The sequence below is a fragment of the Canis lupus genome, chromosome 25, assembly GCF_048164855.1.
Source record: "Canis lupus baileyi chromosome 25, mCanLup2.hap1, whole genome shotgun sequence".
In the NCBI taxonomy this organism is placed as follows: Eukaryota; Metazoa; Chordata; class Mammalia; order Carnivora; family Canidae; genus Canis; species Canis lupus.
Genome location: NC_132862.1, coordinates 29,509,171 through 29,797,528, shown reverse-complemented (window position 1 = coordinate 29,797,528; position 288,358 = coordinate 29,509,171). Strand labels below are relative to the sequence as shown.

Here is a 288,358-nt window from a genome sequence, read left to right as displayed (position 1 = left end):
TGTCAAAATGGCTTTCACTTTTATTACCAAAGATCTTTTATTTTGAAGGAAATACAAAAGATAAGAAGAGTTAAGTAGTACAATGTCTATAAAATTTATTTTCCACTTCTGGTGCTACCTCAATAAAGTTAAGAAAGGGCAATACAGTAACCTATAAATAGCTTAGAATGTAATTTGGTGGTAGATGTTGAAAATATATTGTACTACTATTGATAGCTCTAGATCATCTATGTAGTAGTGAAGATTGAGCAAGATTTGGGGGTATCTGTGGAGAAGGTTGAGACTAGCAGGCAATCACAAACATATATTTGCATTCTTTGATTTGTATAAGGAGAAGGACCTCTTTTCACCTATTCATTCAATAAATATTTACTGAGTAGTAATTTGTGTTGAGCACTGGGGATAAATGAAGAAGGCAGAGATGTCCCCTTTCCTCAAAGATCTTACAAAACAATAAAGACATGTAAACTGGGATCCCTGGGTGGCGCAGCGGTTTGGCGCCTGCCTTTGGCCCAGGGCGCGATCCTGGAGACCCGGGATCGAATCCCACGTCAGGCTCCCGGTGCATGGAGCCTGCTTCTCCCTCTGCCTGTGTCTCTGCCTCTCTCTCTCTCTCTCTCTCTCTCTGTGTGACTGTCATAAATAAATAAAAAAAATATTAAAAAAAAGACATGTAAACTGGATGATAATTTAATATTGCATAATATACACCATGATGAGATGAAGAATGGAGGGTGTAAACCACAGATAAGTAGCATCTAATCTTGATTTAGAGATTCACTGAAGGCTTTCTGGAGAAATGACTGCCAAACTGATTCCAGAAAGACAAGTAGAAATTAGATAACAATAAAGTCAAGGGAGTGATACAAATGTATGAAACAAGATGTACAACAGTCTAGAAGATAGCAAGCCTTATGCTTTATACAAAAATTAAGGTGAATCAAAGGCTTAAACATAAATTGTAAAGCAATAATAAAACCTTTAGAAATAAACATAGGAGAAAATATTCAGACAAAGAATTTTTAGACTTAACACCAAAAACATTGTTCACAAAAGGGAGAACAGATAAGTTGGACTTTATCAAAATTAAAAACTTTTGCTCAGCAAAACATCTTATTAAGGATAGGAAAATACAAGTTACAGACTAGAAGAAAAAAATGCAAACCATATATTTCACAAAAATTTTAGTGTCTAGAATATATAAAGATCTCTCAAACTGAAGAGTTATTCCAAAAATCTAATTAGTAAATTGACAAAAGACATGAAGAAACATATCACTGTAGAGAATATAAGAATGGCAAATGAACACGTGAAAAAATATTCATTATGTTAGCTATTAGGTCAACACAAATTAAAATCACAACCAGATATCACTGCATATCATTTAAAATGGCTAAAATAAAAAAAAAATAGTTACAATTCCTGATGCTGGTGAAGATAGAGAGAAACTTAATCACTTATATTTTGCTGATTGGAATGTAAAATGGTACAGACATTCTGCAAAAACAGTTTTGTAATTTCTTAATAAGCTACACATATAATTACTACACAATCCACCAATTGTACTTCTAAGATTTATCACGAAGACATATTTACACAGATATCCGTACGTGAAATTTTATAATAGCTTTATTCATACTGGTCCAAACTGAAAACAATTCGAATGTCCTTAACAGATGAGTAAACACACTGATACATTTATGCCATAGAATAGTATTTATCACAAAGGAACATAGATACACATAGCAATCTGGATGAATTGCCAGAGAATAATGTTGAGTAAAAAAAAAAAAAAATCCCCAAAATTGCATATTGTTTTATTTCACTTATATAACATTTTTGAGGTGATAAAATTACAGAAATTGAAAACAGGATAGTAGTTGTCAGGGGTCAAGGAAGTGTTGAGAGCAGGGATGAAGTGTGTATTTCTATAAAAAGCAACATCAGGGAATCTTGTATTGAAGGAATTGTTCTGTATCTTGACCACATCAATGTCAATAAACCAGTTGTGATATTGTACCATAGATTTCCAAGACATTACCATTAGGGGGAAGTGGGAAGAGGGCACATGGCATTTCTCTGTATTATTTCTTACAAATGCTTATAGATCCACAATGATCTTAAAAAAACAAAAAAATAGCAATTTCTTTAAGACATGATGTATTTATTACATTATCAACATGGGCAAAATATGTATTTTTATATGTATGTTTTTTATTGGAGTTCGATTTGCCAACATAGTGTATAACATCCAGTGCTCATCCCATCAAAAGCCCCTCTCAGTGCCCGTCACCCAGTCACCCCATCCCCCATCCACTTCTCCTTCCACTACCCCTTGTTCATTTCCCAGAGTTAGGAGTCTCTCATGTTTTTGTCATCCTCTGATTTTTCCCACTTATTTTCTCTCCTTTCCCTATAATCTCTTTCACTATTTTTTATATACCCAAATGAATGAGACCATATAATGATTGTCCTTCTCCAACTGACTTAATAATACCCTCCAGTTTCATCCATGTCAAAACAAATGGTGGATATTCATTGTTTCTAATGGCTGAGTAATATTCCATTGTTTCTAATGGCTGAGTAATATTTACCATATCTTCTTTATCCATTCATCTTTCAATGGACACCAAGGCTCCTTCCACAGTTTGGCTGTTATGGACATTGCTGCTATAAACATTGAGGTGCAGGTGTTCCAGCATTTCGCTGCATCTGTATCTTTGGGGTTAAATCCCCAGTACCGCAATTGCTGGGTCATAGAGTAGCTCTATTTTTAACTCTTTGAGGAACCTCCACAGTTTTCCAGAATGGCTGCACCAGTTCACATTCCCACCAACAGTGCAAGAGGGTTCCCCTTTCTCCACATCCTCTCCAACATTTGTTGTTTCCTGTCTTGTTAATTTTCCCCATTCTCACTGGTGTGAAGTGGTATCTCATTGTGGTTTTGATTTGTAGTTCTCTGATGGCAAGTGATGCAGAGCATTTTCTCATAAGTGATTGAATCTCTATGGATCCATTGTCTGTTATGTGGGGAGGCTCCCTTTCCCATATTCCTATCACAGATAGGAAGAAGATGGATCTGTCTGATACTTATGAATCCTTGTGAATAGTTTTTATTTATTGTAGAATTTTTATAATAAAACTTAATAAAATGCATACATTTGGATGGAAAATTAAATGTATACTAAAATGACCACATTTTATAAGATACCATAAAAATAAGGGTTTTTGTTTTGTTTTGGCTAATCAGTTACTTGTAAGTAAAAAAATCTAAAAGAATGTTATGTGGTTACAAGGCATGGCATTTAGTGCAATTTGTGTCAAAAAGTACAAGTAGAAGTCAAAAACTTCAAATTTAAATAATGAAACACAAAATGCATGTTCTAAGTTGTCAACTGACAACTCTTCAGGTAGATGACATGTGCACTGTAGGTATAAAATCATATTTTATTTTTAGACAATTGCAGTCTGCTTACTGATTATTTGAGAAGTTGAAAATCATTTATCTTTTATTATTTTGTACGACTTTTTATTTGTGGGCCAGGCCAAGGTAACTTAGATAAAAATAGACTAAAGGTAACAGCTAGAAAGGGGCCAAAAATAATAATAACCACTCATCGTGTATAAAAACTTAATTTTAGTGGCTATCTACTAGGTTTACAAAATATATGGTACTTCTAATGGGCAGATGTCAGAATCAGAACTTTTTATTGCATTCATCATTATTTTTGTTTGAGGGCTTTGTGATACCAGAATAAGGGGTAGGTTAACAAGAATCATTCTGGAAAATAGTACCAACAAGGTGAGGAAACAGAAAAAAAAGTGATGTTCTCCAGATTTTTATTTCTTAGATAATGCTATAATAGGTAGCTTTGATTGACAGGAGTTCAGTGGTGGGGAAAGCAGCCTATCTTGTGTCCTTCTTTCCCCAATACACCTTCATGCACTTATTTCAATTATTGCATTTGATAAGTTTAGTAAATAGAAGTTAGTTCTGAAGAATTATATATTAAATATTATAGAATGCAACTTAAAATGCAGAAGCTTATTTTTGCTAGCTGAAAGCAAATTATTTCTATGCAAATGATAATGATAAAAACTTTAGTGTCTTTTGTGAAAACTTTTAAAATACTATGAAATACCATTTTTTATGTATCTGAATAGAAATCTCAAAAAAAAGAACCTTGATATGTACAAAGTGTAAATATAACATTGCTACTCACTAAATGGTGAGAGATTATTTAGAAGAAAAGTGATATATAAAAAGTCATGAAAATAATCAACTACATAAAATACTCAGTGAAATTCTAATCATAAAAAGGGACTTTTTAAAAAATATTTTATTTATTTATTCATGAGAGACAGAGAGGCAAAGACACAGGCAGAGGGAGAAGCAGGCTCCATGCAGGGAGCCCGATGTGGGACTCGATCTGGGGGATCCAGGATTACACCCTGACCTGAAGGCAGAGGCTTAATCACTGAACCACCCAGGCATCCCAAAAAGGATTTTTTAAAATGAACATAAAACGGATAAAACAAAGTGAAGACTTAAAGGGGGGGGGGGGCAGTTTTGTTCCATCTAAAGAAGCTCTATATGAATTTTATAGCAGACCTTAATGGAATCCTAAAGGATTTCTATTTGGAGGTTCACAAGCATGCCACATGAATCCCCCAGTGACTTAATTTATAGCCCTGTGGTTTTCAAATTTGGCTTGAATTGTGCTTTATGCTTGCTAGGTTAACACTGCATCAAATTTTAGCTAAAGGTATCTTTTCTACTTTACATTGTTTGTATAAAAACATTTCCTTCTTTTTAATGGTTAACATGTATTTTTAAAATAAATATTTATAGTACATTTGGGAATAGTGATCACTTTAATAAAAATATGTTTAGGTACTAGATGTACATATACCAAATTCCTTTTGTGATCTTTAGTCTATTTATAAGGTTGCCCTTTGGGTCTGAGTTAGACTTATTTCAAAATGATGTTTAATGTTGTTGCTTCATTGTCATTACTATCATTTTGTCACTCATCTCACCTTTTTTCCTTTTTTCCTGTCATCTCTTGCTCTTGCTATATATTCTATGTCCTATTACATTCATAACTGAGTGACAAGATTGGGTAGTTATAGTTAGACACTATTTCAAAGAACATTGCCAAAATCAAGCTCTTTATTTTTTAAATTAATTATCTGTTTGTTTGAATGGGTGGGGGGAGAGAATCCTTAGGCATACTCCCTGTGAATTGTGGAGCCTGATGTGAGGCTCCATCTCAGGCCCCATGAGATAATGACCTGAGCCAAAACCAAGAGTCAGAGGCTTAACCAACTGAGCCACCTAGGTGTCCCAAGTTCTTTATATATTAAAAGGAAAAAAATCTGAACTGTTCCTTTAAAGAAGCAGAAACTATGAGCTGATTTTTGTATTGAAAATCAACTGTTGAACATTTTAGAAATGTTTTGCATATATTGGCCTCATAAGTATTCACTTCCTATTTATCTTTACCAATCTCATAAACTGATACCTTCAGAAATAAAACATTACATATATAAACTGAAAATCACTAATGAGGTCTCAAAGTTTAAAACCATAAGTATAGTCTTCCTTCAATCAATCAATTTAACATGTATTTTCTAAAAACTTGTATATGGAGTGGATAGATGATTCAGGAGTCTCTTGGTGATGACTACTAGCAGAGACAGTGAAGGTAGAGAAAAATGGATCTGTATCAGAAATAGTTAAGAAAAATGGGACTTGGTGTTTATTTGGACTTGGTTTGCAAGTCAAGAAGACTTAGTTTCCTGACTTGAGAATTGAAAATTAACTTATTGCAATTAAGCCAAAACAACAACAACAATAACAATGACAAAATTATGAGGACAAATGGGAGAATTGGTTTTCATCAGCTTACAAGTTGGATGCCAAACTTTTCAATTACCAGATTCAGCTCATGGACCACAACAAAGAAGCATACTTGTCTTGGTCTTTCACCAGAATAGCCTTAGCTATTCTTGTCATCACAGAGAAAGTAACTGTTGCTAATGCTGTCACTGCAAAGAGCCAACAACTGCTGCTTTTATGCCCTCGTGGTACTTATGGGTTGAACTGACAGTACTTTGCCTCACCTCTGACCAATATAAACTTTGCCTTCTTTCCTGGGTCTTTCCTGTTGCCACTGAGGTACAAGACACAATAGGAGCCATTTGACACACACATATACAACTCAGAAATGCAGGACTGTAGATTCTTTAGACACTAAATTTGACCATTTGAAAACAAAAACAAGTAGATAAATTGTTCTCTCCTCCAAGTTTATTTCATTTTAAAAATGCAACACAGTTGTATTCTCTTTATTTCTTATTTTTAAAAGATTTTATTTATTTATTCATGAGAGACACACAGAGAGAGGCAGAAACACAGGCAGAGAGAGAAGCAGGCTCCATGCAGGGAGCCTGATGTGGGACTCCATCTCGGGACTCCAGGATCATGCCCCAGGCTGAAGGCAGACATTCAGCCACTGAGCCACACAGGCATTCCCAGTTGTATTCTCTTTAAATATATCTTCTGAGACCACCAGGAAATCAACTTGTCACAAAGCCATAAAAGACATCATAAGTGACTCCTTTGTGCGGGCCAACTTTCCTTTTGAAATCATTCCCCTTTCCCCAAATTCTTGATTCCTTGGGATTGATCCTTGATACTTAAGCAATGGTGAAGCAAACTTATTATTTAAAATCTTCATCAATTGGGATGATAAAAGACATTATACTTTTGTATGCCACAGATAGCATTATCCCTAGGACTATTAATTTCCTTGCTCTCTGTCAAAATATGGTCCATAGGGATCACTGATTGTCTTAAGTTCCACAGAACATCATACGTATCCACTATATTTATTGCTTGATGCTAATTGTATCTGGTGAGCAGGACATATCCTATATGCTCTAGTAAAGATGTGCCAGAAGGAGAAATAAGTATGCATCAAGATTAACAGAGTGGACCATTGCATTATAGCTTCTCTCAAGAGTATTTTGAAGGGAAGTTATGAGGAGAAATTCATGCAGTAGATGGACCTATGAGTAGTACCTTTGGTCATTTACTTCATTTGGATGGAGAGGTAACCCTAGATATGAATATACACCTGAGCTGTGGCAAATGGCTTCATTGGTTAAAGTGTTCTGAAATAAAGGTGGTCAAAGAAAATGGGACATGGAAGGAGCTATAGGATCCAGGAAAGTGGGATGAGAACATAAAGTTGGATTCTTATGAAGCTGGGAACCTTAAGCACTAAAATTTCAGCAAGTGTTCTTTGCTAGTAGAAGTAGTCATCTCATCCCTGCCTGAGTTTACTTCCTCCTCCCTGAAGAAACTATAATGGTTTCTCATGAACTAGTTGCCTCAAAAAGCACCGCTGATTCTCTTCAGAACCTAACCCTGCCTCCTCTTCTTGCTTCTCTTATATTTCTCTCATGCTTAGACTGGGGTTGAGTTTTGGTTAGGAAGGCCACCCAGTGGTAAAAAGCCATCCTTATCAAATCCTATCAATATGACATCTTGCTTATCTATTTATTATTTATTGATTTAAATCATTTATTTATTCAAATTTAATTTTGGTTAAAATTCATTACCATCTTATTTATATTTTGTTCAAATCATTCTGATTTTGGCCATTGGAGCTCATCCACTTGGCTCTTCCTCCCTTTATATAACTAATCATTATAAAGTAATTTTTTTCTGTATTTTTTCTAGAAGTTTTTACATTTATATTACATCAGTAAGCAACTTTGAGTTAAGTTTTTGTGAAAATGTGTCTATTCTATATTCTTTTTTATATTAATGTCCAAATGTTTGAGCCCCATTTGTTGAAATTGCTGTCTACTCTCCATTGAATTTTCTTTGCTTTCTTGTCAATAATCAAGTGACTATATAAGTGTGAGTCTGTGCAGAGTCTGTTAGTGATCTATGAGTCTATTTCACAGCTACCATACTGTCTTGATTACTGTAGCTTTATAGAAAATTCTTAAGTTGGATGGTGTCAGTACTTCAACTTTATTTTTTTATATTCAGCATTATATTGTCTATTTTGTATCTATTACCTGGCCATATAAACTTTAGAATCAGTTTGTCAATATGTATGAAATTGCTTCCTAGGGTGTTGATTGGGATTGCATTGGATTTATAGATTAAGTTGGAAATAATCAACACCTTAATATTGAGTGTTCTGATTCATGAACATAAAATATTTCTATATATTTAGATTTTGGTTTTGTTTTATTTTGCCTTTTTGTTTTACAAATTTTTAATAATTTTCTTCATATATAATTAGTTTCTCTTGTGGCTTCTTAGATTTTTTCCTGTGAGTCTGGCCTTTTGCAGTTTATTTATTTATTTATTTATTATTTTTTTTTAATTTATTTTTTATTGGCGTTCAATTTACTAACATACAGAATAACACCCAGTGCCCGTCACCCATTCACTCCCACCCCCCGCCCTCCTCCCCTTCTACCACCCCTAGTTCGTTTCCCAGAGTTAGCAGTCTTTACGTTCTGTCTCCCTTTCTGATATTTCCCACACATTTCTTCTCCCTTCCCTTATATTCCCTTTCACTATTATTTATATTCCCCAAATGAATGAGAACATATAATGTTTGTCCTTCTCCGACTGACTTACTTCACTCAGCATAATACCCTCCAGTTCCATCCACGTTGAAGCAAATGGTGGGTATTTGTCATTTCTAATAGCTGAGTAATATTACATTGTATACATAAACCACATCTTCTTCATCCATTCATCTTTTGTTGGACACCGAGGCTCCTTCCACAGTTTGGCTATCGTGGCCATTGCTGCTAGAAACATCAGGGTGCAGGTGTCCCGGCGTTTCATTGCATTTGTATCTTTGGGGTAAATCCCCAACAGTGCAATTGCTGGGTCGTAGGGCAGGTCTATTTTTAACTGTTTGAGGAACCTCCACACAGTTTTCCAGAGTGGCTGCACCAGTTCACATTCCCACCAACAGTGTAAGAGGGTTCCCTTTTCTCCGCATCCTCTCCAACATTTGTTGTTTCCTGCCTTGTTAATTTTCCCCATTCTCACTGGTGTGAGGTGGTATCTCATTGTAGTTTTGATTTGTATTTCCCTGATGGCAAGTGATGCAGAACATTTTCTCATATGCATGTTGGCCATGTCTATGTCTTCCTCTGTGAGATTTCTGTTCATGTCTTTTGCCCATTTCATGATTGGATTGTTTGTTTCTTTGGTGTTGAGTTTAATAAGTTCTTTATAGATCTTGGAAACTAGCCCTTTATCTGATATGTCATTTGCAAATATCTTCTCCCATTCTGTAGGTTGTCTTTGAGTTTTGTTGACTGTATCCTTTGCTGTGCAAAAGCTTCTTATCTTGATGAAGTCCCAATAGTTCATTTTTGCTTTTGTTTCTTTTGCCTTCGTGGATGTATCTTGCAAGAAGTTACTATGGCCGAGTTCAAAAAGGGTGTTGCCTGTGTTCTCCTCTAGGATTTTGATGGAATCTTGTCTCACATTTAGATCTTTCATCCATTTTGAGTTTATCTTTGTGAAAGATAGTGGTGAAAGAGAGTGGTCTAGTTTCATTCTTCTGCATGTGGATGTCCAATTTTCCCAGCACCATTTATTGAAGAGACTGTCTTTCTTCCAATGGATAGTCTTTCCTCCTTTATCGAATATTAGTTGCCCATAAAGTTCAGGGTCCACTTCTGGATTCTCTATTCTGTTCCACTGATCTATGTGTCTGTTTTTGTGCCAGTACCACACTGTCTTGATGACCACAGCTTTGTAGTACAACCTGAAATCTGGCATTGTGATGCCCCCAGATATGGTTTTCTTTTTTAAAATTCCCCTGGCTATTCGGGGTCTTTTCTGATTCCACACAAATCTTAAAATAATTTGTTCTAACTCTCTGAAGAAAGTCCATGGTATTTTGATAGGGATTGCATTAAACGTGTATATTGCCCTGGGTAACATTGACATTTTCACAATATTAATTCTGCCAATCCATGAGCATGGAATATTTTTCCATCTCTTTGTGTCTTCCTCAATTTCTTTCAGAAGTGTTCTATAGTTTTGAGGGTATAGATCCTTTACATCTTTGGTTAGGTTTATTCCTAGGTATCTTATGCTTTTGGATGCAATTGTAAATGGGATTGACTCCTTAATTTCTCTTTCTTCAGTCTCATTGTTAGTGTATAGAAATGCCACTGACTTCTGGGCATTGATTTTGTATCCTGCCACGCTACCAAATTGCTGTATGAGTTCTAGCAATCTTGGGGTGGAGACTTTTGGGTTTTCTATGTAGAGTATCATGTCATCGGCGAAGAGGGAGAGTTTGACTTCTTCTTTGCCAATTTGAATGCCTTTAATGTCTTTTTGTAGTCTGACTGCCGAGGCTAGGACTTCCAGTACTATGTTGAACAGCAGTGGTGAGAGTGGACATCCCTGTCTTGTTCCTGATCTTAGGGGAAAGGCTCCTAGTGCTTCCCCATTGAGAATGATATTTGCTGGGGGCTTTTCATAGATGGCTTTTAAGATGTCGAGGAATGTTCCCTCTATCCCTACACTCTGAAGAGTTTTGATCAGGAATGGATGCTGTATTTTGTCAAATGCTTTCTCTGCATCCAATGAGAGGATCATATGGTTCTTGGTTTTTCTCTTGCTGATATGATGAATCACATTGATTGTTTTACGGGTGTTGAACCAGCCTTGTGTCCCGGGGATAAATCCTACTTGGTCATGGTGAATAATTTTCTTAATGTACTGTTGGATCCTATTGGCCAGTATCTTGTTGAGAATTTTTGCATCCATGTTCATCAGGGATATTGGTCTGTAATTCTCCTTTTTGGTGGGGTCTTTGTCTGGCTTTGGAATTAAGGTGATGCTGGCTTCATAGAACGAATTTGGAAGTACTCCATCTCTTTCTATCTTTCCAAACAGCTTTAGGAGAATAGGTATGATTTCTTCTTTAAACGTTTGATAAAATTCCCCTGGGAAGCCATCTGGCCCTGGACTCTTGTGTCTTGGGAGGTTTTTGATGACTGCTTCAATTTCCTCCCTGGTTATTGGCCTGTTCAGGTTTTCTATTTCTTCCTGTTCCAGTTTTGGTAGTTTGTGGCTTTCCAGGAATGCGTCCATTTCTTCTAGATTGCCTAATTTATTGGTGTATAGCTGTTCATAATATGTTTTTAAAATCGTTTGTATTTCCTTGGTGTTGGTAGTGATCTCTCCTTTCTCATTCATGATTTTATTAATTTGAGTCTTCTCTCTCTTCTTTTTAATAAGGCTGGCTAATGGTTTATCTATCTTATTAATTCTTTCAAAGAACCAACTCCTGGTTCTGTTGATCTGTTCCACAGTTCTTCTGGTCTCGATTTCGTTGAGTTCTGCTCGAATCTTTATTAACTCCCTTCTTCTCTTGGGTGTAGGATCTATTTGCTGTTTTTTCTCTAGCTCCTTTATGTGTAAGGTTAGCTTTTGTATTTGAGTTCTTTCCAGTTTTTGAATGGATGCTTGTATTGCGATGTCTTTCCCCCTTAGGACTGCTTTTGCTGCATCCCAAAGATTTTGAACGGTTGTATCTTCATTCTCATTAGTTTCCATGAATATTTTTAATTCTTCCTTAATTTCCTGGTTGACCCTTTTATCTTTTAGCAGGATGGTCCTTAACCTCCACGTGTTTGAGGTCCTTCCAAACTTCTTGTTGTGATTTAGTTCTAATTTCAAGGCATTATGGTCCGAGAATATGCAGGGGACAATCCCAATCTTTTGGTATCGGTTCAGACCCGATTTGTGTCCCAATATGTGGTCTATTCTGGAGAAAGTTCCATGTGCGCTTGAGAAGAATGTGTATTCAGTTGAGTTTGGATGTGAAGTTCTGTAGATATCTGTGAAATCCATCTGGTCCAGTGTATCATTTAAAGCTCTCGTTTCTTTGGAGATGTTGTGCTTAGAAGACCTATCGAGTATAGAAAGAGCTACATTGAAGTCACCAAGTATAAGTGTATTATTATCTTAGTATTTCTTCACTTTGGTTAATAATTGATTTATATATTTGGCAGCTCCCACATTCGGAGCATATATATTGAGGATTGTTAAGTCCTCTTGTTGAATAGATCCTTTAAGTATGATATAGTGTCCCTCTTCATCTCTCACTACAGTCTTTGGGGTAAATTTTAGTTTATCTGATATAAGGATGGCTACCCCTGCTTTCTTTTGAGGACCATTCGAATGGTAAATGGTTCTCCAACCTTTTATTTTCAGGCTGTAGGTGTCCTTCTGTCTAAAATGAGTCTCTTGTAGACAGCAAATACATGGGTCCTGCTTTTTTATCCAGTCTGAAACCCTGCGCCTTTTGATGGGGTCATTAAGCCCGTTCACATTCAGAGTTACTATTGAGAGATATGAGTTTAGTGTCATCATGATATCTATTCAGTCCTTGATTTTGTGAACTGTTCCACTGAACTTCTTCTTAAAGGGGAATTTTAAGAGTCCCCCTTAAAATTTCTTGCAGAGCTGGTTTGGAGGTCACATATTCTTTTAGTTGCTGCCTGTCTTGGAAGCTCTTTATCTCTCCTTCCATTTTGAATGAGAGCCTTGCTGGATAAAGGATTCTTGGTTGCATGTTCTTCTCATTTAGGACCCTGAATATATCCTGCCAGCCCTTTCTGGCCTGCCAGGTCTCTGTGGAGAGGTCTGCTGTTACCCTAATACTCCTCCCCATAAAAGTCAGGGATTTCTTGTCTCTTGCTGCTTTAAGGATCTTCTCTTTATCTTTGGAATTTGCAAGCTTCACTATTAAATGTCGAGGTGTTGAACGGTTTTTATTGATTTTAGGGGGGGATCTCTCTATTTCCTGGATCTGAATGCCTGTTTCCCTTCCCAGATTAGGAAAGTTTTCAGCTAGAATTTGTTCAAATACATATTCTGGCCCTCTGTCCCTTTCGGCGCCCTCGGGAACCCCAATTAAACGTAGGTTTTTCTTCCTCAGGCTGTCGTTTATTTCCCTTAATCTATCTTCATGGTCTTTTAATTGTTTGTCTCTTTTTTCCTCAGTTTCCCTCTTTGCTATCAACTTGTCTTCTATGTCACTCACTCGTTCTTCCACCTCGTTAACCCTCGTCGTTAGGACTTCTAGTTTGGATTGCATCTCATTCAATTGATTTTTAATTTCTGCCTGATTAGCTCTAAATTCTGCAGTCATGAAGTCTCTTGAGTCCTTTATACTTTTTTCTAGAGCCACCAGTAGCTGTATAATAGTGCTTCTGAATTGGCTTTCTGACATTGAATTGTAATCCAGATTTTGTAACTCTGTGGGAGAGAGGACTGTTTCTGATTCTTTCTTTTGAGGTGAGGTTTTCCTTCTAGTCATTTTGCTCAGTGCAGAGTGGCCAAAAGCAAGTTGTATTGGGAAAAAGAGAAAAAGAGAGGAGAGAAAGAAGGAAAGAAAAGAGAAAGAGAAAAAAAAAGGAAGAGAAAAAAAACGAAAGAAAAAAAAAAAAAGAAAAAGAGAAAAAGAAAGGAGAAAAAAAAGGGGGGTGGGGGAAGGAAACAAATCAAAAAGCAAAACAAAACAAAACAAAAAAACAAAAAACAAAAAACAAACAAACAAACAAAAAAAGAACCACGGGGGAGTATCTTCTGATTCTGTGTTCTTTAAGTCCCTTGGCTTCTCCTGGAAGTTGTCAGTCTAGCTGGTGTTCTGGGGGAGGGGCCTGCTGTGCTGATTTTCAGGTGTTAGCAGTTGGGGGAGCTGCTGTGCCCCTGCCTGGTGCAGGGCTCAGTGGGGGTTGTTTACCCCGTGAGGCCGCAGGAGGAACAGCCCCAGTGGCGGGGCCAGCTCTGGAAACCTGGATTCAGCCCCGCAGTAACTCCGGAGCTCTTGGTCTGCAGGGCCTGGAGGTTCCGGGCGGGGCCGCTGATGTGCTCAGCTGGGGCAGGAGCGTCCTCGCTGTCCTGGGCCCTCCCGGCCTCTGCCTGTCCCGGGGGAGGCGGGATCCTGGGCTGTGTCCCGGCGCCCTGTGCTCCGGAGCCTGCGCTGGTGGATTCGCGCTCCCGGGCCGTGCAACCCCCTCCGCGGAGCCGCCGCCCGAGCCCCTCCGAGCTGCTCCTGGAACCCCGCAGGCCCCTCTGCACGGAGCCTCTTCCTCTGCCCGAGCCCGGCCGAGCTGCTCCCGGGGCCGCGCAGCCCCCTCCGCGGTGCCGCCCCCGAATCCCCCCGAGCTGCTCCGGGTCCCGCCGTGCACGCTGCAGCCCTTAGGGAGCTCGGCGCACTCTCCTGGGGCGCAGGTGCCTGTTAGTGTCCCCGGAGCCCGAGGGCATCCCCGCCCTCCTGGGTCCTGCTCCACCTCCCTGGAGCCCCTTTCCGCCCGGGAAGGTCGGTGCAGCTCCTGCTCCTCCGGGACGGGGCTCTCCTGTCCTGGGGACACTCGCCCCGGCCTCAGCCCGGCTCCTCGCGGGGCCCCTCCCCCTTGGAGGCCTTTTGTTTCTTTACTTCTTTTTCCCCGTCTTCCTACCTTGATAGAAGCGCGAACTCTTCTCACTGTAGCGTTCCAGCTGGTCTCTCTTTAAATCTCAGGCCGAATTCATAGATTTTCAGGATAATTTGAAGGTTTTCTAGGTAGTTTGGTGGAGACAGGTGATTTGGGGACCCTACTCTTCTGCCATCTTGCTCCTCCTCCCTTTTGCAGTTTAAATATGATATGCTTAGATGTAGATTTCTTGGTATTTATTCTGCTTGGTGTGTTTTAAGCTTCTTGGCTGTGTACTTAATGTCTGTCATTAATTTTGCAAAATTCTTGGCCATTATTACTTGAGAAAATTTTTTTCTTCTTTCTCTTTCTTCCCCTTGTCTTGTGTTCTACAAATATGTATATTATATCTTTTGAAATGGTCCCATAGTTCTTGGATGTTCTGGAGCTTTTTGTTTGTTTGTTTTAATTATCCTTTCTTTATTCTGTTTGTACTTCAGTTAAGTGTGTTCTACTGACATATCTTCAGACTCCATGATTCGTTCCTTGTCCCTGTCAAGTGTACTAATGAACCTAGAAAAGACATTCTTAAATTCAATTACAGTATTTTGATTTCTCATGTTACCTTTTGCTTTCTTCTTAGAGTTTCATCTCTTTGTTTACATTAGCCATCTGCTTTTGCATGTACAATACTATTTTCCATGATAGCTCTTAACATTCAATTATATGTATTTTTAACATCCTACATGATACTTTCAAGATTCATATCATATCTGAGTCTAGCTGTAGTGCTTTTCCTATTCTTGCAGACTGTTTTTGTTGCTTTTGACATGTCTTGTAATTTTTGTTGAAAGCCAAAAATATTTTGGGTAATATTAGAAACTAAGCAAATGTATGTTATATGAGGATTTATGCTAAAATAGGTGTTGATTGTATTTAATATTTGCTGTAACTATATGTACTAGAAACTTAAACATCCTCTGTTTTTCTTATTTTTGTCACTTCTGTGGTTTGGGCTTCCATCAATTCTCCTCCAAGAATCTGTTTAGCAAGTCTCCAGCAATAATCCACTATTATTATTATTCTGTTTGTTTCATTAAGAACTAGGGGGAGGGAGAGTAGTTCATAATCTAATAATTAAAACTCATTATTTAGTAAGACTATGCTTCATGCATGTTTCTCTAGGTTTTTTGTTTGTTTGCTTGTTTTTTTTTGTTTTTTTTGTTTTTTTCCCTCTTTGGCCTCCTACTCCCTTCACTGGCTGTATTTTTCCAAATGTATTTTTTGGAAGCCCTAACTTCTGTTGACTATGCCACCTACTTCCTACCCCCTGACCTCCAATATATACACTTTTGGTGAGACAAGAAAGCTGAAAATGGCTGGTATAGATGTAATGCCTTATCCCCAGCTGGGATGAAGTTCTGGCAATGTCTTTTCTCCTGGAGATTAAACTTTTGTTGTGAAAAGTACTCTGAGCATATTTCACAATATTTCCTCTTCTGCCCCTGATAGAACTATGAATAATCTTTACCAGGAGAATCTGGTGGGATTCCTGAAAACAAAGCACTAGAAAGTGTGGGTCCCATGAAAGAATATGCCTCTCTCTTCAAGATTTTCTTACTCTCAAACTAGTCTACACTTAGATTCCATCAATTATTCATAATTGCCCTTTAAGTATTCCTATCAGTTTATGGCTTAGTAGTTTCTGCTCCATATAAGCAAATCTTGGCTATGTCTCTTGGAATGCACCTGTCTTTCCTGATTTTATGGTGATGTTTAACCATGAAATCTATTCTCTGGTATGTACAAGAAAAGTTATTGCATTCCAGTTTGTCCATATTTTTGTTGTTGTAGGTACAAGAGTGACAACTCCCAAGCTTTTTACATGTTCTTAACTGGGTAGAAAATAAATATTTTATGTTTGTAAGGTCATGTGATTTCTGGCATAACTGCTCAACTCTGCTCTGGTAGTACAAAAGTAACCATAGATAATATATGAACAATTGAGTGTGAATATGTACAAATGGAACTTTATTTACAAAAACAAGTTTTCTTCCACATGCTATATTTCACTGACCATCATTTCAGAACCATACTCAGATTCAAGACACAGCTACCTCCAAAGAATGAGTTTCAAAGAGATATTTGTGAGAAGGTGTGATGAACACCAAGATATTTGCATGATTGAGTCAATTTATACAGTCAGAATATTTGGGAATTGGTGTAGAAGTAGATTCTATGATTGTGGGATCAAGGTAAAAGGATATATAAAGTTTTATCAGGCTAGATTTATTAGTATTAGTCCCCTAAAACAGAGATCCTGGATTCAGTGTTTTAGCTTGATGGGCTAAGAATGTTTCTATAAGTCTTCTTGATCAGTTGACTGAAATATGGACCCAATGGTAGTCTACACTATATGAAGTTGAAATGCCCAAAATTCCTTTATGTATTATAGAGGAAGGTATCAGCAGATTTAAGAAGTTTGGAACTCTAAAAAGGAATATCAAGTAAGATTAAGAGAGGGACAAGCCATTTACCATTGTTACCATAAATAAATTTATGAGCTCCTGTCACAGATCTAGAGCCCCTTTAATATAAGAGAGGCCAGGTACCTTCAAGTTCTTGCAACTCTTCCAAAAATGTATACCGTTAATCATCTTCCCATTCATTCCTAAATGACTTGCAACCTGACTGGATTACAGAAGAAAAAATAATCAGAACTCTCAAGGATTACTGGACATTAATTCTGTAGACCCAAAGCATCACTGTGATCTTCAGATCAGAGAAGGGGTATATGGAAGTTATGTGGTCAGTGAAGGCTTTGTTGGTAGTGGAGATTTATTTTTATCAATGTAGTTTTGCTTCAGATCTGTGTCACAGTGAGCTCAGTCTTCTTAGTATATATCTGTGAATTTTCATATTCATTTACTTCCCTTGGAATGTTGAATGGGCTGGAAGAACTTACTACTCCCCAAAGGGAAGTGTTGCCACACAGTGGGTCTGCATAGCGTCATCAGATCATTGAAATTGAGCTATGTCCTATCTTATGAGCAGTGTATTACTTTGGGAAAAGTGTGGATAGAAGCATGCTCTCTAGAATGCCCCTACATCTTGTCTAGCTGTTAGGATTCTATCGTCAGCATGTTTACTTTCATTTAGTGTGAAAGTGGATCTACCCAATTTGTCATCAACAACACATGGGAATAATAAATTTGGATTTATGGAATGCCTGGGTGGCTCAGTGGTTGAGGGCCTCCTTTCGGCCCAGGGCGTGATCCTGGAGACCTGGGAGCGAGTTCCGCTTCAGGCTCCCTGCATGGAGCCTGCTTCTCTCTCTGCCTGTGTCTCTGCCTCTCTCTCTCTCTTTCTCTGTGTCTCTCAAGAAAAATTAAATAAAATATCTTAAAAATATATATAAATAAGTAAATTTGGATTCATGCATGCAGTTGTAGTACACATATGAGCTAACCAGATAGAAAATAATATTAATCAATTTTAATCTTAATCAAAGATGTTTCATAGATTTAAAATCTAATAGCATTACTTTTCTTCTTAAATTTTATTTATTCATGAGAGACACAGAAAGAGAGAGAGACGTAGAGACAGACAGACGGAGAAACAGGCTCCATGCAGCAAGCCTGATGTGGGACTCAATCCCGAATCTCCAGGATCATGCCCTGGGCTGAAGGCGGCGCTAAACCGCTGAGCCAGCTGGGATGCTCCTAGCATTACTTTTCAACTAGTATGAGTATCTCAAAGCACAAGTACTTTCTTGATATTGTAAAGATATCAAATTGATTTTAAAATGATAATTTTTACATCAATCATAGCATAATCCGAAGTGTATGAATCTGTCTATGCTGATAGATATATGTGTCAGTGCTAAAAAACATTCACAGCTGAGTATTATTTAATTCAAAGTTAAAGGGCTTATACTAAAGTTCAAATAATTTTAGTGGATTAGGTGTCATTACGTGAACATCTTTGTCAGCAATTACTGGCTATAAAAATATGAAAACAAGCACAATTTGTCTAAAATAGACATTTTTCCTTTGAAAGATAATGTGAATGTTTCTTTAGTTGTCCTCTTTCATAAAGAAGTAGAAATTAGAATCAGCCAGAAGAGTGTCAAAAACTTACCTTCACTTTTCCCAAACTGGAGTTTAATTGAGCTCTAACATCAAATAAACAGTCACTACCTTTAACATGAATACACCCAAAAGACAGTTTCTATTCATTTTGTATGATTAAAACTACATTAGGAATATAAATGTATTAATTTATAGATACAGATACTAATTGCTTAAATATTGAGTTCAAAACCAGGCACTAATATGTGTGGAATAATTGGTTCTTCCTGTAGAAGGAAACCATAATAAAGAACTTGAAAGTGCTGTCACATTTCACATAACTAGTAAAATCTCAGAATATTTGAAAAATATTCTGAAAGAAAATGTCTTGGGGCTTTCTTAATGAGAATGAATGTGGTTTGAAAAGATCAAATAATATTCACATATGTCAAATACAGGTTTTAATAACAGTTAGAGATAATGAATAAAATTAAAGTAGGTCAATTTAAGTCATTTATTTTCCAAAAGGAGTTACACATCATAATCACTACTTGTTAAGATATAATTAAAAGCAAAAAATAGTATTTACTAAAGCTTGGTTACTCAATATTAAAAAAAAAATCAACATGAATTATGTTTTATCATCTTTTAATTTTTATGCTCATCTTTTTATTAGCATATCAACATTTTGTAGTTAATAGTCAAGTAAATATGATAATTTAATAATAATTGAGATAATAATGAAAGAGTCATGAAAAGAGTGCCTTTACTTTGGCACTGATATTTTAGCAGTCTGCTTTTATTGTGATTGAGAAAAAAAATCAGGTGCTTTCCATCACAGATAAAATTTTTCTGTAAATATATATATATGTATATACATATATATACATATACATATATATACACATTAATATTTATTTATTTATTTTAGAGAGTGAAAGCACGCATGTGAGTGGGGGTGGGGAGCAGAGGGAAAGGGAGAGAGAATCCTTAAGCAGATTTCCTACTAAGCTGGAGCCAAACATGGGGCTTACAACCAGGATCAAGATCATATCTGAGCCAAAATCAAGTCAGAGCCTTAACCAATGAAGCCACTCAGGAACCCCAATACATATCTTATCTTTGAAAGCAAACAACTACAAAAATCTAAACACATTCTTTGGATTCATCAACTCTCATACTAAATATAAATCATAATCTTCACATATTCATAAATTAAGTGACATTAGGGTACAATCCATTCTGTGGCAAAACATATTCTTTGCAAATAAGACTCAATTCTGAACATATCAGATCATGACTTCAAAGATACCGTTCTTATTAGAAAATATAACCTGTTTAATAAAAATCTATCATAAATCCAATATAAATACCTAGTTTTCTTTAAAAATCAGACTGTAAGAAACTTTTTTCAGAAAATTTTACTTAATTTCTGAAGTCTAATGAGATTACTCTCTGGAATACTTTTCTATGAAGGTCATTATTTATAGGAACCCATTTTAAAGAAAATCTACATGGTCAATACACATTCTAAAAGTTATTTTTATAATTTCTTAATTTTTAAAAGAAATGAAAAGAGTGTGAATGATAATCAACAGAGGAATTGGCAATTTGATTCAGAAAAGCAAAGATCATCATCGTTACTCTCTCATAAACACACCAGATGAGAATATTTTTCTTAAAAATATTAAAAACATAATCTACATGATTGTCAGATTTCAAGGAATAAATCACTTATTACTTTTATTTTAAAATAACAGTTATCAAAACTCCTGGGTGGCTTAGCAGTTGAGCATCTGCCTCGGCTGAGGGAGCCATCCTGGAGTCCCAGGATCAAGTCCCACATTGGACTCCCTGCCAAGAGCCTGCTTCTCCCTCTGCCTGTGTCTCTGCCTGTCTCTCATGAATAAATAAATAAAATCTTTTAAAAAATAAAAATAAATAAAATAAAATAACAGTTATTACAATTTCTGTTTTATTATGGGACATTTATAAAATAGCTAAACTAATGAAATCTGTTTCAAGTCTAAGAATAGAAAGATTTCTACAAATTTTATTCTACTAATTCATAATTTATAATTGATTAAATAGAGTTTATTTGGTCTAATTGAATTATATAAACATGATTTTGAATAAAACTTGGTTCTGAGGGAAAAAGGGTCCTTATGTATTGCAGAACATGAATATGAAAAGGAACACTAACTTTCTCTTAAAAAGCTCTTCCAGCAAGTTCACCTGGTAAATTATCACCCATATTTTAAGCCTCAAATAACAATTATCTCTTGAAATTAATCCCAGTTATACCAAAGCTTAGATACTTACTCCTTTACTATCTTTCTTCATACCTATACATTCTTAAGCACCATAGATTTCCTATCTTTAACAAAGAAGGATTTTGTTGAATAACAAATACAATAAATGTATAACTCATAAGAGCACAGCTCAGAAAATATTCACAGAGTAAGTACACTCAAGAAACTACACCCCTGGGTAAAGGGGGAAAAAACTAACATTACCAGAACCTAACATTTTTCTCCATTACCCTTCCTAAGCAACACCCTTTCCTTCTACACAAAGGTAGCTACTAGATTAACTTTTTTACATGTATTTTCTTTTTTTCTTTTAAAGATTTTGTTTATTTGTTAGAGAGAGAATGTGTGTGGGTGAAAATGAGGGCACAAGTGGGGGCAGGGAGGGCAGAAGGGGCAGAGGGAGAGGGAGATGTAGACTCCCCTCTGAGCAGGGAGCCTGATGCGACGCTCCATCCCAGGACTTCTGGGTCATGTCCTAAAACTGACACTTAACCAATTGAGCCACCCGGGTGCCTTCCTTCCTTCCTTCCTTCTTTCCTTCCTTTCTCTCTCTTTCTTTCTTTCTTTCTTTCTTTCTTTCTTTCTTTCTTTCTTTCTTTCTCTCTCTTTCTTTCTTTCTTCTTTCCTTTCTTTCTCTTTTTTTGCTATCTTCTTTTTCTTTTTATTTTTTTAAGGATTTTATTTATTTATTCATGAGAGACACAGAGAGAGAGAGAGAGAGAGGCACATACACGGGCAGAGGGATAAGCAGGCGCCATGCAGGGAGACCGACATGGGACTCGATCCCAGGTCTCCAGGACCACACCCTGGGCGGAAGGCAGCGCTAAACCGCTGAGCCACCCGGGCTGCCCCACTATCTTATTTTTATAAAAGGAGTATAGAATAAGTATTCTTTGTGCCTGGCCATTTTAATTTTTTTTTTTTTTTTGGCCAACAATGTATATGTGAGATACATGTTTTGCACACCTTCATTTCCATTGCTATTTATTACTCCATTTCATGAAAATACCGAAAATTATATACCTATTATATTGCTACTAAGCATTTGGGTGGTTTTAAATTTTTGGATATTACGATTAGTGCTGCTACAATTCTAATATGTATCTGTTTCTGTTCATAAACTCTATCAATGTATAGATAGGAGTGAAATTGCTGAATCACAGAATATATATGCATATGCATATATATGTTCCAATGTAATAGTGCCAAAAAGTTTTACTGAGTGTATGAATTTACAATGATGTAGACAATTTTATGACAACTCCAGTTTCTCTACACCCTTGCCAACTTTCACTAGTAGATCTATAACGATATTGAATGGATATAGTTTTAATTTACAAATTGCTGATTATAGGAGACTGAACATATTGTTCTATGCTTGGCCACTAAGATATCCAGTTTTGTAAAATGCTTTTCAGGCTTTGCCTTTTTTTCTATTTGGCTTTCTCTATTTTTCTTATTAAGTTACAGAAATTATTTTATAAATTCTGAATACAGGGCCTTATTGATTTAATGTCTTGCAAATATTTTCTCCAACCCTGTAGGCTGTCTTTTCATTCTCTCACCATTGAATTTTGCTAGGAAAAAGAGATTTAAAATATGGATGTATTTCAAATTATCAACTTTTTTTTTCATAATAGTGTGTTTTGTGGCTTGTTAGGAATTATCATCTACTCCAATATCCTTGACATATTCTTTTATATTCTGTAACATGTATTGCTTTACTTTTTACATATGTTTCTATAATCTAGATAAAATTTATATGTGTATATTAATTTATATATGTGTGTGTATATATAATGTCTTACTTTTTACATATGTTTCCATAATCCAGCTAGAATTTGCGCGTGTGTGTGTGTGTGTGTGTGTGTGTATGTAATGTGGTTGAGGCCAATTTTCTTTATTTTTCTCCCATGCTAACATGCAATTCATCTCATTCTTGTCTGATACTACTTTCTTATAAGTATACTATCTCTACATGCACATAGGTCTGTTACTGGACTATTTATTTCAATATATTAATTTGTCTATCCTTGAATCAATACAAGAATGTTTTAATTTTTATGGTTTTAGAATTGATTATGTTACCTGGTAATACATTCTTCTGTGTAATGCCTTTAAATATTTATCTAGTAGAGATTTCTTTTCAAGAATTTTATTTTGTTTTATTTTCCTTATTCACTACCTCTAGAGCAGAAGTTCTTGTTTTAAAAAGTTCAGTTTATCCATTATTTCTTTCATGAATTGTGCTTTTGGTGTTATATCTATAAAGTTATCTCAATACTCAAAGTCAGCTAGGTTTTCTCTTCGGTTATCTTCTAGACATTTCATAGTTTAGTGTTTTAAATTTAGGTCTGTGATCCACTTTGAATTACTTTTTCTGAAGAATATAAAGACTCTATCTATATTAATATTTTTGTGTGTGGGTGTGTAGTTGGTCCAGCATCATTTGTTGAAAAATCTCTTTGCTCCATTGTTATCTTTACTTCTATGTCAAAAAATCAGCTGACTGTATTTACGGTGATCTAGCTGAGCTCTTTAGTCAGTGACATTTTAATTAATAAATAAGCAATATGAGAAAAAAGGTACTGAAAAGTCTTAAACTTTTGATGATGGGACAGTGGAGGTATTTGGAAGACAGAAGTTACAGAGCTTTTTGCTTCACTAGTGTGAGCTGCATTATCCATGAATAGCAGTAGTGTGTTCACTAGACCAGTTGGCAAGCCTAACTCTCTGATCATATCAGAGATACGTGGAATATCCTTCAACAGATTTATTCTTAAACTAGGTGGAGTGGATTCTGTTGCAAGTATAAAAACTGATGTAGTATTTGGTGTCTGATTGAGGCAACAGAAAATGTGAATCTGTCAGTAAAATTGTATCTTGTATTAAAGGATGAGATCCAAGCAACCCAGGTGGTCAGAGGCAAAATCAGTAATAGAATTAGTGCTTTTAATCAACAGTGATAAAATGCCCATTGAAGGCAAAGCTATAAAGCACCCAATAACCACTGTCACTAAACAGTATGATGGAAATAAAGATTCAGAATACTTTGGGATACTGTTGTGGCTACTAATTGCATGGCAGACATAAATAAAAGTTAAAAACTCTTGACTCAATTGATATTCAAAGATTTGGAAGAAAATAATTTGTCTTCTACAGGGTCAGATAAAATAAAACTTAGAATTTGATTTAATGGTTTTCCAAACATGACAATTACTGTTCAGCAGTTAGAGTCATTTATATACAACAGTTAGAGCATAAGTTTGAAAAACATAAAAACTATGACAAACATGACAATTACTGTTCAGCAGTTAGAGTCATTTATATACAACAGTTAGAGCATAAGTTTGAAAAACATAAAAACTATTGGAAGAGAAAACTATTGGATATTTAGGTGGCTCAGGAAACCTGAAAAGACTTGATTTTTTTTATTATCAGCCCTATGTAGATAGCAGGAAGAGATAAAGTTAGAAACTGTATGTATTACATTAATTTTCATTAAGTAATGAAATATAAGATATTATAATAAGTGTCAAATTGAGATCCAAAAGGTCCTCGCTTAAAAAAAAAACAAAAACAAAAACAAAGTTTTATTAATTTCCTTATCAGTAAATGCAAATAAAAATACTATCTACCTGCTAAAGCTATTGTAAGGATGAAAGGAAATAATAATTACAACGTCTTAAAACCTGAATAATGTGTACGTTCAATTAAAAAAAAAAAAAGAATAGGGATCCCTGGGTGGTGCAGCGGTTTGGCCCCTGCCTTTGGCCCGGGGTGCGATCCTGGAGTCCCAGGATCGAGTCTCATGTCGGGCTCCTGGCATGGAGCCTGCTTCTACCTCCTCCTGTGTCTCTGCCTCTCTCTCTGTGTGTGCCTATCATGAATAAATAAATAAATATTTTAAAAAATTAAAAAAAAAGAATACATTAGACCAGTCTAAAGTCCATACGGATCTAGAAAAATGACAATGATTTACTGCAAGTTAAATTACTGATTGAATTCAAATTTTTTGGTTTCTGTGCCAGATATGGCCATGTAACTAGAGGAAACAAAAAAGAAAAAAACAACAAAAGCCTCTGACACCTATTATTTAGCTCTTGAGCTGTCAAGGGCTTTTCCTCTGTGTATCAAAAAAAGCAAGAAAGGTAAAAGAGCCATTGTCTTTCACCTGACAGGCACAGCAATACACTTTCATTGTCATGAAAGGTCTGTATCATTTTTGAGTTCTATATTAAAATCTTCATTGTATATGTCTTGTCATGTGTTCATGTAACAGGATAAAAAATGGTTCATTATACTGATTCTGAGATAATAACACTAGGTGTGCAATACAAGTTATCGCATATTTCTTGCAAAAATCAAATGCTGATGAAGTGAGAGATAAAATGAATGAAAATAATGCATATACCGCCTTAATAAAATTCATTTGGGGGCAGCCCCTGTGGCGCAGCGGTTTAGCACCACCTTCAGCCCCGGGGTGTGATCCTGGAGATCCGGTATCGAGTCCCCCCTCGGGCTCTCTGCATGAGCCTGCTTCTCTCTGCCTGTGTCTCTGCCTCTCTATCTGAATAAATAAATAAATAATCTTAAAAAAATTCATTTGAAAGTAAAAGATACATTTAACATATTTACTTTGAATCTATTTTAAGAAGGTATACTAGAATTTTCTTGTATTTGTTGCTCGTTTTATTTTAACCAATTGGGATGGTCTTTGTTAATGTTATAAACTAACTCATTTACATTATAGAGAAAATTGAAATAATCCATTTTATTCTTGACATCACTTCTTTCTGTTTTATAGTTCATGTAATCTCATATATTCTCCTATAATTTTATATAATTATAATTTCTTATATTTTTAATTTTTTTCTTCTCTATAGCTAGATTGATTAACTTTCCTTTGTTCATTAGTTGTTTTAGCTTGTGCTTTGAAAGGCACTGAACATATTGTCCAGGAAACCCATTGGTATTATTGTTACAAAGAACAGATCCTATAGTTTCACTCCTTCTGCAATACAATTGATTTCTATTGAATGCAACTGTTGATTGAACACTGCTGCTAGATCTGCAACAACTGTTTTCTCTGAAAATAAAAGCTATTTCTCCAACTTCTGTGACCCTCACTGGAATGAATTTTTTTTTTTATGATCCCTACTACTTCACATAAAAATCTAGAGCAAATTTATATAATTGATAGATTTTAGAACCATACTTTACATTCGAAGGGTGTGATTTTAGCTTCTGTGATGGAATAAGAGAAGAGCTCTTCCTCTAAAGATGGAAGTAGCACCAAAAGTGGGAGAGGTGAGAGATTTTGTTGCTGGATGGTAAAAATCAACCAAAATATATTATCAAGAAAGGAAAAAGAAAGGGTTTATTACGTATTTTTAAAATAACTCTTATTTCCAACAGAACATTGTGTCTCTTAAATATCTGCACATCAGATACTGACCTTTTAATTGATATACTTTCCTTTTGTTTTATCTTTCATGATTTTATTTAGGTATTCTCTAATTCATGGAATAAATACTAAGGTGAACCAAAAACAATACACCCCTATACACAATGGTAGAGGAAGGAAGATAGTTGAGAAATAATTTAAAAAACAATTTCCATGGTATTTTGATAGGGATTGCATTAAACGTGTATATTGCCCTGGGTAACATTGACATTTTCACAATATTAATTCTGCCAATCCATGAGCATGGAATATTTTTCCATCTCTTTGTGTCTTCCTCAATTTCTTTCAGAAGTGTTCTATAGTTTTGAGGGTATAGATCCTTTACATCTTTGGTTAGGTTTATTCCTAGGTATCTTATGCTTTTGGGTGCAATTGTAAATGGGATTGACTCCTTAATTTCTCTTTCTTCAGTCTCATTGTTAGTGTATAGAAATGCCACTGACTTCTGGGCATTGATTTTGTATCCTGCCACGCTACCGAATTGCTGTATGAGTTCTAGCAATCTTGGGGTGGAGACTTTTGGGTTTTCTATGTAGAGTATCATGTCATCGGCAAAGAGGGAGAGTTTGACTTCTTCTTTGCCAATTTGAATGCCTTTAATGTCTTTTTGTTGTCTGATTGCTGAGGCTAGGACTTCCAGTACTATGTTGAACAGCAGTGGTGAGAGTGGACATCCCTGTCTTGTTCCTGATCTTAGGGGAAAGGCTCCCAGTGCTTCCCCATTGAGAATGATATTTGCTGTGGGCTTTTCATAGATGGCTTTTAAGATGTCGAGGAATGTTCCCTCTATCCCTACACTCTGAAGAGTTTTGATCAGGAATGGATGCTGTATTTTATCAAATGCTTTCTCTGCATCCAATGAGAGGATCATATGGTTCTTGGTTTTTCTCTTGCTGATATGATGAATCACATTGATTGTTTTACGGGTGTTGAACCAGCCTTGTGTCCCGGGGATAAATCCTACTTGGTCATGGTGAATAATTTTTTTAATGTACTGTTGGATCCTATTGGCCAGTATCTTGTTGAGAATTTTTGCATCCATGTTCATCAGGGATATTGGTCTGTAATTCTCCTTTTTGGTGGGGTCTTTGTCTGGTTTTGGAATTAAGGTGATGCTGGCCTCATAGAACGAATTTGGAAGTACTCCATCTCTTTCTATCTTTCCAAACAGCTTTAGGAGAATAGGTATGGTTTCTTCTTTAAACGTTTGATAAAATTCCCCTGGGAAGCCATCTGGCCCTGGACTCTTGTGTCTTGGGAGGTTTTTGATGACTGCTTCAATTTCCTCCCTGGTTATTGGCCTGTTCAGGTTTTCTATTTCTTCCTGTTCCAGTTTTGGTAGTTTGTGGCTTTCCAGGAATGCGTCCATTTCTTCTAGATTGCCTAATTTATTGGCGTATAGCTGTTCATAATATGGACTTTCTTCAGAGAGTTAGAACAAATTATTTTAAGATTTGTGTGGAATCAGAAAAGACCCCGAATAGCCAGGGGAATTTTAAAAAAGAAAACCATATCTGGGGGCATCACAATGCCAGATTTCAGGTTGTACTACAAAGCTGTGGTCATCAAGACAGTGTGGTACTGGCACAAAAACAGACACATAGATCAGTGGAACAGAATAGAGAATCCAGAAGTGGACCCTGAACTTTATGGGCAACTAATATTCGATAAAGGAGGAAAGACTATCCATTGGAAGAAAGACAGTCTCTTCAATAAATGGTGCTGGGAAAATTGGACATCCACATGCAGAAGAATGAAACTAGACCACTCTCTTTCACCACTATCTTTCACAAAGATAAACTCAAAATGGATGAAAGATCTAAATGTGAGACAAGATTCCATCAAAATCCTAGAGGAGAACACAGGCAACACCCTTTTTGAACTCGGCCATAGTAACTTCTTGCAAGATACATCCACGAAGGCAAAAGAAACAAAAGCAAAAATGAACTATTGGGACTTCATCAAGATAAGAAGCTTTTGCACAGCAAAGGATACAGTCAACAAAACTCAAAGACAACCTACAGAATGGGAGAAGATATTTGCAAATGACATATCAGATAAAGGGCTAGTTTCCAAGATCTATAAAGAACTTATTAAACTCAACACCAAAGAAACAAACAATCCAATCATGAAATGGGCAAAAGACATGAACAGAAATCTCACAGAGGAAGACATAGACATGGCCAACATGCACATGAGAAAATGCTCTGCATCACTTGCCATCAGGGAAATACAAATCAAAACCACAATGAGATACCACCTCACACCAGTGAGAATGGGGAAAATTAACAAGGCAGGAAACAACAAATGTTGGAGAGGATGCGGAGAAAAGGGAACCCTCATACACTGTTGGTGGGAATGTGAACTGGTGCAGCCACTCTGGAAAACTGTGTGGAGGTTCCTCAAACAGTTAAAAATAGACCTGCCCTACGACCCAGCAATTGCACTGTTGGGGATTTACCCCAAAGATACAAATGCAATGAAACGCCGGGACACCTGCACCCCGATGTTTATAGCAGCAATGGCCACGATAGCCAAACTGTGGAAGGAGCCTCGGTGTCCAACGAAAGATGAATGGATAAAGAAGATGTGGTTTATGTATACAATGGAATATTACTCAGCTATTAGAAATGACAAATACCCACCAACGTGGATGGAACTGGAAGGTATTATGCTGAGTGAAGTAAGCCAGTCAGAGAAGGACAAACATTATATGTTCTCATTCACTTGGGGAATATAAATAATAGTGAAAGGGAATATAAGGGAAGGGGGAAGAAATGTGTGGGAAATATCAGAAAGGGAGACAGAACGTAAAGACTGCTAACTCTGGGAAACGAACTAGGGGTGGTGGAAGGGGAGGAGGGCGGGGGGTGGGAGTGAATGGGTGACGGGCACTGGGGGTTATTCTGTATGTTAGTAAATTGAACACCAATAAAAAATAAATTAAAAAAAAACTAGTTAGAGATATTTGCTCTACATATGACAAAAGAGCAAGTACACAAAACATATAAAGCATTCTTGTAAGTGTATAAAAATATCAAATTCTGAGAGAAATAGTAGCTTAGAACATAAATGAGGAAATCATTAAAAAAATCACTCTTAACTACAGAGAACAAACTGGTGGTTGCCAGATAAGAGGTGCGTGGAGGATGGGTGAAATGGATAAAGGAGATTAAGAGTACACTTATTTTGATTAGCACTGAATAATGTATAAAATTTTTGAATTGTTATATTCTACACCTGAAACTAATGTAACCCTGTATCTTAATTATGCTTCAAGTAAAAAATAAAATAAAAAAATAAAAAAATAAAAAAAAAAAACAATTTCCATTGTCTAGCAAGATAGGACATTTAGTTAATGCTATGTATCTGTTTCCACAATTAATCCTAGTCCATTGTTGTTATTGATAAGAGATAAAAAATAATTTGTGTTAATTTCCTCAGTTGTCACCAAAAGAGAGTCTAGATTTTGAAAATTAGAAAAAAATATAAATTGTAATATATCTTAAGAAATTTTTATGTTGCTATAAAAATGCTGTTTAAATTTTGTTTTCTCTATTACTTGAAGAAGAAAAAATAAAAAGCTCTGCAGGAGTGCCTGGGTGGCTCACAGTTAAGCATCTGACTATTTTGGCTGAAGTTATGATCTTGGGGTTGTGGGATTGAACCCTGTTTGGGGCTCCCTCCATGCTCAGTGGGAGTTTGCTGGAGAGTCTCTCCTTCTCTCTCTGTTCCTACCTTCCTCTATTTTTTTTTTCTCAAATAAATAAATCTTTAAAAACTAACTTAAAAAAATTAAAGGCTCTACAGTGACAAAGACACGAAAAGGTAAGGAAATATAAAAGTATTAAGAATATTTATTTAATAAAGTAAAATGACTAAATTGTCAAGTTATGATGAGAATCAAGGATATTCACAAATTATAAAAGTACATAGTACACATTCACTGGATAATAGTGAATAAAGTAATTTGGTAAACACATATAAGGTAAAAAAAACACATATGAGGTAAAATAAGGAAATGTCTAGGTGTTTATATTAAAAAATTTCAGTTACAATATAAAACATTAAATGGAGCATGGACATCTATCCCATATTGATAAAATGTAAATTTTTCACAAAAATACTTGTACTATGGACCTTAAAGTTTTAATTTTGGATAGGAACATGTCTTCATTTTTTTTTAGATTTTTTAAAAATTTATTCATGAGAGGCACAGAGGGAGAGAGAGGCAGAGACATAGGCATGAGGGAGAAGCAGGCTTCTATCAGGGAGCCAGATGTGGGACTCGATCCCTGAACTCCAGGATCATGCCCTGAGCTGAAAACAGAGCTTAACTGCTGAGCCATCCAGGCATCCCTCCATATTCTTATCAAAACCATTTATTGTAAGGTAACTCTCCTTCTACGTCACCTCTGATATTGCCTTTCTATTAGCTTCTTATTTCAAGACACCTGTTAGCATCTGTCAGCACAGCACGTCAGCTGACTGAAGACCCATATTGATTTAACATTTCATCGAAATGTAAAATCTTTATTTCTCCATTAGAGTCAGTTTCTTCCAAATCTACATCTCACTTTTTTTACTTCAAGTTTCTTTGAAGTTTACATTTATCTCCAAGTCCTTCTCATTGTATTAAGTTTTAGACATTAAATAAGAATAATATCATACTACTAATGATAATAATAATAGTAATGATGTAAAACAAATTGACGAAGTTTATAATAAAGGCAGTATAAAGGAATGGGATCCAACAGTAATGATGAAGAGTTATCTTTTTTTTTTAAGATTTTATTTATTTATTCATGAGAGACAGAGAGAGAGAGAGAGGCAGAGACATAGGCAGAGGGAAAAGCAGGCTCCACACAGGGACCCTGATGCAGGACTCGGTCCCAGGACTCTGGGATCATGCCCTGAGCCAAAGGCAGATGCTCAACCACTGAGTCACCCAGGCATCCCAAGACTTATCTTTAAAAGGAAAGAAAGTATCTGTGGTTCTGAGATAATATGTCAGAGAAAATTTTGCTTATTTTTTTGATAGCTTCTGCCCTATTTTTTCTCTCCCTTATTGTCCTCTTCCTTCCTTCTTATAGCTGATTAACTTAACTATATACTAACTTATTTTCTACTTGTCCCTACTACCAAGTTTGGAATTTAAATGACTATTTATTTATTTATTTATTTGAGAAGGAGAAGTGGGGGGAATCATATGGTGAGGGACAAGCAAACTCCACATTGAGTGTGGAGTGAAATGCTCAGACTCCCAGGGATCCCAAGACTGAGTAGTTTTTAAGTGAATTCTTTCCTCACTGTAGATTGCAAACAACTTGTAGTATAGCTCCAACATCTTCAGTGCCCTAAGATCTTAAAAATTGGTTCAATTCACAAGGGATGCACAATAGTAAACTTCAAGTCATCGGTTGTGAAAACAATTATTGATATTAATTGCATTATAATTTCAAGTTCTCTGGTGCTTCAAAGCAAGAACTTCCTTGGTTCATTGACTGTAGAGGCTTGTAAAATGATCTTAGTTGGACTTGGTTATTTCTTCATTTCCTCTTTTTCACATAAACAGTGAATTTTTTGCACAATGGATTACTTCTGCATCTCACTAACATTTTCAATTACATATGGATTTATGTTGCTTACATCTTCAGAGTTTAACTCTATTGTCAAGCCTGGTAAATTGTTCTCTAGCTTTCTATAGAAAGATTACTGAGGCCTCCAGTTGTACTTCTGTGAGATTAACTAGGTATCTAAAACATTTTGGTGTCTGTAATGTGAACATTTTTTGGTGTCTCCTCCCCTTATGATATCTCAGATTTTATTTAATTGCATAGCCATGGGCATGATGAGAAAGAAACCATTTTTTTTTTAAGCACATCTGTTTTAAATAAGGAAAATGTCTTATTCTTTTTTTTCTCTCTCTCTCTAGAATTTTCAATGTCTAGGGTGGAATATCACCAATTTTAGAAGAGAATTCTAAAGAGAGAGCTGTTTATGCATATGGTATTCAGTGTGACATTAACAGGTGCAACATTGCTTTAAAGAGTGCTGTTAGATATTTTTTAAGGGAATGTGAAAATGCTTAGGGAATTTGAATCCATGTGATTTAAGCTAAAGGATAGTTTCAACTTGGGCTATTCTTCCACTTACAAAACATTCTGTACCTGTACCTTCTTCCTGCTATTAATGATACGAAAATAGACCATTAATATCATAGTCTATATAAATACATGACATCAGTTTACATTGTTTTTGAAGAATGTAAGACTGGGATATTTATTTATTTATTTATTTATTTATTTATTTATTTACTCATGAGGGACCGAGAGAGAGAGAGAGAGAGAGAGAGGCAGAGACACAGGCAGAGGGAGAAGCAGGGTCTAAGCAGGGAGCCCGATGTGGGACTCAATCCAGGGTCTCCAGAATCAGGCCCTGGGCTGAAGGCAGCACTAAACCGCTGAGTCACACAGGCTGCCCCAAGACTGGGATATTTAAAAGATATCTAGAAGTCTGCTTACCTCTTACCTGTTATGGCTGGGATTAAAATCCCCTCAATTTTCTTCATAAAAATGTTGGCATAATAGCTGTGAAAAAATCAGGAAAGTTTTTTGTTTTCTTTTTGCCTAGCTAAAGTTATAAAATAGTTAAAGGCACAATCTTGGTTTCCTTTATTTTTTTTAAACTTCTAATACTTTATTTATACCATATTTTGAATTTATTTTACTTAACTTGCCTAGCCCTAAAGAACCCAACTTATCAATAATATTTCAATATAACTTTTTAAAGTTATATCACTTTCAAATGACATTATTACTATGTTTGAAATTTTCTCATGACCTAGTGAACACATATTTTCAAGAAATTACAGTTGATTCTTGAGCAACGCCATTTTAAACTGTGCAGGTCCTCTTCTAGGTGTATATTTCACAATACTAAATTGTAAATGTATTTCCTTTCCTTATGATTTTCCTAATAACAAATTATTTTCTATAGCTTACTTTATTGTAAGAATACACTATATGATGTGAATAACATACAAAATACACATTAATTGATAATTTATGTTATCAGTAAGGCTCTGGTCAACAGTAAACTATTATTAGTTAAGTTTTAGGGTGCTTTTCTTAATCTACTACTGGTGACTGACTCATGTTTTTATTCAACCATTATATACTTCATGCCTATTATTTATAGATTGTCATTCTAAGAATCACTGGAACTTACAAAATTGATCAGATATCCCCCCCCCCACCTAAATTTTAGTTGGCTTAAAATATGTGGCTTAAAATTTCACCAAAAAAATCAGGTATTTTGATATATAATTATAAACATGAAGTAGAAAACAATGTCAAAGGAGCAATATAAAGTATTAAATGAGCTGAATAGGAAAATATACATACATTTATTTTAAAACTTACACATTATTATTATTAATTATTATTATTATTATTATTAGTGTGTGTGTGTGTGGTCAGCAAAGTTAAAATATTTACTGCCAGGCCCTTTACAGAAAAGATTTGCTGACTCCTGTCTTAGGGAACTAGACACATTTTAGGTAGCACGCTGTAGTAGAGTAGAAGACCCTTGTCCTTTCCTGGGAAGAGGGCCCATAGGAGTATAATAGTGTGTGTGTGTGTGTGTGTGTGTGTGTGGTGTGGGTGGGTGGGTGTGAGTGTGTACGTGTGTATGAACATCTCTGGGCATTTAGGGTAATCAGAGCTGAACCTGCTCATAAGGGCCGATCCAGCTGTCCGCCAGTTCCCACAGGGTGCTGTACCACCTTTCAAACTCCTCCTGGCTGCAGTGCTGCAAGAGCTGACCCACCTCCTCAGTGAGGAGAGCCACAGCCAAGTGCTTATCCAGCGTCTCACTCCACTTGCTGCCCAGGATGTTGTCTAGACTGGCAGCATGTCGGGCTGGAGCACCTGGTGGTGGGCACTGAGCATGGCTAGGGTGTGGCGGCAGGGCAGGTGGAATGTGTAAGTTTTACACATTTACACATAGGGACGTCTGGGTGGCTCAGCGGTTGAGCATCTTTTTTTGGCTCAGGACATGATCCCAGGGTCCCTGGATCGAGTCCCACATCAGGCTTCCTGCATGGAGCCTTCTTCTCCCTCTGCCTGTGCTCTTCCTCTGTCTCAAGTGTGTGTCTCTCATGAATAAATAAATAAAATATTTATAAATAAATAAATAAACTTAAATAGAATTGTTATGATGCTAAGATTGTCAGCCAGTTAAGCATAAAATGATATCTACTTCATTTGCTAATTATATTATGTATACTAATCCTGAATTTCAACTAGAAGACAAATGCTGAAAATCAGTGAGCCAATAGACTACAATAGTAGTCAGTAATTTTTCTGTTTCCAGTACTTACTTTTTTAGTGTTTATGTTGCTTATAGAATGAGCTGTATGCTTTACTAATACTATTTCATGTTAGCCTCTAAAATAATTCTAGCCTCTAAAATATTTCATATTAGCCTCTAAAATAATATCAGTCCTAATATTTCATAACTATTGATTAGGGCAATGAGTTAAGAGTACAATAGATTTCTTATGTAGGGTAAGAATGTATTATATCTAAGCTTTACCATTTACCTCTGTAAAATATGGCAAGATTTAAACTGTAACTCAGATCTTGCTTCTGTAAAAATGGTAAAATGTATTTACTTATCTCACATTTGGGGAGGGGATAATTAAATTAATATACTGAAAATGCCTAAAAGAGAGCTGACACATCTCAAACAGTATGTATTTGCTCTTATTACAGTAGCCCAGTGAACTAAAAAACTAGAATATAAACATAGATGTACTTGGTTGTCTCAATTATTTTGTAAAACACAGAACTCTTAGTGGGGCATATAAAGTCCAGTTATAAAAGAAGCATCCATGTTCCAACAGAAAAATCAAAACATATTTTGCCAAATATTTTTTTCTGCATTTATTAAAATGATCTTATAGTTTTTATCCTTTAATTTGTTAATAGGATGATTTTCTTTGATTGGTTTCTAAGGTTAAGTGCATCTTGAATTCCTGAGATCCTGAGATTCAGCCTAATTTAATAAAAATATAACATTATTTTTTCATATTGCTATATGCAGTTAGTGTCTGTCTAATCTGTTACTCCATGAAAATTAATTTTTCTTTATCCTCTGGCTGATATCTGCATCATCTGTGTGTCATTATTTTCCTGTAATTTCCCTATGGTGTAACCAAGTGAGAATTTCTTATTTTCTTCTTCCCTGTCATCCGTTCCCCCCTCCCCCTGCCCCCCCCCCCCGCCCCTTTCTCTGCCTTTCACGTTGCTTGGGATTCAGTGGAATTCCATAGGGTGTCAGTGTCTTTAATAAGCTCTGAAGGCCTATCACAGGAGTAAATATGAGTTTACTTTTAATTTATCCTAACATGAGACTCTTTTGGAGTCCCAATTTGATGGAGGAAGTGTTTCTTATTACTTTCCCTTGACATTTTCAGCATTTTGTACCTCTGGTCATCATTAAATTTAAAATCTTATCAGTATAGGTTGCAAATACTTTCAAGGCAAGAGAGACCATAGTGTTCTGTTTATTCTTCTCAGTTTTTCTCTTTAACTAGATGTTGGTTTACTAATTCTTACCATTATATGTGTATAACAATTTTAAGAATGTTTAAAATATTGTATCTACCATTGTTAGTCATTTTTATTATAAGAACTTAGTGCTACATATTACCAGAAAATGAAGCATCATTTAAGCTAGTGTTGTCATTACTGAGCAATGTAAACTTAGAACATCTGTTGTTCACCAAATATATGTTATCATCTATTTTTTAAGCAGGTATCATGTGTCAGACACCGTTTCAGATAAGTGGGATATTTCAATAAACAGAAGAAATATCTCTATGTTCATGGAGTTTGTGTCCTAGCTTACTTCTGTATTTTAGAAACTAAATTCTCTAAGCTAATACATATAGGAAGGTAGATTAATCTTTGGGGAAACACATTAAGTGCTACTTTGAGAATTGCAAATGAAAAATATTTTCTACCCATTGTAATTTTTTATTTTCAGTTTTGTTTGAATATTATTAGACAATTACGTGAGGGCTCCATGCTTCTTTCATTCATAGTATAATTAAATTGGTTAATTTAGCTTGCAGAATGGTTTTTACTTTTAAGCTGTTAAAATAATTTCATTAAATAGTTTAGTTTTGCTTTCTTTTTTTTTTTTTTTTTAAGATTGTATTTATTTATTCATGAGAGACACACACACAGAGAGAGAGAATGGCAGAGACACAGGCAGAGGGAGAAGCAGGCTCCATGCAGGGAGTCCGAAGTGGGACTCTATCCCAGGTGTCCAGGATCACACCCCAGGCTGAAGGCGGTGCTAAACTGTTCAGCCACCCAGGCTGCCCTAGTTTTGCTTTCTTTTAAAATCTGATATTTTCCTAAATCCAACCTCTTCTGAACTTTTATGGTATATTTTTGTCTTGTCTCTTCTCTGGAAGTCTGCCAGGGTATTTGCTATTGAGTTATAATTAAATATTTTGTTTACTTATTTTTGTTTTCTCTACATCTATTTCTGCTTTTTATTAGTCTTTTTTCTTTCTCTGGTTTGTATTATTTTCTTCCCTTGACAATATTTTAAAATTGTTATTTGTGGTTGCTATTTGACCAGGCCAGTGCTTTCTATTTGTCTTTGTTTCTTTTTCATTACAATTGATTTTTAACCACCCAAAGATAAACTGTGACTTCCAACTGCTCTGTGGCTCTAGTTGTTGTAATTCCTTCTTTGAAATGGCTGAGTGAGCAGAAGATGACTCAAATCATGAGCAGGAAGCAAATGATTTCTTCCCTCATGAATCTTTGACTCAGCATTTGGCAAATTCTAGAGATGTTGAGATATTTCCAGTTGTCTCATTCTTCTACCTTCTTTAGATTGCTCCAGCATTTATGATCTATCAGAACTTCATAGAAAGCCTAATCTTTTTTTGATGTTTATCAATGTGATCAATATGGGAAAAAATCTGATAGCATATTTTAGGAGATGGTTGAGTTGCCAGGTAGAAGAAAAATACCACTCAAGATAATTTTACTTTCTAACTTAAAGATTATTAGAGGACATACTATTTACAACAAAAACTTTAAAAGAATCATTTAATAGAGATTTGACTACTGTTTTTTATTACCTAAAGCAACATAGTACAAGAAAAATATAACTTACTCCAACATCAGGAAGCCTCATGCTTCTTCTAGCAAATGTGTTCAATCAGAATGTTAAAGAAACTCTGATTGCATAATTTTTTCATAACTGATTTATACTATCAAATCTTAATTTGGTCATATAATGGAATGAAAGGTTTAAAGTAGATGATTTCTACAATCCCTTAGAAGAATCTTTGCATATATATTTTAGTGGAGTAATATTTACTGTCTTTTTCTTACAAATTCAGTCCTATGCACTTTATTACATATATGTTTGTATACCCATCACCATAATCAGGACATAGAACAATTTTTTAATACCCTAAAACTCCTCATTCTGCCTCCTACAGGTAAATCCTTTGCCGTTCCCAGTTCCTGGCAATCACTACTGTTCTCTGTATCCATATAGATAGGCAAATCTGTCTTCTTGAGAATGTCACAAAAATTGAGTTATACAGCATATAACCTTTTAAAAATGGGTTTCTCTCACTCAACATAATGCCCTTGAAATACATGCAAGTTGTCATGTGCACAAATAGTATGTTCACTTTTATTTTCTGAGTAGTACTCCACTGTCTGGATTTGCCACAGTTTGTTTATTTATTCACCCACTGAAGGGTATTTGGGCTGTTTCAGTTTGGGACAATTATGAATGAAACTTTTTATAAACACTCATGTGGAGGATTTTTAAAAATAAATTTACAGGGCAGCCCGGGTGGCTCAGCGGTTTAGCGCCACCTTCAGCCTGGGGCGTGATCCTAGAGACCCGGGATCGAGTCCCACGTCAGGCTCCCTGCATGAAGCCTGCTTCTCCCTCTGCCTGTGTCTCTGTCTCTCTCTCCTCTCTGTTTCTCATGACTAAATAAATAAAATCTTTCTTAAAAATATAAATAAATAAATAAATAAATAAATAAATAAATAAATAAATAAATAAATTTCCATTTCTGTAGGGTAGATTGCCAGGAGAGAGATGCTGAGTTATATGTTGTGTATGTATTTAACCTTATAATAAACTTATAATCAATTTCTAGAGTAGCTCTATCATTTTGCATTTACGCTAGCAATGTGAGAGTGATAGAATCACTTAAATTCTCACCAGCATTTGGTACTGTCAGAATTTCTAAAATTACCTATTCTAATGGACATGGAGTTATATCATATCATGTTTTTTTTTTTTTATATCATGGTTTTAATTTTACTTTCCTAATGACTAAAGATGTTGAGATTTTTGTTGTTGTTAGTGTTTTGTTTGTTTTTATCACCTGTATATCCTTAGTGGTATGTTGGTTCATGGCATTTGCCCATTTTCTAATTGGATTATTCTCTTTTTATGGTTGAGGTCTTCTAGGGTTCTCATTATATTAGGGATATAAGTAAGTCCTTTGTTAGACATCTGACTTGCAAATATTTTGTTCTGATTGATCGTTTTTTTTTTAAGACTATCTTTATAGCAGTTTTAGGTTTCCAGTAAAATGGAGAGTTACAGATTTTCCATACACTGTCTCCAATATACATACCCTTGCTCATCATCAGTACTCCCCACCAGAGATACATTTGTTACAATTGATGAACTTACATTGACATATAATAATTACCCAAAGTTTGTAATTTACGTTAGAATTCACTCTTGGTGTTGTATATTCTATGGGTTTGCCTATATGTATAAGGACATTGTCCATAATTTTGTTATCATACAGAGTATTTTCACTGCCCTAAATATCCTTTGTGCTAGCCTCTTTTTGTCCTCCCCAACCCTTGAAAACCACCGAGTTTTTCTCAATGTTTTACTATCTCTCCTCTTTTTTATTTTTTTAACTTTTTACTATCTTGGTAGCTTTGTTTTTTTTTTTTTTTTTTTTTTCAGAATGCCATTAGTTGGAATAATATAGTGTATAGCTTTTTCAGATTGATTTATTTCACTTAGTAAGGTGCACTTAAGTATCCTCTACATCTTTTCCAGTTTGATAGCTTATTTCGCATATTACTGAATAATATTCCATCACCTGAATGTATCACAGTGTATTTATCTACACCTATTGAGGGACATCTTGTTTGACAGTTATGAATAAAGCTGCTATAAATATCTATGTGTAAGTTTTGTGTGGACTTAAGTTTTCTTTCGGGGGGGGGCGGGTAATATCAAGGATCCTGATTGCTGGATTGTATGATAAGAGTATGCTCGGTTCTACAATAAACCACTAAATTGTCTTCCAAGTACTGTCCAACTCTGTGTTTTCACTAACAATGAAGGAGAGTTCTTTTACTCCACATCCTTGTCAACATTTAGTGTTGTCATAGTCCAAGTTTTGGCCATAGCCAATGGGTTTATAGTGGCATTTCATTGCTATTTTGTTTTAATTTGTGTTTGCCTGATGACATATGATGTGGAACATCTTTTCATATGCTTATTTGCAATCTGCATATCTTCTCTAGCCAAGTGTCTGTAAAAATCTTTGTCCTGTTTGTCATTGGGTTGTTTGTTTTCTTATTGTTGAACTTAAAGAGTACTTTGCATATTTTGAATAACAGTACTTTATCAGATTCAGATGTGTCTTTGGCACATATTTTCTTTTAGTCTTTGACAGGTTTGCTAATTCTCTTGACGTTGTCCTTCACAGAGCAGAATTTCTTTTCAATTTTAAGTCCAGCTTATCACTCATTTCTTTCATGAATCATGCTTTTGATGTTGTATCTAAAAATTCATCACAATAAACGAGTCAACTAGGCTTTCTCCTCTGTTATTTTCTAAGAGTTTTATAGTTTTGTATTTTACATTCAGGTGTGTGATTCATTCTCAGTTAATTTTTTACTTATTTTATTTATTTTTATTTTTTAAAGATTTATTTATTCATGAGAAACACACAGAGAGAAGCAGAGACATAGGCAGAGGGAGAAGCAGGCTCCCTGCAAGCTTGATGGGGGACTTGATTGTGGAACCCCGGGGTCACGCCCTGAGATCAAGGCAGACACTCAACCACTGAGCCACCCAGGCATCCTCATTTTCAGTTAATTTTTTTAAAGATTTATTTATTTATTTATTTGAGAGAGAGAGAGAGAGAGAATGAGAGAGAAGGGGGAGGGGAAGAGGAAGAAGGAGAAAATCTCCAGTAACAGACATGAGATCCCACAATCCTGAGATTATTACTTGAGCTGAAATGAATAGTCAGATGCTTACCAGACTGAGCCACTCAGGCACCCCATTTTCAGCTAATTTTAATGAGGGACATTAGATCTGTGCTTAGATTTTTTTTTTTTTCATGTGGATGATCAGTTGTTCCAACACCATTTGTTAAAATGTCTGTCTTTGCTCAACTTTATTGCCTTTGCTAGTTTGTCAAAGATCAAGTGACTATATTTATATCAGTCTATTTCTGGGCTCTATGTTCTGTTTTTTCAAACTATTCATCTATTGTTTTGCTAATGCCATCATATTATCTTGGTTATTGTATCTTCAGAGTAAGTCTTGAGTTGAGTAGTATCCGTACTCCAGCATTGCTATCTTTCAATGTTATGTTGACTATTCTGGTTCTTTTGTTTCTCTATATAAACTTTATAACCAGTTTGTTGATATCCATAAAATAACTTGTTAATATTTTGATTCAGATTGCATTGAATTTATATAGCAGGTTGGGAAGAACTGACATCTTGACAATATTGAGTTATCCTATCCAGGAACACAGAATATCTCTCCATTCATTTAATTCTTCTTTGAATTCATTCATCAGAGTTTTTTAGTTTGCCCCATATAGATCTTATATATATTTTGTTAGGTTTATACCTAAGTATTTTATTTACTTGAGTTTAATGTAAATGGTATTGTGTTTTTAGTTACAAATGCAGTAACATTCATTGCCAGCATATAGGAAAGCAATTGAGTTTTATACATTATTTTTGTATCCTATAACAGTGCTGTAATATCTTATTAGCTCTGGAAATTTTTGTTTATTCTTTCAAATTTCTACATAGACAATCATGTTGTCTGAGAACAAAGATGTTTATATTTCTTTCTTTCCAATATGTCTACCTTTTATTTCCTTTTTCTGGCTTGATCACATTAGTTAGAACTTTCAGTATGATGTTGAAAGGGACTGGTAACTGAGGATGTACTTGCCTTGTACCTGATCTTAGTGGAAAAACATTGAATTTCTTGCCATTAAGTTTGATGTCAGTTGTATGTTTTAATGATCATATGATTTTTCTTTTTTGTCAATTGATGTGATGAATTATATTAAATTGATTTTTAAAATTGTTTTGATAGTTTCTTTTTCAGAACAGTATTTGGTTAATTTTGATAAGTATTTGTATAGATTTCCTTTTATGGATTGTGAATTTGATATCACAACCAAGAGCTCTTCACTTAACCACAGATCATAAAGATTCTTTCTTATGTATTCTAGAAGTTTTATAGTTTTGTGTTTTATATTTAAATCTATAACATTTGTTTAGTTTGTTTTTAAATTAGGTTTGAGACTGGAGTTGAAGTTTTTTTTTTATCTTATTTTATTTCTTTTTGGATGTGTTCCTGCTTCAAAACAATTTGTTGAAAAGACTCCCTTTTCCCTTCCATTTATATCATTGTCAAATATTAATTGGTTGTATTTGTGTGGATCTATTTCTGGCTTTCTATTCTGTTTTATTGATCTAAAGTCTATTTTTTCAACAACGTGACAATGTCTTGATTATGGCCACTTTATCATAAGTTTAAAAATTGGGTAACATCTTTTCCTCCGGCTTAATTTTTTTCATAATGCTATTAATGATTATAGCTCCTTTGTCTCCTTGAAATGTTAATATTCTATAAACTATAGATTTATTTTATTTACCGAGCATGTTCTTTTTGTGGTTTTCTTCATTTTATGTATTAAAGAAAATGTCTTTATCTGTTGGAATGAGTGTATATATATATATATATATATATATATATATATATTTAATCTCATTCAAAGTTTAATATATATTATATATATATATTAGTCTTACCATAAAAGGAAACAAATTAAAAAATTCTCACTGTAATAGATCTTAAAATATTTTTCAAAAAAGATTCTTTGTTATCTATTAAATTTAAATAAATTTTAGACAATGTTAATAGCATTTAACTTTGGGGATTAATAAAATTCTCTACCTCTGGAGTAGTATAGAGGCATACAACTCAGGTTTTAGATGAAAATGAACATTTTTTTAACTTGCATTATATTAAACTCCTATGTAATATTGACCATATTTTTTTTTCATTTTTTTATTTGCTTTCAATTTATTCTTTAAGAAACAAAACAAAACAGGGAGCCCCTGGGTAGCACAGTCAGTTGAGCTTCAGACTCTTAGTTTCTGCTCAGGTTGTCATGATTCTTAGGTTCATAAAATGGAGCCCAAATTGGGCTTGGCACTCAGTGCAGAATCTGCTTTAGATTCTGTCTCCCTCTGCCCTTCCTGCTTCTGCTCTCTCTCTCTCTCAAAATAAATAATTACATCTTAAAATAAAAACAGGGTCATACCTCAATGATAAACAAAAAAGAAAGTGTTAATATTTTGCTCACAGATGGATAATTCTGAAACTCTGAGCTCTGCCAGTCCAAATATATCTATATTCTAATACCATGGGATGGGTTCATCTTGAGGTAAAATGCACATGAGCAGTGGTTGATGGATGAAGGTAAAGAAACTCTCTCTACTTTCCATCCATTCTTCTGATAATCCTTGTGCTTGCTTCTTTTTCCTTGGCTTCTCAATCTCTACTTTGCCCAAGTACCATTTTATTTTATTTTATTTTATTCTATTCTACTTACTTTATTTTATTTTTTAAATTAAAAAATTTATTGAGATATATTTGATATATAACATTGTGTATATAAGTTTAAGGCGTGCAACATACTGATTTCATACATTTACACTGCAATTTAATTGCCATTGTAGTACTAGCTAACATTATTATTTCAAATACTTAGAATTTCTTCTAGTTCTTAGAACAAAATCTGTTCTCTTAGCAAGTTTAATGTTTAATTCAGTTTTCTTTTCTATAATCACTGTAATGTGTACTAGACCTCCAAGACTTATTTATCTACCAGTTGTAAGTATGTATCCTTAAACAACATCTTTCCCACTCTCCTATCCACAAGTCCCTCGTGTCCACTATTTTACTCTCTGTTTTTACAAGTTTTTGTTTTTGTTTTGTTTGGTTTGGTTTTTGTTTCGGGTTATTTTAAATTTTGTTTTGCTTTGTTTGGTTTTAAATTCCACATAAAAAGGTAACATATAGTATCTGTCTTTCACTATTTGACTTAATCTCAACATGACATCCTCAAGGTCCATCCACCTTGTTGCAAATAGCAGAATTTGCTTTTTTCTCATGGCTGAATAGTATCCCATTGTATATATACACTACATCTTCTTTAGCTATGCATCCATTGACCCACTTACGTTGTTTCTGTATCTGGATACTGTGAATAATGCCATAAATATAGGAGTACAGATATTTTCTTTAGATATATTCCCAGAAATAATATTGCTATATTGTAAAGTAGTTCTACTTTTTAACTTCTTGAGGAACCTCCATAATATTCCTGGTGGCTGAACCAGTTTACAATCCGATCTGCAGTGCACAAGGGCTCCCTTTTCTCAGCAACACTTGTTATCTTTTGCTTTTTGATGATAGTCATAGTTACAAGTGACATCTCATTGTAGTTTTGATTTATATATATATTTATATATTTATTATATTTCCCTCATGATTCATGATGTTGAACATTTTTTCATGTGTCTGTTCGTCATTGGGGTGTCTTAGAAAAATGTTATTTTTTTTCCTCTGCCTATTTTTTAATCAAATTGGTTTGTTTTGTTTTGTTGAGTTGTATGAGTTCTTTATAAACTTTGGATATAACTTTTATGCAATCTATGGTTTGCAGATGTTTTCTTGCATCCTGTATATTGATTTTAATTTTATTGATTGTTTCTTTTGCAGTGCATAAGTTAATTTTGATGTAGTCTCATTTGTTGATTTTTGTTGTTGTTTGTGCTCTTGCTATGACCAAAGTTAGGGAACTTCTTCCTTATCTTTTCTTCGACTTTTATGATTTTATGGTTTTAGGTCTTATGTTTAAGGATTTGATCCCTTTCAAGTTAATTTTTTTGTGAGTGGTATAAGTTAGGGGTCCAATTTAATTTTTTTTTTTTTTTTTGCATATGGTTAGCCAGTTTTCCCAATGCCATTTGTTGAAGAAACTATCCTCTCCTCACTGGAAATTCCTGGCTCTCTTATTAAATATTAGTTGATCATATATTTGGGGTTTATTTCTGGGCTCTCTATCACCATATTTTATTATTTATTCTTTCATTTACACACATTTTTGAGTGTCAATATATGCTATTCAGTGTGATAAATAAAAGAAAGTCTGTTTTTAAAAATAATGTTGATCTTTACTTTCTTTCCTAATATCATCTTGGCTGTGTCAACTTCGTCCCTTAAATACATGCCTGAAAGTTCTCACTTTACTGCTTTGATCAACCCACAACTGTGAGTATGACTCTCAAATTTAGTTCTGTAATGTCATGCCAACTTTTCTCCTAAAGTCTAGTTTTACATTTCTGGCTGTCATCTAAATTTGAATGTTTCAGGAGCTACTCAAATCAACTCTTCTGCGTTAAAACCTCCTGTTCATCCAAATTAGTACATTCCCCATCTTACCTTTCTCTGATATGCCATTATTCTCAAAGTCTCAAAACCTCTGCAAACATATCTTCCATCTTTCTTCTTTAATGCATTCCATGAGTTGCCAAGTATGGTTGATTCAGCATATGTAATGTCTCCATTATCTATCTTCTTTTTTAAGCACCACTCACACTCTGGTTTAAGACTTGGTTAATATAAAAAAAACAGGATTTATGATTTATGATGGGAACAAATTACACAATTATCATATTTCTTTCAATATTCAGGATAAATGTCTGTGATAGTTACAGCATATTAACTGGAATATATACTGAAATTCATTTAGGGAAATACAGAAATTCAATGTCTATATGACTAATGAGCTGTAATGGGGTTTATCTGGAAGAGATGCCTGGCTCATTACCTGTAAGGGCAGTCAATAAAAGATATTTATGTTGCAGTTGAATTTGGTTGAATTTAAAATGTTGAACCAGGAAAAGGTTTACAGAATGCTCAGGCTTATTGAGCATACTTTGGACATCTCAGCTATTTGTGATATGAAGTTGGTGGCTGATATGATACTATTTAACCAATTAAGTTTACAGCATAAACATTTTTTTTTTTACTTCCAAGCTACCTTACTGCTATCTGAAAAAAGATAAATGTGATAGTTTGATTATTAGCATGCAAACAAACAATTGGTTTGGAAATGGTCTATTATAAAGGTAAAGCAAACCTAATGAGTATATACATATATTTAAGGCTAAAAGATCTGTACAAAAACCACTTATTCAGAAATCATTATCTGCTACCATCTGAATGGAAGATATTGTGCTAATTTTTGGTGACATAGAAAACAGACTTCAAATGCCAGAAATTTAAAATAAAATGCTGGAGTGACTCAAATAACTAGGCAGTTACTATGTAGTGTGATGGTGCATATTGAAGAATTAGAGTTAGAGTTAGAAGGCCTTAACTATGAGTACTGGATAAAGAAAAGTTTCTGAAAAACAAACATTGCATCTTGATTTAGATGAATGAAAATGTTGACTGAAAGAATATGGAAATGGCCTCCTACATAGAAACAAGACTGAAGTAAGAGATACTTTAGGGGGTACTACATCATTTCCTTACAATGTGCACTATTTGAAACTTGAACAGCTGTACTGTCTTTGTCTTTTTGTGTCAATATCTTGGTTACCTCCAAATAATAATTCAACATATGAAATACATTAATTTTCTTTGGTCAACAATTTTAGTCTTTGCAGACTAAGGCAATGAATAACAGTTAGCTATTGAATGGAAGGCAGAGTTATTCTGGGAAAAAGAAACACTGTAAATATCTGGAAGCAGGAAGAAATTGTCTTGCAAATAAACCCTGACACATAGGGTGTATGAAAGAGGACAAAGATGTAATGGAGAAATAAGGGGCTTGTTGAAGTGTTTCAACATGTCACTGTCAAGGAGTTATATGACTAGATTTGTATTTTAGAAGAAGTGCAAAGGATTACATCCTTAATAGTAGGAATGTGAGATGGAGCATGGCAGTGTTGAAGAACTACAGAAGTCATAGATTGTAGCTAGATTGTCTGAATGCTTGTAATATGGATAGAGGATGAAGGTAAACAGAAGACAAAGTCCACCTGGTGAAATGTCTGTACATGCTAATGAGTTTGGAACTATGGAAAATTTTCAAGCAAACAAAAAGTTTTTTGAACATTCTGAGCCACGTTCACTATTATTGTATAGTTATTTCTTTATTGGTAAAAAGTCGTTCAATTACAATGCCTGCTAGCATCTGGTGGAATGAATCTGATCAATGTTCTTTTTTTTATGAGTAATACTCATTGAATAAATTCTATATAAATATATTAACTATTTTCTTTTATAATATTATGTTAATTTTAACAGATTTGAATACAACTTTCTAATATACCCTTTTAAAGGAATTATTTAACTTAATACTAATGACATATTTTAATATGTGACATATTTTAAATAGTATAGTCATTTATTACAAAGTCAGTATGTGATACTATTAGATCCAATTTGTGCCCCTGTAGAGTTTTTATGAGAGCTTACTGTATTCTAAATGTACTCTGATATTTTGGTTTCAGAGACGTTGAGATATAAAATAAAGCATCTGGACTTATTTCCACCAAAGCAAAAGATTAGAATCAAATCAAAGTTAGTTATTCTGAGGGTTTTATATGCCTTTGAATGTTTTTTTATAAACTTTGGCCTTGGCTGTGTTTCTATTCAAATAGAAATATTTGAAGGTACACAAATACAGTGTTCCCCACTAATGACAAAAGAATTTATTATAGTGTTCAACAAACCTTGCACATGAACAATTTTATTTTGGGGGGTTAATATTTATATATCTAAATGTTGTACTCACTGAAACCAAAATACTTTCTTTCAATATTAAACAGGTTTCTGTAATACATATACATTAGAAACATGTAGGCACTTTTTGATGTTTTGTTTTTGTTTTTTGTTTTTTTGTGAGAGTTATATGGGCATGTGTGCATGCATGTGTATGTGTGTGTGATTTTCAAATTTCAAGCATTGTTGGTTTTCCTATTTATTTTAATTTAATTTCTAATTTTAAAAAATTCAATTCCATTGCTTCTGTTGCTTTGAAAATGATTTTACTGGTTTTTAAGGGGAACATTTCTGTCTCTCAGATTGATTGATTTCAAAAACTGTATTTAAATAGTAATGTATTTAATAATTTTGCTATTCATTTGTATTCTAGAAATTTCATTTGCTATTTATTAAGGGATCTTGTGTACCTGTTCCTTTGAATAGTGCACATGAAATGGGCAGATCAAGCATTTATGCTGCCCGAAAGTGTGTTTGCCATGTGTATTCTTGGACTTCCATTATCTAAGGCTTTTTGCCAGAATGTGACTCTAGCATCCAATTTAGAGAACCACTTCACGCCTGCCATTTCTCCCATTATTTCTGTTTAAGTTGGCAGATGAGAATATTCTCTTTGGATATTTTCATTCAGCAACTTTGGATGCATGCAGATCTCAAATTACCATCTGTTTTATCAACAATTATCACTGAGTGAATCTGAGCAGCAATTTTTTGCACCTGACACATAGGCCATTTTTCTATTACTAAGTTAAGGTTTTACCTCAGCCTGGTCAAGCTTTCAATAATATTGATGTTATTCAAAATGTATGTAGTAGTTTCCCCATGTATTCAATTGACTGAGGAATAATAAGTTGGAAATGATCCAATGTCTTCAACTCAGCAACAAATAATATAAAGTGTATTGGACATTTACACTACATATAAGAGTATAAAATATACTACCACATTAGTCATATAGCAAATGACAGTCTAACTTTGTTAAAAAGATGAATCAATAATAAAAATACTGAATAAAAAAGAATATTTAAACAGTAAAGAGTTAACTGATACAGATTAATAAATGTTAATGCTAAACACAATTTTTCTTGTACCACTTTCCAATAATAATATTAATAGATGAGTAGTTAATTATTTGAATTTAAAAAGCCACGAAGTAGGCTTGCCTGGTGGGGTATGCCTGGGTAGGGATGTAGGGATGCCTGGGTGGCTCACTAGTAAGTGTCTGCCTTCAGCTCAGAGCGTGATCCTGGGGTCTGGGTTGGAGTCCCACATGGGGTTCCTTGCAGGGAGCCTGCTTCTCCCTCTGCCTATGTCGTTGCCTCTCTCTCTCTCTGTGTCTCTCATAAATAAATAAATAAAATCATATTTAAAAAAAAAACATGAAGTAATTATCAACCAGTAAACATTATATGCAAAAATAGATTTAAAGTGTCAGGATATTTCACATTAAGAAAGAGATGCTGAAGGTAGAAGAAATAAGTCTATAAATAGTAGATGGAAGATTTTCAAAGGAAAGGAAAACCAATTCATGTTCTCTAGGTTAATAGAAGTTTCAAAAAATTATACAGAGTATAGAGTAGATCATTTTTTAAGGGAGATCATTTTAAAGACTATATCATATATCAATATCTATATCTATATCTATATCTATATCTATATCTATATATCTCCTATAGTCTCTATTCCAGACTAAAGGCACATAGGGGAATAGGTCACATATATAAAGTAATCTGTATAAAAGCTCATACCACCATATTTGCCTTAGAGTGAACATATGAAGTATATGAATATTCTTTGTCCTTCCTACCACCCAAGCTCATTTATTTCCCTAAAGATTTATTTATCTTGAGACAGAGAGAGAGAGAGAGAGAGAGAGAGAATACAAGCAGGGGGAGGGGCAGAGGGAAAGAACTTAAGCAGAGTCCCTGCTGAGGGTGGGGCCCAACACAAGGCTGAATACCAGGAGAATGAGATCATGACCTGAGCTGAAATCAAGAGTTAGAAGCTCAACCAGTTGTTCCACTGGTACCCTTAAACTCACTATATATATATATAGTGAGTTTATATATAGTTATTATTATTATTATTATTATAGTTTATATAAAAAACACTGTCAGAAGTCTCAAATCTCTTGATATGTATGTAACTAATATATGTAATTAACCTATGCAGTCAAAATCAGAGATATGAAGCTAAATATAAGTTTAAAAAAATATGGCTAGGGATCCCTGGGTGGCGCAGTGGTTTAGCGCCTGCCTTCAGCCCAGGGCGCGATCCTGGAGACCCGGGATCGAATCCCACGTTGGGCTCCCGGGGCATGGAGCCTGCTTCTCCCTCTGCCTGTGTCTCTGTCTCTCTCTCTCTCTCTCTGTGTGTGACTATCATAAATAAATAAAAATTTTTAAAAAATGATAAAAAAATATGGCTTATTGTCTGTCATAATTGTCATATGTAGAATAAAAACAATCAGTAAGATATATAGAAATTTAAGAAAATGAATATATAGAAATTTAAGAAAAGACCATGTACCATCTTATCCTTTTAAGAAAATTGAAAATAATGTTCTTATCAATGATGTATTTATATAAGCACATTTATGTAACAATGAAGAAGATTTGAGTTAAAAAAAAAACATCTAAGAACATAAAATTTGAGCTCAATATAGAAGGATCAAATAAAATTGCCTGGGTACACATCACAAAATATTTAAATGATAGATAAATTGAAGCAAAGTAGACAGACTTTTCAATGACTTGGGCTTCAGCCCCTGGTAAAACAGGAATATAACCACTTGAAGCAGAAGATTTTATCAAATTATTATTCCTTGCAAATTTCAATACATCACATAATGTTCCTAAATTAAAGACTAAGAAACATTCAAATGAAAAGATGTACTTCCAGAATGATGGAATGAGGACCTTAAGAAATACACAGTACTATAAAAGCAAAAAGAACACTAGAAAAAATTATCAAAATCGACTTTTTCAGAACCGTGAAAGATATACTCCAACAGGGGCTCCTGGGTGGCTCAGTCAGTTAAACATCACCTGATTTTGGCTCAGGTTATGATCTCAGAGTTGTGAGATCCAGCTGGGATTGCTCTGTCTGCTTCTCTTCTTTGCCCTCTGCTCCACCACCCCACCCATTTGTGCTCTAGCACTCTCTCTCAAAGAAAGAAAGAAAGAAAGAAAGAAAGAAAGAAAGAAAGAAAGAAATCTTTAAAAAAATATATGCTTCAACACACACATAAAACAGAATGGTAAAGAGTAGGTGATACAGTGATTTAAGGCATTTAAGAGTATCTTGTCCAACCATTAGCTGTCCACCAAGCTAATAAACAAGAGACTTCAGTGACTGCAATACAACACTAAAGACATCAGAGAAATACTTCAGGAAAGTCACTAAACAAACAGTAATGATGTCAATGACAATAAAAACCAACAACAAAACCAATCCTAGGTGAGAGTGGAGGAATTAGATTCTCACAGTTGCCACATTATATATTATTTGATACCTCTCATAAGTAATTATGATATAAATTTTTAAAACAGAAAATAATGACTTACACAAAGACAGGAAGAAAATTATCCCTTTAATGAAGAAACATAGATATTGCACTTAATAACAGAGACTTTAAGTCAGCTATTATAAATCTCTTCAAAGACCTAAAGAAACTACGTCCAAAGAATTAAAAGAAAGTATGAGACTGATGCTTCACCACGAGGAGAATATCAACAAAATAGATAAGGCTGCTGTTTTATGTAACTCATATGTAAAAGTACAAATGACTTAAAATAAAAAAAAAAAAAAAGATTGACTAGGAAATTCAACAGCCTATTTGAGCTTATAGAAAAAGAAGCAGGGAACTTGAAGATAAGACAATTGGAATTATTCAAAAAAAGGAATAGAAAGAAGAAGAATGAAGAAAATTTAACAGAAACTCAGAGACCTATGGGATGCCATCAAACATACTAACATTTGCATAATGAAAATCTCTGAATAGAAAAGAATAGAAAGTCTACTAAAGCTGTTCTGAAAGATAGAAAGGGCACTTCCAAACCCGTTCTATGAGGGCAGCATCACCTTAATTCCAAAAACAGACAAAGACCCCATCTAAAAGGAGAATTATAGACCAATATTCCTGATGAACACAGATGCAAAAATTCTCAACAAGATACTAGCCAATAGGATCCAATAGTACACGACCAAGTGGTATTTATTCCTGGGATGCAAGGTTGGTTCAACACTCTTACAACAATCAACGTGATAGACCAATTCAACAAGTGAAAAACAAGAACCATATGATCAATAGATGCAGAGAAAGCATTTGACAAAATACAGCATACATTCCTGATCAAAATTCTTCAGAGTGCAGGGATAGAGGGAACATTCCTCAGCATCTTAAAAGCCACCTACGAAAAGCCCACAGCAAATATCATTCTCAATGGGGAAACACTGGGAGCCTTTCCCCTAAGATCAGCAACACGACAGGGATGTCCACTCTCACCACTGCTATTCAACATAGTACTAGAAGTCCTAGACTCAGCAATCAGGCAAGAAAAAGAAATAAAAGGTATTCAAATTGGCAAAGAAGAAGTCAAACTCTCCCTCTTTGCAGATGACATGATATTGTACATAAAAAACCCAAAAGACTCCACCTCAGGAGTGCTAGAACTCATACAGCAATTTGGCAACGTGGCAGGATACAAAATCAATGCCCAGGAATCAGTGGCACTTCTATACACTAATAATGAAACTGAAGAAAGAGAAATTAAGGAGTCAATTCCATTTACAATTGCATCCAAAAGCATAAGATATCTAAGAATAAACCGAACCAAAGAGGTAAAGGATCTATACCCTAAAAACTACAGAACACTTCTGAAAGAAATTGAGGAAGACACAAAGAGATGGAAAAATATTCCATGCTCATGGATTGGAAGAATCAATATTGTGAAAATGTCAAAGCTACCAAGGGCAATTTGCACATTTAATGCAATCCCTATCAAAATACCATGGACTTTCTTCAGAGAGTTGGAACAAATTATCTTAAGATTTGTGTGGAATCAGAAAAGACCCTGAATAGTAAGGGTAATATTGAAAAATAAAACCAGAGCCGGGGGCATCACAATGCCAGATTCAGGTTGTACTACAAAGCTGTGATCATCAAGACAGTGTGGTACTGGCACAAAAACAGACACATAGATCAATGGAACAGAATAGAAAACCCAGAAATGGACCCTCAACTCTATGGTCAACTCATATTCAACAAAGCAGGAAAGACTATCCACAGGAAAAAGGACAGTCTCTTCAATAAATGGTGCTGAGAAAATTGGACAGCCACGTTCAGAAGAAGAAACTGGACCATTCTCTTACACCACACACAAAGATAAACTCAAAATGGATGAAAGATCTAAATGAGAAACAAGAATCCATCAAAATCCTAGAGGAGAACACAGGAAACACCCTTTTTGAACTTGGCCACAGCAACTTCTTGCAAGATATCTGTGAAGGCAAGGGAAACAAAAGCAAAAATGAATTATTGGGACTTAATCAAGATAAAAAGCTTCTGCACAGTAAAAGAAACAGTCAACAAAACTAAATGACAATCTACAGAATGGGAGAAGATATTTGCAAATGACCTATCAGATAAAGGGCTAGTTTCCAAGATCTATAAAGAACTTATTAAACTCAACAGCAAAGAAACAAATAATCCAATCATGCAATGGGCAAAAGACATGAACAGAAATCTCACAGAGGAAGACATAGACATGGCCAACAAGCACATGAGAAAATGCTTCACAACACTTGCCATTAGGTAAAAACAAATCAAAACCACAATGAGATACCACCTCACACCAGTGAGAATGGGGAAAATTAACAAGACAGGAAACAACAAATGTTGGAGAGGATGTGGAGAAAGGGGAACCCTCTTGCATTGTTGGTGGGAATGTGAACTGGTACAGACACTCTGGAAAACTGTGTGGAGGTTCCTCAAAGAGTTAAAAATAGAACTTCCCTAGGACCCAGCAATTGCACTGCTGGGGATTTACCCCAAAGATACAGATGCAGTGGAACACCAGGACACTTTCACCCCAATTTTTATAGCAGCAATGTCCACAATTGTCAAACTGGAAGGAGCCCTGGTGTCCATCGAAAGATGAATGGATAAAGAAGATGTGGTCTATGTATACAATGGAATATTCCTCAGCCATTAGAAATGACAAATACCCACCATTTGCTTTAACATGGATGGAACTGGAGAGTATTATGCTGAGTGAAATAAGTCAATCGGAGAAGGACAAACATTATGTGGTCTCATTGTTTTGGGGAATATAAAAAATAGTGAATGGGAATAAAGGGGAAAGGAGAGGAAATGAGTAGGAAATATCAGTGAGGGTGACAGAACATGGGAGACACCTAACTCTGGGAAATGAACATGGGAGACATCTTCCTCTGGTAGTGGAAGGAGAGGTGGGCAGGGGTGTGGGGTGACTGGGTGACGTACAAAAAAAAAAAAAAAAAAGGTGAGAAGACTCGGACTGGAAACAGATCACCAGAAAGACCAGCTATATGATCAGAACACTGGGACTTTGAACCTACCCAATCTTGCGGAGTGGAGGCGGTTCAGACTGATTAAATTATTGACAGTGTGGATGAATTCAATCATGTGTACGAGATGAAGAGCTTAATAAAATCTCTGGACATCAAACTCAAAAAAAAGAAAAAGAAAAAAAGAAAAGAAAAGAAAGAAAGAAAAGAAAAGAAAGAAAAGAAAAGAAAAGAAAAGAAAAGAAAAGAAAAGAAAGAGTAGAAAGAAAATTTGAATAGCAGAAATTGTCTCAAAGTTGATTATAAACATTAATGTACACATCCAAGAACTAGATAAATATTAATCAAACTGTTGAAATCAAATACAAAGAGAGAATCTTAAAAGCAGTAAAAGAAAAATTACTTGTCACTTATAAAGGAACCACAACAAATTAAGATTTGATTTCTCATCATAAACAACAGAAGGCAGAAGGCAATAAGACAACAAAAACAAAGTGCTAGAAGAAAATGATTGCCCATAAAGAATTCTTTATCCAGCAAAGTACTCCTTCAAAAATTAAAAAGAAATTAGAACAGTCCCAGATAAATTCTTATTGATCAATTTGAATGCTGGAAGTTATGTCAGTATTCTCGTGGCATAAGACATCCTTCCATTTTGTCTCCATTTTTAAAAAATTTTTAAGATTTTTTTTATTTATTTGAGAGAGGTGGAGAAAGAGAGCACAAGCATTGTGTGAAGGACAGAGGGAGAGTGAGAAATAGACATGCCACAGGACAGGGAGCCTGACATGGGGCTTGATCCCAGGATCCTGAGATCATAATCTGATCAGAAGGCAGCTGCTGAACTGACTGAGCCACCCAGGCACACTTTGTCCCTATTTTTAAATTTGACATTCAATAAATAACAAAAATGCCTCTGTGGGAGTTGTGTAACTCCATACCATATGCCAAAGGACCAGAGTAGAACCTCTTCCATCTGTGCATCAGATAGTAGACAATCAGACCTTGGTATAGGCTGCGGAAATGGCAAGAGAGTATGAACTGGCTTAAGCCTTTCTTGGACAAAGTTGAGGAGCACCTGTAAATTCTAATTTAGATAAACACACACAGATGAGAGCTGTATGGTAACCATTAAGCAGAACCTTTGGTATAAGCACAAAAGATAACAGAATTAGAGCAAACAATCACAGAAAATCACCAATTCACAAAGGTACACAGCAAGAGATGAGAAAAGGAAAATGGATTTACAAAACAACCAGAAAGTGATTAATAAGAGATATTCTATGCAAATAACCAAAAGGAAGTGAGAGTTTCTAAACTTATATTCGACAAAATGGACTTTAAGTTGAAAATGATAAAGAAGACAAAGAAGGTCATTATATAATGATAAATGAGTCACCTTCTCAAGAAGATACAATAATTGTAAGGGTACATACACTCCACATTAGAATGCCTAATTTTTTAGCAAACCTTAACAGATTTGAAGGAAGACAACAATACAATAATAGTGAGGGATTTTAATACCCCATGTTCAGTCATGACTTATCAATCATGAATAATCATTCAGACAGGAAAAAGAAATGTTGGACTATACATACTTTAGACCCAAAGGACATAATAGACATATACAGAACATTTCAACTAGCAGCAGCAGATCACACATTTTTCTCAAGTGCACATGAAACATTCTCAGGGATAGATCATATGATAGGTCACAAAGCGCACTTTGGTAAATTTAAGAACACTGAATTATACCAAATATCATTCCCTACCACAGTATTACAATCCTAGATGTCAATAACAATGGGAAAGATAAAAAATTTATAAACGTGTAAACTAAATAACATATTCTGAACATTAATGATCAAAGAAGAAACTAAAAGAGAAGTAAAAATATTTCAAGGGAATATAAAAACATCTCAAAACAAATGAAAATGGAAACATGACATACCAAAACCTATGGGATGCTGTAAAAGGAATTCTAAGAGGGAAGTTTGTAGAGATAAACATATATATTAAGAAAATAAAGTCTCAAACAACAAACTTTATACCTCAATGATCTTGAAAAAGAACAAACTAACCCTAAAGTTAGCAGAAGAAAGGAGATAGCAGAGGAAATAAGTGAAAGAGAGACCAGAAAAATAATAGAAAAGATAAATGAAACTAAGAGATAGTTTTATGAAAAGATAAAATTGGCAAAACTTTATCTAGATTAAGTTAGAAACAAGGAGAGGAGATTCAAATAAATAAAATCAGAGATGAGAAAGGAGACACTACATCTATTACCATAGAGATACAAAGGATCAATAGAGATTAACAGCTATATGTAAAAAAAATGATAATATAGAATAAATGGATAACTTCCTAAAAACATTTAATCTGCCAAAACTGAATCATGAAGAAATAAAAAATCTGAGGAGACCTGTGATGAATAAAGAAATTGAATCAGTAATCAGAACTTCTCAGCACACAAAGGTCCAGGACCAGATGGTTTCACTACTGATTCTACTAATTATTTAAAGAATTAATGTGAATCCTTATCAACCTTCTTCCAAAAAATTGAAGAGAAGGGAACACTCTGAATCTCATTTTATGAGGCTGGCATTACCCTGATGCCAAAGCCAGATAAGGATACCACAATAAAAGAAAACTAAAAACCAATATCCCTGATGAATGTAGATGCAAAAATTCTCCATAAAATATAAGCAAACCAAATTCAACAACACAATTCATGTTCAACTGGGATTTATTCTTGGTTTGCAAGGATGGTTCAACATACAAAAGTCAATTATGCGATATACCACATTAACACTATGAAAGATACTATATACTAGCTAATGAAATATTTGAAAAATAAAGAAAACAGTCTCATTTACAATAGCATCAAAAACAAAACATTTAACCAAGAAAGAGAAATATCTGTACAATGAAAACTATGAGACTGATGAAAGAAATGGAAGAAGACACAAATAGAAAGATATCTTGTGTTCATGTATTAGAAGAATTAATATTATTAAACTGTCCATACTACTCTGAGTGATTTATCGATTCAATGCAATCAATATCAAAATTCCAATGACATTTTTCACAGAAATAGAAAAAAAAAATCCTGAAACATACAATATCACAAAGAAACAAAAGATTCAAAGCATTCTTAAGAAAAACAAAGCTGAGAGCACCACACTTCATAATTTCAAATCTCATTACAGTTATACTAATCAAAATGACATAGTACTGGCATAAAAATTGACACATAGACCAAATCAACAGAATTGAAACCTAGAAATAAACTCCCACATATGTGGTCAACTAATATTTGACAATGGATACAAGAGTACTCAATGGAGAAGAATAATCTCCTTAATAAATGGTGTTGAGAAAACTGGGTAAACACATGAAGAAAAAATGGAATTGAACCCATATCTTACACCACTTACACAAATTAGCTTGACCTGTAACTATAAAACTCCTAGAAGAAAAAGTAGGGAAAAAGCTCTTGACATTATTCTTAACAACTTAAAAAAAAAAAAAAAGATTTCATTTATTTATTCATGAGAGACACACAGAGAGAGACACAGGCAGAGACACAGGCAGAGGGAGAAGCAGGCCCCACGCAGGGAGCCTGATGTTGGACTTGATCCCGGGACCCTAGGGTCAGGCCCTGAGCTGAAGGCAGGTGCTAAACCTCTGAGCCTCCCAGGGATCCCCAATTCTTAACAACTTTTGCTGCTGCTGCTGTTGTTTGGATATGATAACAAAGGCATAAAAAGTAACAGAAGCAAAAAATAATGCATAGGACTACATCAAACCTAAAAGCTTCTGCACCACAAAAGAAGTAATCAACAAAATGAAAGGCGGCATGTGGAATGGGAGACAATATTTGCAAACTATATATCAGATACAGTTTATATCCAAAATATTTAAAGAACTCAAACAACTCAGTAATAATAATTTTAAAAAAATCAAATTTGAAAATGAGCCACAGGAGCAAACTAGACATTTTTCTGAAGAAGACATCCAAATAGTCAACAGGTACATGAAGAGATCATCAACATCACTAATTATCAGAGTAAGGCAAATCAAAACCACAAGATATCACCTCACTCCTGTGAAAATGGTTATCATCAAAAAGACAAGAGATAACAAGTATTGGCAAAATGTGGAGAAAAGGAAACCCTTTGCACTATTGGTGGGAATGGAAATTGGTTCAGCCACTATTGAAAACAGTATGGAAGCTACTCAAAAAATTAAAATAGAACCACCATATATTTAAGCAATCTTACTTGCGTTATATCGAAAACAAATGACATCAGGATATTGAAAAGATATCTGCACCCCTACATTCACTGTAGCATTATTTATAATAGCCAAGACCCAAAACACAACCTAAGTATCCATGAATGAATTACTGGATAAAGAAGATGTGGTCTATAGATACAAAGTAATATTATTTAGCAGTGAGAAAGAAGGAAATCCTGTCATTTGCAACAACATGGATTGACTTTGAGCACACTATGCTAAGTGAGATAATAAAGACAGAGAAAGACAAATATTGTATTATATCATATATTTGGGAATCTTAAAAAGCCAAACTTCCAGAAACAGGGAGTAGAATCATGTTACCAGAGTAAGGATTGGGGAAGATGGGGAAATATTAGTCAGAGGGTACAAACTTGCAGTTAGAAGAGAAATACATTGTGGAGATCTAATGCACAGCACATTAGAATCAACAATACTATATTATAACCTTCCAAGGTGCTAAAAGACTTGTGGTAAATGTTCTTACCACAAAAAAGAAATGATAAGTGTGTGACATGATAGGGATGTTATTTAACATAATGGAGAGTAATCATATTACAATTATATAATCTTATCAAATGAACACATTTGCACATCCTAAACTTACATAATGTTAAAAGTCAATTATTATCTTTTATCTTATTTTTTTAAAAGTGAGATTGTATACGTAAAACACCTAAGGGACATCCTAGGAAACTTGGATTATGATTGAAATGTAATGCTGAGTGAAGTAAGCCAGTCGGAGAAGGACAAACATTATATGTTCTCATTCATTTGGGGAATATAAATAATAGTGAAAGGGAATATAAGGGAAGGGGGAAGAAATGTGTGGGAAATATCAGAAAGGGAGACAGAACGTAAAGACTGCTAACTCTGGGAAACGAACTAGGGGTGGTAGAAGGGGAGGAGGGCGGGGGGTGGGAGTGAATGGGTGACGGGCACTGGGGGTTATTCTGTATGTTAGTAAATTGAACACCAATAAAAAATAAATTAAATAAATAAATAAATAAATAAATAAATAAAATCTTTAAAAAAAAGAAAAAAATGAAATGTAATGATATACCTTTTTTTTAGAATGTATCTATGTTTATAAATATTTTTGTTCACATAATTTCCATTATGCCAATGTTTCTCAAAATTGTGAGAGCTCATAGAATGCCAGAGAATATATTTGCAGGTTTTCATGATTAAGAAACATTATATTGAAATCTAATGATTTTTATTTTAAGTTTAAACCCCATAATTTTAACATCCTCATGATCCATGGTATTTTAATTTCTTATGGAGAATCTGTACACCATAGAAAACATGTCCGTATACTTTCTAGGCTGATAATCTTCAGAGAGATATTTCTTAGAAATTTATAAATTAAATAAGTAATCAAGTCTCCACCTATAAATAAGAATGGCTCAAGGAGTTTATAAAAAAGGTTCCAAATAAAGGAAACAATGAGGAAAAAGAGGAAAGAAATTGAAGTACAGGATCATAGCAAGAAAAATTGAGGAAGCAATACATAAAAAAAGTCTCTGAGTTCTTGGAACACTTTGTGTACTAATAAACTTTCTTTTGGTACCACTTTTTAAAGTATATCTGCTCATTCTTCCTGCATTTCCGTTTTCTTTCATTCTTTTCCTCATTTACCTCTGGCCTACAGTGGCATTACTAATTGCCTCAAAGCCATATCAATGAAAGAATTTATGCATGTATGTGTGTATAAAGTGAACACTTATGTTCTTCTTTTTCTTTATATGAACTTGAGGGAGGCCTTTTTTTATTTCTTTCTGACAGCGGAACTTGGCTTGATACCTTATTATCAGTAGGTCAGATTTATATGAGAATGTTAATTAGAGGATAGAAACAGTGACTTTGGTCTTTGGAAGAAAGTTAATTTTTCAAATAAACTAATACATGTATATTGCATTTCAGATAAATAGTGCCTTTTGCACTGAATCACAGTGAATAAGATAATATCTGAGATTTATACCTCATATTGTTTATCAAAGATAAGAAATTCTCTAAGTATAGGCAAAAAGACTGAGCAAAGTAAGACAGAAGTTAAATAGAATTTTTTCTGTATAAAAATCATGTTATAAATTTTTATTTAAAAATGAGAAATTTAATCTTTATAATCATATAAGTATTGTTGCTATGTTTAGTGGATATCACTCACATATGCTCAATTTAGTCCAGGTGATATTTTGGGAAGATTTTTGCCCTTCCAGTTACTTATTAAAAGAGAAACATGAAAAATGATGCAGAACTAAGACATAAAGGTAGCAACTTCACAAAGAGGAATGAATCATTGCACATTCAACAATGGATCTCATCAAAATTGTTCTTAGCATCACATACTTTACATTCAATGGTCAATCTATGAACAAACTAGTGACTGAGCTATGGGTTCCCCATCTCATTTATCATAGCAGAACTATATCTTTCGCATTTCAAGAAAATTACAGAAAATAAAACTGCAATAAAACCAAAAAGCTGGAAACAGAGATGACACCCATGACAACATTAAAAAAAGGATACTGAAGATGTGCAGCCATCCGCTCAACTTACAATTAATGCAGCACAAGATCGATGTCTGACTTTTCCTGGTGCAATTTCTGCCTGAACCTGAGACAGAACCCAATGGGAATGTACCAGAGACATGAAAAAATGCTCACCAAAATAGGTTTTATTATTAATTATAACTGATACATGTATCATATATATATATACATATATATATATATGCATTTCCCTGTGGTTCAACTTTAATCCAGTGAAAATATGTAAATATATAACATTTGTTCATCTAAACCATCGCTGAGATGAATCTATGATTTAGATATGAGCTAATACAATGCATTTCTCCCAAGATGCTCATTCTTGGCTATAATCATTTCTCATCTGGGGCATTTAAACTAGGTATACTTGTCCTGAAGTAGCTATTCAAACTAGAAACTCTGGATCACATGTTTGTATATGTATATGAATTGAAAAGAGGCAGGTCAGAATAGGGTGAAGTGGATCTTTAAGGATAAACCTAAATAATATAGACTGTTTCCGTAATGTTCTAAAAACTAGGGGATCCCTGGGTGGCTCAGCAGTTTAGCACCTGCCTTTAGCCCAGGGTGTGATCCTGGAGTCACGGGATCGAGTCCCGCATCGGAATTCCTACATGGAGCCTGCTTCTCTCTCTGTTTCTCTCTCTCTCTCTCTTCCCCTCACGTGACTCTCATGAATAAACAAACAAATAAATAAATAAATATAAATAAATAAAAACTAGACTAACCTATACTCTTGCAAAGCTATTGGTCAGGGGTCTTTAAATGGAGATAAATGTGCCCCTATGAGCATGAGAAGAAAAATTTTTAGGATTTCTATTCATATTTTGCCTTCTATTTCTCAATGTACACCTTTACATAAAATATATTAATATTATATAAGTAATATACGAGGGATGTTGGAGCAAAGGCTTCCAGTAAAATATGAAAAGATATGGATATTGAAAACATCCTCTTCCAGACTGTGCTTTGCCTATTTACTCTCCGTGGTGTCTTTTAATGAGTGAAAGTCCTTAATTTTAATATAATTAATTGTATTATTAATATAATTTTTTTCCTTCTGGAGAAGCATTCTGTGTACTGTTTAAAAAACTACATGCTCCAAGCTCTTAAATATTTTTCCTGTATGTTTTACTGTAAAAAAATTAATGCTTTATAATTCACAGTTAGCCATAAAAATTATCTGGAATACTTTTCCTGCGTAATTTGAGGTAAGGGTCAAGACTCATTATTTTAATGGATAGACATGCACCTGTTATTGAAAATACCATTCTTTTAAATCTTCAGTGCAGTACTAATTTAGATAAGATCAAGACAACTCATTTCTACAATTAAATAGTAAACTTCAGAAGAGCATGACAATGTTTTATAACTTTTTTCTGAGTACATCATCAACACTGATCAAAGGGCAAAAGTCATCAGGAGATAAATGGTGTTATACACACTGTTTATTACATTAGTATTTTTTAATTGCTTGTTATTTTCAGAATAAAAAATCCATTTGTACTCTTAAACCACATGTTATTATTCCACCTAATTAAGCTGATACTTAGAATAATTCTTATAACCGAATAACTAAAAACAAATCATCCTTTAATTTAGTTTTTTTTTCCATGTTGCTGGGCATCTATTAAATTCGTTAAGCATTGATAATACTTAGTATATTCATAGGTCCTTAGTATATACATAGTAGATAGTGAAGAAATACCTTTGAACAAATAAATGACAAATCTTATTTTTCAGATGCTTCACTCATAACAGAGAGAAAGCTAATGTATCAAAATCAAAAGATGGAATAAAAGGAATATTTCTTAATTTCTAAGATACATGAGCTAGTTTATTTTTTTGCAAGTTTGTATGTTTTTGTCTATGCATGTATGTGTGTTTGTATAAATTCTCCTATAGAATCCCTTCATATTTATTGATTCATAAGGATAAGTTACCATAAAAAAGTTAATATCTCTTCAGGTTAGGGATATATTTTAATGTGTTTATATAGCACAAGAAAATGTCACTTTTTCTGAAACGCAATCCTATAGCAAGAGCTGACAACTCTAAATGCTGTATAGCCATCCTCTGGGATGTTTCTTCCTCACAAAAGTCTTACCACGATAGTTTGAGAACATTCCTAATGTGTGGCAAAGTTGTCTACCAAAATTTACAGTGCTACTTTAAATATATATCAGTGAAAAAAATCTAGTAAGGATATAATGCAGCAGAAATCCATTCATTCATTCATTCACTCATTCAAGCACAGTATTAGGATCTGAGAGTGAAACAATGATAAATGATTCTGATGTGCTTCGGGCTCTGATATATCACTCTTGCATGAAAAGGAAACCAATTTAGGTTTCTGGGTGACAGGTGAAAGGAAGGTAAATTTGGAGGTCAGGAATGCTAGGAAGATGCATATTTAGTTGAAGTTTCTACCTGCAAGATAGAGATTATTTTCCCTCTGTTTCTCTGTCTCTCTCTTTCTCCAACATAATTTCTTTAGCTCAAGTTGAGAGTAGAGCCTATACTTATAGTGAATGCATACAAACACTAATAAAGTACATCTAGAAGTCTTTTTATTCAGCTAGTTGAATATGCATTGCTAAAACTCAGGTACCATATAGAATAAAATATAATATACTTGATATATGGCCCTTCATACTCAAGGTATCCCAAAGCACTTTACAGAGCAATGACTTAGATAATGTAGTGCAGTGATTGTGTTGGCAAACTTGACTGTCATTACTAACTCAGCAATAGATCACACTATAGCCTTGAACATTATAACCTGTTTGAGTGAAAGAAGCAAAGTTAGCTAAAATTTTGAGAATTATACCCTGATAGGTTTCTAAAATGACTTCCTGTATTGTTATTTTTCTTCTAAGTCTGATGTTTTATTTAAACAACACGCTATTCCCTTTTCCAAGATTTTATCCATCCGATGGCACAGGCATTGGTGCAAAAATTTTTATTAGATTGTACATTCAAGGAAGAATAACCTGAAAATTATAAATTAGAATCCAGTTCAAGTTTTATGAATTTAAATCTATTTTTCAACCAAAAATTTAAGTGTTCCACAGATAAAGCTAGGAGAAGTTGTGTGTGTGTTGTTGCCTTTTAATGGGAGGAGGGCATCAAGTACTGAAAAAATATATACCTATTATAATAATTTATTTTATTGATATCTGTGATATACAGTCCTAAGAATTTCATGTATTTTGCTTTCAATCCTCATAAGAACCGTATGAAATATACCCTATTACCTCCATCTTGCATGTGAAGGAACAGGTGCAGAGATACTAGGGAACTCATTCAAGAACATACTGTTAATAAGTAGGAAAGTAGTCTTTAAACCTAGCTCTCTCTTGCTCCAAAGTGTATGATTCTTCCCCTACATGAAGCAGTCTATGAACTATAAAGGCAAAGAATGTGTTGATTATGCTTCATTCAAAATTGAAATTGGAAAGTAATTTGACTATAATGCTAATGTATATAGACTAAGATTATACCGCAAGTATAAGGCATAAAATACTAATGAAGATCATTGTTACAGTAATAAATGAAACTATCTTGATGTTTCAAAATAATTTCAGATGAAAACAATAATAAAAATAATGATTTCAAACACTTCCAATATTCAAAAGCAGTCTCTGTGACTACTTGTGGAAGCAAACCTCTCAAACTGAAGGTTAATAAATGTAAGGTCAGGGTGAAAGTCTAATCATTCTCTCAGGTAAATTATTTAACTTTATATAACATTTGGTCATGAAAATAAGATTATGTACTTAAATATCCATTACCTATTAGGTATAAAATTCTAAGCTAGGGATTGTGGAATTACAAATATGCTGGATACTGCTCTCAAGAAACTTATATTTCAGTATTTGTACTTAAATTTCAAAATGCAGGAATTAATCAATAAAATGAAAGAACAAAGGAAAAAGTACTCAAAATACAAAATATAAAAGAGTTCCAGCAGAGAGGTTAAGGAGGACTAATAATTAAAAAGTATTTTACTTAGACAATTGTCCAAGTACAACTGTATAGTTAACATACATGATGCTGTCTTCTCTCCCCAATATTGTCCTTCACCCTGCTCTTATATATTGATCGATAACATCATCATATATTCAGACACTTAAGAAATCTATGCTTTCCCTTTGGCATTTCTTCTTCATAGAGTTCACCCGACATAAAAGCTGGCAATTCTAGTAGTCAATGGATATTTCTTTTCCATGAACTTTGTCCTCTTTTCCTCATTCTCATGGTAGTCCAAACTTCTTTTACCTCTCATTTAGATTATCCCCAATGTCCATCCACATCTGGATTTGCCACATTTCGATCTTCTCTTCACATAGTAGTGAAAGTTACCTTCAATAATGCAGATATCATCTCCATGCTTCAATTTGCATCTTAGTCCTCAGTTTAATTCGCACTTCTTTATTTATTTTACTGGGGCCATTTTTTGATGACAGCTGCTTATTTCCATGTCATTTCCCCCACTTCCCACTCTATCTACTAACTTCCATTCATGTAAGCACTTAAAATTCTTAGAGCACACTCTGATTCCCAGTATTAAGACTTCTGCAACAAACTGTTCCAATTGCTTGAATGCTCCCACAACACATACTAATGTTTCAGATTATAGCTAAGCATTCACTTCCCCCAGGCTCATGCTCACTGAGTATTATAGAAAACCACATACTGCTTTGTGTACCTTCACTGTATTTTCTCGAATGGCATTTTTCACTCGCATTGTAATCTCCCTCTGTATACCTCACCTCACTAGACTTTAAGCACCACACAAACAATATCTGGCACATATTAGTAAAATGAATTAAAAATGTATTAATTTTTCTAGCTCTTCTCAAGATTGTAATTTAATTAAAGTTTAGCCTCATTAAAATTAACTTGTCAGTATTGCTTTGCAAAGTTTTATAATGGATTGAAGAGGAGAGAGTTTGTCATATCCTGTCAAGGTCCATCTTGCTCTCTAGAACATAAATTCACTTGCGAGTATGGTAGATTAGAACAGTGACTCCCACAAAGATGTTCATATCCTAATTCCCAGGACCTGTAAAAACTTAGGTGGCAAAGAGGCTTTACAGGTGTAATTAAGTTAAGGATTTTGTGCTGGACAGATTATCTTGGATTATCTAATGGCTCACTGAAATCACAAAGGTTCTTAAACCAGGGGTGCAGCAGTATCAAAGCATGAATGGGAAATGTGGCATGATGGAGGCAAGAGTTGAGATGATATAAGAAAGAATCTGTAAGACAAGGAATATAAGCTACCTTCAGAACCTGAAACAGACAGAAAGTAGATTCCCCTCAGAGCCTCCGGAAGAAACTAGCCCTATTGATACCTTGACATCAGCCCACTGATTTTGGACTTAGAATTTCCAGAAATTTAAGAGAGTGACTTTGAGTTGTTTTAAGCCATGAAATTTATTACAGTTTGTTACAAAAGCCATAGAAAACAATACACATAGTGAGTGTCACATAGAAGGAAAGCAATACATACTTATTCGATGAATGAAGTAAGACCCTAAGGACAATGGTACCTGAAGGTATAACTGAAAAAAAAACAAAAACAAAAAACAAACATGATACCACAAAGTCAGTTTAAGGAGCCCATAGTCACAGAAGGCTAGTCTAGTTTTTGGAAATGTTGTTTAGAAATAATTTTAAGGAAAAAAAAAAGGAAATAATTTTAAGAAAAAAATGCAGATGGAAGCAAAAATATCTGATGAATTGAAGGCTGTAGAATAGAAGCATTTGCTTCTTAAAATGATAATATGCACCAGAAACACCTGAAAAGCTGTGTAGCTACTCCCAGATTCAGAATTTAGAATGGGACTCAAAACTTTCCATTTTTGAGATGCCTGGGTGGTTCAGTGTTTGAGCATCTGCCTTTGGCTCAAGTCATGATGCCGGGGTTCTGGGATTGAGTCTCGCATCAGGATCCCCACAGGGAGCCTGTTTCTCCCTCTGCCTCTGTCTCTACCTCTCTATGGGTCTCTCATGAATAAATAAATAAAATCTTAAAAAAAAAAACTTTCCATTTTTAACAAGTTCCAGGTAAAGGTGCTGCTCTTGGACCATGGGTCACACGTTGAGAACCATCATGCTAGAGAAATATCTATTATTTTTGATTCTCCTTGTTTTTATCATCAACTAATTTTAATAGTTGGTCTGTTTCATGTTTTCAAACATCTCTTATGTGGCTTTTATATTTTATTCATATTCGAAATATTTCAAAAAAATGTTTGAATCTTCAGATTAATTAGCCTTCATTTTATATGTAAAAGATCTATACTTATTTTAAGTTGAAGAAACGGCTGAAATTACTTACATTTATGAGATAATTATTTTAAAAGGGGAAGTTTCCTGAATATACAAAACTGCTAAAGACCCCAAAATCTTCAATCTAATTTCTTAAATATTGATGAATTGAGACATTTGGAGGAATCATGGAAGAATTTTAACTTTAAAAAATAATAATTTTGAATAAAAAAAGATACCAAGAGTATATAATCTGCGATTCTATTTCTGTCACATTCAAAAAGCAGATTAAATTAGGGGCAGGTGGTAACTGGAAAGAAGCTCAAGGGAGACTATGGGCTGATGTTAATGTTCTGTTGGTCAATTTGATTACACATGCACTTATTAAACTATATACTTATTGCCTATTTTTATACATGCATTTTATTTTTTATTAAAAACACTTATTACAAAAACCTGAAAGAATTGTTTCACATGTGTTTTCTGCAGAGTGTTTTGCTTGTGTTTGGGTCTTTTTATGTAAAGTTCCTTGAAATGATTTCTCTTTTGGCAAAATGGTTCAGATCTATTTTAGATGGATACTGTGACATGACTATTTCCTGAGCTTATTCTCTAGCACAAGTAGTTTTTAAAAAGTGAAAAAGTCTGTTGCTTTCAAATACTTTTAATAAGCACTTATTGGATTTTTAACACTTGTCTACATAAATCTTATAAGTGCATCACATGTGTACACGAGACAATTTATGTGAGGCCTTTTATTTAAAGAATTAAATATCACTCTTAGTGTATACAAGGTAAAATAGAGAAGTGCAAAAAATTTCGGGTTTTTTTGTTTTTAAAATTATCTTACAATATGATGAAATTGAAAATTCACTATTGTGTTTATCTTAGTTTTTAATTTATTCTTTTCCTTCTCTTGCCTATAATCTATTCCAAGAACATTGTGTCATAGTTAGCTGCATTATAAAGAGGTGAAATAATTGGTTATTCAGTCAGTGATTCTACTGGATTAAAAACAAGACAGGTTGGTAATGATCCAGCCAAAGTGAATAAAAAGAGAACAGGTAAGCACATATGGTACAACATCTGCTTTCAAACTTAGAAAATATCTTCTCTAATCCCTGAAGCTTTCTGGCTTTTCTTCTTAATTCTCTTTCTTTGCAGAAAGCACTGTGAAAACATATCCTGACTATTTTTTACATTTATTATAATTTTTCCAAATATTAAATCACTACAATTTCCATTTCACAGTTTCTGATCCTATCACAAAAGCTTCTGAATACCGAAGCAAATAGATTTAGAATAGTTAAACATAATACTGAATCTGAATCTCAAAAATCTTTCTCATCTTTAAGTGTATTCAGCCTGTTTCATTCTTTATCTTTTATGATAGAGAGTATTTTTGATTTTTTAAAAGGTTGTCAATACATTATAGGAATTTTATATAAACAAGTGTATTATATATTTTATTTGTATTATTCTTTATCTTCACCAAAGATAGCTGAATGCACTCAGGCACCATTCTGAACACCATAGTGCTTTGAAAATACATTTTGATCTTTTCTTTACTTTCCACAATGACTTTAATTTGCTATCTTCTTAAGTAGCTGAATGAGAATTTAGTTTTAAAATGCATTGTTTTGATTCTTGATAATTCAGGATTTCTGATAATTCAGAAATTCAGGTTAATCTATAAAAAATATTTTCCTGTTTATTGGGTAAACAGGTTCTACAAACAAGAACTTAAAAGAGATCTTCCAATTGTATAAATATTCATTATTTAACTATTGAAGAATAATTATTCAACAATATTTACTTGTTCAAATCTCTAACATCAACCAATGACTTTTCACAATAATTTTGCTACATTCCTGCAAATCGATTCAACCCTTTACTGAGCATCTACTGCACCATGAATTTTTCTGACATCCATCTCATTGACCCTCACAACTATCTTGAAAGGCATTATCTCCACTACACAGACTAGAAAGTCACCTTAGAGCTAGTGAAAGTGAGTTTGAGGTCATAAAGCTGGTAAAAAAGGAAGCTGGCTCCTCATTCCAAACTCGACCTCTTTGATTCCATAACCTGTGTACCCCCTGAATCTATGTTAGTGTATCGTATCATAATGCTTATGAATTTTAATGTGCCTTCTATTTGAATTAAGAATTCATATAAAATTCTAAATTCTATATGTAATGAGGAATATTGCATTCATTTTTTAGAATCAGTGTAACAACCATTCCTTTAGTGACAGCAATGGGAAGATATTACCGATAAGAAAACTCAGAGAAACATGATAAAGGCCAGTGATGAAGATTGCTTTGGGAAGACTTAAAACATTGTGGTGAAGTTTTATTACTTCTAATGATTAAGATGTGTTTGAAAGATTCACTAATTCACTTAAGTCATCACATTTACAGTTAGAAAATTATCTCTTTAATATTCTCCATACTAAAGAATATTTAGAAAGAAGCTGTTTATGTTTACTTGTCTCTAAAACAGAACAAAATTGATATGTTTAATCTACTTCAATGTTGTTCTTAAATAATTCCATAGTTTCACCTTCTTTTGTATTATGGCCCCACACAAAAGGTAATACATTTATAAAATACATTTCTTACCTCTTTATTTTTATATAGATTAGCTTTTGAACCACTGAATTTTTTCTATTTCTTTGCTACTGATAATCATTTCTTGCCATGTAATAGATTTTAAATGAAAAAAGTATGACCATTAGTTTCCTTTTACTTGTGCATATAATTGGTTCATTGTGACCATGAGTTATCATCAAGTGATTTGAGATTACTCAACAAGTGTTCATGTTATTATTAGTTAACCATTTTGTACTGTCAGCATCTGTTTCAATATTATCCTTAGATTATTCTAATCTGACTTATTGTCTTTAGATAAAGATCCTCAGTAAAAATGTACACATCCAACATTGTAATAATGGAGGAAGGAAGAAGAGTTTATCCAGAGAGAAATACAATGTAAGTGAATTTGGTGTTAAAGTACCAGGTGATACAATGCTATTGTACTGTATTCCGCATTCACAAAAAAAAAAAAAAAAAAAAAAAAATCAATGACTCCTCAAGTGCATTTACTAAAAAGAAAACAGGATGAAAAAAGAGAAAGGAGATGGATGGAAATAATCAGCTCTCTTCTCCTGGCAGGCAGGAGTCCTGCTAAGCAGACTCCTTAGGGAGAGAGAGAATATCATTTTCCTGCCTGTCCAGGACTAAAGCTGCTACAGAACAGAAATGCATGGCTTTCTTAGGAACTGTCATTTTTGTGGTGGGAAAGATTTAGGGGACTTATCCAGCAGCTGGAATACTATATAATAAAAGCATCATTTTTTTAATTGCAGTGGCCCAACAGTATTCCCTTCCAGCATGGCCACAAACTTTGCCCATGATTGCTACATCTCTTAGCCAAAAATGATTCGTTAGTGTGGAGTGTAGGGGTTGTGTTTCTCTTCTCTTCTGCCTAACATGACTTTGTCTTCCCTCAAACATTTCTTGAGTGGCCTTAAAACAACTTCTCCTTTGTAAATGGGATTGATTAGTCATAGAATCAAATAAATATTTTTCAATTATATCACATATATATACATAATAATCATAGTTTTCTGGCTATTTGTTTTATGATGGTTCTATTTGTATTGGGAGAAAAATCTATTACAGAAAGTTAAAATGCCTGCCAACCTAAAGAAGTATTCCAGAAGTTACATTTTCAACTGGGTTCAGAAATTATATAAGCACAGTAGGGCCCAAAGTCCATAAGCTGGTTTATCTAATCTCTTTTTGTGAAAATTATAAATCTAGCTATTAAATATGAAGCTATCTCTAAACCTTATAAAAGCATATAACTCTTAACTATGCATTTTAACTATTTATTTAAATATGAATTTATTACTAACACAAATGTGACTGATTGACAATTTAATAGGCCTTTCCTTGTGTTGTAGAGCAACATATTCATATGCTTCCTCTCATAGACTCTTAGCATCTTCTACAAATTAATAAATAATATGGGTCTATCTCCATTGCTAGATGGTAAAGGTGAGTAGAGATGGGTTATTTATCAGAGTCTAGCTTTAAAAGTCTAAGTACAGAAGTGTGTGTGTATATACATATATATACATATATATGAACACAAATTATATTTTATTTGTCTCTTTTTTCAGAATTAAGTTTTCAGCTCTCAGCATGTTCTAAGACTAGAATTTTCTTTTTTTCTTTCCACATGGTTGATGGCTACACAGAAAAAGTCTTTAGAGCCAGCTCTACCTATTTAGTTGATCCCAACTTGATATATGTAATTGACAATGGACAGTAAAGTTTTTCGACTCAGGCTGAGATTAAGAAATTTAAATGTAAAATAGCTTACTTTATCATTGACTCCATATCTTTACCATGAAGATCATAATGAATGAAAAATATAACTAGATTAGAATTACAAAAAGTATTGCTTTTACTGATGTTCACAATTTATGTTATTTAATCACTGACTCTTAAACCGCTCAATCTTTTGCTTTTTTTTTTTTTTTTTTACTTCTCTCCATTCACGTGCACTCTACTGAATGCACTCAAATCTTTCCTACTTTTTGTGCCTCTTAGTAGCTTCTATCAGAGTTGTCCTAGGAGTATGGGTCTCCTACTAGGTAAATATCCTAGGCACTGACTACCCTTTCACTACTTAGATTTTTATATACAAGGTCGTTTGAGTTTGTATATAATCCATGTTGATATCATTACTTTTTAACTGGTTGGGTTCCTTCTCTATGAATGTTTTTTGATGCTAGCAGAGAGAATGACACTCCTAAGTAATTTTTTCCCCAGGCCTTTAATGCCACACAACTGAATTGTCATTAAAATTTACATGATCTAAGAAATAACTTTTGATCAAAGTTAGTTTGGTTTGAAACCAAACTAACATAAGCATAAAAAAAATTTTTTATAAGTTTTCTGATTTTACAGTCACTTTCTTTTTGTTATAAAATTAAAAAGAAAAAGCCTTTATAGAAAGACTGATTGGTGTAAGCATATCTTTCCTTTTATAAAAGCAACCAATTTTATGTATTTAAAAATGTATGCATTTATTCAAATATGAAACATGAGAGACAAAGAGAAAGAAAACTTATGGTAATGATATTTATTGATAAAAATTTTTCAGCATATATTCAGTTAATATTGGTGGATAAGTATGATAGAAAGTACTTGTTCAAATTTGTGGCATCATTATACATTAATTGTCTCACATAATTCTGCAACGTGTTATTTACTACCAGAAAAACATAAAACAGATTATCATTTCTTTGTGTTCATATTTATATAATCATGCCTGGGTTACAAAGTTTGTATTTTAAATTATTTTTCCATAAATACTTGAATAATTATCTCATTTATAGAGATAAACTTATACTAGATTTGTTAGAAAAATTATCATATATATTTTTAAGGAAATGCACCAATGCTATATATTTATTTATTGTTTTTCTTTCATTTATTTTCATATGGTCTGACAAGAGCTTCTCTTAGGTTAACAGGAGATGGCTAATACCAGCCAGAAAGTACAGAGATAGCATGCCTTGTGAAATAAAAAAAAATCAATTTGATATGTCTACATTTGCTATTTTTAATAGAGCTGTTTTTTCTTTTTTTCTCAATAAATGATACTTTTACAGTCCATTGGTGGGACAGAGAGGTGAAACTGGATCTTTGAAGGCCTCTGTTGTCACCTCTATCATTATTCTGCTCCAATGACAACACAGAGTGTACTGTCAACGTCCTCCAGGTAATACCCTTATTACATGTGTCATTAGAGGATGTTTGCCATATCTGCTTTAACACCACAGACATTTTAAGTAGGTTATTCCATCACTTTGCCATTTTGATTATGACAACAAAATGACACCATATTGAAATGGATTTTGGAAAGAAAGGCTAACTGTCCAAAGAGGTCCATGCTCATTCTAATTAAAATTGGCTTAGGTGGCACAACCTTCATAATTCAGCGTATGACTATGAAGGATATGCATGTTGAAAACCTTCTTTGCTCATTAGTGCTATTTCTGTCAGACACTACTACCTGCTCTTTTCTTAATGAATGCTAAGCCATCTCTTTAGAAGATTGTGCTGCTTCCCTGAACTGAAGGAACTGTCTTAATTCCTTCCAAGTTCGTCAGGAGTAAAATCGGGGAGTCACCTCTTTGACATTTCTCAACCTCTGTACTTATTTATCTCTTTGAGACCCTGCGCTCCAGAGATATCACTGTCTTAATTAAGAAGAAGGATGTGACCATGGTAAATTGACTGATTTCATTGATTAAGGACTAGCTGTACAAGTAACATTGATTTTAACAGTGGGTCTACATAAATGTAATTGTTCGAACATGGGGCTGCATAATTATGGTGATGTACGAGAATAGTTGGTTTGTCCTTTTCAACCTTCACTAACATTCTTTTGCATGATAATGTACCTTGTGCAATTAGCAGAAATTTTAAATGTTACAAAATGTCTTTTGTGAAGACATGAAGTAATAATTATATTCTAATTTAATTCAACAACATCAGACAGTTTTTCTTTTTCTTTCTTTTCATCTTTTTTCTTTTTTGTACACATAAGATCCTGCATATGGTAACATGAATATTGCCTTTTACTTTCTATTACCTATGATCAGTCCATACAAATATGTGCAAATAACTTGTTTTTATTTCAAAATAAATATACTACGTATGTTTCGAAACTCAATAATATTTGCTATTAAATAAACTTTTAAAATTGCCATACCAGTGCTAAAATCCAAAGAAAGTACATATTATCGTCCTATATAATTATGAAAAAATATCTAAAGGTCACTGAGTTTGTAGAAGATAGGTGATTATTAAATTATTTGTTAAATTGTTCTTTAAAAGAACAAACATATATGTCACAAAGACTATATTGTTTTATTTGCCACTACTATTTTTAAATGAGAAGACATAAATAAAATTTTCTAGGACTTCACTGTAGAAGCCTTATCTAATTGGAACTAGAGTTCCAAATAGATAAAGTCCAGTGTACAGGCAGTCAAGTATGTTGATATTTAATGAAATTAAATTCTAACCTATATATAGTGAAATTGAAAAAAAATAAAGAGAAGGTAGTCACAAATTTACCTAGATAAAAGAATATAGGTTAGTGAATCAAGAGCATTGGATTTTTGTCATAAACCTGCCACTAATTAGTTCTGTGACCTTTTGTAGCTGTGTACCATACATAATAAAAAGTAGCTTGTAAAATAATGCAAGGGCTTATTCTTCATATGGGCCTATATTTTTTATCCATTGGTAGGCCAGCTAAAAGAATCTTATAAAATATCGGGAAAAATACTAAGTTGACTGTTTATATGCTTGCTTGTTTATTGATTGGTTGGTTTTGAGATGGTCAGTGTTTGCAGTTTGAACTAGGATGGAAGATTAATAACTAAACCGATGGTAGTACTATTCCCCATATGCCATTAATATCTGAAGGCTTGCTATGCAATCACATGGTCTTCTTTTTATAACCTGCACTCTGTTCCTCTACCTTACACATGTATGTAACAGGGATAATAGATTTCAAATGCCATCCAACGGTGTTGCATTATCAATGAAATAATTTATCTTCCTGCATCTCATCCTTCATTGAAGCTAAGCCTAGCACTTTCCTCTTCTACTTCCCACATCAGAGAGAAGGATATATAATCCTACCTAATAGCTATAGGAAGTAGAAGATTGATAGTATCATGGAACATGGGAGGAATATGGGAGATGGAGTTATTTAATGCAAGCACTCTACCATGAGTGTTCTCAACTCCTTTCACTGTACCAGAATCCCTGAGAATTGTGTGTGTGTGTGTGTGTGTGTGTGTGTGTGTGTTTGGTGTGTGTAATTTGATAAGAGATGGTAAAAGCCAGAAACAAAAGATGATTTTGTTGGGATCCTCATTTGGAATGCTGAGGGAAGACTGACCTGCAGATGGTTCTCTGTTAATTCAGGGTAGCTGTACTGGAGTAAAAAGTAACACCATAGCACATTAGAGAGAACCAACACTCTCACCTTTCATGAGATGGAAAAGAATCCTATGTGATATGGGAGTGCCATAGGGGGAAATAAATTGTAAAAATTAAAAACTAGCATGCCTAACATGACTCTACTGTAGCAAGGAACAAATGGCCCTGCCACAAAAGCTACTTGTGGCCAGCCTAGACATAGCCTGAAAAAAGAAGCTTGCTGAATAGATGCTTCTGTAAATGCAAAGGATGGGCTAATAAAGTAAGGGAATGCCACTGCACTCTGATTCAAGAGAACAAGCCACACATCAATCAGCTGCATTTCAGAAGTTAGCAGAGTAATAGAACCAGAGATCAGCCTAGAGATGACTATCATAGAGAAAGCAGAGATCTGGAGAAAAGCGTAGGAACAATATGAGGACTTGAGACTTGGCCCCTAATGATGAGTCCACATAAACCCAAAGCATCTGGATACCTTCTTAAGGCATTTATTTAAAAGAGACTATTTAAACTTGAAGGAAACAGGAAGCAGAAAGGGTAAGTTTAAAGGTACTTTGTCCCCAAATCCCACCAACAACTGACCACAGGATGAGTCTACCAAGTTAAAGTGTGGAATTTATACAAAATAAAGTCACATTTCCTTTAGTGTGAGCAAAAATGTGTTCAAATTGCACCCATTAAAGTTATTTTGTTTTGCTACTAGACATGGCCATTTCCACTTGGTCATGGTTTTATTTAATTGTCTTTATTTTAAATTCAAATTAGTCAAAAGACCTTCCCATTGGGTGGAGAGCTTGAGTGCGGGGGAAGATGCTATTTGCCAAAAGCCTACTATGTTTCAGGTTCTATGAGGAGCACTTGAGATGCATGGGCTCATTTGATCTTTTCTATGGCTGGATTTGCACATTTTAATATTAATGATGAGGAAATGCAACCTAAGATTTCTTGGGAATATGGGAATATAACCCTACTTTATGTACATATGTACACATACATACCCATATCCTTTTTCCCAGGGACAATTCAATTATACTTGCAGGGATAAAGTCATAAAACCTATTCAAAAACATTTCCCTCTCACACTTTAGAGACACATAGTCACTTTAACTAAGAATGGAGTCATAAAAGGAGATCACTGTAAAAGTTTAATCTTGAAACAAGTATATATATATAATTTTTTTTTCTTCCCAGGCAGAAAAAAAAAAAGAAAACACAGAATAGGAGAGAGGGGTAAGATCTCAAATATCAAGGGAAGTTTGGCAACCTGAAAATTATTTAAAGATTGTAACATCAATACAAAATGGCAGCGGTGAGATATGCAGGTGGCCAGTCATCAGAGCCAAATTATGAGTGATTCATGCTTTATTAGAAGAACTGAGATTTCCTCCCAAAGACAGTAGAAGGCCCCTGAAGGTATTAAAGCAGGCATGTGACTTAGGACTGCATTAAAAAATCCCCCTGCCATCAATGGAGAGTTTAATACAGAGAGAAGAGACTAAGAAACAAAAACTTCAGTGGGAAGACTTCTGTAAAAAAATCCAAGAGAGAAACAATGTCTGTGTGAGGTAATGCAATAGCAGGTGAGAGAAAAGGGAGACTAGGGATCCCTGGGTGGCGCAGCGGTTTGGCGCCTGCCTTTGGCCCAGGGCGCGATCCTGGAGGCTGGGGATCGAATCCCACGTCCGGGCTCCTGGTGCATGGAGACTGCTTCTCCCTCTGCCTAGGTTTCTGCCTCTCTCTCTCTCTTTGTATGACTATGACTATCATAAATAAATAAAAATTAAAAAAAAAGAAAGAAAAGGGAGACTATATTGGAGAGATAAGAGAAATTCTCATCATCAGATGAGAACTCAACTTGTCTCTTCCACCGAACTCTATGGGAGTAGGGAGAATAATTACCATGGAAGCAACTATAGAAACAGTTTGTTGGTACTACATTGATTATGCTTGGGCTCTCCTAAGACTATGGTTCTATGAAGTTTGTTAGTCTTGGCTCTCATTTGAGCAATGGGTCATAGCTATTTAATATGGCCAAATACACTTTTTTATTTCTTCATAAGATCAAATGTGTGAAGCCGTAGTCAGGACGTTTTGTTCTGTTCTGTTTTATTTTCTCACTTCTGCAGATAGAAAATAATTTTCTATATTTCATCACTTTGGGGCATATATAATACATAAAAATTATGTTTAGGTACATATAGTTTTAAATATTTTATATTTCCTATTTTTATCACTTTATGGATTACTAAATGGAAATATTTAGTTGAATTCAATCACCTCTTTTGTTGTTTACTCAAAATAAAACCTGTATATGTATACTTCATTCTTTGCAATTGATTTTGGACAATTCTGTTTCTTAAACAATAATAGGTAATATTAATTAATAGCTTCCTATGTATCAGGAATGACACTAAGTATTCCACATGGATTTTCTTATTTAATCCTCACAACTACACAATGAGGTAAGTACTATTATAAGAAAACTGACTGATGACATTATCCCTAGGTCACATTACTCATAAGTGGTAATCATCCCAATTCAGATCCAAACAATTAGACTCTAAGTCCTCTGATAGAGGTAAATTAATTTGCCTGGCAGTTCCTGGGATATAGTAGTTGCTTAGTAAATATCTCTTGCACTAATAAGCAAAGAGATCTTTCCTGTCTCTAAGTAAATGTTGAACTTATATTCATGGACTTGGAATGATTTTATCTGAGAACAATGGGTGAACATGGGAACATAATCAGGGAGTTAACGTGAATAGATTTGCTTTATAGGAGGCAAAGTCTGGTTCCAGAAAGGAAAATCCATAAGACTAGAGGCAGAAAATTTAGTGAAAGTGCTGTTTAAGTAATCTAATGAGAGCTCCAAAAATAAACATGGGTAGAAGGAATGGGGAAAAAATGAAGGAGAATTAACAGAGAATGGGGGAAAATCATGGAAGGAGAATTAACAGAGTTTGTGAGAAATAAGATGTTGTAGAAAAGAAAGAGAAAGGAGTCCATTCTTTATACAGTATTATGCAAAGGTATCTAAGATTCACAATTGCTTTCCTTTAATGATATTTATGGAGTCATGCCTCATAATTTTCATGACTCATAGAATTTGTTGCAACAGTTTCAAAATCTACATATAAGGAGAAGAAATGTTGTCATATCGAAGAACTACAAAGTGAGAAAAAAAGAACTTAGCTGTGTTAACATTTGAATGCTAAGATATCCTAATATTTCTCTTTTATGACCTATTTGAACACATCCCATATCTGTGTTCTTTCCAAGTCAAGTAAACAAGTATTGCCTAAGAGTCTATTATGTTTATTCAGCCATTTTTTAAAAAGTACATAGTTATTAGGTGACAGGTGCTATATCCAACACTACTTATTTAGTTACTTACTTTATAATGGGATATAGACAATATATTTCCAATCATCAATTAATTTATATGGGCAGAAAAAATTCATGCAAACTCAAATTCTCTGCAAATTCAAAGAGTAAAATTAAACAACATGGGTTATTGTATATAAAAAAAAAAAAAAAAACAGTCCTCGGGAGGAAAACTAAGTTTGGGTTGAATTTATGCAGTTATTGTTACCATTCTGCACCAGGCCTTTTCCTAGTCACTGCAAGAGATTACAAAGACAAGGAAAACGGTCTGCTTTTATGATGTTTACAGCCTCTCTGAGGAATATTTAAAACTTGAATTACCAAAAAACCAGAAAAGAGTATCTCAAAAAAGGAAATGGTATTTGTAAAAGAATCCTCAGGAAACCAACATATTGGGATTGGATAGCCATACTGGGAAGTAGTAGAAAATGATTATGGATAAATAAAATGGGACCAATTTATTGTGAGCTCTTGGGGACAATATCAGGTTCTTGGGAAAACTCATCTTTGTATAGCCCACATAAAATGGGATTGCTTGCGGTTTTTTGGGAGAGTTTTTTGTTTTATTTTTTGTTTGTTTGTTTGTTTGGTTTTTCTGAGCAAGTCTTTGAAACAAAGTTGCACTCAAAGAAATGGTCAGACCATCTTGAGAAGTCTAAAGTAATATAAAGCTTTATTTTAGTATTTCTTGAAGAAACCCATAGATTCTCTACAGAGTATCAGAAAATCTTGTGACTTTTTAGACATCTCTTCCTCTTTTCTATGCCCCTGTCTCTTCATAGACTCCCACCCCATGGCATCCCAGTCTGTACACTGCTCATCCATTCCATCATAGAGGCATTATAGGCCCTGATAAAAGCCTGTACACTCTGCACAGAGGCCTTCTTAATCCTTTCTGGGACTCCTTCACTTCACCCCCAGAATGAACAACCCTTCTAGAATTCTGGTGAATAAAAATATTCATCCTAATACATCATTCTCAGAGAAAAATAATTGTTATTCCAACACAACTATTTCCCAATTCATTCAGAGTGGAGAGAAAAAAACAATTTTAATTAAAACAGGAGATTGCATGCCTACCTAGATATATTCTTGTGCTTTGTTGTTATTGCTACTTTTGTATGCTTCTTTTACTAGCAACCCACTTTTTTTCCTACTTTTTTCTCCTCCTGGGTTGGGCATTCATCTTTTTATTGTTGTCCTTAAGAATTCTTTGGCTGCATTAACCAAGTACAGTGCACTAAAGTTTGTCCTTATGCCACTTCAGTTGCTTTTCACAAGTTGGCCACATGATGCCCTTTCACAATGCAATGGCAACAAATGAGAGGAAAGCAACATCTTGGGTGATTTCACCACTTTATTAGTATGTTTGTTCTCTCTGCCGCCCCACCCATTCGCTGCAGAAACAACAGCAGTTTAGCACTTGCCATTTGGGAGACAGTATTTTTTTGCCCAGCCTTGTTAATGAAACTAGGACCATGCTTATTCCATATCAATTTCAATAGGGGAAGGTTTGTCTGTATCAATTCCAATTAGAAAAGTTCCGAAAATAATAGGTTGTTCATACAATTTTTACACAGTAAATCAGAGAGCAAAGCATCTTCCAATGGGTATTCCCAACAGAATTATAATTAATAAATATGGGAGGACTAAGGGAAATAAAAACCCACTTTTAGAATGCCACAGCAAGCATTGCTGCAGGCAAGATCCACGATAAACACAAATCATGGTGGGTGAAAGTTTAAAGAGAGACAAGATATTTGTAAAGTCTCAAAGTTTTCCCCAAAATATTTATTAACTACTCTGGTGATTTTAATATATATATATATATATATATTAAATTATGTATATAATATATATATAATTCCCCCCGCCCCAAGAGGCAAAGCTTAATTTCTCATTCCTTGAAGGTGAGCTAGACTTTGGAGTCACTCATTGTATAGAGTATGGAAAAGTAAAAAGACTAACTTTACACTGGACTTGACACTGCAGAAACCTGGTAGACATCATCTTAAACAAGAGGTTACCATTAACATCCCCAGTAATGATACATAGTGCTATCATACACCCCAAATTTGCTGTGATAGGAAGGAAACAACATCTCTATGGTGTTTTTACCAAAATTTATAACTTCCATTCAGATGATGAGAAAATATCAAACAAATCCATAGTGAGGGACATTCTATAAAATCCCTAACCAGAATTTTTCCAAAGTATAAAGGATATGAAAAACAATTTTCTCCATGAATATCTGTCCCAGACTGGGAAAGACTAAGAGAACAGGGCAATTAAATCTTGGAAGAGATAATCAACATTAGTGTAATTTGGGCCAATCTAAGCAATGTGTGCATTTACTTATAGTATTGTACCATGTTAATTTCTTAGCTTTGATGGGTCACAACCATTATCATGATAATGCAGGCTATTAACATTAGATGAAGATGGGTGTTGGATATATGGAGACTTTCTGTACTACCTTTACAATATTTCTGGAAGTCTAAAATAAAAAAGAAATTTAAATGGAAATATGTATGAAATTACCTGTCCCGCCATTTTTTAAAACCCCAAATTCCTCTTGTGTCTAAAATTTCATTTTCACATGAGCTGAAAAAATCTTTTCTCTCTGAATGTACTTTTCCTTATCTCATGATGCTCTGTTTTCAGCCACCTTCCCTTACTGTCATTTCTTCAGAATCTGTCAAAAAAAAAAAAAAGTAAAACCAATTACAACACAAACACAGGCTAAAAATGACTTTCTCTGCCATGCAAAATTCACTGAAGCTATTCAAAACTTGAGTCTTGAACTGAGTCTTGGTTAATTCTCTCCAAATATTGGTAAGTAAGGTCTTTCTATGTTGGGATGTTGTGCCAACAATCTTGTGCCCAAGATTACATATCCGAGAAACCACCAATGAGCCGACACTGGTGCAAACACAGGAGGGTTTATTTACAAGCTCAAGTGGAGCAGGGACTTGGACCCTGGGGTGGGTTTCAGCTTAGTTTTATGGGCTGGTCTAGGGGACCTCCAGGAGGGGTGGAGGAATTTCTCAAGTTCTGTTTACATTCTGATATGCAGCTTTCAAGGGCATTGAGCTCTGTTCTCATTCTAATATGGGGCTTCCTGCCCCTGGCTTGGGCTCTGTTCTCATTCTAATATGGGGCTTTCTAGGAGGTTAAGCTGTAAGCTGTTTTTTTTTACTATAACTGAAGTAATGTGAATTTCAGCTCTTATTCACAGGGGCCTGGGCACAGGGGACTTGTGCTAACACTGAATTTAATGTGGAATGGCCTTAATTTTCTCGGCCTCCACAAGGAGTGAGGGTAAGATGGGGGTGAGAGTAAATTTACCCTCTTTCATCTACTTCCTAACTTTAGGATCTTCCATGAAGGGATTTAGAAGTCTTATAATGATCAAGTCACAATATCTGGGTTCTAATTCTTACTCTTTTTCTGTCTCACTCTGTAATCACAGAACACTCATTTAACCTCTGTAGACTGAATTTCTTCAACAACAAAATTGTGATAATTGCCTTCCAGAGCAGTTGCTATCATCAAATATTTGAATCTCTCAAGTCTTCCACTTTTCATCTCCACCAGAATTTACCTTATCATTTCTTCTCTGATCCACCATTATCACCTCTAAACAACGATCTGTCCCCATGCTGGCCATTATCCAATCCATTCCTCATCTTGTGATATAAACAATCTGTCCAAAACCCAAATCTCATCATTCCAGCCCTTCTAATTCAAACCTTCAAAGGCCTCCCATGGCTTGTGAGATGAAGATATTTCTTTCCTTTATTTTTATTTTTATTTTTTTTATTTTTTATTTTAGTTGTAGACTCTAACAGCTCAAACTTCATTGTGCCTCTCTAGGCCTAGCATATCATACTCCTCTATGCCATCTGAACTCTACCAGGGCATTCTTCTTTGAGTTACCCCTACTTACTCTGTATCCTTTCCCCTGAGGCAGTGCTTCTCAGTATAGCTCCCTCAACCAGCAGTGTTTTTCTCTTCCCTGGGTTACCTGTGGTTTTGACTTCTCCCCCCATACGTCAGCCCAGTTCACCTCCTCATGAAAGACCCCCTCCAACTTCTCTTTGATCACAGTATAAATATTTATTTTTTTAAGATTTTATTTATTTGACAGAGAGAGAGAGAGCAATTGGTGTGATATGGGATGTGATTTGGGCCTCATAAATACTTTGTGAGATAAGGCAAGTTTTGCTATTTCCATTTTATAGGTAGGGAAACAAAGGATCTCGAATATAATTGCCTAGTACATGCTAAAGTCAGCATTCAAATCCAGTTCTATTTTATTGACACCCGTGTGTTTTTTAAACACATTTTTTCATTATTTTTGGTAGTTATAGTTAGCACTATAAAGCCACCACCAACAGTAAATTAACAAATATATAGCCATTGCTCCTAGAAAAGGTAGAGGAATGAAGTTCCTTAGAGCCTCTGGTCACAGCATTTTTATCAACCAATCAATATATAACCCTTCTTTGCATGTGTTTGTTTAAAGAAACTTGAATATATGTTATTTATTCATTAACATTGAACTCATGGCCAACAGCAGTATAATTCATAACTGAAAGAAGCTTTATCAAGTATACACGTTGTCTCTGAGGCACATCACAGCCTTCTTGTACTTAGGAACATTAGACAATAACACTATGTGTGTATGTTTAGGTGACATTTTATTAAATTTTTTTCATTTAAAAAAATTTAAATTCAATTAATTAACATATAGTGTATCATTAGGTTCAGAAGTAGAGTTCAGTGATTCATTATTTGCATATAACATCCAGTGTTCATTAAATCACATGCCCTCCTTAATGCCTGTCACCCAGTTACCCTATCCTCCCAATCCTTATCCCCTCCAGCAACTGTTTGTTGCCTATAGTTGAGTCCTTTATGATTTGTTTCCCTCTCTGATTTTGTCTTATTTTATTTTTTCCTCTCTTCCCCTATGATCTTCTGTTTTGTTTCTTAAATTCCACATATGAGTGAGATCATATGATAATTGTCTTTCTCTGATTGACTTATTTCACTTTGTTAATAGTAGGTGACATTTTAAGTAGCTAGATTATTAAAAAAAAGAAAAAACAACACAAAAATTTGAAAAACATGGCACAAAATAAACTGCAAAAGGAATATCTGTTTATAGTATGAGAGCTGAACTGAGCTGAAACAAGAAGGCAGAGTGTTGCTTTATTCGACCTCCACTGAGAACATGCACGTCAGGCAACTCACATTTCTTCCCACTCTGCTCATGTCCATGGATGACTGCGCTGCTAGTATTGATTTGGGCTTTACAAATACATTTTAGCAAGTAGCAGAATTCACAAATATGGAATCATAGAAAAATGAGGATAGCCTTTATATGTTGCTTCAAGTTGATCTAGAGGTCATTTCTCTTATGTTTTGTTCTAAAAATTGAAATTGCCCTATAGGCTGTAAAAGTTTAAAACTTGTCTTCTTTATCAGAAATAATCCACCTAATCCATTCTGAAAAGTAATCTACATTCTGAAATATGTGACCATCTCTACCAAATTTCTACCTTTTCTAACACAGAATCAAATAAAAATATCCTTAGAAAAATGTTAATAAAGTTATTATAGTAACATATAATTATAATATAATTATAGAGTACATAATAATTTCTGAAGTACATCTCAAACACTTCTTAAAAAGCTTTTACTTTTAATTTTAATACTTCAGATTGTTCCAAATAAGTAGATGTTAAAAGTTTGACATACTTCCACCTATTCCTGCTAGTGCTGTTGTTGAAATCTGAGTCAGAGACCTGGGTATAGTAAGGATGGCTGCAGCAAAGCCACATGCAAGAGCAACTCTGGAAGTCAGGAAGGAGCTAATGCAAAAATACTGCCTTCTTCCCAAACTGAAGTCATAATGGGTTTCTGTGTAATGTACATTTTATGATATACACATGTATTATGTGTAATATGTATAATACATATACCGTGCAATTTAAATGCTAATTCACGTAATAACATTTTTCTATACTACTTTTTGTGACTTATGGTAGCATCATAATTTTTAAGACAAGAGACAACTATGAAATTTCTTCATGTAATTCAAAATGTGCCCATTTCACATTTTTCCTAAAAAATGTCCATTTTGACAGAGTTTTTTTAATATTTTATTTATTTATTCATGAGAGAGAGAGAAGCAAAGATACAGGCAGAGAGAGAAGCAGGCTCCATGCAGGGAGCCCGATGTGGGACTCGATCCCAGAACTCCAGGATCACGCCCTGAGATGAAGGTAGATGCTCAACCGCTGAGCAACCCAGATGTCCCATTTTGACAGAGATTTCTTCATCAATAATGGAGCTAAAGGAACACAAACAATTGCCTCAGGTTAACATACATTTCTCCTGTTAATTCAATTTTGCGTCAACATGATAAAAGAGGTAAAACGTGTGTTTCAGAAAACAATAATAAAAACAATAATAACATTGCTCATTGGGATGTATTTGAGTGAGGACACTCAATATATTGTGTAATACTTGACATAAGAAAAAAAGACATCATACCAGAAATTTGGTATTACAGGGCAATAGCTTCAGATCATAAATGTATGGCCAATAATATAACCTGAAGTATTAGACATTTTACATTGTATTTATGTTCATATTGCACTGATGACACCACTAAAGAAGAAATGTGTGGGAAATATCAGAAAGGGAGACAGAACATAAAGACTCCTAACTCTGGAAATGAACTAGGGGTGGTGGAATGGGAGGAAGGCGGGGGGGTGGGGATGAATGGGTGACGGGCACTAAGGGGGGCACTTGACGGGATGAGCACTGGGTGTTATTCTGTATGTTGGCAAATTGAACACCAATAAAAAATAAATTTATTATTAAAAAAAACAATTGGACAGGATCATGAGTCTGCACAGAGGAGTAGGAACACTTAAGCATCCAAGCCAAGATGGAATAATGTGAACTTTTCCACCTTTTGTCTTCATTCTATTTGCACTGCCTTTTCCTGACCTATACAATTTCTCTGGATCTCAGTGACTGTGCAAAGGAATTGATTTTACCAGGACTTCTAATGCCAGCAGTCCTCTATTCACTAAAGTCAGTGTTTTATTTCATGTTTTTAGGTGAGAGTGGGAGATTAGATAAGAAATAGAGTATAGAGAACAGATGAAATTGTTTTGTATTTGTTTGTTCACAGAACTTCCTTAGAATGATCTATGGCTCCCTATATTTACCAAATTCTCTCTTTTTCTCTTTTTTTTTCTCTTTTCTCTTTTTTCTCTCTCGTGTGCACATTTCATTCCTTTCATTCCAAATTCCTTGCCATTTATGATGACAAAAAGATGAGTTATTTATTGACACTAGTATCTTCTAGGAGTCTTTGTACTGTAGATTTAAAGCTGTTTGTGGCAAGTTCTAAGTATAGTGTTTAGCTGACTGCATATGCTGAGTAAATGGTAATGAGGGGAATAATAACTTGAAGACAACTAGTGGAATCTGTAACTACACATCTTCGCTGGCAGAGCAGATCTAGCAAGGTGACTTTTCACACACTTGAATCGACCTGCCTCATCTGTTGTTAAAGAATAGCTATCTGTCTGCTAATGCCTAAATGAGAAGCTGAGTCTGCAAGTCAAAGCACTACATTTATATTGACTTTTTGATGTTAGTGAGTAGCTGTGTTTATATGCCCACTGTATTAGTACCACATGCAGATACATCAGAAAGGTTTCACTTTTTTTTTGCTCATGTAGATCATAGCTAAAACATAGATATATAGACAGCCCATAAACATACTTAAAGTGATGAAAATAATGGCATAAGAGTCACAGAGCTGGAAAATCACACAAGTCAAAACTCAATGAGGGATATAAGTCAAAGACATTAACAAAATTACTTCTATAGAGGGAAATAATATTTTAGAGAGCTGTAAAATATAGATGTTGCTAAGTGATAACTGAACTGAATTTCAGAATTGTACGTGTAGAGATTTATGCAAAAAGTAAACAAGTAATATTTAGATGTGTGGTGTCTAGTTAAATGCCTATTGATTAAAGATATTTCAGATCACTGGCTGCAAATCAAATGTGATGAACATAATCAGTAATGGCTATGAGGATTGAGTAGATAAGATCTCATCTGCTTACATGAGCAGAATCTTTGTCATAAATTGAATTAATTTCTTCTATTGTGGAAACATTTTATTTTTGTTAAAGTTAATTTGGTCCTAATACTTGCACTTAAAATCCAACCTAGTTATTTGCATTCGGTATTTGAGAATCATACAAAAACTCTAAAAACAGAAAAAAAAAAAAAAAACAGAAAACATTGCACAGGCAGGCAAAAGAAGACAGAGACAGAGGTTAGGAGAGAAAAAGTGTGTGGTGTCTATAGACATAATGCAGAGAAATCTTTAGCTTCTCACGTTGTGAAATTAAGAATGAAATGGAATTAGAACTCTCAAATCATTTGTTACTTTTCTCAAAGATCCTAGAGGAATGACTTCTTTTCTCTAAATTACCCTATTTAATCTAATATTCCCTCATTTGCTCTAATACCCCTCTCACTATTCCACTCAAGAAGTCATTGAATGCTTAGAATCAAAATAAGAGATCTTGCCTATATCTTGGATGAAGACTTCAAGGTGGCAATTCAACATATAAAGCATGCTGGTGACTTTGTCCCATTATCGACATACTATTTTTTTTATATGTTAAAAAAAAAAAAACACCTCTTTCCAGTATTAACAATTGAGTCACCATTGTACATGAGTTACTGAAGATTATTGTAATACTGTCTATAGTCATTAACATTATTCTGGATGCAAACACATATTAAGACACTTAAAATGTATGTTTCATAATACCCTGGTTTTATATCTGACCCTCCACTGGTTCATGAGTTTCCTGAGGATTTTATCACTTATTCCCAATCTAACTCAGCATCTCATACACAAAAAGTGCCCAATAGACATTTGTTGAAGGAATGAAAGTGATTAATGAAATTCACATCTAAATTTACTATAGATTTATTTTTTTAAAAAAAGCACTGCCCATTTGTCATTCATTTCATTCAATTTAAGAACAGGAAATCAAACATAAAAGTTACAATGCCTTTTTATTGCTATTTCATTTATATCAGCTTTGTAAAAAAATTCTTATTTTTTCTTAAGCATAATATTCTACACTTTATGCAATTTAGAAATTTGTTATTCAACTATGAAGTCTTTTGAGTGCATTATTATTGAAAAAGGTATCAAATATTCACTGCATATATAAGAAAATTGAATCCTCTTATTCCTACACTAAAATACATGCGAAATCACCAAACTAACAACAAAAACAAAAAGCTTGAAAATAGAAATTTAGTTGTAAGTTTCCATGTAATGATTACAGAATATTTGTTAGAACTGAGAAAGTAACATTAGATAAAATCAGAGTTGCTCGTATATTTTATTTCACTGCTACATAATGCTGATTTGTGATGCTTGTTTCTTATTACTATAGCAATGAGATTTTATTATAATAATACTTCAAGAAAAGAAGGTTTCAAACTTTTTAAAAAAGTGACTAATCTGTTGGATCTTTTCAAAAAGATTCTATGATTCTTTGTTCATAACTCACTAGGTTCATGTTGAATAGCCTTATACACGCAGACCTAAAAACACATAAAATTGTTAAACTTTAGCAAATAAAACTTTCAATTTTTAATGGGCTCTAAAGCAGTCTTATACTTATGTAGATTAGGAAAGCTTGAAAAATATAATTTTGAAGTAATCTCATTCAGAGGCTAATACCTATCTGAATTTTTGAAAAAAAAAACACACAGTATTTTACTTAATACAATAATGACCTTTTTCTAGTAATTTGCAATATGTATTATTCCTTTAGGGGAATATCATCATGCATCCTGGTAAGATGAGATTTCCTATGTAAATGCTACCCTTTTAAGGTCAAAAGCTATACTGAGTTAATGATGGCAAATGAAAAATGGTCAGGTGTTCAATATAAACAACAATGAAAATCCAGAGCTTTGTGATAATCTTCTAATATATTTTAAAGCAGTTATAGCTATTTTAATATACCTATATATGTATGTCTACTTATAAACATAGCTATATAGATATATATACACAAATACACTAGTTTCTTCAGTACAGCACACAATTATGCTATTATTTTAAATATCAATTTAAGCCTTAATCTATACTAACAAAGTTAGTAAGACCCTTCTAAATATTATTAGTATTGCACATTCAATATTTTCCTTCAAGCATTAGGCATGTATCTGTTTTAATATCATAGTCTAGGGTTCACTTTAGACCACACATCTATACAACAAAAATTATTCACTGTAAAAGTTATCCTTGAAAGCAAAAGAGATTATTTCAAATAGTTATTTGTTTATAATCGAGGAATTTTTGCAACCATTATTTGTAACCTTTCCCTTCTCTTATTATTACCTTAGTCTAAAAAGATGATACAGTCTAAAAAGAAACTAAATGCAACCATATTATATTTTATTATTATCATTATTTATATTTTGGGCAAAATTAGCTTTTCTAGGTCAAAAAAAAAAAGCCACTGAAATAAAGAGAAAAATAGAACTTGTTCAGGGCAAATTTAAGAACAGCAGTTACCCATAAAGCTGTCAAATGGCACTGTTAACTATAGTAATTTTTTCTATAATTTGATGTAATCTTGACCCCTGTCACATGTTAATACAGCATGAAGAATAGTGAGTAAGAAAACATGCTTATTAATGAATTGGAGATATAACGTGACATTGGGTTTTTCCTTTGAAATATCTTAACATTGGAATTAGCAGAGCCTAGACAATTTCAATATATAATTATGTCTGTCTATATCTTGCTAGTTAGTGCTATGATTAAGAGACATTTAATTTTTAATTATGCCTTAAATGGCAGGTTGATTTTTGAGTCAGGTATAATAAGGACAACTCTGGACATGAACTCTGTAACATGAATTGTAATTTGTCGGCTAGGAAAGCATCTGTTGGAGACTTTTAGCAGAAAGACAAACTAGAGTTAAGGTGGGGGCAATTACTTAGCTGATTATCTCTACTATTTTAATGACTATTCTGATTAAAATACTTGCAGTGGAAATGAAGTAAATGCCTTTTTTAAAGTCTTGTTATATGGACAGATCAGTGCCATAATATACTTCACTTGACTCTTGTGTTTCATATTTTGCACCCTCCCCAACAAGTACACACAAACATACATTCAGAAAATTACTAACATTGATGTGTGCTGCTAATTTCCTCATTTATAATTCACTCATAAAAGTCACAAGATAAGGGCAGCCCCGGTGGTGCAGTGGTTTAGTGCTGCCTGCAGCCTGGGGTGTGATCCTGGAGACCCTGGATTGAGTCCCGCATCGGGCTACCTGCATGGAGCCTGCTTCTCCCTCTGCCTGTGTCTCTGCCTCTCTCTCTCTATAAATAAATAAATCTTTAAAATAACAAAATAATAAAATAAAAAGTCACAAGATTTTGTAGATGGGAAGAGGATAAGTTCTTTGTTTATAGAAATAAAGATAGCATTGTCTGTTGGGAAGCGCTTTGAGGGTCATTCCTTCTTTCTTTCCATTGTGATTTTTCTCAGCCTTTAATATGGCACTTAATCACTTCTTCCAATCACTGATATATAATAAAAGTGAAATATTAAATTAGTATGAAAATGATGAATGTTCCAGAATTATTCTTTTGAAAAGGATAGTCACTTTAGTCTACTAAATCAACCTGCAAGACCATGATAAAGGGTTATCAAGAGCATAGAATGATAACTTCTGATTTTTGTTGGTCTGACAATACTGGGCAAGTTAATGAGCAGTATTAGAAGCACAGAGCTCAGAGAGACTTTGAGAGAGTGCTAGATTGTACAAACTTAATGCATGTAAGCCACCTCAAAAAAATGGAAATCTATGGTGTATAAGAACATTATTTGTTTAATTGAGCTGAGTATAACAAGAACACTCTCCTTAAAAAAAAAAATATATATATATACACATATATATACATATATAAATATATACATATATATATACATATATACATATATATATATTTTATATATATATATATATAAATATATTTAAGAGACAGAGACAGAGAGAAAGCCTGAGCAGAGGGAGGGACAGGGGGAGAAGCAGACTCCCTGATGAACAGGAAGCACGATATGGAACTTGATCCCAGGATCCTGAGATCATGACCTGAACCAAAGGCAGATGCTTAATCGACTGAGCTGCTGAGGCACCCCAAGAACCTTTATGTCTTTATGCCACAAGGAGCATCATATCTCCCATGTTCCACGTAATACTTAAAGTATTACTTGACTCACTCTTATGAGTCTGACCTCTCTAACATTTCCCAAGAAATGGGTTTTTCACCTGAAGTTGACTAATACCATATCCTTTTTTTTTTTAGATTTTATTTATTTATTCATGATAGACATGGGGGACGGTGGTGGCAGAGACACAGGCAGAGAGAGAAGCAGGCTCCAGGCCGGGAGCCTGATGCGGGACTCGATCCCAGGATTCCAGGGTCACGCCCTGGGCCAAAGGCAGGCCACCCAGGGATCCCCTAATACCATATCCTAATCACTGAAAAGAGTTGCCCAGCTCTTTTTGCCAAAGCTCACAAGGAGATTCAGTGGCCTGCTTGTCCATCCACCACTGCCATACCAAACACTCTAAGCTGTAATGTAGATGCAGGATGTTCTACATGAAGCCTTGACAAATTTCAAGTCTCCCATATCAAATATTACCATATAGGAGATCTAAAAATTGACTTGCAAAGTTAAACTTTTCCTTGGGATGCATAAAGGAAAACACAGACTGCTATAAAGGTGGAGGTCTCCTGTGTATATGTGCTTTGAACCTGACTTGTTTTTTTCTTTCCTGTTCTTCCAAATCCACTGAATCTTTCTCAAGACAATCAGTCTGGAGACCACCTCAACCCTCTGTAAGAAACATCTTAATCTCCTCACAGGAAATGTTTTCCTTCTGATTCTTTTGTCAGTTTTGAAAATTCCAGTAGTTCTTCAGGATATTAGTGAGCATCTTTTCAAGTCTGCCTTAGGCACTGTAGCCTAGTGCAGAGGATAGACATGGGTGCACCTATTCCTGTAAATGTGACTTACTCTTAAAAACAAACCAACCAACCAATTCTTCCAGTATAATCCTGAAGGAAGTGAATAATTGTCTCTTCTTGCTTTTGTGAGCTGTAAACCTCCTCCCTATTATGAGATAGAGAAATATGTGGCTCTGTTTTGCCCTTCTTGGGGCATGCTGCATTATTAGCAGACAAAGTTTTTCACTGTGATACTTAGGAATAAGTTCCTGGCTTTCATTAGATTATTCTGATTTTTTAAATCTACTTTTAAAAGCAGAATGCTAGGGACACCTGGGTGGCTCAGTGGCTGAGCATCTGCCTTTGGCCCAGGATGTGATCCTGGGATCCTGTGATCAAGTTCTGCATCGGGCTCCCCACAGGGAGCCTGCTTCTCCCTCTGCCTATGTCTTTGCCTCTCTCTGTGTCTCTCATGAATAAATCAATAAAATCTTAAAAAAATAAAGTAAAAGCAGAATGCTACGCTTTAAAAAAATTATTTCTACCACTGTCAGCTGAGTTGTGTTAAGAGTCCAGGCTCTAAATGAAACCATTTGCTTTGAGGTAGATGGAAATGGAGGGTATTATGCTGAGTGAAGTAAGTCAGTTGGAGAAGAACAGTCATTATATGGTTTCACTCATACAGGGAATATAAGAAATAGTGAAAGGGATTAAAGGGGAAAGGAGGGAAAATGAGTGGGAAAAATTAGAGAAGGTGACAAAACATGAGAGATTTCTAACTCTGGAAAATGAACAAGGGGTAGTGGAAGGGGATGTGGGCAGGGGAAGGGGTGACTGGGTGACGGGCACTGAGGAGGTCAATTGATGGAATGAGCACTGGGTTTCATACTATATATGTTGGCAAATCAAACTTCAATAAAAAAAGTAATAGGGATGCCTGGGTGGCTCAGCAGTTGAGCATCTGCCTTCAGCTCAGGGCGTGATCCTGGAGACCCAGGATCGAGTCCTGCATCGGGCTCCCTGCATGGAGCCTGCTTCTCCCTCTGCCTGTGTCTCTGCCTCTTTCTCTCTCTGTGTCTTTCATAAATAATAAATAAAATTAAATATTTAAATTAAATTAAATATTTAAAAAATATTACCTAACCCATATAAAAATTTTGAAAGATTAAATGAATATATATTTATATGTAAATATAAAATATATATTATATATGTATGTATAGAAATGAATGTATCTATATATAGAGAGAGATAGATAGATAAAAAGAAAGAAGAAACAGAAGAGAGAGGGAATAGTGCCTGCATATAGTAATGTTATCAAAGGCCTGGATGAAAGATGGAGTTGTACAATGTAATCCAAAATTTATATGACCCTGCAAAAGATTTATCACTTTCTTCAGTAAATCATGATGAGGCTTAATTACACTCAGTTCTTTGAATCTTGGAAGCAATGGGAACAAGTAAATAAAAAAAAAAATTTCTGGTTTTCTGTTCCCACCAACTTTGCCCACCATTCTGATCAGTGTAAACTTTTTACACCAGGATATTGCTGACCAGTCAATCACTTAAACAGTTATATATTGTCAGTTCAGCCCAGCTAGGAATTTTTTTCACTATAATAATGTATAAGAATTGTATTCTTAAATAGGATGTCACAATGTTTGAATTATATCAGTCCTAATTTTTTATAATTCTTTCATATTTTGATTAAAAATGAAGATTTTCAAGATCAGCCACGAATAATGGATATTATTCAAAATTTAAAAATTTACCAAATCAGTAATATGTGTTTATATAAATATGAGTGTGTGTGTCCATTTGTAGTGAAGCTGCTCACCATTCTAATGATTGAATCATTCATCACTATTGGGACTATGATAGCCATAGCAAAAACAAAACAAAACAAAACAAAAACAAAAAGGCTTCAACTGGAACAAGTTTGGGAATATGTATAGATTATGCCCAATTTGGGATGGTTACTCAATAAATCATGCAAGTGGGTTTTTCCATGTTAATATCCATCAATATCACATTTATAGATATATATTACCTGCTTTTTTATAGTAGCAAGGTGTATATGACTTGCTGCAAAAAGCTCAATAAATGTGTGCATCATCCCACTTGAGATTTTGTGCAGTCTTCTGCAAAATGTAGAGTGCATTAGGAGCCTGCATATACTAGCTTAAACCTGTCTTATGATATTGAACCAAGCAATAATCCTTTTTGGGCAAAATTTACTGAAAGTAAAAAGAAATGTGACATCAGAGGACCAACTTGACAATTTATTATAAATGTTTGTGAAAGAATGAGATGACCCACTAACAGGATACTCCAATAAGATAAATATGAAGGGTGAGGGCTGTTCAAAGCAGAAATCTCACTATGATGCACTCTAGACCAAACCCCTAATAACAATTCTCCTCTTTCCATTGGAGATATAGTGTTAAGATGTTTAAATCATATATTTCTTTGTCATTATAATTGCAAAACATTGTTGTTCCCACTTAAGAAAACTTAAAAATAATATCTAAAACTTTTTACCTCTATTGCCAGGTATTAGGGGGGCAGATTTACAATTCAAAAATTAGGTACTTTTTTTCTGTCTTTTCAGATTGGAAAATATCTTACATGCTAATAGTGAGCAAGCATTTAAAATTACAGAAAAATTCAAGACAAGTTTTGTGCTTCTTTTCAATATAATTTAATTAATATTGTGTCCTTATACTTCTTAATAGCGTATGTTCAAGTACATGATTCCATACTTCTATACATCTGAAGTAATGTACAATATCCATCATTTCTGTGTGAGTAGAGCCTATGTTTTTACATCCTTTCTATTTTGTTAAGTTGAAGTATTTGATTATATGTCACCCTTTCCGAATTTTATTCTTTCTAACTTGCATGAATTAGACTTTAGTCATACATGTTGCTAAAGCATACATCAAAAAGTCAAAGAGCTTCTGGTAAACACCTATTATACGGGGATCCCTGGGTGGCTCAGCGGTTTGGCGCCTGCCTTTGGCCCAGGGCGTGATCCTGGAGTCCCGGGATCGAGTCCCACGTCGGGCTCCCGGCATGGAGCCTGCTTCTCCCTCCTCCTGTGTCTCTGCCTCTCTCTGCCTCTCTCTCTCTCTCTCTCTCATAAATAAATAAATAAATCTAAAAAAAAAAAAAAAAACACCTACTATACCTTAAAAATAATATAGGATATAAAAAATAATATTACTTTGCCAAATATCTATTAAGTTACTACTTTGTTCCAAGCATTTAAAAATCTGAGTAATAAGAATGAAATACAAAACTTTCTTTCAGAGAGATCACAATTTAGCAGATACTCTGTTTATGCATACATATGTATGTGTATGATAAATATTACGTGTGTATAGGAAAACAGCAATAACAACTAAGTTGTACAATTATTATGCATCAATGAAGATGACTTGGTCTTCATTATCTCATGTCGTTATCCTTACAATATTCTTATGAGGGTAATGTATTTTAACACACATTTTGATGATGAGAAAACTAGCAGGCACAGAGGCTTAGAAACTTCCTAAAGTTCAGTCAGACGTAATGACTCAAACATAAGCAGAGGCTCAACAAGATCTGTCTAACACTAAAACACTGTATCCATAATCACTTAACTGAGTCAGTCAAGTTTGATTTTGTGTGTGTGTATTTTTGTGATTTGTGTGTGTGTATTTGTATCAAGTGCGAGTGTGGTGTGAAAAGGCAGTGTCATGGGGCTGGTAGAAGAGAGGAATAGCAATGATGAGGAAGGAAGGGAGGAATAGAAATGTCCTCAAATGGAGATAATATGAGATCTTTGGAAGTTGAAGTCTAAATAAGATTTACTAGAATCAAAAGGGGAGTTGGAAAAGAACATTATATTTTGGATAATGATGAAGGAAACAAGAGCAGAAATAATTGGAGTAGATGGGAGAGAATAAGTGGGATGTAAAGTTGGAAATTCATACTGAGACCAGATTTTAAGGAGCTTTGAATTCATACTTTAGTGTTTCTACTTGATCCTGTAGGCCTCAGGGAGTTCTTAAAATTTTGCAAATGGAGGAATGACTGAATTGCCAACATTTTAGAAAGAGAGTTCTGGCTGCAATATAGAGGATGAAGTAGAGTAAGTAAGAGGAGGAAGAATGGGGTGGTTAGACTAATCAAGTGAAATGTGATAGAGACGTAAATTAGGCCACTGTCAATAGGAATGGATAAAAGGGAGCGTGAGCAGTATTTCAGTAACAAAATTGTTAGGACCTTGTGATGAATTAAACATGGGAGATGAGTAAAACAGACTCTGATATTTCTGGTTCAGCCTGAATGATGTTGCAATTAACAGATATAGAAAATAAAGAATGGGATGATTTGTGGCAGGAAAATGATGAAATAATCTACATGCATATCAGGCATAATGAAGAAGCTAATCAGAGAACAGATAAAGACAGTATATGATCACTTACTACACTGGTTGGTCAAGGCTATAAATTGAAAGGTTTTGGAGAGGTGGTGAATGAATCTCTGCCAGTAGGTTTAGGAACTCTTTCAGGGCTTTTCTTCATCCTTTTTACCATAATACTGTAGTTGCTATTTTGTAAGTCAAGGAACTAATATGATGCATTTTGACAACTTCTAAGTATGCTTTTTCAGATAGAAATTTGGGGAATGGGTGGGTTAGAGATTCAACAGACCCCCTATGAAAAAATCCTAGGCTAGTCCTATATATCGTACTTACCCAATCCCCATTTGTTCCTGCTATAATGCGAAGTGGTTGATGGAAATTTAGGTTCCAGACTTCAGCCTAAACCCTAGCTCTGTATAAAAAAAATTCAATAGATTTGGTTTCATCATTGTATGGCCAACAGAATAAGTGCCTACATGTCTTTTTAGGGAAGAACTAAGAAAACCATTGCTATAATTGTTTTCTGTTTTTTGTGATGTTTCAAAGTTCTTTAGAGAGAAGTGGCCTTTTAGTTAGCTGGTGAGGTCTGGTCTAAAAACAGATTTGAATCAGGAAATTGAGATTCTGACTTTTAATTGGGGTACCTGATCTCAGCTCTCAGCCTTCTAGTCAGTTATTCTTAGTCTCCCTCTCTCTCTCTTTCTCTCTCTCTCTCTCTATCTTTCTCTCTCCCTGTCTGAGATTTAGTCTTCTGCATTGCCACCAGATAGCCCAATTCTGTAATGGCATTCTCTAAACTTCAGAGGACAGTCACTACAGAACTCTTGGCAATTCTGGGGACTTTCTCATTAGAATCTTAACATCTTTGTAAATGGAGTGTCACTTGGGTCTTCTAGAACATCACCTCTTGTGTTTTCCAGTCTTTTACAGACTGGCATCCCCATTCTAGCATCTCTACTTTTCTGAGCTTTTGATCCTTCCTCCACTATTGACCACAGTAGGTCTGGTAATGTTTTTTTTTCCCAGCTTGCAAACAAATACAAACAACCCCCAAGTGCCCACTCCCATGTGTTGTTGAATCTTGTGTCATTGGTGAGTGCCCACTTATTCAGCTTTATATTCAACACTGACCTTTAATAAAGTGGAGTTTCCTGGTTTCCACTGGTGTATATCAGCTCAGTCCTACAGCTCCATTGACTTATATTTCTTTACATTTCTTAGGAGGCTAACATTTACCTAGCCTGGACATGCTGGTATTTCACAATATGAGAAGTTACAGTTCTAGTGAACAAAAGGAAAAGTGGCGGCAGATCCTGAGGAATGTGAACATTTACCTATAAAACCTCCACTTCATTTGAAGTCCCTTAGTAGTCTCCAACCAAGGCAGTTGGGATCTCACTTTTAAAAATGAGATTTAGAGGGGATCCCTGGATGGCTCAGCGGTTTAGCGCCTGCCTTTGGTCCAGGGCACGATCCTGGAGTCCCGGGATCGAGTCCCGCGTCAGGCTCCCACCATGGAGCCTGCTTCACCCTCCTCCTGTGTCTCTGCCTCTCTCTCTCTCTCTATCTCTCTCTCTCTATGTCTATCATAAATAAATAAATAAATCTTAAAAAAAATAAAAAATAAAAATAAATAAAAATGAGATTTAGAATACTTTAGCATGCCCAGTGGGTCCAGTGGAATCAGAAGATTCAAAGTTCTCCAGTGCACCAACCTAGTTATGCCCTCTCAAGTCACATGGTCCCACTTTTTCCCTGTCACCTCCCTGGCTATGGTATATGTGTATGATCATTTGATTTCCCATTAATCTGTACTACTATTATAATTAAATCATGCATTTAGTCATCAGCTGAGTGTGTTCTCCTGCTCTGAAATAGAGTCTCTTTATATGTTGCCATTCAGGACCTCTGACACTGATACTTTTATTTAAATCGTTAATTAGTAGATCTGTATCTGTCATTTTGTCTTTTCAGTGAATCAGTGATACTTATCAAAACTGTCAATTCCACAGTCCTTATAGTTATTTGTTTCTCTTTATCATTCAAATGCTCTAGACCAAGATTTGACAAACTTTGGTCCAGGGATTAAATTGGAACTATCACGAATTTTCACAAGTACAATTTTATTGGAAAACAGCCATGCCCATTTACTTATGTACTGTCTGTCTGTGGCTGCTCTTGGACTGCCAATAGCCGAATTCAGTACTTGATACCATATTATTTGCATAGCCTAAAATATTTCCTGTTTGGTTCCTACCAAAATTTTGCCCACTCCTACTGCACAACATTACTCCTTCTGGTGTAACCCTCCCCATTTTGATTCATGTTACATCACTATCACTTACCAGATGATTGTCATGGGCTTGTTCCCTAATTTTTCTAAACTTTACCGTTCTTATTTCTATGTAACTTGGAAAAAAGCTATTTTTTTATCATATTAGCACTATGGCAGGAAAGCACTATGTTACATCAAAAATAACTCAGATACAGTATCCAAAAAAGCAAAATTGAGAGGAAATTTAGACCGCTTCTGAACTGTTTCAAAAACGTACTGATGAGACATTTTATTGAATGCCACAAAACAACTTTTTTTTCTGTTCTTTCAATCACACACAAGAGTACTCTCTTAATCTCCTCAGAAATCTTAACTATCATCTCTTTCCCCTGTATTCTCTTCAAACTAACTTCTAAAAGTGATTTTCTTTGTGGTTTACTGACTCAATTCCTGTTACTCCTTTTCTTCCAGGCTTCCTATTCTATTCTGTCTACAATAAGCAGTGCTATGTTTATATGTTATTATAATAAATCAGTCATTTTCTCTGATTTATTTTAGCTTCACCATCATACTAATTAAACAAATCAAAACAACTCAGATGAGAGGAAGATTCTGCATACTTATATATGACAGATGTTTTTGCTCCTGTAACCCATTTCTCCTAGTAAAGTCTGTTTAATCTCCCCTATCATAGGCATATTCAAATTTGAGCCAAAGTCTCTTCTCCTCCAGCTAACTTGGTTCCTCTGAGAGATCCTGGACAATGCTTTCTTTCAGCCTGTGTGCTTCCAGAGATCTAGCTATATTTCAAGTATTTTGGAATTTGGAACTATTTTGGAATCAAAAACAGAAATGATAGAATTCAATTCCCACTTATTTGAGAATGTGTAAGATAAGAAAGCTGATGTTATAACCAAATCCTTTCTTCATGGTATCAAATCTCAATAAAACTGAAAGACATGTAGAATACCTCAGTTGACTATAGACTTCTCGAAAAATAGGCCATTAAAATAGCCTGATGATACAGAAAAACCAAATTTATTGCTTACTAAAGCAAAAATGACCACTACCTACTCAAAGTCTTAGTGGAGTCTCTGAATTCAGAGTTCAGTGGTAGATGGAATATTTATAAGATTTTGTGACTAGTTTTCAATGAAGAGGTCAAACTGGAAGAAGACAAAGGTTGTGATATAATAGTTTAGGTTTGATAGACACAACAGGGGCAGAGTTTGGAAGAGATGGCCTATTTAATAAAGTAAGTTGAGCAATCTATTATGATAAGGATAGTATTCTGAGGGTTAGTTGAGAAGTCTGTTTTTCATATAAATAGATATTCAGTAAGTTCCTGGAAAAGAAAAATGTTCAAATTATTTGTGGCTGTATCTTTCTGGGTTTTGTAGCCAAATTCTAAAGCTGTTCCCCAAGAATCTTGTCCCCGAATATTTAATCAAACATTAATCTAAGTACTTCTGTGAAGGGACTTTGAAGATATAAACAAAATTATTAACATTAAAATAGAGAGGGACAGATTATCCAACTGGGCAGAGTAGAATGACATGAGCCCTTAAAAAACAGAAATTTCTTCAGGTAGAGTCAGAGAGATGTGGTAAAATAGGAGAGAGGAGAGATGAACCCAAAGAGAGTGGGCAGAGAAATTTAAAGAATGAGAATGACTTGACCCACCATTGCTGGCTTTAAAGACAGAGGAAGAAAGAGGCACATAAAACATGGAATGTGAACTTTCTCTGGAAGCTGAGAAAGAAACAACAAAGGAAATGATGGGGACCTCAGTCTTATAGCTGTATGGTACTGAATTCTAACCACCTGAATGAATCTAGAAATACATTTTACTCCAAAGCCTCCAGAAAGCAATGGAATCATATGGATACTTTGATTCAGTTTTGTCAGACTTTAAAAGGAAACCAGTTGAGCCTTAGTATATTTTGTTCTGTGACCATAACACTGTGAGATAATAAATATGTGTTATGTTAAGTGACAAACTGTGGTAATCGGTTACAACAGCAATAGAAACTAATACCATGGGGAAAAACTATCTAGAATAGTAAACTTGTGTCAATGCAAACTAAAGACTGTCAAATAATTGTATAAAAAGCCTTACTATAAAAAATGTATAAAAAGTTAAATAATTGTATTAAAAGACTTAGTTCTCAATTAACTTTGTGGCTGCAGTTGGTTTCATTTCAGTTCTCCCCTTTAAACACAAAAATCCTGGCCTAGCACCAGTTTCTAACTAAATTTATCCCATGCATTCTGAAGTCTACAAGGCAATAAGAAAGTTAATTCTACACTCAGTAATGAAAATTAAACAGGGTCTGATTCTTGACTTAAAACTCTGAGGACCTCATGATTAAGTGTGAGGAATTCCTTTATTCCCATGTACAAGAACCTTGCTTGTTAGAGATCTGATTTCAAGAGATGGAAACTTAATCTGTATTACCTCCTGCTCCCCAAATCCACCCTGATATCTTCATTATGTACTGTTTGGACTCAGTTTCTTTTTATCACTTTCCTGTCCTTAAGTGTTTTTCCTAATATTGAAGTGGGGAATATAAAAAAAAAAAATAGTGAAAGGGATCATAGAGGAAAGGAGAGAAAATGAGTGGGAAAAATCAGAGGAGGTGAGACTGTTAACTCTGGGAAACGAACAAGGAGTAGTGGAAGGGTAGGTGGGCAGGGGGGATGGGGTGACTGAGTGACAGGCATTGAGGGGAGCATTTGACAGGATGAGGACTGTTATACTATATGTTGGCAAATCGAACTCCAATAAAAAAATATACAAAAAAAATCGCAGCTTCCTGGGTCCATTTAGAAAAAAAAAAAAAGAAAAGAAAAGGAAATTTAGAAGTCACTTGGGTTTGAAACAACAGTTAAATTTTTTCCCTCAGCTTTTGGCTATAATCGCTGCCATATTGATTGGATTCAGGGGTAACTGACCTTCCACATTACCGATTACCATTGACAAATAGCCATCCAAAGGAATCCCCCAGACCTAAACACACATGTGGAATTTTTTCCTGATGGCATATTATTATGCATTGAACATGTGTTTACTGCAGTAGATAGCTACCTATCAAATTGCGTAACCAATCAATGGCTGCCAGGTATTTTGTCATAAAACAAAGACATGTAATATGCAAAATTTATTTTTAATGTGAAATTTCAGACACTCAATCTTCACCATTTTTATGCTTCTAAGATTTGCTACCTCTTGCACTTCAGTAAGAGATTCTATCAACAGCATAGTTTTTCCTCATCTCTAATACAGCACTTTCTAAGAATATCTCCATTTTTGTAAGGAACATGTAGTTTCTACTAATTTAAAAGCAGCAATATTCAAAGCTGCTTGCTTTTTGCCTTACTGAGGCATCCCAGGATCCAGTGGAAATTATCTTTCCTACTAAACAAGCAAAAATCCCTGAATAAGTACATTCCTGTCTTCCACTGAGATCCTTTTCCTTTCTAGAGATTACCACAAATTCTTAGAAAATAGAAGATAAAAAAAAAATGAAGCTTGCACATTAATAAAGCATTTTACTATGCTTCCTTAATTTTGTGAATTCATAATGCTGTATATCAATTACATCTGGTAGTCTCTAAAATAATAGTTCTATAGCAGAGTATATAGCCAATTTCTATATGACTTACAATGTTTTAGAGACAATCAGAACTCATGTCTTGTCAAACACTTATTTTCTAAAAATATAATTCCAAGAACTGTTTAAAATGAAAATGTACCCTTAACTAATTATGTATTTTTGACCAGTGTTGTGATTTAAATTAAAAGTTGCTCCCCTATGTAACCCACACATAGAAGTTCATCTCAGCATTGCATTAAATTCAAAAGAAATAGTAGACACCTATTTATCCACTCACTTCCAAAGAGAAATGGAAAGAAAATGAAATACTATTAAATCTCATAACAAAACAAACAAAATCTCAAATCCACCCTGGTACACTGACTCAAATTATTATTATTATTATTTTAAATGAAGATTTTTTTTAAAAGATTTTATTTATTCATGACACAGAGAGAGAGGCAGAGACACAAGCAGGGGGAGAAGCAGGCTCCATGCAAAGAGCCTGATGTGGGACTCAATCCCAGGTCTCCAGGATCACACCCTGAGCTGAAGGCAGATGCTCAACTGCTGAGCCACCCAGGCATCCCCATTGACTGAAATTATATTCTTACTCAAATGATGTTTTCATTTAAAGGTTTAGGGTAGCTGCTCAAAATTTCTTTCCCACTGCTTTCTCTCTTTTTCTTTCTCTCTCTCTTGTTCTCCTTTCCTTAACTCTATTCTATGCTGTTTTATTCTCTCGTTCATTCTTTCTTTTCACTCTCCAATGAGAGGATACAATTTTTTTTATTTAAGAGGTGAAAAATAGTATCTACCGTATGATACAGCTTTGGAGATCACATACAATAATGATTATTTAATGATTATTTCCACTAGCACTCTGTCTCTTATTTAGTAACAGTTACATAAATTTTATCTATCATTAGTAATACATATGTGGATAGAATCACTTATTTTATTTTTTAAAGATTTTATTTATTTATTTATTTATTTATTTATTTATTTATTTGAGAGAGAGTGTGTGAATGAGGGAGTAGTAGTTGGGGAGGGAGAGGGAGAGAGAATTTCAAACAGACTCCATGCTCAGTGTGGGGCTCAATCCCAGGACCCTGAGATCACAACCTGAACTAAAACCAAGAGTTGGATGCTTAACCAACTGAGCACACCAGGCGCTCATATAGTCATTTATTTTAAAAACCATATGGTTTATAATTCAATTAAATTTACATTTTAATTGAATATCTTTACATGATAGAATAGTAAAATTGATCATACAATTAGCAGCTTTAAGGAAAAAATAATATTTGAATATATCTAAATATTTTAGTTCAAAAGATCTTTAGTTCTTTAAGATATTTAAGACAAGATCTTTTATTCTTATCTTTAGTTCACAAGATACGATTCATTTATTTTCCCTATCTATAATACTAACTTTATACCTATTATGCACTAATATGTTGGATATTACATATAGATGAAAAAGAAATTAGTTTATGCCCAGACAGTTTATGGTCTATTGTATAAAAAATGATAAAAAGTTCACAAATAAGTGCAAACTACTAAGAAAGAAATATAAATAGTTGTGTGTTGGGGAATATGAACTTAGAATGTAAACAGAAGGCCTACTAAGGAGACAATGTTGAAATTGAGAAACAAAAATGTGGAAAGGGCAAGTCATACCACAAATAAAGGATCACATTAGCATAGTAGAAAGATCTTAGAGTTAAATTGTTTCATGTTTTCTAACGGTTCATAAAATAAAATTTATTATGTTTAAAATTGTAGTATAAACCAACTATAATCAATGACATTAGATATTTTGCTTACTTATGAAATTAAGCTATTATTCATACTTACATTCACATAATACCTTTAGTTGCCAAGCTCTAAATTTGTTTCATAGCACTAATATATATTTCAATATTACTGTGCTATAAATGCATCATATAGTATTGTTCTATCTATATAGCATTATATATTATATTATATTATTATATTATATTATATTATATTATATTATACTCTACATGTGTATGTATGACAAACATAATATTAGCAACTACTCGGGATCCCTGGGTGGCTCAGCGGTTTAGCGCCTGCCTTCCGCCCAGGGCGCATTCCTGGGGTCCTGGGATCGAGTCCCGCGTCGGGCTCCCGGTATGGAGCCTGCTTCTCCCTCTGCCTGTGTCTCTGCCTCTCTCTCTCTCTCTCTCTAAATCTATCATGAATAAATAAATAAAAATCTTAAAAAAAATATTAGCAACTACTATTTAGTTATTTAGTAGTAATTAGAGTAAACATTTTCCTCAAACTTGGTCGATTTTAAGAAAACGACTCAGAAAACAAGAAAATTACTCATGATAAATGGTGAGATAGGACAGCTGCTATATTAAATATTTCTTACCCTTTACACTAATACTTCGTGTATAAAGTTACTTTTCCTTTAGAATGAATAACCTGCCAGAAGTTGTTCTATACTTGAAACACAACTTTCCTGTTCCTCTAGATTGCTTGAGATCAGCCAGTATGGTTCATAAAATGCACATCATTTGGAAATTTCTGTTTGAGACATTCCTAGCCATTCCTTCAAGAAGCAGCAGCTAGCATTTGATTAGATTTAACTGTACAAAAATTTAAAGATCATTAAATGGAAAAATTGTGGCCTAATCAGGAAATTATATATACTTTGGTTATATTTATCCTGACACAAATATTGCCTCTTTTCAACTTCAGATAAACTTTTAAAAATTGACTTATATATAATATTTTTTTCTCTAAGTTTTTTTTTAGATCAACAGTCTTAACTGTTACACTGATTAAGACAATAAATAGTTCAGGAAGTCTCTGGGTACTTAAATAATGACAGTTTTGTTTCTGTCACCAATTTATCCTTGTAAAAATCTGTTCTTTCTTCCATTAATGAGCTCATCCAATTTCCAGCTAAACCCCTCTTTTCTTTTCTCTAACCAGTTTGATTTAAAAGTAACAGATTCCTCAGCTGCCAAATATTAAAAGAATGAAACCAGATATTTAAATCCCTGTGACATATATTTGACTTGTTTGGGGATATCAGAAATATTTGTTACCCCAGTTTTCTTTCTTTGAAAAACCAGATAGGATAAACTGCATGTCTAAAATACAAATTCTTATATTTCTGTGAAAATGCAGCTGTAGATGTCATCATGAGTAGGGACTTTTATAGTGTCATAAAAATTCAGTGTCACTATAAATTTATGCTGCTGAAAATGTCGACATTTATGGCAACTTCTACAAGGACATATTTTAAAATGATACTAAAACTTGATGCAGCAACTTTTATTTAGTTAAAAAGTAAGATTATAGAACAAAAACATTTACTCTAATTTTTGAACCTATCAATATGGATGATTAATTTTTAAAATTTTCAAATCATATCATGGTTTGATGGGTACTTAAAAATCAAAGCACTCAAAATTAAAAAGCATGAAAGCATGTTCATGTATTATTCAAATTAACAGTTAATTGCTGCATATAATTAATATTCATTTACAATGCATTTAGTACAGACTTTTGATACCTGATAAAATTATTAATGATGCAAGCATACGATGATGCTTATTTAAGAATTATAGATAATCATAGATTTATATCTGCAATCTATTTTCCCTCATTTTGTATCCCAGGGCAAGCACAGTGACTATCTTGATTAATAAATTTTTAAAAATCATTTAAAAAATCACAAAAGGATTGTCCGAATCGACCAATTCATGAGGAAGAATTTTCACCTTTTTAGCCATAGAAGTTCCTTTGCAATGAGGAAGGGTAACCTCATTAAATGATCTAATTTGGGCAACTGCAGAAAAAAAAAAGAGAAATTTCACCTTTAAACGCAATTCTAAATCAGAAAAGCTGCTGTGGACTTAGTAGGCAGATTTTGACCATGCTAGTGGTTAGGTGAGAAACTTTGGCAACGACTAACACACACCAGCCTTAACCAGTAAAAAATCCTATCTTCAGAATTAGGGATGCAGAAAGCTCTAGTTCAATCCTCGGAGACAGGCCTCTTTGGCTCAGACATCATGTTACAGTTTCTACGCATGTGCTATGTAAGCATTTTCTGAGGTCAAATGCTCACATTTACCTAAGTATGGTATCTGAGTAATTTTATTTTTCCAAAGTTTCTATCCTGAAAATGTGCTTTTGTGAAGTATTTGTGAAGTATAAGTGATACTGGTTAGGATGCCTGGGTCACAAACTGATACAATACTATAAATGTTACCAGTATATTTTTATATGACTTGCTAGCAAGTCTATACTTGGATTTGGTGAAGTTACCAACCTGGAACTATTACTGGAGTAGAAAAACAAAAACAAAAACAAAACAAAACAAAAACAAAATTAAACCTCCAATAAAAGCCTGCTTTCTCTAACCAAAGGACTAGAAAAGGGGCAACCTAGCAAGACAGAACACTTTTAAACAGTAATTACCCTGTTCTTGCCACAGAGGGGGGGAAATGTAGGTAATGCCAGAGAAGATCTAGTTAGAAGCCAAGACATTTATCTCTACTGAGTGGTTACAAAGTCCTCTTTTCTACCCATAGTATCAGTGGAGATCATGCGAGAAGCCTCCACCCTCGCTCACAGTCATGGGGCATCCTTCCTCTGCTCTTCACAAGGTGTCAGAAAAGTCCTAGTGAAGAGTGAGAATTGAAAATGGGTGTCAGACAAGAACTTGTACCCAAAGATTTAGAGCAGCACTATTCACAATAACAAAAAAAAGGAAACAACCCAAATGCCCAACAATGAATGAATGGAGACACAGAATGTAGCATAGTCATACAATAACATACTATTTAGCCATAAAGAAGAATCAAGCACTGATACATGCTATGACATTCATAAACCCTAAAAACATCACCCTAACCAAAAGAAGCCAGACAAAATATTCACATATAGATTGATTCCATTTATATTAAGTGTTCAGAATAGAAAAATCTGAAAGTCAGAAAGCAAATCAACGGTTGGCATAGGCTATAGAGAGGGAAGAATGATGACAGATTTCCTAATGGGCATGGGATTTCCCTTTGAGGTGATAAAAATATTTTGGAATTATGTAGATGTGATGACGGCACAACATTGTGAACCTCCTAGATGGCACTGAGTCATACACTTTAAAATGGCTTAAATTATAAATTTTATATTATATCTATTTTATCACAATAAAACTGTACATTTAAGCCCTAATAGTCATTAATTACATTCAATTTAAATGATCTGAATACAATTAATCGACAGAAACTGACAGAACAGATCAAAAAGTGTGACCCAACTATGTGCTATTTATAAATAAATCAAATATAATGATATGAGCAATCTGAAAGTAAAAGGATGAAATTATATACTATATATATAGTTTATATATGTACTATATGTACTATATAGTTGTATATATACTATATATAGTTTATATGTACTGTATATACTATATACTACAGATATACTATATATGTTCACATATGTAATGCAAATAATTTCATATATATATAATGCAAACATTATTTGAAAGAAAACAGTAATGAAAAAAATTAGGGATGCTTGGGTGGCTCAGTGTTTGAGCATCTGCCTTTGGTTCAGGGTGTGATCCTGGGGTCCTGGGATTGAGATCCGCATCAGGCTCCCTGTGGGGATCCTGCTTCTCCCTCTGCCTATGTCTCTGCCTCTCTCTGTGTGCCTGTCATGAATGGATAAGAAAAACTCTTAAAAAAAAAAAAGAAAAGAAAAAATAAAGCAGTAATAGCTATATTAATATCAAATAAAGATACTTCAAGACAAAATTATCAGAGACCAAGAGGAATAATATTTAATGATACCAGCCCTATTTGTTGAAAAGGCTATATTTTCTCATGGAATCACCTTGGCACCACTGTAGAACAACCAATAAAAAATTGTAAGGGTTTATTCTTTGGACTCTCATTTCTGATCCATTGGTCTATATGTCTCTCATTATCCTAGTACAACAGGCAATTGTAGAGATATGTTTTTCCATTCACCTTTTGCTGGATATTTAAACTGTTTCTATTTTGGGGGCACTTGGATGGCTCAGTCAATAAAATGTCTGACTCGGTTTCAACTCAGGTCATGATCTCAGGGTTGTGGGATCAAGCCCTACATCAGGCTCTATGCTCAGCAAGGAGTCTCCTTGGGATTCTCTCTCTCCTTCTCCCTCTGTTCTTCACTCCACTCACTCTCTCTCTCTAACACTTATTTATTATATTTATTTTTATATTTATATAATTATATTTATATAATAATCTATTATATGTTATATATTTAATATGCTTATACTTACATTTAATCTACATTTATTTATAATAAATATATAGATATAAAATATTAATAAATAGAATATATTTATTATATATTTATTATTTTTTATAAAAATAAAATAAATTGTCTCTACTTTTTGGCTATGGCAAATAATGATGCTGTGAACATTCATATACAAGTCTTAGTGTGGGTATAAGCATTTATTTCTCTTGTGTAAAGACCTGGGAGTGAAATTGCTGAGTCATATGGTTACTATATTTAGTCCTCTAAGGTACTATCAGACTACCATCCAAAGTGTCTATGCCATTTTATATTCCCATCAACAATGTATGAGGGTTTTGGTTTCTCCTTGTCTTTGCCAGCAATTGTTACTACGTTTTTCAATATAGCCAGTCTACTGGATAAAAAGATGTGTCTCATAGTGATGTTATTTTTCATTTCCTTAATGACTACTTGAGCATTTTTTATGTGTTTATTAGCCATTGTATATCTTCTTTGGTTAAATGGTCATTCAAATCATTAGCTCATTAAAAAAAAATTTGTTTGCCTTCTATTTTGTTCCTTATATCTTCTACATAGAAGTCCTTTATCACATATAAAGATTTGTGGATATATTCTCAAAGATTGTAGCTTGTGTTTTGCTTTTATATGTTGTCTTTTGAAGCATTCAGGTTTTAATTTTGATTAAGTATAAATCATCATTGTTTTTCTCTTTCATGCATCTTGGTTTTCTTTTCTTTTTTTTTTTTAAGAGAAAGACAGAGAGAGAGAGAGAGAGGTGCAGAGACATAGCAGAGGGAAAAGCAGGCTCCCACTGGGGAGCCTGATGCATGACTCAATCCTGCAACCAGGGATCACACCCTGAGCCAAAGGCAGATGCTCAACCGCTGAGCCACCCAGGCGTCCTGAATTGATTGTTTTTCTATTATACCTAATAACTTTGCCCCACCCAAGATCATGAAGATATCCTAAATTTTATGCTAAAAGTTGAATAATTTTAGGTTTTTACATTTAGATCTATGAGTTAATCTTTATAAGTGCTGTAAATTAATAACATAAATTCATACTTTTGCATATATTTATCCAAATGTACAAGCACTATTTGTTGAAAAGATTGTCTTTTCCCATGGAGTCATCTTGGTATCCTTGTAAAATACCAACCAATCATAAACATAAGGGTTTATTTTATTACACTGAGACCTTTGATTCTGTTTCATTGGCCATTTGTCTATCATTACCTTTGTACCACATTGTCTTGATTACTGTAGCTCTATAAAATATTTGAAATCAGGATGTATAGTCCTCCAAATTTTGTCTTATTGGCAATTGATTTGGCTATTTTAGATACTTTGGCATGTCCAAATAAGTTTTAGAATTATCTTACCAATTTCTGTCAATGGGCCTGCTGGAATTATGATAGGGATTGCATTGGGAATCTATAAATCAATTTGAGAGAAATTACCATCTTATAAATATTGAGTCTTCTAATCCATAAAATGTGTTATCTCTCCTTTTGTTTAAATGTTCTTTGATATCCTTCAATAATATACGGAGCTGTCAGTGTATAAATATTGAACTTATTTTGTTAAGTTCAGTGCTTTGTTAAATTTAATATGATATTCCTAAATATTTCATTTTTTTGTCATTCTGAAAGAGTATTATTTTCTTAACTTCATTTTCATAGAGCCCATTGGTAGTATACAGAAGTGCAATTGATTTTTATTTATTGATCTTGCATCTTACTACACTGATGAACTAGTTTATTAGTTATAGTAGTTGTGCATATCTTTTTTCTACATAGAGAATCATATAGTGAATAGATGCAGATTTTATTCTTTCATTCCATCATGGATTTCTTTTATTTCCTTTTCTTTTTAGACTATAGTGACTTGAGCATCCAGTACAATGGTAAAGAGAAGAGATTCATTTACTTTTCCATCTTAGAGGTAAAGATCACCTCTGTATGATGCTAGCTATAGGTTTTGAGAGACTCTTGACTTGAAAAAAATTCTCCTTTCTTAATTTATTGATAATCTTTTAGCATAAATGAGTCTGGATTTGTCAAATCCTTTTTCTACATCTACTATAAAAGAAATAAATTATTAAGAATCTGGGAACTTTTGGGGCGCCTTGGTGGCTCAGTTGTTTGAGCGTCTGGCTCTTTCAGCTCAGGTCATGATCTCAGGGTGGCCCGATAGAGCCACATGTTGAGCTCTACACTGGGTGTGGAGCCTGCTTAAGATTCTGTCTCTCTCTCTCTCTCTCTCTTCTTCTTCCTCTCCCCCCTCACTCTCTCAAATAAATAAATCTTTTAAAGAAATCTAGAAACTTTCTGTATACACAAGAGATTTATTGGTGAAGAATTATAAAAAGTTTGGGAATTAATTTGAAAAATTAAAGCCATATGTTTGCATGATTTGGTTAGGCATTGATTCTAAGTTTCCAGTCTTATCAGAAAAGATAGAAGAGTTTTTTTATCCTTCTTATTACATTTATATTTGTATTAGGATTCCTAGGATTACTTAAAATTAAAGCCCAAACCAGTGATTTATTAATAAAAAGTCATAGTTCTCTCCAACTATGCTAACAATGAGTGGAATCATTTTTATGTCATTTCTTACGATGCCAGATAGACATTGAGGAACTTATTTATAGCATGATGATTTAAAAATGTTTAGTTTCTATTTAAAAATTCTAGAATATAGCAGTATTATCTTAATTGTATTCATCCATATGGCTATGATTTTATGATAATACTGGATTTCTATGTATGATAGTGACCTTTTTTGTTTTTAAAGAAGTGTATTGGCATAATTGTGAATAGCTGTGAAGAAAAAATGAGTGAAAAAGGTACTTTTTGTAAGGGAGTTGGTGATGGATATGGGAAAATTTTTGACGATGATACAAACAAGAAATCTAGTATTGGGAAGCAATGTCTTAGTGTAAAAAAATGAATGGTGATGGTAGTCTTAAAGATTAATAACTAATAGTAAGTTTCAATGATATTGAGGAAATACAGGATAAAAAAATTGATGAGTCTAAATGAAACTAGGGTAAGGTTAAAGAATAGTATAAAGATAAAGGCTAATTCACACACAGAGATACACTAAATGAAAGCATATTATTCTTTAATTAATAATATAACTTGGATATTTTTCTGTGTCCAATATATAAAACTGGGTCTTTGTTTCCCCCTTTACACTTTAGAGGCAGATTGTTGAGTTAATTACATCTTTAGTTCATGGCATGATAACTTCATCAGTTTTCAAGCCTTTTGCATTTTTAAATATTTTTCCTATATCTTCAGTTTCACAGAATCACTAACACTCCCCAAATAACATTTATTCTAATATATTTTAAATATACACTTGGATATGTATATGTATATAAAGTGAAATAAATAGCTTTATGTTTTAGATGTATTTGTGCTTGTTTAGTTTACAAAATTGTATTTGTTGTAGGTCTTATGCTACCTAGTTTCTTTTTCATGCAAAAACTGAGTTTTTAAGATCAACTCTTAGCACTTCTAAATGCTTTGTCATATTTCCCTTTTTCTCAAAAAGCTGAAATATGGTTAAGGTCTTTGCACAAGTCATAGTCTCCACCTTCAATCAGTTTTCCCTTAAAGATGCTAGAGAACATAAAGACGCTGAAGTAGTGTCTCAATGCCATTTAACTAATTAACTATAAATTACTCTGAAAATTATGCACTTTAAAATTCTAAGTTTTAATACAAAATTGATCCAAACATTGTCTGTCCTACTTAGGTAATGTGAATGAATTTCTTTGATAATATCAGTTCCTATATAATTTACCAATGAAAATTATACTTTTTAATTGAATACTTTTGTTATGTACTTGGACTTCGAAGACTTCTGGTGCAAGTGCAGAAACATTTCTGAGGGCAGCCCAGGTGGCTCAGTGGTTTAGTGCCACCTTCAGCCCAGGGCCTGATCCTGGAGACCCACCCAGGATCAAGTCCCACGTCAGGCTCCCTGAATGAGCCTGTTTCTCCCTCTGCTTGTGTCTCTGCCTCTCTCTCTCTTTCTCTCTCTCTGTCTCTCATGAATAAATAAATAAAATCTTAAAAAAAAAATAAACATTTCTGAGTGCCTGTCTCCATGTGCTATTTTTTTTCTTTGAAGTCAATTAGTTTATAAAAACCACAGTGTCTTAGTGCAAATTGTATTTGCATTCAAGAAAAATATTCAATGCACATAATTTAAAATAGTGTTTTAAAACAATTAAAGTAATAACATAAAGGCCAGTGTAGCCAGTAAACTTTTTCTTATAGTCTATTTTCTTATTTATACACACTTGTATATTACTTATTTGACAATTTAGCATAGAAAGCCTGTTTGGATTTTTATTATCATTACTAGATTTTTATTAACTTGACTTTTATTAATGCTTCATATAAGAAAATTATTTACATAGTATAACTTTTTTTGTTTCTTACTTAGTCACTGCCTTGAGTCTAGACTTTAGAGCATAAGTCACACTCTAAGCCTACTTCAACTTGGTCTAGTGCATTGATCCCCCTTCAAATGTTCATACTGGGAGAGCCATCTAACCTCTCTATGTGCTAATTTTCCTATTTAGAAAATATGGGCAGCAATAATATGCTCTTCAGAAGACTTCAAAGAGGTTATAACAATGTCCAAGACATAGTATGAGCATAGCAAAGTAATAATTATTGTATTAAATGATGAAAAGTATCTAAACAAGCACTTAAAATATGCAAATAAGCCAACACTATGTTTATTTTTCTTTATCATTTTACATTGAATAGGAGAGAGTATGATCAACGAAGACTAGAATCTCTCCCAATTTAACTTCTACCTCACTGACATTTAAAACCTCTGCATTCATCTAATTCCTAGTTTCTTACTGGAACTTTTAACCACTTTGGATTTTTCTTTTTAAAGCATATATAGGAGCTCTTTCCATTACTTTTAAATTCTAAACTATTTTCCATTCATTATATAACCTAAAGATTTATGTTACTGTGTGTTAAATAACAAGATTAAGAATGGTCACTTGAAGTTATCCCAGATACAGAAATAATAAATCTAAATATTACAGTTATGATTTATAATTAATACCCCACCACTGTAACTTCTATTTTTCATTAACATTTTACCCTTTATTTGTAAACTGAACATTCCTCTGATAAGAATATTATTCCAGATTTAATAGGGGATGAAATTTGTAAAGAAACTTGATATGCCAAAGAACAAATTACACTAATATGTGTCCACAACGTCATGTAGACCAGACATAAAAGCCTACAACCTCTGCTGTTTCTGTTAAATGCAAGAGGCTGTGACCATATGTGTAATTATGTAGGATTGCCTCAGAAACATTCCCTAACATCAATATGAGTGACAGTCTGCAACACTTATCTCAAAGCTGTCATTACCTGAAAGAGGCATTTTTCTCATCAGAACCTGGTAGCTACATATAACAGGAGTTTCCAAGCAAAGATTTTTATATCTGTTAAAATTATTTAAAACATTTTAACAGAATTTCTAATGCATGTACTTAATTGACCACAGTTATGTCACCCCATGCCTAGGACTCAAATGAGTCAAACTGTGTTACTGGAATTGAACAGAAATTCAAAAAGCCTATATATTCTCTCTTTTTCTTCTGGTAGTTCATTGGTTCTACTTCTAGCTATGGTTGGTGACCTGTTCCACACCAATCTTCCCATAGCATTTCCACTGAGAATAATAAAATTTACTAAATTAAATGTATGTATATGTATACATATGATTATATATTATCTATATTTACACTATAATTATATATGCAATATATTATATAAAATATATGCTACATTATATATATATTTGCAAATATACTGATATAGTGCAAATAAGTGTATATGCAAATATGTATGTATGTGCATATGTATGTATGTTTGAGATTTACATATATATATTTAAAGGCATCAGAGAGAGCTATCTGGGTGGCAACGACTGCAGGCCAAGATAAAATTATAGAAATAAAGGAAGAAGCCCAATAGAGAGCCATACATTGGCACCACAATTTCTGTAATGGTTTGTTTTTTCTATTTTTTGTGGGTTTTTGTTTTTGTTTTTGCTGATTTCAAATTTGTAGTCAAGAGATTGAGAAGAAAAAAAAAGAGAGATTGAGAAGATTTTGACAGTTTCATGAGGATAGAGATACAAAAATTGGAGTCCAGGATTCACCAAGGAGTGAGGCCCTGATGAAGTCTATGGACTTGAGGATGGGATTCTGAGGGGTTACCTTGAATGAACAAGATAAACAGGGCTTAGACTTGTCCTTGCAAGGACTAAAGCCAGTTTTCATATCAGCTCAATATCCGACTAAGTAAAGGTGATATGCTTCCAATTTAGCCTAATGCCAAAATTAAAACTTGATCTGTCAAAGAAGATAGTATAATCCAGAGCTTTATATTTTCCCTAAATATTTTCATTCTCAAAGGCCACCATTCAATTAAAAAATCAACCAGGTGTATACAAAACTAAGAGTAAAAAAAAACAACAGATCAAAGACTCTTTTTTTAAAGACTTTTAAGTAAAAATGTGCTTACTGTGTTCAGTACAATGCAGAAGTTTTGCAAATAATTCAAAACCATAAAAAATGGAAATTTTATGAAAAATACAATAACTAAAATTCAGAACTCTGTGAATAGGTTTAATAGCCATTAAAGACAATGGAAGAGAGAATTAGAACAAAATATTCAGTTTGAAGCATGAAGGGATAAAAGAATGTATAATACAAAAAAGAATGCAAAAGACATACTTTGTGAAGAGATCTAAAATCGTATATGTCAGAAGGAAAGTAAAGAGAAAAACATAAGAATAAAGAGATAAGGCCCCAAATTTTGCAAAATTATGAGATACATCAAACACAGATTCATGAAACTCTAAGAACCCGCAGAACACCACATGAAGGCACCAAATACAAAACTAGTATTTAAAAAGCAGCATAGTGGTGTGCCTGGGTGGCTCAGTAGGTTCAGTGTCCATCTTCGGCTCAAGTCATGATCCCAGAGTCCTGGATGGAACCCCACCTTGGCCTCTGCTCAGCAGGGAGCCTGCTTCTCCCTCTTCCTCTACCTGCTTCTCCATCTGCTTCTGCTCTCTCTCTGTTAAATAAATAAATAAATAAATAAATAAATAAATAAATAAATAAAATATTTAAAAAACAAACAAACAAATGAATAGTGGCATAGAGATGATTTTGAAAGCAGTCAAGGAAAAGGGAGTCTATTGGCTTTCTATTAGCAACAATAATAATAGCTGAGTTCTCAAAAGATACAATTAAACCAAAGAACACCAGAATTCTGTCTGAAAAATGCTAGGGAAAACAAATGCCAGTGTATAATTCTGTACCAAACAAAATATTCTTGACAATGAAGGAAAAAATAAATATGTTTCCAGGGGAAAAAATATGTTATTTAGGGCATTTCCCCCCCACACACCTTGCCTGGCTAAAATATGCTGCATATTAGATACAGATCAAAACTAGCATATGTGTTTCTGGTGGTCAAAAAATATAAAAATAGTTATTCACTGGAAAACTGAAAAAAAAAAGCTCTAATTTTCAAGCTTGAAGCATATCACAGAACAGGGCTATCAAACATATGCTATGGTTGAGTCTGCATCCTCTAAGTCTCTGATTCAGCATTAAATATTTTCCCTCTCTACCCATCTAGGGCCTACTATTTCAGATTAAAGTTCCATTAGTAAAGGATCAGTTGCATTTTTCTCCAGTTCTCCACCCTCGTCCTTATATAACCATATTCTGCTTTGCTAGCTAGTTTGGAATACTTAAAGGATGAGAGGGGGGAAAAAAAGGAAAAACGGTAAGAGCAAAGTAAAAGTTGTCTTACTTGGATGGTGCCCTGTAAGCGGTCTGTTTCTCTGAACCTGGCAGAAGTTTAAATCTGATTCTTCTTTTGCAAAGATTCTCTTATAGGTTCTCTAAGATTTGGTGATACCCTGTCCTCTGATGATCCCTTTTGCAAGATGATTCCTTTATCATCCCCTAGGATTTCTCTTCCAGTGTTTTCTAAGTATTTCTGTCCTCTGAGTAGTCTTTTTAAAATGAATCCAAGATGATTCTTAATCAACACTCCCTTTCATGTGGCCCACATCTGGTGCCTGGGAATAGTTGCATCCTTATTCCAGCAAATTAAGAGTGTAGTTCCATACTACTGTACAGGTAATCTCTTGACTCCACCACTATCAGAGATAATCTCTTGTTTCTAAATTTCTCAGGCAAGCGGCAGACCCTAGTATACCATGTGTTCTAAACACAGGGTAGGATACTTCCTGGAAGCATCACATTCCATCAGCCTGGGTGAAAGTTTCTCACAGATCACTTTTCTTAAAGGATATCCTCCTCACACACAAACACAAAATTATTTTTTGTCTATATTCTGACCCCTTTTTTAGTCCTTAATATGGTTGAGTGTTTCAAGTGTTGTGAAATTTAATGTGAAAATTGGAAAATGTATATTTTACTACTCAGTTGAGAACTTAACTGTCTTGTTTCCATGTCTATGGATTTCCATGTCCTATTTTCATTGGCTTTTTCTCTATATTTTTGAATGGTTGAATGAAAACGTATTTTAATTTTGAAACAAGAGTTTCTGAACACTTGCTTTCTATATTAAATGTAAATAATTTAGTATATTTAAATTCTTCCACCATGCAATATAATCAAAACAAATACATTTAACTACAGGAAGATGCTTATTTTAAGACTTAGGAGACAGAGATTTATGGTTTTTAACTTCACTTAAGTCCAAAATAAATAGTATTCCTATTTCAAATTAAGAGTCAAGAAATAGTGATTTTCACTATTTTCACTATTTTCACTGGAAAGAAAAATAGAGTCCCAGGTCCCATCAATGATCACAGAAAATTCGTCAGAGAATTTACTTGAGAGACAAAGGAAGAAGAAGTTGGCAAAGTAAAATAGTCCAGATAGGTATCCCAAGTTGTGATGCTTACCCAAAGTAAGGCTATTTGGAATTTTGTCTATCATTACTGTCAAGTAATTGTGACATAGCTTCTCCAGTAAAGTGTAGCTTTGAGTACAGTAAACCTATTTTACACATCAGTGCGTTAAAGAGCATACCTCTATAAAATATGATCATCATGGTTGTCATCATATCAGTGAAAAAAATGTGGAGAAAGCCATAAAGGAAAGTTTACTGAGCATATCATAAGGGGGAAAGGGGAAAACCTTTCATAAACTGAAGGCATATACTAGAGCAACAAATTCAAGCCTTACCTTGTGATCATTTCATGAACTCACCTTACACAATTCTGTTCACACCAACCAACTTGAAGGAAACAAATGAACCTCATAAGAATTCCTTGCAATTTTGAGGTGTATCTACTAACATTCATAACTGTAAGAGTTTTGTAATCTGGGTAATCCTGAGTGGCTGATAAAATAATGATCTATACATTTCTTGCATTTACTCTTAAAAGCTAGAAATTGAGTGTCCCTACAGTATATACCCACTGAAGTTTGTACTTTTAGAATATGATTCCCTTTTCTTCTGAATCCTCTACTTCCACCAACATTTCTCTGAAGGAGTGAGAGGTATATGAAACATTTGACATTAAGAAGGTTCCCTTGTAATTTTCAGGTCATATACATTGTCTTCAGTGTGTATTATGAATTTATTTCAAATGGGTAAAGGTACTTTGCATAATGACACAAAGCTTTTAAACCAGATGGTCTTGTGTATAAGGCATTGTTCTATTTTTTGAAAGCTTAGCTCTGTCTTAGTTACACAAAATGCAAGATTTAGAAGCATGTAAACCAATAATAGTTATTCAATCTAAGCTGTAATGGTAGCTTACTATGGGCACTGGAGGTTGAGATGGGATATTGTATTTGCATATATACAGTATATGGAAAACTGTTCTACCATTTTATGGAGCAGCAATCATATTTAGTTTAATGTCTTTTAAGTCCCATAAAAAGATATTAGGAAATTTTGCTATTTGGATGGTGAGCAATCAAAGCTGTGGTGTTAACTCATCATAACACTACTAGTTTGACTCTTCAGGCTTCATTAAATAGGGGATATAAATATGCCAGATCAACCCAATGAAATTAGAAAGCTCCTATTTCAGGGTTTAAAGTAGGCTGAATGAGCTTGGTACCTTTTTTATATTTGTGATTAGACACTGCACTTGCTTACCTTGTGATTGCATGACCATTTCAACAAGAATCAAGATTAACATATATCAGTAATACTCAACTTTATACTATGACTCTTTTGAGGATATTGTAAAATAGGGATGTCCCAAATTTTTTCCTTCACCAATCTCGTCATCCTTTTTTTCTTGTGCACCTAACACAAGCCCAAAATGAACTGTTCTGTGCCTACTCAAGTAATAATATTTCAGAGCTACACTATGGCAACACTGTGGGGAATTTCAAAACAGCCTAGAAATAATACTAGGACAAATCATCTAATAATTCTCATTATCTATATTTTGCTGACTGAATATTTGGAATTTTTAAGTTCTGTCTCTTCCACCTCTCTTGGAACTTGCTAAATTGGTTTCAAAATGAGGAATCGTGGTCAACAACAAAAATCAAAATATTTAAATGATTTAAAGTCCAGAAACAAAGTAAATTGTCTTTTATAATTTTTAATGGACTTAAATAACATGTAAAATGCTGGGAACAATAATGTTACCTAAATGGACTATATTTCTATTGTATTCTGGAGACTATATATAATTTTTAATTTTCTATATCTACTTATGATAGGGAAAATCAAAACTAACTTTGGAATTATAATTCTCCTTATTTAAAAAATTTTTTTCCTCTATATATAGTGAATTGGGAGTGTTGTCTTACCTTGTCCTAACAGAGAAGTTTCTCAACGCCAACCGTATGACTTACACATGACCCTTGTGTATTTAAAACTAAAAGCATTAGGACTTCCTGTTTGTCATAGGCATATGTGGAACAATTTGAAGGAGATAGGTGAACATGAAAGGCAAATCCTTATTCATTGCTGAGGACATGGAATGGTATATATGTTGTCCCTGCATCCAAAATTTAAATCTACGCATAAAAAAGGTAAACATAAATGCAAATAAGCTTATAGTTGCAATACCATATATTATCTCACATTAACATTTACTGCTATAATTTTTATTAAGATGTTCAATTTTAAGTTAAAGTATCTTGGCAGCCTAGCCTAGAAACCTACTCAAAATTTATAAAATCATTCAATGAAAAAAGTGTACTCTAAGTAATAAATTTATAAATGTCCATTTAAGATGATTCATTTACAGATTGGTGATATTCTGAAACTGATTCAACAAATGGGCATTGTAATCTTGAGTGATCTCAGTGAATTGTTTTTATACCCTTACAATATTTCCAGTCATTTACGAGTCCACTGACAAGGTATATGCTAAGGGTATTGATCAATGTCATTGAATAATAGCTAATTGGTAGATTTTTAAAAAAATATTCCTGGTTCTCTACAAATATTTTGAGCTCGTTTCAAATTAACTATAAGAATATGGACACTAAGTTAAAAAAACCTTAAACTTCCTACTTGCTTTGTATAAAACTAATAATTAAAATTTATGAATAAAAATGCAGGTTAATTTAATTCACTGAAAAATTTTAATAATTCATGTATTATTTTAAATTGTGATATAAATTTCTCAGAATCAAAAATTCACTTTGAGCTTGCATGTTTTAGATTAAGATTTGCTAATTGCTGCTTCATTTTTTCAATTAAAAGATTTCAGTATAAATGATTCAAAGTTGTATACAGTTATTGAGAACTGAAAATAGACAATTATACTACTATAATTTAACATCAAGTTGGACTTTTTACCAGAAGTAATCTGGTAAAAAGATATTTTATTGATTTCCTATAAGATAAATATAGGTAAGTATAGCTAAAGAATATTGTCACCTCTTTATTCATTATATAGGGAGTTCAAAACCAGATATTGGTGGAAAATAGGTCTCACCCTTATTTGCTTACTAGGTAACATTGTTAGTAGACTCTTTTCACAGCTCAGATCCATTATGTCCTGGAATGTCAATTGAAAGTTGTTTGCTTGGTTTCCAGTAGAGAGTTACTTATTGTGTATCTGTCTGCACTATTCTCATTGTGAGTGACAATCACAGACTATTCTGCTGAATATCACCCCTGTCATTGGCGTTTGCTACTTGACGATTTTGTCTTTTTTTTCACCTTACTCTTTACAAGTGGTTAGAAAAATGGAGTAATTCATCAGAAAAAATACAAAGTTAACTCAGCTTTCAAAACTCTGCCTGCTGTCATTTTCTATAGTTAAGATTTTTACCTGAAGCATTGAATGTCTCACCCTGACATCAGACTGTGGTAATTAATCATTAAATAGTGATTGAGGCGGTGGACCCCAGAAAGTATCTCCATACACTAGCATATGCTGGAGCCAGCTGCAAGCTAGTGCTTAGAGAGAAGCAGCACAGAGGAGAACAGCGCCTGACAGTTCCCTGCTGTGAAGTCCAAGTACAGAGCGCTTCTCACTAAGGGCCAAAAGCAGAACGCTTGCTTGCGTTGACCTTCATTACCTGACACTGTTTAAAAAATAAAATGTCAGTGTTAATGTACTGGAAGTTTAGACATTTAATCACATTTTAATGAGTATACCAGTATTTTTCGAGCTATAACATTTATTATTTTTCTTAATTCTTTTTTCCCTTAACAACAACAAGTCACTTTAGTCACATATATCTGATCTTATAAAGAGAAAATTTTATATTGGCTACTCAATAGAAAACCAAATAAGACAAATCTAATGTATTTAATTTTTTTAAAAAATTAAGGAATAACTAGAGGGCAACGTGCATGTTGTCTTCAAATATTTAAAGGGCTATTGTGTAGAAATAAAAGTAAATCTGTTGGCTCTTTCCCCACAGGTAATTAATAGAACTCATGAATGCAAGTTATTCAAAGATGTATTTGAAATGAACTTAAAGTAAAATTTCCTAACAGAATTATCTAATAATGCCACAGCCTCTGTCATGAAGCAGTGAGCTTCCAATCACATATGGGGACTCACAATTGATAGCAACTTAGTTAGGATGAGGTAGGAATCCCTAGAATGAGTGGGATGATCACATGATCCTGTCAAGAATTTCCAATTCAAATTTATAAGCTTGAATACAAATCAATAAAATATCTAAAGCAATACATACTAATACCCATCATTGCTTTAGATATTTTATTGATTTGTACAGTTTTAAGATATATCCAGAATAAAAAAATCATCCTCTCTTGCTTAGTGAATATAGAGGATAACAGCTGTTTGCAATAGAGATTTATTCTATTTGTTCTGAAATAAAAATAAAACTATTTTTGAATTAGATAAATTTGATATATTGTATTTATTCTTATAGTATACATATATAACTGACATTCGAGGTTTTCCTTTGAACACAATCCCAACAGAGATTGATTTATTGATTATCAAATTTACCCAATTTTTTAAAAGATTTTATTTATTCATGAGAGACAGAGACAGAGAGAGAGAGAGGCAGAGACACAGGTAGAGGGAGAAGCAGGCTCCACATAGGGAGCCCGATGTGGGACTCGATCCCCAGTCTCCAGGATCACGCCCTGGGCTGAAGGCAGCACTAAAATGTTGAGCCACCCAGGCTGCCCAAATTTACCAAATTTATACCTGGAGAAAACTTACTTTTTTTTTTTTCCTGGAGAAAACTTTCTAATTAAGTTGTTTTTTTTTTTTTTTTTTTTTTTTTTTTTTGTAATTTGAGTAATATTTTTAAAAATAGAAATATAAATCCTAAGCTAGGAAAGGCTACAAAAGTGCATGATTCAGAACTTCTGTCTTTAGATATTATTATTTTATTCCTATTACACAAATGAAAAACCCACATATTAGAATGGCTAATTAACAATACCCAACATAATGGATAGAATGTCAAGATGTAGAACTGAATTTGACCATGACAAATTTCTCACAGACTATAGTTTGGGGATTTTCCTACTATTTTAGCTATTGTCATGTAGAGATTAGGCTTTACTCTTCTCAGATGAGAGCACATACGCAGATGAGGGATGAATTTAATAGATTAAAAAATAATAAAAAAGAAAGAAAGAATTTTATTATGTTAAATTAGAAAGAAAAATCGTGGTTTATTCCTTTCTGTTTCATGTAGAAATTGTTGGTTTTGTTTCTTTGTTTACTTCATATTATGCCAGAAATGTTTATAAAGTGAAAAAATAAATTAATATATTTTACAATTCTCTGTACATGAGCAGCAGTGTTTCTCCCATGGATGACATTACTTGACATTTATTGATTTTTTTTTTTTTTAGATTTATTTATTTTAGTGATAGACCACACACATACTACATGCGCAAGTTGGGGGAGTGGCAGAAGGAAAGAATTTCAAGCAGACTCTCTGCTGAACTTAGAGCCCTACATGGGGCTCAGTCTGAGGACTCATGAGATCACGCCCTGAGCTGAAACCAAGAGTCAAAGTCTTAACCAACTGAGCCACCCAGGAGCCCTAGTACTTTTCATTAGTGTGTGCATGCATTTGGTATATCATACTTACATGTGGGAGTGTAATCCTTTGAAGCAAGGACTGACAGATGGATTAAGCAAAGGGGATATTTGAAATTCTTTGAGTTGCTGAAATTTGGTGGTTTTCCTTTCCATTCAATGGAATGAAAACTCAATTCAAGGGAAGTTCACAAATGGAAATTATCTGATAAGATATAAACACAAGCTTTTCACCAATTAAAGGCTCTAGTCATGATAACTTTTATAAGTTTTTTTTCTTTTTATTAAGGATTTAAGTATATTAATTCACTATGCACGATTTAGGTCTCCCTCCTGTTTGAGATCCTAGTGCTGGGTGTCTCCTACTTGTGCTTTTTAAAATAACAGCTGCTTATTTGAGGATGAGGTTAGTTTAGTAGTTAGTTCCTCATGTCTGTCTTTATAACTTCTACCCCTCTCTGTGGGCAAGAATCTCCAGTTTCCTTGTGATTTTCCTCCACAATTCTATATTAATGCCCAACACCTAAGAACAACAACAAAATGGAGTATTCTAAAGACAGATTTCCTAGTACAAACTTGTCTTAAAATTTTTCTCAAATTGATCCAGATTTACATTTCATTTTTATGTATTTAATTTTAGATTACTTTTTTGGTCATAGAACCTTGAAATATGAATATTTTCTTGACAGCATATTGGAAAAAATCTCCTAAATTAGTGATAAGCACTAATATATATTTTTCATGAGGGATTCATGCTTTGTCAAGATTAAGAGTGGTAAAATTATTTGATTTAGGACTGAAACATCTGTATTATCTTGCCATTCTAAACACATTTTCCTTAAAGTTAGAGTTGTAGTAGCAATATTTATTTTCTTAGAATTGTTTGGTGGGTAATTTTTTGGGGGGGGGTTATTTATAACATACAGTTAAAAGTATACATGGATATAGAGGTAAAAAAAAAACAATTGTCAGAAGTTCTTTTCTTTTAGAAAATGCAGGTTGAATGAAATTGAGCTAATTTCAATTAAATTTGGAGGATCATTTATTAATTAGTGTTATAAATGAGGCAATATACGGAGGAGAAACACAGTTGGCATCTTGTTCCTATACTAACTCATTTGGCAAACTCTTGAAACATTTATAGAAAATGTACCTTTTACAAACATTGACTAACACACATGGCCTAAAGTGGGCTTATGCCATTAGTAGACAAGCACCAATACAAGCCCTTTGAGTGACATAAATTTAAGTAAATACCAATTTTTTTATTTCTAATGGAATGAAATCAAGCTACTTGAGAGATACTGTACATCTATCTAACTTGATTTCATGTGAAGAACAGCTTCTTGGAAAACACTGTATGTCTTTTGCAGTATAAATGTGAAGCAATCAAAATCACTTTTAATTAAAGCTCTTTTTCAGTTCACTAAGGAATACTGAGAGAATGCCAAACTATATTAATGTACTCCATTATGACTTTGACTATATTTTACAACTTGAAAAATTTTCATTTTTATGGTGCCATCAGCCTGCTACTTAATAGAAAATGTTTTATTGACATTTATGTTCTTTACCTAATGATGTGTATTTAAATGATGGCTGCCATCTTCATTAGAAGTGACTCTTGAAAGAGTAATAAGAGAATAAGGAAACCTGTCTCACTGTAATTGTAAAACTGAGAATATAACATTGGGCTAGATATTTTACCAATTTGGCTACAGGGCTTAATTAAAAATAACATGGAGCTCCAACATATGATTGTTTTTATTGTAATTTGTTATCTTTATACTATACATATTGTTTAAAACAAATGTACTAATGAATTATTCTAAATGTTATTTTTTTATCCAAACCTTTACTGCTGTCATTGGACATCAGAAAAATATCAAACTTGGAATAGTAGAATCCATAACAAAGATACATACACCAACATGCCCAGTGTTGATGAGCATAAACAAGTGGAGTTATTTAGACTCAACATTGATAGTCACAAAAATTCAGATCCTTCAGACAACTGGTTAATTGGAATTTTTATTTGCACTAATCAAGGTAGTAAGAAAGTTATTTATTCCAATCACCATTTTGTTCTGTGTCAACTTAGAATATGTGAATTTTTTTGCTCTTAAATATTATTCAGCACCACTTTGTTACATAAAAATTTGTTAGCAAAGTTTCCATTATCCAGAATAAAGAAACTGACAAATAAACATATTAAACATAATGAAAGATATTATATTATTCAAATTTTATGTCTAAATCTGGCAATATTGTATAGGCTAACCTATTTTCTAGTGAAAAATATTCTACTCTTTCACTGAAAATATTGACTTATGTATTTAAAATATACTGACAAGGAAACAAATAATATTTACTTCTAAAAACTGACCACACATATACTTTCATTTTATCTTATTGAAGAAATTTATTAGCTTTACCAGCAAAATTCCAAATTGGAATTTACATTATCTCTTCAAATACAATCATGATGTTATTTTTCTTTTCTAGACCATATATCTCCCTTAAATATAATGCCACTATTGCATTAATATATTGCTTTGTAATTATTTGTTTTCTTGTTTTTTTTGTTTGTTTGTTTTTTTGTTTTGTTTTTGTTTTTGTTTTTTGTTTTTTGGGGGTGTCAGTCAGCTTCAAGATGGCCTCAGTGGTCCTCACCTCCTGTGTAGCTCATTCCCTTATTGAATCATGGTAATTCTTGTGTGACAAAATGAATATAAAGTAAACGATAGCATTTGATTTCCTAGGCCAGTTCATAAAAGCCAAAGCAGCTTCTGTATTGTTTTCTTGAATTCCTTGCTATGGAAGAAACCAACTGTCATGAGGAAACATAAGCAGCCCAGTAGAGAAGTCTAAGTGGAGAGAAACCAAAGTTCCCAGACAGTAGCCATCACCAATTCTTCAGCCTTGGGAGTGGGCCTTGTTAGTTACCTTTGCCAACATCTGAGTGACCTTATGACTGCCCTCCATGTCAAAGCTCTTAGTGAGGTCCACTCCTGATTTCTAAAGCACAGAAATCTTGACATATAATACATGAATATTGCTATTTTAAATCATCATATTTTTAGAGTTAAACAATTATAGATAACTAATGCAATGTCTTACTCCTTATAGTAAGTTTCTTGGATATATGATTATTTTTCTTCCATCTATGTAGCCATACTTAGCACAATGCTTGTCACAAAGGGGAAGCTCAATTCATGTTGGCTGATTTTAAATGAACAAATTTAAATATGATCCTTCTGTTGATGTCATTGTTTGAGAAGAGCTTAAACACATGAACAGCTATTATTCAAATATTATAAGAATGAAGAGCTCAACTTGGCCAAAAACACAATATATTATTTTAGACAAATATAATATTAAATAACTGGATGCAGCAGGGCAATTAATCTAGTCACTCTGAATAAACCTGGCTAATATCCCAGCAATCTAACTGGGATAGAAAGGTTTACTCAAAATTAGATATTTCCTAAGAGTCATCTCAAATCTTTAAATGGCCATAGAATTTAACTTTGTAATACCTATGCTTTAACTTCTTCAGGTTCAAACGTTTTCCTATATTCTATAACACAGTTGTGGATAGATCTCAGCTTTCCAGGCACAATAACAGAAACAAAACTATACCCACCCAGTCCAAGAAAGAAAAACAAACAAACAAACAAACAAAAATTCTGCTAAGATCACTTTAGTTCTGTCCAATGCAGTACTTGAAGATGCAAAATCAAATTCTAGGCTTTCACCTCAGAGCTAAGGCTCGAATTAATTCTGCCCAGCTGTCAACTCTTTGTCTGCATCATTATTAGATCCTCAGAAAACTGGACTGAATTAATTTCACTGGCCAACACCACCTCTTCATTAATTGTAGTTTTGAATATTTTATTGTCTTTTATTGAGAAACATTATAAGAATTAGTGATATGTAGAATATTTCTGTATTATAAATATTTTTGGATAGAGAAGTTTATTGAAGTATCTCAATTTATTAGAATTGACTATAGAGGGACTCCTGGGCAGCACAGTGATTGAGCATCTGCCTTAGGCTCAGGGTGTGCTCTTGGGGTCCTGGGATCAAGTCCCATGTCAGGGTCCCCATGGGGAGTCTGCTTCTACCTCTGCCTATGTCTTTGCCTCTTTCATGCATAAATAAATAAAATCTTTTAAAAAATTGTTAAAATAAACAGAATCGATTATAGAGATGGACAATTCATTATGGAACAAAGGAAAAACAAACAAAAGAATTTTGCTAGGTTTGGGATCCCTGGGTGGCTCAGTGGTTGAGCGTCTGCCTTCTGCTCAGGGTGTGATCTGGAGTCCCACATCAGACTCCCTACATGGAGCCTGCTTCTTCCTTTGTCTGTGTCTCTGCCTCTCTTTGTGTCTCTAATGAATAAATAAATAAAATCTTAAAAAAAAAAAAAAAGAATTTTGTTAGGTTTAGGTAGAAACAAGATTTGAAAAAACAAACAAAAGAAAGAAAAAGAAAAAAAGAAAAAAAGACAAGTGAACCAGGACCAGGATTAGACTCAGCATCTGAACATTATTATAGGAACTTTTTGAAAAGCTTTTATTAGTAAACTAATGAAAAATAAAAGAGATTTAATACCAGAATACCTACTCTATCACATATCTTTTTATCAATTATTTAAATTACACAAAAAAATCATCTCTAATGTTGCTTGGCTCTCAAAAGATCATTTTGTTGTCTTTCTTAATGCTCATGTTATAAAATGATTTTCAATATCTTTAAAAAGAGATCCTTGCACTTCAGTGAACTCTAGTAACTTATGTCACTGTCCTGAGGCTCTAGCAAGAACAAGCCCAGATTAGATATAGACATAATCAATGGTGAAACATGGAACAACCTATTTGAGTCAACTTTACATAAATATGCCATTGATTTGCAGATTTACTAATTGCAGTTTCTCATCTTGAACATGTCTGAGGCCTTTTTTACAAATTAAATTTGGTCTGTTTGATACAATAATTTGATTATTTCAAGATCGATATAAATAGGAATAAAGTAATAAAGTAATGGTTTCTGTGAAGGAGCAATTTACTTAACATCTATACAGTAAGAAAGACCACAAGGGCAATGCTATAAAAGCAGAACAACTCACCCAATTCATCCTATTGACTATAAGTACCTGTGGTCATGGTAAGGCAGAGAATAAAAATAAAGAGAACATTATACCAAGAAATAATTAAATTTGAAAAAAAAAGAAAAGCAGATTCAGAACATAATCCACATTCAGAATATTTCCTAACTCTCTAAAACCAGCTTTTAGCTTTGCTATTTTCAAAGATGCCATCATCTTCCTTGCCTTTTTTCAGCCATCATAAAGAATGATAAATTGTCTGAAAGGTGTTCTTTGAAATTAAATATACATGAAATCCTTTCTTTTGGTCTTTATTGTTCAGGTGACAATATACAAACTCACCAGTAAACAACTCAGCCAATTAAAGAATTAACTCATATCTCTGAAACGTTTTCCCAATCAAATTTGTTTTGATTTAAAAAGAATAATCTTTCCTGTTTGTAGTGTCTTATTCCTTGGAATAAATATATTCCTAAAGCCATGTGTGTGTGTGTATTTCCTTTCTCACTCACTGTTTTTATTTTTAGGAGTTTTTTCTGTTTCTCATTTTCTTGGTCGGTGATATAGCTGAAATGCATTACTTGATATCTTTGATGATTTCTTTGTGAAAGCTACAACTTGTCAGCTCTAATTAGCTTTGTCAGCTACCCTCAACTTCAATGCTATGTTTATTTATTTTATAATTATTGTGTTTATTTTTTTTATTTAGTATCTGTCATTTTCCTATTATAATGTCAAATACATGAGGCAAGAAGTCTTGTTCCAAAGCTTACCACAGTGTCACCCTCACAGTAGGTGTTTAAGAAATATTTGTGGAGTAAATGAATTCATTAATAGACAGTTAAGTTGACAAAAAAAAATTTAAAATATATAGCAGTACAATGATTAATGGTAGAGTATTGGCAATACTAATAATTTTTAGGATGGCTGACATTGGTAGAAGCCATTGTGTACAATGTTTGATATTTACAATCTTACCTAACTGTTCATCAGAAACTCAGCTCATATCAAGACTACAAAGTTATTCTCAGGCACTAACCTAATTTTGGGTAGTCTTAGCCTGGAAGCATGTCCTGTTAGTCTTTTCATCTAATTTAAACCTTTCCCTAGGAAAAGGGAGTAGAAGTAACACATCAACAGTAAATGTAACTGATTGGGATGTCCTTGTTTTATTTATTTTCCAGGTTTATAGTAGATAATTATCAGATGAAAATTAGCATCTGATCTCATTTTTTTTTAAATGAAGAACTGAGGACTCAGAGGTCCGTAAAAGAACAAGTAGCCATACTGGCACTTGGACAAGCTCTTGTGTAATTTTAATGCTGCTTATAGTATTGAGTAATGGTTTTTTATTCAAACATGAGAGATATTAGAGATATCTGAGAACAATGGAAACTGAAAAGTGTACATATCTATTTTCATACAAACCATAGAGCTTTGAAAAAAATGAGAAATAGTGATTTGTTATGTATAGTGATATAAAGCCCTTTGGTACATTTGAGAGAAGACAGAAGCAAAAGACATATTAATGTCACAAAATAAAATGTAGTATATTATTTTAACACAATGAAAAAATTATTACATTTTAAAACGACATAAAAGTGCAAATGAGATACTTTATTGAACTTATTACATTAAGGAATTATACACCCATTTCTAAGATGTATGTTTAATATGTCTTCATGTAGCCTTTTAAATATAACACAGTAAGATATGAATATTTTTGTTCACAGACTTTTGCAATATGGAGCCACATTAGAGTAAATGAAAAATATAATATATCCTGTCTTTTTTCTCCCGTCAATCTTAATCCTTGCTTTGTAGTATTTTTTAAGACAAGACTAACATAATTAATAATATATTGTAATATATCAAATATTAGAAAACTTACTATGCATATCCATATATAATGTATTTGTGTAGATATGATTAAATATCTCTACAGTTTTAGTCAAGAATATAAGCTAAGAATAGTAATTAATATTTAAAACATCTTTTTATGAATGATTTAAGAACAGAAACATAATCTTATTTTGGAATTTAAAAAGTAAAATATAATGCTTTTAAGTATTTAGGTTTTTTTTAAGATTATTTATTTGAGAGAAAGAGAGCATGAGCTGGGAGAGTGAGGAGTGCAGAGGGAGAAGCAGACTCCCTGCTGAGCAGGGAGCCTGACACAGGGCTAGATCCCAGGACCCTGAGATCCTGACCTGAGGGGAAAGGCAGCCGCTTAACCAAATGAGCCACCCAGGTGCCCCAAGCATTTAGAGTTTTATTTACATATAATTTATATTTATATAACTTAAAACAACCTAAAATCTCTAAAACTCTTGAGAATTCATAAAACGGTCCTCTCAGCTTTTTGAGAAACTGGCAAGTATTGGGGAAGGTACATTGAGGTAGAGAGTTGCCTTCCAGTACCTTCAAACCAAAATACACAAAAAGCTATTTTTTTCCTATGAGACAAAATTCAAATAAAGCAATCCTCTTGATCTCAAAACATATAATAGAGCTACAAACTAATAATGTAAGGCACCTATTAGCAAGAACTTAATAAACATGCACTAGTTCATTCAGCAAACTTTTCAACCACTTAGTTTTTAGAACAATTCTTAACTTAAAAGACCATGAACACAATGAGAGAAAAATGAAGACATATAAAAGGGCAAAATGATTATCAATCATGTGGGGGTCCAGAAGAGGGGATTCTTGCCATGTATACTTAATATCATCAGCATTCTCTCCCTTTAATCTACACTTTATTCTCCCCACTCCACACATCCTTTGTCTAAGATTGGAAAGACAAAGTTGCCAAGGTTTGGCATTGTAATAAAATGACCGACAGTAGATATTAGAAGAAGCAAAATGCTCCCTAACTGGGCTGAGCAAGACAGTGTTGAATAGGTGATTACTTGGAGGTCTCCTGTGGGATTAGGGATGTAGGGCAGGGAAGAGATGAGAAAAATGGGGTAAAGTAATAGAATAAGAATAGGACACCTGGATTGAAAGAAAGTTTATTTGTGGCAGAAATAAGAACCTTCCAGGAATTTCTGAAGTTAGGAGTCTCAGTGAAAATAGGCAGTTACAAATCTGTTTTAGTTAACAGTTAACAAGAGCATCTAATATCTGAAAGAGATTTAAAATGAAAATATTGGAATTCCTATTGCTTTTGGGCTCCTTCGAATATAACAGTTCCAAGGCTTGACTAAATGGATCACTGTTTTTTAAGCAATGGACAAGTAGCAAAACTATCATGATTACTCACTCAGGAAAGAGGTCCTATTTTGGAAAGAGAGATGATGAATTTAGTCGAGATATTTGAATTTGGGAAACCTTTGAAATATCAAAGAGGAGATTTAATGTATGCTAAAAATACTGGCCTAGAGCTTAGAAGAGATATCTGGAGAAAGGGACAACAAACAGATTTATCAATAAAACTTTGGGCCAAGAGAAAACCTTCCCCAAACCCACTCCTTAGTAGCAATGCACAGTCTTTACAAAACTGATATGTAACAAAAAATATTTAATTGGTTCTGAATTATGCTTGTGCTATAGTTATCCTTAATCATTATGCACAAACTTCAGTTAAAGCCTGCTATTTAAAACAACCTTTAGGAAATGAAGAAGTCATAAATTTTATATGCAAAGTTAAGAAAATAAAAGAGGACAGAGCCATAGAATTTGATGTGGAAATATACACTGAGAATTGAGGAAAAATAAATCTAAAACATAAGGTAATCATGGGAATTTAAGGTTCCAATTATCCTCAAAAATCTTTAGGGTAAAGTTACATCCTGGACTTTACACAATCTATAGGACTAAATACTGAAATTGTTTTATTTTAACATTAAATAAAATTGTAACTAAGTATAGATAGACAATTTGGGATATTTAATATAAATATTTAAAAGGAGGAAGAGTGACATCAATAAGATGGTGGAACAGGAAGTTTCAGGCCTCTCCCCCACACTCCTGACATACAAACATTGGCTTAACAACCATACAAGGAACAAAATACCTCAGGAAAGGTCCAGATTCCAGTTAAGAAGTTACAGTACCTCAATTGAGCACAAAACAAAGATCAGCCACACTGACAAAGGTAAAAAGTGCAATTTCAATCATGTCAGCCCTTCCCCCAGCCAGCACAGCCCAGCACTGAGATCACATCTCACTGGTCAGAGATGGAAAAGGAAGAGGGAATGAGATAAATGTAATGTTCCTGGCCTTTCTGTACACTGACTGAGGAACTGGCCTTTTTCTTGTGTTATGCAGAACTGAGAAATTCAAACTGCCAAATTTGGGATGTCAGGGGGCAGCTAAGGAGATGGGCACAGCTCTAAAAGTCTTGGAGAGGGGCACCTGGGTGGCTCAGGGGTTGAGCGTCTGCCTTTGGCACAGGACATGATCCTGGGGTCCTAGGATGGAGTCCTGCATCCAGATACCCATGGGGAGCCTGCTTCTCCCTCTGCCTACGTCTCTGCTTCTCTCTGTGTGTCTTTTATGAATAAATAAATAAAATATTTTTTAAAATAAATAAAAAAAAATAAAAGGCTTGGAAAAGCACAAAACTGTGATCTTTCTTCCGAAAGGACGGAAGGAGAATGAGATTCCATTGTGTCCATCTTTCAGTGTGTTCCCTAATGGACCAAATTCTGCCCCTTTTCTCAAGGGCTCTGAAGGAAGTCAGATAATCATATATTAGGGAAGCAAGAGATTTTAACTTTTGAAAAAAAAATTTAAAAAGCTAGATGCCTGGGACAGCTATTAATTAAGGCCCAAATCTTTAGCCAGACTGACTGGTAAAGGTCTTTACTAGTCAGACAGTCATTAAAGACTGGGAGAAGGAGGAAAAGGAGCTCATCATTCTTCAAATGTGCCAATAGCAATGGAAAGCTACCAGGAACATGAATAACAAGAAAACATGGCTGTTAACCTATTATCAACTTAAAAGAGAATAAAAGAGATGATTATAATTATAGATGATTTGTGTAAATCTCATGGTAACCACAAAGAAAAACATATGCAAAAGAAAAGAGAAAGGAATAAAAACATATCAATAGAAAAAGAAAATCACAAGGAAGACAGGGAAAGAGGGAGAAAAGATCCACAAAACAGAAAGAAACAATTAAAGAAATAGTATTAGTAGATCTTTACCTGTCAATAATATTTTAGACATAAATGTTTAAAATAACTCTTCAATCAATAGAGTGGTTAGCTTAACAAAACAAGATCCAACTATATACAGTCTATAAGAGATTTGCTTTAGAATTAAAGACACACATAGACTGAAAGTGGAGAGATGGAAACAAATGTTTCATTCAAAAGGTAATCAAAATAGTGCAGAGGGGGCTATAGTTACAGCTAACAAAACAGACTTTAAATCAAAACTGTCACGAGACAAAGAAGCCATATATAATGATAAAGTGTCAATTCGTCAAGAAAATATAACAATTATAAATATATATGCACCCTAAATCACAGCACCTAAATATATAAAGCAAAATGACAAAGTGAAGGAAAAATAGACTAATACAATAATAATGGGAGACTTCATTACCCACTTTCAACAATGGATAGAATGTCCAGATAGCAAATCAATAAGGAAACAGAGGACTTGAACAAAACTTCAGACCAGATAGATCTAACAGATAAAAACAGAACATTCCACCCAACAGCAATAGAATACATACTCTTTTCAGGTGCACGCAGAACATTCTACAGAATAGATGATAAGCCATGAAACAAGAGTTATAAAATTTAAGAAGACTGAAATCATACCAGGTATCTTTTCTGACTACAATAGAAAGAAACTAGAAATTATTTTTTTAAATGATTAATAGAAAATTCACAAATACATGGAAATTGGTCAATGTAGAAGTCAAAAAGAAAATTGATAAATATGTTGAGACAAATGAAAATAAAAACATGACATGCCCAAATTTATGAAACACAGCAAAAATGGTACTAAAAGGGAGGTTTATCGCAATGAACATCTACATTAAAAAGGAGTAGAATCTCAAATCACATAGATTTATACCTTTAAGAACCAAAAGAAGAAGAAACTAGCCCCAAGTTTGCAGAGCAAGAAAACAAAAGATTAGACTATAAATAAATAAAATGTATAGATAAACAGCAGAAACAAAATCAATGAAACTAAAATTTGGGCTTTTTTTTTTAAAGATAAACCCTTAGCTAGACTAAGAAATTAGAAGTTTCAGATAAAAGCGGAAATGAAAGAGGAAGCATTGTAATGGATAGCTCAGAAATAAAAAGACTAATTATAAATAATTATATGCTAATAAATTATGATATCCTAGAAGAAATGGATAAATTCCAAGAAAAATACAACCCACTAAGAATGAATCATGAAGAAATAGAACACTTGAACAGAAAATAAGGAATAAAGGGTTTGAATCAGTAATCAAAACCCTTCTAAAAAATAAAAGCCCAGGACCAGACGGCTTCACTGGTGAAATCTACTGGACATTTAAAGAGGAATTAATTACAAGTCTTCTTAAATTCTTCAAAAAAAGAGAACACTACCAAACTCATTTTATGGGGCCATCATTAGCCGGATACCAAAGCCACACAAGGACACTATAAGAAAACTACTAGCCCATAATTCTGATGAACATAGATGATAAAATCCTGGACAAAATCTAGTAAACCAAATTTAACAAGATATAAAAAAAGGATCATACACCATAACCAAGTGGGATTTATCTCAGGAATACAAAGATGGTTCAGCATACAAAAATAAATATGGTAGATGGTTTGTGCTGGTCTTAGCCCATGGATAGCAATGCTATTGGCTACAAATACCTAGGGACACTCACCAGGTCCCCAGTGAACTTTGCACAGATAGTTGCCTTCACAAACCGATGTTATGACTAGACCCAGCTTTGTAGTTTTTACTATAATTGCAAGATCACCCTTGAGCAATAACTATTGGGAAAATTTTGAAGAAGAGTTTATTACGTACAAGCCCTGGAGGGCAGGTTGAGAGTGAGAGAGAGCTTAAGCCTAGGACCAAGGGTCAAGACCTAGTAGTATTCACATACAATAAAATGAAATTGGATCCTTATCTTACACCATACACAAAGATCAACTCAAAGTGAAGTAACTATTTAAAGGTAAGACTTTAAACTGCAAAACTCCTAGAAGAAAACAAGAGGGAATAGTTTTTCATGACATTGGGCTTGGCAGTGATATCTTAGATACGACACCAAAAGCTCAAGCAACAAAAGCAAAAAATGGTGAGATTATGTTAATCTTAAGAGACTTCTGCACAGCAAAGGAATCCATCAATAGGGTGATAAAGTAACTTACTTGGAAAATGCTTTCCAAGCATATATTTGATAAGGCATTAATATCCAAATTATATAAAGAACTGCTAGAATTCAATAACAAAAACAGAGTAAACAAATAAAAAACACTAATAATTTAAATATGGCAAGGAGCTTGAATAGACAGTTCTCCAAAAAAGACATACAAATGGCCAATATGTATATGAAAAGATGCTTTATGTCACTAATCATCAGGGAAATGCAAATCCAAACCATTATGAGAGATCATCTCATACCTGTTAGGATGGTTATTATCAAAAAGCAAAATACAAAAAGTGTCAATGGGGATGAGCAGAAATTAGAACCTTGTGCACTGTTGGTAAGAATGCAAAATGGTATAGCTGTATGGTGATTTATTAAAAAATTAAAAACAATTTAATCATATAATCCAGCAATCTCACTTCTTTTATACCAAAAGAACTGATATTAAGATCTCAAAAAGATATATGAACTGCCATGTTCATTGTGGCATTTTTCACTAGACAAGATATGGAAAAAACCTAAATGTCTATTGAAAGATGAATGCATAAAGAAAATATGATATTTACATAGATGATAGATATTGCTAGATATCTATATCTGTATGTAATGGAAGATATTATGTTAAGTGAAATATCCAGCCATAAAAGACCTGATGCTTTATGATTCTCCTTACATGAAGTGCCTAGTATAGTCAAACTTGTAGAAAAAGACAGGTATTTATTAGGTCCTGGGGGCATGGAGGGGAGTGGAATGGGGAGTTGCAGTTCAAAGGATATAAAATCTCACTTACAGGGCACCTGGATGTCTCAGTGGTTGAGAGTCTGCCTTCAGCTCAGGTCATGATCCCAGGGTCCTGGGATTGAGCCCCACTCCTACTCAGTGGGGAGCCTGTTTCTCCTTCCCCCTGCTCATGTTCTCTCTCACTCACTCTCTGAAATAAATAAAATATTTTTTAAATGCACTTAAATGAGATGAGTAAATTCTAGAAATCTGCTGTACAATATTGTGCCTATAATACTGTGTAGTGTATTTTTTTTAAAAGAGTAGATCTCATGTTATGTGTTCTTACCACAATAAAAACAAAAAATAAATTAATAGAAAGGAGGGAAAGGCAATCTATATAGAACAGAGACTTAGAGGCACCAAGGAATCAAAGTGTATGCCAGGTGAAAGTCTGTGACCTGTAAAGAAATAGCTTCTTCCGGTGAAAGTCTGAATTGTGAGGTGCAAGAACAGCAAAGAAAGACAATAGAAGTTGCCAATCAATTAATGAAAATATTATTTCATTAACATTAGTCTAGTCTTTCAGCTCTGGAAGGGAGATTTTGCTTGAAAGAATCTCAGTGGCTAGAATACTGACTGGTAGGTAATTGATATTCTGTAAATGCTTCTTGAATGCATGGATTAATGGATGAACACACACACAGATAGAAAGGGAGATGGAAGTTAAATTCCTTCACTCTTGCTGTAGATTACTGTACAATGTGTTAAAGTTTTAGAAGCATCCATGTTGGAAAGAGACCACCAGAAAGAAGACATCCAGTGGGTAAAAGCATATGGAAAGCATATAAATACAAATACTGTCTTAAATAGAACAATTGTTTACATATATTGCTAGTGGCTCATATTTCACTATTGATTTTAAGAGATTGGTGTACTGAAAGCTACAACTAAACTGTAAGCACTGGCAATGGTGAGGGAGCCATTGACTAAAACCCATCCTCTAAAATGGCTGTTGCTGATTTGTGAATTGAGCTGCTGTCTATGCTCAAGCATCATTTGATTTTTTTTTCTTATTGTGTCTGCACTCTGCTGAAGACATAGGGTGCCAATGGAGAATTAATCATATATTCCGATACATAACATTGAAACTTTTATTTTTTAATTAAAATTCAAGTCGCTAAAATTGGATACAGTAGACAGTTGGACAGCCTATTTGGCAGCAGCTATGTTGGAGGGGAAAAGAAACAGAAACAATTTCTTTACATGACTGCTTTGGATCTCTCTTCTCTCAGCCCTTCCTGGTGCATAAAGTGAAACTTTACCCCAAATGCATACTATTTGGAAAGAGAAAAAGCTTTTTTTGTTGAAGGATACAATGGAAAATGCATAAATCAACCTTCTCAATTTGGATGACTTTGGTAATTTGCATTCATCTGTTTAAAGAGAGATGTCTTTGGAGACTTCCTATTTTTACATAAAAATTACACTCAGCATCTCCCAGCCTCTTTTGTTCACTAAAATTAGATTTGCTCACTTATACAATTCAGAGGGCCTAATTTGTTCAGAGGGAAGTTACATGCTATTTACAGCATGCCCTCTTCTCACCTACCTCCTTCAAAAATTATATATATATATATATATATATATATACACACACACACACACACAAGCCTCCTCCCACAACAATATACATGCTCTGGTGATTCATGGAGTGCACTCTTGTGGCTAAAAAGCCACCTTTGTATCACAAACCAGAAAAGAAAAATTGGCAAAAAGTAAGGCTTGCAAGTGCCATGGGTTTTTGAGAGTAATTACCCTGGCCTTCAATATTAATGAGCAGTTAGAGAACCATCCATGAAGCAGACCATTGAACTTGCAGCTTCAACAATTCTAGTCCTATGGCTTTGCCAGTCGTGAAGTTCTAGCTCTATACTCATTCTGAAAAGCTCTTGAGATTGCTGTGGTTATTAGGCTATATTGCAGTCTCCTTGCCATTGGATGTGCAACCCCACTCTAATTTGGAAAAGCCTCAGCACAGTAGTCCCAGTATCAACATTTAAATATGTATTTTTAAAATGATGAGTATACTACTTCTGTGATCTCTAAGCCTTTAACAAATGCATGATATGGTAAAATGAAAACAACTAGAGATTTCAGGTCATACGTATATCCATCTTTGTCCTTTTACAAGGTGTGTGAATGTGGGCAATCTAGTTAAACCCTTCTAAGCCTCAGTTGCCTAATTATGGAATAGGGATGACAGTATGGACTATGTAGCATTCCAGAAAGTACCAATATCAAAGTAGTATGGCCATCTTCATGGGCACAATCTGTGCAGTGACACAGGACCCTGTGCTCGGAAAGGCCCGCTTTAAATTTTTGGATGGGAGCCCCTTATTTTCATTTTGTTCTGGGCCCCACAAATTATGTAGATTGTCCTGTAAATTAAGATATCACCTGGCCCCATGACTGCTATATGTTAGGTACTTAGTATACATTAGTCTTCTCTTTGTCTTCCTTCTCCTAAACATGTGGGGGCAAGGGCAGTCGGTGTCTCCTGCTTCATACTGGATTCCCACATACCCTTAGGCTCTAGAGATGAATTCATTTAATTTCAGTGGCTGCCTTTTTCCACTATACCTTTGGGGTCACATTCCAGGATCAGCTACACATTACCTTACAGTTCTATGTGCCCTTTCTCCTTTGCCTATAAAGCATCTCTTATAAAGCCTTAGGAAATAATCACTTGATCCTTTTTCATGATAGAAGACTTTCTCTAGTTACTGGATTGAAACAGAGGGTTGAGGAAATGGTCATAGTGCATTGAAATGTAGTTTGATTTTAGTGTTCAGCTCAAATCTACTTCTTGGCTCTAACTTTGATGTCAGGTCTAGGCTTTGGAAGCCTGAATCACAGAATGTCTGCTACACTTCCATTCCAGCCCCTATGCACTGTGTGATAATTGATATAGTTGAATTAATATTTAGCATAGTCTTTACTGGTTTTTAATTGTTACCTTTGTTCTTTTCCCCTAGTTTTGTGCTCTCCTATTTTCCCGCCTTTTGTGGTTTTAATTGAGAACTTTTTTTCTGATTCCATTTTCTCACCTTTCTTAGCATATTATTTATACTTATTATTATTATTTTTAGTTGGTAACCCTAGAGTTTGCAATATATATTTACAACTCACCCAAGTCCATTTTCAAATAATACTATATTACTTCACAGGTGGTATGAGTACCTTATGATAACAAAATAATCCTAATTCCCTCCTCCCATTCCTTGTATCATTGCTATCATTCATTTTACTGATATATAGGCATACATAAGCATATATATGTGTGTGTTCATTTATTATATAATAATCATATATATATGCATTTAGATACATTGTTGCTATTATTGTGAACAAACTCTTAATGTTAGATCAATTAAGAATAAGAAAAATTATAAGCTTTAAATTTACTTTCACTTATTCCTTCTTTGATACACCTATGTTTTTTATGTAGCTCTGCATTTCTGACCTATATTCTTCTTCTCTACAAAGAAATTCTTCTAACATTTCTTTCAAGACAGACCTGCCAGCCACAAATTCCCTCAATTGTTGTCTGTAAAATTCTTGATTTCTCCCTCATTTTAAAATGATAATTTCACAGAGTAGAGAATTCTAGATTGGTGAGTTTTTCTTCCTCAACATTTTAAATATTTCACTCCATATTTAAATATTTCTTCTTGGTTGCATGGTTTCTGAGGGAATACCAGATGTAATTTTAATCTTTGTTCCTCTAGAGATAAGTTGTTTTTATCCCCTGACTTCTATCAGGAGTTTTTCTTTACCTTTGATTTTCTGTTGTTTGATAATGATTTCCTAGCTCTAGTGGGTTTGTTTGTTTGGCATATTTCATACTTGGTGTTCTTTGAGCTTCTAGAGATCTGTGATGTGGTGTTTGATGTTATTTTGGTGAAATTTTCAGCCATTATTGTTTCAAATATTTCTTTGTTCCTTTCTCTCTTTCTAGTATTCTCATTATATGAATGTTATATCTTCTGTAGTCTTCTCACATTTCTTGGACATTCATTCTGCTATGATGGATCTTTGTTCTCTTTCTTCTCTGGTTCTTGAGGATTCTATTGATATATTCTCTAACTCAGAGATTCTTACCAAAGTGTGCCCAGTATTAATAAGTCTATCAATGGCATTCTTCATTTCTGTTACAGTGGGGTTGTTTTAGTATTTATTTATTTGAGAGAGAGAGAGAGAAAGAGAGTAGGGTGAGCAGCAGAGGGAGAGAGAGAATCCTAAATCAGTCTCCCCACTGAACCTGATGTGGGGCTTGATTGTAGGACCATGAAACCATGACCTGAGTTGAAATCAACAGTCGGACACTTAATCCACTGAGCTACCCAGGTGCCTGTCTATTACAGTGTTTTTTTATCTGTAGCATTTCCTTTTGGTTCTTTCTCAAGATTTCCATCTCTGCTTACATTGCCCATCCATTCTTATATGCTATGTACCTTATCCACAAAGACCCTTAGTATATTAACCATAATTGTTTTTAAATTCCTGGTCTGATAATTTCAACATCCCTGCCACATTTGGTTCTGGTGTCTGTTCTGTCTCTTCAAATTGTATTTTTTGTATTTTGGTATGACTTCTAATTTTTTCTTGTTAAGCTACACATGATGTATTGGATTAAAGGAACTGCTATCAATAAGCTTTGAGTGATGTGATGGTGAGGTGTAGGGAAGGGGACGCACTCTATATAGTCCATTAGGTTTCAGTCTTTTAGTGAGCTTATGCCACAGGCCCGCAAACTTTAGAAGTGAGTTTTTGTTTTGTTTTAGTATTTCTCCTCCATTAAGTGAGACAGGATGGCTAGAGGGGGCTGGTGTTGCATATTTACCTTCCCCTTAGTCAGTTATGTTTTGAAATATCAAAGCAAGTAAGGTTCTGGTTAACTAGCTTCCCCTGAGGACAGGCCTTAGTATGAATACAGTGCTCTAAAATATTTCAAGATGGTAAATGTCCAAAATTCCTCTCCCCTTGTTGGAGCCCAAATAAATTATTTTCTGAATAATTTACTGTGGGAATCTGGTGGGATTCCTTGAAATAAATTTCACAATATTGTGGGGGTCTCATTAGGACTGGATTCCCTGGAATTTTAATCCTCAGAGTTGTCCACATTGAGACTCCAGCAATTTGTTGATTACAGTTCAGATTTCTGTGCACCACACTGGCTCCTTCAGCAGGGCCTGTAGTTTCTAGTATAGGTAGAGCCTCTGCTAGCATAGCCACTATTCTCTTTATTCAAGTATCTATTTCTGCAAGCTATAGGGCAGAGAGTGGCCCCATACCCTCCCCCTCTTCTGGCCCCAAGAAGATTTGTTGATTTTTCAGTCTGTTCAACTTTTTACTTGTTGTTAGGATAGAGTGGTAACTTCAAAACCCCTTATACACAGGATCAGAAACATGAATTTGCTTCATCCTTTTTATTGCAGAATTATACTCCATTGTATGAAAATACCAGTCTGTTTATCTTCTCACTGGTTAGTGAACATTTGGATTGTTTCCACATTAGGTTATTATTAATAATGCTCTAAGAGCTTACCAGTACAACTTTTTGTATCAACATATATTTTCATCTCTTGAGAATATATCTAGGAGTAGAATTACTGGGTTTGAGGAACTGTTTTCCAAATGTAGTGTGCCATTTTATATTATCACTAGCACTACATGAAGGTCCCAGTTTCTACATATAAGTGCCAACACTTGTTATTATCTGTGTTTTTCATTTATAGCCATTCTGGTATGCAATATATATGTTTGTATATATGTATGTATATATATATATACACATTTATATGTACATATGTATTATTAGCTCTGATAGCTAATACTGTTCAGCATCTTTCCATGTGCCTATTGTATAATTATATATATTCTTTGGATAAAATTATATTAAATCATTTGCCCATTTTTAAAAAGGTTCTTTGTATTTTTGAGTTACAAATGTTCTTTTTAAATTTCAGATGCAAATGTCTTATCAAACATACCATATACAAATATATTACCCTATTTTATAGATTGTATTTTTACTTTCTTGATGGTTTCTTGTGCAACACAAATATTCTTGATTTTGATGAAGTTCAATTTATTTTTTCTTTTGCTGCTTGGCCTTTAATATCATATTTAAGAAACTGCTGCTTAATTCCAGGGCACTAAAATTTACACCTATTTTTTATTCTGAAATTTTATAGCTAGCTCTTGCATTTAGGTTTTTGACCTATTTTAGTTAACTTTTGTAGATGTTAAGAGGTATATTCAACTTCATTCCTTTGTATGTGGGGATATACAGTCGTCTCAGTGGCATTTCTAGAAAATACTGTTATTTCCACCATTGAATCATGGCACTTTTGTTGAAATCAATTAACTATAAAAATGGAAGCTTCTATCTGACTTCTCAATTATATAATCATTGATGTATATGTCAGTAAGTATGGCAGTAGCAACTATCTTGATTATAGTAGCTTTGTGGCATGTTTGGAAGTCATGAAATGTGAGTACTCAAATTCTATTTTTTTTTTAATTGTTTTAGTTATTCTGGGTCCCTTGAATTCCCTTACAAATTTTAGGATAACCTCAGTTTGTACCAAAATAAACAAACAAGCAAACAAACAAATTTTATATTGGTAACAACTAACTTTGTGCTCAACAGTGAAAGGTAGAAAGTTTTCCTCTAAGATCAGGAATAAGTCAAGGGTACACACTTACATCACTTCTACTCAATGTAGTATTGAAGTCCTAGCCAGGGAAATTAAGCAAGAAAAATAAAGTTCCCAAATCATAAAGGAAACAGTAAAATGGTCTGTATTTAATATTTTTCACAGATAGAAAAAAAGAAATAATCCTAAAATTCATATGGAACCACAGAAAACTCGAAATGAGGAAAGAAATCCTGAGCAAAAAGAACATAATTGCAGGCATCATGCTTCCTGATTACAAGCTATATTATAAAACTACAGTAATCAAAACAGTATAGTATCATAAAAGCAGACACACAGGATAATAGAATAGCCTAGAGAGCCCAGAAATAAACCCATGCATGTATAGTCAACTAATTTTTGACAAGGGCATCAACAACACACAATTGGGAAACCCTACTATCTTCAATAAATGGTACTGGGCAAAGTGGATGGCCACATGCAAAATAATAAAACTGGATGCTCATATCACACCATTCACAAATATTAACTCAAAATGGGTTAAAGGCTTACATGTAAGACCTGAAACTGTAAAACTCCTAGAATGAAACAGGGGATAAACTTCTTCACTAAGATCTGGGCAATGATTTTTTTTTAATATGACACCAAAGTACAGGTAACAAAAGCAAATTCTGCATGTGGGACTACATCAAACTTAAAACTATCTTCTGCACAGCAAAGCAAACAATCAGCAAAATGAAAAAGCATTTACCAGGATGGGAGAAGATATCTGCAAACCATTTATCTGATAAATCCTTAATGTCAAACATATATAAGAAATGTGTACAACTTATATTAGAAAAAAACAAATAATCCAGTTAAAAATGGACAAAGGGCCTGAATATATTTCCAAAGAAGTCATACAAATGGCCAAGAAAAACATCAAAAGATGCACAGTATTACAAATAATCTGGGAAATGCAAATCAAAACCACAATGAGGTAAAATGGGTGAAGGGGAGTGGGAGGTACAGGCTTCCAGTTATGAATGAATAAGTCACAGGGATAAAAGGTACAGTAGAGGAAATATAATAAATGGTATTATAACAGTATTATATGGTGACAGATAGTAGCTACACTTGTGTTGAGCATAAGATAACATATAGTTCTCAAATCATTATGACATACACCTGAAACTAATGTAACATTATGTGCCAACAATATTTCAGTGAAAAAAATCATAAAAGGAATACAATTTTAAGGAAGCACTATGAGATATCACTTTACACCTATTATATTGGCTTTAATTAAAAAGACAATAGATAACAAGTGTTGGTGAAGATGTGGAGAAACAAAGAGAATCTTTATGCACTGTTAAGTGGAGATGTAACTTCGTATAACCATTATGAAAAACACTATAGAATTTCCTCAAAAATTTTAAAATAAAACGACCATATGATCAAGAAATCACACTTACGAATATCTATTTTATATAATAAAACATTAATCAGCCACAGAAAGAAGGGAATCTTGTCATTTTCAACAACATGGATGGACCAAAGAGGTTATCCTAACTGAAATAATTCAGAGATAGACAAATACTGTATGATCTCACTTATATGTAGAATATGGAAAAAAAAAAGAAAAGAAAAAGTCAAACACATAGAAACAGAGTAGAATGGTTGTTACCAGGATCTGTAGTATGGGAGAAATTGGGAGATATTTTTCAGAGTACAAGTCTTCAGTTATAAGATGAATAAATCTGGGTTTCTAGTTAGCACAATGACTATAGTCAAGAACTGTGGTATACTTGAAGCACCCACAGGTTGATTTTTCCTGTACTGTTTCAAACATAATATGTTCCTTTAGGGATATCTTTGCAGTTCTCTATTCTTATGGACCGCTTCTTCTTCTGGGCAAAAATCTCTGAGCCTGTCCTCCAGAACTGGGCCATGTCAGTGACCTGCTTCCCTTGAGTGGAGACCTCTGATAATGAGCAATGATTAGTGGGGGCAGCAGCCTGTTTTTTGTTTGGTTGGTTTCAGTTGGTCTTGTTTTCTTAGCCTCTGGTTTTTTAAACTTACTTCTCCCACAGTGGAACTCTGAATTATGAGTGAGCTGATGCAAGTGTGATCCAGCCAAAGTATCTCAGCCTGCAGTGCCTAGATGAACATCTGTCCCATCAATGAGGGCTGAGTGTATGAACCTCAGAATTTGGACCTCCAAATTCTTGGCTGCATTTGCCAGGAAAGTTCCAAAGGAACTTGGAGTGGGTGTGAATAAGAAATACCTTCTTGCTTGTCCAACTCCAAAAAAAAAAAAAACTTATCCCATGACTAGGAGATAGGAGAGAAATCAGACTTTTTAGGCCATAACCAATCAGATTTGAGCATCTAGGCACTGAGGTGGGGAGGGAGGAGGGAGGAGGGAGCAAGTCACTGGTCACATGCTACAGACTTAGAATTCTTACCAAGATTTGATAGTTTTTTTTTTTTTCAGAAGTGTTTCTCCTTTTGCTTTATGGCTTTAAAAGGTTAGGTTTGTAAAATATAATTTTCAAGAGTTATGGTTGTTTTCTGGGGCGCAGTTTTGCAAGATTCCTCAGACTGACATTCTACAAGTCTTTGCCATTTTTCATAATGAATTTGGGCAAGTTTGGGGAAGAACTTAAAATGGCTCTTCAGTTTTCAAAATTGCTATTAAAACTAAGGTTTCAGATATTCATATAGAACATTTATTGCATAAAGCAGGGCCACTAGAAGAGAAACTAGTAGAGAGGAAATATGTCTATCAATTTAGGTGTATCTAAGTAGGTTGGGACAATTCAAATTGTGCCTTTTCTTCTGACATTGAATAATTATGATAATAATGATGTGAAAAGTAAACAAATTTATTTTAGAGACCATGTAAATTAGACAAGAAAAATATGGTAATGGGGGATCCCTGGGTGGCGCAGCGGTTTAGCGCCTGCCTTTGGCCCAGGGCGCGATCCTGGAGACCCGGGATCGAATCCCACGTCGGGCTCCCGGTGCATGGAGCCTGCTTCTCCCTCTGCCTGTGTCTCTGCCTCTCTCTCTCTCTCTCTCTCTCTGTGACTATCATAAATAAATAAAATTTAAAAAAAAAAGAAAAGAAAAATATGGTAATGGAATTTAGAGATAAAAGAAGAAGTAAATGCCTAGTGTTAATTACTGTTATTAGTGGATAAACTTTAGAATTAAGTTATAAATGTTATGCTCTCTTTACTACTGAATTCAAGTTCTATAAATCTCTGATATTCTGCTAGAAAGTGCCCCTTACTATCATAAAGAATGCTGAGGTTATTTCTTTTTTAACTTAAAAAAGTAATACTACTTTCTTTTAATTTTGTTACTTTTACCCTCTGAAGCAGAGGTACTTCCTAATTTATAAATCTACTCACTTAGTACAATTTTCCTATACTCTATATCCTGCTAGATATTTAAGCTAGATGATAAACCATAAACATTCCCTTCCATGTCAGTCTATTTAGCCCAACTATTTTTGACCTGCAAAGGAGTGATTTATGTTCTATATGTTCAAAAAGTTGAGCTAATGACTGCTGGTTTAAAAGCATTGTAACATGACACTCAAATCAAGTTTTTCCAAATGAAAATACCCTATGTCAGATTAAATTTTTCAACATATGACATATCATTTGTGTTTACATTTTGCCAAAATTTATATGTAAAATTAAGCACAGTTAACTGCTGTTCTAGGATATGTAAGAGTTGGAGTGAGGAGGGTATATCAAAATACAAATCCTACAACAAATGTACATCTATTTCTGCCTACAGGCTGTGATTCTTTTTCAATAAAGAATGTTTGAACAACTTTCGCTGGTGGCGTGCTGTTGCTCTCTGTTCAAGGATTAATTAAAACATGTTCCAATAAAAACCTCCAGCATGAATACATGGAACCAGAGCATGTTCTGTGTGCCGCACCTTCTTATGTGATAAGCCATACTTTCCTTCAATGGATGCACATTGCTTATGTTTTTAGAACTATTAAGCTGGGATAATTATGGAACAATCTAGACAATGTTCAATAGCCCATGCAGATGCCTGACAGGGCATGTTGTCTCTTAATTAAGAATGTGAATGCCTAATGCTTGTATATTAACTGAAATAATTGAATAGATGTTTTACATTTCTTTCACTTTTACTGACTTCAAAGCCAGACTAGCTAGAATTATGTGTTTTAAAAAGAAAAGCATTTTATTATATGTTACACAAGAACTAAAGATATTATATTTAGCATATATTGGTTTAATATTTTTGTTTGCATTTTTTAGCTCAATATTCAATATAGCATTTTACAGATTCTGATACACCCTGTATCACCTTCCTATAACTACTGGAAATCAAAGTTAAATGTTTCACTTTTTTTCCCTAAAATATCTATTCTAATTAGGTTAAATTAACACTGTGCATTTGATGAGAAGTATGTCACTAATATAATATAAACATATCTATTGCTTATATTTAAAATGCTTGATAACTTAGTGCTTATTCACAACTATTAACACAAAAGCTGTTTTTAAACATAACAAATTGTTCTCTATTAGGAATACACATAATGACCTATTTCCATAAACATTTTTAGAAAGAGATATCTTGATGTGCAAAACCCTGCAGACATTTTATGGAAATTAGACAATATTGTGCAGAAGTACATCAGAGCCATATTGTTTTTGCTTAATATTCAGAGATGTGGATTATTTTTGCTTGATATATGATGCAAAATAAAGGACCCTATATAGCAGTGAATATGAGCCTTTGTATGTTTCAATATATTTCTCCCTTTGTTTTGCTTATGCACCTGGTTTATTTGCAAGATTTTATGCATAAAACACAAAAGATATTATTTGAGAACTATGTGCTGTGTGTGCTTTCACATGTACAATCAGATTAATGTTGATTATGTACAAAAAGAAAGATTGCCTTCATGGGCTCAAAGACTCTTAAGAGATATAAGCTTTGGTAAAAAAAATATTTAATAATCAATATGGCCTATATTATTTAGCTCAATTTTTTTGAAGAAAAATATGGAGTTTGCCTTACACCCGAGAGTTGTGGGATTTAGAAATGTGGAGTGTCAAACAAAGATATGCATATCAGCTTTTCTCCTAAACAATACGAATTATTCTACATTAGATTAATGTGGTAGTCATGCAAAGCATAGGGAATAGATGTTTGGAGAAACAAAGCTATAATTCAGAAGAAGATGAACTCTCCTTGCAAGAAAAGAGTTGAAAATCATAAACTATCCTAATTTTGTGGTATAATTCAGAAATGCAGACACTCTTTCCATTTTTAAGTAGCCATTCAGCATCTCCTATTTTTTTCATTTTATTTTGCCATTTTAAAATCAGAAAACCCATATTAATATATTAGGTTGATTTAAATAATATATCAACTCTTCTCTTGTCATTTTTGTTAGAATATATATGATAAATAATGCATATATTGGCCCATATTGGATAGGAAAAGATATATACTGTAATGAAACAACAGCAAAATTATTAATAGAACAGGAAATGCTCAATGCCCAATAGTCATTCCCTCTAAACAACAACAACAACAAAAAATTGAGTCATATTAATGTATTCAACAGTGCCTTGGTGACACATCAGACGCCATCTGTCATTACATGCCTCTTGTGTTGCTGAAATAGAATTATGAGGTTTTGTTGACAATTATTGCAGAACAGAGTATGTCACATTCTTCTTCTTTTTCTTCTTTTGGAGGGTGGGGATTGTATTTCATTTCCACTTAGTCTACAGACAGGCTAAAGAAGAAAAACAGACGTATGAGTCATATTGAAATTGAACTAAGAAATTGCAGTCTGTGACTTGTTAGATACACACCTAGAAATGGAAGCATTCTCTTCTTTGATTCCTTGTTCTTCCTTTCCCTATCTTCTTTTTGGTAGATATAAATTTATTTATAACAATTTAGGAAAATATATTTTTTAATTCAAAATACCCTTTGTTACCAAGCAATAAATCCTTTTTGAATGGAAATTTACAGAAAGAATTATTTACAGGAATCAACTATAATTACATATAATTCATGCTGCAGCTGCTTATAATTGTAGTTTTCCCCAGGACCTTTCCCTACTTATAACCACCAGAGAATTGCTTCCTTGTGAATGGTTAATCGGAATAATAATTTTTCTATAACTAAATGCAATGGCATTAAATGATTAGTGAGAAGGCTTTTCTTCCCATAATCAGATGAAAATATAAATTTGGCTTGACAGCAAAAATTTGATAAATACCTACTATGTGTAGAAAAACTAAACACGATGATACAAGTTAGGATGCAGGATAAACAGAAATCATAGTCTCCACCTTAGAAGAATTTAAAATATTGCCAAAGGATTAAAAACATAACCATGCATGAAAACAATGTAAACGTATCTATAATGGATAACACTGAGAAAGTGCAAAATATAGAATTACCATATTGTTGTCTTCCTAAGTACAAGACTCATATCTTTTACAGAAAGGTAAAAGTTAAAAACATTTTCACATAAAGTTGTCTATGAGACAAATGTAATGCTGATGCTGGATCTTTACTGTATGTATTTATTATGTTGCTGGAATTCCAAAAACCATGTGATTCAGTCAAAATATGTGAAATTTGGAATGAATCAGAATGGAGTTCAATACCCAGAACTAGTACTTTGTAATTGAACAAATTATTTAACTTATTTGGGACAAATCATTTAAACTTTCTGAGGTTTCTCCTACTAAAAATAAGAATAAATATCTATCTATTGATTTGTGCAGAAACTCATTCAATACTGTACATAAAAGCCCAACTTGAAGCACAACCAAACAATGACAGGCTATTATGATGGCACAATTCCTTAAGTAGCTCTGTGGTTAGAACTTTCTTATCTTCTGAGTACTAGAATCTTTTATTACGACCATAATCATAGGATTAATATTATCTATTTATATGTAATACCTAAGAGCATCCTTCATCTAGTAAGTTAGAAGAAATAAAAATTCTGAAGAGTGACTGAATCCATATTGTACAATATATATATATACACACACACACACATTTGTTTTTATATTTGCTTTTATATAACAAACATAAAATATTATTCAAAAGAATCTAAAAGAGATTCATAGTTCTCTGTCCCTTGAAAAATGGTACTTTCACTTAGAATCTATTCAGATTAGACAATCTTCTGTGTGTCAAGAGAATTATTATGGCTTCTTAATGTAGTCAGTCAAAATACAGATTAACTGTATTGAGCCTCTCAATGAACTATACCTCCTGGAGTTCGCATCGTATGTAGTCCTCATCTCCTTGTCTCTGGGCTAGCCCTATGATTTATTTTGAATAACACAATGCACAGAAGTGACTCCATGAGACTTCTAACGGTAACTCATTTTTAAAAAGCCTCTCAGCTTCCTCCTGGATCTAAAGAAAACCTTGCTCTGTGAGTGGCCAGACAACCACATAAGAGATCCAACTAGTTTGAGACAAATAAGGATATCCTAGATTCAGCCATGGTTGTCAAGGAGAGATGATCATGCCTGTCTTGTGACTGGATTGGGCTTATGAAAGTTCTGCCTTTTCCAGCAGTTCTCTTGAAGTCTCTAGCATCCATTTCTAATGGGCAATAAAGTTAAGGCTTTGTGAATGTGATGTTGACCAGTAAGAGTCAGGAGATAGTAAGAAACCAGCAGATAAACTACTTGCTCTTCTTTCCTCTTGATGGAATGTTTCCAGATGCAGAGATTTGACACAGGCTCCCTGAAGATCTCTCAAGACACTTAGAAACTCACTGTGTTTATGGAGAATCTATGGCTTACTCAGTAATAAACTTTGTGTTTCTTCGCCTACCTACTTCCATTTTCTCATTTCTCTTGTTTTACTAACCGTGATTTCTCTGACTTGTTTCCTACAATAAAATGCTAGTATGTGCACTTTGACTACATGCTTTATTTTTATAGAACCCAGATATGACACCAGGAAAGGGACATCATACAATCCTTACACTGACATGTATAAAGACAGACTACAGTGACACACCAAAATCTCAGGCATTACATGACTTTAAAACTTTCTTTTGGAAATTGTGTATTGTCCAAAATGTTTTAGAAGCCTAAGGTTTACAAAAATTAAATGTCGGGTTATAATGTAATCACCTGAACCCTATTCTGATTGCCTGGATATAACCATTGTCTGCTCTGGGTTTGATTTCAGATACAAGAGGCAAAATGCTTTTTTTGCATGTGTTAAATTTAGACCCTACCTTTATTTTTAAGATGAATTCAAATATAAATGTTTGTTTCATTAAAACCATGCAAGTTCTCATATGACAACAACTTGCTGTAAATACCATGAGTACTTACTTGACTACCTGTATATTAAAGGGAATGAGATATCACATAAGAGAGGTCACTCTCTTCTGTAAATGTAAACATTTTATAAGGCAAGAAAAGTGCTGCTGGAGAGTCTCTACTTCAGTATATCCAAGACCAGGGCTGGAAGTCAGGAGAATTAGCTGCAGGTGCTTAGGGCTTAGAAAGTGCTGAAGGGACGAAAGGCCAATGTGTTGGCTCCAGGTTAGTTCTTATGATCAACTATTCTTTTTATCTTCCCATAAGACCACCTCTCTCGTTTGTTGCCGAGGAAGGGAGGGATAAGAGGAGGGGGCCAAGAAGGAGGTAGAATGTGATTTCAAATAGGAAATAGAATTCCTCAGTGATGGCCCTGTAGCAATGAGAAAAGGCACATTAGCTTAAGCAGATTGAGGAGGGCAACTGAGGTGGGGCCTTAGAATTATTCAAGTAATTTAAAGCATTAAAAGTAAATCAAGACAATGGCCTCTTCAGTGTTTAGACCTGTACAATTTCTGGCCCCTTTCACACATTTTTCTTTTGTTTATCTCCTGAGAGATGCCCACATGTGTACAATACAAAGAACTGAGTCATAAAAGCAGAGGCCTGTTAGCCTCCCTGAGGACCAATTAATAGTGCTCCAAATCTTGTGGGCAGGCAGATAAAAAGGATAGAGAGAGCGAAGGGGAAAAGCTTGAATACTCAACTAGAGTACGGCAGGATTTTTTTTTTTTTTTTTTTCAGATGTTGGAAGGGACTTCTTTAGCTATTCTTATCTAACTTCTTTGGGGTTTGTGGGTGTTTTTTCTTTCTTATTTTTCCCCTCTCTCAACTGCTTCAGTAGTCACCCTAGTTGTAATGTGAACAGAGAGAAAAGTAGTACTTCAAAATATCAACCAGGCTTTCATCCCAAGTGATGACAGCATGAGCCTGGTTGAAAAAAATAAAAAATAAAAAAGGGGCCATTTAGAATATTTCTGTTCCTCTTTTCATATATTGGCAGTTTTATTGATAGGTGCTTGAGTTTGTATTACCATTTGTATCTCCAAGCTGGATATTACTGTGAATGCAAGGAGCTTTGTAGTTCAACCTTTAACTCCAATCTCACCCCCTACGAGTCCACAGGCCTTTGAACAGCAACGGAGTGGCACTTTGAAATCAGGAGTTGAAAGTGTTTGACATGGAAAGGGGAGCTTGAAAGTCTTGCTCTTTGAACCTTTTCTTTTCAAAGTCCCACAGAAAGTACAGGCAGGACAATAATGGGCAGGCTGGGGGCTCTTTGGGTGAAGAGGGGATATGTGGTAATGAGGATTTAAGTGTTTCCCCAGCTCCGTCCTACTCTGTTTCCTGCATGTGAGGGAATTAAAGCTGCCTTCAGATAACGCAGTCGCCTTTTGATGGCAGTAGTTGGATTTTTTTTTAAAACATGTTAATTCATTGCTTAATGACAAATTATAAGAAAAATTCATCCAGCCGGTGGAAAGTAGAACTCGGACATCAGAATTCTCTCTTGCTCAGCCAAGTTGGAAGAATGATGTTCCAGACCTCCCCACCCATGAGGCAGAGCTGATTTCTGAAGCAAATCTACTGAAGGGACTATGTGCTGCCTAGCATTACTTGGAAAGGGACTTGGTCATTCCTCTGGCATTTCCTCTGCCTAACCAAGAGACAAATTAAATTCTAAATCCACCATTTGTTTTATTTTATTTTTTATTTTTTTTTCCACCATTTGTTTTAAAAACAAGTTTAGATCGTTGATAAGTGTGGTGAGGTAAGATTACAGTTTAACTTTAGGGAAATTTAGTTCTGTGTCAACGGAACAAAAAGTTTAAGTTGCAAGCAAAATAGCTTATGTGTATTTTCTATTTTATTAACCATGGTTTGGGTGTAAAGACACTACTGACTCCCCACTAGCACAGCAGGTTTTCTGTGTTTTTTTTTTTTTTTTTTAATTTTCCCAGTACTGGTGCATCCAATACTTTGTGAAGTCCCATTTTTTGGTCCAATGCCTACTTTCTCTCTTCAAAGTCCATGGTGATGGAATGCAGAAAGAAAAATTGATCACAAAGCAAAGAAGCCGATGACATTGAATTTAATGCTTTCGAAATAATGATTTATAGATAGGTTTTAGGTTTGGTAGTTAAAAAATTAGTCCCATCATGTGGAAATGTAAACAAGTTATTATTAACACTTTTGACATTTCATATCATTGTTAAAATTGTTAAAGGAAAAGTGGCCAGAATATTTATTAAGCACCTACTATATGACAAATGTAATACTTTACAATCTGTTTTACAGATGTTTTCCCGTTAATCTTTTCTATAAGCCAAAGGTGGACATAGTTTCCTTATTTTACATATGATCTTGAGGTTTGTAAAAGTTAAGTAGCTAAAATATGATCACAAGGCTCAAAAGTAATGAAATTAAAATTTGTATCCAATCATTCTTATTCCAAAATCCATGCATTTTAATTGTGTGACACATGAGCATCAGGAATTTATTCATAAGAAAGACATAGCTAGAGTAAAAGAAAGGGTCAGTATGTATCAAAATCATTTCCTATAACAATGACAATGTCATTATGATAATATTATTGAAATGTCTTCTTACAGAAACAGAAATTAAAGCACATTTAGTATAATTTCAGAGATTAGGGGGATTAACACCACATCACAACTCATAAATGTGAACACTTTCCAAACATTCTGATTAATCAATAATAATGTGCCATTCAGTTGTTGAGAATGAGTGATCTGCACATCTGAAATAACTACCTGCCTTCCTTACAGAGATACATTTTGCCCATGAATTATCTCTACAATGATGCTAAATTTAAAAGCAAATTTTTATCTGAGCATGATATCCTGTTGCACTCCAGTCCTGGAGTAATTTCTCATGTTTGTGACCAGCTCCTGAATAATGGAAAAAAAAAAAAATTGGGGCTGGAATATCAGACCTCTCTAGGTTGCAATGGCTTATTGATTGGATAAAGATTCCTTTTTTCCTTGAGCTTTGAAATTCAAAAACACACATTTATTTCCTATCATGAAATGGTGTTTTGTTTGCATAACTAACATTCACTATACTGTGACTACATAATACTGGATTGAAAATAATGACGGTTCCCCTAATGAGCATAGATCCTTGTGAAATTCCTTCTGGCAGTACAATGTTTCATTCCCTCCACAGGTTTCTTGGATAACTAATTTGTGGCTCCGTGTTTTCTATTTTCTGACCCATTCGAAATGAAAATACTTTGTTATTGTAAAATATTTTTACTATTTCATTTAGACACAAATATTTACAAACATTGTATAATAAATACATCGCACCATGCTTATGTATACATACATATGCCAGTACATTAAAGTAGCAGGAGTCCTAGAGAAACACCTCCTGGGCACTCCTGGTTCAGACATTTCTTAACTGTGCATTTTTGGGTGAGTACCTTAAGCTTTCTGTGCCTCTCTTTACTTGATAGCAAAATGGTAATAATTAGTATAACAAGTTTGTAAGGGAAGTTGTGAGGATAAAAGAGAAAATAAAAATTGTGCCAATAAAAGTTAGCTACTATTGTTATGAAAGGTAACATATCTTATTAGGTGCTCTAGTGAGCTAGTCACCACAGATACCAAAAGTTTGAATGTAGCTATAAGTAACATGAAGGAATGTCTTACATCTCTATTTTCTTTTTTTGTCCTGAGACCACTGAATAATCGTAATTATGCTATTCTTAATCCATTATTGTTATTATCATTGTAACTATCTGCAAAACCAAATAATTAGGACAAAAAATTAAAATAGCCCAAGGGCAATTATACAAGTTTAATATTGCTAGAATGCAGATTTTCTCACTAAGTTTTATCTTACTACAATTCTGATGAAAAGAAAAACAAGCAAATAATAACTTGATCAGTTCTGGGATAAGTAGGCAATATTTCAAGAAGTCCCTAGGTTAGGATTCTGCTTTGCAACATACTTTTAAATAGGTGTGTATGTGTATGTCTGTCTTCATTCAATATAATCAACTTTAGATTGGCAATATTGAAGCCTACCTACAAAAAAATTGAGTTTTTCTTTCTTCCCAAATGGGGAAATTTTTATCATGATGTGTTAAAGCAGAGGAGCAAGTGTGGAAAACAGAACAATGAAAACTATAATAGGTCCATGTGGGTGAAAGTTATGTTAAAATATCTCCTAGGGAAATATTTTGAAAATTAACTAAAAATGAGTATGGCTTTCATTATAAAAAGGTTAATTTAGTTTATTCAAAATCCTACAAGAGCGATGATGATACATTTTTTTTATTTTATTTATTTTATTTTTTTAATTTTCCATTAAATCTTAGCAATCTAAAATTTGTGTTACAGTGGTAATTCTTTACACATGATTCCCTTGTCTAGATTCTAGTTGCAAATGGCTTAAACAGTCAATATTCGATCAAAATCTCTTCCTAAGGTCTTCTTGTCATTTTTATACAACTTCAAGTCACTTACTCTATAATATATTCAATTCTGAAAGAGGTTGGGAAGTTTGTGAAGATTTAATGTGTTTTAATTAACTAGAAAATACAAAATCTTCCTTTATCATTTTCTTTTACCATTCTATTACTGAAGAGTTTCTTTTCTTTTTTTTTAATATTTTATTTATTTATTCTTGAGAGACACAGAAAGAGAAAGGCAGAGACATAGGCAGAGGGAGAAGCAGGCTCCATGCAGGGAGCCCAATGTGGGACTGATTCCCAGACTCCGGGATCATGCCTTGAGCCAAAAGCAGATGCTCAACTGCTGAACCACCCAGGTGTCCCTACTGAAGAGTTTTATACTTCACCTAAATTTAAAAATTAATTGTATAATCTAGTATATGTTGTACATATAAATATAAATATAAATTTAGAAACAAATATTAATATAGATAGTGATATGCCAAGTTGTTATTATACAGCACTTTCGATTCTAGAATATTTGTCTGTTTCTGACTGACCTTCTGAACTACTCAACTGGTAAATGTTTCTTCCTGATATTTGAACACTGTATTTTTTTTAAATATTTTATTTATTTATTCATGAGAGACACACACACACACAGAGAGGCAGAGATACGGGCAGAAGGAGAAGCAGGCTCCATGCAGGGAGCCCGATATGGGACTCGATCCCGGGTCTCCAGAATCACACCTTAGGCTGCAGGCGGCGCTAAACCGCTGCGCCACCAGGGCTGCCCTGAACACTGTAGTTTTTAAATAAACAATAATCTTCTTACAAACAAATCAGCTATCTTTATAACAAGAATTAAAATGTGTGCTTTTTATAAATCAAAGGAATAATTTTTTTAGAAAACAGCACACAAATTTATATATGTAAATTTCCTTCCCCCATATTTAATTGTTTTATGACAATCTGTAAGAAAAATCTAAATAACTAATGAATTAACTAAACTCCATCTGCCAGACTTAACCTTTGTAAAGGGAGTTGGTGAATGTGTCTGAGTTTGACTCTCACTGCATTTCAATTTTTCCACAGGTAATATGAAATTTCCTAAAATTATATTTCAGAAATTACTTTGGGGATTTGTTAAACAAAGTGTCATGGTTTGTTGAACATGGTTCCCAGGTTTTCAAAATGATATCCTTAATATCAAGTTTTAAAAGTTATCAGATACTACCCATAAAGCTTAATTAAAACAAAAACAAGAAAAATCCCCCCATAACTCATCCTTGTAGTTTCTAATTTTTTAGATCTTGAATATAGCCAACGAATCTGTATAGTTAACTGTATCCTCAAGATTTTAATGCATTCCTAAGTTAAATAAATGCAAGTCTAAAAACCTTTCTAAAGCATTAATATTGAGTCTACATGATAAATTTTAAGCAACAAACTACAGAGAATTTAATCACATTTTCATTGAGAATTATCCACCTTTTTACCATCCTGTTTTACTTGCTGATTCTTAGGCTGGAAAATAAACTGAGAGTGACAGTAAACTAAACTGGGTAACTCTTTCCCAAAAGAATTCATTTTTATTATAAACTAAAGAAAACAACCTCATTAAAAAGAGTTGAAAGGCACTCCCCCTCCACCCCAGGAACTCTCAGGTTTTATAAATGAAGTGAAATGGATGAGCTACTAAATGAATATTTTAAGTATATCGATGGGTTTAACCATCAATATACTCTTCTTTTATTTCTTTGTTACTATTGTTGCTCTCCTATAGATTAGCTCTTCAGGACAGCCAACATTGCCATGCAGCAGCAACTGCATAGGACCATAACCTAAAAGATTAACAGCAAGGTTTCTGAAGGTAGATTTCCTAGCTTCAAATCCTGGCTCTACCTCAAAATTGCTCTGTGACTTTGAGAATGTCAGATTTCTAGTTTGAAAAACTTAGTATGATAATAGTACATATCATTGAGTAATAATGAGGATCACATGTGATAACATACACAAAGCTTGTATCTTATTGTCTGGCAATTAAAAGTAAATCAATAAAGGTTAGCTATTACAATTACTATTATTATGAAATAAGTTGAAGAAGCCTCAAACAAATCTGAAATACATTCTATGACACTACTGAATAATACATTCTTTCACTTAAAAATTGCTGCCTTCATAAGATCCTATCTTCTCTGTTGTCCCAAGAGTATTATTACACCAGACTTACATTAAAATCTTTAAAAATAGTTCATTTTTTCACGTTTAGATTTTTATCGAAACTATGTGTACTACAAAAAAATCACTTTTGCAAATAACAGCCACCTTATATTCCTTTTACTTGCTAATTCCATAATTTCTGGAGGGAATAATTTTAAACTATAGGCCGTGCTTATATAGCATAGTGTTGAACAATAACAATGAGTGTGCAAGGTGAAACTATTCAAAGTCATCTTAATAAACAATGGGAAAATGATCATTGTTCTGTGACCTTTGAAACTGTCAAAACATCAAAGATTCTTACTGTCAGGTATAAGTATATAGGAAAATGCAAAAAAAAAGTAAAGCTAATATTGATTTATATTATTGTAATTTAATACTAGAAACATTGAAGATATAATTTATTTCTTTTTAAACAACTCAAGAGTAGTTTGAATAGTTGCCCTTCTTTTTATAAACTGTATGATACAGAGTGAGCATCTTTTTTTATGCCTTTCTGAATTGTCATCCTCTTTTCTAAACTTGGTCGGCTTTGAACATTTCACTGTTTTCTGTTTATTTTTAAGATTTATTTATTTATTGTAGAGAGATAGCATGCAAGCTGGGGTAGGGACAGAGGCAGAAAATCCTCACGCCAACCTTCTGAGTGCAGAGCCGGGCTTGATCCCAGGGTTCTGGGATCATGACCCTGGCCGAAACCAAGAGTTGCTACTTAACTGACTGAACCACCCAGGGCCCTCCTTTTTTTTTTTTTTTTTTTTTAAAGAGAGAGAAAAAATGAGTAGAGAGCAGGAGGCAGAGGGAGAGAATCTTAAGCAGGCTTCACACCCAGAGAAGAGCCCCCATGAAGAGTTTGATCTCAAAACCCAGAGATCAGGACCTGAGCCAAAATCAAGAGTTGATGATGCTTCACTGACTGAGCCACGAGTTGCCCAAACATTTCCCCATCATGCTCTGAATATTTTGAAATATCTCCAAGAGTTACTTTAATGTGAAGTGTTTACCAGTATCTCTTTCTCTGGTTCATTTCTTTCATCACAATCATGTTCCTCATTTATGTCAATAAATTCTCTTCCTCTAAGTTCCTGTGGCTACATGTCTAAAGTCTCTCACACAAGTGTTAATATTCACATTCTCTATGTTTTCTAGGATCAATTTATGATTTGGTTTTTTGTTTTGTTTTGTTTTGTTTTTGTTCTTGTTTTTTGAGAGAGAGAGCGCGCACAAGGGGGGAGCAGCGGGTGGAAGGGACAGAGGGAGAGGGACAGAGAAAATCTGAAGCAGGATCCATGCTTAGCATGGAGCTAAGAGGTGGAACTCAGCCTCACAACCTTGACATCATGACCTGAGCAAAAATCAAAAGTCAGATGCTTAAAAAAAAAAAAAAAAAAAAAAAGTCAGATGCTTAACTGCCTGAGCCTCCCAAACGCTCCAATCCATTTATGTTTGTTTCAAAGTTCATCTCTAGCTTTATCACTTGCTTTTTATTTGTGCATTTTAATCTTGTTAACCAATTTAATCTTTGGCCATTTAATCTTTGTTAGCCAATTACCTTTGTGTTTATTCATTCTTGTAAAATGTCACATTGGCTTATTACTGGTAGACAAAGAGGCAATACAACCACATACTTCTTTCTGTGCACATAAGCTGAATTAGCAGGTGTGCTATGACCAATCACCAATAGTTTGAAAGGTGCCATATGATTGGCCACTGATCATTATGCTATTATTTACATAATACATATTACATTACATATCTATTATTTACATAATTGTGAATGAAGAGCTAGCATTAGAGTCTTCACACTATGCAGTTACTCATAGTTAGTATATTGGAGTATCAGAAATTGGAACCACATTTTAGGCAACTGATATCTTTTAACTAAACTGTAGTTACTGAAATTTGTGCATATTGGAAATCTGTAAAGTAAGGACTGCCTAGATTTTGAATGGATTCTTTTGACACTCAATTCCACACATCTAAATAACATGGTTATATTTCTACTCTTTATGGTTTAATCCTCCACTATGGAAGAGGCTAATTTTACCTTCTAATAACCACCAATTTCACTGTCATTCCAATGTGTATTCATGCATGCATATGCACACATACACACAAAACACGTCTTCTGTCCCCCTATTCTCCCATTAAACTGTATCATAATTTTGGGGTTGTCAGTTAGAATAGATTATGCTGCAGTAACAAACAGCCTCCAAATCGCTGGATTAAAATTAAAAAGTTTAATTTTTATGCTTTTGGCTCTAGCAAAGACCAATGCTGGTCCAGGAAACTCTCCAGGACCTGTGTCATGAAGGCAGCGTCTCAGTGCTTAAGGCTGATGGAAGCTCCATAATTCAATATTTGTATCCTTTCGGGAATTGTGTCCTCTTTAGTCAATTCAGCAGAGGAAGAGAGTGCTGATGGGACTCACATAGGCAACTGAAGCCTTCAAACCAGAAGTGACATTGGTAACTTATATCCGCAACTCACCAGAAAGAACTTATAAGGTCTTTTCTAACTATAAGGAGCCAGGAAAGTACAATTCTCCTTCATGCCCAGAACAAGAGGAGAACTGGTTACAGTTGAGGAAGACAGGTCTCTACAAGTTAGTCCAGGAGTCAGTGTTCACATTATTTGAGCTATGTAAATAACATTCTTCCCAGAGAAAAACAGTGTGCTATATAAGTACATTTTCTGTCCTAAATAGTTTTTTTTTCTTTTCTTTTAGAATTAAAGCACTATATTTCCCCCTTATTTCCTAGGTATTTCATTAACTCAGTCCCTGACACTTTTTAATTGTCTAAATCCCAATACATTCACATTCAGCAGTTACTCTCAAAGCTTCCTCATCTGTGAAATCTCTCCCAGAGATGTCTGAACTGCTTTAATATGTACAGAGTCTGCTTTACACCTGTGGATAATTCCCCATTATAGGATATCCCAACTTCCTCATCTTCCATATTAGTGCTTTAATTTCTCTCTTATTTTGTGCCTTTGTTTTCTGCATTCCATGTTTTCACTCTTTGTTCATTTTTTCACTTAGGTGAAGTACTTTCTTCACTTTCTCTCAGAGAAAGAAAACCTGGGAAATAATGTGGGTTTTTTTTTTTAAGTTTATTTATTTATTGAGTAGAGGGAGGGGCAGAGAGAAAGGGAGAAGACTCCCCGCTGAGCTCAGATTTGGATGCAGGGCCCAATACCAGAACCCTGAAACCAAAACCTGAGTCAAAATCAAGAGCCATGCATTTAACCAGTTGAGCAACCCAGATGCCCATTTTTTGAGAGGTAAAATGTTTGAAATATCACAATTATACTTCATGTTTGATTGAGGTTTTTACCTGATAGAATTCAAGCATAGAAGCCATTTTTCTTCAGAGTTGTGAAGTCATCACTCTATATGACGTTGCTTCCATTACTGCGGTTAATAGTCACTATATTTTGATGTGAGGATTTTTGGCCTCTCTCTAGAGGTCCATAGCATCTCTTTGGTCCCAGTGTTGTGAGATTCTGCAACATTTTCCTTGCAGCTGCTCAATTTTTGACAATTGTTCTGTGCCCTTAGTGGGCCCTTTTAATTTGGAAATGTCAGACTTTTTAATTCTCCTAAAAGTTCTGCATTTCTCATTAATTTCCTCCCCTCTGATAGTTTTTCTTCCTCTGGAACTGCATTATTGATATTGGATGTTTTTACTGGTTCTCTATTCTTTTCTTCCAATTTTTCTTTCTCTCATTTAACTCTAAATTCTGGGACACTTACTCAACATCTTCTGCCAAATCTTTTATTGTATTTTTCACACTTGCTATCATGTTTTTAATTTTCAAAAGCCCTCTTTCACCTGCTGCTCACTATAAATATATATAATATTAACTTTGAATTATATGATGATATTTGTTATTTTAAAAATTTTTGTCCTTGTGTAATAACTGCTTTCTACATGTAATTCTTTCTATTTCTTATAGACATCTTCAGGTGATTCGTGATCTTTAGGTCTCTATAAACATGATTGAAAGCAGTGAGAATGTGATATAATGGTTTTGATTGTGAGCTTTTTGTTTCGTGACTAGGTCCATCATTTATTTGGGGAAAGACATTGGGGTTGTTAGCTTTAGAAATTTTCTTGTGACTGAACATATTCAACAAGGAAAAGTCCTCAGATATCCTGCCTGGAGGATAAAAATCTGGAGGCCAGCATTAGAAAAGCCAAGTGGAGTAAGATAAGGCCACGATATTTAGTATGTAGTATTAATGTAATCATCTTGTTTTCTATTTGGGACTCTTGTCCATGTGTCTATTCTGTTCTCCACTGATGATCATTCTGCTCCACTATATTGAGTGATTAAGCCTCTGATATTCCGAGAGAGGACGGAGATTAGAGAATCTCAGATTCCAAGAAATCCTCTTCTTTTTAATTGTGTTTTCACCTCTACTTCCAGTGGTGTTTAGTGCTACCAGTATTTAACCCTGTGTGCATTCTATGGTGCGTCAGGTCAGTGCTCAGTTTTCTGTTGTCTTAGCTTAGAATTCATCTGTCTTGGGTCTGTTAAAGTAGTTATCTTCAAACATTTGTTTTCATCAAAATTTTGCTTTTTTCTAACATTTTTCACATTGTCCTTATTAGTTAATGTCTTAGGAAATTCCCTTTACTGCCATCTCAGTGGAGTTTTAGTAGACCATTAGTAGACAGAAAAAAAAATATATGTTCACTTTGCCATCTTTACCTACAAGACTTTATGATTTTTTTAAATTAAAATAAACTAAAAATTAGCAATTTTCTAAGGTATTCTTATCTCCTTGATATATATCCCTGGAAATTCTGGACTTTTGCATCTATGTGCTTAGGAGCCTTGAACCTTAACCCTCTGGTTGGACAGAAGTGAACCTCACCCTGTTTTAGAGGAGAGCATCCTCTCACTGTCTAAAGACCATCCACTTGAGCTAACTGGCTCAAGAAAATAATTTTCCTCCTCCAGATCTACCCACCTGTTCTTATTGATCTTAGATAAGTGGCTCTTCAAGACACAGAAACATCTGTGCTGTGTGGAATCAGCAACATCATCAATATCTGAGAACTGGTGATACCTAGACCCTATTGAATCAGAAACTTGGAGTGGAACCCATTAATCAACAGATGGTTTTGATTCATGCTGAAATTTGAAAAACAACACTGGGCAAATAACTACGATCAGAACTTAGCATAACATCAATGTAGAATGACCATTCCAAATATAGAAAGCACATTTATCAAAAGAACCACAAAACTTTAAAATATATATTGGTGGCAAAATGGGGATGGATCTTAAGGGTGTTAAAAGAAAGGTAGAATTGAAGGTTGGAGAAGTACCAATGAATTCATTGAAATGGAGGCATTCAGGATTTAACATCCTGGCAAGCATATCTAGAGCTAGTCCTAACGAGCTTCTAGGCTAACTCTTTGAAGCATGGGCATAACAATGATCTTTGGTAAATAAGGTGGGGATGCTGTATTGCTTTGACAGAGTATTGGGAAGAGGTCACAAGGACATCACAAGTGGACATGTTAGAATGGATTTATGATGTGAGATCACACTATGGCTATATTCCATGAGAGGGTTTAAAAAAACACTATTCACATAAGTAAAATAGTTGACTAGTAAGATGAACAATAGCATTAACCCATCAATCAATCAATCAATCAATCAATCACTTCAATGGCTATCTTTTGCAAGCAAGGGTTTATGGTAGGAGAAGCTTCCATTAGATGGGACTGTCTAGTGTCAATACAAATGTGGCTGAGGTCATGTGGTGGCAATGAACAACTAGAGGCAAGGTGAAAGTCATAATGTAATGAATTCCAAGCTTGAATGATAACCAGAGAACATTTACTTGTAAATATTTATGGTGATGGCACTAATGGACCAGCATATCAGTAGGGGCAAGAAAGCTGGGAACCAATGGTAGTATTGCTTGCCTTATATAACCAAAAAGATCAAGAGATGTGACACAAAGGTGATGTCAACTGCCACAATGGAAAATTGTGATACTTTCTTCGGTTTCCATATCTAAGGTTATTCTCAAACTCATTGACTGAAAGGGAAGGCAGATCCACTTAGGAATAATTCAACAAAGCCCTTGCCCAAATATTATGTATATAATATATATATATATATTAACTATTAATTATATGTCATACATATAATATTCTCCCTAATCATCATTCCCTAGGTGGATCCTCAGATATATATATAGAGAGAGAGATATGCACACACATACATACATACATACATATATATATATATACACACACACATAAAAAATTGCCTCTAGGGCTGCCTGGGTGGCTCTGTCAGTTAAGCATCTGCCTTTGGCTCAAGTCATGATCCCAGGGTCCTGGGATTGAGCCCCACATTAGGCTCCCTGCTCAGCTGTTAATCTGCTTCTCCTCCCTCAGCCACTCCCCCTGCCGCTGCTCCCAGGGTGCTCTCTCTCTCTCTTTCTCTCTCTCACACATGTGCTCTTCCTCCTTCTCAAATAAATAAGTATATCTTTTAAAAAAATTTCTCTCGAATTACTTTCAAATGGATCTCAGCTACTTATCAGAGTTAACTGACACTGAGAAAAGGGAAATATATTTTCTGAGGGCTGTCATAAAAGGGTTTGACATACATTATAAAGGAATTTCCTAAGCTGTTGTGGCTGTTATGTTACAAGTATATAAATAGAGCCCTGGCTCAAAGCTGTTTCACAATAGTTCCAATTGCTCTGTAGAAAGACTTTTTGATCTTTCTTCCATCTTGTATATTTATTTGTGCTTGATCTTTTGGGTGACTGCCATTATTTTAGGAAGGGTAAAATAGAAACTTAGTCTTCTCTATCCTAACCAGACAGTGAATCATAACAAAATTGTACACATCCTGGGTGATTAACAAGAGATTAACACCTTCCTTAAAGTCTAAAATGAGAGTGTTGAGTGTCATTATATTCCTGTTTAACTGTTTGATAGGGGCCCTACCAAAAAAAAAAAAATACAGATTAACCATCACCAATAACTGTGCACTGCCATAAATCCCAGTTTCAACTGTTGAACTGAATATATTAAATTTACTAGAACAATTTAATGTAACCTATGCCAATTGGTAGGTTAGTATCCACATAGTGAATGCTATTTTCAATCTTCATTAACAAAGGTCAGTACTGGATCAGCCTGAGTGGCTCAGTATTTTAGGCATCAATTCTTGATTTCTGTTTAGGTCATGATTTCAGGGTCGTGAGATTGAGCTCTGTGTCAAGATCCATGGGCAGTATGGAGTCTGCTTAAGATTCTCTTTCCCTCTCCATTGGCCCCTTCCCCTGTTCATATGCTTTCTCTCTAAAGTAAATAAATAAAATCTTAAAAAAAAAAAGAGAGAAAGATCAGTACTACTTCATGTTTACATGGAAAGGATAGTAGTACACATTCACATTTTTGCCCTGAGTTCCATAAAATGTCCTGTTCTCAATGAAAATGTAGATAAAAGGGATTTTATCTTGCTATTTTCAGAATGTCTCACTGGTTCCCAATAGTGATAACAGCATAGTAATTTTGTCAATGAACATGATGTGACAAGTTCCTTGGGTGCCATAAAGGACAAATGCATGCCAAATAGTAGGTAACAAACCTTACAAAATTTTGCCTCAGTAATACAATATATAGGAGTCCAATGATTTGGTTCATGCTGAAACATATCCTCTATGGAAAAGAGCAAGGTTTCAATAATTTGCCTCCTTCAATAATTAAGAAACACATGCTTGCAAGTCTTCTTAGATGTCAGATTAGTATGTACCAGATTTTTTAATTCTGCTCTGTCCTTTGATCATGTGATATGACAGGACAGGTAGCTCATTCTTCACTGAAAGCTGATCCAGTACTTGGAAAATATGATCTACCAGAGCCAATGGTGCTAGAGATATCTGTGGCAGATATATATATTTAACTATATATTATATTTTTATATATATCATAGCACATCCCCTTAATATGTAGAATAAGACCATTCCTGCAGTAAAAACTAATCACTACGTAAAAATCATCTTCTAATACACTCATGGGCCCTTGTAGAGATCGGATACATGAAATATGATGCTAGAATCATAATTGTGCATTATTAGCTTTGTAAATAATATTTACCAAATTTGAGGAGGGATAGTAGAAATCCACATGATGATGAAAGTGGTACATTTTAGATCTGCATTAATTAGGTCCAGAGTGGAAAAGAGTGCTTCTCTCAGCTCATAGCTATTGCATCTCAGTGAGTTTTCTATGAGTAACTGAGGGAGGTGAAAAATATTTGGTTCTTGATCCTTGCATGGGTCAGTTTGAAAGAATGATACAAGCTGAAATTAGATTTCAGTTGTATGTGACCATCATACCAGTGGGAAGAGCTTCAAGTTGTATATTTGGTTATCAAGTTTGAATGGAGGGACAATACTGTAAAAGAAAATACACAGACATGTTGGACAGTAGCCAGAAGTTTGGCTGCTTTATTATGAAGATTGTAAAATGACGATGTCTAGAGAAGAGGCATGTAGACAGACCTATGGGAAGGGCACAGAAGTGTGTGAATCTTTATGATTCATATAAAGGCCTATCAGAAAATATCCATCATGGAGGTTATGTTCAACAACACTACTACTCATCACCCTTTGATCACACTTTCTTGGTTCCCATGTCTTTCTCTTTCATAGATTTTTAATTTTTTTAGGTGAATTTTATTTTCTAGTGGCTTCCTTAGAATAGTTGCATAAGAGTTATATTTTTGACACCCTTAATATCTTTAAAAAAAAAAAAACTAGTGATTAATATTACCTGGGTAGATAATTCTATATTTGAAATAATTTTCCTTTAGAAATTTCAAGGTATGACTCCTTTGTTTTGTGAGTTTCAGTTTGCTGCTAAAAATCGAATGTTAGTCTCTTTCTTTTTATTTTTTTCTTTTTTCTTTTTTTTTTGGCTTGACCTATTCCATTCATTTCTTCTTCTCTATATATGCTTTTAATTTTTTTTGTTTTTTATTTTTTGTATTTATTTTTGTTTATTTTTATTTATTCATGATAGACAGAGAGAGAGAGAGAGAGAGGCAGAGAAACAGGCAGAGGGAGAAGCAGGCTCCATGCCGGGAGCCCGACGGGGGACTCCAGGATCGCGCCCTGGGCCAAAGGCAGGCGCCAAACCGCTGAGCCACCCAGGGATCCCCTCTATATATGCTTTTAAAATCTTTTCTTTGTTCTTGGTGTTCTCCGTTGAAAAGATACACATTTTTTTTTAAGATTTTGATTTTTTATTTAAAGATTTTATTTATTTATTTATTCATGAGAAACACAAAGAATGGCAGAGACCTAGGCAGAGGGAGAAGCAGGCTCCCCACAGGGAGGCTGATGTGGGACTCGATCCCAGGACTCTGGTATCACGACCTGAGCCAAAAGGCAGACGCTCAACCACTGAGCCACCCAGGTGCTCTTATTTTATCTTATTTTATTTATTTATTTATTTATTTTAAGATTTTCTATTTTATTTATTCATAGAGACACAGAGAGAGAGAGGCAGAGACACAGGCAGAGGGAGAAGCAGGCCCCATGCAGGGAGCCCGACGCGGGACTCGATCCCGGGTCTCCAGGATCACGCCCTGGGCTGCAGGTGGCGCTAAACCACTGCACCACCGGGGATGCCCGCCCCAAGATTTTAAATTTTGTTATTACCTCAAATGTTCAGTGGGAACTTTTAATCTAGAAAGTTATGACCATTAAATTTTAGGGAAGTTTTTAGTATTTTTTGATAATTTTCTTCCACTTATTTTCTTTATTCTCTTCTGGAAATTGTATTAATTTAGCATTTGTGTTCTTGTAATGATATCTCTTATTTTCACCTCTCTGTATTTATTATCATTTGTGAGGATTTACTCATTTCTAATTGAATTTATTACTGCATTGTTTTAATAATTATGTTTAATGTAGTAGGATTTTTTGAACTCAATTTTTGTGTTTAGATTACATTTTATAATACTTCTAAGCGAATTAATTATTGTATTTTGGGATTTTTATTTTATTTGTGGCTTAGATCTATTTCCCTTACAATTCTGTTTTGCTAATTTTTTGGTATCATTTTGGCTATCCATTCATATTTAAGGGAAACTCATTAATCAGCATTGGAGTTGTATTGTGATTCTTGTTCATGTCTTGTGTATTATTGGAGGAATCCTTGTAGGACACAAGAAAGGAAAGAGCATTAAGGGTCTTACTATCACTGTTCTCTTTCCAGTAATGTGCCTTCTCCATTTGCTGAAGAACTTGCTGTACTCAAAATTCAGGGCTGCTTTGCTTCAATTTTTTTAGTGAATAAATATACTCTTCCAGATTGAGTAAAGATATTAGAATATTATTAGTCATCTGAAATTGAAAGGTGAGGTCAGGAGTATGAATGTCTATCTTTTTATTATATAATCTTTCATCCAATCCACCAGTTTTCAGACCCTTTCATTCTCTGCCTTTTGAAGTATTTGGTACTCCAATTATCAGCATTAAAACAATCATAATAATGGTGCCCCAAATACACAAATTAAGATGAAGAAAGAGTAAAAAAGCAATATTTTCTTTGGGGAATTCTGCCTAAGTGTGATTTTTTTTTCTATTTGGGAATGATATAGATAACTGACAGATAAATAGATAGAAAACATAGATAGGTAGATAGATATAGAGAAATGATATGGGTAATTATTATCATTCTTGGAAAATTGAGTGACTCTACAATTAGGCTTCTGTATAGGGAAAATTCCACAGCAACCATTAGTAAACAAAAAGGAGCTTAACTGCATAAAGAAACCATCAAAAATAAAAATTTTAAAACTATCTTTTTTGAAAAAAAGGTGAAATTTTATAAAGCATATGAAAAGAACAAGAATATGAAATCAACATTTGCTTGTATTCTCACTGCACTTGGCTAAGGAGGTATTCTCAGCCATAAAAAATTTTAGAAACACACTGAAATAGAGGTTTAATGTATTTGAAAAGCTATGTGGACCCTACCCTCATGGTATATATATTTTCACTCATATTTCCTTCATCTAATTTGATCTTTTGGATTTAGGGAATTTAAATATCTGCCTATAGCAAATATACAAAATCTTCCTTCTTCCATATATAAATTCTAATCAAGAAAAGCAATAGGTCATCCTAAAATCACAGATTTTTTAAAAAATAAATGGCATATCTGTATAATATGGTGTTTTGATCACATCTTCTGATTTTTACACATTAGGAAGCTGAGGCCTCGGAGGAGGTAAATGACAAAGTCCTACATCAAATAGAAGAGCTTTTGTTATCCTGTGCACTGTTCTATCCAGTATACCACGATGTCTTGAAAATACCATTTTTATATCCAATTATTGTTGTTTATTGGGTAGATTAATATATTTCCTAGATATGTGATTATTTCCAAACACTTCTCATAAGCTTTTCAAAGGTTATTAATATTCTTTCATTGTCTTTCAATAGATGTTTACTGAGTATTTTGTGTGTTTGCGCTATGCTAGGAATATCATTAATAGGTGAAAAATGTCAGTTGAACACTCCCCTAAAATTTGAATTATTTTTTAGTAAGAAACAAGGAGATGTGCTGCTAGGAATTTTTAAAAATTAAATTTCTACCTCCACCTTCTTGTTCTACGTAAGAGCATCCAAGGACTCCAGCTTTCTCCTCTCATGAGAAATTTATTACCATACAGCCCAGTCAGAGTAATGTAAATGCTATAATCAAAAACATATTTCATAAGGAATGCATTAATCACAATAGGTTAAATAACAGAAGTTTTAATATTTAATATGCTTTCCTAGAACAATGGAAAAGTTCAGCACCAAGATAAGACTCTAGGTGACATAAGGGAACCAGGGCAACATCTTATCCCCCCTGGAGAGAGCTCTACAGCAGACCCTCCCTTTGTTCCTCAAAAGCACCACAGAGAATAGCAATATCAAATACCCAACACAAGTAGAGTTTGCAAGGGCCACAAAAATGTCAGTGCAGCATGTCTTTAGATGATCTCTATAGAAAGCACATATTTTTTTAAAATTTTTTTATTTAAATTCAATTTACCAACATAGTATAACACCCAGTGCTCATATTTAAAACAACCCCAGTACAAATTAACGTGTAAAATATTCCTCTCTTCACAGTGAGACTTGTATTATGCAGGGAAGAGGAGAATGCCTCAAGTAAACAACTACATTGTAACTTTAAAGAGGTACTCAAGTGCAGGACAGAAATAGTTCCTTGTTTTTATTTATCCATCATCAGCTTCTTAGAATTCTTATTCAGAACACATAAAAAACATGAAAACTGGGCTTATTTCTGATGCTTATACTTTATTTAGGATTCACTTCACAAATGCAATTTTAAAACTAGAATATATTAGTTCAGTTCAAAAACAAAAACGTTCATTTCATTGATTCCCTATCTTGTGTGAACATCTTCCTAGATGCTGGGTGGAAAAGATGAATAAGAAACAATCATTGCTTTAAAGGTGCTTGTATCCCATTAGGGGAACAAACACAATATAATTTTAATATAATCTGGTAAGTGGAATATTCATTAAATTGTAAAAGTAAAACAGGTGAAGAACACCTAAACCAATCTATGTAATTTAGTTAGGAAAAGACCTTCTGGAAGAGGTACCCCTTAATTTGAGTGACCAAGATTAAAAAGTCAAGTAAGAAAGGTAGAACAGTTGAAGCAGAGGCCAAAATACAGTGTATCATACAACAAGGAAACCTGCAAGTATATTGGCAATTCTTCTACAGATGGGAGGCGGATTTGGTCTAACTAATAAAAGTCCAGTAAATAAAACCTCTATCTGTATGCCATGCAGGACTCAGCCAATTGTAATTAAATCTTACTGAAGAAACAAAACTGAAGATAATTTTTTGTTGTTCTTAAGGTTGTAGTATGTATATATGATATAGATATGTAATATCTACATTATATATGTTTCAGATCGTAATTTCAGGTTAGATTGCTTACATAGAAGTGAAAAAATGTTGTTTAGCAGACTGAATAGCACACAGTATAGTAATAAAAAATCTTTCCTTTTGTACTTTCTTCTATATTTTTCTACATTTAAAATGGAGTACCTTTGGGGAACTTGGATGGCTCAGTAGGTTAAGCATCTGCCTTTAGCTCAGATCATAATCCCAGTGTCCTAGGATTGGGCCCCGCATCTAGCTCTCTATCAAGAAGGAGTCTACTTCTCCCTCTCCCTCTGCCCCTCCCTCTACTTGTGCTCTTTCGCTTGCTCTCTCTCTCCCTTGCTTACTCTCTCTCTCAAATAAATAAATAAAATGTTAAAAAAAATAAAATGGAGTACCTTTAATGAACTTTATTTTTTTTTAATTTCATTTATTTATTCATGAAAGACACAGAGGAGAGAGAGAGGCAGAGACACAGGCAGAGGGAGAAGCAGGCTCCATGCAGGGAGCCCAATGTGGGACTCGATCCTGAGACTCTAGGATCACGCCCTGGGCCAAAGGAAGGCGCTAAACCACTGAGCCCCTCAGGGATTCCCCCTTTAATGAACTTTAATGTATATTTTTAACATTTACTTTCGTTCCTAGATCCAACTTTTAGTTTAAGTTCTAGAGTTTATCTCTATATCCGAAATATATACATTCTCATTACTTCTTCATCAAGATGACTTTAGAAGCAGTTAAGTGGATGAATGAATCTCTTACCACATAACCATATTTATTCTCATGATACCCAGCAGATACTTTCTACTTCAGTAATATTAAATATAACCAATATGCCCTGCGGCCATCTATTAGTCACTTAACTCATAATAACTCATGCAATACTCACCACAACCCGAGGAAACACCTGAGGTGTTATTATTTCTTCATTTTAGAAATAGAGAATCTGAGTCACATAGAGGTTAGTTTGCCCAAGTTCACATTAGTAGTAACATAACAGTCTGCTCAAATCTTTGGATTTCAAATCCTGAGTTATAGAGACTTGGAGCATCCAGCATAATTTTATGATGTAATAACCAATGCAGAATAAATAGTTTATATACGTATTTTCTAATAGATTTCCAACACCGTTCTCAGACTCTACTTAATAGATTTATTATCTTTTTGATCCCCATTAAATACCGAGAAAGTTTCTGAGAACTTATTACTATTTATCAAGAAAATAACACCAACTTCCATTGTATTCAATAACCAAACAACAGGACAACTTTCTAGATGTTTTTGATATGTTCAGAAGAGTTGAAGGCTAGCAGAATTACTGCAATGGGTTTTGTAAGAAGGACATATTTTTATTTCAGTTATTCTCCCCTAAATATGAGATTTCCATTCAAAGGACTCTAGTGAGGCCATGAATTTAGCCAAGGGTATAGCAGTGGTTCATTTCTGTAACAGAGGAGAAAACATAAGTCAATACAGCCAAAAAGACCAGCATTTTAAAATGAGTGATGGTAGCCGATGAATCAATTGTGCCTATTACCATTTTATAGTAATAAGAGAGGAAAAGGATACTTAGATTTGAAGGGCAGTAAATATGGAACAAATAAACTAAAATGGTATAACAAAGTGTGCAATCAACCTATGGAATATACTACTACGGAATGTAATATCATTGAATAATGTGGATGGATTCCTCAAACATTCAGGCAATTTTATGACCAGAGGCCACATTTGTCTTCATATAAGTTAAAAAGATGGTAATCAAATCTCATGCTTCTGGAAGGAAAGTGATTGCCTATTAGACATTATTTTGGATAATGTTTTTATTTGTTTTCTTCTGAATTATAAGCTGGTGTAGGGAGGCTATTAAATTGCTTTTTATTTTTTGGTATTTTTTGTTTGCCCCACTTTTATCTCATATGACTTTGTGTTGCAAATATTTGTGCACATATCCAAATCTCTCAAATTCTTAAATTGTTAACTCTCTAATGGGAAGAACTACATGTATTCAACCTATGTTTTCCCAGTAGCTGATAAAGGGAATTACATATGATAAGGAATCAGGAGGTATATTGCCACGTGTTCTTCTCTCTTAGGGAAAGACTGAGCTATTGGAAACATTCAAAGGATAATTTTAACATTCTTCTGAAATGTTACTTAGAAAAAGGCAATAGTGGGGCACCTGGGTGGCTCAGTTGGTTAAGCATCTGACTCTTGGTTTCGGCTCAGGTCATGATCTCAGGGTTGTGCGACTGAGCTAGCTCTGCATCAGGCTCCGTGCTCAATATGGACTCTGCTCAATAGTCTTTCTCTCCCTCTCTCTCTGCTTTCCCTCACTCCTGTGTTCTCTCTCTCTCTCTCTCAAATAAATAATTTTTTTAAAAAAAGGGGAATAGTTCTTCCATCTATATTTAGTTACAAGTGATATGATTAATAGCATATATTATGTGGTTTTAATTTTTCATTGATTCCATTATTTTTTCTGAGATATAGAATGGAATAGAGTAGATACTATTTATAATTACAGAAGACAAAACTGAGCACTAAGAATGGTGTCACCCTTCCCATCTGACTGTTGGAGGTAAATCCAAGAATCCAAGAGGCCAAACTTCCTAATTTCCAATCTGTAATCTTTCTATATATGACTCTGTATCCTCCACAATGTATTTAATCCCCAGAACTGAAGTATTTTACCAAGTTAAGTAAATGTAGTCCCAAAGCAAATATTGATTTTTCTCATCAAATTTTCAGCAGTGTGCTTCCTATTTTATTAGTATAAATTTTGCTTGGACATTTAGACACAAATTTTGGAGAAAGAAAAATGTGAGGAGGCACCAGTAATACTAGTAAGAGTGATCTGGTTGTGTAATTTCAAAATGATTTAGTTGTATAATATAAAACGAGAAAAAAACTTTAAAGTAACATTTGAAAAATTCTCTTTACATATGTGTGTGTACAAATAAATAGTAAGAATTTGCAGGATTGCTGAGAAAAATCCTCTCATTTCTCTACAGACCACAAGAGCATGTGTCTTTAATGCTCTGGAGAAGCAAGCTTACTTGTAATGATTACCAGAGCCCTCTCTGAGAAGCAAACTTTTTATAACCTGTTACCCATGACCATAACAGCATGCCTAGAACATTTTATTGATTTTTCAAACTTTGAATGACCCAGACTCTTGATATTTCATCCCAAGCCTCCTCTATCCAGCTCTCATCATTTTATTAAGTAGCAATTGTGTATTTTTGGTTGCTCAAACTGAAAATCTTGGATTCTCATTCTCTCACACTCTACATGAAATCTATTAACAAATTCTTGCAGTTCCTTTTTCAAAATTAGCCTGGGATCTGACCTCACCCGCACTTGAACAAGCTGCTAGCCTAGCCCCACCCCATCAGCTGGTAACCACGCTAGTGACCACAATAGCCTCCTAACTTGTCTCCCTGACTTCATTCATCACAGAAGCAAGCATCCAGAATTATCCCATTTTGACAAAATTAAAATCATACTAATCCTCTGATCCAAACCTACCCTTAGCTTCCCATCTCATTTATTATAAAATCGAAAGACTGTATTTTTCAGGGCCCTACGTGATCTGGACTTCAGTTACATTTTCAACTTTATTTCCTATTACACATTTCCTGTCTTACTTTGACCCAGGCCTGTTGCTCTCCCCACTATTCTGCAAAAATACCCAGAATGCTCACTTTCAGTGCTCTTCTGCTGGATATTCACAAGAATGCATTTTTTATTTTGATCAACCATCACCTCCTCAGAGAAGTCTTGCAAGATTATCTAAAGGAGGGACCCCCCCATCACAGTTATGCCATTATTAGGACTGACATTATATTTTATATTGATTTGTTCCTTGTCTGAGTTCCTTACCAGAATGCAGAGGGATTTTATCCACTTTTATATCCCTAATACTAAGAATAATTACTGTCACATAATAGGTTATCTCTATATATTGGATGAATTGATGGATATTCCATTTATTTATATTTATGTAAAAGATGTTTAAATAATGAATACATTGCTTGCTAAACTCAGTTCAGTCAATTGGAATGCATGCACATACATACAAATGTACTCCTAATTTGTTAATGTTTAATTAAGTGGCAGTTTAATTGGAAGGAAAAAGCAATATAACAAGGTAATGAGAAAATGGAGAGATGTAAATGAGTGAGAGAAGAGAAACTCAAGGAAAACATGAAAGGAAAGAAATGAAATTAAGGTGAATCATTAGACTCACTCTCAGAAGAAGTAGTTGTATATTGGAGTGGACCAGAAAATCAAAGGAGAAATTTGTGAAGAAAATAGGTGGCTGTGTTTGATAAAGAGTGGGTATTGTGTTGTATCAGTGGACCACACAGAATAGGTAGTCAGCCTGGACCGCACAATTCTAGTTAAGATGTGCTTACAGTGATTTTCTTCTGAGCCTTCTGCCTCACCAAGACACCCTTCCTGGAACAAATGAGAGCAGGATTGCTAGCAATGTTAAATGACTCTGGCTTCTTTTCTCCCCCCAGATTCTTAACAATGATAGTTTTTCAGCTCTGTAAGTCAAATCATGACATCTCTTTAAACTCATACATATTATTTCCCTGGTGCCAGAAGTTGATGTGTCATGGAAAGATGGCCTACAGCTATGCCTTATAAAGCTGAGAAAAATAAAGTACGCGATGTTCCTCCTGTTGTCAGGCATTTTCCTTATAACTAAACCATGCTGTCCCCCTTCATTCTGTTTGTTCTGACAAGTTTGCATGTCAGGCCATCTATTTCCTTTCGGAGTTCTCTGTTGATAAAGTGCTTGGTCATACTAAAAGTCCTGGAGAGCTCATCAGTGCAAGATTTTCACTGAACCAGCTGCTTATAAAATTTTTCATGGCAAGTCAGCAAAGTGTAAGTGTACAGCCATTGCCAGAGTGCAGCTTAAATGAATTGGTCAGACAGTTGTTTTGTGGGCTGTTTGTAACCTACACTATATCAAATATGTTCAGTGTTTCGATATATTTATAAATTTACCTTCTGAATCCTAAGGAAAGCTGAAAATGTGCTTTTTATTTTTTTTGCTATTTAGAAAGTGATTTTCAGTATAACTAAATTCTGCTTTTTGAACTTCATTAGACTCTTAATGTTATCAAGACACACCCCCAGGAAAGTATTTTCCATGCAATATAAGAAGAGATGAAAGATTACAATTGGCTAAAGATGCTGTGTGGTTTGCTATGATAACTTCTGGATATCAGACTAATACTCATGATTAACAAAATTAGCAAGATCACCACGGTTTTAGACCATGGATCTCTGATCTCCTGCAAATATACAAATCTCAGAATGACACTGCTTGTATATAAAGATTCCATAATACAGCAACTCTCTATATATCTGATCCATCCTGTTTTCTTGAATAGTGGAATGCTCTACATTAGACAAAGAAAGTGGAAACCAGCTATCAGTAAAAAAATAATTAGTGAAAAGTAAAACATTTTAGGTCAGTGTAGCACAAAATCAAATGGAGACTTGGAAATTATTTGATGAATTTCACTATTGAAGGTGACATAGGAAATTAATGAGGTTAAACCATCTCAATTTGTATTCAATTTACTCAATTATGAATAGTTCATAATTAAACTTTTATTCAAAAATTATTTAAATAATTTGGCTTCAGAATACTAGACTAAAATGGATTTATGTGTACACTAACTGAATCTTTAAGATAATTTTAGAGTAAAACTCATTAAGAGTTAAGTGGTCATACACTTCAAACATTTAAGGTTTTACAGATTAATAATTGAAAAATTTGACATTTTCCAGGGAATTTTAAGAAGATAATTAGATTAGCCAATTGATTCAATCTTCCATTAAAAAAGAGAAATTAACCTGGAAATGTTTTTCTTGCAAAAAAATTCTTTTAAAACACTGAAAATATTTATATTGGTTGTTGATCTAGTCCAAAAATACCAGTTAAGACTCATCTAACACTTCATTGTGGGTTATTCCTATTGATTCATTGGGAAATTAGAAAAAATAAAAAACCTGAAAACAATAACATCCATATTCCTTAAAACTACTAGAATAAATACAGAGTACTCATTTGAGTTTAAGACATCTAAAAAACATCCCCTCAATGTTTCCTCTCCTAAATAATGAAACTTTTATGGGAATCAGAGGGATTATTGAGTGATTCACTCATTGTACACTCAGCAACATACAATTAACACATCTCAGAGGTTATATAGTATTGCCATTCCAATATTAGAAGTTTGTGGTTTTTTATCATTTCTTTTTGTAAAACAGATTACTATGCATGTCTAAAATTAGATGGTAATTAGAGAATAGTAATATATAAACCAATAGTACATTTGTAGGAAAAGCATTAAATTTAATAACATCCACTGAAACTGAAGAAAAGCATCAGATCTAATTTCCTATGTTATCCAGACTAATTTAATCTTTGTCAGTGAGAAGAAAATCCCACTCATTCATTTATTCATTTTTTCCAGTAAATATTTCTACTATCAGATGGCCTGAGTTTATCCTTATATGACAAGTATATGGCTTTGAACAAGTACTTAATATCTCTGATCGTCTATTTTTTAATCAGTAAAAATGAAAACAAATGGACATAATAATAGTAATGATTTCATAGGATTGTTTTTAGGATAAAATGAGTTAATTCATGTCGAGCATTTAGCAGAGCTCCTGACACCCTGAAAACATTTAATTGTTCTTATGACATTTTAAAAAATTATATTTCCATGTACCCGAATCTATAAGAGACACTGGAGCTATAAAAGTAATAAAGACATAGTTTCTACCATTGTATAGATTTTTAGAAAGATTTTATTTTTTATTCATGAGAGACACAGAGAGAAAGAGGCAGAGACATAGGCAGAGAGAGAAGCAGGCTCCATGCAGGGAGCCTGACGTGGAACTCTATCCTTGGACTCCAAGATCATGCCCTGGGCCAACAGCAGACACTCAAACACTGAGCCCCCCAGGTGTCCTCGCCATTTAATAGATTAAGAGCTAGTGGTTAAGATAAGACAATAGCTAAATAAACTCATACACCTACAAAATTGTGATTTTGTTGGGTAATACAGAGATGCTAGCTGCTAGGAGAGCTATAAGTAGGAATCTGTCATAGTAAGAATGAATAGAGTTGTTTTTACTTTTGTTTTTGTTTTGTTTTGTTTTGTTTTTAATGACCAAGGGAAGAAAATGAACAGTGCATTTAACAGAAGAAGCATATTTAGTCTAAGAAGGCCTGAGGATAATTGTCATTACTACAAAAACAGCATCTACAAGTGCAGAAAATTCTCCATATTTCTGTTCATCGAGGGAGATGTTTGAACTACAGCTAATAAGGAAACAGGAAAACAATTCCTCTCTTCATGAAGAGATGATCAGCATACCAGGTACATGCAGTCACAGATACACAATACTTAAAAGTCCCAGAAACTGCAGCAGATGTGATCTTTCCCATAAATACCAAAGAAAAGTTCAGCCTTCCATGGAAGCCAAATTATCCAGTCTCAGGAAAAGCCTAAGCTGAGGGGATCCCTGGGTGGCTCAGCGGTTTAGCGACTGCCTTTCACCCAGGGCGTGATCCTGGAGTCCCAGGATCAAGTCCCACTTTGGGCTCCCTGCATGGAGCCTGCTTCTCCCTCTGCCTGTGTCTCTGCCCCTCTCTCTCTCTCTCTCTCTCTCTCTCTCTCTTTCTCTTTGTGTGTGTCATGAATAAGTTAAAATAAAAGCTTTAAAGCCTAAGTTGAGCAGTGTCTAGTGGGCTTGGTGCATGAGAGTCTGAAACCGTCAGTGTCTACAGATACGTGACTGCCAGTCTTCTCCATGTCCTTTGGAAAGGCAAACATGGGAAGAGTCATTGGGCTCCCCATGTTCCTCCAAAACAGAAGCAGGACATAGCATCTCATCAATTTTACACACAATGTTGATGCCCCCAAATTAGGAAAAGGATAGGATAAGGCACTGAGCTGCTACCAGCTGGGAGGTTAAAAACAACACAGCATACAAGAAAGGGCCTCAGAGCCTTTCTGAACTGTTCCCTTAGCCAGTATTTTGCACTTTTTGAAAATAAATATTCCCTGCTGTACTTGCTAAATATACAGTTTTTGAGATACTTATCCTAAAGATTGTAATTCACTGGATTCATAGTGGGACCATTTTTTTTTAAAGATTTTTATTTATTTGAAAGAGAGGGAGAGACAGAGCTCACACACACACACACACACACACACACACACACACACGAGTGGGGGAGGGGCAGAATAAGGGGGCAGGGGGAGAAACAGACTCCCCACTGAGCAGGGATCCTGATGATTTGAGGTTCTATCCCAGGACTCTGGGATTGTGACCAAAGCCAAAGGCAGATGCCAACTGGCTGAGCCACCCAGGTGCTCCATAGTGGGACCATTTTGAAAGTATCCCAGTTAAATCTTATTCAAAAAAGGTATTAGGGAAAACTGCAGTTAACCACACTGGTTATAGTTAGAGAAAAAAAAAAAAAAAGCCTGGTATCTAAACTCAGGGAATATCACCTATATTTGTTTGATAATCACATGTGAAATGAAATCCATAAAATTCTTGTTCACAATGTGATTTGCATCTCTCAACAAATTGTCTTGTTTATTCACAAAGTTGCAAGTTCAAGAACTCCAGCATATTCTTTCTTTTTTTTAAGATTTTATTTATTTATTCATGAGAGAGACAGAGACACAGGTAGAGGGAGAAACAGGTTCCATGCAGGGAACCCGATGTGGGACTCAATCCTGGGACTCCAAGATCATGCCCTGGGCCGAAGGCAGACATCATTCAATCACTGACCCACCCAGGTGCCCCTCCAGCATATTCCTATAGAGATACTATAGGGAAGATGGGGCATTAAAATTGTGATAAATAGAATGAGCATTATTGTTTATAAATTTCTATTTAAAGTGGTTTTCCACCAATTATTTTAATAAATAAGGTTAGGGATGCCTGGATGGCTCAGTCAGTTAAGCATCTGCCTTTGGCTCAGGTCATGATCCTAGGGTTCTGGGATGGAGCCTCATGTCGGACTCCCTGCTCAACGGGCAGTCTGCTTCTTTCTCTCCCTCTGCCCATCCCTCTGTTTGTGCTCGCTTTCTCAAATAAATAAATAAAATCTTAAAAAAAATAAGGTTATACATTGAGCAGGTATAAGTATTTTTATTATACTATTTATACATGTATGTCACTCAACAAATAGATATTTATTCGTATTTTTTATATATGCTGTGTATTTTGCTCCCTTATAGCAATGTTTACTACAGTTGTTCCAGCCTAAAGCTTTGAGTTGTTTAGCATCTTGTATCTTTCCCTCCTTCACATCTATAACTGAGAATCCTAGAGACTGGTTAGTACTGCCAAGCATAAGTGAACTATATACACTTGTGACTCAGAAGTTAGGAAAATTTCATCCCTTAAATAGCTTTCTATGACTTTCAGTTCCTTAGTTCATAAATACTTTTTAAAATTACAAATCCTAAAAATCTATGGGAGAATATTTCTAGAATTTTACAAGAAATTTAGAATTATAGAAATTGTGACTATCAATATAATAATTTATGCTATTAAATTCTCCCCAAACACCTTAAAAACTCATGTCTGTTAGTTCAAAGGCAAACTTTACAATAATATAGGAGTAAAGTGTGTGTTTTCATTTCTCTCTTCCATTTAAGACTGTAAACTGAGTGCATACGTACAGTCCTGTGTCCAGAAGACCAAACCATACGCTATGATGTTTGTGTTATTAGGATGATTTAATTTTAAAATCATTGCTATTTATCTAAAATCTACATAGGAAAAGTAGATGTGGATGAAGCAAGAAAATAAAATCCACCTTTCTCACAATGTTTTAGCATTTTCATTTCCATATCTCTTCAAAGAGTTTGGCCTAATTTGGGTTAGGTTTCCATCTCAATAGGTCTGCCCACCTATGCTAATTCAACTTTGCCTTAAGAAGCATAGATATCAAAAGTATCTCCTGCTGCTTAAGTATATTGCACTCTTCATTAAGGATTGAGGGAATATGTGCAAGGTAATGAGAACCCATGTGAGTTTCCCAACCATCATGAAAATCACTTGTTTTTCCATGGCCGTTCCTTGTATGCCAATTTCAAAGCCCCTGCCAACATCACTTCACTGTCTTTCTGTCTCAGTTCTTTGAATGAAAACTCTTAATGTGATGGCAATGCATTTAGATGTGAAATAAGATGTGAAATAAATAATATTTTCATATTAATTAAATGTAATTCTAATAAACTTAGTTTAGAAAAATATTTGCCACTCATTGTGCGACCTATTTACTATGAAAACTACAGAATAAAAGCAACTATAACCTTCTTATTTTAAGTAGTTTTGTTCCATGGATTTATGCAAGTATGTAGGAACTTGAGAGTTATCTCAACTATCCTCATGTAACAAACATATTTTGAAATTTACAAGAATAAGTTAAATTACAGTTTTAGTCATGTTTGCTTTTTAGATGATCTAATATAAACCTAAATGAAATTAAAACCTATTTTACTTATACACACATCTCTAAAAAAAATAATAATTCTTACTTCTAATGTTCTTTATATCCCCTGTACCTGTTATACCTCTTAAGAGAAGGAAGAAATGGAAACATTCCAAGGATAGACAAGGAATATTTATCCTGTTATAGGACACTCTAGGGTCCATCATAACTCAATGAAATATCAGGTAGACAATGGGGCAGTGGCCAATATTTTACCTTTATACTCTCCTAAAGAATGAAGAGATGTAGGTCAATCTGACCTACGTGCATAAGCCCAGGGGAGTTGCATCAGATTTTCTGTGCTGCAAGGTATCTTATTTTTTTAAAAGGTTTTATTTATTTATTCATGAGAGACAACCATAGAGGCAGAGACATAAGCAGAGAGAGAAGCAGGTTTCCTGTGGGGACCCTGATGTGGGACTCGATCCCAGAACCCTGGGATCACACCCTGAGCCAAAGCAGATGCTCAACCACTGGGCTACCCAGGTGTCCTGCTGCAAGGTATCTTAGTTTTGGTATCCACAACTGGCCTATCCTCAGATCCACATGGAGATCTCATTAAAATAAGAATATGGAATTTCACTTTGGGCACTCTGAATCTTAATATTTTCACTGGGTCCCACAAAACTGTAGTTACCATAGAACACTATTGTCAGAAAAAGAAACTGAACAGAGGTTATTTAATGGTTTGGATGAGAAGTCATGTTTTAGTAATCCCGCCTATTGTTCTCATAATTACATTATGCTGATGAATTTATTCTATGAAACACATGAAACATGAAATGCTAAGAAAGCATCTCATCAAACCATAAACTCTTTATAATGTAGCCTTTGATAAATTGTGACACATTTAGCATTTCCATTGCACATATTGTGTCCATCTCCGTGTAGAAATTCGAAAAAAGTTTAGTCCTCTTGAAACACTACACCAGGGTGTGTGTGTATATTCCCATTATTCAGTCAGATTCATAGCAAAACGATTTCAACAAATTCTAAGCCATTTTGCTTTGAAGAAATAAAACATGTATCACATAAAAGTCCATTGTTTATTAATTATATTTTTATGTTGAAAAAGTCATCAGGTATTTAGGTATTTATTTAAACTCGGTTTAACTAAATTTATTGTACATGATTCTTATCACTCAGGATGTTTTAATAATTATATTGTGTAGATTTATTTAGAAAATACATGTATTGGGATCCCTGGGTGGCGCAGCGGTTTGGCGCCTGCCTTTGGCCCAGGGCACGATCCTGGAGACCCAGGATCGAATCCCACATCGGGCTCCCGGTTCATGGAGCCTGCTTCTCCCTCTGCCTGTGTCTCTGCCTCTCTCTCTCTCTCTCTCTCTCTCTCTGTGTGTGTGACTATCATAAATAAATAAAAAAAATAAAAAATAAAAAATAAATTAAAAAAAATTTAAAGAAAATGCATGTATTCACGTAGTAAAAAGGATTGCTGTATACGTGAAAAACTTTTGTCTTTTCAAATTCCATTTTGCATATATTTTTCATATTTCCCACTTCACTATAATAAACTTACTTAGCATTAGTATGCCATCTAGCTTTTTAATGTTGTGTAAAATACTTCAGGACCATTCTGAATATAATGGGAGTTGTGAGAGTCTCTGTGGTGACTCTAACAACACAGAACTTTTTGTAAAAAGAAAAAAAAAAAAAAGAATGAAAGGATGTGATTTGCTTGCCAATTTCCTCATTATGTGAGAACCAGGGTGCTAAATCCTAAGCTAAAGTTGGTCTGAATGAAAAATACTGACACACTTGCTTTTCTTCTTTCTTCTTCATTGTCTGGTAGCATCAAGACAGCGAGATTCCCTGATTTAAGATCTCAGTTGCATCCTTGCTCACAAAAGCAGAACATATCCAACCAAAAGTCATTTTGCATCTTTTTTTATACGTAATTCAAGTTTTCATTGTGTATTTTCTTCTAAAGAAGCAAAACAAAATAATCAAGCAAAAAAACAACAACAAAGAAACCTCTAAAAACTTCGTAACATACCAGTTATGAGCAGCCACGCTTTAACATTGCTGCTGCCACCTCGTGGCTTCCCTTTGGAAAGCTATCTACTGGTTTGAGCGGAATAAACTGCAGGAGGCTTTTCAAACCGCTAAGCAGTCAAGAAGATTCTCCTCCTGCGTTATTCCTCCTTTCACCAGAAACAAGTTTTAGCAAACAGAAGAAAAATAAATTCCATTCAAAAGAATTCTAAATCCTTCATCAACCAAGAACAGAGAAGCTGATACATTTTAAGGAATGCATTGGGGAACTACACTTACTACTATCTAAATTACATATACAAACTTCCCAAACCCTCCCTTTTTGTGATTTAAGATTTTCTATTGGTATTTCAGGTAGTAGATGTACTGGCTGCCACAGAGTAAAAGATTGGGAGGAAAAAAGAGATGGATGAAAAGGGAGATGAGAAGTCAGAGATAAGCTGTGACTAGCAATTAGTTTGTCTCCAATTCGTTGCTTACTAAGTCCTAAAAGTGATGATTATGGTTATTGTTTTTGTTGTGGGCTTTTCCCTCTGCTTTTCTGTTTATTTTTTCTGTATCGTACAGAAAAGAATTCAAGAGATGAATGCCAGTCATTCATCAAGTAGGGGAAATGAGCCAATATCCTTTGAAATGATTAGACAAAATAAGAACATCCCTTCTGTTCTTCTCAGGTAATTTGATGTGAGCATTACTCTATTAACTAATTTTCTGAAGGAATAAGTGACCACTAACTTAAAATAGGGTAGATGTTTGGACACAGAAGGGAAGAACAGAAGTGCTGTAGGCAATAGAAAAGCAAAGGACCTGGTGCATGTTATATACTAAGGCAAAATGATTGAAAAGTTTACCAGAATTGCTAAAAGCATTTTGGCCACTTTCAGCCTCATATTGCAAAATTTGAAAATAACTGTCAGCTATTCATGTTGCAAATATCCCAAAATATCACACTACACATGGAATTTGTATTGCAAATTTTGTCACGGACAATATGGTGTTAAAAGCCTATACTAGGAAGAGACAGACATCATACATTTAAAAAATTAATGCAAAGGTAGGATATAATAATAATAGAGTGGAAATTCAATCGGTGCTTGATGTTATACAATCAAGATACAATAGTGAGAATAGAAATCACTCCAAGTTTTTAAACAGAGGGAATTTCATGCCAGGGATTATAACACAAGTGATGAAATACATGGGAATCTCCAACCCCAAAATTAGCAACTACGAGAAGCTGCTACCACTCCTATTCTTGATCATCAAAGGAAAGAGTCAGTGTTACCCAAAGAAAGAAGCCAAAGCCACCCAAAAGAAGCTGATCCATGGCAGACCTGTGTATTCATTCAAACAGTGAGTTATGAGGACGATGCAACTATTGCTAGAGAAGCAAAGAGAAAAACCCTACTGGCTCCTTTCCACTTGTCCCCCAGTCTTAAAATAGAACCTTTAACTGACTGAAAAAAAAAAGTTAAAACCTGGGTCACATGAGAACGTGGAACACAATCTGCAATGATCAGCACTTAATACAGGATGGAGCCAAGAAAGACAAAGGAATGAATTTGAGATCAAAACCAGTCAAGGACTGGCATAGGTAAGGTCAGTGAGAGGGTCAGATAGAAGAGCATAACCTGAGCCATGAAGAAAGAATAGAATGTGAAGAGGAGAAAGAAAGAAAAAAAGCCTATCATGGCAGCAAACCATGCGACGCAGGATAAGCAGAACAGACTAAATGGTACAATCAGGAAACAATGAGAAGAAGACTAAGCAATTGAAAAAGAGTGTGGCTCGGAGGGTCAGAAAGCCTTGACTGCTAGAAGGAGAAGTTTGAAATCAATCCATAGACCAGCATTTCCCAAAGACTGCTATATAGGATGCTAGTTCTAGAAGATGCTAACAGAGTTTACTTATGTAAATGGTGTCATTGTCACAAGAGTTTGGGAAATGTCAGAGCTTTCAGTCTTTTCTATTTGATTTTATATTTATTTATTTGTTTGTTTGTGATGCCTCTCAAGGGCCCTTGTTTTGCCACAAGACACTCTGAAAAAATTGCTAAAGAATTGGGAAATCCTGCCACTTAACACACTGAATGAGGAATTAGATGTTCATAAAGTAACTAATCCCTAAAGACTGAAGTAAGTAAAAATACTATTATAGTAAGCTATAATTGATTCAGATTTCAACTAATTCAGAGTTTATGATCTATTAGCTGGAACTGTGCCATCAATTGAAAAGTGTTTGTTTAAAAGAATCAAGTGTTAATGGATTTTAACATAATAGATTTGATCTGGAAAAAGAAAGCTGATGATTATAAATAAGTCTCATTTATTCACTGAAGAACAAATGGCAAAGTCTCTTATTAAATAAGGGGTTTTAGTTGCCAAAATATTTGTAACAATATTTATTTAAAATTATTCCGAATGAGGGATGCCTGAGTGGCTCAGTGGTTGAGCATCTGCCTTTGGCTCAGGTCATGATCCTGGGGTCCTGGAATCGAGTCCTGCATCAGTCTCATCACAGGGAGCCTGCTTCTCCCCTGCCTATGTCTCTGCCTCTCTCTGTGTGTCTTTCATAAACAAATAAATAAATCTTTTTAAAAAGATTATTCTAAACAAAATTATTACTTAATCCAGAAATTGTTCTAATGATGGAGACCTCTGTTTAGAAGGTCAAAGTAGCTCTTGATAAAAACTTTTAAAACTACTGAGACAAACCCCATTGTCTACTGGTATCCAGTAATGGGTAGGAGATAGCTAATATCTCATTCCTTCCCTTCTTGGGCAGTTGCAAGGTGAGAGAAGCATGACTTTGTCTTCTGAGAAAACATTATTAATAGAGCACACTAGTGGAAAAACACCAGGAATTCTTACCTATAAAATGTTTGGGGAGGATATACCTGGTTGGTGGGTCTGAATTGCTTATTGTAGATAAACCTGGAGTTTATTGTTTATAGAGCATAGATGACTGGTGAATGGGGAGTAGTCACATGAGCTGTGTAATTAATAGAATACAAAACAAGAGTTTTCCAAAATATGGCTAACTTTTATGGTCAATACTCCTGCATATATTACTCATAAACCTCGTAGGTTAATCCTAAATCGAAATGTGAATCAATGTGGGAGAACGTAGCAATGAGGAGCTACATTTGACATTTTGAGTTCTTCCAGGGAAGGAATGTCCTGCTATTCACCTAGATCCTTTGAATCATTAGTAGATCTCATTGCTGGTTAAGAGCCATGGGCTTTCTTTAGTCTGATTTGACCATTTAGCCTTTTGTAACATAGATTGGCAGAGTTGGTGTGATGAACTTTTAGACCTATAAATTATAATGACTTATGTGCTTTTAAGAAAGAAATACAGGGGCACCTGGGTGGCTCAGCTGGTTAAATGTCTGCCTTCAGCTCAGGTCAAGATCTCACAGTCCTGGGATTGAACCCCGCATCGGGCTCCCTGCTCATCAGGGAGCCTGCTGCTCCCTCTCCCTTTTGCTCTATGCTCTCTCTCAAATAAATAAATAAAATCTTTTTTTTTTTTAAAAAAAGAAAAGAAATAAGAAAATGAATAAAAAATAGAGGGGTTGAAAAACACAGTATTTGTTGCTGGGATAGTTACTTGTGTATTCTTGATATAAAGTGGGAAAAACCTTTAGTCAAACTATAGGAGAAAGTCTTAACAATGAAATTTAGGGTAATAGGTTTTAGATCTGGGGAAATTGGGTAAGTGAATGGATAAAGAATGCAAGTAGAAAGAAAGTTAATAAAGACATACTATTCCCTGGCTGCTAATAGCAGTCCTGGTAAAATTCTAGATGTATATAAGAAGACACTAGAACAGAGGAAAGAGAAGTAAGACTTTTGTTTTTCTTGATTTAGTAAAGACATTGTAGTCAATAGCGATCAAGCTGACCTCAAATTCCAGAGGTTAGACTGTTAAGATTGGGGGGCTTTATGTAGAAATACGAGCGCAAGCCTGACGAATTCCTGCTGGCACGGATTCTCAGAATAAATGATCAGAGAGCAAATCACTAATTTTATATATAGCTGAATGAAAGGAGTTATTTGGTTTATGACTGATCCCCAAGTGGCTGAAAACCTTTGTGGAAAGACACTTTCAGATGACTTGATCGCTAAATTGTTGCAATGGATAAAGGTCAATTTCTGCAGCTTACACCAAGACAAGTAATTTCCCTCTACTCTCTTTGACCAACAAATGGAATACTATCTTCTGAACAATGAACAGAGGAAAGCATCCAGGTTTGACTGTGTGATGATTGGAAAGATACACATAATTTAATGCCAATTACACAGACTATGATAGTTGCAAAGCATGTAATTAACTATGCTCTTGGAGTGGGGGATAGAGAGGGGAGGGTAAGAATATATTCAGAAGACAAGAAGAGATCTGCTCAATCAGTGACCATGAATGGGGCTAAACAGTGGGGGGAAAAGATTCATGCTATCCAAAAAGAAGGTGGCACTCTGAGGGGAAAAGGAAAAAGGAAGGAGAGAGAGAGAGAGAGAGGAGAGAAAGAAAATGTGATTAAAGAAAATATTAGATATTTTGTGATTTTTATCCCTGTCAACGGAATGAATACTGTGTGTAAGGGAGGGGGTCTGCCTTTATCACACTCACATAGGATATTGACTGAGTCAACCCTTCTCTCTGAATTGGATCTGAAAAATGGATCCTTTGGAATTGCCCAAGCCCTTTTTGGGTTTAAATGTTAAGCAGTATAGAATTCTTGAATGTCATAAAAAGGAAGTCATTAGTCTGATAAAGGAAATGATAGTAGATGAAGTGGAATGAGTATTCCTAACTCCCTTATAATAGCCCTGTCTGGCCAGCACGTAAGGCAGACTGCTCATGGAGATCAAGAGTGCGTTGTCAGGGATTAAATAACGTGCTTCCCTTTATTTTTTTAGCCTATAACCAATATGGGAAATACTACACAAAAAGTAGAAGAACGCTTGTCCACAAGGGATTGGAACACAATACCAGATTTAGCTAAAGGCTTCTTTTCTATACTAATTTTGGAGTACAGCCTGACACAATCTGCATGATAAAGAATGACAGTCATTCCTTGGGTAACTAGCCAGTAGTATAATTGCTGAATTATATGATAATTCTATTTTTAATTTTTTGAGGAACCTTCATTCTGTTTTCCCCAATGGCTGCATCAGTTTGCATTCCCACCAATAGTGTATGAGGGTTCCTTTTTCTCCACATTCTCACCAACACTTGTTTCTTATGGTTTTGATTTTAGCCTTTCTGACAAGTGTGAGATGATACCTCATTGTGGTTTTGATTTGCGTTTCCCTGTCGATGAGTGATGCTGAGCATCCCTTCATGTGTCTGTTGGGTCTCTGGATGCCTTCTTTGGAGAAATGTCTGTTCATATCGTCTGCCCATTTTTTAATAGGATCATTTAGAGGTTCATGTTAGGGGGGTGTTGAGTTGTATAACTTCTTTAAATATTTTGGATACTCCCTCATATGTGGAATTTAAGAAACAAACACAGGGGGAAAGAAGAGACAAACTAAAAAACAGACTTTTAACTATAGAGAACAAACTGTTGGTTACTAGAGGGGAGGTAGGTGGGGAGAACATGATGAAATAGCTGGAGACTAAGAGTATACTTATGATGAGCACTGAATAATGTATGTATTGTTGAATCACTATATTGTACACCTGAAACTAGTAAAACGCTGTATATTAACTATATTGGAATTAAAATAAAATAATAAAATAATAAAATAAAGAATGGCAACCTATATGCCTGTATAATTTTTTCATATGGGTATTTTGATTTATCAACATACTATAAGAATTTAATGTGACAAGCTTTGAACTTGATAAGCATTAAGAATAATTTACTGTACTACATTCATAATATCATAACTGCCCTTCAGAAGAAGCATTGCAAGAGAAGTTAAGGACTATTGTCTTAAATGATGTATATAGACTGACAAATTATTCCAGATCAAATTCAAGATCTGCTCCATTCTAAGAAATTTTAGCAAATTATGGGGGATCAAACAGCCCAAGACATTTCTCAAACCTTGAGAAATCAGTGATTATCTCTCATCCTGCTACTAAAGAATAAGCCCTAGTAGAATTATTTGTAGAAATCACATTACCCAACTAGGAATACTGCTGAATCCTATTGACTAAGAAGTCCATAGCTCTTGAAAGGTCCTGGATTGCACTTGGGTATGTTTAAAGGGGATATTTTCACTGAGAGAGAAAATAGATTCTCTACTTTGTGCACAGGGAAATGGTGAAAAATAATAAATATGCACTGTTCAGGTCAGAGAGGAAATACTAACTACTTTCAATACACTGTAGTCCATGAATTGGTGCTATCACCAAGCAAATACAGGGGCAATTTAGGGTAATTTGGTAAAATTGAACTACTCAATAGCATAAGAGCCACAAATGTGTCCCTCTGGCTCCACTTACCTGTGTCTGTCATGCTACCTCTCATGACCCATTCCAAATAGTTAAATTAGACCCTTTGGTAGGAGAGTTTCTCAACTGTTAACTGAGTAATACCTGTTAGAACATCCTGTTTAACTGCACACGATTGCTTTCTGCAGTATTCATCGGTAAAATTGAGTTCAGTATAGGGGATATGTAGACCATGCCATTAGCTCAGAGGATGGTGGCATGGAGGTCCACATGCTCAATCTTATAATAGATCTGTAAGTAGTATGGTCTGAAACAAAAGCTTGGATGAACTGATCATGCTTTTGACAGGTTGTGACATTTCTTAAGCAAAAAGTTAATAAACTTTTACTCGATGATATATTAAGAAAAAAACTACCTATTCTACAAACACAGTGGTGTAAAAAAAAAGTAAAATATATAAAGAATCAAAGGCCATTGTTACTTAAATGTGAGCCTGAATAGAACAGCATTATATAGAGATTGCAGGCCCAATGTGTGATCACACTCCCCATGCATTTTAAGGGCTGCAAACGAATATCTGATTTCTTCTTTTTTTTTTTTCACAAGTCATATAGTAAATAGATGGCACTAACAAAGTCAAATATTAATAACCAAGAACTACAGATCCTCAAATCCCCTTTCCCCTAACCAGCAAAACCCATAGAAATTTACACTGACCAAAGTAAATAGAACATAAAAGTCAAACCACTTAAACGGTTGACATTTAGGGATGAAGCCAGGCACTCGCTTACTTTCATCCTTCTGAATCACCAGTGTTATAACATTAACAGAAAATAAGTGATATTATAGACATGGTGTAAAGTTAGTGTTAAGGTCCAATGACCACTAATTCAATTAATACCTGTTGGTGATTGACATAATTTTAAATTTCACCTTGGCAAAAGAGAACCTTTTTACTTTGCACATCATAGCTGCTTTTTCTTCTGTTTTTTTTTTTTTGTCTTTTTTTTTTTTTCTAAATAGGAAAGAACTATTTTTAAGAAAATAGCCATGGCCACATTGATTATGACCAAAAATTACTTTCAAGCTGCACTTATTAGTTGCAATGGGCATGATTGACTTGGAACACAGAATATATAACTTATCAAATTTGCTTTTCTCTGTTTCTCTGATATTCTATCCTTTTGGAATACAAATTTAAAGTGTATCCTTTTGAGAAATTACTTCACTGATCTAGGACAAGTATAATCTAGGACAAGTATAAGTTTTACATTGTTAAATAGTTATAGTATATAACAAAGCCAGTAATTTTTTTTTTTTTTTTTTTGTGAGTGCTGGTGATAGAGTATGATGGCCAAGTATACAATCACTGTTGCCTTTCAGTGTCTGGCTTTCACCTTGTAGTATCGTCAGTGGGAGTGCTTAATCAGAGAAAGAAAGGAAAATTGTGATTTCTTCACTAGTAGACAACAGTAGGCACAATGATGGTTGTGGTAGTGTGGGGACTAAGAAATACTAGAAAAAAGGAAAATGAATAGAGCTAACTATTCAGAATTGTGTCTATAAAAAAGAAAAGACCCCTCATCAACTAAAACTCTTCCAGTAGCAGGTAATCCCAATTCCAAATATGACTGGCAAGTCCTTTGTTTGGGGCACAACTTGCTCTTCTCCCCTATTCTTTTACTATGCATGTTCGATCTATTCTTAGGTGCCCTGAGAAAAGTGGACAGGAGCTCTGAGAAAGCATATTACCCAACTGTCTGACTCCTGGAATTCCACATGACCATTACTCTTTCAATGAGAAATGGAAAATGTGTAGGAACCCATTTATTGTGGACTCACTGGTTGCAAGTTATAAAAACCCTTACAGGTAAAATAAATCTTAAATGTGGAAAGAATTCATTTTTATATGTGGTTCATAGGAATTGCTAAAAAATATTTGACTCTTATCATCTTATACTAAAGATTTAGGCTGTGAACATGGTTTTAAAGTTTTCTGTGTAGTATCTCCATCAAAATACGTAAAGAATTTATAAGTGAGATAGTCTATTGATCTAAGATTGTCATCCTTATGTCATCATCCTCATTAGAAGAAGAGGAAAAGTATAGGCTAAGGAAAGAGAAGGGAAGCAGGAAGGGGAAGGAAGGAGGAGGAGGAGGAGAAAAAGAAGACAAAACAAGAACAATAAAAGTAATTAAAAGTGCTATTACATGCTTAGTAGTAGTCTAGGCACTTTCATACATTTCCCACCTTGGTTTTGTTTTGGTTATTACAGCAATGCTATGGATATTTTGCAGGTAAGGAAAGTGAGATTTAGAACAATAAGGAAACTTGCCAAATTCCATTAATAACAATGTGTATCTGCCTATCAAGATTAGTCAAATGTCTCACATCCTTCCCAGAGTTTACAGAGCAACTCTCATGGAGAGCAGCAACTGATTCAAGTTCAGAGACAAGATTCCTACGTGGAACTGGAGAATTTTTCTGAGAAAGGAAATAAGATTCAAGCACAGAAATTTCTTAAATCACATTCAGACACAGTTTAAAGTAAGCCACCCCCGCCTTTTTATGTCACTAAATACTAAAGCAAATTAAAATCTATAGAGAATAAAATAAAACCAAAAATTCCCATAAAATATTTGGAGCAACTTTGCTAAGAAGTTGTTTCTTAGGGAAACAATGCTGAATCAGAATGCCCTCCTTACTTCCCTCCCACACATATTCCTCCATCACTCAAAACCCATCCTGAGACAATCCTAGAAATATGAAGAACTTAAAAAGTAGAAACTCTCATGGAAAGGATTATGTCTCTCTTTTGTGTTTCCCCTTTTTAATACAATCATAAAAAAAACTTGAAGATTACAAAGGATGTTTGTCTTTCATGAATGTGGGAAATAGAAAATGACCAGTTTTACAAACAATCTATCTCAATCAGAAAGAAAAGGTTTAAAAATCAGTAAATATGATCAAATAAAGGTACCATGCTTATTTAGAAGCATTTCTCTTAGGATCCTTCAATAAATGTTTGACTAAAGTCTGCCCTTGAAAACACACAGACAACTTCCACTAAAGTCACAAATTATGCATACACATTTCTAGGACCAAATTTGGCCCAATGCTTAATTAGTGTCTGGCTGTGATTACATCTGTGGTTTTGAATTTCAAATCTAAATTTTCAGTGTTGCAACAAAACTTGTAAAGATTCCTTTAATTTCTGTAGGGGAAAACAATATCAAGACTAGTTTCATATTTCAGTTAGACTGAGAAAATATTTTTCCTTAATCTGAAAGCAGTTCCTCTCAAATGCAAAAAGGAAGAAAAAGTAATTTAAATAAATACTTAAATACTGTGAATAAATAAACATTGGCCTCTGGAGTTTGACTTCTTTTTTTTTTTTCAAGATTTTATTTATTTATTCATGAGAGAGAGAGAGGCAGAGACATAGGCAGAGGGAGAAGCAGGCACCTTCCCACCCCCCACCCCCCGCAAGGAGCCCCAAGCAGGACTCCATCCCAGGACCCCGGGATCACACCCTGAGCTAAAGACAGAAGCTCAATGCTGAGCACCCAGGCATCCCAAGTTTGACTTCTTAATGCCAAGAGATTTTTAAGTAACATTTTTCTGGGCAATGAGTATTGCTGTTTTTCTCTTTTATCTGAGAAATAGCACTTACCCTTTTCTTTTTTTCTTTTTCTATTTCTTCCCCCTCCTTCATTAATCATTTACAAGTAGCTTGCTGGTAAGTGCAATTCAAACTATTTCAAGCCAAATAAACACATCTTTCCCTGTGCTCTTACTACCCATTTTCTATTGCAAGTGTTGCACATCAGTTAGAAAGCTGGGTTGAAACTGTCTCTCTCTGGAAGGAGTACATTCCTGTTAAAGAGTATTTATATATATATTATTATTAATTCACCGTGGTTTGTCATTTGTTTTTGGATCTTCAGTTGCAAAGTCTTATACAGAGCTTGAACTTGCTGAAAAGCAAGAAATCCATGCTATAGAAACTTCCTTAAGTACTCCTTTTAAGTTTGAGTTTTATGCTGATATTCTCCACGGTTGAACTAAGTCACTATCTATATCAAGTGAATTGATTATAATGTATACTTAAAATTGGAAAATTTTATGTAAAATGACTAAACTTGTAAAAGTCTAGGGCTTTCATATGAATAGCCTCTGAAAATAGAAATTTAGAACTAACATCTCTTTTAATTGTCTAATGTCTAATTCATTTCTGAGTGAGGAATAGCTAGGCACGATTTAATTTAATCACGATTCGCTATTCCATATTTCTTATTATTAAATATTGGCTCTTATGACTTGGCACCTGAAGTGTTTTTACTGATATTTAATGTTTAAAAAGTGTTCTTAAGGATTCTCATCAAGGTTACCTTCATAACCAAGACAGTGTTCCTACAATGCCACAGAAGTTGACAGGAGAGAGAAAAATTCTTCCAACTGGCTGTAACTAATTTCAAAGTAAGAATATACTCTTTGGCTTAATTGTATCCAATTCTTGCATAATGACTTTTTTTCTTAGCATGTCATGTATTTCTTAGGAACTAGAATTAACCTCCTATACATACAAGTATCTCTGGAGTCTGAGTAAGTTATTGATAATTGGGAAACTGGTTGTTAAAGTCTAAAATCTTAGACTTTACTAAGACCCAAAGAAACAAGTAAAGTGTCCCTAGTGACTTAAAGAAACAAACGAAACAAAAAAGATTTAAAAAAAAAAAAAAAAAGAAACAAAAAAGATTTTGTATTCAATTACCTGCTTTGAATAATCCAAGGTCATAAAATGTTTCGAATGTCCTGTGGTCCCAATGGGCTTATAGAAATTAAAATGTTTGTTTCAAAAATAAATACATAAAATAAAATAAAATAAAATGTTTGTTTCAAACATTGTAACATTTTCAGTGAAAACAAAATGTATTTTTTCCTGTAATTTGGTATTGAATTTTATAAACAGGAGGCAAATCTTTCCAATATTCTGTAATTTATGATGTAGAATTCATGTGGCATGATCAAGAGCTAGAACTTAACTGAACATATATTATTTCTAAGTTAATATGACTGAAAATCAGTATGTCTGGATTCTGTTACACAGAAGAACCAGGAAAAAATAATTGCTTCCATTAGAACAGTCCAAAATCTTTTTATAGACTATAATCAGGGATATGATTTACTTTTGAAGTGCCACTGTGGGACAAGGAACATTGATAAAAATTCTACTCATCACAATGGATGATGTTACTGACCCATCATCAATATATGCTACTGTCATTTTATTCATTGAATTATCCACACTCTTTCTACAGCTTTTCTTCATAACAAAAGCACTAGCTTTTGCAGATAAGGAAAGTGGGAGCACATACCTATGCCTGTCCCTGACACAGCTGCGTGCACACTTCAAATATCTTGTGTAATTAGTAAGTTCAAGTTTCCAATATCAAGACAAGCAAGAGAATATACAAACCCTCAATGAAATAAGAATAGAAATGTAAAAATATTATAGTAGATAGGTAGAAATTCTATTTGTAGCTAAATCAATTTCCGAAGTTTGATTAGAGCCATTAAGAAATAATAGTATTGGGACACCTAAGTGGCTCAGCAGTTGAGCATCTGCCTTTGGCTCAGGGTGTGATCTCGGAGTCTTGAGGATAGAGTCCCACATCAGGTTTCTTGCATGGAGCCTGCTTCTCCCTCTATGTCTCTGCCTCTCTCTCTCTCTTTCTCTCCCTCTGTCGCTCATGAACAAATAAATAAATAAAATATTTTTAAAAAAGAAATTTTAGTACTGTTACTAACTGATAAAAAGCAGGGGAATTTTTTTTTTTTTTTTGGAAAGCAGGCATAGATAGTGAGTAACTAATAAGAAATAAGATTATTTGTTTAAGATGTAAGTGACTTCACGTGTGCAACTTTCAAAGGTTTGGGGATTTTTTTGTAATTTGAAAAAAATCTTAATATCATTTGGGGCTTTTTGTGCATTTAGGTAGGGCAAATTGAAATCATTTTCACTTAAAATACCAACTTTGCAAAGGTGCTAATTTCTATGACAAGGTCTTGAAAACTCATGCAATGTCAACAAGAATTTACCAAGTACATATCATTTGTCATGCACAATGTTAAGTATTGGACTCCAAAATTAAAACATATTTTTCCTTGTCTGTTAGGAACTTATAATATGATTAGGAAGTGGATGAGTTGTCACATCATTACAATATAATGTGAAAAGAATCATAAAATCATAGGTTTCAGTGGAAGCATATGGGTAGGGTTTAGAGTTATGGGAAGTTTGGGGTAGGATATGACAGAGTTCATAGTGTTCAAAGATGCCAGCATCAGCAATGACACCACTTGTGTGTATCTGATGAGACCAAAAAGAATATGTGCTTAACTCTCTTTGCATTACAGCCTACCTCAAGCTTGTACTTCAAGAAAGCCAACCTATACCTGATTGTAAAATTTCCTACTGGCTTGTAATTCCCTGGAAATCCATATAAAACAACATTGTCTGAAGGTAGACCTAACTGTATCTTTATAACATTTATTCTTCCCACCTTATCCCGTTGTTCTTATTCATCTTACATATTGATGTCACAGATTATCGTACTCTTATTTCTTGTCCAAACATGTCCAATCTAATAGATTTATACAGGAATTAATGCAGTGTGGTTTATCCAAGTCATTGTAGTCTCTGAGTAAGCAAATACAGTTATAGGATACAGTTGCATTCGTGATAGGAAAAGTAGCTTTTTACAATGGAAAAATCATGCAAATAGTGATTCCATATTAGTGTTATCCTTTGGAGAAATAACATCTCCAATTTTTACTTTACAGTTATTTCCTTATTTTTTTAGATTTTTATTTATTTATGATAGTCACAGAGAGAGAGAGAGAGAGAGAGAGAGAGAGAGGCAGAGACATAGGCAGAGGGAGAAGCAGGCTCCATGCACCGGGAGCCCGACGTGGGATTCGATCCCCGGTCTCCAGGATCGCGCCCTGGGCCAAAGGCAGGCGCTAAACCGCTGCGCCACCCAGGGACCCCACTTATTTCCTTATTTTTAAATGCATTGACTACAGGAAAAAGTTATTAGAATACTGTTAATATTATTTAAATAAAGTGAAGTAAACCATGAAGAAACTGTAATTCACCTCTCCTTATTAGTATATAAGCATAAAGCATAGCATTGTTTTCTTAAGCAACTTTATTAAAATATACTTCACTTGGCAGAAAAAACTCACTTGTTTTAATGGCACAATTCAATGACTTTTAGTAAAATTATGAAATTATGGAAGTAACACCATAATCTAATTTTACATCATTTAAATCACCCCCAAAAGATCTCATACCCATTTTAAGTCACATCCTGTTCCTACTTGTTACTTTTTACCCTTAAAAAATTATAACAAAATGTTATAGGTGATTTTCCACTTACAGACTTTGTTCTAAAATTCTATTTGTATTCACATATTTGAAACTGGAAATAAAAATACTCATGTTTATTGGGAACTGTAGTCTTTAGAGTATAGTCTAAGCAACAGTAATAATAGATTTCAAAGTAAAACATCTTAATGAGTGACAAAGTTTTTATTTCTCTTAGGGTAAAGGGTAAGGGGTCTACCCTGCTAGAGGAGATCTGTTATCTTCCATCTCTGAGTTCACTGGGAGGGAGGTGTGGGAGGGGCCCCGTGAGGAGCTGGGCTAAGGCTGTGGGGCGAGAGCCTCCAGGACAGGAAAGCCCAGCCCCGGAGAAGCAGGAACTTTTAAAAACCCAACCGGATTCCTCCCGGAGGGAAAGGCGCTCAGCAGGGAATCGGGCAGAACCGCAGGAGGGCAGTGGAGCCTCCAGTCTCCCGGGGTCACTAATAGGGAAGGGCGCCCCGGGGAGAGCGCGGTAAAGGGCTGGAGCGCACCCGCGGGGCCTGGGGAGAAGCCGGTGGGTCGGCGGGGGCTCTGGGGGGCAGGGGGGCTGCGCCCTGCCTCCTTCGGGAGCTGCGGCCCCGGGAACGCGATTCCAGCAGCATAGGCCCCGGAGCCCAGGGCGCCGGGGGACACAGCTCAGGATCCTACACTCACCCGGAACAGGCGGAGGCAGGGAGGCACAAGACAGCGAGGACGCTCCTGCTGCCGCCGGCCCCTGCCCTGGGAGCATCCAGGCCAGTGTGGACTGGGAGCTGCGGTAGTTACTGGGGAGCTGACTCCAGGGCTGGAGAGCTGGCCGCCGCCAGTGGTCGTGTTCCTCCTTGTGTCACCCTGTGCCTTGGACGGACTGGGGCTGCCAGGGAACAGGGGCCTCACAGGATAAACAGCTCCCACTGAGCCCTGCACCTGGCGGGGGGGGAGGGGGGGGGGGCGGGGCAGTGCCCCCAGGTGCACACACCTGAGAATCAGCACAGCAGCCCCTCCTCCAAAAGACCAGCTGGAAGGACAGGGGGAGAGCAAGTTCTTGACGGAGCAGTGCTGGAAAGCTCCAAGGGAGGTCGAGGATTTACAGTATATAGAAACAGAGGATACCCCGCCTTTTTTTTTTTCTTCCTGTTTCCAGTACAACTCGTTTTTATATCAGACCGTAAATTTCCTTTTTTTTTTCTCTTTTCCCACCTTAACTACAATATTTTACCACCTCTTCATTTTTAAGTTTTTTTCTTTTCGACTTTCATACTTCTACAATTATAGGTCCTAGATATATTCTCCACTTGTAGATTCCCTTCAACATACTGAACTTAATTTTGGGAGATATACCACAAATGTTTTTTGATTTTGTGTTTTTTTGTTTTCTCTGCCTCATTTTGTTCTACAATGGCAGAAGTTAACACCTTCTAAAACATGACCAGCATGCACCCAGAACCAAGTGGCATACCATGCTGGTTCATTCTGTGAGATTCCTCATTCCCATTCTGTCCCCCTCTTATATTGCATTTATGTTTTGGTGGTCAATGCTGGGGCTCTCTACAAGTATTTCTAGTTTATATTAATTTGGCACTGAGCTATCTTCTAACATACAGAACTTAATATACTCAGAAACAAGAGGATCACCCTCTAGAACCCCTCAGGTAGACTACATTTTCACTCCACTACAACTTCGTCACCACCACCATCTCCCAGTCCCCCCCCCCTTTTTTATTATCCTTTTTTTTTTCTTTTTTTCTGTTTCTTTTCTTCCTTTTCTCTTCTTTTTTAGGATTCCTGGCCTTTTATTTTTTACTATTTTGTTTTAAATTTATTTTTCACTTTAGTGGTCCTTTTATTTCGTTCTGATCTTTGTTTTCAATTTCTGGTCTCTGACCTCAGCAGAATCATCTAGGGTGAAATTTATATAGATCCTGTTTGATAATCTTGATGCAGGCTGCTCATACAGCCACTCTGCACTGAGGAAAATGACTAAAAAGAAGAACTCACCACAAAAGAAAGAATTAGTAACAGTACTCTCTGCCTCAGAGTTACAAAATTTGGATTACAATTCAATGTCAGAAATCCAATTCAGAAGCACAATTATAAAGCTACTGGTGGCTCTGGAAAAGAAGCATAAAGGATTTAAGAGACTTCATGACTGTAGAAATTAGGTCTAATCAGGCCGAAATTATAAATCAATTAAATGAATTGCAATCCAAACTGGAGGTCCTAACGATGAGGATCAATGAGGTAGAAGAAAGAATGAGTGACATAGAAGATAAGTTGATGGCAAGGAAGGAAGTTGAGGAAAAAAGAGAAAAACAAAAGACCATGAGGAAAGGTTAAGGAAAATTAATGACAGCCTCAGAAGGAAAAATCTACATATCATTGGGGTTCCAGAGGGCGCCAAGAGAGACAGAGGACCAGAAAGCATATTTGAACAAATCATAGCTGAGAACTTCCTTAATTTGGGGAGGAAAACAGACATTCAGATCCAGGAGATAGAGAGGCCTTCCCCTAAAATCAATAAAAACCATTCAACACCTTGACATTTAATAGTGAGACTGGCAAACTCTACAGATAAAGAGAAAATCCTTAAAGCAGCAAGAGACAAGAGATCCCTAACTTATATAGGGAGAAATATTAGATTAACAGCAGACCTCTCAAAAGAGACCTGGCAGGTCAGAAAGGGCTGGCAAGATGTATTCAGGGTCCTAAATGAGAAGAACATGCAGCCAAGAATACTTTATCCAGCAAGGCTCTTATTCAGAATAGGAGATATAAAGAGCTTCCAAGATAGGCAGAAACTGAAAGAATATGTAACCATCAAACCAGCTCTGCAAGAAATATTAAGGGAGACTCTGTAAAAGAAAGAGGAAGCCCAAAGTAATAATCCACAAAAATAGGGACTGAATAGGTAACTGAACGTGAATGGGCTTAATGATCCCATCAAAAGACACAGTTTCAGAGTAGATATAAAAGAAGACCCATCTATTTGCTGTCTATGAGAGACTCATTTTAGACCTAAGGACACCTACAGCCTGAAAATGAAGGGGTGTAGAACCATTTACCATTCAAGTGGTCCTCAAAAGAAAGGAGGGTTAGCAATTCTCGTATCAGATAAATTATCCCAAAGACTGAAGTAAGAGATAAAGAGGAACACTATACCATACTTTAAGTGTCTATCCAACAAGAGGACCTAACAATCATTAATATTTATGCCCCTAATATTGGAGCTGCTAAGTATATCAATCAATTAATAACCAAAGTAAAGACATACTTAGATAATAATACGCTAATACTGGGAGACTTCAACACGGCACTTTCTGCAAATGACAGATTTTCTAAACACAACATCTTCAAAGGAACAAGAGCTTTAAATGATACACTGGACCAGATGGATTTCACAGATATTTACAGAACTTTACATCCAAATGCAACTGAATACACATTCTTCTCAAGTGCACATGGAACTTTCTCCAGAATAGACCACATACTGGGTCACAAATCAGGTCTCATCCGATACCAAAAGATTATGATTGTCCCCTGCATATTTTAAGACCATAATGGTTTGAAACTTGAACTCAATCAAAAGAAGAAATTTGGAAGAAACTCAAATATGTGGAGGTTAAAGAGCATCCTGCTAAAAGATGAAAGGGTCAACTGGGAAATTAGAGAATAATTAAAAAGATTCAAGAAAACTAATGAGAATGAATATACAACCATTCAAAATCTTTGGGATACAGCAGAAGCAGTCCTAAGAGGAAAATACATCACAATACAAGCATCCCTCAAATATTGTAAAAAACTCAAATACACAAGCTAACCTTGCACCTAAAGGAACTAAAGAAAGATCAGCAAATAAAACCTACACCCAGCAGAAGGAGAGAGTTAGTAAAGATTTGAGCAGAACTCAATGAAATAGAGGCCAGAAGAACTGTAGAAGAAATCAACAAAACCACGAGTTGGTTCTTTGAAAGAATTAATAAGATAGATAAACAATTAACCAGCCTTATTAAAAACAAAAGAGAAAATACTCTAATTAATAAAATCACGAATGAAAAAGGAGAGATCACACCAATACCAAGGAAATAAAAATGATTTTAAAAACTTATTATGAGCAGCTATATGCCAATAAATTAGACAATCTAGAAGAAATGGATGCATTTCTGGAAAACCACAAACTACCAAAACTGGAACAGGAAGAAATAGAAAACTTGAACAGGCCAATAACCAAGGGGGAAATTGAAGCAGTCATCAAAAACCTCCCAAGACACAAAAGTCCAGGGCCAGATGGCTTTCCGGGGGAATTCTATCAAACGTTTAAAGAAGAAACAATACCTATTCTACTAAAGCTGTTCAGAAAGGTAGAAAGGGATGGACTATGTCCAAACTCGTTTTATGAGGCCAGCATCACCTTAATTCCAAAACCAGACAAAGACCCCACCAAAAGGAGAATTATAGACCAATATCCCTGATGAACACAGATGCAAAAATCCTCAACGTAAGACTAGCCAATAGGATCCAACAGTACATTAAGAAGATTGTTCACAATGACCAAGTGGGATTTATCCCCAGGATGCTAGGCTGGTTCAACACTCATAAAACAATCAACATGATAGATCATATCAACAAGAGAAAAAACAAGAACCATATGATCCTCTCAATAGATGCAGAGAAAACATTTGACATAATACAGCATTCATTCCTGATCAAAACTCTTGAGAGTGTAGGGATAGAGGGAACATTCCTCAGCATCTTAAAAGCCATCTACGGAAAGCCCACAGCAAATATCATTCTCAATGGGGAAACACTGGGAGCCTTTCCCCTAATATCAGGGGGACGACAGGGATGTCCACTCTCACCACTGCTATTTAACATAGTACTAGAAGTCCTAGACTCAGCAATCAGGCAAGAAAAAGAAATAAAAGGCATTAAAATTGGCAAAGAAGAAGTCAAACTACCCTCTTTGCAGATGACATGATACTGTACATAGAAAACCCAAAAGACTCCACCCCAAGATTGCTAGAACTCATACAGCAATTCAGCAGTGTGGCAGGATACAAAATCAATGCCCAGAAATCAGTGGCATTTCTATACACTAACAATGAGACTGAAGAAAGAGAAATTAAGGAGTCAATCCCATTTACAATTGCACCCAAAAGCATAAGATATCTAGGAATAAACCTAACCAAAGAGGTAAAGGATCTATACCCTAAAAACTACAGAACACTTCTGAAAGAAATTGAGGAAGACACAAAGAGATGGAAAAATATTCCATGCTCATGGATTGGAAGAATTAATATTGTGAAAATGTCAATGCTACCCAGGGCAATTTGCACATTTAATGCAAACCCTATCAAAATACCATGGACTTCCTTCAGAGAGTTGGAACAAATAATCTTTAGATTTGTGTGGAATCAGAAAAGACCCTGAATAGCCAGGGGAATATTGAAAAATAAAACCAGAGCAAGGGGCATCACAATGCCTGATTTCAATTTGTACTACAAAGCTGTGATCACCAAGACAGTGTGGTACTGGCACAAAAACAGACACATGAATCAATGGAACAGAACAGAGAACCCAGAAATGGGCCCTCAACTCTATGATCAAACTAATATTTGACAAAGGATGAAGGAATATCCACTGGAAAAAAAGACAGTCTCTTCAATAAATGGTGCTGGGAAAATTGGACATCCACATGCAGAAGAATGAAACTAGACCACTCTCTTTCACCATACACAAAGATAAACTCAAAATGGATGAAAGATCTAAATGTGAGACAAGAATCCATCAAAATCCTAGAGGAGAACACAGGCAACACCCTTTTTGACCCTGGCCACAGCAACATCTTGCAAAATACATCTATGAAAGCAAGGGAAACAAAAGCAAAAATGAATTATTGGGACTTAATCAAGGTAAAAAGCTTCTGCACAGCAAAAGTAACAGTCAACAAAACTAAAAGACAACCTACAGAATGAGAGAAGATATAGGCAAATGACATATCAGATAAAGGGCTAGTGTCCAAGATCTATAAAGAACTTATTAAACTCAACAGCAAAGAAACAAACAATCCAATCATGACATGGGCAAAAGACATGAACAGATATTTCACAGAAGAAGACATAGACATGGCCAACAAGCACATGAGAAAATGCTCCACATCACTTGCATCAGGGAAATACAAGTCAAAACCACAATGAGAGAACACCTCACACCAGTAAGAATGGGGAAAATTAACAAGACAGGAAACAACAAATGTTGGAGAGGATGTGGAGAAAGGGGAGCCCTCTTGCACTCTTGGTGGGAATGTGAACTGGTGCAGCCACTCTGGAAAACTGTGTGGAGGTTCCTCAAAGAGTTAAAAAAGACCTACGACCCAGCAATTGCACTGTTGGGAATTTACCCCAAGGATACAGATGCAATGAAACTGCGGGACACCTGCACCCCGATGTTTCTGGCAGCAATGGCCACAAAGCCAAACTGTGGAAGGAGCCTCGGTGTCCATCGAAAGATGAATGGATAAAGAAGATGTGGTCTATGTATACAATGGAATATTTCTCAGCCATTAGAAACAACAAATCCCCACCATTTGCTTCAACGTGGATGGAACTGGAGGGTATTATGCTGAGTGATTAAGTCAATTGGAGAAGGACAAACATTATATGGTGTCATTCATTTGGGGAATATAAATAATAGTGAAAGGGAATATAAGGGAAGGGAGAGAAAATGAGTGGGAAATATCAGAGAAGGAGACAGAACATGAGAGACTCCTAACTCTGGGAAACGAACAAGAGGTAATGTAAAGGGAGGTGGGCAGGGGGTTGGGGTGACTAGGTGTTGGGCACTGAGGGGGGCACTTGGCGGGATGAGCACTGGGTGATATGCTATATGTTGGCAAATCGAACTCCAATAAAAAATATTCAAAAAAAAAAAAAAAGGAATGCAGAAGTGGTCAAGGTGTCCACCTAAAAGCAGAAGTCTCTGTTCTTAGAGATGGGAAGGTATAATATAATGCATAACTAGTCATTTCTTCCACAGCATCTTGCATCTTTAATCACAGATTTTAAAATACAAAGACTAGCTTTTAAAAGTGTATCTTTGTCTCCTCCATAGTATCCCTCTCAAGTGCTTAATAAAAATTATTTTAGTTAAATTTAAAAACTAATGGAAGATGTTTATGCACATGTTCTTCATTCAAGATATGAATGGAAGCATGCCTAAATTCTGTTTAATTTACCTGTGAATAGCAAAAACTTAGAAGCTTGACAAAGTAAATCCATGAGAATAAAAAAAAAAAAAAAAAGTAAAGTAGAAGAGAAATTGGCTCCAAAATAAATAAATAAATAAATAAAATCTCCATACCAATTATCAGATAGGAATATCTGCTCAGGAAGTTGGACATTTTAGAGATGATGAGAATTAAAAGTAAATCCTCACAATTTGCATCAGCAGCAATTGTTCTAAATCAGTTATATAATTTGTTATAATCATTGCCTATGCTAGTAAAGATTGTTAGTTCCAAGCACTTTGGAAAAGAAAATAATTTTATTCTAATTTTCAGAAGTAAGATGAAAATGGAAATAATGTTATAAATCCTATAACTCAAACTCTTCACTTTAAAAATCAATCTTTACTAAAAGATACAGTATGACATGCCTAAAGATATATTTACAGTTCTTTCACTCAACTAGTATTCACTAAACATTTATTAAGGGACAGATAGTATTCTCAATTCTAGGACTGCCGGTGTGAATACAATAGACCAAGTCTCTATTCTTGAGGTATATATATTTAAAACGGAGGCAGGGGATCCCTGGGTGGCCCAGCGGTTTGGCGCCTGCCTTTGGCCCAGGGCACGATCCTGGAGACGCGGGATCGAATCCCACGTCGGGCTCCCGGTGCATGGAGCCTGCTTCCCTCTCTGCCTCTCTCTCTCCCTCTGTGACTATCATATATAAATAAAAACTAAAAAAAAAAAATTTTTTTAAAATAAATAAAACAGAGGCAGAAAATAACCAAATAATAATTCAAAGGAGAGTAATAAAAATAAATCAACTTGATTATATATTATTTAGAGGTCATAATTAAGGTACAGTGGTATGATGGTTGCCTTCTTCAGGTGATCCAAAAATTTTGAGGAGATGGTATTTATTTTATTTTATTTTATTTTATTTATTTTATTTTATTTTATTTTATTTTATTTATTTTTATTTTTAAAGATTCTATTTATTTATTCATGAGAGACCCACAAGGAGAGGCAGAGACACAGGCAGAGGGAGAAGCAGGCTCCCTGCTGAGCTCCCTGATGCAGGACTGGATCCCAGGACCCCAGGATCACGACCTGAGCCAAAGGCAGGTGCTCAACCACTGAGCCACCCAGGTACCCCAAGGAAATGGTATTTTAATCTAAGACTTAGTTATGGGAAATTCAGGCAGAAGAGCTAATGCAGAGGTTCTGAGGCCAAAAAAGTCTAATATACTCAAGGAAGAGATAGGTCAGTGTGGACGAAGTAGAAATTCAGGAGAAAGAACAAAATTAGAGGATATAAAAAGTCTAGGGCTTTGTAAGGCAAGGAATTGTTTCTTTCATTCTACATGCAGAAGGTAGTCTTTATGGTTTTAGCAAGACAGTGAAATGATCTAATTTTTATAAGATCATTTTGCTTTCTATGGTGAATAACTCAAGGTGGGGGTAGTGAAAGAAATCAGAGATAATGGTGCAGTGTTCAGGATGAGAAATAATATTGACTTGGGAATATGTAGTAGTTTTCCCAACAACTACATTGGAGGAAAAAATATGGTCAGGTATGAAATATATTTTGGAGAGTAAAGTGAACAAAGTTTGAAAATTGGTTTGAGCTACTGGGACAAGACTTAAGGAGAAAAATCATCAAGAATAAGTTTTTAGTATGATCATTAAAAAACTGAAGATTTGTTTTTGTTTGTTTTTATAGAGTCCTTAGCATGGGAAGAGTAAATTTTCAAATTGAGGATTAAAAGTTATTATGAGCCAAGTAAAATTTGAAATGTATTTTAGATATCTACATAATGGTATCAGAACAGGGCTTGGTGTTCAAGTTTGGGGATAGAAGGAGCAATCAAGTCTGAAAGTAGAGATTTAGAAAAAATTGATATGTAGATGTCATCAAAGCCCCAGAGACTGATGAAGTCCTTGGGAGCAAACATACAGTGAAGATTCTTTTTCCTTTTTTAAAAAGATTTTATTTATTTATTCATGAGAGACATAGAGAGAGAGAGGGAGAGACAGGCAGAAGGAGAAGCAGGCTCCATGCAAGGAGCCCGATGTGCGACTGGATCCCGGGACTCCAAGATCATGCCCTGGGCCAAAGGCAGGAGCCAAACCGCTGAGCCACCAGGGGTAACGAAGATTCTTTTTCAAATACCACTAGTCCATATCATGTTTTATAGCCACAATTATTATAGCTATAAATGGTGCCTTAATAATATTATTAATAAATACGCATAATTATAATGTGTGTACTATTTCAATAAATGTGTACATCAAGTAATTTAAATTGCACATTATTTACAAGATTATGTAATCTTAAAAAGAAAATTGCCTGTCTTCTATCTTCACTTTGTATTAGTCTTAGGCCCATTCACAAATATTTTGATTTTTCTTTATCTTGCTGGGACACATGATAAAAACATCCTCCACCTTTGAAGTTAGGAGTGACAAATTATTTGCTTTGACCAATGAAATCTGAGTGTAACTTGAATCACTTCAAGCAGAATCTATAAACAGCAGAGTGTGATTTGTCAAATACCCTTCTCTGCAACACTGAAAAAGGATGAATATAACACTCAAAAGTGAAAAACTAAAAGCTTTTCCTCTATGATCAATATCTTACTTGACTGTCCACCCTACTTCTTTTAAACAGAGTACTACAAGTTTTAGCCAGAGCAATTCAGCAAGAAAAAGAAATGCAAAGCAGGTAAATGAGAGAGAAAAAAATAAGATTGTCCCTCCCTATTTACAGATGTCATCATTTTATATATAGAAAGTGCTAGTGTTCTATAAGAACAAACACAAACTATTAAACCAAATAAGTGAATTCAGTAAAATTGCAGGATAGAATATCAACATGTAAATATCAGTTGTGTTTCTCTGTTTTTCTATTAGCAATAAAAATAAAGAAAAATTAGGAAAACAATCCCATTTATAAGAATGCCAAAAAAATTACTTAGAAATAAATTTCATGAAACAGGTGAAAGACATAAAGCCTACAAAACATTAATGGAAGACATTTAAAAATAAATAATTGGAAAGTTATCCCGTATTCATAGACTGCAAAACTTAATATTTCTAAAATGCTCATAATACCCAAAGCAATCAATAGATTCAATGCAATCTCTATCTAAAAGATGTGATATATATATGTATATATGAGTATATATATGAATTCATATATATATATATATGAATATTCAGTCACGAAAAAGAATGAAATCTTGCCATTTTCAACAACATGTATAGAGCCAGAGAGTATAATGCTAAGCGAAATAAGTCAGAGAAAGACAAATACTATGTGATTTCACTCTTATGAGGAATTTAAGAAACAAAATGGATGAACAAATAAGAAAAAAAGAGATACAAACCAAGAAACAGACTCTTAACCATAAAGAACGAACTGGTGGTTACCAGAAAGTAGGTGAGTGGAGGGATGGGTGAAATAGATGATGGGAGTAAAGAGTATACTTAACATGATGAGCACTGAAAATTGTTGAATCACTATATTGTACAGCTAAAACCAATATAACACTATATGTTAGCTATACTGGAATTAAAATTAAAGACTTAAATGCAACGAATGATTAAACATAATGCGAATGTTAGAGTATGAAGTCTTAAAAATATTTTTCGACTTGCAAAGAAAAAAACATAAGAAATGTGAACTTTTTTTCATTTTTGGCTGAGAAAAAATATGAAACATGCTATTCCCATACATTGGGAAAAGAATAAAAGATACATTTTTAAAAAGAAAAAAATCTCAATGGCATTTTTCTACTTCTGATACAGATGTAGAGAGAACAATTTTACAATTCATTGGAACCACAGAAGACTGCAAAGAGCCAAGTTAATCCCAAAGAAAGAAGAATAAAGCTGAAGACACCACAATTCTTGATTTAAAAAATTTATTGCAAGCTATAGTAATCAAAACAGTATGTTAGTAACATAATGACAGTCATATAGACCAAAGGAATACCAAAGATAGCCCAGAAATAAACCTACACAAATATGATCAATTCACCTTTATCAAAGGTGTGAAAATACACAACAGAGAAAGACTAGTCTCTTCAACAACTAGTGTTGAGTAAAATGGAATCTACATGCAAAAGAATGAAATTGGAGCTTTATTTTAGACCTTACACAAACATGATGCCAAAATGAATTAAAGATTTGAACACCTAAAACTTAACACCTAAATGCATGAAAATTAAAGGACTGAAATTATAAAACTCCTAAAAGAAAATGTAGAAGAAAAGTTTCATGACATTGGTTTTGGCAATGATTTGCAGGTTTGACATCAAAAACACAGGCAATAAAAATAAAAATAATTAAGTGGGACTACATCAAACTAAAAAGCTTCTGCAAAGCAAACAGAACTTCCAATGGCATGAAAAAAGCAACCTACAGAATGGGACAAAATATTTACAAATCATATATCTCATAAAGGGTTAATCAACAAAATATATAACGAACTCCTACAACTCGATAGCAAAACAAAATAATAATTTGATTTAAAAATGAACTGTGAATTTAGATTTTTTTTCTCAAAAGAAAACAAAAAGCCAACAGATATATGAAAAAAATGCTTAATGTAACTAATCACCAGGGAAATTTAAATCAAAACAGTAAGATATTACTTCATACCTATCAGGATAATTATTATCAAGAACACAAAATACAAATGATGATGAGAATGAGAAGCTGGAACCCTTGTTCACTGTTGGTGAAAATGCAAAATGGTACAGCCTCTCTGGAAAATGGTATGGAGGTGCCTTAAAAAAAAGTAAAAATAGAATTTACCATATAATCCAACAATCCCACTTCTGGATATTTATCTAAGAGAATTGAAAATCAGGATCTCAAAGAGATATTAACACTGAGATACCTGCCATTCACTGCAAGTTCCCTTTATGAGGTTAAATATTCTAGTTTATGGTTTAAAAACCTCTTTCTTAAACCCTAAGAAGTATAGTATTTTACTCCACACACTTGTACCCCCTCTTGCCTCTGAGGACATCTAGTTCCTATGGATAATCCCCTTAGACAGAGTCAAAGACAAGTATTTCAGACCAAATATTTTTCTCTTGCCTGACCACATCTGGTCCTAGTGAAACATTCAGACAGCTTCTGCCTTAATGTTTTGGGAAAGCACAGGTTAATCCTTCTGCTGTCAGAGTAGCTAAACAACCAGTTTCTCATGCTTCAGATTTTCTTGAGTATGAGTCAGACGCTATCCACTGTGTCTACCAAACTGCAGGGGTTGCATTAAGATAAGTAGTCTCCTTAAAGTTTCAATTCAACTGTAGAGTGAGAAGCACCACTGTCCCTCTTGTACAGAAAGCATCCTCCAAAGAAAGCTCTATCTAATCAAAATGCTGCCAGTTTTATTCCCTCGTTGTGAGTGAGGAAGCTGAGTTAGACATCCACTTCTCTAAACCTCCTTTTGCACAATTGTCTTTCACCTCTCTTTGGAATGTTGACATCAATCATTCTGTGGCCCCAGTAGAATATCAGGCTAAAATAAACTGGTTTTAACATATGATAACATGTACTTCATTCTTCACTTTTTGTTATCCATTTTTTTCTTTGTTCAGATGACTACTTTGATCAGATTCTGTTTGAATCCCTAAAAAAAAAAAAAAAAAAAAAATTCATGAACTTTACATTAAGAAAAATTATTGGTGTTTTTAAATTGATTTGTGCATCATTACAAGATAAATTAAAAACAATTTTAAATTTCACTTTATTCTTTTGGCTTGCAGGCCTCAAAACAATGTGGAATTAACCAGGGTTTTATTATGCCTAATTTTGCGGATAAATGGCATAATCAGCTTTCCTTTTAAATGCAAATCAAATAATCACAGATTAAGAATTTTATAGTCAGAAAAGATCTTAGAGAGACTCTACACTAACCAATTCATTTTATCTTTGATTTAAGGAAAAAGACCTACAGTTTTTAAATTACTTGCCTAACATTATAAAACTGATTAATATTAGAATCTAAATTTACTTAACAAAACTTTTCCCATTATATCATAGTGTTTGGTATTCGTACAGAGTTACAAGTGATTCTCGGTAATGAAAAAGTGTTAAATATTTTAATATCAGCTTTCTTAAGAGGACCATTTAAAAGTAAATAATATTCAATTACATTGAAAATATCAGCAATTAGACTCACTGCAAAACAACTCTTATCTCAATTTAGGGATGTTCTGTAGGGTGGATTTCCCTTTCCTTAATTAGTGCCCTTCACGTTTATTTGGCAGGATAAAATTCCTCTCACTTCCCCAAGTTATGTTTCTTTTCCCCCAGTTTAGTAAATATATTAGTGTTATTAGAGTTGGTGAATTTTGAAAGGTGTCTAGATGGGAATTTCCATCATGATTCTCCTGGCCTCTCTGATGCTTAGACCTATACATTCACTCTGGGGCAAGAGAGGAGAAATGAGAAAACGCAGGATCAGGTCTGCCACTGTGTTTCCATTAACCTGAGTGGTCCCTTCACAACCTCGGAAGTGCAGAGAGTGAATGATGGCCCAAGTGGGGCAGGACAGATCGATTCCGTAATTTTTACTCACTGTTTCTCCGCAGCCCTAACTGGCTATTGATTGGATGAGCTGGAGATGGGTAGTGCCTCTGGGACCTGAGAACGACTGAGAGAGAATTCCCTCCCTCCACGCAGCAAAACCTCCAGGCTCTCAGAGTCATTCACTTTCCAGAGGAGAGTAAAACAAAACTTAACAATGAAGTCATCTGAAGAGAAATAAATTTCATTCTCCAAAAGGAAAAGTGAACTTACCTTAGCGCTTATTCAGCTTTCAGATTCCAATTACATATTTATGCCAAAGAGAATAAACACTTGATAGAGGTTCATAAAGTTGCAAAGTGGGTAAGTGTTTTTAAGATAATTTCATCTAAAAGCTGAAGGTGACAGTTAATAATACATCTGCCCCGATGCTTGGAGTAATTTGGAATAAACTTGGTTTTCTAATTCCCCAGTCCAGCAATCTCTATTGTTAGAAAAGTTTTCTCTCTCCTAGCTGAGCCACAGAGAGACAATCTCAGTTCTTGCTTTGGATCTTGTTTAACTACCTTATGTTACCTATAACTAATGTAGCCGCCTATTCCCAGTGTGAAGATGTATCCAACTTCATGGATGCCAGACAAGAGAAATGAAGAGAGCCTAGGATTATTAACAGTGCTAGACCAATGTACCAAGTCTTAAGCTTACCCTACCTGTGGAATTTCTGCTTTCCAAGATTAGAAATGTGCATGAGGTTTAAGACATTTTAAGTCAAGATTACTTCTCTTTTCAGTTTACGTAGTACTAATTTTAAAAATTCTTCTTCTCAACTTTATTCTTTCCTCTTTTCCTCCAGTAGAATAGCCATTGTAGACCACTGTAAGCTACACCTGTTTGAGAAATTTAAACTAGTTATGAACCTAGCATATCAGTTAATTTCTACTGGTGGAATAAAGGGTATCTCTGATGATGCAGACACATAAGAAACTCTTCAGGGATGAGACTCTTTAGAGATGGAAAGACTAGAGAGATTTGTTTAATGGCATTACAAGTTTGCAACAGAGAAAGATATGAAGGTCACTAGGTTTTAATAAGTTTTTCTAGGTCAGTGGCTCTCAACCACAGGTGATTTTGCCCCCTGGGAACTTGTCCAATCAGGGAGCATCTGTCCATATTTGGATACATTTTTTATTTGCAGAACTTGAGAGAGGTGCTGTTGGTATCTAGTGAGTAGAGAACAAGGGTCCTGCTAAATATCCTACAATGCACAAGACTGCCCCATGCAGCACATTATACTGTCAAATGTTAATAATTCTTAGATTAAGAATCTGCTGCTCATATGGATTTCAAAATCCTATCATTTTCAAAGAGTATCTTGTATTCTACCCAACAAATTATTAATTCAGACAGAAAGAATGGCTTAGCCAAAGGAACTTTTTGTTTTGTTTTGTTTTGGTTTGGTGGGATCTTTTAATGTTTGATTTTACTATAGTATAATGTAGCTCATAACACTATTAGAAGCCTATAACAGAGGTCACTGAAATATTGAAGGTCATGATCTCAACTCAGGGATGGTGGTTTGCCTATTGGAAATTTAATTTATTAACAATGCATCTGTTCTTTGTTTTTTATATGGTAAATGGGAATATTACCTTCCTTGCTTCCCTTGCAAATTTATGCATCATGCTACTCTTTCTGCCCAAATGTCTGTGAGCACATAGGGTGTAGCAATTAATTTTTGGCTGATGACTTCCCACTTCTATTTTTACCCAGATGCCCTGACAAGTGACATTCTAACTAGTGGAGTTTCTAGTCCACTAGACTAGACGGCGATGGGCATCTTTATTTCAATGTACTGAGACTATGAAGTGTGTGTTATTTCAGCCTAGTCTAGGTTTATCATGAGAAATGCAGTTAGTTAAATTTTAAAATGGGCATTTTGAGTTGAAAATGCAACCCAGTGAAATTAACTATGAAGTTGGAAAGTTAATTTAAATTGATACCTCAACAATTTCATTAATAGGAATAAGAAAACTGTCTATTTTATCCCATTATACACCAAGTAATTTGTCTGCTTTCATTTCCCAGATAGTTATTGATCACCAACCATACAATTGATAAAATGCTAGATACTAGCAATTGAGATTTTGTCTGCTTGATCAGACTAAGCATCTACTCCATTGGTTAGTATATAGTATGCTTCAATGAATATTTGCTGAATAAATAAGTGAATACAAGATTTAACAATCTAAATTCAGGGAATTATGAACTTTGGGGGCTGAAGGATCCTTTCATCCCAATCAGAATTATCTCCATCATCTTGATGGCAGAAGAGAGTGTGTACTTTGGAGTAGAGCAGTGTTAATAAATAGAGACTATTTCTTCAACATCTCTATTTGAGAGAAGCCCCAAGACAGTCACTCCTCAAAATGGGTGTGCCTCTCCATTAATTTGGGGATATTTGCCCTCTCACATCTGAAAGTTTCTGAACTGATGGATGAATGAGTACCTAATCCTGCTGGGGCTGGATTGAAATGTAGGAGGTGTAGGAGTGAAATGATAGATTTGAGAGAGGGTAAGTCAATGCTGCAGCTCTCCTTTGGAGCTACAATGGTAAGCAAGTGCTTCAATAGGTAGCTGTCCTTTGCATGCTAACCACCCCTAAAACATCATTTGCTAAATTTGGAAAAAACTCATCTCAATAGCAGTGCGTGTTTGTGTGTGTGTGTTTGTGTATGCGCATGCACATAGGGGTGTTGATTAAAACCCATCTGCTATCTCTTGACAGGAAATTAGATGGATGCATCCTATTTCCCTTAAGCCTCTGTTAAGTATATCAGATGTGCACCATGAGGATACTCACCCACAAAGTGTAGTTATATTTAGTCAATGCTACAAAGAGTAACAATGACATGGTAGGGAGAGAAGAGGAAGTTTTTTTTAATCATTTAATTAAATATTAAAGTACATTTAAAACAGATATATCTGGGTCTTAAGAACTGGAAGTTTGTTCTTCTAACAGTTGAAACTATTGGCAAGTTACAGAAGTGAACAGAGTTTTCATCAGAAGGTGCTCATGACCAAAGGAGAAGGGGGGAGGTGTTGAGTTGGTGTCAGTTACTGGAAAACGAAAACCGTATTATGTCTCACTCCAGTAAGATGAGAATCCTAAATAAATCCCTCTCAAAGGAAAAGATAGTCCTTGCCGATGAGATGCTTACATCTAGCAGAGTGAAAAAGACAAGAGTGTCAGCATGATATGAAAGCAAGGCTACGGGGATGCATAAGCCACAGGGGAGCTCAGAGTACTTACATGTAGACTGTGGGACGGGTACAGTAAGATTTTCTGAGAAGACAGCATGGTGAGAACTAAAGTTTTAAGGATGAGTAAGAGTTAGCCAGGCAAAAAATGTGGGGAGGTTCATTCAGGGCAGTTAAACAGCATGACTTAAAGCGCAGAGCTGTGAAACAGCATGTTGTATGAGGAAAACAGCAAGTCATTTGATTCCAAGTGTATAAAGTGAGAGGCAGGACATGGCAGGAGAGAAGGTAAGAGAGTTAGATAGGTCATGAGAGATATACAGTGCAGAATAGTAAAATGTGAGGATTTTATAGGCAATAAGATTCTACCGAAAGGTTCTAAAGCGGGCAGGTCACATGATCAGATCATTTTTGAGATAGAATATTAATGGTAATTTCTTGGAGAATGGCTTGGAAGTAAGAGATAGTGCAGGCAAAGGCAGAAGCAGGCACTCATTGTTTGTTGTGGAGTTTTTAAAAAGATTTTATTTATTTATTCATGAGAGACACGGAAGAGAGGCAGAGACACAGGAGGAGGGAGAGACAGGCTCCTCATGGAGAGCTCGATGCTGGACTTGAACACTGGACTTCAGGATCACACCCTGAGCTAAAGGCAGATATTCAACCACTGAGCCACCCAGGCGTTCCCCAGGCACTCACTTAATAGATAAATTTATTAGGAAATTTCCTGGAAATTGAGGTAAGGAAAAGAAAGAATTTGAAATTGTATCCCACATACTGTATTGTTGTTTGTTTGTTTTTTTATTGTATTTGGACAACTGTTCTATCAGAGATAGAGTATACAGAGACAAGGACTATATAATAGGGAAAGAGATATTCCAGGTTTGAGATATCCAGCAGACAGTCGGATCTATAACTCTGAACTATAAATATTGGCACTAGAAATACACAAATGGGAGCCATAAATATTGGTTGGTAATTAAAACTATGAAAGTGGAAAAAAGTCTTCAGGGATGTATATGGAGCGAGAATGACCATAGGTCAATGTTGAGAGATGCTTAAGAGAAGACCCATAGAAGATTGAGAAAGGCAAGTCAAAAAGAGAGAAAAAGGTTTTCTTTATACAAATAAAAGAATGGTGATACTACCACCCTTCTTGTAGATCAAGAAAGATTTTTTTTTTTTAAAGAAGCCTTATGATTAGAAAGTCATTGGTTACTTTGACAAATAGCTTCAGTGGTCTGATAGAGACAGTGTATTTGAAGAAACATGCTGGTAAAGGGAGAAAAAGAATGAGATTATAATAAGGGGATTTAAGTTTCAGTTAAGTTGCTTCATAATTGCTTCTTTCTTTGGTGGGAGAAGGGAGTTGCTTAGAAACATTAGACACATTTGAAAGCTCAAGAGAAAGTCAAGAAAAATCCTGGAGGACATTTATGAAATCAAGAACAGGTGTCTGGGTCATGATCAGCTGTGAAGAGGAGAAGTATACAGTCCCCTCAGAAGGTGAGGGTATGTATCGAAAGAACTGATAATTCATTTTTATTTTTTCCCATTTCCTAATAATCTAGACGTTTAGCTGTAGAGGGTAAAGATGTGGGGGTCAAGGGTCTTTGAAGATACAGGTGAAATAGTTGTTGAAAGACGTGGAGACAGAAACTGATGAAGACAAAAGATTGTCTAAAGATCTGAGGAACTAACAGGTTGAAAATAAATTTGTGGCTATATAAATGTTTAAACTGTGTTGATTCTCTAGCAAAGTTGAGCACCTGCATTATAGTAAAGAAGATGAGAAGGAAGATTAATTCAGGATTGCAATTTTGTCAGCTAGGTGTCTGTAAAGGTTAAAGTGCAAAAGACTGAAGTTCAAGTAGTGCTTGCCTCTCAGAAGTGAACAAATTTTAGTTTCACTTCAATGTATGGCATCAGCTGTGATAAGTTACATATTTTCATGCCCATTTTATAACAACAATAAAAAACACATTTGGAGAGGTTGAAGTATTTGTCTAAGTTGAAACAACTAGTAGGCATTAGAGCTGTGATTTGATTCTCAGTCTGACTCCAGAGCCTCTGTATTTTTACCACATTATTCTCCACAATCTGGCTTTGCAAATACTGAAATCAAGGAATGCACCTTTCTTATACAAGTTTGTACTGTTTTAATTTGCAAAAGAATCAATACAGTTCTCACAACTGGTTGTTCAAATTACTTTATTTTATTTTGTATATAATTGTTTATATTCATGCTTGGTTCCTTTGAATCTGTGTCTTTGATTTGGGAACAGCCTTAGAGATGTTAGTGTCAATTTTATTCTGGGGAGACGCAGCTTAAAAACATTTTGTTCATGACACTGCGCTAAACACACCAATGAGGTTTATATTGCTTTCAGAATTACATGTGATTATAAGATAGTAAGATGTTAAAAGCAAGTCATTTTAATTCAAATTGTGCAATATAGAGATATTTTATTTATATTTTGCCAAAAATCCTGTTTAACTGAGTTCCCAAATGGTTTTCTTGTAGAATACATACTGGATCTTTAAAAATTACAGACATCCATTAATGAGTCAATCCAACTTTCTAGATAATTAGAATGCCCCTCAGCTTAATAATGTAGGGATGGATCAGAATTCCTTTACTCATGAAGGTGTGGAAACTAGCTTTCCTCAATGTCAATATTAATATCAATACTCAAGTTCACATTCAGTTTAACTAATTTTTTAAAAAGACAATCCTTTTGCCTGACATATAATTACTTGGATCATAGTTTCCCAAATTTGTTAGCGCATTTACATTTTTGTAATTGAATTTCAAAATTTCTTTAAAACCTAGGAGCTAAATATATTTTTCTTTTATTACAAGGTTAAATTTGGTTTTCTTCCTGACATTCTACTATGTCCTGGGTGATTTTTATAACATTTACTTCATATTGAAATGTCTGTTTTTAGTTAATTTTGGTGTTGAGATCCCAGTAAAAGTAGCCTATCAGAAAAAATGTTCTGAAACCAAACTGTTAATATTATTTGTTTGCAGAGGATTTTCAGCCAAAACACACTCTCTAATTTAAATAAACTCCTTTATTTTATAAATTAAATTGTTTATAAAAAGAAAATGCAAAAACATGGTTAAACCTTTAAGTATTAGGTCATTAAAAATCCATTCTTGCCTTCCTGCCCATAACTACATCTTTTTTCAGACCTGTCACCCATTTCATTTAAGCACTTAGCTCTCTTCTAATGAATGAATTGGCATTTCATATTACCTTATTATCCTATAAAACAAAATGCATACTCAATAACATTAACGGTAATTTCTCATAAAGACACATTATCGATCCGGGTGCTACCTGTAAGCATTGAAAATTGCAGCCTGCTCACAGAGCCTTTCACATCTGGGCCTGAAGAATTAAAGAAAAATTAAATTTGACAGCAGTAAATTCACAGGCACAATCTAGGCCCCAATTTATATGCAAAATGAAATGCTTTATGAAAATTTCTTCTATTTTCTCACGGAGATTTGGGGAAAAGATTTCACTAGATGCTTCTTTCTTTAATATCCCTCTACTTAAATATTATACTGCAGTCACTGCAGACTCTCTTTGATGTATAAATAATCAAGTTAAATTATGTGCAGCAAGGAGACTAGTGCTCTGCCATTCTTATTTTACAAAGTAATTTCTACCCTAGAGGGTCAAATTTCCCTGACAAATTCTTAATTACTATGTTGCAACAGAAGCAGAATCTATTTGTGCATAAATCCTGGGCATTCCCATGTGGCAAGTAACTAATATTACCAACCATTTCACTTGGCCTGTTCACTGAACTCCATAATTAGATAATACTTTTGATGATGGTACATTTGAAGTCTTAATCCATTTAATTTTTTATGAGATTTTTTTTATTTTAATAGGGATATGTTAGTGACCACTACCTATTTAAAAATCATTAAAATTCTGTCCACAGCAGTAATAAAGATTAAAGATTACTAATATGGCATTCATAACCTTGCTGGTTTTCCAGAAATCCAGGGCTTAAGGTAAATGTTAAAGGTCATTTAATATGTTAGTCACTAATTATAATCCTGGGTAATAGGTTCCTTTTCTAATTATCATGGTATAAAAGTTCTATTGTTTGGGTCTATGCTTCTGATTTTTATATTTAGCTTTTTTGGGGATGAGTAATCCAGGAATTAAGCTCCTGAACATTGATGAAAGTAGGTAATGCTTGATGATTAACTGGATAAAAGCTTATATTTGAATGCTGTATGATATCTTGCCTTGAAGTTACTTACAAAAGATGCAGCATCCTTTTTCTAGCACGAGGTTCAGAGAAAAGGTCACTGTAAGATTAATGCACCCATATTTTAATATCAAACTATGACAAAATTGATAACAGCCTTTTGGTACTTCTGCCAAAACATTAGGAAGAGAGCTTGAACAACCTGAAACAAGAAGAAGACATTCTTTAAAAAGTGAACTAGATTTTGTCTGCCTTTAACCTAATAATAAAAGTGCAGAATTATCCAATTCATGTGACAATAAATTATTTACTTCTCATTTAAACACACACACATGCACCTGCATACATATGGACCCCAAAAGCTAGAGTAGCTGCCTGAAACACTGTCACTAGCCACTCTCTCAAGTAATATTCTAGGATCAAGATGAGCCAAAACCACAGTGGACTAGCTAAAACCCATCAGATTTTTGGCCATTACTTTTTATGAAACCCAGATTGTCTTGACTTTTTCCATTTATTAGTACATTTACTTGAGCATATCTGGTTTGAAATTATTACATAGGTTCTATTTACATAATGTGTGCATTTTGAGTTCTTGCATTACTATGTATTCTTCTCTCTTTTTGGATCTCTTCAGTCTTATTCATATGTTCTCAGTCTTTGCATTTGTTATTGCAGGAAATATTTAGACAATTCACTAATATATTAGATGTTTCTTAGGTGATTAGAACTTGTAAAAAAACTTAGGAATATTTTACATGACCTCTATCAGTAGATATATTTGATTAATTAATTTGTAGTTATTTATTTAGCACTTGCTGTGTACTGGATGCATAAAGATTTCTACGATCATGAAACTTATTTATGTGAGACACACAATAAACAGACTATACATATATAAATATTATATAAATATAATAATTTATAATTTATTAATAAATAAATTATAATAATTTATAATTTGTTTATAAAAGTAATATTTATATATTTATATAAAATATATTTTATATTAAATATTTCATATATTTTATAACATATATTTATAAATATTATGATATGTCAAAAGGTTAAAAGTACTAGAAGAAAAAGTAAAACATAAGTCAAAGATAGGGACTGATTATTAGTGATGATTAGGAAAAAAGATACTATTTTACTTTGAATATTAGAAGGTCATTGAGAAAGTAACAGTTGACCAGAGACTGATGGAAGTGACTCAGGTATATCAGATATCCTGGGAAGAATAAAAAAACAAGCCCAAGTGCTCTGAGGCAGGAGCATACCTGGTTTGTTTGAAAAACAGCCTGGAAATGACTGTGTTTCGAAGGAAATGAATAAAGTAAGATTAAAAGGTTTCTTTTAAAAAGTGTTAGAGTCAGGTAATAGGATCTTTAGGCTCTAGTAGAAACTTAGACTTTTTCTTCTGTTTGAGATGAAAGCCATTTGAGTATTTTAAATAAGAAGTGACATAAGTCTACTTTAGTTTAAAACTGAGAACCCTGGCTTCTGGATTGAAAATCTGCTAATAGAAATACAGAACAGAAGCAGGAAGACTAGTTAAGGAACTTCAGAAATACATTCAATCAAAAGGTGATAGCGGATTGGATCAGAGGATTCTTCTGGATATGGAGAGTCAAATTATGTATGCTTTGAAATTAGAGCAAAGGAACATGGTTAACTGATGATGAGATATGGGCTGTGAGAAAGGAAATAGTCAATAATGACTCTAATATTGGTCTTTAGTAAAGTGGCTTTCATTTGTAACCCCGACAAAAGTCATTCCAGTATATTGTGGAGTCGGATGCCTAAATGAAATGCATTTAAAGGAAGATTGGAAAAAAAGAATCAGAGATATGAAATACAAACCACTCTTTATAAGAATTGTGCTGTTAAACATGAGCAGAAGAATGGGGGTGGCAGCTAGAGGAACATAGACGTATAGGAGGCTTCCTTTTTAACCTGGAAGATATTATAGCAGATGTATATGGGTTGTGCTTACTGGAGTGATCCAGGAGAGTTAAAACTCATGGTCACTTGAAGTAAATGGTTATGAATTTAAACTTAGACAGTGAACCACGTCCAGGCTCAGAGGGTCTGTTACAAGTCAGGTGCAAGTACACTTTAACTATGATTAGAGTTTGGCGAGGGGAACGTGACAAAGTGAAGAGGGTACAAGAAAGTTGTCAGTGTTCACACACAGAAGATATAATATGGGGATGTAGAATTTAGACTGGGTTAGGAGGGTGGGAAGAGTAGGAAGATGCATATACATAGAATCATAATTATCTGTGATGATATTCCCTTATAGTTGAGGGAATAGAAGATAAGAATGCATAGTTTCGTGATTCTTGTAGCAGGAGGGTTTTCTTAGAAGCAGGCCAGTAATAAGACTGGGGTAATTATGGAAATGCATCCAACTGAAGGTGGAAGCACAGTGGTTAACATCAAAAGGAGAGGAAAATGGAGAACAACTGTTAAGTATCAGAACAGGCTACCCAAAGAGGCAAAGACTATGTGTATTGTGTTTTTTTCCAATTAAGATTACAACATTAACGCAAAGACAAACTAGAGTTGATGTCACAGGTTGGGTTTTACATAGGGCTGACTCTGCATGTGTGATGTGTGTAGTGGGTACAGGGCCCCATTTTTTAGAATGACCTTGTACTTAGTGTAATTCTCCACTATTACAGTCTTGAGACTTAAAACAATTTTTGTACAAGGATTTTTTGTGGTATCCTGCAGAGGGCAAGGTCAACTCCCAAACCCAAAATTGATTCAGATATTGAAACTGATGATGCCACACATGCACCAAGAGGCTATGAAAAGTTTTATTACTCACATAATTATGTTTTTTTCAGGAGAGCAGGATAGGTTTCCAAGCTGGTGCAAAATGGCTTAGATGAATGAGGGGCAAATGGCACTGGTTTTTATTGTGATTAAGAGACAGATTTTTTGGGGGCGCCTGGGTGGCTCAGTTGGTTAAGTGTCTGCCTTTGGCTCAGGCCATGACTCCAGAGTCCTGGAATTGAGCCCCACATTGTGCTCCCTGCTCAGTGGGGGTCTGCCTCTCCCTTTCTCTGAGCCCCTCCCCCTGCTTTTGCTCTCTCTTTCATTCTTTCTCAAACAAATAAAGAAAATTTTAAATTAAAAAAAAAAGGAGATATACTGGCATGAGAATCTTCACAGCATAGCGGAGTTTGATTGACTTGCACTTTCCCATCTGGTGCCTTAGGAGGGAGTACAAGCTTTCTTATAGGCTTGAAAGACATCAGCGATCAATTATAAATAATGCAGCCAGACTCTATTAAAAGAGGTCTTCAGGATTTTATTTTGCACTGATCCCACAAATTATGTAACCAGTCTTGGTTTCATATAAGCAGATTCTGAGACAAAAGATGGTTTTTTAGGGATTCACTATTGTGAAGGGAAGGGGGAAAAAGCAAGATGGAACAGGAGGGATCAGATTGCCACCTATGCCCAACAAAGGTGTTCCCCATCAACATTCCCTTGTATGAGGCAAATAGCCATGCTTTTATTTCATCATGTGCTCATTTATAGATGTGGAATGGGACAGTCTTCAGAGTTAGGGGGTCTAATCCTTCTCTAAAGAGGGATCCGGTCAGGTTCATCCCCACCTACCAGAGTTGGGAATCTTTTCAGTATCTCTGTAGTTGTCATAGGTTTTGAATACGAAAATATTTGATTATTTTTCATAAATTGAATATAAATCAGTCTGAAATAAAGACCTTAGAGGTATTCATATTAATAGGTCACTAGATAGGGTATAGGATTGCTGTCAACAAAGTAGCATTCAGACCTCACCTCCATCATTTGTTAAACATATAACTTATCAGATATGGAAAGGTCAGCTTCTTTCAGTGTTAGCTTGTTTTAATGCAAATAATAATAATACAAATCCATGTTGTTTTGAGGAACAAAAAATGTGAAATAACTGTTGAAGAATAAAGGTTTTATGTAAATGTTAGTTGTTATTTTCATTTAGACCTTCATAGTATAAACCTTGTGACATCTCTAGGCTGCTCAAAATTGTATTCTTTGGCAATGGAAGAAGCTTATAATTTGAGTTAATTCAGCAAATTGCATTCTATTTTGCCCTTTCTGTTAATATTTTTTTTAAGAGCAAGTTATATAGTTATGCTAAAACTTCTATGCTTATTGTTGAAAAAGAAACAGGCCCCAAATGGAGTCCCCTGTGCTAATTCCACCAATTTGAGACTTAATATCTAACTTAATTGCAGCTTCAACCTCTCCCCAGAGAAGAATTTTAACCAGTCAATCTGGAGTTACCTGGTCAGCACTAGTGAGGTAATCTGCATGATAGACTCCTGCACTTCCCTAATGGAAGGTGACTTTGCCACAAACAATCTACCCTTTGTATTAACTTCCTCGCCCCACCCCCTCCTGCCAATAAATCTTCCATTTTGTACAGCTCCTTAGTGCTCCTTTGTATCTACTAGGTGAGATGCTGCCTCATTCATGAATCACTGAATAAAGCCAATAACATCTTTAAAATTTACTCAGTTGGGTTTTGTTTTTTAACACCACCAGTAAGTATATCTTAGTATATCTACTTTATTTAATAAACTAAACTGAGATCATCCACAGATGATAATCAATAGTAAAAATAATAGAAATTTAAATTGATCACAGTGTATTTCTTACTCATTTTAGTGTCTTAACAAAGGTTACTGGTGTCTTATATAAGATATGAAGATTTTGTTTTTCTCAAATTGAATTGAAAGAATACTTCTGTTTAACTTCTGTTTCTTCTTCTTATACTGTCATTTATGGGCTTTTGAAGAGCTTTTTGAAGTTAAATCCATGTGTATTTGACATTCTCCACAGCTCTGAATTTCTTTAACTATAAATACAAATATAAAGAAAGTTTGAATCATCACCCAGGTCACCAATGATAAAATATGATTCCAATTTAGTCAGGGCTCTACCTCATGTATATATAGACAAGTCTTCAGTTCATACTTAAAACACTTATTTTAAGTGAATAGAAAATGAAATAAACAAATCTTGAGTTTGAAAGATAAAACTCTGTAGTTTGCCCCTAATTCTCCTGTAAACTGAGTTGTGTAATCCCATAATGTTTCTGGAATTTTATAAAGAAAGACCCATTGCATCATAATATTGTCTTTGTTTCTTTCAGGTTCTCATTTTTAAAAATCAAAGTCTAAAGATAGGGTTGAGTGTTTAAAATTAAAATGTTTCATCACTTCAAATTCTGTGACTGTTCCTTTTCTTATACTGTTTAGTGTCTTGCAGGCAAACCTGTCCCAATTACACACAAACAGATTTGTCATTCCTGGTCTCTGAAATAGCTTGATATATATTTGGAGATAGAAAGTGTATATATTTGTATTTATGTGGGATTGGAGATGCTAAGTAGAACTGTGCTCACACTCTGGATAGGGATCTTTAATAGGAAAATAGTCATTTTAGAACCTGATCCATGAACCTGTTTCTCCATTACATATTTGTTTATTTTAGAACTTATTTAAGAAAACAAAGGAGATATTTAGCTCCCTGACATTTTGAAATAAGCTCTTATGTGGGTATCCAACACCACAATGCAGGAATTTTTGTAAATGTCTAGGGAAAAAAAAAGAAAGAAATTACTGTTCTCAATTACTCCTTCTTTTCTCCTCTCTGTTACACTGTGCTAGGTATAGATATCCTATATTATCCCTGACTAAGAATTGTAAAATGTTATACTATTAAAGTGGTAGAATTTGTGCCCTTCCTGAGAGTACATCCTATTGACAAAGCCCTGCACCAAACATGGATCTTTAAATGGAGGAAATATTTGATATTTTTATATGACCTTCCTAAAAGTCTATACCTTGATAAAGGGAGACAGAAAGAGATAATGGGAACCATCAAGAATATAGGCAGAAAGGTAGCTTAAAAAGTATATTTGTTTCTGATTCATTTGATACTCAAAGAAAAGTTGGCCTTATTATCAATGTTCTTAACTTGATACTTACTCTGCCCCTTCATAGCTGTTAAAAAGATTAAAAGTCATGATCACAGCACTTGAAAAGAACAATGCAAATTCATTTTGGCTAATTTGATATCTTAAAATAGACTATCATAAAAATCACTCCAGAAAGATGAGAATCTATTTTTAAATGCTTCCAGAAAAAAAAAGCAGTCTATCTTCTTTAGTTTATCTGTCCTGACCAAGAAGAAAAAGACTGCCTAATTCTAAATCTAATTTTTAATTCTGCTATTTAATCTCATACTTTTATGCTGGATCTTAGTGAAAATGTGAACTTACTACTCTCAAACTCTTATTTTCTTTCAGTTTCTGCATCCCCTTTTCTGGTTTTGATTACTCAAATCATGGTCCCTGCACAGTTGACATAGAATCACCTCACATGTTGTTTAGAATGCAGATTCCTACAGACCAGAATATTTGGAAGTATAACAGAGAACCTACCTTTTAATATTTTTTTTCAAATAGTTAATGATCTAATATTTTTAATGCTCAGAACCATTTTGTACTGATTACTCGTGAATTTGCCCTAATGTTTTAATTATCATAATTATAATTTTACCATGAATTCTCATCAAATTACCTCCTTAAATTATTCATCATATTCTGATGATACCAACCAATAAAAACTTAGAATTTTGTCATAATTGGTCAAAATAGTCATTCCACCCCATTGGATCTATAAAGTCATTCAACAAATCCAACCTATATCTATTGAGCACTTTTTCTAGTGTTCTATATATTAAACATACAGCAATAAAACACATAAACAATAACTCATTCCCTTGTGCCACTTACTTTCTAGTAAGGAAGGGCACAGGCAATGAATGAATGAGTAAAACTAAGACGATAGTGCTAAGCAGAGTGACATTTGTGTGATATGCCCACTGGAGAGTTTTAAGCAAATAATGACCTGGTTTCATCAATTTTGAAAGTCTTTCTTCTCTCTGTAGAACATATTGCAGGAGCAAGGACACAAGTAGGGAAACCAGACAGAAATTACTGCAATAATATCAGGAAGAAATGATGATCGCTTGGACCAGGGTTACAGTGTGATTCTGGATATATTTTATAGATTCAGTAATATATTCTGATATTTGAATATGGGATATGAGAAATAAGTCATGTTTCCTCCAAGGTAATTTTGACCTCAATAACTGCAACTGGAGGGTTTGCATTGAGTCAAAGAACACTACAGGTAGAACCAGTTTGGAGAGATCAACAGATCGATTACCAACATGTCCAGTCTACGAATTCTATGAGACAATCAAGTGGAAAAATCAAGTATCCAGATAGAAAGAGGGGTCTCCTGGTCAAATGAAAAATTCAGACTGGATCATATAAAGGCATTTAAAAGCATCAGACCGGATTAAGTCAAGAACAGAAAGAAGAGAAGTAGCCCAAAGAAAGTCTCTGGAGAAATCCATTTCAAAGTTCTGGTGCCAAAGCAATGAGTAGGGGCTCTCATGCCCTGTTTCAAATATTATTTACAGGTCAACTTAAGATATAGAATAAGAATTCCCCCATTAGATTTATCAACATGGAAGAATTGGTGATTTTGCTGTGAGCATTTTTAGTGAAGTAGAGGATGAGAAGTTATAGCCTGGTTAGAATGAATTTAATAGAAAATAAGAAGAAAATTTGTCTTTTGAGAATACATACTTGCCACAGTGCCTGGGTGGCTGAGTCTGTTAAACTAATGACTCTTGATTTTGCCTCAGGTCATGATCTCAGGGTCCTGGGATTGAGTCCCTTGCCTGACTCTGTGCTCAGCGTGGAGTCTGCTTGTCCCTCTCCCTCTGCTCTTCCCCTTGCTCATTTGCTCTCTCTCAAATAAATAAAAAACATTAAAAATATATATAAATATGTATACACACACACACACACACACACACTTGCCACGCTCAGTTTTGCACTTTCCATGTCATTCAATGAACAACCTATAATTTCTGCTTTTTCTCAACCCAGATCACTTCAATTGATAGATTAAATATAAATATACACTTACAAATATTTATTTTTTTATTGATGATTCACAGTCTACATTATCTGCCTCGTTGTTACTGGGAACTTTGATAAAATTAAATCTATCCTATATTTCCTAACATGATTTCTGAAAATTTTTTATACAGTTGGATGTACTCCTATTTGCAAGATATATAGTTTTATGTATATTTATATTTAATATTTATATAAAATATACTTATATATAATTGAGTAAGTAATGTTTTTATATATAAGTAAGATGACATGTCAACAGATTTACGGCAACTTTATCTTATTTATTTTCTATTAACTCAGTTGAATTTTTCAACTTTTCTAACAACCAAATGCAACATGTACAAAACTAAGTACAACATTTTCTACCACAAACCACCTCTTGGCTTGTCTGACACTATTAATCGCAGCATTGTAACATTTCAAAAAACTTAATTTTCTGAGGACCGTTTAAGTTGAATAAAATAAACTAAACTCCATTTGTGGATGCTTAAAATATATAGGGAGAGCAATATATGTCAATAACATGAGCAAAATAATGACTTATGTCAACAGTTCAATAAGTTAATTCTATTTAAAAATGCAGTAATTTACCATCTTTAAAACTATTCCCATCCCAAGTGGTTAAAATACATTTTAAGAAACAAAGGTACCAACTCTTAGCTATCCAAAATCCTCAGTTCTACAGAATGAAACACTTTCAAGTATTATCTTTCCCAGACTGCAGATTAAAATTTGCTAGTAACTTAAATAATAAAATTTAATTCAAATATTCACAGACACGTTCACATTTATTATTTCAACTGTTTAATTTTCCTCTGTGTGCATGTATTAATTAATTAATGTGCTGGCCTTCCTGTGTGATGACTTGCTTAGAAAGGTAGAATTATTAATAAAGAATATTTCTCTTGCTTTAGCATATTTAGGGCAAAGACCAAATGCTTGAAATATTTAAACTTATTTTAGCTTATGACAAGCCTAAAAAGAGCAGGAAATGTGTCCCAGATACACTATATAAGATAAAAATTGAGAAAGCAGTGACACAAAACCTGGCCAAGAAATAAATAATGCACACACACAAAAATAATTTTTTAAAGTCCATTTCCTTTTAACACTGGGATAACTAAAGAGAAAAACATCCTCCTCCTCTCCTTCTCCCACCTCCTTTTCCTCTCTTCTTCTCCCTCCTCATAGTGGTAAGTTGAGTAGACTCAAAACTTCAGAATATATATAAAGGTCATATAACCATTTGAAGAAAGAAAGATTCTGTCTTAATTTAAGAGCTGCTACTGGGGGATCCCTGGGTGGCTCAGTGGTTTAGCACCTGCCTTCGGCCCAGGGTGTGGTCCTGGAATCCCAGGATGGAGTCCCGCATTGGGCTTCCTGCATGGAGCCTGCTTCTCCCTCTGCCTGTGTCTCTGCCTCTCTCTCTCTCTCTCTGTCTCTCATGAATAAATAAATAATATATATATATTTAAAGACCTGCTACTGGAATCCAAAAGAATCACATTCCTTTAAAAAAATACATTAGCAAAATACTTTGGGGAAAAAGCATACTTTAGTAGTCTATAATGAACTACTGATTTCTACTTATCATCCTCATGAATTGCAGTAATCCTTATTTGAAAAAGTGGTTGGGGAAACTATATCTTCTATTGTCAACATCTTAATTCTGTAAGAACATTCTTCTCCATACAGATATGAACTAGGTCGGTTATGCCTTAGACATGATAGAGTAAGTCAGATATAATGTTATAGTATAATACGAATATGTTATTATACCAACCCCATTGTAAAATAAAATTCTGAATATGTGTTTAATGGAAGAAGGAATCCAAAAGGCAAAAGTGCTTAGGGCTTAGGTATTCATAATGTGACCATGGACTCTGAATTGAATCATTCAAACCATGTCCCATGCTTATTCTATTACCAGATGGAGAGAAATTTCCTCCTCCTTTTTGCTAAAAGTAAAGCTAAGCCCCTTCACCTTTGAGTTTCTAAGAGAAACTTAGAAACAAAAGGAAACAAAAGGTAGGAAGAGGTTTTGAAATCATACTATTTATATTTCTTCTTATTTAAAAAAATTTCATTCTACTTCTGAAAGGTTCTTTGGTCAATAGACACAGATCTACTACCTTGAAAACTGCAGAAACAGACAAATGTATCCCCTCTGCAGAGGACAGTATACTGCTCAGAAGCAAGGTGGAATATGCAAAGATCACATGCTTTGGATTCATATGTTATATCTCAGCTCTGGTGATTTTTTTTAAAGATTTTATTTATTTATTCATGAGAGACAGAGAGAGAGAGAGAGAGAGAGAGAGAGGCAGAGACACAGGCAGAGGGAGAAGCAGGCTCCATGCAGGGAGCCGGATGCGGTACTTGATCCTGGGATTCCAGAACCACGCCCTGGGCCTAAGGCTGACGCTAAACTGAGTCACCCAGGGATCCCTAGCCCTGGTGATTTTAAGTGTATAAGTTTTGGTAATTTTCATAACATCTCTATTCCATCTTTTCCCAGTATGTTAAAAGAAAAGTGTCATGTGCTGTAACAGGATTTTTATGTATGTAACTGGCAATGCCTAGCTCAAAGAGGCATTCTCTTCAATATCTGTATAGCAGCAAATGTCTCCACTCTTCACCAAACTGCTCAGAACAAGAGCTCTTGGGGTTCCTGGGTAACCCATTCGGCCATGATCCCAGGGTCCTGAGATAGAGTCCCACATCAGGCTCCCTGCTTATCAGGGAGTCTGCTTCTCCCTATGCCCCTCCCCCTGCTCATGCTCTCACACTCTCTCTCTCCCAAATAAATATTTATTTATTTATCTCCCAAATAAACAATATATTTCTTCTGGACCATATTATTAGACTTCAAATAGCTCTTTGTTAACTCTTTATTCTATAATATGTATGCTACTTAGATGCTGAGTTATTTTTTTAAATATAAATCAAATCAAAATATCACCAATGCTTCCAAAAGAGTACACATCATTTGTAAGATATGGCCTTCAAAATATTCCATGATATGGCCTTTATCTCTCTGACTTCAGGTCTTAACTTTCTAGCTGAAATGGGTCTTTTAGACTTCCATTTAAATTTATGTGAACTGTCTAGATATTTTCACACTTTTTCTGTAAACCTAAAACTTTTCTAAAATAAAAAGTTAAATAATTATATATTTTTAAAGATTTTATTTATTTATTCACGAGAGACACAGAGAGAGAGAGAGGTAGAGACAGGCTGAGGAAGAAGCAGGCTCTCCACAAGGAGCCTGGTGTGGGACTCGATCACAGATCCTGGGATCACGCCCTGGGCCAAAGGCAGATGCTCAACCACTGAGCCACCCAGGCCTCCCCGGTTCACATATATTTTAATTTTTTTTAATTTTTATTTATTTATGATAGTCACAGAGACAGAGAGAGAGAGGCAGAGACACAGGCAGAGGGAGAAGCAGGCTCCATGCACCGGGAGCCCGACGTGGGATTCGATCCCGAGTCTCCAGGATCGCGCCCTGGGCCAAAGGCAGGCGCCAAACCGCTGCGCCACCCAGGGAACCCGGTTCACATATATTTTATACCCATTTCCTCTATCACTCGCATTTAACATCAGTGTGGAATATTTGTCATAATTAATGAGCCAATATTGATAACATTATTATTAAGTTCTATAATAAGATGTTCTCAGTTTTCACTTAATGTACTTTTTTACTCTAGGGTATCATCCGGATATGATACAACTAAATGCTACATTACATTTAGTTGTTACATCCCTTTATGTATCTCCTGATGTGATAATTTCTCAGACTTACATGACCATGATGGGTTTAAGGATTATTGGTAAGGTATATTGAAGGATGTCCCTCAGTTGGAATTTTTCTGATACTTTTGTCATGACTAAACTGAAGTCATGAAATTTAACAGAAAGACCACAGAGGGATCTTTTTACAAAAAAAGATAAACATGTAAAACCAAACTGATTTTCTGATAATACTTATGACCAATGCTTTGTATCTTGAAACAGCAATATTATTATTTTCATCAACATGTTCAGCGACTGTGTGTGCATATGGGAAAAAAAAGCAAAGCAAAACACAGATAGCATGTGATTCTTATCTCACAATTCATCAACGGTACATGATACCAACACAATTAACCACTATTGATGCTACTATTCATGACTTTACTAAGATCATTTTTGTCAGTTCTCCCCACTGCAATCTTACGCTCCCCCTACTTCCATAATGCGTTCTTGGAAAGGAAGTCATAATATGCATCCCACACTGAAGAGATACAGAATTATGCTCTGCTTCCTTGAGTATGGAATATCTACATAAATTACTTGGGATTCTTTCTAATGGGATATTTGCCTATTCTCATTAATACATTCATAATAGTATAGATTTATGGATATTTAAATTTGAGGTTTTAATTCAAAACCATTTTATCATGTTGCTCATATAGTTCCATCTTTAATGACTCTCCCTTTGACACACCTCATCATTTTATGTTCTTTTGTTTTTTGGGGGAAGTTGTTAGCATTTGTTTGCCTTCTGGCCCCATAAGATGCTCCAGTACTCATTTTTTGTATTCCCTGCACCACTCATAGAATCAACAATTTCTCCATGAAGCCCTTAATACTCTTATTGGAGGATGGAGTATGGTTTTGGGAACCAAGATCTGGGTACTAGGTATGCTCATTGTTACCAAGGTGTCATTATTTCTATGCCTTCTCTACTGGCAGAACAATGCAATCCATGGACATGTTAACTCATGTTTGCACATGTATCAGTACCTATTTCTCTTTGTATCTGAATATAAATATTAAAATAAATGAGTTGATACTATGTATTCAACTCTAGTGCTCTTGGATGTTTCCAATCTTCTTCCCTTGCTTTTCTGTAACCTGCCATCATAGCAGTGAAACTGAGATCAACCATACACCTGTCATTAACTTAATTGTACAGTGTACATGTAAAATGTGTCCAGAATTGTTAATCCATATCCCCATGAAAAACAACTTTGCCAGCTAAGGTGCTATATCCAGTTCATTTTGCCTTTAGTTCTACAGACTCTACTCATTTCCAAAGTGACTTAGGTCAGCACCCTTTTATCTCAACACTTTCACAGAGGTTATTTCATATGTTCTTTAGATATTTTATCACAGTCCACATTGCATCCTGACATCCAACTCCTAAATGATTTCTTAAATTTGCATACATTAAGATCCACTGCTTGTGCTGTAAAGTCATGTGGGTTTTGATTAATGCATTGTGCTATATCTATACTATTATATTCACATACAGAATACTTTCACCATCCTAAATTTCCAGTGTTTACCTATTCAATCCATCTTCTCCCCAAATTCCTGTTTCCCATCTCTGCATTCTTGTCTCTGCTAGAATTTCATTTTTGTTTATTTTGTCTTGATAGTTCATTTCTTTTTATTGCTAAATAGTGTGTCATTGTACGACTGTACCTCAGTTTATTCATTTACAGATTTATGCATTTATTTATTGAAGGATAGCTTGATTGTTTCTACTTAGGGGCCATTATGAACAAAGGCTCTATAAACATTCACATACAGGTTTTGGCTGGAAATACGTTTTCTTTTTTTTTTTTTTTTTATTTATTTATGATAGTCACAGAGAGAGAAAGAGAGGCAGAGACACAGGCAGAGAGAAGCAGGCTCCATGCACCGGGAGCCCGACGTGGGAATCGATCCTGGGTCTCCAGGATCGCGCCCTAGGCCAAAGGCAGGCGCCAAACCGCTGCGCCACCCAGGGATCCCTGGAAATACGTTTTCAATTCGATTGAGTAACCTATACTCAGTGAGCACTGGATCATACGATAAGACTTGGTTTAGTTTTGCAAGAAATGGCCAAGTAGCCTGCTAAAGTAGCTATATCATTTTTCATTCCCACCAGCTATGAAATTCATACCATAAATAAATGTTCCTATTAATCCACATCTCCAAAGTATTTGGTATGTCAGTGTTTGAGATTTTAGCTGTTGTCATAGATGTGTTATAATATTTCATCTTGTATTAATTTACATTTTCCTGATAACAAATGTTACACATCTTGTCACATGCTTATTTAATATCTTTATATCTTCCTTGGTGAGATGTCTATTTGTATTTTTTGCCCATTTTTAATTGCTGTTTTTTATTGTTGAGTTTTGAAACTTTTTTGCATATTTAGATTCTAGTTCTTTGTTGGATATGTGTTTAGCAAAGATATTCTCTTAGCCTGTAGCTTGGATTCGTGTGGGGGGAGGGGGTTGATATTTCAACAGCATTCTTCACATTTTAAGAGTCATTTTAGGGCAGCCCCGGTGGCTCAGCAGATTGGCGCTGACTTCAACCCAGGGCAGGATCCTGGAGCCCAGGATGGAGTCCCACGTGGGGCTCCCTGTGTGAAGCCTGTTTCTCCCTCTGCCTGTGTCTCTACCTCTCTGTCTCTAATGAATAAATGAATAAAATCTGCAAAAAAAAAAAAAGTCATTTTATTTTTTAAGTCCAACTGCACTATTTTTTTTTTTTTTTTTTTTTTTTTATTCAAGAATTGTGCTTGGAGTGCCTGGGTGGCTCAGTCAGTTAAGTATGTGCCTTCAGCTCAGGTCATGATCCCAGAATCCTGGGATCAAGACCTGCATCAGGCTCCCTACCCATGAGAGAGCCTGCTTCTCCCTCTCTGTCTGTCTTTCTTTCCCCCACTCTTCCCATCTCTGCTCATGTTCATGCACTCGCTCTCAAGTAAATAAATAAAATCTTAAAAAAAATAATTGTCACTTTTTGTATTGTATCAAAAACAACATGAAAGCCAAAGTCATCTTAATATTTTCCTATGCCTTCTAAAAGTTTTATAATTTTGCATTTTATATTTCTATGATATATTTTGTGAAATTTGTAGAAGATGGGGGTGCCTGGATGGTTCAGTTGGTTGAGCTCTGCCATCAACTCAGGTCATGACCTGCAATCCCAGACTGAGCCCCACATAAGGCTTCTTGCTCAGCGAGGAGTTTGCTCCTCTCTCTCTCTGTCTCTCTCAATCTCTCTCTCTCTGTTCCTCTGCTGCTCCCCACTTCTCATTCTCTTTCTCTCTTCTCAAATAAATAAATAAATCTATAAAAAATAGTATAAGATGTAAGGTCTGTGCCTAGGTTCACAGTTGTTGTATATTGATATCTAATTTTTCCAGCACCATTTTTGAAAAGACTAGACGTCCTCCACTGAATTGCCTTAGCAGCCTTATAAAAAAATAGTTTAAAAAATTAGTTTATAATATTTGTTTTCATTTATCTAGGCTCTCTATTCTGTTCCATTGATCTTTGTGTTCACTCTTATGCCAACGCGGAGTCTCTTGTTTATGGTAGCTTTACAGTAAATTTTAAAAACAGATTATGTGAGCCCTCTTACTGGGTTCTTCATCTATAATATTTTGTTGGCTATTCTAAATTCTTTGCCTTTCCATATAAATTTTAAAATTAGTGTTTTGATATTAAAAAATAATTTATTGGGAGCTTAATTGGGATTGCATTGAAATTATAGATAAAGTCAGGAGGAATTGACATCTTAATATTGATAGTGCCAATCTATAAAAATGTAATACCTTTTCATTTATTTAGATCTTCTTGGATTTCTTTTATCAGAGTTTTGTTTTGTTATGTTTGAGTTTCAGCATAAAATTCCTATTTATATTTTTTTTAGATTTACATCTAAGTAGTTATTCTGTGGGGCTCGGGAACTAGGGCTATTATTACTATAAATGCTATTTTTTTTTTTTTTGTATTTCAAATCCCACATATCCACTGTTTTTTTTTTCTTTTTTCCAATATAAAAACAAAGCAACCTTGAATTCCTCCTGTGAAACAACCTTGTTAACAACACCATTGTCCAAATGTTTTTGATTGTGCACTTCTATCAGGAAGAACTTTTGACCTGTACTTTTGATATCTATGTATCTGTTTACTTGTAAAGTTTTTACAATTTTGTTCTACTAATACATTCTTTATTATATAAAACATGCAAAAAATAGATAATTGAAAAGTGTGAAAAAAATCAATTGACCTTAGATGTGAGGGTTTATTTCTAAGTTCTCAAGTTTTATTCTATTGGTCTATATGTCCATTCTTATGCTAATACCACAGCAACTTAACCTGGCTATGCAATTTCTTATCTTTCCCAAGAGTTTATTAATTTTAGTAGGTTCTTTTGTTTTTCTAATATATACATCTGGGATTGTAAATTCCCTTTAAGCACTGCTGCAAGGAGCTTTTTCTGCAGATATTTTAATAAATATATTTTCATTTTAAATTAATTGAAAATTTTTGAAAAAAATTTCTCTTGAGGGTTCTTTTTCACATGGGTATTTCAGAAGTGCGTTGCTAATTTCCCAATATTTGGGAATTATCATGATTGTTTTTCAGCTAACTGATTTGTAGTTTAATTCTATTGTGGTCTAAGAAATTTTATATATTTATAAAAATACATATAAATATATATATATATATATATATATATATATATATATATATATATAGTCCTAGAATATAATGTCCTAGAATAAGATTTATCTTGGTTAATATTTTTTATCTTAGTTAATATTTTACATTAGCCTGAAAGGATTGCATATTCTACTATTGTTAAATGTAGTATTCTATAAATGTTAATTAGATAAAGTTGATTGATAGAGCTGTTAAGGACATCTATATTCTTACTGATTTCTGTCTGATTTATCAATTACTAACAAAGAGTTGAAGTTCCCAATAATGATAGTGGATTTGATGATTTCTCTTTTATTTTTTATCAGTTTTGCCTCATAATTTTGACACTCTTTTGTTAAGATGCATTCACATTTAAGATTATTATGTCTTCTTGGAAAATTAACCCTTTCATCATTAGGTAGTGAGTCCCTTTATTTCCAAGAATGTTCCTTGTTCTGAAGTCTGAAATTAGTATAGCTACTCTGGCTTTCTTTGATTAGTATTATTGTGGTATAACTTTCTTTATCCCTTTACTTTTAACCTGGGTCTTTATATTTCAAGTGGGTTTTTTGAGCCTAACATATTTTTTTTAGCTAATCTGACAATATCTTCATTTTCATTGGTGTATTTAGATCATTCATGTTAATAATGATTAACTTGTCTGAATACATATTTAACATGTTTTTTATTGGTTTCTAATCATTTATTTGTTCTTTGATTCTTTTTTCCATTCATTTTCAGCCTTCTTTGGCTTTGGTTCAACATTTTATATCATTCAATCTTCTACTATAAGAGATACAGAGTATTTCTTCGTACATTATACTTCTTTGTAAAATGTTTTTACTTTTTCGCAAAATGTTTTTAGTGTATGCTTGAATAGTATACAGATTAAAATATAGAACATCACTGCATTAATTTAAATAATTGTGTATTCTTTATGTTAAAATTGAACTTAAGGTCATGGATTCCAAAAACACAATTCTGCAAGACTAGCAAGATAAACCAGGAATTTGAAGACATGGAAATAGACTATGAACTCAAAATTTGATGCCAAGTTATGTGGTAAATTTAGTTTAGACAGCATGAGAAGTATTTTTTTCCCTTATTGATTCACCTACCCTTTCCTTTCTTTAGCCCCCAATATTAACTTTCTTGACCTAAACTGAATGTCTGTAATTCTTAAATCTTTACAAAATAATTGTAATGAGGAGACTTGATGTATATTTGGTACATGAGTGGGCTGGTAAAATGCAGCATCCTCATTTTTTAAAACTTCAGTGTTTTTACTGATAAAACATAATGAGTTATAAAAAGGACACAGGACATATGCTCTTATGTCTCAGAATTGTATTGGTAACATTTTTTAAAATTTGAGCTCTGAGGAGAATTTAAATATGTCTGTTTAGATTTATGCCTATATTCTGAGTGAGCACAGACACACACAAAAGTATAACAAAACAAAAAACAAATCTCCTTGAATAATGCTCACTCTACATATGTATGTATGTTTGTGCAAATGTGTGTGTTTTGTGGAGTAGAAGTATGTGTAAAGAAATAGGGTTGGCCTTGATGAGAAAGAAATTGGATATATAATTGACTCTTTTGGCTTTTTTTTTTGTGTATATTTTTTAATTGGAGTTCAATTTGCCAACATATACCATAACACCCAGTGCTCATCCCGTCAAGTGTCCCTCTCAGTGCCCATCACTCAGTCACTCTTAAACAACACAAAGGTTTGGGCACCAACTCCCTGTACAGTTGAAAATCTGGGAATAGCTTTTGACTCTCCCCAGAACTTAACTGCTCTCGACTGGGAGACTTACCCACAATGTAAACAACTGATTAACACATATTCTGTATGTCATATGTATTATATATTGTATTCTTACAGTAAAGTAGTTAAAGAGAAACTGTTAGTAAGAAAATCATAAGGAATAGAAAATACATTTATAGTATTGTGCTGTATTTACTGAAAAACAAATCCACATATAAGTGGATCCATGCAACTCAAACCCATGTTGTTCGCAGGCCAACTTTATAGAATTCAAAAATACCAAGGTTATGTTAATCACAATTTCCTCCTTCATAATCATCCCTCAACCCCAAATATCAAAAACCCATAGGACTTTTACTCTGGATTCTAAATGTACTTAAGAGTATTACCCCCAATGAAATAGGATTGCTCTCTAGCCCCAGCTTCCAAATAGATAAGATGGACTAGGGGCAGTTTACATTTCAGTTATGAAGGTTACTTTTCTATGATTCCTAGGGGTGCTTTATATAAGTCTATAATATGGAAAATATTTCATCTAAATACATATTGATCCTCAAGCTAAACTTTGGGTTTAAATATACTTCTACATACCTTTTATGTGAAAATATTATCAAGTAAAAGGTATGGAAAAATGAGGTGGAAAGTATATTGATTGAAATATATTAAAAAAAGAGAAATATATTTTACAAACTTCAAAAAATACATCCTAGATTTTAATTGCATATCTTCTGATTTAATTGACTACATCATTTTTAAGAATTAAATAACATTTTTGGTTAAATCATTAAGAGAGACAGATCATTAGAAGAAAATCAGAAAATATTTGAAGGTATAAAAACTGAAAGTACTTTTATAAATATAGAGTATTTTTATATGTATAATTTGTATGTATTGGTGAATCTATATATACATATGTACCATATATTCACATATATATTCATGTATGTGTATATGCATGAATATATTAATATACTTATACATTATATACATATATTATGAAATATTTATATATACATATGCTATGAAATAGATATTACAAAAACTGAATCATATTGTTTTCCACTGGTTTCTTCACTGATATTATGAATACTTTTCTATGACTATAACTATAGGCTCTACATCATGATTTCTAAGGGCTACATGGTATTTTGCTAAGTGAACATGCTGTTTCTTTATACATAATCTCCTGTTGTTGGGCATTTAGCTTTTAGACAATTGTATCTTATTAAAAAAAAACCCTCTGTGGTAAATATTTTAGTAATTGTATATTCTGTAGCCGTATAATTATTTCTGTAGCATAGACTATAAGATAATTTTTGGATCTCATGGTATGTTCATTTTTAATATTTAAAGACTGTACTCAATATTTTTCAATTTTAATTGCATTCAATTTATTGTGCAAATATACATTTGTTAAAAATTGTTGTATGTGTTTAAATTTTTATTTAAATTCTAGAAAAATTGTTGGATTTAAAATTTTTTCAATTTGAATAGAATCTCAACCTAATTTGAACATAAATGTCTATTTTATGGAAAATAATAAAATATAGAGTTCTGGTTTTTAAAAATATGCAAATATTCAAAATCCCAAAAAGCATATATAAAATATATTTGACCTTATATCAAGTTATAAATAGTGACATTCCATAGGGCCTTTCAACACTGCATATGCAACAATAGTGTCACTTTGGGTTGTGGTTGTCGAATCGTTCTCTACACTCACTAGCTCAGTGGTTTTCCATCTCACAGCCTGGCAGCAAAGCCTATCAATCTTGGATTCTCAATAAAGTTATAGATTGCTAACTCCCATAGGTCTTCTGGATTATTCTTAAACCCAAAAATATTAAGTCTGGATATGCCAATCTATAATACTTACACATGTTTTGTTTCTCTTTAACTTACTATACTTCAAATGGCCAGATATATTCTTGTTCTCATTAAATCATCATTTAAGTATTAAAAAAATTACTATTTCAAATTCAGAATAATATTTTTTAGTAGATATAAATGCAAAGGTGCTCAAATTGCTAAGAAAAAAGTTACATTTGAGATAAAGACTTGAAGAATCTTGCAGTACCTGGAAATATGGAATATTAAAAATTTATTATAAAAAAACTTTTCTGACATCAAGGACTTTTAATAAGTAATAACATCTTTCCTAATTGAATTCCTTTCTAAAACTTCACCATCTTGAAACATAAAAAACAGGACTACATTTTATAAAGGTTACATTTGTTTTCACATCTGGAAAAGAATTAAATCAATAGGCATATTTGGAAGAACAAAAATTGGATAGAATATTCCACTGGGTGAAGAAAAAGGAGATACCGCAAGGTAAAAGTAGATGTTAACAGACTAATGATCATTTTTTAATAACAGAGGGACCTTTCTGTGAAAAAAAAAAAAAACCAATATATTTTTTTCATTGCTGTCTTCTCTTTCAGCTAACCTTTGAATGAGAGAAACTTCTGCTGATGTCAAATGACCACAAGGATATTAACAACTGGACTTGGAGCCTGTCGGCCGCTGTTGGGTATGTCTCCTTTACCAAGCTGGCTTTCTTCACTACTGCCACTGACCTTGCAAACAGCTCCGACAAAGGTCGGAATGGATTCATTGATCAGCTAGACCAAGCATATGACAGTCTGTGCCTTAATTGAATCCCAAAAGGGGGCAGACTGGGTTTTTATTACAGAGGCCAGCCGATAGCACTCATTAAAAGCTCCACAGACTGTGTGGTTTACTAATTAGTTTATTATACAGACACCTTGACGATGGGCAAAGTTGTCATTTTGCCCTTTATCGCACAGGGGATGTTGTTAAAAGTTTAATCAGCTAACACTGACCAAGTTAGCTTGGCAGGCTGTGGATGGTCATTACTGAGGTCACCCCTGCTGTAGCAATTCTGACAGGGTCACAGCATGAACTTACAATAAAGAGAGTGTTACATAAGGTAAGAGCACACCTGAAAGGGACCCCAGAAAAGAGATGTGCTCTGCGGGGAGTAGGAAACAGATGGGCTGTTAGGACAAGTGAATCCTTTTAAAGTTTATCTTTGCCTGCCCTGTTTAACATATGCTTTCTGAAAAGATGGGGGCATACAACAATCACTTTGATATGTTCATCAGAATAAGATTGGTAACAGGTTTTTTTGACCAAATATAGGGGTACCTGACTAAAAATTATTTCCCTGTGTTTTATTTAAGATTTACATAGTTCCAGGCAAGCAAGGGAAATATTTTATACTGTTTAAACTTGCCCTACTTGTACCAGAAAACATTTAAAAAGCCCTATTATAGACTATTATTATCATTATTATTATTAATCTGAAAATCATTTTGAGTACTGCCCAATTGTATAAGAAGATTCTCAAATTTAACACGTTTGTCTCATTTCTTCAGAGGTTCTAATTTTTCAAATGGGTTAATTTCTAAAATGTTTAACATTTAAGGAAATTTTCTTTTCATGTCTAAGCAGTTTTATACAGTGAGTGAAGTATGCATGAATCCACTTTATGCATTTGCTAAAGACTCCATAGACGAATATATTATATGTCTGGTTAAAAACTTATTGATAAATTCAAAATATAGGCAATGTATGAATAAATGTATAAAATGTCCAGTTTTGACTGCCATAATGATCCTATTCTGTGTTCTCAGTAGACTTGGTCATGAAGTCAGTCAAATTCAATTGTTAAGTTAACCCCTGTAATATTTTCAAACCACAATTTTGGCTTTCTGTATATAACCTTAGTGGGATAGTACTTTATAAAGTCGCTATTTATGCATTTTAATATTGAATTTCGGTCCTATAGATGATCTACACTGATGCAGATAACCAGTTTAGAAAGTAGTATTTGCATGTTCTTTGCCTTGTCCGAGGATAGTCAAATCTAGAGAACTATGTGAACCTGAATCTTATACCCAATTTATACAATACACAAATTGTGCTGATCCAGACCTGAGCCTTTAAAATTGAAGCTTTTGCCAGCATATAATCATATTTTTTCAGCATCAGTAATCATATCTGCAACATTATCTGAAGGCTTTGTGATAGTAAATCCATATTGGCAAAACAAGATAAGAATGTGTTCAAACTACACATTTATTTTTGATACAACAAAACTTTTATTTTGACTATGTCATGAGAAATAATGGGCAACACTGAAAGACATCTACCCTGGAGATTAAAATATAATTTAATAGATGTGGGATCACATTGAAGGAGGCTTTATGAAGAGAAATGAAGAAATATTCAGTATTGCATTCAAACTGCAGAAGGAATTTTAGTAAGCATTGCATATTCTCCAAATTGGAATTGATCCAGGAATCTAGGTCTAGCATTCAGGCTAACTATAGGGTTTGTAAAAAGGAGGCATCTTCAGGGGTTCACGTTTCTTGATAGTCCTGAGGAAGCTTCCCACAGAGACAGATTGCTTTGTCAAGCCCACACAGGCAAATGCTTCATCATTAACTCACTTTGGAACAAAAAATAAACTGTTTTAACAGTGGAATTAAATGAATACTGCTATTGTGTATGTTTTCCCCCACAGGTCATGAAAGAAACTGAAAAACTTTTGGTAAGAAATCTGAAACCTCATCTTTTCAAGAATCTCAATAGTAGCATGTTAGATTCAAATACTTCTAAGACTTTGTGCTATATGAAAGTTTGATAAATTTAACTATTAAAGATAAAAGCTTTTGTACATCATAAGAAAACTTAAAGATTGTGAAAAGTCACATTAGGGACCATAAAAAGATATTTGCAGTACACAAAAACTTATGAAGACTCAGTATCAATAATATATAAAAAATGCCTATAAGTCATCCGGGTAAGGAAAGATACAAGTGGAAGAATAAACAGAAGACAGTGAAAATACATTTGATAGAAACAGGAAGACATGAGACCAAATAAATACATACACACATATGTATACATATATATGTTATTGTATCTGTATGTTCATTTACAGCTACCCACACACTATATGTAAAATTGTATGTTTGTGTGTGTGTGTGTGTATATATATATGTACATATATACATATATATATATACACACACAACATGTATAAAATATGTTCAGACTTATTTGTAATCAGGAAAATACAAATGAAGATAATAATGACATGCAGCATTTTATGTACATTTTGATTGGCAAAAATTTAAATTCTGATAATACCAAAGGTAAAAGACCATATAGGTAAATATAGGAATGCCTGAGTGGCTCAGTGGTTGAGTGTCTACCTTTGGCTCACGTCGTGATACCAGGATCCAGGATCGAGTCCCACATCAGGCTCCCGTGGAGAGCCTACTTCTCCCTCTGCCTATGTCTCTGCCTCTCTCTCTCTCTCTGTTTCTCATAAATAAATAAATAAATCTTTAAAAAATATATAGGTAAGGACAATCTTATATATTAATAATACTTTTGAAAATGGCTTGACATTACATAGAATTGAACATTCACATTCAATTCAACCCAGTAATCATGCTCTTAGATACAAATCCCATGGAACTTATGGCATGAGTGCTTTAGGAGATGTGCAGAAGTTGTTCACATCCTAAATTGGTACATCCATGGGCATTTACTTATTAAATTATCAATCAATTAATCAATACACAGATACACAAATAAGACTACATATAGCTAATGTTGGAGATGTGAGAGGAAATAATTTTGTTTGACATGTATATCTGTAGAACAATAAAAAATGAAGAAAGAAGACCAAGAATGAAGAAAATATGCACAAGCCCACAATGAAGAAGAAATTTTGAATGAGATCATGAAGAGACAGTTGTTGGAGTTTCCTGGATGGAGATAAAGAGGGTTGAACTTGGTAACCTAGGCAGTTGGTTTTTACTTCCATTCAGAGACAGATGATAAGTCCTTGGGCCCAGTTGAGACAAGGATTTAGAATGAATACTGCTGTATAAATCTATTACTGTCAAAGTGCTATGCCATCTGTGAAAGGATGAACCGATAGCTCAAAGAGATGTTAAAGAGAAGTCTAAGCCAGAATTCTGGGTGAGAAAAGAAAATGTTTTTCCTGAAAAGCTTAACCACAATCTTGATTCTCAAGACAGTTTAGAGTCTTCATTATCTGCATATTCTGGAAATCCTTATGTCAAAAATAAACCTTATTTAAAAAGGAATAAATATTTCATCACGATTGAAAGACTTTTGACACTGCACAGCATATAAAGTGATTAAAGTCACAACTTGAGCCTAGGTAATAGGATAACTTTTTAAAATATGTAACTATGGGGGCAACTGGGCAGCTTCGTCAGGTAAGCATCTGCCTTTGGCTCAGGTCATGATCCCAGAGTCCTCCAGCATTGGGCTCCTTGCTAAGTGGGGAGCCTGCTTCTCCCTCTCCCTCTGTCACTAATCCCTGATCGTGCTCTTGCTCTCTCTTGCTCTGTCAAATAAATAAATAAATTCTTTAAAAAATAATAAATAAATTTGTAGCTATGATTGAAACAAAAAGAAACATTTAAAAATTTATACAAACTTTAACTGAAAGACAAGATAAAACAAAATCAACATGGAGAGACAAAAAATAACTAAAACTATTGAAATTAATAATATCAAAACTATGATTACTTAAAAATTTAAATATCAATATATATTAAAATGCAGTATAAAAATGAACTGATATAGCTAAAGAAAAAATTAGTAAATTGGAATATAAGAGTGAATAGTTTAAATAGACCATAAAATAAGGGATATAGAAATGACATCAAGAAATATTAGTAGAAAAAAGAGGTCCATCAGACACTAAATTGTAGTTCCAAAAAATTAAAATGAGATCATGCATTATTTTAAATAATAATAGATGCCGAAGGATCAATTATTAAACTCAAAATATAAACAGAATTCTAGAAAGAAAAGAGATCAAATATTTTGTTTATTCAGATGTTCTTAATTTTTTGATGTTTATAGTAATGAAACACATTTTAAAAACAAAAACTTTTGAGTTTTCTAACCCTCACAAGCAGACCTAACATGTCATATTTTCTTTGTCTAATGTTTATCTGCCACATGGAATGCTCATAAGAGCTGACATTTTTGTGTCTTGTTCACTTTTGTCCATTTTTTACTTAAAATAACATAATACAAAGTAGACAATAGATATTTCAATAATGAATGAAAGAAGGCAAACTAATATTGAATAAAGGGAAATATAGAAGTAAGCTGAGAACTGTATGCCTAACTAAATTATCATCTTAGGGAAAGCAAAATAATGCTATTTTCAGCTAAATAGAGATTGAATCTTACTCATTTTTTTCAGAAAATTTTTGTTGAATACATTTTCGGAAGAAATAAATTATGTAATAGAAACAATGTGAGCAACTAGTTGGTTAACTTAAAAAACATTTAGGTAAATCTACATCATAGATTATATAAAGTAATATTTATAATTGGTTTTCAAAAACAAAGTAGAACTGAATTAGTAGCACTGATATACATCAGGAAGTAATGATGAGGGATGAAAAAAGTTCTAAACTTCTTGCCTTTTTCAGGATAATTTTAAAGATTGTGCCTCATGTTAGACATTATTAAGTAAATGAACATATCACACAGTTAAGTATAATTGATAAAATAACAGAATTAAAATGTATAGTTTCTACACAAAAAGGAGGGACACCTACATGGCTCAGGTGGTTAAGCATCTGTCTTCGGCTCAGGCTCAGGTCATGATCTTGGGGTCCTGGGATGGAGCCCTGCATCAGGCTCTCTGCTTAGCAGAAAGTCTGCTTCTCACTCTCCTTCTGTCCTTACCTCCTGTTTGTGCTCTCTCTCTCTCAAATAAATAAATAAAATACTTTTTAAAAGACAAAAAGGAGGGGAAGATGGTAAGTAAAATGTAATCATTCCAACAGAAAACAACAAAAGAAGAAATAAAACAATGCAAAGTAGAAAGCACCTAATAAGCCACTTAAAACAAGTCCACTCACACTAGTCATCAATCTAAATAAAAATAAACTAAATTTATAATTCAAAAATAAAACAAATAAACTAGTGAACTAAGAAAATCCAAATCGTAGTTCCCCAAAAGAAACATCAAAAACAATCAGAAACTAATTGAACTTGTAGGAATTTCACAACAATCAAAGGTTTATAGAGAACTAATAAATGCTCAGTCAAGAAAATGCCACATTCCAATGGCAGGCAATCTCACCGAGTGTGTAACTCATTTTCTGCAATGGATGGAGCTTTAAAGGAGTAGAGTTTTTGCATGTAATCTGGCCAATCTAACTTAAAATAATTATTAAAGGAAGCTCTTCAAGTAGGAGAAAGATGATACCAGATGAATATTTGGATCTACAAAATGAATGAAAAAAACACTAAAAATGTTGATATTGAGTAAATATAGTATACAATAATTGTCTTGTAGAGTCAGATGTTGATGTCTAAGAAGAGTGATAATGACATCTGATTAGAAGGACTAATGGTTAGTGGAGATGTTGGGACCTCAGTGGAATTATCAGAGCATTCATATAGTTGGGTGATCTAGCATGGGCAGCCAGAACTTGGGTGAATGTTAGAATGTTCACAGTTGATGGACATTAATGTAGTTGCATCAGTGTATCCCTGCACAGGTGTCTAAGTCTGAACAGGATAAAGATATCATCCATTCTATACAAAATAGTCTGCCAAAAAATATTGGAGCCCAAGTGTGATTGGGATGAGAATCACACAGGATGGGAATCAGTGTGGGAAATCCAAGCCAAGAAGTGAGGGCTCCTACATAGAAATGCTATCTGATGTGTGTTGAAGGGCTGATTAGAATGAAAAGGATGTATTGAAACATTCTTTTCTACATAATTTACAAAATGCTTTTAATAATATCTCATTTAATCCTCCTAACAACCTAAGGTAGGCAGAAATTCCTAGTCTGAGATATGAAAATTAAAGGTTAGCAAGTCAATTTGATTTATCCTTCTATTAATTTAACCTGCTGAGAGTTTTCTCTTTTTTTAATATGACCTCATAGCATTTGTCACAAGTGTATTTATACAAAAATTGAATAAAATCAGTTTAGTCCAATACATCTTAAAACACTTGGGTTCATTTATTTTGAATGAATTGTCTAACAAAAGGATTTAAAGTTTAGAAAGATGAGACTAATAATTTGGAATCCCAATTAAATGTGAGTGGAAAGATCACATCCTAATACCTTAGAAGAAATCTAAAAGAAAGTTATAAAATGATGATAAAGAGAGAATTGGGTATCAAGAAAGAGGAAATGCTCAGTGCTATAAAATATTCCCTCTAAAAATTCAATAGAAGAGAAAAGTGAACTACAAATGTATATATGATTTAAGATGATGCAAGGAAGACAGGTGATGTTCATATAGCAGTATCCATATGGAGTATATACACAAGTTTGGTTTATATTCACTTTATAAAGAAATAATTTGTGTTCAGTTACCTGCACTCACTTAAAGTATATATTTCAAGGTGTTTTGACAAATGTATATAACATCTGCGCATCAAGGATATTGAAATTAATAAATAAAATGAGAGCCCATTACTCTTGACAATCAAAACTTGGTGAAAGCCTCTGAGAAATAAATCAGTGAAGTTTGAGAATAAGTTAGGCTATAACCCCAAGAGTGTCTTGTAGAACTCTTCTTAGTAGTGCATACTTGTGATATATAGCTTAATAGAAAGAGTCCTCAAAATGATATCTGTTGTATTTTTGCAAAGCTTCTTAATTTCAATCTTGCATGAATTAAAAATTTTTGATACATGTCAGTGATCAAATAAATTCAATTTATTTAGAAATATCATGAATACTGATCTTTTGGTCTACTAAATTTTGGGAGCACAATTTTTCTTTACATCCTAAAAACTGCCTTAAAGATAAGTCCATGTAACTATCAGCTATGGACATAGAAGGAACACTTAATTAAATCAGGGAATCTATGAATTAATTTACAAAAGTAAAACACTACTATTTCTTCTATCTCCAGTAGGAGAGAAAAAAATTGTCCTTATCCTTCTTAGGATCCCTGACTGGGTCTGAAAATTAAACTGAAAGAGACAGATTAATAAAAGAAAAGCACACAAATTTTATTAAATGTGTACATGTACATGGGAACCTTCATAAGAGAATGAAGACTAGAGGAAGGACCAGAGTAGGAAGCTTTTACACTTTTTAAACAAAGAAAAATACATTTGTGAGGGATTGGCAAGACAAAGGGATTTAGACTACAGGACATAAATGGTGGAAAACTAGGAAAATAAGGTTTAATTTAATGAGATTTGTTTGTACAGAGGGAAAGGGAGGGTACCTTTTACATAGTAATGTTAGGACTACTTTCAGGGAAAAAAGCAAGGGGATAGAGGTCAGATAGTGTGACCTTTCTGATTCTGCCAATTTAAGAAATTCCTTCAGCTTAAAATATTTAAGACACTAAGTTGCTATGTTTGGGCGTAGCATGTCCTGAAGTGGCTCAGAGAACACAAGAAAACAGTTTACTTACTAGATTAGCAGTTTATTATAAAAAGATAAAATTTAAGAACAGCCAGGGGGAAGAAATGCAGAAGGCAAGGTGTAAGGGAAGGAAGGGAAATGTGCAGAGCTCCCAAGCCATCTTCAGGCATGCCAGCACCTTCATACCTTCACCAGACTGGAAGCTCTCAGAACCCTATACTTTAGGGATTTTTTTATGGAACTCTAATTATATGATCACAGTTTATTAAATGATCGACCATTGATTAATTCAACCTCTAGCCCCCATCTCCTCCCCACTGGTTAGGGGGTAAGACTTAAAATTCCAACTCTCTAATCACATGATTGATTTTTCTGATAACCAGCCTCTATATCCCATTGGTTATCTAGGGACTCCCCAAAAACCGTCCCATTAACATAAACTCAGGTGTGGTTGAAAGGGGCTTGCTAAGAAAAACAAAGGCACTCCTTTCACTTTTACAGTACTGGAGCTATTTCAGGAATGGAGGACAAAAGACCAAACATTGTAATAAAAGATGCTCCTATCACTCTTGTTATTGAGGAAATGATAAGAGTTTTCAGAGCTCTGTGCTAGGAGCAGTGACAAAGACCAAATATATACATTTTTATCATAAATATCAATATCATATAACCCCTGTTTTTCTCAATATTTTTAAAAGATTTATTTATTTATTCATGAGAGGCACAGAGAGGGAAAGAGGCTGAGACATAGGCAGAGGAAGAAGCAGGATCCATGCAGAGAGCCCGATGCAGGACTCAATCCCTGATCCCAGGATCACAACATGAGCCGAAGGCAGACGCTCAACTCTTGAGCCACCCAGGCGCCCCCTGCTTTTCTAACTTCTCAATTTCTACTTCTCAATATGTTAAGTAGGTACCAAGTTAATTCCACTTTTTCTATATTTTTATTATAACAGTGAGATAAACATAGATTTGAGTATTTTGATTAATATTTATCTCTAACTATACTATACATGTTAAATATTATAAAATATTTATTGTAATAGTGTATTATTATAATAGTGTGATTAATAAGAAAAATATATTTGGTATTTCACTCTACTCCTAGCACAGCACTCTTAAAACCCTTGAGATCTCCTAATTGATGGAAAGGACAAAGGTATCGTTCATTATGTTATTGAAGTGACCCAAAAATCACCTAAAGAAGGGAGACTGGTGGCCAGTGGAGTCACCATGTAATTAGAGGGTTAGAACTTTCACTCCCACCTTCCCCCAACACAAACACCTCTGAGAAGGGAAAAGGTGCTAGAAATTAAGTTCAACTCCTTAAGGCCAATAATTTAATTAATCATGCCAATGTAATGAAGCCTCCAGAATAACCGAAAAGGACAGGGTTCAAAAAGCATCTGGGTTGGTGAATATATGGAGATTTGGGGAGAGTGTGCACTCAGACAACATGGAAGCTCCTTGATATTTCCCCATGGCTTGTCTGAAGCTTCTCTTCCATCCTGCTGTTCCTGAGTTATATATCTTTGTAATAAACTGATAATCTGGCAAGTAGAATGTTTCTCTGAGTTTTGTTAAACCCAAGGAAGGGGTTGTTGAAAACTCCATCCATAGTTGTTCAATTAGAGGCCCAGATGCCAACTGAAATGTTGGGGGGCAGGGGTATAGATGTGTGGAGGGGTAGAATTGAGACCTTAACCCGGGGATTTGGTGCTATCTCCAGGTAGATAGTATCAGAATAGGTGAACAATAGGATACTTAGCTGATGTCAGAGTACTTGTTGGTGAGGGGAAACAACCCGGGTGCACACATTAGAATTGGGGATGCAGAATCTTTTAGTTATATATGTCTATGCTTATAAGTATTTATTATATTATAAATAGATATACAATACATTCTATTATATATTTTATTTTCATAAATTATATTTAAGTCAGTTTACATATAAAATTAATATTTATTTTATAATATTTTAATGCTTATGAATTTGTATAGTATGTCATTTATATTTTATAATGTATCTGCACAGTAGGTCTTTTATAATGTTCTAATCAAATAATATGTATATATCAGCAAATATATATATTTGAGGTTCCACCATTTCTTATAATAGATTTTGTGTATTACAGCTTTATTCTTCCCTTTGTGCCACCCATTTTAAGCATAAAAAAGTAGTTATCATTTAACTCATTACTTTATAGCGTTGAATTAACTATAATTAGTTCATTAATAGCTTTATATAACAGACAATTCAAGTAAAACTGTTCTTTAAGGGAAAAAGCTCTGAAATTGAGTATTACAAGAAATATTAGCAAAGATAAATATTTTATTTTAACTGAGAAGTTAATCAGTTTTTACTGAAGTGCTACTAAATAAGTGAATCTTAAAAAAATAGAGAATGATAAAATTGAAAAAATAGGCAAAAATTAATTGGAGAAACATTGCACATAAGTACAAAAATACAGAAAATTTTCTGACTTGAAAATATTAGACAAAATATTTGCTTCAAATATCTTCTCTTCAAATTCTAAGAGTGTCTCCTAATACATTATTGATAGTAACATGGGAGGTGGGTAGAGAAAATAAAGCAAGATTCTGTAGTTTATCAACATCCATAAAAGAAATCTAGTTAGAAATTGTGATTGAAGCAATGTAATGCCTAATAATAATCTCAACAAAAAGCAAAAAGTACACAAATTGAACACATGTCTATGACCTTTAGGATCCTGGATAGTATGTATTAGCACAATGGCAAAGGTGGAAACAACCTGCCACACCCAAGAAAGACAGTTAATATTGATGATAACTGTTATAAAAATAGGAGCAAAAAATTTCTTCAAGGGAATCAAAATACATCCCAGTCATTGCACAAAGAAATACAAATAACAATAAATGAAGTTGAGGTACCACTTTATAAGTTATCAAAAAAATGAAAATGAAATAAAATTTTGCTCAAATATTTTAAAAATTTACAAAATCTAATATTCATAAAAATGGTGAAATTCTTACTCTAATTGATTACTAGTTTGAGTATAGAACTAAAAGATCTCTTTTGAAGGCATTTTGTCAATATTTATTAAAGGTATTAAATTTGAGTGGATTTTTAACTGATTAAGTTTTCATTTAATTAAATTTTTAAAGAGATCAATTTGACAAATGAACAACTATGTATGTAAAAGATATTTATGGTGTTGTTTATCATACCAAAAATTGAAATTATCTTAATATTTAGGTAGTATTAACTAAAATGTCAAAGATATTCATTAATTAAGTACTTTCTGGTATACCCGTAATATGGATTATGATGTAGCCACTGGGTGAAAAAAAATAATTAAGAAAAATGTATAGCTTAGATGTTGTTTGCATAATATCTTAAATGGAAAAACGATGCAAGCATGAATTATATAATTTTCTAAAACCTTGAATTGCTTTTTAAGTCTTCCTCAGAAGCATTTTGTTTAACACATAAGTAAACACTTTAAACCTCACATATATGAATGTGAGGAAATGGTACCATCGAATGTTTCATATAGAACATTTTGATACTCAACTAACCACATTTACAACAAATTTTTTATTCTAGGGTCTATATTTCATTAAAGTTACAGGTCAATGAACACTTTGAAAGCCTCTTTCATTTATATAAAATAAATATGATTATGGATCACCTGAGTTAATGCTAAAATGAGTGGTTTTTTTGATAAGGCATACAAGGGAGATCACTTCTGCTGAATTTATAAATCCTTTTATTTTAGGCACCTGCCACTTTGTCTATGCCCTCTGTGTCTACAGAGACAATGAGGGAGGTGTCCTGCAAATATCTTACTGAACTGTGATGTTTTGACATCTAACAATCTAATTTGAGTTGGCCCTGTAGGTATTTACATGAGAATATTTACAGTCAAAACCAACTACTGCAGGAAATGGTCTGGATGACTCAGTAGGTGGGCATTCGTCCATCTGGCTTAGAAATAAAACCATCCCCTGAGCTGGCCTTTATGAACACAAAGTCTAGCTAACTATAGTACTTCTACAGTTATAAAAGAAATATTAATGGTATAACTTTTTATTGTGCCTATTTACAAATAATTTAAAGCTTCAAAAACTATATAGAGCTGAAATACAGTACTATAGAAAATAAAAGTAGGGCAGCCTAGGTGGCTCAGTGGTTTAGCACCTGCCGTCAGCCCAGGGCATGATCCTGGAGATCCGGGATCGAGTCCCACCTTGGGCTCCCTGCATGGAGCCTGCTTCTCCCTCTACCCTCTCTCTCTCTCTCTCTGTGTCTCTCATGAGTAAATGATTAAAATCTTTTTAAAAAATAAAAGTAAAGTAAACTAATTTTCATCTTTATTGATATATGTTTAATGATTAAATCGGCATGTTTTTTAAATTCATTACTTTCAACCAAGTTAGTCCTAACTTTATTTTGTTATATTAATATTTATTTTTCGTGTTTTAAAAGAAATAATTTCTTCTTCTGTGCTTTAGCTGTGCCTTTTATTGTCACACTTATTATCACACATTGTTGACATTAGAGTTTAACCTTCTTAAAGATAGGGATTGTCTTTTTCACAGGTCTGAGGTAGTGTCAGTCACCATATGTTTCCAGACTCATGGCTTTCATTATGTGTGTATGGAATCAAATACATCTGGTAATGAATATAAATACTGAAAGTCATATGAAGCATCAGTCAATGATTCAATATAAAAACAAGAGATTAACCATAAAAAGATACCCTTACTCTTACAAAGATATGCTACTTCAATGAAATTTGGAATATTACTCTTTGGAAGTTAAGAGTTTCAATTACTTTGGAATTATACACAAGTAATAGAAGCCAAAGAGGTAAAAGTTCTTTATATGTGGTTTCATTTGCAGTGATCTTTGAAAGTGACAGAGATAACTTAGTTCTACCTTATCAAAATAAAAATGTTAAATGGGACTGAAACCAACAAAGAACAAGTTTTTCCAAGACTTTTATTTTGTTAACTATTTGTTATTTTTAAAACAGAGTAATTCAGAATTACAAATGTCCAGATACATTATAAGAATCACATTTATAAACTAGTTTTATTGTTAATTAACTTTATAAGAAACTGTAAAATATTCATTTGCCATATAATCCAATAATCACACTTTGGGATGTTAACCTTGGAATGAAACCTTATGTTTACTCAAAAACCTGTACATAAATATTCATAGCAATTTGTTTGTAGTAGCCAAAACTGGAAATGATCAAACACCTTCTGATGGGCAAATGGATAAACAAACTACGGTATATCCATACAATGAAATAGTACTCAGTAAAAAGTAAATAGTACTCAGTACTATTTCATTGTATGGATATACTGTAGTAAAAAGGGGAGCAGACTATTTGATACAAACATCAACTTGTATGAATCTGACAACTGTGTTAAAAATGCCAATCTGAAAGTATTATGTACCGTATAACTTTATTTATTTGATATTTTCAAAATGAATTTTTTTTTTCCAAAATGAGAATATTATAGTGATAGCAGATCAGTGCCAGGGACTAGGATCAGAAGAGTGTGACTTCACGGGGATAATATCAGAGAATATGTTTCTGGTGATGGGAAAATTCTACACTCTGATTTCTGTGGTAGTTATATAAACCTATTATAGTGTGATAAAGTTTCGTGGGACCATACATTAACAGAGAGAGTATATAAAAATTGTGAAATATGGCTCCACTTCTCATGGCAGGGTCTGAGGAAGAAGGCAGCAGGCACCATGTCTGGCCACAAAGGCTGCAAAAAGCCCTGAAGCAGCCCAAGAAGTAGGCCAAGGAGATGGATGAGGAAGGGGCATTCAAGCTGAAACATAAAGAAGAGCAGAAAAATACTTGAGCAGCTAAAAGTGAAGACTGTGGGGAAGGGCCCCCTGGGCCTAGGTGGAATTAAGAAACTGGCCAAAAGATGCTGTTTCTCCTGCCTGATGCAATGGTGAATCTTAATTCCATTTCTGTTTAAACATCTGGATTCCCTGCCATAACATCTGTTATCACTTATTGCTAGAATAAAGTGTTGTCTTGGATCCTATTGAACGTTTAAGGATAAACTTTAGTAAAAATAAATAAATAAATAAATAAATAAATAAATAAATAAATAAATACAAATTTTGAAATATGAATAAGACCTCTTGTTTCATTAGTAACAGACTCAATATCTGGCTTTGATAATGTTCTTTGATTTTATAAGATGCTGACCATTGGGAGAAGCTGGGTGAAGTAGACTCAGGAACTCACTGTACTATGGCAAATTCTTGACACTAGAGAAACCATTTCAAAACAAATGGTATTTAAATGTACAAAAAAATTAAAGATCTAAAAAAATATATAACCATGATTTTATTATGATATCTAAAATATGTAGAAATGATTCCTTAATATCATCAATTATTGAGTCAATGTTCGAATTTCCCCAAATGTCTCCTATTATTTTTACAGTTGGTTTACCATAATTGGGAATGAAATACCATCCACACATTTGGTTGACATTTCTCTTAATTTCCTTTTGATTTTACATTCTCTTTTCTTTTTTCTTATACTTACAATTTATCAGTTGAATAAACCAGGGGGTTAGTCTTATAGCATATCCTACTGACACTCTTGTTGAACGTATTCTTTTTTTATTTTAATCCCAGTATAGAATGATAAGGGCATTCTTGTGGTGCTATTAAATATATCTTCTGTCTATATTTCCTGTAATCTGGTTAGAGTTGGAGTTTTGATCAGCGTCAGTTTTTGACAAGATTTCCTAAGTGTTTATGTATTAGGATTCACATATTTATAGTTTCTTTTGGGGGGAATGTTAGTAACTATTCATAATCATTGCCCAGATGCATTTCTTTAATGATTATGCAATAGTGATATTTAAGTGCTCTCATTTCTCCTGCATGCATTAGCTGGAGTACCTTAATACAGAGAAATTTCCTATAATCTACTATTTGCTTCCACTGAGGTGTATTTCAATAGGAAAATAATAGTGTTTGTTATTTCCTTCTTTCTGCTAACCTTAAAAAAAGTTTGTTCTTTTTCTAGTTCCTTGAAATGTAAAGTTAGGTCATTTATTTGAGATCTTTTTTGTCTCTTAATGTGGGCATTTATCACTATAAACTTCCCTCTTAGGCCGCTTACACTGCATCCTATAAGTTTTGGCATATCATGCTTCCATTTTCATATATTTCATGATATTTTATTTCCCTTTTGATTTCTTCTCTGACTCATTGGTTGTTGAGTAGTGTATTGTCTCATTTCCACATATTTGTGGATTTTTCAGTTTTCCTCCTGTTATTGATTTCTACTTTCACATACCATTGTGCTCAGAAAAGACACTTGGTATGATTTCAATCTTTTTAAATTTTCTAAGACTTGTTTCATGACCTAACATATGATCTATTCTGGATAATGTCCCATGTGCACTTGAAAAGAAGGTATATTCTGATGCTGTTAGATGAACTATTCTGTATATGTCTGTTAGGTCCATTTGGTCTAAAGTATAGTTCAAATCCAATGTTTCTGATTAATTTTCTGTCTGGATGATCTATATCCATTGTTGAAAGTGGTGTTGAAGTCACCTCCTATTATTGTTTTGTTATCTATTTCTCCCTTTAGTTCTGTTAGTATTTGCTTAATATATTTGAGTGCTCTGATTTTGGGGTGCAGAATAAGAAAGACTTCAATTTTTTTCTATACATCCTTTAAAGCTGACCAAAAAGAGTTTTACTACTTGAGTATCATTAAAAATATATTAGTTTTAACATACCTGAAACATGTGAACTCATTTTAGTTATCATTGTTATTGATGGCTAAATTTTCCAAACTTTGACTAATTATAATCTCACCGGGTTAACTTTAATTCTCTTTACCACATCCCAAATTGTCTTGGAAATAGTTTTTGTCCCTATAACAAATTGTGAACTCATTTTATATTTTTCCTCTGCCAGATATGGTATCAACTATTTTTCCATTCTCCTATTTTTGATAGTGAGTAATGACATTTAGAGACCACAATCTGGGCACCTGAGTTACTCATTGCTATTGTGTTTTTTAGTATCTGGATAGAAAATATGTAAGATGTTAAAAAATATTATATATCCTGAATTTATAGATCTGATATTTACAATTCAAATGTAAGACTCAAGATTTTTTTTTTAACAGAACTTTTTTGACTCTTTCAATCGCCTTTTTTTAATGCTGGAATTATTGCTTCTTAATTGCATTAACAATTTTTTCATATATGTATGTGTTTATATATAAGTAAGAATAACATTCCAATGTTATTACTAATAGTTTGAAGATTAAAGGTAGTTTAAATAGTTTGGTAGTTTATTTTGTTCATAAGCCATATCTTGCAAGGAATAAATGGTCACTTAACTGTTTTAGAGTCACTTGAAATAATTTTTCTTTGTATGATATACCACCAGCTGGAAACATAGCGGGCTCATTTGTTTTGTCATGCTTTAGATTTTAAGGCTTTTATAAATTTAGATTTGTTTTATAGGTATCTTAACATCTCTATAGCAACAAAGTCAAATCTATAAATTAAGGCATATTTGGAGAAGTCTAGATTGTGCCCCTGTCCCCTCCATTTTGCTCCTTTTGTCTCACACAGGAAACATCCTTTTTTTCTTTTAGTTTAGCCATCTATTTTTCTAGAGTAACCAAACACACATATATTTATAGTTCTGCCTCTTAGATTGCACATTTACAACACAGTATATGCTTTCTCGCATCTTTCTTTTTTCTTCATTATTTTCCCTGAAGATACCTCCATGTCATTATGCAGAAAAATATTCTTTATTCTGTCTTGTAGCTTCAATTTACTTCATTGTTGGATATACCATCATTACTGAATCTCCTATAAATGGATATTTGAGTTGTTCCCAGGTTTTTGTTTTTGTTGTGAATACTATAAAAGTTGTAGTTATCAAAATTTGTGTGCAAACATTTCTTTCCCAAATTTTTGGTAATATATTTTTGGGATAGAATTCTAGACATGGAGTTTTGAATAGAAGAAAAAGTCACTGGATTCATCAGTGGTTTAGTTGGTTATGCATCCAACTGTTGATTTCAGCTCAGGTCTTGATCTCCGGATCAGGATCATAACATTATGCCCTGCATCAGACTCTGTACTCAGACTGGTGTCTACTTGAGACTCTTTCTTTCCTTCTCCCTTTGCCTCTTCACCCACCTCTAAAATAAACAAATAAACACATAAAATCTTTAAAAGAAAAAGAAAAATTCACATATAATTTTGCTAAATACTGCTAATTTTTCTCAACAGGGTTATATAATTGTATATTCCTACTTTTCATCTTAAATTTCCCCATTTTTATAAAAGCTTTGTGTTGTTTAAAAAATGAGAATTTTGCCAATCTGAGAGTTGAGAAATTTTTTTTCATTTAATTTAATTTTATTATGTGTGAGGAGATGCCTCTTCATATACCTGAAGCCAGATAATGAGGAAGAGGAAGGAGATGAAGAGAAGGAGCAGAAGAAGGAGGAGGGGGAGGATGTTGCCTGTGGTAGTCTGTTTATGTCTCTTGCCCATTTTGCTATAGGATTGTCACCAATAATTGTCAATGTTTGGGGATGCCTGGGTGGCTCAGTGGTTGAACGTTTGCCTTTGGCTCAGGATGTGATCCCAGGGTCCTGGGATCAAGTCCTGCATCAGGTTCCCCCTGCCTAGGTCTCTGCCTCTCTTTCTGTGTCTTTGTACACTCTATAATTTGGAATATTAAACTTTTGTTTTTAACATAAACTGTAAATATTTCCCTAATGGGATATTGGTTTGTTTTTTGTTTTTTTTTTGTTTTTTTTTTTTGCTTATAGTGCTTTTCCTAAGCAAATTTTTTACACAGTCACATTTATCAATCATCCCCATTATTGCTTCTAGATTTTTAGTCTTGGGTTGTTTATTTACCCTGATTCTTTATAAAGTTCCATGTTTTTAAAACCTAAATCTCTGATCATTTGAAAGTTTCTTTCATCAACAGCATGTGCAACAAATTTAATTTGATCTTTTTTACATTTGTCTAGCATAGTTCTCCAACATCAGTTCTTTAGAAGCCCACTTCTCCCCATAGATTTAAGATATTTAAAAATCTTATACTAAACCTCCACATGAACTTGAATACTTCTGCATTTTCTATTTTGTTCCAGTAGTCTTTCTATCCAGGAACTGATACCATACTGTCATCATGAGTTGGCATAGACCCCTCTTTACTCTTCTAATTGAGATTTTTTTTTTTTGGCTATTTTTAGACCAAAGGAGATTCTTTTTCTTCCAAATGAATTTCATAATCACATATCTCGCTCTAAAAAGAAGTTGTAATATTTTACTGAATGCCTTTAAGTATCACTTATGGGGAATTGCAATTTTAGTTGTTTTCTTCAGTTACTAATTGTTTCTATCCTTTGACCGAGCAATTTATCTATGTATTCTAGAGTACTACTCACACATGTTCACAAACAGGTATGTACAAGAATATTCATTACAAGAGTAACTGTAACAGATTAAATAGAAACAACTTAAAAGGAAGAATCATTAAATAAGTATTGGTACATCAATAGATTATTATGCAGGCATTAATGTAATTATGAGGATTTTATGAACTTATAAAGAGAACTATATAACATATGTACCATATATGTTAAAATTCATAAATGTATAGGTTCCATTTATATAAAAAATTTTTAAAAATATACATCTATAACAGAGATTATGAAAAATGATTACATTATTGGTGATATTTAAATATTTTAAATTAAGGTAATTTACTTTTCTTGAGTCACATTTTCCTTCTCTATTTCATTATTTCCATTACTACTCCATCATATTATATATCCTTCTTATAAAAAAATAATGTTTTACTTCATACCCCTCTTTAGTCTCATTGTCTTCTTATAGTCTCTCATTGTCCCTTCCCATTTTCTGCAAAAATTTTTTTGAAGAGTTATGTCTAATAACTGTCTTTATTTTTAGTCTCCATTTCTCTTGAATCAGCAAATTGAGATTATTTCTCCAAAACTTTAGGACATCAATGATCTCTATGTTAGTACACAAAATGATCCATTATTATGCTCGATCTCTCAGCAGCCTTTAAAGTAACCACAGCCTTTAAAGTAACCAATCACTTCTCCCTTTAAATAGTTCCTGTATTTGGCTTCCAAACACTATACATTCCCATTTTTCTTTCCATCTCACTTTTTGTTCTTTCTTATTCTCTTTGGCTGAATTATCCTTCAATTTCCAATTTCCAGATGCTGTAATATCCTAAATTCTCTTCTGAGACCCCTTCTTTTCTTTAACTACACTAGTTTCTAAGTGAACTAACATGGTGGCTTTTTTCTTTTGAATTACCATCCATATAATAATGACTTCTAAGATCTCTCTACGCCATGACTGAGCTAAATCTAGTAAACCACCACACTACTTAAGTTCTCTATTTGGCAGTATAAAGCCAACTGAAACTGAGTATATCCAAAACTGAACTTATGATTTTGCCCTACATTTGCTCTACTTAACCCTCATCTTATCAAACAGCTTATTATTCACCCAGTTACTCAGGCCATAAACTGAGATATAACTTACTACTAATTTTTTTCCTCACACCCCATACTTTGTCCAATAAAGAACTTCTTAGAAGTACTTTAGAAAAAATTTAGGGTTGATGTCAGCAAAATTGGCAGAGGAGGCATCTCCAGATGCTTATCTTGCCACACAAACATCAAAAACTCATACACAGATTCATCTGTAAATACTGGAAAAGTTTCTATATATTTGTTTCTTTTTTTCTTCCTTTCCACTTTTTTTTTCTGTCCTCTCTTCCCTTCTTCTTCTTCTCCCTTTCTCCCTCCTCCACCTCCTTAGCACTCAAGAAAACAAACAATTCCAGTCTACAGTAAGCAGCAAAAGCAAACCTTAACGAGGGTAAGGAATCAATTTTTGAGGGTTGCCATGTTATAATATTCAAAATGTCCAGCATTCAACAAAATACTACAAAGCAAACAAAGAAATAAGAAAGTATTGACTATTCACAGAAGAAATTAACTTAAATTTCCCCCTGTATAAGCACGAACTTTTGACTTTCTAGACAATAGCTTTATTTTTTTTAAGATTTATTCATTTATTTTAGAGAGAGCGAGCCAGATAGAGAGTAGGGAGAGGGACAAAGGGAAAAGAGAAAGAGAGAATCCTCAAGCAGACCCTTCACTGTGTACAGAGCCTAATGCGGAGCTTAATCCCAGGACCCTGAGATCATGACCTGAAATGAAAGCTAGAGTCAGCCACCTGACTGAGCCACCCAGGCACCTCTGCTATACAATAAGTTTAAACCAACTGTTTTAATTATGCTCAGACCTAAAGAAACCACGGCCAAAGTGCTAAAGAAAACCAGGAGATCAATATATGAACAAATGGAGAATATTAATAAAGGGAGAAATATTATATAAAGAAATCAAATAAAAATTCTGAAGCTGAAAAGTACAATGATGGGCATGAAAAACTCACTATAGTGTGCTAATAGCAGGTTTCAGAAGACAGAAGAATAATTGAGAATCTTCCAGTAAAGGAATTCTTGCAATCTAATACTTTCACTGGTGATCTACCATATATCTAAAGAAAGAATAACTACTCATCTTTCTCAGATTTTTAGAAAACAATAGAAGGTTAAACACTTCCTAACATATTTTATAAGGCCAGCATTGCTCTGACATCAAAGCCAAAGGTACAAAAAAGGGAAACTAAAGACCATTATCCCTAATGAATACAGATGTCAAAATCCTCAGAAACTACTAGCAAACTGAATTTGACAGTATATTAAAAGAATTATACACCATAAACCAGTGGTATTTATCAAATTTTCATGATACAAATCAACATGCATGATCAATTTGGTTTCTTCATATCTGCAATGAGCAATTCAAAAAGGAAATAGAGAAAGTAATTATATTTACAATATTTTAAAGAATTAAATACTTAGGAATAAATGCAACCAAAGGAATAAAAGACTTGTAGACTGAAAATGATAACACATTGCTGAAAGAAATTAAAGAAAAACTAAAAAAAAAAAAAAATAGAAAGACATTTTGTGTTCATGCTTTGGAAGGCATATTTGTTAAGATGTACATACTACCCAAATTTACTTACAGATTCATTACAATATCTATCAAAATCCTAATGATATTATTTTGCAAAAATAGAAAAAATTGATTTTAAAATTCATATGGAATTTTGAAGGTTCCTAAATTACCAAAACAATATTGACAAAGAACAAAGTTGGGGGACTCATCTTCCTTATTGAAAAATTTACTACAAATCTACAGTAATCAAAACAGTGTAGTACTTGCATTAAGACAAACATACGAGCCAACCAAATAGAACAGAGCCCAATGACAAATCCTCACATATATAAACAAATGATTTCAACAGGGTTCTAAGACCACTTAATAATGGAAGTAGTAGTCAGTAGTCTCTTCACAAAATCATACTGGAATAGGTAGGAATCTGCATGCAAAAAAGCAAAGTTGTCCCCCTACCTTATACCATATGCAAAAACTAACTCAAAATGGATCAAGAATCTAAATTAGATAACTAAAATCATGAGACCCTTAGAAAACATAGGGGGTAAATCATGACCTTTTATTTGACAGTGAACTCTTAGATATGACACCAAAATAATAAGTAACAAAAGAAAACAAAATAGATCAATTGAACTTCTCAAAATTAAGAATGGACATTATTAAAAAAGTGAAAAGACAGCTTATATAATGAGAGAAAATATTTGCAAATCATATATCTAATAATGGTCTAGTATCCATAGTATATAAAGAACTCTTATATCTGAACAACCAACAAGCAAACAACCCAATTAAAAATGGACCAAGGTTTGAATATACATTTATTCATGAATATATACAAATGGCCAAAAGTACATGAAGTGTTGCTCAACATCATAAGTAAGAAAATGTGAATCAAAGCCCTACATAAAGTGAGTAGCACTACACACCCACCAAGGTGGCTACAACCAAAACAAAACTACTCCAAAAAGTAGCAAATTTTGGCAAGGATGTGGAAAAATTGATGATGGCAGCCATGTGAAATGGCTCCACCATGAGGAAATATTTTGGGATTCCTCAGAGAATCAAATATACAATTATCATATGATCCGGATATTCCATTCCTAAGTATACATCAAAGAATTGAAGACAGGTAAACAAGTATATTTATGTATGTGTATGTTCATAGCAGCACTATTCATAATAGCCAAAAGGTAGAAACAGTTAAGTGTCTATTAACAAATGGCCAGATAAACACATTGTGGTATATCTATACAATGAAAATATTACTTAACCATTAAAAGGAATGAAGTACTGATACACGCTACAACATGGATGAATTTCTAAATCATTATGCTAGATAAAAGTAGCCAAACAAAAAAGGTCACCTGTGGTATTATTTCACTTTTTGAAATACTAGAGGTATAAATACTATATGAGGTATATAGATGCATCCATAGAGACAGAATGCAGACTAGACACTGCCAGGTCTGGGAGCGGGAGAGAATTGCGAGCTTCTGCTCAACCGGTACAGGGTTTCCTTTTGAGATGATGAAAATGTCTTGGGACTAAATAAAGGAGAAGTTTTATAATATTGTGAATGTACTAAATACCATCCAACTGTTCACTTTAAGGGAATATAAGTGAAGGGAGAAGAAATGTGTGGGAAATATCAGAAAGGGAGACAGAACATAAAGACTCCTAACTCTGGGAAATGATCTAGGGGTGGTGGAAGGGGAGGAGGGCGGGGGTGGGAGTGAATGGGTGACGGGCACTGAGGGGGGCACTTGACGGGATGAGCACTGGGTGTTATTCTGTATGTTGGTAAATTGAACACCAATAAAAAATAAATTTATTAAAATAAAATAAAAAAAGAAAATAGCAATGATGAAATGGTTAATTTTATGTTCTGTTAATTTTACCTCAATAAAATTAAAAAATAAGAATGGTAAAATGTACTTTTAATTATCTAGTTCTTATCAACTCCAAAATTATCAATCCAGGTGCTGTTTTACCTAGACTACTGCTGTCTCACCTAGACTTCCAATACCCCAGATGCTCTTTCTACTTTCACCCTTGCCTGACTGCAGTGCATTTACAGAGCTACAAGTCATCCTTTTAAAATACAAATCTGCTTATGACATTCACCACCATTCCACCACAAACTTTTTCAATATGCATAAAATAAAATCTGAAGTCCAGGTATCATCTGTTATTTGTCCACCTCAATTTCTCTCTTGACAACCCAGTTTGCTCAGGTACATGATGCATGATCATGATTCTTTGAACATAATGAGTCAGCTCCTGCTCAGGACATCTGCATTAATGTTCTCTCTTACTGGTAGTCTCTTCCCCCAGATAGACACCTGCATGTGCTTTCACTGTATCTAGAACTCTATTCAGTTGTCATCTCTCTAAAAAGGCTATTAATTAGTATCCCCCATTGCTGTCTATTTTTTATTCTACTGTTTTCGTCATAGCGTTTACCTTATCCATCATTATGTGATGTATTTATTTTCCATTTATATCAATCCCCTCTAAGTTTTAAGGTCTTACATGTAAGGATTTTGTCTGGTGGTGGCTGCTGATTGTATATGTGTATCCTCAGTGCATAAAAGAGTGCCTAGCCCAGAGAATCTACTCAACAAATATTTGCAGTTGTTAAATTAATACATATATATAATATCAGTGAAAATGTTTTTAAGTTATAAAAAGTCTAGAAGGAAGAGCATTGTAATTTATGAAAGAAACCACAAACTAGACCCAGACTTCTTTTGGTTTTCAACTACTCTTTCTGAGTTTCAAATTTTTTAAATGGAAGTGAAAGTCTTACATTTTTCTTTTCAGTATTAAAGGTAAATGTTTTCTAGAAGATTTAATAGCTTTCATTATATATTAATAGTCAATCCTTTTTAGAGTAAGAAAACTGATTACATGACCCCTTCAGGTTATTTGAATCTATGTAATATTGTGTTTATTTCCTTTCATTGCTTAGCTTTTTTTAAAGAGGCTTATGTTTATGAGGTCAAAAAGAATATAACTATAAAATAATAATAATCTGCATTTTTATCTTTAAGAATTTTAGGAAAAATTCAATATATATATCATAAAAAGAAAAAGACAAAAATAAATACAATTCATAAGAGTTAGCCTTTCTTGATTGTTCTTAAGAAGTCTCATCCAATGACACAGGGTGAGGCCCAACTGTTTTGGTCACGGAGATGTTGACTCAACTCCATGTTAGTTCTGTGGTAGAGTGAAATAAGGAGGTTGCCTAGGCTATAGAAATCTGTATGATCTATCAATTCTTGTGCATCCACGGGGTCATTTGGTTCAGCTGCTCCTCAACACTAAGGAAAAAAGAACTCAGTTGAAGAATCCTATAGAGGAAGAAAAATCGTGTGAAATTTTCCGCAATTGCCCATTTCACACCCAGCCATGGTGAGAGGAGCTGGATGGACTCTATAATCAGGTGTACTGCTCTCTGATAGAAACTTCCATAAAGAAGAAAAGTTACTGATGAAAGCCCGGGGATGTGTGTATGTGCACTGGTGAGCAGCAGAGGTTTCATCTCATTTTCAGTGACTGGAGAACGAAGGACAACAGGGGAGCAGGCCACAAACCTGAACTCCCTCTGCTCCTTTCCAGAAATTGAAGAAAGCATCAAAGGGAAAGAAAGTGACTGAATATCCTACAGAAAAGTATTGTATATTCTTGCTTTGGGTCACAGCCATGGTTTGCATTGTAAAATAAAAGTTTTCTAATATAACATTTATGAATGCCTTGGTCCTCCGTTATACATTGAGAAGTTGTGAAAAAAATCTGTATGTATGTCAGGAGTAATTATAAGCTATAGATAAATTTATATTATCTTTTGAGATCTGAGGTGCCATGACCAAATCTTTAATTGCTACTTCTCAGCTTTATGCTTCCCCTTCACTACGTTTGAAAGTTGATCCCCTGGTAATTGTATGCAGTAAATGCATAAAAGCTATTCAAAGAAGTTACTTGCACTAGCTGAAACATACAGTGCTAAGAAATTTTTTCCTTAAAAAAGTATTATGTTAAGGGGCACCTGGGTAGCTCAGTCAGTTAAGTGTCTGCCTTCAGCTCAGCTCATGATCTCAAGGTCCTGGGATGGAGCCACGTATGAGGCTCCCTGCTTAGTGGGGAGTTTGCTTCTCCCTTTCCCTCTGTCCTTCCCTCCTTCCCACTGTGCTCTCTCTTTCAAATGAATAAATAAAATCTTAAAAATATATGTTATTATTAGTAAATTAGCGGTTCTAACCCTTTCATGGTGTATGTTAAGTAAATATATTCCAGATAATAACTAGCATTAATTAAATTTTGGAGTTTACATAAACTAGCAAAAATTTTTAAGTTCCTTATTTGATAAAATATAATGAAACTTTTCTTTTCCTATTGCTCTAGATATATACAGCCTCTAGGATTCACTGAGGTTATTCTATGACAGCACAAGTTTGAATTTTCCTTTTTTTAAAGATTTTATTTACTTATTCATGAGAGACACACGGAGAGAGAGAGAGGCAGAGACACAGGCAGAGAGAGAAGTAGGCTCCATGCAAGGAGCCTGATGCAGAACTCGATCCCAGGACCCAGGGATCACGCCATGGGTCAAAGGCAGACACTCAACAACTGAGCCACCCAGGCATCTCACAAGTTTGAGTTTTCATTCAAAATTACTTTTCTAGCTTAAATATACACAGTATAAATAAAAAGATTCCAAATTATTTTGGCTGTTTTAATACAGTACCTGGGATTTTTTTTTTCCAGGAACATGCAACTACTAGAAACAATCTTCAGTGTTTTGGACATCTAACCTGCCCAATCTCCCATTCCATCCTATCCCCATCTCTGCTTTCACTGATTTCACTTCTAACATATTTTGCATCTATCACCTAAACATAGCTATGAACTTCATAGGTCAACTGTTTCTAGCTCAGTGCTCCAAATTTAGGTTTTGATCTTTACATTTTTCTGGGGTAAATATCAGTACATATTTCTAGAGTATCCTGCGCCTTTGTTATAAGTAGAAGAGATTTATTTCTTTTCTTAGTGTTATCCAGTGAGATGACAAGATGTGACCATTCCATTATGTTAGCATAAATGTTGCAGTCAAAAATATTTATATGGCAACAAAATCCTGTTTTGGCAAACAGTTAAAAAAATCCAGAGAAAAATAATATCTCAGATTAGGGATACGATTAAGTTGGATTATTCTGACAGGATTGGCACTTCAGATTTTATTCAGATGACCCAGTACAAGCACAACAGAAGCACTCAACATTTCAGTTTCTGCATCCATGCTGCTCCTGACTAGCTAGTTTGGGCCAGAATCATTTAACCTAGAAGTATCATTTTCCCATACCTTTAAAATTGCAGTACATACACAGGTGTTTAGTCTAGTTTTCCAGCTAAACCAGAGGATAGGAAGAGAGTGCAGATGAGCTTGCTTCTAAAATTGCATTCTCTCCTGTGATCATTAAATGTTTTATTTTTAACATGCTAAAACGCTAAAATACCACAAGGGAGTACTAACTCTAGAACTAACCTGTTACATCTAAGAAATCCTACAGATATGTACTTTGAGGCCTCTTGCAAGATTTTGTTTTCAGGGTTGTTCTCCAGGAGATACTCCGAAGTTTTATTGGTGGAAATCCAGAGACATTCCTTAACTTTTCAGGAAGGCTGTGAACTTCCTGTATTTAGAAATTTCAATTGTCAGGGCGCCTGAGTGGCTCAGTGGTTGAGCATCTGCCTTTGGCTCAGGTCGTGAACCCAGGGTCCTGTTATGGAGTCCTTCATTGGGCTCTCTGCAGGGATCCTGCTTCTCCTTCTGCCTATGTGTCTGCTTCTCTTTCTCTGTGCCTCTCATGAATACATAAATAAAATCTTTTAAAAATGAAATTTTGATTGTCATTATCGAATGTGTAAGGAAGATTTTCCTATGTCTAACTTTCAGTATCATAACCCAAGTCAGACTCGGAAAACATTGAGATGGTCCAGATTTAAAAAAAAAAAAAAAGAATAAAAATCAAGAATAGAAAATATGCTAATAATGACTGCTACTGGGAGAAATTGAAATACTCCTATTTTTAATGAAAAAGATCTGGTAGTAATGATCAACTGTCTCATTTTCACAGAGTGTAAGAATTAATTAAACTAAACTAGGAGGAATAATTTAGAATTTAAGACCGCAAAAGACATAAACAATTTATAGGATGGTTAAGACTAATTCGGACATGAAGTTAATCAACAATACATTTCATGAGCACAGCAGTTATTCTTATATTTTCAGTGAGTAGCATAATGACTGTAGCATCATAGTTATTTAAATATATCTGTTGCCTACAGAAATGAAAGAAAAAAATTGAGATAGATCATTAGTAGTACTCTGATTGCTTCCCAGATGAAGAAATCCCTCTTTCTGTAATAAATGCCTGCATTTACCTTATGCTGCGTAGCGACTTGTATTGTGAATTCACTTTATCCAGAACAAGACTACTTTAAAGCAGTACAAGAAAGCAATCATTCTAACTGGGCTGATTACAGGAACAGCTTGACTTCTTGGGATCCTGAAATGCCGTGTCTGGTTTTCTGCTGTTTCCTGTTTCCTATTAATACCTTGCTTGTTTTCTGTTGTTGATTTGTTTTGTTTGTTTTTCATTTGTGTGTATGTGTGTGTGTGCTTCTTGTTGGTTGTGGGTTTATGCTTTTTCTTTGTTTTTGTTTCTGTGGTTGGCTCCTCCTGAATAAGGAAATCTGGTCATGTGTAACTCTGTTCCAGTTCTCCTATCTTCTGTGGCTTTGACTTCTTCGGCCTGACATTGGATAATATACTCCGAGTACATAACTCCTAACTTACATGTTAAATATCTACATTGGCTTGAGCCATTTTTCCACACAAATGAAATCTTTGAATTGAATGATGACAGTGTCTTGTCAACCTAGGACTAAATCCTCTCTATCCTGTCTGGGTTCACTTGATGGCCCAGGTTCTCAGCTAACCCACCTACCTAGGTAGAAGGTAACCATATATTCCTTAAGATATAGGAACAGAAGCAGACCTCTAATTTGGTGTTATCCCACAATTTTCCAACAGGCTCAGCTGGACTTTCTGAGCCAATATTTGATTCTGATAACAATTTTGAGAGTTGACCTTAAGTTCTTGATGACAAGTCATTCTAAAATGGGCTGTTATGCATATATATAAATCATCCAACATAAATTGTAAAAAATTAAGTATTGATTTTTAATACATTCAAATTTATTAATGTAATTTCATTTGCAAGATAATATAATTAACTGAAGGGTAAAAAAGAAGTTGAACCCACTAGTGTTTATATATATTCTAAAGTTTACTCATTAAAGAATCTGGCACTTTCTCAGATGTTGTAAACTGCTATGTTAGGAATTAAGGGTATTAGATGTGGTCAATTTCCTCACATCTCTACGTCTTACCTTGCTCTGTGTATTAATTTCTTATTGACACTATTACAAATTACTACAACTTTAGTGTCTTAAAAGTATAAAAAAATTTTTGTCTTGCAATTTTAGAGATCATTATCCCAAAATGGGTGCTGTTGAGCTAAAATCGGGATGTCTGTGGGGCTCTGTTTCTTTTGAAGTGTCTAGAAAAAAAAAAACATGTCCTTCTGTTTTCCAGATTACAGAGGCTGCCTACGTTCCTTGGCTGAAGCCCCTCTTCAAGTTCAAAGCCAGCAATGGTCAATTGAGTCTTTATAGCACATCATTTTTTAAATTAAATTTATGTTTTATTAGTGTTCAATTTGCCAACATATAGAATAACACCCAGTGTTCATCCCATCAAGTGCCCCCCTCAGTGCCCATCATCCAGCCACCCCCACCCCCCGCCCACTTCCCTTTCTACTACCCCTTGTTTTTTTTCCCAGACTTAGGAGTCTCTCATGTTCTGTCTCCCTTTATGATATTTCCCACTCATTTTTTCTCCTTTCCCCTTTATCCCCTTTCACTATTTTTTATATTCCCCAATGAATGAGACCATATGATGTTTGTCCTTCTCCGATTGACGTATTTCACTCAGCATAATACCCTCCAGTTCCATCCACATCAAAGCAAATGGTGGGTATTTGTCTTTTCTAATGCCTGAGTAATATTCCATTGTATACATAGACCACATCTTCTTTATCCATTCATCTTTCGATGGACACCGAGGCTCCTTCCACAGTTTAGCTCTTGTGGACATTGCTGCTAGAAACATCGGGGTGCAGGTGTCCTGGTGTTTCACTGCATCTGTATCTTTGCGGTAAATCCAGCAGTGCAATTGCTGGGTCGTAGGGCAGATCTATTTTTACCTCTTTGAGGAACCTCCACACAGTTTTCCAGAGTGGCTGCACCAGTTCACATTCCCACCAACAGTGCAAGAGGGTTCCCCTTTCTCCACATCCTCTCCAACATTTGTGGTTTCCTGCCTTGTTAATTTTCCCCATTCTCACTGGTGTGAGGTGGTATCTCATTGTGGTTTTGATTTGTATTTCCCTGATGGCAAGTGATGCGGAGCATTTTCTCATGTGTGTGTTGGCCATGTCTATGTCTTCCTCTGTGAGATTTCTGTTCATGTCTTTTGCCCATTTCATGACTGGATTGTTTGTTTCTTTGCTGTTGAGTTTAATAAGTTCTTTATAAATCTTGGATACTAGCCCTTTATCCGATACGTCATTTGCAAATATCTTCTCCCATTCTTTAGGTTGTCTTTTAGTTTTGTTGACTGTATCCTTTGCTGTGCAAAAGCTTCTTATCTTGATGAAGTCCCAATAGTTCATTTTTGCTTTTGTTTCTCTTGCCTTCATGGATATATCTTGCAAGAAGTTACTGTGGCTGAGTTCAAAGAGCATGTTGCCTGTGTTCGCCTCTAGGATTTTGATGGAATCTTGTCTCACATTTAGATCTTTCATCCATTTTGAGTTTATCTTTGTGTATGGTGCAAGAGAGTGGTCTAGTTTCATTCTTCTGCATGTGGATGTCCAATTTTCCCAGCACCATTTATTGAAGAGACCGTCTTTTTTTTCCAGTGGATAGTCTTTCCTCCTTTGTTGAATATTAGTTGACCATAAAGTTGAGGGTCCACTTCTGGATTCTCTATTTTGTTCCATTGATCTATGTGTCTGTTTTTGTGCCAGTACCACACTGTCTTGATGACCACAGCTTTGTAGTACAACCGGAAATCTGGCCTTGTGATGCCCCCAGCTCTGGTTTTCTATTTTAATATTCCCCTGGCTATTCGGGGTCTTTTCTGATTCCACACAAATCTTAAAATAATTTGTTCCAACTCTCTGAAGAAAGTCCATGGTATTTTGATAGGGATTGCATTAAACGCATAGCACATCATTCTAATGTTGCTTCTTTTCTGCATCTTCTCTAACTCTTGTGCCTAACTCTTCTTCCTCATTTATAGGAAATTTGTGACTATACTGGGTCCATTCAGATAATCCAGGATAGTCTCTTTATTTGAAAGTCAACTGATTGGCAGCCTTAATTCCATCTGCAATCTTAATTCCCTGTAAAATTAACATAACATTTTCATAGGTTCTAAGGATTTGGATATAAACATCTTTCGGGTGGGAGGAAGACTTCCGTCATACTCTGCTTTGCCTTTTAGTCACCATATTTCTTCTTTTTTTTTTTTAAGTCACCATATTTCTAAATTTCCCTTACAATTCTTTCAGGTTAGTTTCCGCTAGTAGTTCACATTGAGAGAATGTTGAGGATCAGAAAGAAAGGGGAATCAGATATTCCTTTGCTTGGGCAATATATCCAGCATCCACTATTTTTCCTCCTATCCCATATTAGTGTTCTCAGCAATTCTATTATCTTTGTTTAAAAATTCCCTGCATTAAATTTCATCTATTTAAAATTCTGAATTATTTCTATATTCCTGGCTGAACTTGGACTTATGGAGTTCTGGTACATGTGTGGTCCTAGGAAATAGACCTCAAAGAACGGAGAGTGGAAATGAGTTGCTTACGTGTTAGAGATGGAATATAGCAATAACATTCTTGCAAACAGAAAATAAGATAACAAGTATGTATGGCCTCCAGGGGCATAATTATTACATGTAATTATCATGTGTGTTAGCTATGGAATAAGTGATATTTGAAAGAAAAGCTTTGAAAAACCAAGCAGCTATTATATCCTCAAGTGTGTTGATAATGATGACAAGATAACAAGATTCTTTCCTCTCTTACTGGGATAAAGTTTAGTAAATGTATATGATAAATTCAAAGGCTTAAACTTGACATTCAAAGCAAGGATAGAAAACCAGAGTGCTTAGACACTGGTAGAGTGAGCAATTTATTTTTAACTTGAATTCATAACCTGACCAAATTACTCAAATTAAGAATAGGGCATGAATTGGAAAAAGGGGGACCTTAAGATTTGGGTTGTCAAACTTTGATTACACTTAGATAAATATGAGAACATTGAATGAATTCCCAAACCTGCACCTGTAGGGTTATTTAGCAAGGGGATGTATATTCTCCTCAGGATTCATCCCCAAATTTCATTGCTTCTGATCCAGAAATTGAGATTATACCATGTCTAAGGAGATCTTATAAAATAACCTAGGTGCCAAAACAATTGAAAATTTTCGCATATTTTGATCAGCAGGAGTGCAAGAAGTATGTGCAGAAATGAATCCTAAAGAATGATTTAAGAAGCATCAGGCCAATAAAGTAAATTTCATAGAAATGATATGTACAATATAAGTAATATAGTCAATAATAAACATTGTATGGTGATGTGTGATGACTACATTTATTGTGATGAGCACTGAGTAATGTATAGAATTGTTGAATAATTATATTATACAGCTGAAATTAACATAACATTGCATGTCAACTATACTTGAACTAAAAAATTTTTAAAGAAATTTCAGGCTGACTGTATCCCTAAGAATGCACTTATCAGACATTTTGTACTTAATAAACTTATTAAAGTTGTATAAAGTGAGCCTAGCAGTCTGAATAAAATTTGAGTTCAATGATAACCTATACTTAGTTAAATCAAAATCCCAGAACCTCCTTATCATTATGCGGAGAAAAGAATCAAAGGACTAAGAAGATAGGAATGTTGTTTTGATTTCTATCCTTTCATCCTTTCCCACTACCACCTCCTGCTGACTCTGCCAACAAGAGGGCCTAGAAGACTCTCCCTCAAAAATGCATTGAGAAGTAATTATTTTGGGAGTATCAACAATTTACAAATGTATTAATTCATATTGTGGGAAAAAATTCAAAGTTTGGTTGACAGAGACCTGACTTGGATAACTTCAATTGGAAGTAATTACCTATTACTCACTTCCAAGCTTAAGGCAATTGGTACTTGTGTTGAGAGACAATTCTCTACTGGTCTTTCATTTTTTTGGCAAGTCTTTAAATAGAGATAAACAACTTTTTGTCTTGGACTATCTTTACAAAGATATTTATATAACCAACCACTACGAAAGATAGAGATAGTACCTCCTCCAGGAGCAGAGGACAGATTTGTTTTTTATTATGTCTTGTTCTCGGGCAAAGGTCAGGCGGGTTTGTTTGTAACCTGCTCTAGAAGATTGAAGTTTCTTAAACTTGGTGTTCTTTATCCGAGATGCTAATCCAGTGTATACATAGCATCTTCCTGGGTCAATCCACGTGACCTTGTGGAAATTGTGAGCAAGGGAACCAATGCAAACATGAAGCTTGTTGTCTACTGGGCTTTGAGCAATAACATCTTTTGCCTTTGACTCAGGAGTCTCTCATCTTTTGCCAGCATCTATGAAACTGTGACAGTTTAGCTTGTTAGCTTACAAACAGAATACAATTGCAGAGTTCCCACAGTTCTTGCCAACCTGAAGCTCTTTGATTAAAATGGAGACCCATTTCCCTCAATGAAAGGGTATATATGCTAAATACTGTAAAAGTCTTCTTCCAATAATTTACAGACCACCACCAAGGGCTTATAGTGGTGAAGTGATAAATTGAGTTTTGTTCCAGATAGTGTCACTGCTCCTGCTCTGTGACATAACGTTATTTGAATGTATCTGAAAGTATACCTATTAATGGGTTGAATTGTGTCTTCCAAAAGGATGTGTTGAAGTTCTAACCCTCAATACCTCAGAATGTGACCTTCTTTGGAAAGGTTCATTATAGATGTCATTAGTTAAGGTGAGGTCTTACTGGAGTCTAGTGGGTCCTTGATTTGATATGATTGGTGCCCTTGTAAGGGATGGCCATGTGAAGATACAACACCCAGGGAGAGCCCCAGGTGAAGGCAGAGCTGAGATTCAATACATCTACAAGCCCAGGAATGTCAAGGATTGCTGCCCATCACCAGAAGGTAGGAGAGTGGCACGGAACATTCTTCCTCAGAAACTTCTAAAAGAAACAACCCCACTGACACCTTTTTAGCCTCTGGTACTGTAGAAAAAGTAGATTCTAGTTGCTTTAAGCCACTTCCTTTGTGGCACTTTGTTATGGCAGCCTAAGAATCTAAAACATTCACAGCACTTCACACTGATTTACTGTATGATAACTCCTGCTGATCAGATCTGGTGAGTAGGAATAACAAGTTCTGTAGGTGCTTTAACAAGACACTTGTGTGACAGAATTTGTCAATAAAATCTGAAAAAATTCAGAAATGGTCACGTTGATGACATTTCTAGTACAGCATCTTGGATAAGATGGGTCCTGAAAGTTTAACTGATACTGAAAATGTTGCAAAAGAAAACAGAATTTACCCAACAATTGGACAAAACATGAATAACACCAGGAGAGAGAGAGAGAGAGAGAGAGAGAGAGAGAGAGAGAGAATAATTTATTTTTACAAGGGTGTATTAAAAAATAGAGTTGTTAGCATAAATTTATATTTCTCCAACCACATAATGAGATTGTATACTTCTAAGACTTGAGTTCTACCTTTCTCTTTAATGATAAACAATATTTAACATATACTCAGTGTTCATAGATTTAACAAGTATTTGAATGTTTCTAGGTTTTATCATATGCACTTAGGAAACTAATACTTGTTGAAGAGTTGTTTTATACTATCTGGGCTCAAAGAAGTTGAAATCTTATAAAAACATTGAAAAATCATATAATAAAGCATGATATTTCTATAAAAGAACTGACTGAATGGTTAGGAAAATATTGAAAGTCACCATCAAATCTAAACAGTTTACCCTAGAGTTTATAGGTCTGAATGTTGAGCTTAGCTAAACAGGGTACTTAACCTAGTAGTGTCTTTGCCTCTTATTCCAGCCTGAAAGCAGTGCTATAAAATCCTCTATAGATATATAAGGGGGTCACTCTTTCTCTGACTCTCCAGTGGGAAAAGAGAGAGCAGATTCCAAAGAACAGGTTGATCTCTGACCCTGAAAGCACCATTGTACTGGTTAGGAACAGAAGTTGTTTCTTTCGAGAGAAGAAAGGAGTTGATGTTTCTTTCAGTATCCTCATTGTATCTTTCCTGAAGCAAAGCTAGATCAAATTTTAGGAAATCAATAACCCTGTGATTCTATTATTTAAATTCCAATTATAAAGGTAGAATAGATTAGGTAGAGAAATGTCATTCCCTGCCCAAGGCTGCATTAGAAACCTCTGTCACAGGTAGAATTGGAACACAAGCCTCCTTCACAGTATTGAGTCACACTCTTCTCTGTCATGTTCTTTTACTTACCTAAAACAGCTCTTTTTCATATTTAAATAATACATATACTTGAAAGGGTAAAAGCTACTGGTATATAATCTCATTTTCTGTGTCTTATAAGCCAGACTGCTCCCCAGAGTCTCATAAATGATGAGAGAAATTCTTCAAATCATGATACTGTGAATTTAATGTCATCTAAAAGAAGGATTCTTTATGCTATAAGCAGGTGTGCCGGTGTGAATGTGTAGCTGTCCCATATTGAGGAGCCGTATATTTCACAGTTAGGCTCTACACACAGAAATAAACAGCCATATGGCAAACAAACTTACTTTTTACTGCTTCATTTTATTTGTTTCAAAATAGTGCAATGCCACAAATCCAGAATATTAACAACGCTCCATCTGGAAAAATGTAAGTTTTGGAGTTCCGAACCAGCCCGTTAGCATTCCCACAAAACTTTGGAACATCAAATGATTCCAAATTTGGAACAGGCTTTATGTCAACCCAGCGTGTCTTCCTAATGTTATGCTAGTGGCTCCGAGAAAAATGTGCATAAAAATGGGAAAATTTATCACTCTGAAAATATTTTTTTAAAATTATGACTATGTTATAGTCTATAAAAGGGGGGTCATAGTCTAATGCCTAATAGACTATGATATAATTTTTATTAACAAAGAGCTCTATCAGTTTAGTTTGCTTTATTTGTCCCTATTTTGCAGGGAATAAAAAAGAACATACAGAGTGTTCTCTGGATATGTCTGTTATGCATTTGGAATTCTAGCTTTTTTTTTCTTAAAGATTTTATTTATTTATTAGACAGAGAACAAGCAGGGGGAGTGGCAGAGGGAGAGAAAAGCAGATTCTCTGCTGAGCAGGGAGCCTGCTCAAGGCTCAATCCCAGGACCCTAGGATTATGACCTGAGATGAAAGGAAGACATTTAACCAACTGAGGCATCCAGGTGCTCCAAATCCTAGCTATTTAGATGAGAAATGAGTGAATGATGTTTTCTTTCACAGTTAGGCTCTACATACAGAAATAAACAGCCATGTTTATTTATAATAACAAACATGTTATTTAGATTTATTGGGATTTTCTAGGCAGAATATGAGAGATGAAAATGAACAGAAGATGAGTTCTGATTTCAAGGGACTTTACTAAATATAAACATCTATAATAGATTGCAGAGGATTTGAAGTTCTGTTAGGTATATACTTTATTTGATGAGAAGTTAAAGGCATTAGTTGGAAGTGACATCTTTTTTGAACATTAGGAAGGTGCAGAATTTGTATAGTGGAAACAGAAAAATCAAAAACAACCAAAAGAAATTCAGTGTTATGTGTTTATGGAAAGCCCTAGCATATTGTTGCTTTATTTTCTGTTTTCCATTTTTGTTTTCTTTTAAACCATATTAAAGACATTTAATTATAAAGTATTATAATTTGCATTAATGCATATACAGTTTACTGAACATTTGATTGAATACACATAAAAACAACATAGGCTAAAAAGATAGAATACTAGTAGCAGTGCAGAAGCTCCTTGTATGTCACTTTGTTTGTTCATTTTTAATTTTTTATAGATTTTATTTATTTTAGAAAGAGAGAAAGAGCAAGAATGAGCAGGGGGAGGGGCAGAGGAAGAGGGGGCCACAGTAACTTCTTGCACGATACATCTATGAAGGCAAAGGAAACAAAAGCAAAAATGAACTATTGGGATTTCATCAAAATAAAAAGCTTCTGCACAGCAAAAGAAACAGTCAACAAACTTAAAAGACAACCCACAGAATGGTAGAAGATATTTGCAAATGACATATCAGATAAAGGGCTAGTATCCAAGACCTATAAAGAACTTATTAAACTCAACAGCAAAGAAACAAACAATCCAATCATGCAATGGGCAAAAGACATAAACAGAAATTTCACCAAAGAAGACCTACATATGGCCAACAAGCACATGAGAAAATGCTCCGCACCACTTGCCATCCAGGAAACACAAATCAAAACCACAATGAAATATCACCTCACACCAGTATGAATGGTGAAAATTAACAAGACAGAAAATAGCAAATGTTGGAGAGGATGTGGAAAAAGGGGAACCCTCCTGCAGTGTTGGTGGGAATGTGAACTGGTACAGCCACTCCGGAAAACTGTGTGGAGGTTCCTCAAAGAGTTAAAAATAGACCTGCCCTACGACCCAGCAATTGCACTGCTGGGGATTTACCCCAAAGATACAGATGTAGTGAAATGCCGGAACACCTGCACCCCAATGTTTCTAGAAGCCATGTCTACAATAGCCAAATTGTGGAAGGAGCCATGATGTCCTTCAACAGATGAATGGATAAAGAAGATGTGGTATGTATATATATATATATATATATATATATATATATATATATATATATACACACACACAATGGAATATTACTCAGAAAGGATGAATGCTCACCATTTATTTTGACATAGATGGAACTGGAGGGTATTATGCTGAGTGAAGTAAGTCAATCAGAGAAGGAAAATCATCATATGGTTTCACTCATACGTGGAATATAAGTGAAAGGGATTATAAGGAAAAGGAGGGGAAATGAGTGGGAAAAATTAGAGAGGGAGACAAACCATGAGAGATTCCTAACTCTGGGAAGCAGCGAACAAAGGGTTCGGAAAGGGAGGTGGGCAGGGGGTTGGGGTAACTGGGTGACCAGCACTGAGGAGGGCACTTTGATGGGATGAGCACTGGGTTTTATATTATATGTTGGCAATTCGAACTTCAATAAAAACAAATAAAAAAAAAAAAAAAGAGGGAGAGGGAGAGGCAGAAAAACCCAAGCCGACTCTGAGCTGAGCCTGGAGCCAGACTCAGGTCATCTCACACCAGAGATGATGACCTGAGCCAAAACCAAGAGTCAGATGCTTAACTGCCTGAGCCACCGAGGCTCCCGTTTATTTGTTTTTAATTTTAATTCCAGTATAATTAATATACAAGGTTATGTTAGTTTCAGGTTGTACAATATAGTCATAAACAATCCTATACATCACCCAGTCCTCATCACAAGTGCCCTCCTTAATCCTCATCATCTATTTCACCGATCCCCTACTCCCTTCCACTCTGGTAAACATCAGTTTGTTTTTTTATAGTTAAAAATCTGTTTCTTGATTTGCCTGTCTTTGATCATTTTTTTCTTTCTTAAATTCCACATATGAGTGAAATCATATGGTATTTGTTTTTCTCACACTGGTTAATTTAGCTTAGCATTATACTCTCTAGCTCCATCCACGTCATTGCAAATGGCAAGATTTCATTCTTTATGGCTGAATAATATTCCATTATATATATAATATCCCATTATATATATGGCTGAATATTAATATTAATATATAGGACAATAATATTCATATATACCACCTGTTCTTTATTCATCTACCAATGGGCATGGGGGCTGCCTCCATAATTTAACTATTGTAAATAATGCTGCTATAAACATAGGAATGCATATATCCCTTTCAATTAGTGTGTTTGTATTTTAGGGGTAAATACCCAGTAGTGCAATTACTAGGTCATAGAGTAGCTCTATTTTTAACTTTTTGAGGAACCTCCATACTGTTTTCCACAGCAGCTTCACCAGTTTGCATTCCCACTAATAGTGCAAGAGGATTCTTTTCTCTCCACATCCTCACTAACACTTGTTGTTTCTTGTGTTTTTTATTTTAACCATTCTGGTAGGTATGAGGTGATAGATCATTATGGTTTTGATTTGCATTTCTCTGATAATGAGCATCTTTTTATGTGTCTGTTGGCCACCTGTATGTCTTCTTTGGAGAAATGTCTTCTGCTCATGTCTTCTGCTCATTTTTAAATTGTATTGTTTGGATTTGAGGTGTTGAGTTGTATCTGTTCTTTATATACTTGATTTATTAACCCTTTATTTGATATGTTACTTGCAAATATCTTCTCCCTTTCAGTAGGTTGCCTTTTCGTTTTGGTGATTGTTTCCTTCACTGTGCAGAAGCTTTCTGTTTTGATGCAGTCCCAGTAGTTTAGTTTTGTTTTTATTTCCCTTACTTTTGGAGACATATGGAAGAAAAATATTCCTATGGCTAATGTCAGATATTACTGCCTGTGCTCTCTTTTAAGATTCTTATGGCTTCAGTTCTCACGTTTAGGACTTTAATCTATTTTGAATTTATTTTTTGTGTGTAGTGTAAAAAACGGATCCAGTTTCATTTTTTTTGCATGTAGCTGACCAATTTACCCAATACCATTTTTGAAGAAACTCTCTTTTTCCCATTGAATATTCTTTTCTGTGTTGTTTAAGATTAATTGGCCATACATTTGTGAGGTTATTTCTAGGTTTTCTATTCTGTTCCATTTTTCTATGTCTCTATTTTTATGCAAGTACCATACTGTTTTGTTTATTACAGCTTTGTAATATAACTTGAAGTCTGGAATTGTGATACCTCCATCTTTGCCTTGCTTTTTCAAAATTGCTTTGGCTATTTATGGTTTTCTGTGATTACATATAAATTTTAGGATTGTTCTGTGAAAAACGCTATTGGCATTTTGATAGGAATTGCATTAAATCTATTGATTACTTTGGTGGATATAGATATTTCAATAAAATTTATTCTTCCTATCCATGAGCATGGAGTGTCTTTCCATTTCTTTATGTCATTTTTCATTTCTTTCACCATTGTTTTATAGTTTTCAAAGTATAGGTCTTTAGGTTTATTCCTAGGTATCTTATTATATTTGGTGCAATTGTAAATATGTATGTCAGTTTGTGATTACAATCCCTTTCTCCCAACCTCAGAAGGAAAATTAAGCTTACTATCATTTTCATGTTCTTTGTTTGTTTCTTAAGGTTTTAGCACTAATGTATTCATCCCTAAAGAATAAGTTTAGTTAAGTGATCACCAAACATTTTCTGTAGAGACTGGATAGTAGGGGCACCTGGTTGGCTCAGTGCTTGAGCATTGCCTTTTGCTCAGATCGTGTTCCTGGGATCTGGGATAGAGTCCCACATCGGGCTCCCTACACAGAGCCTGCTTCTCCCTCTGCCTATGTCTCTCCTCTCTCTGTGTGTCTCTCATGAATAAATAAAAATAAAATATTTTTTAAAAAGACTGGATAGCAAATATTTTAGTCATTGCAGGCCACAGGGATCTTTGTCGCAACTGCTCTGCCATTGAAGCACAAAATAACCATAGATAATGTAAAGGAATAAGCAGGTTTATGTTCCAATAACATCTGAAACTAATATAATACTGTATGTTAATTAACTGGAATTAGAATAAAAACTTAAACTAACAAACAGATGATAAGTCAGACTTGACCTACAGGCCATAGTTGTTCAAGCCTGTTCTGATTCTTCCTCCTTTTGACTTTATGTAAACAAAATCATAGTTCAATATATTTAGTTTTTACCTTTTGTTCTTCTCACTCAACATTATGTTTGTAAAATAAATACACTGAAGCTATAGTTTGTTAATTTTCATTGTTATTTACTATTCTATTTCATGAATTTTTCATCATAATTTATTTTTCCATTCTATTACTGATGAACATTTGACTTTATTTAAAGTTTTTGGCTATTACAGTGCTGCTATGAATATCCAGTATATGGATTCCAGGTGTATACGTGAATGAATTTTACCACTGTACATACTTATGAATATAATTAATGAGCCATAGGGTGTGCATAACTTCAAATATAGTGTTTGATGTCAACCTACTCTCCAAAGTGGTAGAATCAAGGACACATCAAGACCAGAGTGATAACGTGAATTTCAGTAGTTCTTTATCCTTATAAATATTCAAGTTTTGGTAGATTTTCTATCTTGTACTTCAAAATAAAGTTTACATAGTATTTCTTTTTTTATTTCATTACTTTCACCTATTTTATATTTTGTATTTTAGGTTTGTCTCCAGTTAGTAGCATATAGTTGATTTCTGCCAGTGTGACAGGAAAATATTTAGCCCATTTACACTGAATGTAATCATAACTGACATTTTGGATTTAAACTGTCCCATGTTGCACTGTTTTCCAACTTTCTTTCATTCATTATTTTCCTCCTCTTTCTTTCTTTTGGTTCAAATAAGTATTTTTAATCACTTTCTATTACCATTCCCTATTTGGAATACTTACACTGTATTCTCTTTTGTGTTAGGTGATCTCCTACTGTTGTTTTCCAGATAAATATTATTGGTGGAAATTTCCTGAGATCTAGGATGAATGGTTTTCCGACAAAAGATTTTCATTTAGTTCTGTTAGGAACAGAGATCACTATCAGTTGCAGACTATCTCAGACCCATTCCAGTTTTGAATTTATCTGGCTTATAACACAAGCTATGCATATCTGGACACAAATCCATGCAAAGACCATAGAATCTCAATTTGTATGGTTTGTTTGTTTGTTTGTTTTGTTTTGTTTTGTTTTTATTTCACTTTCTATACTCAACTTCTAAGTAAAATTAGCTGGTGGCTCTGACATTTAGCGAAGGTGAGAGTGTTTAATTTTTGTTAATCTTTAGCTGAGAGTGGTCATTTTATTTCAAGCTTCTTATGAAGCGGTTTTCTTTAAATTCCACATTCTTGTCTCATTTTGGACCTTTACGTCACATACTCATATTTGAACTGGAGCAAATACCAAAACAAGAGATAATAGTATTTTGGACATTATTCACATCTTTCTAGGATAAAGATACCTTCAGATTTTGGCCTAGCAGCTTTTCATTTTCAGCTCAATCATTCAATGTTATTGAAATTTTAAAAAATTTTACCAATAGTATTTCTTTAGGTTTTTTTTTTTCCATTAGTAGTTTGATCCACCCATTATTACTGGGAGAAAAAAGTTCACAGAAAATTTTTTATCTAGGTTATTTTAGTAGGTTTAGGGAAATCATGGGAAAAAAAAGGTTTTGGAAAGAAAATCATATATTTTGCTATAAAGTATAAAAATAATTCAATGGAATCTCCATTTATCAAAAGGAAAATGGTGAGAAAAAGCTCAATGAACTATTAACGAACCCAAGGAAGTTAAAAAAATAAATTAAAACTCAGAAAAAATGGAAAATGATACTTGCAAGTTCTAGAGTAATAATCACTTCTTATAAGGAAAAGAAGAAGAAGAAGAAGAAGAAGAAGAAGAAGAAGAAGAAGAAGAAGAAGAAGAAGATTCTACTAGGGAATGCCTAACCATATTAGAAGGAAATAGCCAGATCCAGTCTCAACTCTACTCAGAATTTTCCTTTATTGGAAATATAACTTAAAAAAAAAGAAACATATCCCAATGAGAAGAGCTTTATGTTGATCTTTAATAAGCAGACCAGGTGAAACACATATAGAACATAATTAGTAGGTAGTAAGTCAAAATGTGAAATGTTGTTGGATATTAACATGGATATGAAGAAACAAAATGCGTTTATCACAGAAACATCAACAGCATTTTCAACAAACATGAAAGGATTGTGTGCTCTTAAAAAAATGAATAAATAAATTCTCTAAAAGTTTAAAATGCAAAACACATTCACACACACTGTTACAAAAGATCTCAAAACAGAGCAATGAAGCCAGCCTTACAATATTTTGGAAGTGATAAAAATGTCATGAAGTACAAGCGAATACATGGGAAAGTCATGATTAAAACCAGTTTTTCTAAGTTTGAATCATGTCCTCTTTTTACTATGTTACACATGCACTTTTCCTTGAAGTTAAAAAAAAAACCACAGATATCTCTATTTATCTATAACCAGAAAATGTATAGATTCTTGCACAATAATGAGATATTTTTAAATGAGAAAAATAGTTTATGTTACATTATTGTAATTTCCTACTAAGACTCAGTGGTAAATCTGATAGGCCAAAAAAAGGGGCAGATATTATATTTTATATGCTTATAAATTAAATATGTCCTGAATTTAACGGGACCAAAGTCATTATATATTTTTGACAGCAAGCTAAGTTAGGCACCTGGGGATGCACAAATGTGTATCAGTGAACACAGCATGCTTTCAAATGTCAAATACTTAAGCTATATTCTTCGGTCTAGAAATAGAATGATATTTGGGCTAAACATGATTTATATAAAGAGACAGAATATAAGGAAGAGGTGGTTAACCATACTGGAGATAGTAGGAATCTTTTCACCTATGAGATAGTGCCTAAACAAGTTCTAAAGGAAAACCAGATCTATAGTGTTTAAGGGAGAAAGAAAGGGCATTCCAAACTGAATGCATAACACTGACAGAAAAAGATAGCACGTAGTAGCCTGGATCCCCTAAGAAATTTACTTTGATAGGTTATATGAGATGTGAGGAAGGGAGAGGTGCTAAATGGTCTTCCTGGCCAATCAAATAAAGGTAGATACTAAGAAGGAGAGCCTAATAACCCCAAGGTAATTAACACTTATCCTATATTTAATGGGGAACTATTGTTACATGTTGAATAGGAAGTAATATGACTAGAACTTCATTTTAGAACGTTTATTCTGGTAGTTAGAGGTCTCTGAGACTGGAGAAATAAAAGCCAGTTACATGTCACTATTTCATAGAAATAACAAAAGCTGAACTGAGGTAAAGCTGAAGAAATAAATGTATTTCTTCAAGAAGCACAGAAAATTAAGTTCAGCTTACTAATACAAAAGAGACTACACAGGAGAAAAGAGAATATAGACAATCAACTATTAAGGCCAAAATAATCTAGAACAATTCTGTCCTTTTTAAAAAATTTTATTTATTTATTCATGAGAGACACAGATTGAGAGAGGCAGAGACATAGGCAGAGGGAGAAGCAGGCTCTATGCAGGGAGCCTGACCTGGGACTGGATCTGGGACTCCAGGATCACACCCTGAGCCAAAGGCAGATGCTCAACCGCTGAGCCACCCAGGTGTCCCATGAATAATTGGGTCCTTAAAGCTTCAGTTAATTGGTCTCTTGTTTGAATGGAACCATTTGTATAAGAGGTTAGATAATTTGGCTATGGAGATAGGTGAAGGCAAATCCAATGACAGCATGGAGCTATAAAAGAATGTCATAATTAACAAAATACAGAAGTTAGCTTTATCAGTGAACATAAATCTGAACTGAAGAATAATAGACTATCCCATAGAATAACCAAGCTAGGAAAAAGACAGGGATGTGCTAAATCTCAGGAACACACAGAACATGGGTCCTCTATTAGGCATGCTGTCCAGACTTTGCTATTCCTTGAACAGTAGTTTCCTCTTTTGCTCTACACATGGGGAAAAATGTCACTAATATCTCCCAATCTTTATGTCTCCCAACATTGATACCTGAGAGAAGGACTGTTTCAACTATTTGGGTCACTTTAAAACCTAGGGGAAAGAACTGGCCCAGGCACAGAAAAGAGAGAGAGAGGAAGAGAGAGAGAGAAGCCATAAGAGACTTTTTTTAATTAATTAATTTATTTATTGAAGAAAGCACGATCGGAGGTGAAGGGCAGCAGGAGAGGGACAAACAGACTCCTTGCTGAGCAGGAAGCCTGATGTGGAGCCCAGCGTGGGGCTCCATCCCAGGACCCTGAGATAATGATCTGAGCCAAAGGCAGACACTTAACCCATTGAGCAACCCAGACACTCCACCATAAGAGACTCTTTTTTTTTTTTAATTTATTTTTTATTGGTGTTCAAGACTCTTAAGAATAGAGAACAAACTAAGGGTTGATGGAGGTAGGTAGGTGGGGGATGAGCTAGATGGCTGATGGGGGTCAAGGAGGGAACTTGTGATGAGCCCTGGGTGTTATATGTAAGTGATGAACCACTGAATTCTACTCCTGAAATCAATACTATGCTGTATGTTAACTAACTAGAATTTAAATAAAATATTTTTTAAAATGAAATGTTTTTTGGTGATTTACTCTGGTATTTGAAACCCTTTAAAATCCAAAACTAAAATTTTAGTGAAGATAACATGCTTTAAGCATAATAGACAATACAAAGAAATTTAATGTATCTAATTTACTCTGTGGAAAAATAAAAATTTCCTTATCACAAAAATGAACAAAAATCTCTTGAAATAAAAAGCTTCAGCTTCGGATATCAATTCTACCTCCATTACTTTACCAGTTTGTCTCCTCCCTTCAAAATCACATGCATGACACAATGATGAAAGAAATAAAGGTATTTATAAGTACAGGAAGTATCCATCTACCCTATATGTTAAGGAAAAAGAAACTATTGAAACCTCTTATAGAAAGGAACTTCAGACAATTGCACCACAGATGGTGCAAGATTAAGGAGGAATATCCATCATAAGTGCACAAATGATCTTCCTCTTTTCAGAAAGGAAAAAATATATACCTAAACCCCACTAATTCCCTGGGCTTAAAGAGCTGGTGAACTGTGGAGAGGTGTGTCAGGACTGGATTGTACATGTCAAAGTTACTTTGTCAGAATGAATGCAGATAGAAGTAAACAGTAAGAAATAATAAGTGAATAATGAAGATACTATTAAAATATCCAAAATTCATAATTGTAAAATTAGTCTTGTAATTTGATTAAAAAACATGATTGAATAAATTTAATTATTGGGAGGATGATTTAGCATTAGACATATACTTTATCATTTGAATACATCAAAAAAGTAATCCTTATGGTTACCTTTATAGATACCAAAGTTGTTTAAATAAACATATTTATCCTAAGAAAAAGTTTGTAGAGATAAAGATAGTTAAGTAAATGCACACATACATGCAAACACATGAACACAGACACTCAATAAATACAGTGGGCAGTGCACAGAGGCAAGATATGGCTACTTATATCATCTGTGAACAATTGGTAATTCTGAGTAGATATTTATACACTGCAAAACAACAGAAAAATAGACAAAAGCATAATGTCTATAGGACTACCTATAAATTGAATTAAAATTTCATCAATTTTGAAGATTTGGTAGTTAAACTATTATTGAAAAATCACTTACCAAATGATTTAGACCAAAAAATTGGAAAAATTTACACATCTTTAGAAGAAAGCAAAACAACATAGCCTCTATACAAGATTGGTAACCCAGGAAAACAGAATGTGCTGAAAAAAGGGAAAAGTTTAAAATTAGTAAATTTAGTTAAGAAATATGGAAGACATATTTGGCTATTGCTGCTGTCACATTTGTTCCAACCTCCTATATACATCAATTAGATCATATAGTTATTATTTTCTCGTTTCTCTATAGTTAGTAACTTTATACTCGTTATACTTTTTCCTGGCCATTTTCATCCATGACCTTAGATGGGATCTCAAGTTATCCTTTATATTACCTATCCTACTAATATTATAAAGCTTTAAATTTTTCTTTTTTACAAGTCCTGACATAGATTTCAATTCTGCTATTGCATCTTTTACTGTCTTTGCAATCTTGTTTTACCTTATCCAAATCTCTTTTCATCTCATGCATTTGTCTCATTTATCATTATAAATCATGTAGCTGGAAGAGAGTCTGTGTCTTCCTACACACTTTAAAGGTGTCAAACATTCTTGCGAAATTTCTCCTCAATCTTGCAATAGATAATTTTTCAAAGGAATATTCTTCCCCTGATTCTTCTAGATGCTGACAATTTTGACAAAGCTTTACCAGGCCATTTTTGTTGGTTGACAGGTAGGTTCTTTTCTTGCACAGTATTAGCCAATATGTGTGCTAAATGGTTTGCCTTGTTGTCTTTTGACCTTTAGTGTTATTGAACCTACAATCTCCAGAATATATTAAAATGCAATACCATTTCTTTTGAAGACCTTTTTTTTTGTTTGTTTGTTTAATTTGCAGTCTCTATGAGAATATAGAAAATGGTGGAATGGGCCAGCATTCTGACTACCCTTCATTTCCATGTCATTTAAATGACATAGAAGTTGAAACTAGATATACGTAGAAGAATTTCAATGGAAATCAGTTTTTCTTTTTCCTCCAAATCATACGTATAAACCAGCTCCAGATACACTAAATCAGAACCATCAGGAGAGGCAGATGGGGAGAGCAGGAAAGCATATATATTTTTTCCACTCTCAGCAACTTTAATCCTGGCTTTTGGTAAAAGACTGTCTAATAGAGAGCTATCTGGTTTTCCAGTTGCTACAGCCCCTGATTTTCCAACAAACAAACAAAAATAAACAATGACAACAACAACAAAAACAATGGAATGAACAATAAGAGATGTACATTTCTTTCCATACAATTTTGTGTTTCATGAGAAGCCAAGAAATTATGGCCTGTCAAAGGTAGAGGTAATTTCTTTGGTTCCATTTTTCTTAGTAAGGATTTCTAACTACATCTTGATGTCACATTGTAAATCTTAGTATGAAGTATGATTGTGAATTTCTAATATTTTCTTTTTTAACTCATAAGTTGTTTCATGAAAGTTTGGAAGACTGTATCAGGGGCTTTCAGATACATTTTGAACCAGAATTTCTCAAAATTATTTCTAATGGTACTTACAACTATGTTGTAGTTGTTCAGAAAATTCACTTAAAATAACATATATCTTGATCTATGTAATAAAAAGGAATTTATATCTATTTGAGTGCTGTTTCGCACTCTCCCAAATTGCACATTTATATGAGCTTAAACATTTTGAATTACTTTTTTCATATACGGGTATGCCACTAGCTTTAATGTCAATGACATTACAAGGTAATAATCACAGATTCATTCTTTCCTTATTTCTAATTAAGGCATTAAAACATATCGGCTGTGTTGCAAGCTATTCAATTCTCCAACATATACCTGGGATTGTCTCACTTTATATTTTAAGGTAAGAAGCACAAATAATAACCAAAATGCAAAATTTCTTTCATTGTCTGCCAAAATTTAAGTCCTATTTTTGCCAAACTAGAAGAAAAGCACAGGATACAGGATATGCCTCTCTGGTTGTTAGCTTTCCTGCCAGTTTCATGTGAGTACCATAGAGCTATGACAGCAGATGGACTCCCAAGTTAACACTTGGAATCAAAAGGTGTTTTAAGGACTGTGACACTAAGTGTAATCCTTTAATGAGAGATTATAAAGACAGGAAGAAGGAGAGAAACCTATTAAATTGTGCAACTAAATAGTGGATTTTAATCAATCTGCAAGTTTTTTGTTTGTTTATTTTATGTGTGTTTTGATCCTGGATTTGGGATCAAAAGATGACTTTGAGTCTGCTTCTCAAAACCAATAGCTAATCCTTAGACATCATATTGTCAGCATCTGGCACAGTTGATTACTTTCTAAAAATTTTTCTTCACATTTATATGAACTATATTTGAAGGGTTTGTTTGTTTGTTTTCTAACCTCACTATTACTTCCATTTTTTCTGGAACTTCTTTCATCTTCAGAAGTTCTAAACTATAGAAGGCTATGGGTCTGAGTCTTCAAGATTTCTCTCTCTCTTTTTTTCCCTAGGGGATATCATTTAACCTCATGACTTTAAAAGTCATTTATATGCTGATGACCTCAAAATTTATATATTTCATTCAAACATCTTATATGAACTATAGATTTGAAATGTTTAAAATATTTAAAAAATAATTCACTTGAAAGCCTGTTCAGCATTTCAAAAGTATGAGTCCAAAATTTCTACTTTCTATTATCTAATTTACCACTTGTTCTTTCTATCAAAAAAATGGTACATTGTTCTACTTCTACCAGAGAAGGTGTAAATTTTGTGGGATTTACCTTCCCATTGTATACAACTATAAAACATTACAAATTATATGAAGTGACTGTTTTGAGACATTGAACAAGAGATAGCTAATTACCTGGATGCAAGGAATCCTTTCACAATGGACATATATAAAATTATCACATTGTACACTTTACATAGCTTACAATTTTGTCAATTATACCTCAATAAAGGTTCAGGGTGGAGGAGGGGAGAGAAAGAAAGAAAGAGGGGGAGGACAAATAATAGTAGCATGGAAGCTAGCATCAAAAATGGCCCTCAAGGATTCTTTCTTTCCTGTACCCCCATCTTAATGTATTTTCCTTTCCAATCTAAAAGGAACGACTTAGGGAACCAATGTGATTTTGTAGAAATTCTGGCATTTTACTTCAAAGCAGGAGTCAAAAAGAAATTGTGATTTCTATCTTGCTGTCTTATAGAAAACCTTTTAAAATTTATTTATTTATTTATTTATTTATTTATTTATTTATGTATTTATTTGTTCATGAAAAAGGCAGAGACTTAGGCAGAGGGAGAAGCAGGATCCCTGCAGGGAGAATAATGCAGGACTTGATTCTAGGACCCTGGTATCACCACCTGAGCCAAAGCAGATGCTCAACTGCTAAGCCACCTAGGTGCCCTTAGAAAACTTTTGATGGGGGAAGCCAGATGAAACAGACATTGAATATAATCAAGGACCTTATGGAGGGTTCCACATGGTGAGATCTGAAATCTCCTGTTCATAG

General features: G+C 34.3%; 1 long non-coding RNA gene across 5 annotated transcripts; it reads left to right on the top strand.

Annotated features, from left to right (window-relative positions):
• The first annotated feature begins 69,465 nt into the window (after positions 1-69,465).
• Positions 69,466-253,270, top strand: LOC140616864 (uncharacterized). 5 transcript variants are annotated; one of them, XR_012017190.1, is made up of 6 exons: positions 69,466-69,590; positions 70,153-70,236; positions 72,933-73,042; positions 239,195-239,283; positions 241,303-241,329; positions 252,929-253,270. It is a non-coding gene; the product is annotated as an uncharacterized lncRNA (long non-coding RNA). The 5 variants fall into 5 exon arrangements; XR_012017193.1 differs by lacking the exon at positions 241,303-241,329; XR_012017194.1 differs by lacking the exons at positions 239,195-239,283; positions 241,303-241,329; positions 252,929-253,270 and adding exons at positions 178,022-178,226; positions 183,180-185,879.
• The last annotated feature ends 35,088 nt before the right edge of the window (positions 253,271-288,358 follow it).